Genomic DNA, 216,419 nt, shown 5'->3' on the forward strand with positions numbered 1-216,419 from the left:
CAAGAAGCGGAAGACCCGAAAGTCGCCGAGAAATCGGCGTAGGAAGCCCTGTCAGGAGCCCCCGGAAGGCCGCCACGACCCCGGATGCGAACCGCGCGCCGGGGAGCCAGGGGTCACACTTCCGGCGGCCGCCTCGCCCCTTCCCGCGGCGCGGCTGCAGTGCGCAGGCGCCTGGCTGGGCAGCCCGCGGCGGCGGCGCGGGGAGGCTCGGCGGCGGCGGGCGCCGGGGTCGCGGAGGGCTAGGGCGCCGCCGCGATGCGCGCGTCTCCTCCTCCGACCGTCTGCGCCTGAGCGGCCGGGGCGGCCCCGCCGTTTAGCGCCGCCTGCGGCCCAGGGCGTGACCCCCGGGTCGCGGGATCGAGGCCCGCGTCGGGCTCCCCGCGTGCAGCCTGCTGCTCCTTCGGGCTCGCTCTCCCTCTCTCAGGGTCTCTCATGGTTAAATAAATAAAATCTAAAAAAAAAAGAAAGTCTTTCCCTGACCCATTTTTCCGTGGCGTGTGAGCGCCGAGCTGTTAGGCTTTTCCACCGCGGCCCGTGGGGGGGCGGGCCTGGGCTCGGCGCCCTGCTGGTAATAATAGCTGATACTCCTTTATTCAACAAATACCTAGTATTTGCTCTGGAAGGAGCTTTAATAGTCGTGAAAATGACTTGTCGGGATTAGTCGATGTCAACCTTCTAACCATATTCCTTTATTTCCCTTGGACACCTACAGAAGAATTCCTCGTTTTTCTGAAACGGGTGATTGGTGTCATCTTTTCTCCTGATCGCTCTTATCAACTTGCCTGATCTCGCATCCCCAAGTCGTCTTTCGCTTTCCTATTTTTTCCTTATTTTTGTGCCCTGTTTTCATTTCTGCTCCTAGGTTTATTTCCTTTCTTCTGCTTTATTTTTAAGGTGTATTTTCTTTATCTGCTGGTTTTTTAACTCGGAAACTGAGATCACTGATGGTAGATGTTTTCTTTTGTGATACAAGCATTTGGTGGGATGTGTCCCCACAGTATCGCTTTAACTACATCTCACGCATTTTATTTTTTTTTTTAATTTTATTTATTTATGATAGTCACAGAGAGAGAGAGGCAGAGACATAGGCAGAGGGAGAAGCAGGCTCCATGCACCGGGAGCCTGACATGGGATTCGATCCCAGATCTCCAGGATCGCGCCCTGGGCCAAAGGCAGGCGCCAAACCGCTGAGCCACCCAGGGATGCCTATCTCACGCATTTTAATATGTTCTCCTTTTCCTTCATTTCAAAATACTTCCTAATTTCCCTGTATATTTCTTTCTTTGACCCATAGATTATTAGTGTGTTATGCAGTCTCCAAAAATTGAGGAATTTTTCGGACATCTTTCTGTTGCTGATTTCTAATTTAGTTCCATTCTAATCTGATAACATACTTTGCATAATTTGAATCGTTTTCAATTTATTGAGATTTATTCTGTGACCCAGAATATGGTCTGTCTTGATAAATATTCAGTGTGCATTTAAGGTGAATGTGTATTCCACAGTTGCCGGGTGAAATGTCCAAAAATGTCAATCACATCAAGTTTGTTGATACCGTTCAAATCTTTTAAATCCTGGATGATTTAAAATATACGGATTTTCTGTCTATTTATCCTATTAATTATTAAGAGAGGAGTATTGAACTCTATAATTATGGCTTCTTCTAATTCTGCGTGTTCTGTGAGTTTTGCTCCATGTATTTTGAATTCTGCTGTTAGTTGCCTAAGCTTTTTTACATTTATAATTGTTCTGTTATCTAGATGAATTTATCCATAATGAAGCTGACCAAAAAGTATTTTATGAAATGAACCATTTTATAAGAATGGTCCAGTTTATAAAACCTCTTTACTCCTAGTAATATTTTTTGCTCTAAAGTGTACTTTGATGTAAATAGAGCCACTCAGCCTTTTCGTAGTTTTGACATATATATATATATATCTTGATAAAAGATATAAAATATACATGTATTTTAAGATGTATTTATTTTAGAGAGAGAGAGGGAGGGAGAGGGCTTGAGCATACACAAGCAGGGGGAGGGGCGGAGGAAGAGGAAGAGAATCCCAAGCAGACTCCACACTGATCATGGAGCCAAGCAAGGCGCAATCTGACCACCCAGAGATCATGACCTGAGCCAAAACCAAGAGTCCCATGCTTAACTGACTAAACAATCCAGGCGCCCCACATGTTTGTGTCTTCCTAAATTTCTCTCAGCATATTTTGTATTTTCAGTGTACAGATATTTCAGTGAATGTCTTTTATCAAATTTACCCTGATGTATTTCATATTTTTGATGCTATTTTAAATGGTATTTTAAATTTCAATTTCAGATTGCACAGTATTAGTAGAAGACAAATACAGTTGGCTTCGTATATTGATTTTTATATCCTGCAGTCTTGATGAAGTTAGTGAGTCCTCCTCCACACTCAGCTGGGGAGTGGGCTTGAGGGTTCTCTCCCTCTGCCCCTCTCCCCACTCATGAATGTATGCACACTCTCACCCTAAAATAAATAAATCTTTTTGTTTGTTTGTTTGTTTGTTTAAATATTTTATTTATTCATGAGAGACACATAGAGAGGCAGAGACACAGGCAGAGGGAGAAGCAGGCTCCATTCAGGGAGTCTGATGTGGGACTCCATCCTGGGACCCCGGGGTCACGCCCTGAGCCGATGAAGGCAGACCCTCAACCGCTGAGCCACCCAGACATCCTAAATAAATCTTTTTTTAAGAAAAGACAACACAAACAGCAAGATATACCATGTTCATGGTTCAGAAGACTCAAGACTGTAAAAATGTCAGTTCTCCCACAAATTTGTAGATTCACACAATCTCAATCAAAATCCCAGCACGCTTTTTTTTTTTTTTTTTGTAATTGACAAAAGAATTCTAAAATTTATATGGAGATGCAAAGGACCTAGAACAACCAAAACAACTTTGAGAGTGAAGAACAAACTTGAAGAATTTACACTACACTATCTGATTTCAATATTTACTATAAGGCTACTTTAAGCCAGATTATATTGGTGTAAAGAAAAAAAGATTGACAAAACTGAATAGAGTTTTTTTATAAAGTTCCAAAATTATTCATTTCAACAAAGGCCCTCAGTGGGAAAAAAGAAAGATTTTTCACTAATACTCAAACATGTGAGTATTCATAGGCATAAATGAGTGAATGAATGAATGAATAAAATAACACATGAAAACACAAAATGGATAATAGGTCTAAACATAAAACTTACAACTTCTAGAGGAAAACAGGAAAAAATATCTGTGACCTTAGGCTAGACAAAGATTTCTTGGGTATGATACCTAAAGCACTATCCTTAAATGACAAAAAAGTAATGAACTGAACTTCATCAAAATTAAGCATTTATTTTCAGGACACTAAGAAAATGAAAAGACTAGCCAAAACTGAAAAAAGTATTTGCAAATCATATATCTAGTAAAGAGCTTGCACCCTGAATGTATATTTTTTAAATCTCTTGTACCTCAAAAAGCACAGAAAAAAAAAAAACCCGAAAAACTCTCCTACCTCAATAAGAAGAAATTAAGTAACCCAATAAACAAATGGGCATAAAGTTTGAATAGACACTTCACCAAAGAAGTTATATGAATGAGAAATAAGCACATGAAAAGATATCCAATATTATGAGGCATTAGAGAAAATAAAATCACAATGAAATAGTACTACCTACCTACTTAATGGTAAAATAGAAGACCAGCCATACCAACTGTTGTTTAGAATGTGGAGTGATTGGAACTCTCATAACCACTAATGGGAATGTACAACCTCTTTGGAAAAGAGGCAATTTCTTAAAAAGTTAAATGTATATTTACATTGCCCAGACGTTATACTCCTAGGTATTTATCCAAAAGAAACGAAAACATATGTTTACCCAAAGACTTGTGCACAAACGTTCATAGCAATTATGTTCATAATAGGCAAAAACTGGAAACAACACAAATGTTTGTCAGCAGATAAGTGAATGAACAATCACAGTATCCATACAATGGAATATTACCAAGAATAAAAAGAAATTAACTATAGATATGTAAAAAAACGTGGATTAATCTCAATTATATCAGTGACAGAAATTGGGAAAAAAATAGTGCATACTGTATGATCTCATTTATATGAAATTCTAGAACATGAAGACCAATCTTTAGGGAGAAAAAAGAAGTCCATGATAGACTGAAAAATGAGAGCTGGGGGCAGAGGGCTGAGAAGGCCAGAAGGGAGAGATTGCAAAGGAGTACAAGGAAACAGTTGAAAGCTCTACTCACGTTAACTATCTTGATTGTTGTAATAGTTTCATGTGTGTATGCATGTGTAAAAATGTTCAGCTGATTATGAGTCAATTATATCTTAAACAAGCTATTAAAAATTTTTTAAACAGAAAAATCTTTTGGTCCATGTTGCACTTTAAGTGAATCTTTTAAACTATGCACAATTTTAAAATCCCATTTTCATTGGGAAATATCGGTTCATTGAGTTATGCAGATCTTCAAAATGTTGACATGTTTCATCCTACGCTATCAAAATATCCCATTTCTTAATATCACTTCCAATCTTATCAGAAGAATCTAAGTATTTGGAAGCTGTCAAGATCACAGTGATGAGGCAACTTTCACAGTTTATTTTCTTGAAAGCTCAATTATATCAATGACAACAAATATCGTTTGTTTTCCCTGAACTGATGGTTCCATTTCATTTATTTTTGAGAAAATATTTGTCAAATGCCCAAGTCTAAATAACCAGTTTGTCTGTCAATAGATATTTTAATAAAAATGGCATTCCGTAATATTAAAAGAAGTTAGTTCAGCTTGCAACTCAATCCCACAGTTTTTCTCCAAGAGACAATTATAGTTCTTTAGTTTGTAACAAAAGTAACTTATGAATACTTCTTATTTTTTTAAGCAGAATATTTTTTAAAATGTGAATTCAAGGGTCAGTAGCCATTAGAATTAATAATTTTTACAGCTTCATTAAGAACATTCTTAATTAAAGTTGTAATTTTTTTAAAAACAGCAAAAGAATGACAGTAAAGAATATAAGGACTATTGATTTGTGCAACAGTGTTCAACTGAAGGTGATTTTGCCCCCAGAGGCTATTTAGCAATGTCCAGAAACATCTTGGGTTGTCATAACTTGGGACTGGAGGTGGTTGCTACTGACATCTAATGACCAGAAGCCAGGGATGCTGCTCAACATTCTGTTGAGCATCCGCCTTCAGCTCAGGGTGTGATCCTGGAGTCCCGGGATCGAGTCCCAAATCGGGCTCCCTGCATGGAGCCTGCTTCTCCCTCTGCCTAAGTCTCTGCTTCTCTATCTCTCTGTGTCTCTCATGAATAAATAAATAAAATATTTTTTTAAAAAGTATTAACCAGCACAATATTCCATTGTGTGGATATACCACATTTTGTTTATCCATTCATCAGATGATGGACATTTTATTGTTTCCACGTTTTGGCTATCATGAATAATGGTGCTATGAACATTCATGTTTTTGTTTAAACATACATCTTCAAGCATTTTAGGTATATACTTAGAAGTGAAATTGCTAGGTCATATGGTAACTCTTGTGTTTAATTTTTTGAGGAACTGCCAACTCTTTTCCAAAGTGACTTCACCATTATATCCCCATCAACAGTGTATGAGTATTCCAATCTTTCCACATACTTCCCAACATTTGTTATTGCCTATCTTTTTTATTATAGCCACCATAATGGGTGTGAAATAGTATGTTGTGGTCTACAGTGATTTGCTTTTGAACTACCAAAGCAAATGATAAAACAATGAAAAAGAGAAATAAATCCTTACTGTTATTATAAAAATAATTTTGACCTCCTGGCTCCTCAAACTGACTATGGTCACATTTTGAAAATGTCTGGAGCAGAGTAAGGCAGAAGTCCAGAGAATTGATAGTAGAGATTTATTGGGAGCTTGCTATAGGCCAGACACCTTGCTAAGCACTTTACAAAAATGATCCCTTATAATCTGATTAACAGGCCTCTAGGATTACTACTTTCATTATCTTCACTGTAGAGGTGAAAAAACTAAGTCTCAGTGAAATCAAGCAACTTGCTCAATGTCCCACAAATAATGCCAAAGATAAGCCCTGAGTCTAGATAGCCCGACTCCAGCATCCTAGGCCTCCTCCTCCCTGCCCCCTCCCCCACTCAACCGCCAGTTTTGGGAAGGAGTCAGGAACACCTTCCCAAGGTGTCTGGAACTCCTTCCCAAGGTCTGAGGGACTCAGGACTTTTTGATAGTGTGGTTCTGTACTTGTTAATTTGATATGATGGGTATCTTGAACTCTTTCGTGATGTGTGATCAACTACAACTTCTAGGTTCCTTCATCTTTTATATTACCTTACATCCCCATTCTTATCTCCCTAACACATTCTGCTAAATTTGATGAAAATTTTGCTTTCTGAAAAGGAGATAGGGGTGAGGAAGTAGGTCATTTTAGAGAGAAGCTGACAATCACCAGTCTCCACAGATAGCTTTCTGGGCCCAGAAGAAAGATCTTCAGATTCCACCCCCTAAAGAAGTGAAGAGAATTTACAACTGGAAACTAAATGCTCCAATTTCCTTATGCGTGAATATACTTTAGTACATTCAAAAATCCATCTTCAACACCTCACCACTTTTGATTGCACTTCGATGTATGTTAAAAGTAAAAGTGGAACCTCTCCCCAAGACAAAATGAAATAAAGATGCTCCAAAGAAAACAACATTAAACTGAAATCTGCAATTTATACTGCAGTGGGAGACTGCAGTGCTTTGATTTGGATGTGGCTGTTGTGCAGAACAGAATAGAGTGGGTAACAATAATGACTACTGTTGTACTTTGTAGCTGTTCTCTGCCATTACAACTGGTACCTCTTGTGCATCTGGGGGAAGCAATGGTAAGCAAGATTGATGCAGTCCCTACCCTCAAATAGCTGACAGTTCAGAGACAGTAACCTTCACAGATTTAGAAAACAAAATTTGATGTGTATGGTAGTAACAGAGAAAAGGAAAATACATGTTTCTGTAACAGCAACTGACTGGGGTTCCAACCCATATGGAAGTATGAGGGCTATGGACATGCATTCCTGAGATCTCCTATGTGAGGAGCGTAGTTGACTGACAACTCCAATGACTGCCTCTCCAGATCCAGCACACCTGAAGCTGAACCTATGCCTCTCCTGAACCTCAACCAGCCAATAACTGAGCACAGCAGAGATGCTAGTGGCAGCCCATTCCTGCAGGACACAGGACTCCTCTAATGGGCAATTCTGGATCAGAAACTCCCTGATGGCCAAACTAAAACTTTCTTAGATAGTACTGCAATCTTTTTCTACCCAATTCTCCTTCCTTCTTCCTCTCCTTCAACAGATGTCAGACTTGCATTGGAATCTGAGTCTCTCCCTGCTTCTTTCTTCTTTCTTCTCTTTTTCTTCCACAGAAATCTCCTCTAATAAATCTCTTGCATGTCTAATCCTGTCTTGGCATTAGCTTCTTGGAGGATCTGAACTAACACAGAAGTTTTTATGAGAAAGTGCCATTTAAACTGAGACCCTTGTGTCTCTCGTGAATAAATAAATAAAGTCTTAAAAAAAATAAACTGAGACCTGATGGAATGGAAGTTAGATAAAAATTTGAGGGAAGAAAAAGAACAGTCCTGAATTGGACAGGAGCTTGGCGGAGTGCCTGGCACATTTCTAGTGCTCAATAAGTATTGCTTGACTAAATGGAATGCAAAGCGCTTTGTATATGGCATGTAATTATTCCTCATAAACAATTATACAAAACGAGTTCTATTATTATCTCTGTTTTACTAATGACAAAGCTGAGGATCAGAGTTGGAAAGTAACTTGTCCAAGGGCAGGCAGAAGTTGAAAGTACAGCTGGGAGGCAAACAGGTTTGTTTGTTTCCAAGCCTGTTGTTTTTAACCACTTAACTACCAAGTTTCACTGACTCCCTTCAGCAGAATTGAAAATGGACTTGGACAAAAAAAAGAAAGAAAGAAAGAAAGAAAGAAAGAAAGAAAGAAAGAAAGAAAGAAAGAAAGAAAGAAAATGGACTTGGAAAAGAAAATTCCTGTTACATATTTTTTTCTTAATTCATAATCGGTCCAAAGGCCACTACCTCTTCTAAAAACAGAGCAGAAACATCCTGAATTTCCCTAGCAATGTGTATGAAAGTCATGAGGTAGCTGGATGGAATTTCATTAATGGAGACTAGGTTATAAACAGGTTCTATAGTTAGAGAAATAAAAGATTGAACGAAATTCTAGAAAGTTCCTCTTCATTAGGTAATGTCACATGGAGATACACAGATGTCTTTTTAATTAGGAAGGAGTGACTGACACCAGAGATATAGGATAGAGTTAGATGAATATTATAGAATTAAACCCTTCAAACTTGTCTTTTCCTAAGATTTTATTTATTTATTCATGAGAGACGCAGAGAGAGAGAGGCAGAGACACAGGCCGAGGGAGAAGCAGGCTCCCTGCAAGGAGCCCAATGCAGGCCCCGATCCCAGATCCTGGGATCACTCCCTGAGCTGAAGGCAGACGCTCAACCGCTGAGCCACCCAGGTGTCCCTCTTCAAACTTATCAACTTCTCCCTATCCAGTGTGATTCCTTACAGGTCATGGGTATACTTTCAACGTGCATTCTTTTGTATACAATTTGAGAACATATCCTGGCTCAAATGATGAACAGTGTCCTTGGGAATTCAAGATACAATACTCCATAATTCTACCTCTAATGAATTTATTGTAGAACAACCTTAGTGAAAGATTAGAGAGTATCAGAACTAAAACAAAGCTTAACAATTATTCCTGATCCTTGTTTTACATGTAAGAAAACAATGGATATAATAAAGAAAAGGAAATAAACTCATATGTTCTAAATCACTTTAAGTATATCAGCATACAATTTCAACTTGGATATTGAGGACAGTACAATCAAAGAAGACAATTGCAAATTCTCCATGGATACACTGTGAATGTAGTTCCCTATTCATTCTCTTGGAGAGAGCCCTTAGGCATTTCAAGATGAAATTAGCGTTATAGTAATTCTCATGCCTTCAGAAATTACTACAAAAATGAACGCCTGGGTGGCTCAGTGGTTAAGCATCTGCCTTCAGCTCAGGGCGTGATCCCAGAGTTCCCGGATCAAGTCCCACATTGGGGGAGCAATCCGTGGAGATTGCTTCTCCCTCCGCCTATGTCTCTGCCTCCCTCTCTCTGTGTCTCTCATGAATAAATAAATAAAATCTTTAAAAATAAAAAAAGAAATTTCTACAAAAAATATAAATTTGAGGAGCAATTTGTTCAGTGATAAATGGCTGATTTGGAGGGAGGAGGTGCTAATAGAATCTATTGCTTTCTATGATTAATAAAGATAATGAAGGTTTATTGGAGAAATTTTGGAAAATACAGGAATGTATTAAGAGGAAAATAAAAAATATCAATTCAAAGGATATGATAACAGCTAAAGTCTGTGAACCTGAAAGTTACCTTTTGAAAGTTTAATTTTATGAAGACAAAAATAAGAATTGCAATAAATGCCAATCAATATCTCAAATTTTGTTATCATGAATGTTTTTTAAACAGGTATGATTCAATATGAGAAAATATACTAAAAGATTCAAAGTAAAAGACATATTCTGTGAATGAGAGTAATTTACTAGGCAATGAAGATCTAACACATTAGTGGAAGATTCCAAATCACTGGATAGAAGAACTGCAATTAAATGAATCAATTAGACCCCCCCCCCAAAAAAAAAACTAATCTTTTAAATTGATCCAAAAGTCATTTTTAGAATATCATTTGATTTTTCTAAGCTGAGCCCTAAAGTTACACGGATATGTGGACTTCTTAAGGTTAACAAATGCTAGGGAAATGTAAAAAGAATAAAGTCAGTATCACCTACACTTCTTTACAAAGTTCACAGTAATGATTTGTTTCAAGTGTACTCTCTTTTCTCTTTGATCTTGTTTCTTTCCTTCCTGGAAAGGTCTTTACTCACTAATTCATTTGTTCATTCATGTAAGCAGTCATTCAGCTAGCCAACAAATATTTACTGAGCACCTATTATTTGCCAGATTCTCCTCTAGTTAAAGGGTAACAACAAGAATGTCCCTATTGGGGAGGAGGAAGATGGTGGTAATAAAAACCTATAGAAGAGACAGCTAATAGGAAAAGAGCCCACAGCTCAAAATCAAACAAGCAGTATGTGAACAAGATTAAACCTCAGCAAGAGCTAGAAAAGTGTTCTCAAGAAACAGTTTCATTCAAAAAAAAAATCTTTCCTCAAAAGGAAAAGTGAAGAAAAGAGCTGGAAGAAAAGTGAATTTATGGTAGGGAAAGATAGTTCTCATAAGTATCAGAATGCAGGGCTTCAGTCTCTAGATGTTTCTATTTGTGTTCTGCCTGGCTTTCTACCACACTCTCCTCCTATAATTTCTTCTTAGGAAGCTCCACTCAGAGAAGAATTTTTCAGGGTAATGTTAACCAGATGGCTTTTTCAAATCTTCCCCAGAAAAAAAATGCAAAGTAGGGTTCGAAAGTAACACTACCACCTACAAATAAGTACTTTGAAAAAAAGTGACTGAAATTCCAATCATCTGGCTAGATGTCCAAGCTGCCAGAAATCTAAGAATAAGACTTTGGAGTGTGGCTTTTTACAGAAAATAGAAATGTGATTAAAATAAGAAAAGAAAAATAACTTCAAACTCTTGGCATCCTTCAAAAACAAAAAGTCTATTCGCCTATGTATTTTGTCTCTGTATTAGCTACATCTTTGCAGTTATACGAGATCCTTGGCCAAGTTGATTTAACATCTCTGCATCTCGGTTTCCTTACCTGCATAGGGATATTATGATAGCAGCTACTTCTTTGGTATGAGGATTAAACTCTGAGTATTTATTAAGTACAGTTAAACTTCAGTTCCGTCGTTGTCCGAGTATTCTCATGTTTCACCTTCACCATTACTAACAGCTTTGACTCCTTCCCTCCCGCCACCACCTGCCCCCAAACAAAGTTACCAAAACCTTTGTTGTTTAGGTGAAAATGGAATATGCATTCCATTCCAGGATAACGGAGTCAGAAGTATTCTCCGATTCACCCCGCAATGTGTGATCACCTTAGTTGCCACCATAAGGAAACATCTCTAAGCTGAACTTGAGCATTAATCATAATAAAGTAGATCTATAAGAAATACTGCATTGAGTTTTTAGATTTTAATTTTAGCAGTCATAGAATTCAGCAGATGGCTCCAAATTCTTCTTTTTTTTTTTAAGATTTTATTTCTTTATTTGAGAGAGACAGAGATAGTGAGAGAGAACATGAGCAGGGAGGAGAGGGAGAAGCAGGCTCCCCGCTGAGCAGGGAGCCCGATGTGGGGCTTGATCCCAGGACCCCGGGATCATGACCTGAGCTGAAGGCAGATGTTTAACGGAGAGCCCCCCAGGCACCTCAAGTGACTCCAAGTGCTAAACAGATACCAGAGGTATATACCTAGGCATTAAAAATTACACTTGTGAACTTTAGAGGCCAGCTTCTATTGCAGTGTAGAAGTCACATGAGCTCAATCCCAGGCAACAACCTGATGTTTTGGGGAGGAGGATGGATGGAACTGAGGGAAAGGAGATGGAAGAAATTCTGAATGTATCAAATTGTGCCAGTGCACTACCCAGATGGTGCCACTCTAGTAAGTTATCACTACTAGTCCTCAAGTCAATCTCAGTATCATCCAGCTCTTTTCTCAGCATCTGAAAAGTAGATTTATTTAAAATGATTGCTAAGAAATATGTGATACAGGGAGATGATGAAAGATACCTTCGGATAGAGGTTAAAGTTGAATTCAAAAATGAAAACTATAAAGATAAAAATATAAAGATATGTTCAGCCAACTACCGTAATATCCCTGGCAAAAATTTAAAATATGCCTATGGCAATTATTATTGATAAGGATATCAAACAATGAGAAATCTTGAACATTTTTGGTTTTTAAAACCACTTTAATATAATATTATATGTCAACTGTACTTCAATAATAATAAAAAAAAATCTTTGTTTAAAACCACTTTGGAAAACACTATGGCATTTCAAATAAAGTAGAATATTTATATATCTTGCAATTCTGCTCCTAAATATATACCCTAAAGAAATTCTTACCCAAGAGATATGTACAGTTATGTTAACACTGGCATTGTTTCAAACAGCAGAAAACTGGTGACTCAAGTAACAAGAAAGTGAATGAATAAATTGCAGTTGATTCATAAAATGGAATACAATATAGCAGGGAAAATAAATTACAGCTGCATATGTCAACATACATGAACTTCATGCACCTATATGTTGAAGAAAAATAAAAAGAACATGTTTCAGGAGAAAAGAACTATATGCTTGCATTCATATGAAGTTCAAAAACATGCAAAACTTAACAATCTGTTATTTAAGAATACATTTATATGTGGCAAAACCGTAAAGAAAAGCAAAGAAATGATAAATAAAGTCAGGGTAGAAAATAGCCATGGGGAAGGGGAGGAAAGGAGAAGGAAGGATGAGGTAGAGGCAGGATAGAGAGTAGGACATAGAGTGGTAATATTCTATTTCTTAAATTTGGTAGAGGGCATCTGGGTGTTCACTTATTGTTATCATTGTGGTTGTTATTTATACTTTATGTCTGTTATGCATAATAATAAAGTAAAAATTTTAAAAATAAATTATACATTATAAGAGTTTTGATTAATGTGATATTTAAAAGTTTTCTAAATGTCAGAAATCTAGTCAAAGTATTCTGACCATAACCTCAGAGAGGCCTTACTGAATTGAAATGTTAAGAATATAATCAGTTAGGGACACCTGGGTGACTCAGCGGTTGGGTGGCCACCTTCAGCTCAGGTCATGATACCAGGACCCGGGATCAAGTCCCACATCCGGCTCCTGTGAAGAGCCTGCTTCTCCCTCTGCCTATGTCTCTCCCTCTCTCTCTCTCTATGTCTCTCATGAATACATAAATAAATCTTTTAAAAAAATAATATAATCAATTGCTTAGTAGCCTCTTGGTCTTGGAACAATTTGTTATTCTTTTGTGGTAAGAATTTTAATTTTACTTACATAAATTCTAGCTTTATAGAATTTCTGGCTACTGAATGAGACTATCTGATTGCTTGGAACACACCTAAAATTTTGACTTAATTTTGCACTTCTTATATTTATATACAGGGGCACACTTGTGAATTCATTTTTTTTAAAAAGATTTTATCTTATTTAGAGAGAGAGAGAGCACATGCGTGCATGTGAGCAGGGTGGGGAGGTTAGGAGAGGGAGAGAGGGAGAGAGGGAGAGAGGGAGAGAGGGAGAAAGGGAGAGAGAAAAATCTCCAGCAGATGCCATGCTGAGCATGGAGCCAAAGTGAGGGTTGATCTCATGACCCTGAGATCTTGACCTGAGCCAAAATTAAGAAGCAGTTGCTTAACCGACTGAACCATCCGGGTGCCCCAAATTCATTCTTATAAATTATCATTTCTTTGTGGAAATGCTCTCCACAAGAAAGCCAACTTTTGGTGCTGGTGGTTGGAACCGCAGAAAAAGAAAAAGAGCCTAGTTTAAAAGTGATTCCTAATTAGAAGTTTTATCCCCCCCAAAAAATGCTATTATAAAATCTGTAATTTGAAGATTTCTGAAGGTGCCAAGATACATAGCCTAAGAACAAAGGATGAATGAACTATGGAAAAGAAGTTATAGCATGACTGTGCTAAGAAGCAATAATTCTGGGGGGAAATCTGAGAGAAGGCAAGTTATGTAAATATTATAAAAATTTGGTTGAAAACATTTTTTAAAATTTTATTTATTTTATTTATTTATTTATTTTTAAAACATTTTTTTAAAATAAAAGTCTGGTTGAGAAAGATTGAAAAGCTGGCCCATGTGACCTGCTGTATATCACTACTTCTTGGCTCCTTGTACTTAAATTCTTTCAATTAAATTCAGCAAGTAATTCATGAACATATTCTTATAATAAAAGTTTTCAACAATATGAACTGGAAAGTCCACCCTGATTTATCATCCTTAGTAATTCTTTTTTTTTTTTTTATCCTTAGTAATTCTTGAATAGTCCTCTCAGGTAACTATTATGTATTAGAAATGTTTACGTATACAAATAAGAAGATAATCTGACCATCAGTGACCTAAACTAAATGGAGTTTATTTCAGAGGCAGTTGCTAGCCCTGGTTCAGTGATGCAGTGATACAAAGACTTTCCCGCGTGATGTCAAGACGGCTGTGAAGCTTCAGGCATGGTATCTTTGAATACAAATTAGTGTGTAGCTGTAGATAATTAATTTTTACCACTGTGCAGAATTGCATTCTACGAATATACTGCTGTGTATCCATTCTCCTGTCAATGGACACTTGGGTTCTTTTCAGTTTCCAGTCTCACGTCTCAATCTAATTTTAGTTTATTGTATTCTTTATGTAAATGCTATCAAATAGTACCAATTATTCAGTATCCTACTGTAATTCATTATATAAACTCAAAGATTTTTTTTTAATTTTTTTTATGATAGTCAGAGAGAGAGAGAGAGAGAGAGAGAGAGGCAGAGACATAGGCAGAGGGAGAAGCAGGCTCCATGCACCGGGAGCCCGACGTGGGATTCGATCCCGGGTCTCCAGGATCGCACCCTGGGCCAAAGGCAGGCGCCAAACTGCTGAGCCACACAGGGATCCCTAAACTCAAAGATTTTGTCTGGTTTTCTCACTACTTTATCCTCAGCACTATTTATTCATTTCACAAAAACTATTAAATATCAACTATGTACCAGGTGCAAGTTGGAAACTCTTACTTGAGTTTCCCTCTGAAGCCCCTTCCCTTCATATCTTCTAGCACAGCCCTCAGGTCTGATTCTGTAGTTTGGTACTTTACAAGCCGGTATCATCCCAAGAGCAGGGCTACTGCTAGACCATAGGCTGCTTTTAGGCTACTCGGGAAGAGAGGCTGTCCCCCCACCGAACCCGATCACCTGCCAGGCCACACAGCCCCACTGCACTGTGTTCGGTGAGCAGAGCTCAGCTTGAATTTCAGCCCTTCACTCCCCCGCCAAACATTCCTCTGCAGGTACAGCCTGTTCAACTCTGCAGAGCCGCCCAGCCCAAGGAAACTAGCAGAGGAACGCCTGGGTGGCCCAGTGGGTGAGCCCGGGCTTCAGCTCAGGTCTGGTCCCGGGGTCCTGGGATCAAGTTCCGCAGAGGGCTCCCTGCATGGAGCCTGCTTCTCCCTCTGCCTGTGTCTCTGCCTCTCTGTCTCTCTCATGAATAAATAAATAAAATCTTTTAAAAAGGAAGAATAACAAAACTAGCAGAGACACCAATTTCTCTTTAAGTTTTTTGAACTTGGCTATGCTCAAAAACATTTTTCCTTTACCCCTGCTATTCTCACTTTTACCATTTATACTAAACAGCTGTAGGAAGTATCCATAATATTAGCCATGAAGAAAATATTGGCTGTGAAGAAAAGTAGCACCAATCAGTTCTTTCAAATATCAGTTCAGTGGCTCAGAGAGCATGCTGGGTCAGTAAGATGAACCCAGATAGCCTGGCCATAAGAGTTTGACTAGCCAGAAATGACCTTCTCGGGCTACTCACGAGGGACATCAGGTGCCTGAGGTGGTATCACCCAGTTTCTGCCCAGTGGCCCAATTTCTGTTGATGCCAAGTAACACCAGACAAGCCAATTGAATTCTCTCTCTGAAACCCGTAAGGGATAGATCCATACAGAAGGGACACGCTATTCTAGTTCAACTACCCTCAGTGATATTGAGCAATTCATGTTTTTTAGTGATACCTGAGGTTGCAAAGGTCACGCTGCAGGAAAATTTGGGACATGAGGCCACTTCCCTGGTACAAAGCCTCCAACAGAAAATGAAATCTGTGTGACTCTTCCTGAAAGGTATCTGGCACACTTAATTGGTCATTCCCCCCACCACAGTTGATTATAAAAACTGTCTTGTATCATTTCCCAAGTTCTGCTTTTCTCTCCAACCAGATGCAACTTCCTCAAGAGAGCTTCTTCATGAGGTCTTTAACCCCTGGCAGAGTGCTGAACACACATATAACAAAAATTCAATAAATATTTGCAAGGCTGGATAACTTTTAAAAAAATTCTGAATAACTCAACGTAAAACATTTAAGTGTAAGGTAACATATAACCATTATAAAACTGTAAACAATGTAACTGAGCCACCCAGGTACCCCCACAACTTGGGTTTTTAAAAATTAATTAAGTAATTAATTATTTTAATTAAACAATTTTCGTGTCTATTCTTCATGCCACTGTGTGTTTGCTGTGTGTACACCTCATTGTTCTGGATGGCTTCTAAGTGTTCCTCCTATACTATGGATAAGGTCATAATTTTTTTTTTTAGGTCATAATTTTTTAAAATAAACTTCCATGGTTGAATATTTAAGTTTTCTTCAGGTTTTCACTATTACTAATAATGCTACAAGGAACACTTGTACATGTACTCTTGCACAGTATTCTTGAGAGTGTTTCTCAAGTGTAGGCTAAAGACCTGGATGTGGAATTTCTGGGTAAAGGTACCGAGATGTTTTGAAAAGGACACCCAGCATGCTGCCACTTCTGCTCCTGCTCAGTGGGGAGTCTGATTCTCCCTCTCCCTCTGCCCCTCCCCCTGCTTGGGCCCTCTTGCAAGCTCTCGCACTCTCTCTCTCAAAAAAATAAATTAAATCTTAAAAAAGAAAAAAAGGAACTCTGCCTGCCACTCTTTTTTTTTTTTTAAGGATTTTATTTATTTATTCATGAGAGACACAGAGAGAGAGGCAGAGACACAGACAGAGGGAGAGGCAGGCTCCATGCAGAGAGCCCGATGTGGGACTCAATCTGGGACTCTGGGATCACAACTTGAGCCAAAGGCAGACGCTCAACCGCTGAGCCACCCAGGCGTCCCTGCCACTTCTAATCTGTGTTATTCTAAATATGTCACTTCAACTCCCTGAGATTCTATTTCATCTCTAAAACAAGGAAAAATCTCAGTTTGTTTCATAGGATTGTTGTGAAAATCAAATAACAAAGCTAAAGCTTCTTGGTTGATTAATATTAGGTTCCAGTTTAGTTTTCATTGAATGGTAGTATTTCCTGAGTTTCCACATAATATGCTAAATCTTACTAGATGCCCTGCCAATTTTTAGCAGTCAGCTAAAATGTTCCTCTTTTGAATAGAGAACAGGGAACCAAGTAGGAGAATATTATGGAAGTGAAATAGACCAAGCAATGCATTCTGTAGAAATAGGTCTTGCTCTATGGAAAGATGGATTCGAGATTCCAGATTTGATCATTCCTTGAAAAATATGAAAGTGACCCACAATAAAGAGTACCTGCAAAAGAATACAAAGAAAGTATCTGTTCTAGAGACCCATGAGGTCATAGGCAGAGAAGTCTATAAGACCTTTATAATCATAACACTTCGTTATAAAATATCTTAAACTGGTTAAGAAAGTACTTGCACCACTAATCTTATTATCAGAAGACCTGACTTGAATTCTGACTTTCCCACTGACTAGTCTGTGAGTAAGTGATAAGCTTTCAGAATGTGGGTGTTTTTTGCAAAATGGAGGTAACAAAAATACCTACACGATTTTAAGGATTAGATAAGGTACTATATGTGAAGAAGCCCAGCTGAGATCCTTGCAAACTGGGACACTCAGTAGATACAATTGACATAAAGGGAGAAAAAAGAAAATTCTTTCTTCCATTCCAAGGAAGAAATAGCTCTAAGTCCTGAACCAACAACCTCCATTTGCAAAATGAAAGGATTGAATGAGATCATCTTGAAGGTCCCTTTCTTTTAAACAATAATAAAAATTATAAGTTACATGTATGAAGTATATAGTGTTTGTCAGGCACTATTCTAATTGCCTCATATTTGTTGGTTCATTTTTTTTTATTGAAGTATAATTGGCATGCAGTGTTATATTAGTTTCAGGTGCACAGCAGAGTGATTCAACAATTCTATCCATGGCACAAGGCTCACCATGATAAGGGTGGTCACCATCTGTTACAACACCAGGTAATGCTAAATGAAATAAGTCAGAGAAAGACAAATAACATGTGATTTCACTTATATGTAGAATCTAAAAACACAATTAAAAAAAAACAGAAACAAATTCATAAATACAGAAAACAGATTCATTTAATCTTCACAGTGAAGCTATGAGGCAGGTACTACTATTATTCCCATTCTACAGGTAAGGAAACTGAAGGTCAGAGAGGTTAGGTAACTTGCCCAAGGCCACAAAGCTAGTGAGGAAGAGAGGCAGGGCTTTAAGCCTAGGTTGTCTGGTTCCAGAGTTCCTGCTCTTAAGCTTCATTCTGTGACTCTATTATCTTCCAATCCTTGACTTCTCTGGTTTGTGCTGATATTTGTAGGAAATTCCTAATAGTTTCTGTCCTTTTTTCTTTTAAAGCTTTATTTACTTATAAATATATTTAGGGGAACTTTTTCCCTTTTTGAGAAAAAATATAAACACAGAGAACTTACATTAGTTATCTACTGCAATGTAACAACCCCACAGCTTAGTGGCTTTAAGCAATAAACATTTATGATCTCACACGATGTCTGAGGGTCGGAATCTGAGGATGACTTAGGTGCGTGGTTCTTGGTCAGGGTCTCTTACACACTTGTAGTTGTGCTGTTGGCCAGGACCGCAGTCATCTGAAGGGGCTGAGAATCTGCTTCTGAGCTCACTCATATCACTGCTGATAGCAGTTCTTCACCATGTGGGCCCCACCCCCCTCATAAGGCTGCTCGTATGACTTAGCAGCTAGTCCCCCAGAGCGAGAAATCTGAGAGAGAGGGGAGGAGAGAATCCAGGATACCAGCCAGAGTCTTCTGGCCTAGCTACTGGCTTTATCTTAAAGGTGGCATTCCATCCTCTCTGCCATTTTCTATTTGCTAGAAGCAAGTCACCAAGTTCAGCCCAAACTCAAGGAGAGGGAAATTAAGCTCCATCTCGAGGGGAGGAATATCAAAGAATGTATGAACATATTTTTAAAACTACAATGAGAACAAAGAAGAATATAGTAAACAAGGGTGCGCTCATTGCCCCAAACTGGCAATTATTACCTTACCATATTTTTCTCAAAAACCTTTTTAATATGGGAATCCCTGGGTGGCTCAGCAGTTTAGCACCAGCCTTTGGCCCAGGGTGCGATCCTGGACCCGGGATCGAGTTCCGTGTCGGGCTCCCTGCATGGAGCCTGCTTCTCCCTCTGTCTGTGTCTCTGCCTCTCTCTCTCTCTCTCTATGTCTATCATTAATAAATAAATAAATAAAATCTTTAAAAAAAAAACCTTTTCAATAAAAAAATTTGGAAATGAAATTTCCTTTTCCCATGTCCAATTGTATGGCGTTTCTTTCCAGTCTTTTTTATTCTTTTATGTAAATATAAATATAGTGAAAACAACGTATAGAGCCACTTTGTGGGTTTTTAAATTTTTTCATAACTGGTATCGTATATTCTTTAGCTTGCTTTTTTTCCACTTTTTAGATTGACGTATGCTGATGTAGTTGGACCTCGTTCAATATTGTATTGTAGGGGCACCTGGGTGGCTCAGCAGTTGAGCATCTGCATTTGGCACAGGGCATGATCCCAGTGTCCTGGGATCGAGTCCCATGTCGGGTTCCCTGCGTGGAGCCTGCTTCTCCCTCTGCCTGTGTCTCTGCCTCTCTCTGTGTGTCTCTCATGAATAAATAAAGAGAATCTTTAAAAAATATATTGCATTGTATAAACAGACCACGTTCCATTTGTCTACTGACAGAGATCGTTTCCTAAATTATAAATCACTATTATAATCAATGCTGTGAGAAATAGCTATAATCATGATTCCTTGTGTGCATGTGCCTGAGTCTCTCCAGAACACTGTTTTTCTACCTATTTCAACCCCATCCCACAATGGGAAATATCTTATTGGAACCAGTCCGTGTCTCCTCATAACCAGTTGCATATATGGGCTGAAATCACAGTTCCATGAGAAACAGTACTTATCCTTTCTATGACTAATGACCTCTGATATTACCTGTCTTTATTCTACATTCTTTTCACTTGCTAGCTGAGAGCCTCTTAATTTCTGGACCTACTACAGGACCTCTATCTGCAGTTTTTGAAAAACAATCTTCTAAGGCTATGTCTAGATGTTATGGAATTCACACTTTATAGCAGTTTAAATTTTACAAGGCATCACAACCTTGCACTTGTTGGCTGTTGTGCCAATTTACACCACCACCACCCCCAGCAGTGTAGAAGAATTCCTTTTTTGCCCATATTGACATCCATGCTCAGTCTTATCAGATTTCAAGTTTTTACCAGTATCATTATTGGGTCTCCTCGAAGAGTTAGATGAAAGCAGCCCTGCTTAAATATATCATTTTCTTGTTTAGGACAAATAGGTATAATGGGAGAATTCCGCTATGCTTGTCCTCCTGGCTGCTGTATTTCACTACTGAGTTCCTTGGAAAATATAACAATTAAAGAGAGAAAAAGGAGACTAAGGGGGTCATCCCTCAGAGGAATGACAGGAGCCTCTGGGACAGAGCTGGACCCACCTGCCATGACTCCCTCTGGTTTTCCAAGGAGGCCATTCCAATCCACTTGCATCAAGCCCTCTGCTCTGTAAGCTCTCTCTGACCTTTAGCAACCTCTTTTCCTACTGCACAAAGAATGTAAGACCCTCCCTGAAAAATTGCCATATCTTATCCTTCATCTATAAACCTATCAATACATGTTTCCATCCCCTCTCCCTCTAGTCTATCCTGGAGCGAAGGGTACCCTTCTTCCCGGCCAAGGCTAATGCTTCTACCCCAACACTGAGAACACCCTCTGAAGACTCTTGCTTCATATGTGATCCCGTCTTTTGCCTCTCTCTTTACCCCCTACCCCCTACAACCTCACCCTTCCCCGCAGCATGGACACATGTTCAACTCTCCTCTTCCCGAATAAGGTTCGCTCTTGCTCCTTTGCCTTAGTTTTATGTATCCTCAAGCCCAAGAGTCATGTCAGAGAAGCATTTCCTTTCAGCCATAGGACCTGTCCTTTCTCTGCCTTCATCGTCTTTACCCAAGTATGTATTTACATACTTATTTGAGGGCCGGCATCCCCTACCATGTGGTCAGGCACTGTGGCTGCCCAGCACCCAACATGAAACAGGCACTGAGCGCAGATTTGAGTGAACAAGTGATTCCTGGCTTGGAGCCTCACTCTTCCTGTGTCCATTCCTACACCGGACGGACATCCTAGAATGAAAGGCCTGCTGCACCCCTTGCCAGCTTGAACAGGGCTGCGGGCTCCTCAGCCTGCAGAGTCCATCCACCCACCTAGCACAGTGAAAACCACCCTTCCCTTTCCCCAAAGCAAAACAGACACTGTCCCTTCTAACGGAGGAAGCCGAACAGGAAAAACTCAGATCAGCTAATTGTTAGTAGCTGACAGCTCTGATAAAAGAAGTCATGGAGGAAGAAGGGCTCAGAATACAGAAATAAAGGTGGTTATGTCATTATTTATAGACTTCATCCTACTGTTTTTCTTTCTGTTTTCCTCGTGCTCTTTTCCTGTGACGATAAAACATTTACCTATTGTTTCAAAGGGAAGGGAATCTAACATTGCACTGGGCACTTAACCACATGCCAGGCCTTAGGCTAAATGCTTTGATTACTTTGTCTGATTTAACGGAATTCTCTAATTCTTTTCAAAATCCAAAGTAGCTATTACTACCCCTTTCAAAAATTAAATGATCGAGGCCAGAAGTATCAAGCACGCCAAGAAAAATGAAATGTTCTGGTGATTTCCACGTTACAAAAAAGTGCAAGAGGCCTGTACAATCCATATGCTTTTTATTAGTTAATAGTAGATGATGGGTCCTCTCTGGAATGTGTGCTGCCCCCATCTCTGGCTTCCCTCTGCTGGTCTGTTCTTCCTCTCAGCTTGCTTCTCTTTCCCTTGCTCTCGCTTAATTCCATTACTTTCTACTTTTTCCATCTTTCTCTCTGCCTACTGCTTATGCCCACCAACAGCTGCATTGTTGCCTTTTAACCCAAAATAGTTATTGACCCCTTGTCTCAGCCGAAAACAAACAAAGAAAGGCTTTTTAAAGTCCTGGGCTAGAATAACAACAGGCAATAATGATATTGCAGGTCAATACGTGATCCCAAGAGATAAAGTCATACTCTCTAGCTAGCCTTTCAGCTTCTACAGCAAAGGGAGAGGGGCCCACTGAGCTTTTTGCGAGGTTCTCAATCATTATTGATAATAATGAGGTTCTCACCTTGAGGTTCTCTCTTCCCCCTGCCCCTCCCCCCATCTCCAAAATAAACAAAGATTTAGGGGCAGCAGAAGTCATGGAGCCACTGGCAGTGTCTAGTGTCCAGAGACAGCAGTGTCACCTGTGCAAAGCTACAGGGTTTCTCACTCAGCTGGGGCATAGGACCCTCCCCAGACGATGCTGGAGTGCAGTCCTGTTGGCCATTCTATTGGATCTGCCTTTCCTATTCCCACTTGTTTGCATACCCTGGTTCCCTGGTTTCTTGGGGATTGTGTGAGCTATCCCTATTCCTTCAGATATATTCCTTCATATACTACAGACAAGAAAAAAAAAAGAAAAGAAAGGAACGGAAGCAGAAGAAAGAAACGTTTAAAGGACAGAGACTAGGCTGTGGACATCTGAAAGTAGCATCCCGTAGCAAATCCTGAGGGGGCAGAAGCCGCTTTAGAAAACCAAAACTATTTCTACTAATCCAGGAGATTTTATGCTCTGTTTGAGTGTTGAAGTCAAGGTTGGCACAACAGGTACCTTCCATTTTGATGCTTTTTCATCCCCCACTTGCAGGGAAACAAGAAGCAGCCAAGGGGATTAATCATTCCTTCGATTCAATTTCAGTGAAAGATATTCATTTATTTGCAAACTTCTCAAGTGCCTTCTGAATACCAGACTCCATGTTTAAACAAATCAAATCTTGGAGATCAAGCAAATGCCATAAATCATCAAAATAGCTCCCTGTTCCCCTACCTCCCGGACAAACAAACAGGCATTAAAAGAAAATTAGTGAAGAACAAAGCTAGTGGGTTGGTGGTTTAGAGCTTGTGGGTTGATGATCTGACAACATTTTAGCAGAGAACTTTGCTGCCTGGCAAAAAGCAGCGAGTTGCTAAACACTGAGAGGTTGTTATGAATACCCAAGGCAAATGTATTGTTTCCTGGAAATAGGGGCAGTGTTTGAAAGCCATAGCCCTGCAGCTACATGATCTGCACCTCATGAGGATGTATCTTCCCTTGACAAAAAGCATTTAAGATTCCTGGCAGGAACCGCCCCCTCCTCTTCAACAGACTCCTACCTTCCTGAATTAATCACAGACCTTGTTGGCTCATTAAGTCTTGGTGTCATTTTGATGCTTATATTATTACAATGATACATATAAAGCTACAATATTCAATTTCTGCTTAAAGGATTTTAAGGCTATACTTTGGAGATGAGAAATTTTGAATCATCCAATTGGTTCAGGAAATGAGTTTGTTGGCCTTTGGCGGGAAAGAAAAAGGGAAAGCAAATCTCCTGGGGCTTAAATCAAGGGCACTCTTAGGGCTCCACTAGACTTTTTGAAATAAAATAGTAATGGTAGTCACAGGAAGTTTTACAAATCGGCACACCAAAAATTTCTTTCTTTGCTAACCTCGTACAACTGGTCAATCAAATACGCTAAACTCAGTCAAGAGCAAAGAGCAAAAGAAAACAACTCTATCTCCACCGCTCTTTCAAACTTCCTCCGTCAAATGATTCTCCTCCATCTCAGGCAGGGGTCCTAGTTTTTCTGGTCATATTCAGGTATTAAAAAGCTCAGGATTGGGGCACCTGGGTGGCTCAGTGGTTACACGTCTGCCTCCCGGGACCAAGTCCCTCATCAGGCTCCCCACACAGGGAGCCGGCTTTTCCCTTCGCCTGTGTCTCTGCCTCTCTCTCTGTGTCTCTCATGAATAGATAAATAAAATCTTTTACAAATAAATAAATAAATAAATAAATAAGACTCAGGATTATCTAATGTTAAAACTTTATACTCTCATTTGATTTGAAGTTTCTCTTCCTGACCCCTGCCCCCCACTTTCTTCATCCTCCGGCCTGATTCAAGCTTGCAAGCCCCAAATGGGAAAGGCCAGGGTAGGTTTGTGTGGCAGGGAGGCAGGGAGGAGACAGAGGGATATTCTTTCTTTCTAGATCTATCTCTTTCTATACTTTCTAAGTGCTTCTTGTGGCTATTCTATGATCCTATCAGTGGAGGAGGTAGATTAGAGGACACAAGTACTGTTCTCCAGCTGGTGCAGTAGACTCTTTGAGTTCCCACATCCGAGGATCCCTAAACTCCAGTTTCCTTTCATAAAATATGATTTTAGGTTGACTATGGCTTTCTCCACCACTTGCCACTCCAGATATTGCATCTCAGCTTGAAGCTTTAGATGGTCCACCACCACCCTTTAGAAAGACTGTTTTGGTGGAGCTTCTTTTAAGATGACCAAAACCCAGTCCTTTTTTATGTAATCCACACACAGACCATAGGAAACTTGTATGTTTGCCCCTTCAGACCCTTATTTCCAGCTCTATTAATCAGGGTTCTCCAGAGGAACAGAACTTATAGGATACAGAGATTTCAAGACAGACATAGATACATAATGAAATCTATTATGAGGAATTGGTTCACATGATTACACAGGCTGACAAATTCCAAGATTTGCAGTCAACAAGCTGGAGGCTCAGGAGAGCTGATGGTGTAGCTCTATTCTGAAGGTCAGTCGGCTGGAAACCCAGGAAGAATTAGTGTTCCAATTCAGTGTTTCAATCCTGAGTCTTAAGTCAGTAAAAAGCAAAATTCCCAGCTCAAAGGCAGTCAGCAAGAGAAATTCCCCCTTAACTGGGGGAGGGCCAGCCTTTTTTTGCTCTTTTCAGGCCCTCAGCTGACTGATTGGAGCCCACCCACTTCAGAGAAGACTCTGCTTTCCTGTCTCCAGTTAGAAGTGTTAATCTTGGGGTGCCTATCTGGCTCAGTTGGTGGAACATACAACTCTTGATCTTGGGGTTGTGACTTTGAGCTCCAGGTTGAGCGTGCAGATTATTTAAAAAAAAAAAAAAAAAAAAAAAACAGGAAATGTTAATCTCACCCAGAAACACCCTCATAGACATACCCAGAATAATATGTGACCAGATGTCTGGGGATCCTGTGGCCTAAGATCAACCATCACAGCAACTCTAGTCACTCTGCTATCATAGTTCCCTTTGCCATGCGTCTTCCCACTTAGATGTTTTCAGATGAGGGACAGGTATTAATTCCTGATTCCTCTGTGCCAGGCTCTTTCTTACATAAAACACCCCCATACCATCCCACTGTACAGGGGACAGGTGTAAGACAACTCCATGGAGAATGTAGTTTAGCCTCGTACTAATGTGAAACCCCAAATCTATGGTAGAGTAACCAGAGTGTTGAAGAAGCATTGGGTCAACCCAATCTCTTCTATGTTTATATATCCAAGTATGAACTCAGGTTCTCCCAGAACCTCTCCTACTCCGCTCGCTACTTCCAGTCCTGCCATCAGAAACAGACCTTCTTAAATTCAAATCTGCAACTTCTGATCTGCTAAATGAAGACAGCTCCAGAATCTTACTGCTCTACAGAAAGCCAAACCCTCTACGTATGGATTTTTAGTCATTAGTACTATGGGAAGGAAATGGATTTTCATGCTTTACAAATCTCATGTTCATTTATTCATTTAACAAATATTTATTAAGGACTTAGTGTGTTCAATGTCAGGGTAATACAGGCTAAAAAAAACTATGTTATCTGCCTTTAAAGAGTCATTTTCTAGTGAGTTATGGAGGTGATCACGCAAGTGTGTTCATAGGATAGGAATATAAGTTCCAAATGGCCAGGACACCTATGCAAAAACCCTTGAATGAGTAACAACTGGATGAGTTAGGATGGTTCTAGCTGACAGATTGCTTATTCCTATAAGACTGGAACAGCCAGGGAATGATCAGGTTTTGTGAGGCCATAAGCTTGCACAATTTGGGGAGCCTACTTTAAGAAAATGAATATAAAATTTAATTTATGCCTTCACATTTTACAAAATCAGGAGGCCATATAAGGCATGTTGCGAGGGCCCTTCCAGGGGACTTGAAAAGGACTTAAGCAAGCAATTGGGGCCTGAAACTAAAGTTTCTGGGCACCTGAGTGTTGGTCAGTTAAGTGTCGGACTCTTGATTGTATCTCAGGTCATGATCTCAGGATTGCGAGATCGAGAACCACATTGGGCCCCGTGCTGGGCATTGAGCCTACTTAAGATTCTGTCTCTCCCTCTGCCCCTTCCTGCCCTCTCTAAAAAAAAGAAAAGCTAAAGATTCATTAGATGTAAAATTTCTCTCAATCTCAGTCAATTTTTTTCTTCATTTTTTTTTTTTAAGTAGGCTCTACAGCCACATGAGGCTTGAACTCATGATTCTGAAATCGAGAGTCGTATGCTCTACCAACTGAGCCAGCCAGGTGCCCCAGTCTCAGTCCATTTATCATTAAAATATTGTATCTTTAAGGACTACTCTACATAGTATGATGATAAATTTGGGCTCCATGATCACACAGACAGACCTACATTTGATGTAGCCTCTACCATATACTTCCTGTATTTTGGGAAAAGTTACTTAAATTTCCTAAGCCTCAATTTCATCTATTAGCAGACCTAGTTCATACACTAGTTGCAAAGATTAAAATACATAAGCATGTAAAACATTGTAGTAGGGGCGCCTGGGGGGCTCAGTCCTGGAAGTGAATCCCCCTGGTCAGGCTTCCTGGTCAGCGGGGAGCCTGCTTCTCCCTCTCCCTCTGTCTGCTGTACCCCCTGCTTGTGCTCTCTCTCTCTGTCAATGAATAAATAAAATCTTTAAAAATAAATAAATAAAACATTTTAGCATAACTCATAATTATTGCTTAATAAGTATTACTATTATTAGCTATTGCTAAAATCTGAAGTATCTGAACTCTGCTCTTTGTATTTGTTTTTTCAAAACTCACAATCCTTGGTTCCTCAAAACATAAAATTCCAGAGAGCAACTGTAAGAAAATGTAAGGATTATCTATAAGGAAATAAAATCTGGAAATCCCAAGTCTGGAACCATGGTGAATTTCCTGGTGAGGAAGGGCCGCTAGACCCGAAGTTCCGTTTGCAGTGGATTGCCTTGCCACCATTCAGGCTGGCTGAGAAGACATTGCTCCTTTTGCTGAGACCAAACTGGACTGTGAAAAAAAGAAGACTAAAATGTAGGAGATTTTTTTTTTAAGAGAAAGTAAAAATCAAAATAAAGTATATCCAAGGAAGAGTCTGCTTTCTCACAGATATCTCTCTATTCCACATGAGGCCTTAGGAAAAAGAAATTTTGCTTGGACTCCTTCTAGCTTCCAACCTTCATGATGCAGTGTGCCATAGATGAGTACCCACCATATAGGTGTACAATCCCAATCATAGAACTAATACAGGTATGCATATTGGGCACTGCATAAAGATATCATATCTAAGGAGGTATCATCCACATTGTAGACATCACATATTTTTATATTTATCAAGATAATTTTCTGGCAAATGGCAGCTAAGTGCCTTGTTAAATATTTAGTACATTATAATTTTATAATCGTGGAAAATAGAATGTCTTGATGGAGACTTGGGGAGGTGGTACCTTTTCTCACTTTGTGCACATGTATCATATGAGCCATGGAGACCCTGACTAGATATCTAGAATATTCAAATTCAGATCCAGCTCCCTAGTCTATCACCCCCCCATCTCCACTGCCCTCTCAGTTCTGATTTCCCGCATAAGGTCCCATGTTTTCTCCTAAGAATTGACACAGAGAATTGCTCTGCCCATCAGGCAAGAGTCTTTTACTTTTACAGAGCTTAACAATACAATTAGGTATTCATATACCACAATAATCTACAATAATAAATACATTATAATAGGGAGTAATTTCCTTGTAATATTTCTAAAATACACACACACAGTTGTTTAAGGCCATGTTCATTTCAGCAGAAACACATTTCAGTTACCCAAATGGCTGAAGATATATTAAAGTGGATAATAGACTATATCTGCTGTTCTTTTTGACAGCTTCAGCTTTTATAATATCACATCTAAAACAAAAGGAAAAAATTACCAAGTGGATTTGGTTTTCAATATAAGGCTCACCAGATACGTCATATTTCTGGAAACATCAATGAAAAGAGGATGTTTGGTTTTTCAAATGTGTTGGCCCAACATAAATATAGCTATATCCAACAACATCAGACCTAGCCATATTTAGCCTACCCAGACTTAGTATAAGCCTATTTCTTAAAACATGGTCCTTATTGCAATATTTTGTACTATGTTTAATTCTCAATATGTTCTGAGATATAAGTTCAAACCAAACTTTAATTCTAAATGAAAAAGAAAACAGTTTTTAAGATGTGTCTTTGTAACTGTAATTTAGAATTTTCAAGTTAATTCAGAAAATATTAGCTTTTTCCATAAGAGATTCTTAGCTATAGGAAACAAAGTGAGGGGAAGGGGTGGGGGATGGGGTAACCAATGATGGGCATTAAGGAAGGCACATGATGTAATGAGCACTGGGTGTTATATATAACTGATGAATCACTGACATCTACCTCTGAAAGTAACAATACTATATGTTAATTATTGAATTTGAATAAAATTTTTTAAAATTTACCTTTTTATTGTTAAACTTTCTTATTGTGAAATATATCACACTTCCACAGGAGTGTATATGGATAGTTATATATGCTGTCAAAAGAAGAATGATAAAAGAATAACTCTGCACCTACCATTCATCTTAAGAAATAGAACATTATCAGTACTCTAGAAGTTTCCTTTGTACCTCTCCCCGATAATGTCCTCCTCCCCATCCACCACTCCATAGCTAATCACATGCGTAGACTCTGTTAACCTTTCCTTGTTTCTGTTAATTGACTTATTAGTCCCTAAGCAATGTATGATTTAACTTTGCCTGCTTTTGCAATTGATGCAAATGGCATCGCACATATTTAGGCTGTGTGATTTGCTTTATATTCAACATATTTTTGAGATTTATCATCCACTGATACCTGAAGTTGCAATTCATTCAGTTTTGTTACTTTATATATTCCATTGCATGAACAGACTACAATTTTCTTACCCATTTTACTCACTACTGATGGGTATTCGGGCTGTTTCCTCTTTTTTGTCTCTTCATAAACGATGCTATTGTGAACATTTATATTTACATCTCCTGGTATACATGTGCATAATCTTCTCTAGACTATAAATCTAGAAGTAGAGAGTTTTAGTATTTATTATATTTTGTTAAAGAATCAAAGTAATGCCAAACCACAATATTCACAGAACATATATTTGATGATGATGATGATGATTTTCTTGCTGAATAATGATACAAGAGAGCTCATGCTTGGCTCGCTGCTTCTGGCTTCAAAACATTACTCAATACCATCAATCTCACAGGAAGAAGTACCAAGAAACCTAACACATGTCTCCAGGTTTTTCCAGATAGGAAACAAGAGCTGAAAAGATGACGATTCAATGAAGTGCTTCACAAAGTGATGGTAAATGTTTGCCAAGTGATACAGAAAGAAGAACTGAAATTCAACTATTAGGAAAAATATGGGCTGGACAGGAGCAAGAAAGCTTGACTTCTAAGCCGCCTCTATTTATAGATGTCTGTGTGATCTTGGAAAAATCAGGTAATTTCACTGGGACTCAGTTTTCATGTCCATAAAATATGAAGTTTGGGTTTAATGACCTTTGGGTCACTTCCAGCCCTAAAATTCTGATTCAGTGATTGCAAAATACTTTTGGAAATGACAGCTTTGATCGCCCCCTAGTGGTTGCTTCTGGTATTGCAACTAGAGAAGCCAACCTTAAATGGTTCTCTCCTCTCGAAAACTTCCCTGCTTAATATATTTTGGCGATTATAATTAAAATGTGTGAAAATTAAAGGAAGCATTTTGTGAAGTTAGAAAAATATTTGGAAACACACACGTAAATAGAAAGTTATTTTTCAAAAAAAATTCCAACGATTTGAAAACTTAAAAAAGTTATTTCACTGACAATGATTGATATTTGGTTTTAATAATCATGTCCTTGAGCTGTACCCTTATAATTTTTGCACATATTTTCTGTGAATGCAACTCACTTTAAATACAAAGTGATAAAAAAAGTTCTGTTTTCTTCCCCCAAGTTGGAAAAAAATCAATTGATTCATTTCTCTTCTTCTTCTTCTTCTTCTTCTTCTTCTTCTTCTTCTTCTTCTTCTTCTTCTTCTTCTTCTTCTTCATTTCTCTTCTACTAAATTAATGCCATTGATCATTACCTGAGTAAGTAAAAGACTGGAGCATTCCTAAGGATTAAACAAAATAACTTACACAGTAACTCATCCATAGTAGGCAATTGAATGTATTGAAACAGGTTATGTGAGTGTGAACATAAATCTAAAAACAACAATACATTTTTTCCTCAAGCTGGAGCCTGATGTGTCTAGTGGATTGAAAATAAAAAAGAATAGCATGATCTACTTTGAAAAACTCGTGAACAGACTTAACCACTTTAAGACTGAGTTTCTCTGTTTGCAAGGACGGAATACAATTCTTGATGCCTTTTGAAATGACAAGGACGTCATAAAGATTAGTGAGCTTAATGTTGGTAGAGAATATTGTATTCCTTAGAAGAGCAGTGTTACATAAAGACTCAGTGCAGTATCATCAGAAGCTGGCTCCCAGGGCACTGTGAATTGCACCACATGCCATTTTTGAAACAGAGTACAAAATCGCGACAAGAAAAATAACCCTGCTCACAAAACTATAAAATGTCATTTTTCTTCAAAGAGAGCAAAATAAGAAAAATGAAGACTCTTACTTCTGAATTCAACCACAAAATCAATATATGAAAGAAAAGAATCAAACTTGGGTCCTGAATGTTTTAGTTCTTTGAGCATTTTAATGAACAAGTGAACAATTAGTTTAATTCTATAAAAATACTCTGATAGATGTTTAACATTTTGTCTTGTAGATTTTTCAACAGTAGAGCTACCTTGAGGAAGCTATTCCTGTGTTCTCTTGTCTGTTCATCTGATTTTCATCAACACGACTGGGTGAAGGGAGAAAGTCAGAGAAAGTCAATTTTAGCTCTGGCTCCGCCTCTTATAAAGTATAAGTGACCTTGAGCAAACCACTTCAGCTCTCAGAGACTTATTATTTTCCACAAAATGGGTTTTGATAATAACAGTAGCTCTCCCACACTGGGGTTCTGATGATTAAAGAGGGATGTATAAATTCTTTCTGGAGACAACAATGTTACTTCCAAATATTAATGATTATTTTTCAGCTTTTTTTGTTTGTCTAAACAAACTATCAATCTCATCTTTATCGATGGTTAAGTCTTGATGATTTTACCCCCAAACTCACATATCCAGATCTTCCTCTATATTTCCACCTCTTCTCTCCAGACCCCACAAGCATGATTCCCACTCACCACCTCACCACCCAGTAAATCCCACTTCTGACTACTGTAGGGCTCTGTTTAAACCACCCCACCACCAGAGCAAAATTTGTCAGGTGCAAATGTAATCATATCTTTCTAGCACTCGTAGTTCCCGAGGGCTTCTAGTTACAGAATAAAATCTCCTTTCCTTCACCATTTAGCTCTGCCTACCTATTCAACTTCGTCCTCTGTTGTCTTTTCTTGTATTTCACAGAATCATAATTCCATGAATGTGTTTTTTCCTGCCTTCATGCATTTGCACATTTCTTCCTCCTGCCTAAAATGCCTTCCTCCTCCCACTCAGCAACTCGGGTACAAATTTTCTGCAGAATCTTCTCATTTATTGCTGGCAAAGTTCTATTGACTCTTCATGTCGGAGTTCAAAATGTCTCCTTTTCACATGCTCTCTTTCCACTTTGTTTGGATCTCCTTTAGAGTTTTCACTGTACTGGCTGCACTTTTTTTTTAGACTGTTGATTCCTGAAGAGAGCTGAGCATGTCTCGTGTTGCTATCTCCTGGCTAGCATAATGCCAGCACCTGTTACACACTTAATGTTTGTGGCATGAATGTTTTTCAAGTATTCTTAGCCACTGGACTGATTTCATTTTATAAAGCTTATTTTTATATTTTTGCAAGTTTTTTTTAAAAAAAGATTTTATTTATTTATTCATGAGAAACAGAGAGAGAGAGAGAGAGGCAGGGACACAGGCAGAGGGAGAAGCAGGCTCCATGCCAGGAGCCCGACGTGGGACTTGATCCTGAGACTCTGGGATCATGACCTGAGCCAAAGGCAGACGCTGAGCCACCTGGACGTCCCTATTTTTGCAAGTTTTTTTTTTTTTGCAAGTTTTAATTATTTCTGTTTGCCAGCTTAGCATCCTTCTATTAGTATCGTGTAAGTAGTTCTAATAACCTTATTTTGGGACATCACTACTGTAACAAATACAACATTATGGCTTAAGTTAGAGCCTTCATAATTACAAGGAACAGAGAATTACTGAAGCTAACTCAAGGGATGGGGGAAGGAATTGTTTTTAAGACACTGAGGTGATATTTAGGGGCTCTAAGCACAGGAAATGTTGCGGGATATGAGTTCACATGGGGTACAGAACAGCTTCTTGGCCTCCTGTAACATCTTTGCATCCTTCGATTCCTTCTCTCCCAGCGCCATTTGTTTTTAATTTTCTGGTAACTTGAGCATGAATTTGGCTATAATTCAAGTTTCCAACATCCTTTCACCTTTGGCCCCAATACTTCCTCTCTTTTCTCAAATTTCTGATCCACCAGAGAGGACTGTAATTGACACAGCTGGTTAAGCCACGTTCATTCATCAAATTTTTAAGGAATATGTAATATATGCCAGACATTCTTCCAGATTCTGGGGTAAAAGCAGTGGAAGAAACAAAGATGTCTGCTGTCACAAAGCTTATATTTTGTTAGCAATAGACTAGTCACTGAAATGGCAATCTCTCGACCAGATGCCACCTTTTGGCACCAGCACCTGTAGCTGGGCAGTGGGGAGGCAGGGTCCTGTGGCACAAAACCTGATAGGTCAGCAGAAGTGAGCAGGGCAACTTCCCCAGAAGGAGGTGTGGGTAGGGACTTCAGGGCAATTTTAGTTTGAGTCCTCCCTTTATTACTCATATTCCCTTACTTTACTCTCTTTCAATTCCTATATATCTTACCTAGGGTTTGTTTGTTTATTTATTTATTTATTTATTTATTTATTTATTTATTTATTACCTAGGGTTTAAAAAACATTCTTTTAATCTTTTCTTCTTTGGTCCATTCAAAACCACTCTGATATCTGAACAGATTCTTTTTTTTTTTTTTTAAGATTTTATTTATTTATTCACAAGAGACACACACAGAGAGAGGCAGAGACACAGGCAGAGGGAGAAGCAGGCTCCATGTAGGGACTCAATCCCGGGTCTCCAGGATCACGCCCTGGGCCAAAGGCAGATGCTCAACCGCTGAGCCACCCAGGAATCCCCTGAGCATATTTTTATATCTTCTAAGTGACGTGTAATCTTGAAAGTTACTTGGAAAATTTTTAACTTAAAATCTGGGGTTTGTAAGGTTTTTATAATGCCTGAAGAGTATATCCCAAGACAGGAAAGATAAATGTTCACTCTTGATTTATGTGTATCAGCTTGCTTTGCAAGTACGAGGTGTTGTTATTCCCGTATATATATATATCCATAGTTGGGGGGAGATATTATAGAAGACTTTGCTAATAAGCCCTAAACTTGAGTCTGTCTGTCACCATGATTCCCCTTGTCTTTCTGAGATCTCTGTGTGCACGGGTGTAAGCATGTACGCTTGTGCACAAGAGTCTACCTAGCATATTGTACTTGTCCCTTGATGGCTCATCTTGATTTCTTCACTGTTTATCTTTCTCCCTCTCCTGCCTCTCCGTTTTGTTCTCCTTTCTCTTCTCATAGCTCTTGAGTTTGTTTGTCTACCTTCACTAACTAGGATATAGAACTGAAGTCAATGGTTTTTGTTTTGTTTATTTTGTTTCAAGATTTTATTTTTAAGTAATCTCTATACCCAACGTGAGGCTCGAACTTAGAACCTTGAAATCAAGAGTCACACACTCGACCAAACTGAGCCAGCCAGGCACCCAAATGAAGTCAATGTTTTATTACCAGTGCTACCACTTCACTGGCCTGGGATTGGAGATGAGTACCCCAGGACCAGTTTACAATTTGGTAACAAGCCTAAAATTTAGTTAGCTGTCAACAGTCGAGAAGTAATGATTCAACCATGGGCCCGGCATTGAGGGCTTCTCACAAGAGTGAGTAACTACCACTCAGTGACACCATTTCATGTAAAACCTAGATGCTGAAGTGTATAATGCATTATGCAAAATCCATAATGATGATTGCTATGCTTTTATTAGAAAGTGATCACAATGCGGACAGCTGGGTGGCTCAGTCAGTTAAGCCTCTGTCTCTTGGTTTTGGCTCAGGTCATAATCTCAGGGTCATGAGATGGAGCCCTGTGTCTGCTTGGTCATGAGATGGAGCACAGTCGGCTTGTTTCTCTCCCTCTCTCAAATAAATAAATAAATAAATAAATAAATAAAAAATAATTTTTTTAAAAAAAGAAAGTGATTACAATGTATAATTGTGAGAAAATCTAACATTCTTCTACAACCAAGAACCTTGACCATTAGCCTTTGTTATAACTATAGTAAAGTACCTTCATCAATAATCCTCTAATTAAACTAACTCAGGTTAACTTTGGCCCATGCAGATTAAATTTGCCATAAATTTTCTCTTATAATCACGATCTGCAGGCATGCCTTTGATCCAAGACCAATGGTCTTCAGAGCAACTTTTCATAAATAAATTGTTACAGGCAGTTTCTACTCTGCTTACAACTTAGAGAAAGAAAGCAGTTGCTTTAAGTCTCCCTATTTCAGACCTCACCTTTTTGGCCTCATAGCAAAAGAGGATGGAAAAGGTGTTTTAGCATGACCTAGACCAGAATGAAAATCCTAAAATGATCTTCTTTTAGTCAACAGGCAATTCTACAAATGCTGACCAATTTCATCCAATCTTTCCCAGTCTCATAATTGATTTTATACTCACACTTGCCATCTATGTATTATTGACTCATTCCAAACAGCTTTAGTAGAATACCACTTTTTTAAAAAACTGCTTCTTAAAGAAACTCACTCTTAAAGTGATATCAGACCTCCCCTCGTCCTCAAACATCTTTGCAACATGTTACAGTAACAAGCATTTTTAAGCAATTAATTCAATTTTTCAACTTTTATGGAGCCCCTCCTAGGGCCAGGAGCTGCATAGACAGACAACAATCTTTGTGACCATGTAGTTTATATTCTAGTGTAAATAGTTATGTAGTATAGAAAAAAGTGAAAAGCTATGGGGAAAATTTAAGGAAGGCAGGCAGCTAGGGAGCAGGGATTGCAATATTTAATGAGGCGGACAGCTAAGCTGGCTCAGTCTCTCGAAATAATTTCATATTTCCTATTCTTGACTTAAAAAGCAAAGAGATGTCTATTGATAATCCTCCCACTGCAAAAAGATGAAATATTATTTAATTGTTTTTAAACTTGTACACCTTTGATTAAATATTTTTGTATGACTCTACCTTCACTCAGAAAAAAAGGGGGGGGGGATGCCTGCGTGGCTCAGTGGTTGAGCATCTGCCTTTGACTCAGGGCATGATCCCAGGGTCCTGGGATCAAGTCCTGCATTGGGCTCCTGCATGAGCCTGCTTCTCCCTCTGTCTAGATCTCTGCCTCTCTCTGTGTGTCTCTCATGAATAAATAAATTAAAATCTTTTTAAAAAAAAGAAAGAAAAAAAGAAAGAAAGAAAGAAAGAAAGAAACCCTAAACCAGAACTTAGTGTTTGCTGATTGTCTGTAGCTGTGTTTAATTGATCACTTTATAGCAATATTCCCCTTTCTGAAGTGACTGGCAATGGGACATCAGAAGACATGTTCCAAAAAGTTGATGACCCCACAAAAACAGAGTACTCTGCAAAATCTAGCACCAATAACGTCTAGTGAAGCCATATGATCTTAGTTATTTCAGACAAATGCAGAGATTTCCTGCATGCTGGTACATTTTATATATAGCAAATGACAGTACTAACCAACTATAAATATTTGTGTATTAGTATAGCATGTAATTGCCATTGTTCTCTGTTTTGCCCTACATGGCTTTTCTTGAGCATCTTCTTATCACCAAATAGTCATAACACATCACATCAGCTTCCAGCCAGCCAAAACTAGCAGTTCTGAACCCTGGCTGTGCACCAGAATCATCTTTTTAAGTCATTAATGCATAGGCCCCTGATTTCAATTAAATCAGAATCTCTAGAGGGATGGGGCTGGGGCATCAGTCTTTTTTTTTTTTTTTTTTATTCAGATTGCACAGGAGATTCTAGTGCATACATAGCCTGGGCCAAGAACCTTTGGACTTAGCCTTTCAGACCCAACTCAGCCTCTCTGAGGGTTCTCCTTTTTTGAGAGAGAGAGAGAGAGAGAGAGAGAGAGAATGCTGTGGGTGGGGGGGCAGAGAAAGAGGGAGAGAGAGAAACTGAAGCAGACTCCATGCTCAGAGTGGAGCCTGCCTTGGGTTGGATCTCACGACCCTGAGATCATGATCAGAACTGAAACTAAGAGTCAGATGATCAACTGACTGAGCCACCCAGGCGCCCCTCACTGAGGGTCTCCTAAGGCAGTTAGCCATTTATTACCTCTAGAGGAACCTCAGCTCTCACTTCACTCTCCTTTTCTTTCAACTACTTTCCTCCCTTTCGTTTACTTCTTGTCCTTTTCTGTGTGCTTCTGCCTGAGGCCTGCCAACAGTACCTGCTAAGGTTGTTTGACCCTATGGGTGCTATGTCGGGCTAGGTTATCAGTCCTCTAATGCAAAATACACGATCTAGTTACCCAGAGGTTACCCACTCATTGCTCCTGCAGCTGCTTCTGTACTTCTCTGGAGCTTCTCCACACTTGCCAGCCTGGCTGCCCTCCACAGGGCCTGCCCTCAAGGTGGTATACGTGCCCCTCAGAATTCCCATCTTATCTATATTAATATGTACTGTCATAGCATCTGCGTATGCTCTCAATATAGCATAGAGGACATTTCATTATCTGGCCCCTTTCATCTCTGACCTCCCCTCCCACTATCACTACCACAGTCCCTCCTACCCCACCCCTATACTCACACATCCCCTTATGTGTCTTATCATATTTCCACAGATAAATGTGTATGGTTTAGGTCTGAAACTTCCCAACTCCTTCTTCAGGCTCCTAACTCAATTGCTGCTCCCTTACAAAGTCCTCTCTCATCCCCTTGGCTATGACGTTACTCACACACTGTATCATGATGGCTTATGTGTTTATGCCCCTGGCTCCCCCTCTAGACTGAAGGCAGAGGATGAGTCCTTATATTACATATTTTAAAATAATAATAGCCTCTCAGTGAGTGTTGAGTAGAAGAATGAACAGACTCGTAGAATGTAGGTGGCAAACTATAGCTAGCTTGTAGACCACATCTGGTCCACTGCCTGTTTTGTAACTACTGCTCTACTGAAACACAGCCACATCCATCTAAATGTATTCTATAAACACATGTATGTATAAAGTTTTATTGAAACATAGCCACACTCATGGTCACTTTAGTGCTGCAAAGGCAGAATTAAGTAGTTGCAACAGAGACCATACAGTCCCCAAGGTCTAAAATATTTATGATCTGGACATTTTCAGAAAAAGTTCGTTGACCCCTGACCTAAGAGGAACATGAGGGACCTTCTATTGTAGCATGTCCAGTAGAAGGATAATGCAAACTATATATGTAATTTTAAAATTGCTGTAGCCACCATTAAAGAAAAAGGAAAAGAAACAGATAAAAATTTTAGTAACGTGTTTTCCTTAATTCAATATATTCAAAATGTTATCATTTCAATAAATAATTAATAGAAAAATTACTATGTAATGAGATATTTTACATTCTTGTTTTAGTACTAAGTCTTTGAAACTGTGCAGATAGTTTATACTTAGAGAACATCTTAATTTAGACTAACCCCCTTTCAAGTGCTCACTAGCCACATGAACAGCTAGTAGCTGTATTATTGGACAATTCTAAGTCAGATCCATGAGTTTATGATTGAAGGAATTGGTCAAAAGAGGGTAAGAGTCTAATCCAAAGTCACATAGTTAGTGGAAGAGTCAGGCTCTCTTCATCCCTAACCAAGTGCTCCTTTCATCACCTCATACTGGCCTTGGCCATGTTGTTTGTTCACCAGAAGAGATATGATAAGAAGACCTGGCTTCTAATTCAGCATAGGCATTAATAAGTTGTGTAACTTTAGTATATTTCTCAGCTTCTTGGGATTTCCATTTCCTCATCTCTAGAGTAAAAGCTTTGTGATCTTTAGGTACTAATGTTATATGACAATCAAACATTCATTTTGCCCCAGAGGTCTCTTTCTAAGAAGCTGTGTACAAAGATGAATTCTAGACTATGTTGGTCATCACCATAACTTTAAAAAAGCTTTTAGAAACCAGAATTTCAAATAGTTCTTTCATCAAAACCTATATTTTAATAATAGGGACCAAGCCTAAAGCCATTGACCCTTTCAGAACATCAATATCATGTTCTCAAGGGATTTTGGAGCTGATCTGAGAAGGCCATTGCTGAGCAGTGAGAGAGCAAAGAGAGGGCATGTGTTCGGGCTCACTCAGGGCAGCAAACTGGTTTCCTGTCTCTGCTAAGCCCTGGGTCTGTAACAGGCAGCAGGAGCACAGCATGGTGTGAGGATATGGAGCTGACATAGTATCTATGGGAAATTCGGGGATAGACACCTGTGCCATGATTAGATAAGCAAATTGTATTTTGTATTAGCAAATTTTATCCTAGAATCGATAGTTCTATTAAATTTATATTCCAGACCACAGAGGAAACATAACAATGTAGGAGGAAAGGTGAGGAAATGGAAGTGGGCAGGCACCACAGATGGATATATTTTTCCAAAACGTTTGCCTAAGACCAATGCGTTCACTTTCATACCCATTCACGTCTTGCCCATCCCTTACAACAGAGAAGCACTTCTTTCCTTCCAGAGACTGGAGAAGACTGCAGTGCAGGGTAAAAGCTATAGGCTTTGGAGTTAGACAGGCCTTAGTATGAGCCCCAGATACTCCTTTTAAAAATTATTAGGCCTCGGTACACCTGGTTGGTCAGTCAGTTAAGCATCTGACTTTGGCTCAGGTCCTGATCTCAGGGTCTTGGAACAGAGCCCTGTGTCAGGATCCTTGCTCAGTGGGGAGGCTGCTTCTCTCCGTCTCTCCCCCTCACCCTGCTCGTTCTCTCTCTCAAATAAGTAAATGAAATCTTTAAAAAATAATAAAAATTCTAAGGCCTTGGCACAGTTCGTGCCTTAGTTTTCTCCTCTGTAAAATGTGTATAATAACAATAAAAATAATAATACCTGGGATTGAAGATGAAATGAGACAATACATGAAAGTTTTTAGCACAGAATCACATATTAAATTCCAAATTAATCTTAACTATTATTCTTATTGTGAAATGAGTAATCTTCTTCTGAAAATAGGAATCAAGAAGCAGGAGAGGGATTATCAGGCTGCTGTACCCACAACAGTCTGTAGGTAACTCACAACTGGTCCACCATGTTTTTGGAAATATTAGTGGTGTGCATTAAATCGTGCACATGTAAATCCGTGCAACTCTAAAGTATTTTGCAGCAAATCTGACTCTGCTACCCAGTCCTCCATTGTTAATGTCCCGAGATGACAGACAGGGCAGCTGGACACATGGTGAGGAGTCCTCCAGGGAATCCGCCGGGTATTTTGCTTTTGTCACTCGATAGGTAGGTTCTTCAGAAAATGAGTTTCGTTTCTTTACAGCTCTTGCTTCTTTATTTTATTTTGATAAGCTCATGCACTGCTAACTGACTTTAGAATGGTTTTGTTAATCTTCCACCTTTCTGGAAAAAATGACGTGAAAGTTTAAGTGGCTTCAAGTTTACATCCTATGTTGGAAAACTTACCCTCCGGTACCAAGTGACTCTAGGAAACAATCCTTCAGCATTTGTTCAGCTAACAGTGAGGAGGTGGGTTCCCGCCTAGCTGAGTCATTCACCACATTTCCTGAGGAATGGATTCGACTCAGGATATTTGGAATCACTGGCCAAAGACCAATGAGGCAGCCCTGGGATTTCCTTCCTGGACATTCCTCAATGAAAACTCTGTCCCTTAAGACAGGACCGGAGATTAGCTTTGAACTGATCATCAACTACAGTTGAACTATGAAACTACCATTTACACTTTAATTTAGAGTATTTAGAAGAATGTACTATAACAAAAACTTCTAACATTTACATAGCACTCATTAGGTGCAACAGTTCTGAATGTTATACTCTTATTTACTCATTTAAATTTAACAGCAACCTTATGAAGGAAGTACTGCTATTATTATCATCTCATTTTACAGATAAGGACACTGAGGGCAAGGAGGTTGAGTAACTTGCCCAAGACCACACAGCAAGTAAGAACCAGGGCCTGAGATCTGGTCTGGCACCAGATTCTGTGCCTTTATTTCCCTGTCCTACCTGTCTACAAATTAAGTGGTGTCTTTTCATTTTTGACCAATTTTTTCAATGGAATTCCAAATATGTAGACTTAAAAGTCTATTTTGTTTAACCCAGGCATCCCTAGTTTCTTGTAAAAAAAAAAAGTTATAGAATTAGAATACATTTATTTTGTGAGTAAAGAATGAGAAAGATGATAGAAATTAATCTTTGTGGGTTGAAGCTTTTAATAGTTAATAAGAAATCTTTGTGATGAGATTTTTTTTCTTATTACTTTACTATTGCATCTTAAACATTATTATTAAAAAATGTATCCTTTTTTATTTTGTTTTCTACATGCTATTGATTCTCATCATGATTCTATGAAGAGAATGTCATTGTACATGGTATAAAAAGTTAGCAAATGTGCAACCATCAGATTTTAGGTGAAGAAATAAAGAGCCCAGGGCTGCAGTTCAATTATACCTTTAGAAGCAAATACCTTCACGTAATAGCTTACATTTGAACCTGTTTTTTACAAGAATAAAAGCAAAGTAATTACATTGCATAATCTTTCATTAAAATTAGTTGAAAACCAAGATAGCTCTAACATATTATGTTGTAACTCACCCAGCAGTCAATATTATCAGTATTTTAAACTCTCAAATTCATGTAATTTCTGCTATTAAACACCATTTGTTTAGCTTGAATTGAAGTAAAATTTAAGCTTATGTTACCTTCTGACTAGTTTCTTAAGTTTATTATAAGAGTTCCTTTCACTTAAAATATTTTTGAATCAAGGTTTGGAATTTATTTGCGCCATTCTAAAATTATTAAATATGGCTTCATGTGTTTATGTTATAAATATAACAGTGCTTGCAATGTTTTATTATAAGTATTATGGATCTAGGACCCCAGATTCCCTATGGATCTTTTAGGAATCTGTGGTAATGTAATAGAGCTTTCTTTTTTAAAATTTTAATCTTTATTTTTCCAGAAAGGGATATTATTAATACATCCACATTTACTCTATATCCTTGTAAGAAAATGTCACGAGGGATAGAATGAACTTATGGAAGCTAACTTTCAAGTTCAAAAAGGCTTTTGAATGTCTGCCTATAATGAGAGTCTGTTGAAAAAGCTGAAACAATTAGTCACAGGAAAACTAAAGAACAATTTCCTTTCTTGTGCTACATTTACAACTAGCTTTGAAGAGTCTATCTGGAAACAAACTATTCTCACAAATATAGTATTGAATGATTTTTTTTTTCACATGCATCCTTTGAGAAATAGGAAGACATAATTTTCATGAAATCGTCTTTTTAAAAAAACATATGGTTTGCTTTTAAATGTGTGGCTTGCTTAACTTTAAAACAATAATAATAGGAAATTTTTTGGATCACCTACAACCTCATCATCCTTACAGATTAAGATTTTATTTTTCCATGTGTCTGCAGAAGATTTGTTTTTTTGTACCGCTAAAGAGCCTTCAGCTTTCTAATTTTAATGGCATTACAGTTTTTTTCTCCATTCAGCCATCAGGTAGGTAGTTTAGCAGGCATAGGGATGGACAAAAGTAAGAAATAAGTAAAAGTAATCATTCATCTCTAAAACGGCTGAATCTTTGAAATATCTCACTTCACCAACAGTCCACACTCTTCGCACTTTGCTTCTGATAGCAACAGCAAAGCTAACTTTGGTCATTACGGATACTTCCTCTTGTGCAAGTCCAAGTTGACCTCGTTCAACTTATGTTCAAACCATTTTAGTTGATTTCTCTCTGGGGCTTAGAGTGCATTCAACAAACATGTGGACCTTTGATTTATTGGTCACAAACAAAAGCTAAAAATCTTACAGGAGGATAAAACTCATCTTTGTTTCAGCTTATGTTAGTAGGAAGAGTTGTTTTAGCTCCATGGGGACTCTGAACTTTATTTTGAACTTATTGCCTGGTGCCTTGGAGCAGTGGGATCAATATTTTGAGGCATTTTTTTCCAGTCTCACAATTCGAAATGAGCCTCAGCAAGTTAAACTAAACTCTATTTGGCTTTAGCAATTCAAACCTTCAATATTTCTTTCAATATATGATTGGAGGTCAATCCTATCTACTCATTAATGTATTTAGGTTTTGTTTGAAGCCCAGGTATTTTATTCATTTGTAAAAGCCTTGACTTTTTATGCTCGTGAAAGGAATACAACAAGCTCATTGTAGAAAAATTCTAACATTAAAAAATTACTGTAGGTACTCTCGTGATATGGACAGCCATTTTATTTTTATTTTATTTTTTAAAGATTTTATTTATCCAAGACCGAGACCGAGACAGAGATAAAGACAGAGAGTACTAGAGCACAAGTAGTGGGGAGGGGTAGAGAGAGAGTGAGAAGGACAAGCAGACTCCCTGCTGAGCATGGAGCTCAACGTGGGGCTCGATCTCAGGACCCGGATATCATGACCTGAGCCAAAGGTAGAAGCTTAACCAACTGAGCCACCCAGGTGCCCCTGGACAGTCATTTCATTTTAACAGAAGACTAGCAAACATTCCTCCATAAGGTTTTCCTGTTTATGAGTACATATTACTATATAGAGATTTTTTTCAGTAATTCCTTGATAATTACATAGCTCTCAGAAATGCACTAAGTTATACAGTACATACTGCTTTGTACATTGTGTTTATCATTGAATATCTCTTGGACATTGTTCCATGTTAGAACTTATAAAATCTAGTTCATTCTTTTCTTTATATATAGCATAACATAAATGTACCATAATTTGTTCAAATAGATCCATAATGATGGACACATGAGTTGTTTCCAGGTTGGTTTTGTGTTTGTTATGTTTTCCTTTGCCATGCCAATGTTGCAGGGAATATCCTTTTAAACATAGCTGTATATACTTGGAACACAGTACCATAGAGCCTTAAAAAGAAGTAATGGAATAATACAGTTTTAATGTATTCATTTTTGTTAGCACTTCAGGTTATTGCAATCAGCATATCAAACTCTTAATAGATATTTCAAAAAATGTTTTAAATATTTCAAAAATTTTAATTCAATACCTTTAGTTCTTTGTTTTTAAAGATTTTATTTATTTATTTTAAAGATTATTTATTTATTCATGAGAGACACACAGAGAGAGAGAGAGAGAGGCAGAGAGAGAAGCAGACTCCATGCAGAGAGCCCAACGTGGGACTCAATCCCAGGTCTCCAGGATCATGCCCTGGGCCAAAGGCAGCGCTAAACTGCTGGGCCACCCGGGTTGCCCAATACCTTTAGTTCTTTTTTTTTTTTTTTTTTTTTCCTTTAGTTCTTAAGAATAGTGCATTTTTCTAGAAATAGAAAATATTGACCTACATGTGACCTTCCAATATGTTCTTTCAAGATTCATTGAATGATGGTAATAATGATTCCTTGACCATTATTTAGCTCTTCAGTTTACAAAGTACCTTCAGGTAATTATCTCCTTTGACTTCACATCAATGTGATGTATGCAGGACAGGTTTATGGAGAAAAATGGTGCTGACTTGGAAGTTGTTACTGCCTGAAATAATTATATAGAGCGTAAATTCTTTATTCTGCTAAATCAAGGAGTCAAGGCACTGTCATGATAGGAGTGCTGTATCATAATGGTAGCTTAATGTGAAAAAAAACCCCACGTATCACTTCAGTAACTGGTGTTACTAATTTACTATCCAGTTTTCAGTCATTTTTATTTAATTCTCTGATATCCAGAGATTAAACTCACCAGGCATTTATTAGCTAAGTGCTCCAATAATTGCTACTCCAGCACCAAGTGTTAAAAGGCATTTATGCAGCAGTTATTACTGGTGGGTGAGTTTTAGTGCCACTCTGTTCATTTGGGATGGGGAGGACAGAGGGGGATGACAGAAATGAAAAGTCCACAGAATGTAGCACTAACACCACAGTGCTTGGTAAGACCTCAAAAATTCCCCGCCCCCCCCCATTACTGTTTCTATTTCTATGACCCTTTCTTGACCCAGTGCCTATCATGGTATGGCTGGCAATACATGGTGCTGCCTCTCTCATTTCTCATTCTGCCTGTAGGAAGCAGGCTCCTGTGCAGGGAGAGGAAATCATTGTTCTGTTGCCTCCTGCTTTGGCAAAGGAAGCAATCTTGAATGATACTATTGTTGCCATGGCTGCAAACTCATGTTGCCTCATTAGTAGATCTATTCCCACTGTCAGTTTAGCTGAGAATGTACTTCTGAACTTCCTCTCTTCCTAAATCTACTATCATAGGTAGGCACAGGACCTCAGAGCCAGTTTCCAGATCTGAAATTGCATGAGATCCTGCCCAATACAAGCCCTGCTTATTGAACAGTATAGCAACGTTTAGCCAACCGTGATTCTACAGAGTGGCTACATCCATACTTGGAAGCCAATTACATTACTTAAAGAGAAATCACATTGCTGATAAAACTTAGAAATATTCATGCTCTGTTCTTTTTTATTTTTTTTAATGATTTTATTTACTTGAGAAAGAGAGCACAAGCAGGGGGTGGGGGGCTGAGGGAGGGGGGAAGCAGACTCCCTGCTGTTCAGGGAGCGCCCCCCTGCCATGGCTCGATCCCAGGACCCTGAGAGCATGACCTGAGCTGAAGGCAGTTGCTTCCAGCTGAGCCACCCAGGAGCCCAGCTCTGTTCTCCTTCATCAGGATAGTTTCAGGAAGCTGACCTGCCCCTCCCATCCGTCCAGTATGACTTTGTACCACTCAAGGTATACTTCATCATCAAATCAAGGCTTCCTCCGTGCCGTGTGTGTAACACCTCACTCTTTCCTCCTTTCTCCCTACCCTCATTTTGTTTTTCTCTCTTTTAAGTCCATCTACTCTTGCCCATCTGAATTCTAATCAGATATGAAAACAGGTCCCCAAGACCCACATCAAGCCTTTTCTATCTTGACAGAGAACCCCACAAGCAGAGAAACTCAATGTTCTTTTTATTATTATTTTTTTAATTTATGATAGTCACAGAGAGAGAGAGAGAGACAGAGACACAGGCAGAGGGAGAAGCAGGCTCCATGCACCGGGAGCCCGACGTGGGATTCGATCCCGGGTCTCCAGGATCACGCCCTGGGCCAAAGGCAGGTGCCAAACCGCTGCGCCACCCAGGGATCCCAGAACTCAATGTTCTATCTGGTGCCTTTCAACCCCTGTTTGAAATATCCAATTTGTACTCTTGAGGTCCAAGTTGATAAAACTGTAACCTGTGTACTGAATTGCAATAATCACATTAGGCACCAGAGTGTAGTGTGTGCCTTTCCCATTCTCCCAACCCCAGAGCCTTCTCTCTGAACCAAGTAGGTTAACAGACTGATAGGCTAGTTTGGGTTTCAGTGCATGTCTCTGAGCTCAGAAGCTCCCATTGAAGTTCAGAGTCAGAGGCAGTTGATCACTTCTTACTCATGAAGTATATGGGAATGGTAGGTAGTTCCAGGCTGAATCAATGACGTATGACCCACCCTTCTTCTCGTTTGGCTAACAAACTCTTCTTACACACACAAGAATGATCTCTTGGCCCTCATGACGTTTAGACAGTAGGCCACATTTCTCCTAGGATATTTCAAGAATGAGTATTCCATAGCTGGTTAAAAGTTCATAAATTCTTTCTAGTACAGAACAACATATTTTGTAAGCCTGATGACTAAAATTTTTTTCCAATTCAGGAAATAAAAATATATAAGAAGTGTGGCATATCTCAAGGGTGAGCATATCCTATGATAATTTTCCCTCCTATCACCTGAATAGTCCTATGAACTCTCTAATTTAAGACTTAAAGTCCTGTGTTACATATTAATTGTTTAGTATCTTGATCAGGAACTTTCTTAACTAGATTATAAACTTGTCAAGGGCAAGAATCATGCCACAAATAACTCTTATACCTCTCATCACACTCGGCATAATCCTGAGCTTCTCAAGATGCTCAATATACATTCATTGGTTGAAATCAATGTAATCTTTAGAAAGAGGTGATTAAATTCCAGTTCAGTGTTTTAGGTAAGGGATGGTGGCCTCTGGAAGAAATAAAATTTACCCTAGATGGTTCAAATGAAGAGACTTTAATGAAAAGATCATTCAAAGATATATAGGCCAGGCGAAGAAAAGAGACAAAGTATGGTGAGGCATTAGCAACCAGCTATACAGGGAGAGTCATATTTTTCCCTGGGGCTGAAGAAACAAAGGAAACAGCAGAATCCAGTAAGAGCTGGAGCTGGGAAAGAAGACCAACCTTGTGGAAAATGTGATTGGGGAGATGCAGCTACAGTGAGAGGTGGGGTGAAAAAGCAGGGGGATAAGGAAGAAACACCCCACTTTCCACTCTCAGATTTCCCATGTGTTCCAGCTCATGGAAGGTCATGGAGATGGATTTCAGTCCTCTGACTCAAGGAGCAGGGCAGAGCAAGGTGCAGAGACGTGGGGAAACAAAATGGAAACCAACAAAAAAGGCTGAAATGTTCTGTTCAGAATAAGAAAAGCCTAGAAACACAAAAGCTACTTGGGAAAATAAACCGGAGTTAGCCAAATTCAGGCTCTGACACTGTTAATTTTCTTTATTAGATCACTCTGAATACAATCTGAATAAAGAGAATAAATACTTTATTACATTCCAACTTTCAATGATCGCATTTTCTTTTTTAAATTTTTTTTATTTTTAAAGATTTTATTTATTTATTCATGAGAGACACAGAAAGAGACAGAAGCAGAGGGAGAAGCAGGCTCCCTGTGGAGCAGGAGGCCCGATGCAGGACTCGATCCCAAGACCTTGCTATCATGACCTAAGCAGAAGGCAGATGCTTAACTGACTGAGCCACCCAGACGCCTCCCAATGATTACGTTGTCAAGTCAAGAAATGAACATGTATGTCCATCACTCATGGCAATGAATAAAAAATTTACTTACAGACATAACCCCCGACACACCAAAAAATAGGGGCTTAAGGAGCCCTTGCGTTTTTGTGACTATAAAGTAAAACAACAGAACAGGGGTTCTCAGGTCATGATCCCAGGGTCCTGGGATGGACCCCACATCGGGCTCCCTGCTCAGCGGGGAGCCTGCTTCTCCCTCTCCCTCTGCTTCTCCCCCAGCTTGGGTTCTCTCTCTTTCAAATAAATAATAAAGATCTTTTTTAAAAATCTTAAAAAATAGGGGATCCCTGGTGGCTCAGCGGTTTAGTGCCTGCCTTCAGCCCAGGGCGTGATCCCGGAGTCCCGGGATTGAGTCCTGCAACGGGCTCCCAGCATGGAGTCTGCTTCTCCCTCTGCCTGTGTCTCTGCCTCTCTCTCTCTCTCTCTCTGTGTGTCTATCATAAATAAATAAATAAATGAATAAATAAATAAATAAATCTTTTTTAAAAACTTAAAAAATAAAACAACAGAACAAACATGTTCTTCTTATGTAGAGAAATTGTTACGAATAACATAAAATTGTTCTTTCAATTTATAAGAGGCATATTTGAACAATTCTTACTTTTGTTCGGTTTCCACTCCTGACCACATAGACATTAGTGAATATTTATATAAACAGATTCATAGGCCCGAAAGACATCAAGGTCTGGGGATCTATCACTGAATTTAACAAACGAAGAAATAGACTCCCCCAAGTTAAGTCACCTGCCCTCAATCAGGTAGTTGGTTGTGACAGAACTGGCCCAGAATGCAGATAACAAGATCCTAATCTAATCACCCATGGTTCTAAAAATGTTTGATTCAACTCCAATGAAATGGCAAAAGAGTACAGGGGTTAGGGGCAAAGGTTTGGAATTAGGCAGAGCTAGGTTCCAATCTTAACTGGAATTTAGGCAAACAACAAACTCCTGAGCTTCCATTTCCCCCTCTGTATGGTTGGAATAAACACAGAATTCCACCCCATTAGAGTTGTTATGGGTTGACTGAAAAAATACATATAACACGCTCAGCACAGTGCTTGCCATGCAGTAGATACCAAATCAATAGAAGCTGTTGTATACAGTACTATTTATAAACATTTTCTAGCTTTCTTTGAAAATCAACTGATAATGTAGTCATAGATGATGGTCAATAAGAATTTGAGAAGCATTATGCAGGGGACTCTAAAGCAAGACAAAAAGGTTGAAATAAGCCAGAGAAATAAAGTAGAAAATAAGGGAAACTATATTGGAGTGGAAATGAAGGCAAAAGCCCTAACAGAGCAAATGAATTGTTTCGTTTTATTTTTCCTCCAAGGAAACATTATCAGGAATCCTACTTTTAAATTATGGCTTTTTTAACTAATTTTTTTAATAGTGTTAAGTTTACAGGAAAAAAAATTCTCTTTTGATTCTCAAAGATCAATACTTTTGGACCCATTAAAAAGTTGAAAATAGTTGAAAAACACAAAGCGCTATATAGATAGAAGGTGATATGAATAAATAATGAGAAGGGCCCAGGACCTAGTTAATACACCAGAAAGAGATAAATCAACAGACTTGCTCTACCTAGGTTTCTAAAGAACATCAGGGGTAAAATTATGCAACTGCTAGCAAAGTTGTGTGCCCTGTTATGGCAAACTTTCCAGGGTTGCCTATTTGAATTCTTTCTAAAAGAAGAATTGCAGGCATAGCTGTGAAAACTTACTGATAGTAAGTATCACACTATCCAGGACAAACTAGTTGACTCTGTAATTAAAGAGAAGGACCAATGAAAAAATGTATAAACAAATCCTGCTGGGGAAAAGGCACCATAGCTTGTAAAGGAAATTCATATAGAAATATCGTGGAGTGTTTAGAGAAATAATAACTATTATGCCCAAGGGAAAACTAGTGAATAAAATTTCTAAATATAAGACTTCCTACTATTTAATAAGAAATTTTGATTGGGTCATCACTGGATTGGCACTACTTTTTAGTATATTTTTATATTTTTTTAAAAATAAGGAGCTGGCTTAAAATGAAGAAACAGGGTATATGAATCAGTAAACATGTCTTAATTTGGAGAAGCATGAACAGCATTTCAGAGATCCTTCTGTGCTGGGACAAATATACTTAAATTTTGTGTAAGTAATCTGGAAGAGAGACTACCAGGTTTACAGTTGATACTCATTTCTTCCAAGTAGAAAATGCCAGCAACAGCAATGGAGAGAATGGTATGAAAAACCTAAAAGTTTGGGTAAGTAGGCAGAAGGGTAACAGCTCTATTCTTTTCTACTTAACCCCCAGGGGTACAGAACCCACTTGTAGATCAGCAGGGTCACTGAGAGATGCTGTTAGTTAAGCAAGTGCCATGGACACGAGGACGGTTCCACACAGCCGAAGTCTCACTGTTCACTCCAAAGTAGGTTCTAAGCAAAACGCAGAGTTCGCGCACTTTCTCTCTCGGGCCAAACTGGGATGTTCTGCTGTTCCAGAGAAGTCTTCCTGTAGGAGTGGGATGGGCAGAAGGACTATGAGGAGAGGCTTTCTAAATCTCTGAGCCCTGAAGAGAAAACGTCTTGTGGAGATTTAACTAAACACTGTCATTAGGTACCTTAATGTATTTGTCAGGGCTCAGTTAACTCAGGCAAGGTTTGAGGCCAACTTTGAGATCTCTAAGGTACTTTGAGAGGTGACAAGAGCCTTTGTGCAAGAAAGGCATTCTTAAAAAGCCAGGAGATTACTCTAGCGCCTATGGAATAAATCCAGAGTCCACAATAATTTGCAATTCATGGATGGAAGACGCTAAAATGCATCTTCAGAAGGATTCAGAAACCACTGGGCATGAAGTAGAAAGGATTGTGTATTTGTTTGCTAGGGTCTCCATTTTTGCTTTCCTTTTACACTTCATAAGATCACCGGTTGGCATGCCTCTGTGGAAAACTCTCAAAGGTTTTAGATGGTTTTAAAAAGAATGCATTTTGGAAACAACTTTGGAGTCGGTTTCTCTAATTCCTAGATATTCTAATGATTCTTTTCCATTTATATAGTTCCTTTAAACAGTGATCAAAAAAGGAAAAATGCAATTAATTTTCACATCAGTAAAAGAAACAAAAACTAAGCATTTGCAATGCACCAGTATTTTATTTTGTTTTATTATTTTTTTAAAGATTTTATTTTTATTTATTCATGAGAGACACAGAAAGAGAGAGAGGCAGAGACACAGGCAGAGGGAGAAGCAGGCTCCATGCAGGGAGCCCGATGTGGGACTCAATCCCGGGACTCCAGGATCACTCCCTGGGCCGAAGGCAGGGGCTAAACCGCTGAGCCACCCAGGGATGCCTACACCAGTATTTTATACTTCATTTAATTGTTACAGCAAGCCCTTCAAGTACTATTATTATTCACATCTTGGAGGCTGGGAAACTGAGGCTTAGAGATATTAAATAATGTATCCAATGCTATCTGGGGGGACCAAGAAAACTAGAAACTCAAGGTCTATCTGATTCCAGAATCCACGTTCTCAATATCCCTAACTATACAAGAACTTACTGAGAGTTTATGTTTATATTTGATTGTAATTTATATTAACATAACAAAAGGAAATTTCATTAAAATACTTTCTCATCTTTAATCCTTAATCATCTTTAATCTCTATCTTAAAAATCTTTCCATTTTTTTCTACATGCTGCTTACTCTGTTAGTAGAACATCCACCATCATAGAGTATAAGAACTATTTTTCAAGAGGGGCATGTTGCCGAATGTCATGACTATTCATGTGCTGGTTCTAGTGCTTTCAAACAAATTTGCTTTGTGGTGCCCGCTCTATTGCATTTTTTTTAAATTTTTATTTATTTATGATAGTTACAGAGAGAGAGAGAGAGAGAGGCAGAGACACAGGCAGAGGGAGAAGCAGGCTCCATGCGCCGGGAGCCTGATGTGGGATTCGATCCCGGGTCTCCAGGATCGCGCCCTGGGCCAAAGGCAGGCGCCAAACCGCTGCGCCACCCAGGGATCCCCTATTGCATTTTTTAGTAACCTGTAAATCTTGTTAAAACCAATAAAAATATAATTTCAGAATGTTTCAAAAGCAATCTCTCATGTCACTAGAGTCTCAAATGTTGTTTTTACTTCTTGTACAGTGCAAAAGAATTTTGATAAGAATAATTTTATCTTTAGATATAACATTTTTTCTAATTACAAAAAGGAATACATGACGACTTGGAAGAATTTAGAATATGTATAAAGGTATAAAGAAAAAAATCCAAAATTTCATTACCCACAGATAAAAAATGTGATGAACATTTTAATGAACTTCCCTTAAATAAATATGAGATCAAAATTTAACTGTGGCTTATTTTGGAAAATGGTTAAAGAATTTCAAGTAATTTAAAATTATACATATACATTTTAAAAATATATATATTATATATGTATATATTCATCTAAGATATTCACTGAGGTTTTCAAATACTTTTTCTAAAGTTATCCCATTTCTTTATATAGTGACTATGAGATGTTATGATCATAAGCAAAGATTTGTCTTATTCGTGTAGCTGAGAATTGAAAAAAATTAATGTGATTTTTATATAATAGAAAATTTGAACTTTTGCATGTTTCAATTTTATTTTTTTTTCTGTTAAGAAAGATAATATGTGGTCACTACAAACAAATCAAATAACACATGTAAGTATTAAAAATAGGTAACATTTGCTGAGTGCCTTCTATATGCCAAGTATTGTTCTAAGGGTTTTATTTATATTAACTTATTTAATCCTTATAAGAACTCTGTACAGTAGGGACTATTATTTATTATTTCCATTTTACACAGGAGAAAATCGAGTCTTCAAGAGGCTAATTTGCTTGAAGTTTTGGTTTACCAGGAAAACTGTTAAGCCAAACCAGCCTGGTTTTTATTTTTCATTTGTTTGTTTTAATGGGAATATAAAGAGATGAAGAATCAGGGCCTGCTATGAACAGATTATATCTTCATTTCAGAAAAGAAAAGATAGCTCCACGTGATGTTTTTTTAGATTTAAAAAATGTGAAGATAAGGGTGTGAATGCACAGGCAAGAGGATCTGGACCTGCCTGAGCCTTTAGAGGAGAAGTTAATAATGGGTCACTATCAAGGACATGTAGTCATTTAGTGACTAAATGACAGAGGTGAGATCCAAACCCAGGCAGGATGTTCCCAGAGCTCACAATTAACCACTCCCTCAACTGCCTCTATAAAGTTTAATGAGGAAAGGGTTCAAGAAAAAAGCCTAAAGTATCTAATTCCATGAGTCAAGGACAACAACTACCATCATTTTGTAAATATATTTCCAGACCCTTTTGATGCAAAGCTTAACTACAATTGATCTAAATTTTGGCAGAATGTCCTGTGATCCTCTTGGAACATGAACCCATGTGAATCTTATGAGAAACTTCTTCAAGGCCATTTCTCATTTGTTTCCATATCTTTCCAGAAGAGTGTCATGAGACTGCTTCTCAATGTTGACTATGGGGAGTTAGGTCCAATTTCACAGCAGCAACAGCCCCCTCCTCCTCCCCTCACCCCCAACATACAAGACTACCCTCACTTCAGACACCAGCTGAAAGCTCAAAGTTCCCAGACCCCCTCCCCACTTTTGACTAACTAGCCACAAATTCAGGAGTTCCCACTATCCCCTCAAGTTTGATAAGTAGCTAGAACTCAGGAAAGCACTACACTTAATGATTGTGGTTTTATTATAAAGCATACAAAGCAGGACCAGCCATCTCAAGAAACCCATGGGACAAGTTCTGGAAGGGTCCTAAATGTGGAACTGTCAGGTCCTCAGCATGTATAACAGGCCCGCACATCAATGTATAATCATACATTATACTAACCAGGGGAGGGCAGCCCCGGTGGTGCAGCGGTTTAGCGCCGCCTGCAGCCTAGGGTGTGATCCTGGAGACCCGGGACCCAGTCCCACGTCGGGCTCCCTGCATGGAGCCTGCTTCTCCCTCTGCCTGTGTCTCTGCCAACCCCTTTCCCCCGTCGCTCATAAATAAATGAATAACATCTTCAAAAAAAAAAAAAAAGATAGTATCATTATTATACTAACCAGGGGAGCTCACTCGAGCTTCTGTGTTCAGAGTTTTTACTGAGGTTTCTTGATGTAAGCATGATTGATTGAATCATCAGCCAAGTGATAGAACTTAGTCTCTAGTCTCTCTCTCTCCTTCCTAGAGGCTGAGCTGTTACCACCTAGCTCAAAGCCCCAACTCTCTAATCACATGGTTTGTCTTTTTGGCATGGCCACCCTGCCTGGGTTGTTCATTAGCATAAACACTGTCGGATCCAAGGTGCCCACCATGCATAACAAATACATTCTTATCTCTTAGGAAATTTCAAGGATTTAGAGGTTAACTCTGATGCCATCAGCCACATTCTTCACTATACAACATCCCACCCCCTTAGCTTACACCTGCAGGCTGTAAAAGTACTTAGCTGCAGCATAGACTCAGCTCATCAGCAACAGGGTACCCCACCTCTTCTGTGGCATTGTCACCTTTTTTGTTTCTGTGCTGTTCTGTGGAAAAAGGGACATGGAGAGCTGGCACCTTTGCTGTTCTTGCTTTTGTTACCTATATAAGTAATAAGCTGTCTGAATCTTTAAAAGCTTGTATTTTTTGTTTTTGTTTTTGATTTTTTGTTTGTTTGTTTTTACCAGCTGAATCTGTTAGGTTTGCTTGACCTGTCATGTACAGAAATAAGGAAATCGCAGGAGGACAATTATGGGTGATTAAGGTGTTTAATTTGTTTTCGCCATTTTGATTTATAAGAACACGCAAATGGAGTTAGCTAGATGTGAGACTGGAACATGAAGGGAAGAGGAGAGAGGAAGCTGTGAGGTGGCAATGAATGACATCAGAGGAGAGGATGTGTTCTCTAAAGAAGACAGTGTAGAGAAGTTAACGGTGAAGGGCTACTTTGATGTGAGCTCAGACTTCAGCAGTCGCAAAATCTTAGAATAAAATATGGCTTTTGGGGTGTTACATCCAACCTCTTACCTGATACAAGTATTTTTTCTGCATCATCCCACAAATGATCATACAGCTAGTGTCGATATACAAGAAGGAAGAGCTAGGCTAATGATTGTCAGGGCAATCATACAAATCTGAATGTTTTTGCATTCTTTCTCATAGTGAGCATGTATTTTTTAAAGATTTATTTATTCATGAGAGACACAGCGAGAGAGAGGGAGAGGGAGAGAAAGAGAGAGGCACAAAGAGATATAGGCAGAGGGAGAAGCAGGCTCCCTACAGGGAGCCCAATGTGGGACTTAATCCTGGATCCCAGGATCACACCCTGAGCCGAAGGCAGAAGCTCAACCACTGAGCCACCCAGGCGTCCCTCATATTGAGCTTAAACCTGCCTTTTACTATTTTACTGTCAATCCTTTATTACCTTTTAGAGTACATATTCATATAGTGAATTCTTAGTGACAGACATGCTATGAAGTCAGCCAGTGTATCTCCCCTGGGTTTTGTCATCAGAAAATTAGACATCTACCTTCACCAACAACTCACATGGCTTTGTCTTGGTTCTCACCATCTTGGTTATCTTGCTATCACATCAGCATCTTTCTTAAAGTAGAATATCTGCATACAGTTGCATCAGTGGAGAGTACAATGGAATGACTATTCCCAATAAAATACCTTAATTTCTACACTTTTTAGAATTAAAAAAATTATTTATTCATGAGAGACACAGATAGAGAGAGACAGAGACACAGGCAGAGGGAGAAGCAGGCTCCCTGCAGGGAGCCCCATGTGGGACTCGATTCTGGGACTTCAGGATTATGCCCCAGGCCCGAAGGCATGTGCCAAACTGCTGAGCCACCCAGGGATCCCCTATAAATGTATTCTTTTTTTTTTTTTTTTTTTTAATTTTTTTTCTTTTTAAATTTATTTATTCATGATAGTCACACGGAGAGAAAGAGAGAGGCAGAGACACAGGCAGAGGGAGAAGCAGGCTCCAAGCACCGGGAGCCCGATGTGGGATTCGATCCCGGGTCTCCAGGATCGCGCCCTGGGCCAAAGGCAGGCGCCAAACCGCTGCGCCACCCAGGGATCCCTATAAATGTATTCTTAACTTTAAAATAGTCTTCTTTATAAAAGGAGCTGTGGGAGATAGGAAAATGAAATGTATGCTAATGCCTTATTCTGTCCTCCTGCAATTAAATTTTAAGTGTATTTGTGTGTTTTAAATAGTATTTTTAAATAATTTGATTTGGTTTTGTATTATGAAAATACTGTATGTTTATGGTAAAAAATGCAAATGACACAAATAGTATAAAGAAATTTAAAAAATTCCCCTGTCATGTTTACAATCCCATTCTTTAAAGGTAACCACAATTTAATCTACTATATTCATCCAGAATTCTTTTTCTATATTAGGCATCTTTCCAAATCAGCACCATGGATCTACCTCATTCTTTGTAATGATTGCCTAATATTTTATTACATGGCCATACCATATAATACAATGGTCAGTTATTTACCAGTCCCCTATTGATGGGCATAGAGGTTCTTTCACTTTTTTAAAAAAATTTCATACCAATACAAAAAAAAAAACAAAACAAAAACAAAAAACAACCCAAAACTTTGTGCATCTTTGAATACTCGAGAAAGCCTATTTGCGGAATAAATTCCTTATAATAGAACTGCTGTGTCAAAATCTGTGTATGTCTTCAAGGGTATGCCAATTTACATGCCTACTAACAGTGTGTGGTAGTGTTTACTTTTCCATATGCTGAACTTTAAAATAATTGCTGATTTAAAATAATAGCTGATAAATGAAATACGATTTGTGCTGGATATTTCCGTTTGCCCCATCATATCCACCCTGCACCCTTCTTTTCTCTGCCTTTTGTCTCAGGAAGACAATCTGTATAGACTACATCACTGGCTCCTGTGCCCTCTTCCAGCTTCCTATATGTCAAGAATAGGAAGAGCACCAGCAGGAGATAGGGGCTTGGGTGGGGAGGAGAGTGCAGTTGAAGTATTTATTTATTTATGTGGGTTCCCGTCTTGTGGAGTCTCTGTGGGCTAGCTGTGATCCTTGGGGAGAGAAGCTATGACTCTCCCCACAATCTTCTCTGCCTTCAAGTTCAAGCCTTTGCCCACTCCTCTTGCCCTTTCAAGCATGGAAGGGTCATCTGTTCTGCTAAGCCAGATATTGCCCTCTGTCTTACGGTTTTCCTATACTTTGCCTCACCTTTGTAAAGAGTAGTATCATTATTAAGCATTCCTCAAAGTACCTAATTTGAATGTTCTGTTTCCTGCCAGTTCTTGCTCTTGGGAGCTCAGCCTAAAGAGATTCTGTGAGTTACATGCACCACTCTGGTCAATTTCTTTGTTCTAGTGAGAGCAGGTTGTGTGGTTCACCCCAGCTAACTGGTTAAGAACGCTAATTATGTAATTTCTACATAGGGTAACTGAAAGTCCAGCAATTCGTTCATTCAATGAATACTTATTGAGTTCCTAGTTTGTGCTAGACATTGTCCTGCTATTGTAGATGTAAAAGTAGACAGAACTTTGTATAGACAAAGTTCCTCTTCATGGGAACTTCTCCTCTTAGAGTCTGTAAGAAAATTAATAAATATGTAATATTATTTTAGACAGTGTTGAATATACCGTGAAGAAAATAAAGTAAATCAAGTGGAGGTTAAGTGGCTATGCACATTCTGATATATTTTTTAAAAATTTTTATTTATTCATTCATGACAGACACAGAGAGAGATGCAGAGACATAGGCAGAGGGAGAAGCAGGCTCCCTGCGGGGAGCCTGATGTCGGACTGGATCCTGGGACCCCGGGATCACACCCTGAGTAGAGGTAAACACTCAATCACTGAGTCACTTGGGCATCCCCATATTCTGATATTTTATAATGAATATCTGGAGGTGTATCTCAAGAGATGCAATTTGAGCTTAGAACTGAAGGACGAGGGAGTGTGGAGATCTTGGACATAAGTCTTCTAGGTGGCAAAGGCTTTGTATTTGAAACAGTCTTGCCATATTTGAAGAGCAGCAGGAACACCAGAGTGGCTTTAGGATGTGTGGCAAATATGTGTGGTCTGTTTGCCTAATAGCCATGCTTCCTTGCTTGGGAGAGCTGTAATTTGGTTCAGACACAATATGCAGACTCAGGGGATGAACCACCACTTGTCTAAGTGAATCATGAAAACCCTGTTCCAAACTGTCAGTGATTGATTTAGACATAGACACATAACTCAGTTCTGGCCAACGAGACATAAGAAGGGAATTTTCTGGGGGCCTCTTGAGAGTTTTTCTCCCTGGTAAGATACAGACTTAAAGGAGAAAATTGCTCAGTCTTTTTCTTTTTCCTTCTCTTTTTGCTTTGAAAGGCTCTTTATGAGAATCTGATACCTAGAAATGCAACAATCAAACAAAAATGAGAAAACAAACCAACTTTAAGAGACAACAGATTAAGATGGCAACATGAAAGGCTGGAAAGAACCTGGACCTTAATGATACTTTGAACTCTCTAAACTAACTGTAGGACCACCTACCTTCAGACTTACTTAAAAACAACTTTAGGGCAGCCGGGTGGCTCAGTGGTTTAGCGCCGCCTTCAGTCCAGGGCGTGATCCTGGAGATCCGGAATCGAGTCCCACGTCGGGCTCCCTGCATGGAGCCTACTTCTCCCTCTGCCTGTGTCTCTGCCCCTCTCTCTCTCTATCTCTGTGTCTCTCATGAATAAATAAATAAAATCTTAAAAAAATTTTTTTTTGTAGCTTAGGTCACCATTAGGTGGGGCTTTTGTTCTTTGCAGTTAGTATACTAACTCATACACATATGATAGGAGCATGGGGAGGTAAGGACACCAAAGCAAGAAAGATGGGCAGGGGCCCATCGTGCAGTGTCTCTTAGGTCAAGGTGTGGAGTCTGGATTTTACTTGAAGGATAAAACATTTTAGCAGATAACCAATTCAATGCAGGCATATGATACAGATCTATCTACATTTATACCTCTATGTGTATGTATATACTTATCATGTACAGATGAAAGATAATTTGTTACAAAAATAATATGCCTATAAATATATTTACCATTTCTCTTCTGATTTTTAGAGAAATTACTATTTAAAGCCAGGTTAAAAGAAATAAAAGGTCTTACAAATAACTCATGACTGAAAATCCCAAATGTTAAGAATCTTTATGTTTGACTTTTTTTTTTTTTTTTAAAAAAGGATTTTATTTATTTATTCATGAGAGACATAGAGAGGCAGAGACACACGCAGAGGGAGAAGCAGGCTCCATGCAGGGAGCCCGACGTGGGACTTGATCTTGGGACTCTAGGATCATGCCCTGAGCCTAAGGCAGATGCTTAACTGCTGAGCCATCCAGGCGTCCCTATGTCTGACCTCTTATGCTTGGGAGAACCTTAGAACAGTTTCTAGGTATTGCTTCTGTCCCTCTTTAGTCATGTCAGAGTCTTTACCAATTATGTTCTGCTTCAGAGGCTTTCCAATTGCCATCTGAAGCCCTTATCTCCCTTTGAAATAGCCCCCAATTTCTGCTTCAGCCTTGTCTATTTGTGAAGAATGCAACTTCCTTTTTTTAAGCATGGCTAGCCTAAATACCTTGGGTGTTGTTTTTCTCCTAGCTAGCACCAGAAGAATCACAGAATAAGGTAGCTCATTTAAAACATTTTCCCCATGGTTGTCCTGTTCTCCCATTCAGGAAAAAGATTATTGGTTACCATGGCAATCAGCTTCCACAGCATTCCATTCTAAGTAACCACACAGGTATAGCACAAGCTTTTACTCAACGTTCTTTACTGTCGCTCTCTGCAGATCTGCATATTTTTCCAGCCTATTCTCTGTAATTGCTGCTTTGAACAATCAACCTGAATTTAAGCCAGGTAATTTTTTCAAAGGCACCATATCCCTATCTATTCTAAATATTTTAGAAATTCACATATACAGTTGTACAGTGATTTTCTCACAGCACCAACCCAAAACTTTCTGGTGCGTTCTTGAATAAGTCTGGGGTTATATCTGCATCTCTTCTACCATATTTAGAAAACAAATAATGAATTTACAGTGAAAATCAGGGCAAAAAATAATTTTATGAGATTATCTCTCATATGTTCTATATCGTATCATTCCTGAGGATAACTCCCTAATTTGTCTCCCTCCACCACTTCCAAGCCCTCTAATAAAATAGTGCACAAACTCAGAAGAGTAAAAATTGTCCTCCATCCATCACCTTGGAGATGCCAAACACTTATACATTTATATCCCTGAGATCATTAACTACTCTATTTTTTTTTAAGATTTTATTTATTTATTCATTCATGAGAGACAGAGAGAGAGAGAGAGGCAGAGACACAGGCAGACGGAGCCTGACGTGGGATTCGATCCTGGGTCTCCAGGATCACACCCTGGGCTGAAGGCGGCGCTAAACCTTGCTGGGCCACCCAGGGATCCCTAACTACTCTATTTTTGTTCAGAACATTATTATTTTTTTTAGAACATTATTAAAAATAATAAAATATGGTTTTAACAGGCCAAACACATTACTGCCACCTAATATCTGTTATATTGTGGGGGAGGTGGGATGACATTGGAGAATCAACTAGATAAATTGTGTTTCCCTACAACTCTTTCCTTCTTTTTGGTATTATTACTTCTAGTCGTTGCTGGTTATTTAGTCTCTTTATAAGTATGTGGCATAAACTAGGAATCTTGAGATTTCTATTGTATGCTGAGATATATTTTAATATATTATTTCTACCTATGATTTTATTTGAAGCAACAGTGGTATTTTGGTAATGAAAAAGAGGCAACTTGAAAGGGAGTTGCTATTACCTGATGTTAAGCAATTAAAAATAAAATCTGACTTTAAGCCTCTTTCTTGCAAAGTCTTTCAATCTTCTCGATGTCTTTTCATTGAAAAAGACAGATCTCATGACCAATCTATGAACATCCCATTGAATATTGCCATCTCCTATTAAGGGCATGGAAGTAAACTCTGTAACTAAAACAGATGCCTTCGCCCACAGGTTCTAAAATCAGAGGGTATTCATAAACCTCTCCACAAATTTTCAGAGTGTAGTGGGAAACAGGAACTGTTAAAAATTTGAAACTCTACTAAAGTACTTTCTACCTCTTCCGGGAAAAGAAAATATATTACTTTCTAGGAAGCTCACTACTTTAAAAAACATGCAAAGCAATCAGGGTTGGAAATTCGTGGTTAGCATTTGGGTTATCTCCGCTCAGTTTAAGGCGATATTTACTTTTAGATGGAAAGCCATAGAATGATTCTCTGACTCCTCTCAAAATTGTGTTGGAATTGTTTCAAGAGAGCAGAAAAAACACTTATTTTAATTATTATTTTCTGAGCAGATATTCTATGATACCTAACATGTTTTACTTCTTCCCTTGGGTACACAGACGTATATATTCTGTTATACTAATCCCATTCCAGCTAGAAAGAAAAACTGACCAACTATTGGTAGACTTTTCTAGGTTGAGAGCAGAGGCTGACGTTAAATAACCACAAAAACTTTGGGTAATTATATCATAATACATGATTCGACTCACATTGGAAAAAAGTTGCCCTCAATTTCAAGGCGACAAAAGAAGAGACCGTGTAGCTTTGAAAAGTAGAATCTCTAATGAAGGGTCAGCATTATAAAAGCAAGGAGGCAGCTGACGTGCTGTTTTGACAGTTGGGTAAAGATGTGGGGGCGATAGGATTGTAAACCAGAGGAAGTTCTGATAAAAGGATAGAATGAAGTGTTTGAAAATAGTAAAGTGAGAGCTTAATTAACATAGACTAATGGAAAGAGCAGGAAAGGGAAGAGTGATTTAGTTCAGATAGTAAGTAGTTTGTGGAGAAATTTTATAGAGTAATAACTTAATTTGTATTTTAATTTGCAAGAGCCACGGGACGACATTATTTGAAGAATGACAGTTTTATTGTTTTAATATTTTATACCTAAGAAGCTCCCATTTATCTGAAATATAAGTTAGTACCCCTTTCTATTAATGTGATGATAGGTTATCCGGCAAACTGGCAAGCAGGGGTTTGCTTTTATTAACCTTGTTATAACCTTAAAAAAACTATTTTCAATATTTCAAATTATAAGCAAGATCATGATTTTATAATGTGAAGATAGCTGAAAGTCAGACTTGGTTGCAAATCAGCCCTAACTTTTTTGGCTGGTGTCCTTTAAAACTGGGCAAAACCCTGGCAAACCAATCTCCTTAATTAGGAATCATGTGAGTAGTTTAACATTAAAAAAAAAAAATTAAAGAAATACATGATATAGGTTATATAGAGTTTTGGCTTTTTATATTTAAACGAATGCACAGATATCCATTTATAGCTCTCTTAATAATCACTTAATAGGCTGGTGATCTTATGTCCTGGATTTTCCAGGTCACTTCAGATTTCCAATATTTTGTCTGTTGTTAAAAGCGTGTACAGATTTTAGTTTGGAAAATGTGGCCAATGAATTCCAAGACCAACCCTGAAATAGCAAGGGCCTTTAGCATTATGTAGTAATCCCATTTCTGGGTCATGATCATCAAATTAAACCAAACCAAAGTTCATTATTTGAGACTACCCAATAATAAGCTATCAAAACAGGGCATTTGAAAACTTTGTAGTAATTAGTTTGAAAAGCGTTCATAATACGCTTTATTATAGGCACAAGCACACCTAACTAGTAGGCCTATAGAGGACTCCTCACTCTTGTCCTATAGGAAATGAAAAACAAGCCGTATTTATAATTTCATGTTACATACTGTAAATAAATGCCCATATGTACGGTGCTTAGGGAGAAAAAATACAAAAATAATCTAAATGAACTTGCGTCGATAATCTAAAAAATTCTGGTGGTCTTCCTCGTTTCTGATTTTCACAGACTGGACCTCATACTCCTGATCAGCTGGCACTGACAGGGCATACCGGCTTTTGCTATAAATAGGACAGTAATTACGAGTGAACTTTTAAAGCGGAGACGGTCTCGCCGTCGTTCACGCCAAAATGTCGCTATTACGCAAATGGGACCATTTGGATCACTTGCCGGCCTTCTCCCTCCAACCTGTGCCCCCGCACCCCTCGGCCGGAGCTCTGCCCGTTGCTCCCTCGCGATCTGGGGACGCACCAAGCGGGGAGAGAAAAGTTTTCCGGTCCGCTGTGTGCAGAACGGCACCTAACAACCCTTCCGAAAATTAAGGTGGTTCTTCCCGAGTCTGGTGGGACACACGTCCCGCAGCGGTGGTCGCGCGCCCGTCCCGCATCTCCGCGCCCCTGCGGCTCGGGAAGCCCGGGACGCGCGCGGCTGCGGGGGGGGGGGGGGGGGGGGGGGGGCGGGGGCGGGGACGAGGGACGCGGGGCGGCCGCCGGCGCTCGGCGCTCGGCGCTCGGCGCTCGGCGCGGTTGCCACGGATGACTCACTGGCGCTCCGCACAGTCGCTGCCAGGCGCTCCCCGCCCGCCGCTTCCTTCCCGGGGCTGCTCTCGGGCGGTCCCGGCGCTCCGGCCTTCCAGGAGCGGGGAGCAGGTGGGCACACAGGCGCTCGCCCCGTCCTCCCCCCCGCCCCCCCCCCGCGGCTTCCCTAATTTAGCAGTACTTCCGGCCGCGTGACATCATCCCCCGCACCGGGTGACGAGAGCGGCGGGTGACGTGCGTGCGGAGAGGAGCGCGCTGACGTGGCTATTTAAAGGTCCTCCTGCGGGGAGGATGGAGACAGAGCGCGAGCACCTGGCGTGGGGCGCGGAGGAGGCTGCGGCGGCCGGGAGCGGGGCCGGGAGAGCGCGGAGGAGCCGAGCGCACGGGCCGCCCGCCGCCGGCCACTAGGGGAGGCGGGAAGGCCGGAAGGCAGGCAGGCAGGAAGGCAGGCCGGGCTGACGGCCCCGCGCGGCCGCGGCTTCCTCGCCCGCCGCCCCCCGCCGGCGGGGGGAGGGACCGCTCGCGCCCCCCGGTTCTCCCCGCCCCCTCCGCCGCCCTCCGCAGCCCGCCTGGCCGCCGCGCTCGGCTGTCGCGGGCGGCGCTGACCCGGGAAGCGGCGCCCTCCGCCCCGCGAGCGGCCGGAGGAGGCGGCGGCGGGCTGCTCTGCCGGGCGGGCGCTGGAGGCCGGCGGCGGCGGGCGGTGATGGGAGTGTGAGGAGGCGGCGCGTGCGGCGGCGGCGGCGGCGGCGGCGGGGGCGCGCGGGGCGAGCAGCGCGGCGGCGGCGCTGGAGCAGCGGCTCTCCCCGGCCGCGAGCCCCGCTCCGCTGCCCCGACGCTCGGGGCCCTGCAGCTCGGCCCGCGCTGGCGCCGGGAGCGGGCGCCGGGGGCGGCGCGGGCTCGGCGCGGGCTCGGCTCTCCGGCGCGCTCCCTCTCCGCCGCCGGCAGCCTCCGAGCCGCGGAGCCCCGAGGAGCCGAGGGACGCCGGCAGCGGCGGATGAAGGGCCGGGCGCGCGCCGGGCTCCATTGTGCTGGGCGGCGCGGGGCGGGCAGGGGCTGACGGGGGGGGATCGGGCCGCCGGCCCCAGCCTGCTGCCGGCCTGGAGATGGCTCCGCGGGTTCTCCTGGGGACAGTGAGTCGACCCTGCCCAGCCGCCTCGCCCTCCTCCCCGCCTCCTCTCCGCTCCGAGCCTTAGGAGGGGGAGACGCGGAGAGACCGGCTCCGATGTGGAGCGCCGTGCACGGCGCGAGCTCCGGGCTTGCACGTCGAGGAGGTTTTTCTGCATAGCTTTTTTTCTAACGTGAGCGCAGGGAAGCAGTGGCATTGCTGCTTTTAGGATTTTTATTTTCTCGTAGGGATCTCTGTATAAAGTGCACGCACGTCGCATCGGGTTACACGCTCCACCCCCCAAGGGAGCCGGTGTGGTGGAGGAATTCGAACCCGCAGCCTTAGTCGCGCCGAGAGGCCGAGCTGCCTGGCGTTCCCGGAGTGTCGGGGAGGACGAGAGCGGAATGACCACCGAACTCATTTTTTATAGGACTCGGTGAAGCCGGATTCTGCGTTTTCCGACAGACACACGTAGACTCATTTTTGTGGAATAGAGTTGACCGCCGTCTCCTCCGCGCAGCATTTTAACTCTAATAAGCAGATGCCGCCTCTGTTTGAACGTTTCGGTGTTTACGAGAGAGATCGTTTCACCCGAGGGATCTAATCGAGTTATCAGCACCACTGAAATACCTCCAGAAAAAAGGATCTCGGGGGGTGGAAAAGCAACTGCGAAATAGCAGGACGGAGACATTCCTTTGGAAGTTATTCTGTAGCAGCACAGCAGAAACTTCAGAGCGAGTTTTCACTGGGCAAAATGGGGTAAGGATTTTTAGTGCCTAACACACCTTTGAGGCTGTCGGGGTGAGTGTGAGTGAGTGTGAGTGTGCGTGCGCGCGTGTGCGTGTGCGCGCGCTGAGCCGTGGCGGTGATGGTGTTTGAGGTTTTCGGACAGATGGGCCACTTGGCTACACTGGTCCTCGGTCAAAAATGTAGGTGTGTTCTTTTAAACGAGTTCTTTTTGTAGGTTGACACCAGGGGTCACGATGAAGGGACGTTATTAGGAACACAATTTGTAACCAGGATGTAGGTTTGTTACGAATATTTGCGAAGACAGCGCGTCCTGCACTTCTCCGCTGAGCCTGCTGCAATCAGTTTGTCGTTAAAATCCTCCTGTGTCTTAGGTGGTGTTGCCGGGGTCTTTGGGGGAGGAGTACTGCGTTCCCTCAGTACTTGGAGAAGAATCAGTCACACAAAGGAACGATTGTAAAGTAACGAGTGGTTGGACTTCAGCCCTTGAAAATGATCCAGTGTAAATTGTTGCCTCCCATGTGCCCTCTGTTTTGCCCTTGAATATCCAAAGCTAACGTGCAGAATTGATTTATTGGGGGCACCAAAACCTTGGTCTGAAATTCCTGCTGATGTCGTCTCCACGGTGCTGGTGCACTTGGTGGATCAGAGCTTGAATTAGGAAAAAGCTTTTTCTTTGTTGAAGGAACTTGCACTTTCTCTGTATATCTGCTCTTAAGCTCAGGTCTTGGGGTTCTTAGTTAATGCCGGACCTAAACCGTAACAGTACCAGAGTCAACCCAAGAGTGTTTTCCAACCTTCCATTAACTCTTCACACCGTGACTTGGGAAAATGCTAGTGACCCGCTGTAATGTAAGCCAGAAACCCCTAATGTATTAATGGAGCAATGAGGTAGTCATTTCATTGACAGATTACCCATGTTTTTTGTTGAAGGGGAACTTCGAGAATTTTCTCTCTCTCTCTCTCTTTCTCTTTCTGGTTGAACAAACAGACCTAAAGTGTAATTAATGGACAGGATTGAAAGGATAGATTAAAGCTCATTGTGACAGTTTAGGGGTATGCCGACCTCAGCTTTCTTCTTTGAAACTTTCAGAGGAAAGTTCTTGGATAGTACTATACCTTTTTTTGTTGGAGTTAGAATTTGAGGTTGAAAATGTAGAGCATATGTTGTAGGAGGTCTTCATCAGAATGATTGAGAAACTGATCATTGCTTTTAAAAAAATGACAAGTGATGAGAATGTATATAACTTGCATGATTTGGGTACTGCCTAAGCAATTAAAATACTTTATTCTATTTTAGTGCTGCTATTCATAGCCTGGTGATCTGAGGCAAATTATTTAACCTCTCTGGACTCTATTCTCTGTAAAATGAAGGAATCAAATGATAAGTTTTAAGTTTTTTCCAATCTGTAAAATTGAATTTTTTTTCCTCCTGTTTTAATGATTACTAGTTGGTTTTCTTAAAGTAGATTTTTCAGATGGAGAGATTGTTTTCTCTAAGCAGTTTTTTAACACATCAGCTGGAAAGTAATGGCATTTAAAAATGTTTTGGATGAATTGCACCAATTTTAATAAGCGAAAATACTGAAAAGTACTGCTATTTAAAACCTTTGAAATATGGCTTCCCTTGAGAATCTGCAGCTCTTCTGTTTAAAAATGTCAGAGAGAGAAAAAAAAAAAAAACCACAAGTGGCAGTTTTTCATGTTGAAGGCTGCGTTCTCTCCAGACTGTAGATTGGTAGCATCAGGAAAGAAAATCGGTTTTCCACAATCTTTAAGCTGCATGAATGCTCACTATTTTACCAAAGGAGGTCTGGGGTAAACTTGCTTCAAAGGGGGCTGGTAGTTAAAATATGAAAATAAGCCCCCACACATAGCAAACATTTTTCGTTCTTGAGCGTAATTAAATCTATTGATAAACTGATTTATTTGTCCTCTTCCCAATAAAGTTTCAGGAGTAGACTGGAGGGGAAGAGGATTTTCTGGCATTAGTTTTCCAAAAGTGTGTGTTTATGGCTATGATTCTTGCTCACTGATAGTGACTTGTTTCACCTGAGTTGTCAAGAGAGGCTGAATGGGAGAAAGTAGAAGAGCACAGAGAAGGCATTTGTGGAAGTTTGCACACTTGGTGGTGTTTATACCTGATAAGTGTTTGCGTAGTAAGCTTAGCCTCCTGTACCTATTTGAACCAAAAGGAAATGGTGTGAACATAAAGGAAATCTTTCATAAAGATTTCATTTATTTGAGGGAGTGCACACACATGCCAGCCTGTGTGCCAGTGGGGGAGGGGCAGAAGGAAAGGGAGGAGCAGGGAGCAGGATGTGGGGCTCGAGCCCAGGACCCCAAGATCATGACCTGAGCCCAAGGCAGATGCCTACCCAACTGAGCTACCCAGGTGCCCGAAAAGGAAAGAGTATTTTAAATTGCCTTTGAAGTTTTACCCAGCAATCCTAAATTATTCTACTTTGACAGGTATATAAAATTTAATGTCGTGGGTGAAGAGTTTTCACATTTTATGAAATACATTTTTGACTGTTAGGTTATAATAAGAATTTATCTTAACAGTGGATATAATTGCAGATCTAGGGGCAAAGTTTAAGCAAAAGGAATTCTTCTCGTGGGCAAGCTTGAGTGAGGAAGGGCCAGAGGCTGGGGGAGCGGGAAAGAGTCTCAGGTAGGCCCCTGCTGAGCGGGGAGCCTGATCCAGTGTTGGATCCCGGGACCCTGAGGTCATGAACTGAGCCGACGTCAGGGCTTGGGCGCCGAAACCAGCTGAGCCACCTGGGCGCCCCTGGGTATTATTTTCATTTTTAAAGAAAACTGGTGATGAGTCTAGGCAGGAAACCAACCTGGCTCCAATAATAGTAGTTTATGAACCATCGTGGAAATGGAAAAGAACAGCTGAAACGGACAGTTGGCAGAGTCTGTCAGGCTGTCTTGGGTGCTGCCGCCCTGTTCTTAATGACAGGGAAGGCAGTTGAAGGGTCGGGCGGGAAATAGGTGAATCCGACCCCTAAGAACGAGGGCATTCATGTAGGTGCTGTAAGGTGTGCAAGAGGCTGCGCAGCCCCGGCGAGGAGGGCCTGTCGGGTGCGACCCCCAGACCGCCTGCCCGCCAGCGGGGTCTCTAGGAGAGCAGGAGCCACCTGCTGCTTCAGAGCCTTGGAGTAGGCAGCGGAAGTCAGGGAACTCCTGCAGGGACTTCCTGCTGCTTTCCGTTCTGCTGAGCCCCTATTGACAGCTTCGTGCCCTCCCCGGGGAGTGGAGAACCTTCCTCCCTCCTCTGGCTGCCTCCTTGAAAGTTATTTGTAGAATGTGATTCTCCATGCTAATGAGATCTAATACTGCTGTTCTGATTTATCTCCCCTGCCTGTGGGAACCTCTTAGAAACCCCCTTCTCTGCCTTTCCCCAGAGAACTTCCTGAAGCATGGACGTGGGTGCTGCGGCATTGCAACCTGACCTGGGTCCTTTCTTTGCGGAGAGAGGAAGCTGACACCTCTTTTCTGCCTCAGGCTTCCCTGTGCTGAGGCACAAATGTGGAACTCCTGATCCAGCACTGGCATCTGAATGGGCTTTGTTGAAAAGGCACTCAGTCATTTCTGATCTCAGAGTATTTAGATCCAAGTCCTTATTTGTTCATTTGACTAATGTTGAACTTCTTTTCTGTGGCTTGTTCAGCAGCTCAGTGCTACTGATAGACTCATAATGTGTGCTCTTTCCCTCAGAGAGTTTATAGTTCAGAAGTTAGGAAGACAGGCCTGAAATTAGAAAGTACGCTGAAATATCTGGGGGGCCATGGTACAGGGCATCAGAGAAATACGAAGTGTGTGTAGCCGTAGCTGCTGAGGGAAGGATAGAAAAGCTCCTGTGGAAGAGGTAATAGGTATTAAATAATGAAAGATGAGAACAGGTGGGCCTGGTGCACAAATGAGAGGGCATTCAGGGCAGAGGGAGCAGTGTGATTTACAGCACCGAGAGAAGGCACTTCCAAAAAGCTGGGCTTGACAAACTTGGCTCTGTGGGATGTGGTAAGAGACAGGCCTTGTAGATCAAACAAAAGCTGGTGCGTTTCAAGCTTTTTTGTTTTTGGATAATGACCCATTACAGTAAGATACGCATTTTTACCTCACAAGCAAGTGCACACATACATAAATGATAAAATGTCACAAAAGAATACCTTTTGTGTGATGTGCTGTTATATTTTCTATTTTTAAGAAAGAATGACATTTGAGATCCAATAAGTTGATTTAACAACAACCTAGTGATAACTGGTAATTTGAAAAACACTGCTCTTGGCTGTGGGAGTCACTAAAGAGTTTAAATAAAGCAGAGAAATTACATGAAGGGCCAGGGAAGTAGGGTGAAAAAAATAGTTTTAAAAATCATTGAAAATTTGGTTTTGTGTGTTGAGTCCTGTGGAAACACTAAGGTGGAGCAATGAACCCTAGCTCCTAGCTAGGTAGGGGGAAATGGATAGCTGAACAGGACCTATTATAACATGCCAGGGTGAGGGCAGGGGAGGAGGGATTTTAGTGAGTTGTGTGTAGTTGTCTGAGTGGGACTTTTTCAGGATAAGACGTTTCATGTGCAGGGGTAGAAATGTAGGAAATGGCATGATATGTTCCTGGTTGAGCTGCTCTCTTTGATGGGCCATGAAATAGTGAATGTGGGAGTTTAAAAAGGACTTTCTAGCTAGCATACAAATTGCATGAGAAGTAAGAGTGAGAACACATTCCCCCAAGCAAGTAATTAAAGGATATTTGGAGTTGTTGGCAAGATTTGCCTCGTAAGCTGAAAAGTTACTTAACCTGTGACTAACAGAATTATACTTTTAAATCTATCAATATATTTTAGAATATCGACCACAAAAGAGGAAGAGTTTGCATATTTTGAGAAGTGTTTTTCTGCCTCAGTTTATTAAAATACAATTGACATATAACATTGTATTAGTTTAAGGTGCACGATACAATGATTCAACATATCTGTAGTCTAAAATGACCCTGGTTAGGTCTGTTACCTCCCTCATCTCACGTAGTTACAGATTTTTGTTTTTTGTGATGAGGACATTCATCAGAATGGGTTTATTTTTTAATTTATTGATGGAATAATGGAGTTCCCCCCCCTATTCTCACTGACATGTGAAAGGACTCATTTTTTGTTTTTAGGGATTTTTTCAAGGTAACATACATAGGCAAAGTCACCTTTGCTCTTTCCAAATGTACTTTTCCCTTGTTTATAACCTATTGTTCCATATAGTGAGGACTTTTAACTGGTTTCTTTCTGCTCTTTTTTTTTTTTTTTTAAATCTCTGTGAGTTCATTCCTTTTTCTCTTGTCCAAGTGACATAGCAAGTACAGTAGCAGAGGACCCTCAGGGCTTTTTCCCTGGCTACAATGCATTTACCCAGTTGAAGGTGCTAGAAATAATTTAAGCCTCTTCCTATTCCCAATCTCCCTTCTCCCTAAACTTTGCTTATGCAGTTTACCCCCTACTTCCCAGCTTCAGTGTGGGGATTGGCAATGCTCATCCAAGTACCTGCCTAACTGCCTCCCCCCCCCCCCCCCCCCCCCCCCCCCCCCAAAAAAAAGGAAATTGGAGGAGGAGGACTTTTCCAAATTTGGTGGTAATTGCCACCAATTTGTTGATGGCCTACCCATCCATTCTCAACTGAAATGGAACAGCATCTCTATATGGAATAACAAGTTAGCATGCCAAAATGTAGGAATATTGTTATTTAGATTTACATATAAGGTATTTTGTAATGTCTTTAAAAAAAAAAAAAAAAAAAAAAAAAAAACCTGACTCCAGGAGCGTCTGGGTGGCTCAGTTGATTGGGCATCTGGATCTTGATTTCAGCCCAGATCATGATCTTGGGGTCCTGGGATCCAACCTTATGATGGACTTTGCCCTCACAGTGGAGTCTGCTTGAACTTAGTTCATCCTCTACTCCTGTCCTTCCCTCTTGTTCTCTCTCTCAAATACGTAATTTTTTTTAAAAAAAACAAACTAGATCTTATCCTACGGTTTTAAAAATGAAGACTAAAACTTTTTTGAATAATTACATATTTAACAGCATAAATTGAAAGGAGAATTAAGATTATGGTACTTGAGTATTTGGACAAAACTATTAGTTGTATAAACTAATCAAGGTCAGTTACTTCAAGTATCTGTAAATTTGGAGGAGGAGCAAATATTAGAGGTGAGATTATTTGGGAGACAGAATGGATGTAGTATATGATGATATTGGCTCTGGCCTGAGGTTTTTATAAGAACTGTGAAGTAGTGATTTTGAGTAGCATGTAAGATATGATTATGTAATCCTTAAAAACAAAAGTGTATTATGTCACTTTGGTTGGTCACATTACGTGGATATGAATGTTTTTTAAAACATCCTTATTAATCCTATTTTATTTCACTTGTGATTTTATTTTCCTTATTTTGATTTCTTGTCTCTCTAGTTACTAAACTTTCACAGCAAACTTGCAGACCTGTCATGAGCAAACAAATGTACATGCAAAAAAAATCCCTCTCAAAAAAGAAATATATAAAGGATGTGTTTAAGGGAAAATCTTAATTTTGGTTCAGCACAGTAATTTATTTAATAATTTTGAAATGAAGTCACAATATATCTGACTAGTGTGACTTTTCTTTTTTGGGATTAGAGATCATGAAAGTTGGTTTAGGCTAATTACCTGAAATATTATTCATAGCAGTTAAAGGATTAAAGTAATTAGTTGGTGAACTCAGTTTCATTTTTTTGTTTTTTCAAAGATTTTATGTATTCATTTGACAGAAAGCACAAGCTCATGAGCACACAAGCTTGGGGAGCAGGAGAGGGAGAAGACTCCCCACTTGATGTCGGCCTTGATCCCAGGAGCCTGGGATCATGACTGGAGCTGAAGGCAGACTGAGCCACCCAGGCGCCCAAACTCAGTGTAGTTTTAAATGATTGAATATCTCAGAAGAAAAAAATGATTAAGTCTTAGAAGGTCTAACCTCCCTACTGCCGATTTTTTTTTTTTTCCCAGACCTCTGGTGTTTAGTTGAAATATTTTTCGTTACTGGATTGTTCTGTTATTTAGGATTAATCCAATTTACTGGACAGAAGAGTAAGGAAAATGAGTTCCAGATACTTAATATTTCTTGATAAAATTTTGAAATGATTGAATATGACATTTTAAATAGCTTTATTTCTCAGTAAGAATTTCTTTAAAAAATGTGCAGTTTGTTACATATTTGTAAAGCCTTATGATCTGTGGCTTAGTAAAATGACTGTAGTTTATAAGATTCATTATGTTTGTAGAATAAATGAGATTTTTCTAGAGATTAAAAATGTTTCTAAAACATTGTAAGAGTTGGTAAACTTTTTAAAAGCTAATTATACAGTGGTCTTCAACATGCAAATAAAATCACAGGTAGATTCTTAATTTTTATAGCATACCTTTCTATATATCGTAAAATTAGGATATCTGCTTTCTATCTCTGTTAAACAAATTTACCAATGAACTTCAGCTTGTAATTGTAGCTTGCTTCTCCTTTCCCCATTCATCATAAACCTAACCCATTGATCATTTCTCTTTTCCCTAATATCTGAGTAAAATAGATGAAATCAGTAAGAATCAATCCTGCTTTTGTTAAGCAACATTTTTGAGGGGAGAGGTTGAAATTATACGTACACATACATATATATATATATATTGTCTTTTTCATCTACTTTTATTTCTTGACCCCTAAACAACACGGGTTTGAGCTGCAGGGGTCTACTTACACACATAATTTATATATATATATATAAATATATATATATACACACACACACACATACATGTAGTGCAGTCCTGTAAATGTATTTTCTCTTATTACTTTCTTTTTAAAAAAATTTATTTCTTTGAAAGAAATAAAAGAAAGAGAAAGAGCATGAGTGGGGTCTGAGGGGGCGGGCAGGGAGGAACAGAGTGAAGAGGAGAAGCGTACTCCCCTCTGAGCAGGGAGCCCAATGGTGGTGGATCCCAGGAACTGGAGAACATGACCAGAGCTGAAGGCAGACATTCAACCAATTGAGCCACCCAGTGCAGTTGTCCTGATTTTCTTAATAACATTTTCTCTAATGTTATTTTATTAACTGTTATCAGAAAGGCTTTTGGTGAACAGTAAGTTAGTAGTTAAGTTTTAGGGGAGTCAAAAGTTAAAAGTTGAATTTTTCACAGTGCAGGGGATCAATAGTTCTTAACCTGTGTTGTTCAAGGAATCAACTTTATTTCATTTATTTTCCCATCTTGTTTTAAAATGTTTTTAAAAATCTCATTTCTCTGGTATAGTTTATTTATTTAAGATTTATTTAGTCATGAGAGAGAGAGGAGAGAGGCAGAGATATAGGCAGAGGGAGAAGCAGGCTCCATGCAGGGAGCCCAATGTGGGACTCCATCCTGGGACTTCAGGATCGCGCCCTGAGTCAAAGGCAGACGCTCAACTGCTGAGCCACCCAGGCGTCCCTCTGGTAAGGATAGTTTAGAATTAATTTTACAGGGGCATCTTTCTAGTGGCCCTGCAAAGGAAAAAAATCCAAATATTCTTTCTTGTGCGATTTTTTCCACCTAGTAATGGATTGTGAACCCACTATGACTTTTGTGTAGCTCAAAGAATTTTAAGGGGGTAAAACTAACATTTGACTTAGTTAAGAACTGGATTTCATTTACATGCAGCTGTCCTTGCTCTTTGGAGGTAGGCTATTGGAGGAAAGCAAAAAAATACTGTTTTCTTTCTTGTATCAGAAAATAAAGTTATTGGGATGCCTGGGTGGCTCAGTGATTGTCTCTTGCCTTCATTGTGATCCTGGAATCCCGGGCTCCCTACAGGGAGCCTGCTTCTCCCTCTTCTGTGTCTCTGCCTTTCTCTCTGTCTCTCATGAATAAATAACATCTTTTTAAAAAAAGTTATTTATGAAATACAAAATATTAAAAATCTAGTCAGTATTTTCCCTTCATAATATATTTACCTTTATACTTTTCTAGCTTTTGAAAAGTCACCTTAATCTCTTTTAACAGCTAGTATTAGCTTTAAAAAAAAGTTTTGCGGGATCCCTGGGTGGCGCAGCGGTTTGGCGCCTGCCTTTGGCCCAGGGCGCGATCCTGGAGACCTGGGATCGAATCCCACGTCGGGCTCCCAGTGCATGGAGCCTGCTTCTCCCTCTGCCTGTGTCTCTGCCTCTCTCTCTCACTGTGTGCCTATAAAATAAAATAAAATAAAATAAAATAAAATAAAATAAAATACTTAAAAAAAAAAAGTTTTGCTTTATGACATTTTCTTTTAATGTTATTCCATAAAACATGAAACATTAACATGTTATCTTTGACAGGATTTGGCAATAGTTCCTTAAGGCAGAGAGCAGCTGTAAAGATTGAGGTCTTTTGGTAAAATTACCAAATGAGAGTTGGACAAAAATTAAACCCAAACAACTGTTGCTGAGGAACCATAGATACTATAGCAGCTTTCATTACAAGTCATGTTTATTATGTCATGTCTGTTTGATCCATCTGAATCCATGTGTTGACATGCCTCACAGTCCAGAGGGCTGTCGAAGAGACTTCTTGACTTTTTTCTCCCCTCCTGTAAGGAAGGAAATTTGTCCCTGTGTTCAGTAGGAGAGCCTTCACAGAAATGTGCTGAGAGCCACAGCTCTGGTGTATATCTCTTCAAGTATTATATATTGTGTTTGCTAGCCATCTAGTTCACAGTATAGCACCGTGTTCAATACAAGTTGAGAGGATCTGGGGAATTAGAACCCATTTTTCATATATAGAAAATCCCGGGGGATCCCTGGGTGGCTCAGCGGTTTGGCACCTGCCTTTGGCCCAGGGCACGATCCTGGAGTCCCGGGATTGAGTCCCACGTCGAGCTCCCGGCACGGAGCCTGCTTCTCCCTCCTCCTGTGTCTCTGCCTCTTTCTCTCTCTCTCTCTGTGTCTATCATAAATAAAAATAAATAAATAAATCTTAAAAAAATAAAATCCCGATTCCTAGCAATTAGATATACAGTTGCATGTACCAGTTGTTTTTCTGATCACTTCTCTAGGCAGATCATTGGATCTTTTCACCGTTCTGATTAGGTATGCCCCAGTCTTACTGCAGTAGTTACTGCCTTCTTTCTGTTTCATTAAAGTGCTTCTAAGTAAGTTTAAGAGGGCTGCTCTGAATAAGGCTTTTTTTGTGAGTTGGCGTTTTCTGTCCTAGTTACTTTGAGTTTCTCCCATTAGACAGTCTCTAAGAAATTATGTTAAGTGGACCTGACTCTCAAAGAGCTCAAAGTACTGTTAGAAAATTTCTGCCGGTCAGTCCTGCTTCATGGAAGGTAAGTCTGTACATTACTAGACTTCTAGTAGGACAGTTACTTTGAACCTATCAACGTACTCGAGTGTGCTTAGCCTGCCCTGTTATTTGCTTCCCTTTTGCTTATTCTTTTATAAAACTGCCATTTTCTCTCCTACTCTGTTGTTAGGAATGTTTCTCACATGGATTTGAACATTAAAATTCATGTGCTTTGCGTAATCACCCTGCCAGCTCCTAAGATGTTTACAGAATGAAGATGCCACCTACGCTTGTTTACTCAGTACTGCCAGGGATCCATATACACTGAGCTGAATGGGAAGACTCCCAAATCACCCTTAAACTCCTCTCTCTTGAGGTTCTCTTGATTTTTTTTTTTTAATCGTTTTAGATCTTGCAGGCTGCCTTTTTCCTTACTCAGTTGATAATCTATAGAATTTTAGTTGTCTATTTTCATTGTTGCTTTCATCAAATATTTTATTAATGGTGAATTGATATTTATTACTATGTCTATGTTAATAGGGGAAAGAGAAAAAGATATTAATGACAGTATTACTATTTACTTTTATTTGGTGACGTATTAGTATATTGTGAGTCATCAGTATATGATTAGTAAACCATTCTGTGATAGAAAGCTAGCCTGAAGAATGTTTTGAAAGATGGTGCAGTGGTCATTTAACCGTAATGCAAGATTGTATGTCTTCTATGACCTCAGCTATCTAAAATACTTCTGTATATGCATAAAAATACTTGAAAAACATTTCCAGAAGTGCTACCATATTTATTTTTGGGATGTAGGATTGTGAAATGTTTCTTGAGTTTTTCTGAACCTTTGTTTTTCTATGATGAATATATTAAGTCTTAGAACTTCTCTTTTATTTTAAGGGTGGGGGGGGTATTTAAAAAATGCCAATATCATATAAATTATCAGAATCAGTATTCCTTTTTTTTTTTTTTTTTTTAAATTCATAGAGACACAGCTAGAGAGAGAGGCAGAGACGCAGGCAGAGGGGGAAGCAGGCACCATGCAGGGAGCCCGATGTGGGACTTGATCCCGGGTCTCCAGGATCACGCCCTGGGCTGCAGGTGGCACTAAACCGCTGCGCCACCGGGGCTGCCCCAGTTAGTATTCCTAATACAGATACTTATGTGTTTGACCCAGTGTTAGCTTGCTTTTATTTCATTTTTCTTTTCAAAATGGATTAAAGAAGTAACTAATGACAGTAAAGATGATTTCTTGTTTTTTAAGTGTAAGGAGTTATCAGACTGTTAGTATTAATCGACACTTTTTATGGATAAGGAGATAGAGCTCAAAGGGAACGTGTGACTTACAGGAAGTTATGTCACTATGAAATGGCAGAGCATGTGCTAGATCCTCTAGCTCCTCAGGCTCTTAGCATTAGTTCAGTGCATCCTAAATGGATGCTTACTGACACAGAACTCATTCTTGTTTTCAAGATTTTATTTATTTATTTGAGAGAGAGAGCAAGAGATAGAGCACACACGAGTTGGGGGAGGGACAGAGGGAGAAGGAGAAGCCTACTCCCTGCTCAGCAGTGAACCCTATGCAGGGCTCGATGTGGGGCTCAATCCCAGGACCCTGGGATCACGACCTGAGCCAAAGGCAGGTGTTTAACTGACTGAGCCACCAAGGCACCCCATAGAGATTCATTTAGAGAAGGGTTTCTAACCCTTCATAGTTAAAAGAAACATTCTAATTTAGTGTAAGCTTGGTATCTTAGTGATGAGTTCATTAAATGTATCTTGTTTTCCTTTTAGATAGTATGGAATGAAACTGCATTCTAATTTTAGTGTAATTAAATCTTTGCTCATGCATTAAATTTTGACTACATTGAAGTCTTTCTCAGAAATGATTTGATGTTATTACATATGCTTGGTATAAAGTTTCCAAAGTTAATATTAAATTGTGAATTCCATCAGTCAAAGCCCTGTTAACTGCCCTTATAGTTACTGGGCTCTGAGCCCCTGAAATACTTAAGTAGTCAGGATCTACTTTTCTGAAGACTTTAGACCAGAAATAGAAATCTTGAGATGTTATTTTGAGACATCTTTCCTAGGGCATAACGCTGGACTAGGAGAGCCTTGAATCATCATGGGATAGCTGTAAGTTACTTGATTTCCTAGAATTTGTAAGAAAAGGTTGGGCCATATTGTATCCAGATTGAAATATGGATTTGTTTTTTCTGAATTATTTTTCCTAGAGGTCTCAGTGGGCAGAAAAGTGTGTGAATGTATAAGGTAGAAGGCAGTAGGGATTGGTGGAGACTGGGAAAGTGAAGAGAATACAACCTGCCTAATGTCATTCATATCCAGTTCTAAAAACTAGTGAAAGATCACATCTGAGGCCTAAGACATTAATTATTTAGCAGACTTTTTTTTAAGCATCTGCCAAGCTGGTGGCTAATCTAGGTTGGGTGCAGTAATTTTGGAAATTCTTTAACTTGACTGAAGAAGGAAGACTAGAACATAGGACAGGGGCAGAAATTAACATTAGATTAGTGGTTCTTGATTTTGAACCTGTATCAGAATTACCTAGAAGTTTTGTTAAAAACTGGGATTGCTGGCTTCACCTCCAATTTTTAATTCAGTGAGTCTGAAAGTGGGTCCCACAAGTTTGTTGCTCTAATAAATTCCCAGATCATGCTGATGCTGTTGATTTTAGGACCTTACTCTGAGAGTTCTTGTATTTGAGAAATGAAGCTGACACATGTGAGAAACTTTTTTGTCCATTTGAAAACTCAGTGACCCCTGAAGCTTTTGTTTTTTCTTTGCTTGAAATTTGTAAAAATTATAATTCTGAACTTAGAGGAAAATCCCTGATTGAGACTCTCATCTATTTTTTATGAGCTAAAAGATCCAGGACGACTTGAAACTGATCTCTCTCTCTCTCTAAACCTGATTACTTTCAGCAGTACTGATCAGTTAAGCCCATTTCTAATTCTGCTTTCTGGTATTACTAACTGTATTATTTTTAAAATTACTTGACACTGCTTTGACTCCTGAAGTCTTATGCATTTGGAGGAAGTATGACTTCATTTAGGGTTGTTTATTCTGCTTACATAGCCTTAAGTGTGTCCACATGCCATAGTTTTAGATTTCTATTGCTGTGACAAATTGCCTCCGTCTTAGTGGCTTAAAACAACATATGTTTATCACACAGTTTCTGTGAGTCAAGAGTCGGCTACCTTAATTGGATCTTCTCAGGGTCTCACAAGACAGCAGTCAAAATGGCAGCTGGGACTAAATACGCATTTATGGATCTACATCATCTTCAAAGCTAATGTGGTTGTTGGCTGAATTCATTTCCTTGCATATGTGGAACTCAGAAGCTGTGTCTTTAAAGCCAGCAGGAGGAGCCAAATGAAGGAGCTTCATCTTCTTTTATAGGACTCACCTAAGTAAGTCAAGGTCACCCAGGATAACTGGGCAATCTCCCTTTTGATTAACTGAAAGTCAGTGGATTAGTGACTCTCATCTACTCTGTATTACTAACAACTACTCAACAACTCTGTGTTATCCTATTCTACCCATACTCAAGGGAAGAGCTTTATGCAGAAAGTATCCACCAGCAGGCAATAATCTTCGGGGCCATCTTAGAATTCTGTCTGCTAGACCACATCATGTATCCATGGATGTTATCCAAATGCTCAAATACCAACATTACCATTCCAATTTTTTCTTAACTTTAAAAAAAATCTATAGCCCTCTGCACTCCTGATGCAATATGGATTGGATACTCCTTAGGCATACTGGTAGTTCTTATCCTAAACGTTCCTCTTGTATATTCCCATTTATTTGTTTGTATTGTATCTTCTGTTTCCTGGACACTGTTTTCTTTCATGGTTTACCCCTTTATTTTACTGAAGCTCATTTTCCTGTAGTTACTGAAAATGACTAGGTAGGAGATGACTTTTGAGACCTAATATATGAAGGTGTCTCCTCTGCTCCCTCCTTTTTAAATTGAGTTTAGATCTCTAGACAGGAAATGACGTCCTTTCATTGTGAAGGCACTGACCTAATCTAGTTTTTTAACAGTGTTCCTGTTGAAGCCTACTTGTTTCTGATTCCTGTTCCTTCTTGTATGACTTTTCCCTTCGCTATGAAAGGTTTTAGGATTTTTTTTTTCCTTTGCTGATCAAAGACTTCATGATGATATGGTGTGGGGTTTTTTTGTGTGTTTTTTGATTTACCATTTGCACTCTCGGTCTGTTGGCCATTTCAATTTGATTAACTTCCCTAAATTTGGGAGATTTCCTTGTATTAAAAAAAAAAATTACTTAAACATTTTCTGTCTTCTGTTTATGAATTTTCTTAGTTTTATCTTTCCTACTATATTTTCCCTTTTATTCTAGCTTTTTTTTTTTTTTAAGATTTTATTTATTCATGAGAGAGAGAGAGAGAGGTGGAGACACAGAGAGAGAAACAGGCTCCATGCAGGAAGCCCAACGTGGGACTCGATCTTGGGTCTCCAGGATCAGGCTCTGGGCTGAAGGCAGCGCTAAACCACTGAGCCACCCGGGCTGCCCTTTATTCTGGCTTCTAAGGAAATTTCCTTGACTTCCATCTTCTAATGCTTCAAATGGATTTTTAATTTCCATGCAAATCCTCTTTCTCAATCTCTTATTTGAGGACATTTATAGTATTTTGAAGTTTTGTTTTCAATTTCCTAAATTTCCTTTTTTGTGTTCTTGTATTTTTTTTTTTTAAGCTCCTATCATATTGGAAACTTTCTGGAATATCTGGTGATCCTCAGCTATGCATTAGAGTGAGATGCTGAAAAGCTGATTCAAAGCTCTTTGTGATTCAGTGAAGCCTGTCCTTAATACTTCATTTTAGGCGTTTAAGTAGTGGTCTTTTTCTTGGGTGGTTCCTGAGTGTCAGTAAGTAGAGATCTCTTCTCTGAGATAGTTCATTTTATTCAGAGAATGATCTTCCAGTATGTATACCTCTTGGCATTCTGAGAGCAAGATCAGTATTTTCTTCCATGTGTACCTAAGAGTCATGTTACCTGCTGTAATGTGAAAAGCACAAAGGGAAGAGTGAAAGACTGTGAAAGGCTGTGGTTTAATTTGTAGCCTTTCTCTTAATGCTCTTACTTTAGGCCTTACCTTTGTCTTCTGCTGTTGGGCAAGTTTATTGCTGGATTGTGGGGAGGGGAGTCTTAATTTCTTTGTTATCTAAATTTTCAATCAATTCCCAGTTTTCAGCCCTGTGCCTTACACTCTTTTTCTGCAGCCCCATTGCCTATAAATTTTCACCAGCAAGTTCACTTATTAGTTCTCTTTTTATAGGCAATTTAGTTTCCTTGGCTTGGCCAAGTCAAGTACTATTCCTTCTTTTAAAATCACATCTTTCAGAACTGTATTAGAATTACTTATGCACTGGTGTCACTTCTCCTTTGATGTTACAGATTCATACCTTCTTTTTCCCTTCACTTACATTTTAGTGAAATTTCAGAAAAGGAAGATAAATGTATGCAATTAATTTGCTATGTTTGACCAGAGTCATTGAGCCATAACATTTGAACTTATATAAGATGTCTTTCAGAATGTGTTCATGCTGTTGATGGTTAATTGATTAGAATTTGGTAAATGATAATGTGTTAGCTTTCTGAAAATCTATCTGTGTTACCAACACCTGAAAATTCAATGCATGATGCAAGCACATCTTAAAATTAAATAGTTAAAATTGATCATCAGCCCAAACCTCAGCAAAACAAAGCACTTACTCTCTCAACTGTTTTGGGTAACTAAGATATTGCTGCAGTTTGTCCCCTAACACTGTGCCTCTTGAGCACTTGTAACAAACATTAAGCACTTAATTTGTGTCATGAGTCATGCTAGGTACTGGCAATACAAAGATGAGTAGACAACCATGTAAACACGAAATTACATTACTGCTGTAATAGAAATGCACGTTGTGTTTGAGAGCGCAGAGAAGGAAGTGTTCACCGCCACCTGGGAAGGTCAAATAAAGCTTCACGTAGCCAGTTAAGTTTGTTTTGAGACTTAAAGAAGAGGTGAATTGATAGGGTAGGTAATGGGAAGTCAAAACATATGTGAGTGGGTATTAGGGCACTTCAGGCAGAGGGGTGGCACAGGTAAAGCCTCAAAGATGATGTATGCCAGTTAAAAAGTTAAAGTAGTTTGGCATAATTCATATATAGTATAAAAGCAGATTTCATTAAAAGTCTAGTGCCGTATGATGACTTACTAGAGGGTTATACTTTTCCTCTAAATTAGTGGTCTCCATATTTTTCAAGTACTTATATCAGTAAAAGATTTTAAGCATGTTTCTTCATATGTATACATTTATGTTAAATGTTCTACTGTGTGTATATATATATATATACACACACATAGAGTTATAAAACAAAAAAATAGAAGTGAAAGAGGACAAAACTTTCTGTACCCCACTTTAGAGGCCATTGCTTTAAGTGATGGTCAGCAAAGGAACAATTTTAAGCTGGTAGAGTTATTACTATGCTTGTATTTTATATTAACTACTCAGTGTTGCAATGTGGAGGAAGTTTTGGACTTGAAGGAGGGGAATGTGTATGAGAAATGGGTGGCAGTCTTGAAGACCCTCAAGTTTAATTGTGTGATAGGTTAAGTGTAGCAATTTAGTCAAGAATAATGGCTTGTGTTAACATAGAACAGGGGCTGAATTCAAGAGAGTTATGTAGTCTATAGAAGTTGACAATGAACTGTGTAGATAAAAAGGAATAAAGAAATTGGCTTGGTCAGCAATTAGTTGAGATAGGGAACCAGGAGAAGTTTGCAATGAGGTGAAATGACAAATTGGGTAAACGTTGATCTATTTATGGCTGTCCATATGGGAATGTCTTCTGGTTGGATATCCAGGTCTGGACTTTAGGTAAAAAGAACTGGGCTGAGGATAGAGTTTTGGGAGTCAGTAGAATATGTAAGTATTGGTTGAAACTATGAATGTCGATGAGCTCATTCAGGGTATTTATAGAAAAGAGCAGATGAGGCCTCTCTAGGGGAACAGTCATTTAAGGGCCAGGCAAAAGAGAAAGCTGTCAGGCTAAAACAGAGAATAGTGCCAAAAAGTCAGGTAAGGAAATTTTAAGAAATGAGTGGCCAGGATCAAATGTAGCAGAAGCCTCAAACGAAGCTAAAGTAGCTCTTAGATTTGGGTAGGTAGCGGTCCTTTAATGAATGACCTTACCTTAAGCAGTTTGAGAAGTCTGGGATGGAAGCCAAATTGCCACAGGGTGATGGTACTAATGAAGGATGAGGAAGTAGAGACTAGAAGTGTATGTAGACTTCTTTAAGACCAAGCTTCTTTGAAATACTGTGACTTCAGTAAGCTGTAGGGTTCAGAATTTTTTTGGTTTTGTTTCTAAATGGGATTAGGCATTCCTTTAGGCCCTAGGAACGGAGTTCATAGCTGAGGGTATTTAAAAATTATAGCAGAGAGGGATAATTACTGAGGAAAGAGATGGAAGAGCTTGTGATCTGAAACACAGGTAGTTGTGTACCCTAGTCAGCTTATCTTCCACATGGACTAGAGAGAGGGATGTAAGGAAGAAAATGACTAGATTGTTTGTAGGTTAATGGGCAGGGAGCTGGGAGAGAATTCCTTAGCTGAAGGACTCCGTTTCCTCAACTCATTAATTGATTTCATTTAACAAATATTTATTAAGAACCTGATATGTGTCAGGCACTGTTCTACGTGTATGAGATACATCTACAAACAAAGAGCCCTGCCCTTATAGGTATATATTTTTAGAAAATGATAGAAGACAAGGTTATCTACTAAGAACGTAGAAGATGAAGGTTGGTCAGAGCCTTGAGAAGAGAAGTGAAGAATGAAAGAGATTACCAACCATGAATAGCTGGGAGCTTAGAAGGCCCAACTGAGGTTAAAGCCATGAATTTTGGCGCTTTAATGGTTGAAGTCAAAATCTAGTTTGCTACTGTACCTGAGAAATCAAGCTGTGTGTTAGAGGGGTTTTCCTCGTCTCCATTCTGCTAACAATGAAACATGAAAGAGGTATGTCCAATTTTTGTAGTATTATATTCAGAGTTATTTTAATATGCTACCCTTTCCTCTTCAACTGCCCTTCTATGGAGGACATTGTTATTTTAGGAAACAAACCTTGTAAGTATTAAGTTTGCCAGAGTCCCATCAATTTCTTAACGTATGATGACTTTTCTATAGAAAACATCCTGAAATCTAGTGCTGTGGAAAGTATTGGCGCCCACTTGAAGTCTTAGACTGCATTTAATATTTATCTTATTTCTCACTTGTGCCCTGCACACATACCACACACAACACACAGACATTCACTGGGGAACCAGAGTATAAAGGTGTTCAAGTTCTGTCTTCTTTCATACCTGGGAAAGGCACAGAAATTAATTGATTGGCATAAGCACTTGAACATTGCTCAGATTCCTACTAAGAACTCAGTAGATTACTATTTTGAAAGCAGTTTTGCAGCTTTAACTTGTCTTTCTTACTCTTGATAAATGTAAATATTTTTAGTCTCTCTGGACAGGGTGGGCTTTTGTTCTCATTCTGGTTACTCAGAGTACCTGTACTCCTGTGCTGATCTTAATCTTATTATCAAGATAGCGTGGATAGCATATTATTTTACTTTTATTTTTTAGATTTTATTTATTTATGAGAGATAGGGAGAGAGGCAGGGATACAGGCAGAGGGAGAAGCAGGCTCCCTGCAGGGAGCCCAGTGTGGGACTTGATCCCGGGAATCCCAGGATCTGAGCCAAGGCAGATGCTCAACCATTGAGCTACCCAGGTGCCCTGGATAGCATTTTTTTTTTTTTTTTTAAATAGAGACTTCCATGCTGAAGGAATATGTCTTAACTAGTGAGTTGAGCAGTAATTAAGAAATAAATTTTACTTTATCCTTTATTGTATAAAATGTAATTATATCATCAAACTCTAAATGGATGGCACTTGTAGCATTTTTAAAAGTTTTTTTGTTTTGGTTTAAACCTCAAGAGAGAGATTTTTGGCTGCAGATGCTATAGCTGTGGTAAAGCCTAGCATGGCACAGTATAGCAAAATATAGGTTGGTTTAGCAATCAAGGTCTTTTGAGCCAGCTAGTGGCTGAATTTAAATTTTTGATTCTCTTTAGCTGTTATTGTTGGACAGGTTACTTAAGTTTTATATGTCTCAGTTTCCTCATCTGTAAAATGGAGGTTGCAATTGTGAAGATTAGAGGATAAAATACAAGGAAGGTTGTTAAAACAGTGTGGCACGTAGTAACTACTGTCACCACTGTGATTACTATGACTTTTACCCAGTTAAGTTTCTGGTACTCAACTGAATTTTTTAAAAACATCTAAATAGGGAACATGAAGAAAACTTTAAACTTTGGTACTATTGAAGGCCAAAAATAAGATTAGGGATTTATCCATCCTCTTCTAATCAAATACCCATTAAAATCCTCCCTCCCCCACTATTTTATGTCCAAAGAACTTACCTGTTTAATGTTCTAATGTCACTGATTGTTTTGAAATACTATTGCTGATTTAGGGGGCCTTGATGGAATCATGAAAATATTACTTCCTAGTAAAGAAGTTTGAATAATATATATGTGATAGGAATAATCATTCTAATTTTACTGTATTAAATTTTATAAGATACAATTAAATAAATCAAATTTAAATACTTTTTTAAAAAAAACTCTGTACTTAAACCATCTTATTGATCATCTTATTAAGTCCACAGAAAAGTATTTAAATACCTGATTGGGCTATTTTATTTTATTTTATTTTATTTAATTTTATTTTATTTATTTTTAAAGATTTTATTTATTTTTTTTTTCACGAGAATACACACACACACACAGAGAGAGAGAGAGAGAGGGAGGCAGAGACACAGGCAGAAGCAGGCTCCATGCAGGGAGCCCGACGTGGGACTCGATCCTTGGTCTCCAGGATCACACCCTGGACTGAAGGTGGCGCTAAACCGCTGAGCCACCGGGCTGCCCTGATTGGGCCTTTTTAAAATAAATACTGTTCATCAGTTATGGGAATCTTAAAATCAGATATTGTTAAATAACTCAGTTTAATATATGAAATGCTAAGTAAAAAACCAGCAAAGATAAAACATCTCTTTGTGAAGGACATGTATAACAACATAGAGAGAGGCTCATGGTGAAAAGTTCACAATATTTTGGTGTGGTCATTAGATCATGTTGTCTGGTCTTTTAAGTTCACTATTTAGGATGTTTGATTTGGGGCACTGTGGACTAATTTTACCCTATGGAAACAGAAGAGACTGATATATAAACTGGACTAATTAATGATTTATCAAGAAGTCATTAAAAATGCATCTTCTCCCATAGAAAAAAATGCCACCGTGGAAGCTATTGTAATCAGAAGGTTGATTGAAGGTTGTACTTTGTTACATGTCCAGTGCTGCGCTTTGTGCATTGATCCCCACTTGCCAACCAGGTACATCAGGGCCCTGGAGAGTGCTAGAGGCACTGCCCCATCACCTCTCAGAAATCCCTTTTTCTAACTTCCATAGTTATCTGCTTTCCTGTTACACCTTCTTGAAGAAAGTGAAACCCTTGAGGAGGTTTTATGCTTACTCATTAGCCTGATCATTCCTGCCTGAGTTTACAGCCTCATCTTGGTTGGATTTGAGGAGCTTAGATAGACTCCTACTAAATTTTTTGAATCTAAACTCTGTGTTATGGAAAGTTCTAAGCACATAAAAATCTAAAGAGAATTGTATGATTAACCCCTATGCATCTTTGTCACCATGCTTCAAGAGTTAACATACCTAAGGTGTATATTGTTTCATCTGTATTGCCTGTCCCTCTTCATATTATTTTAAAGTCTAGACCTCATACAATTTTACCTATACAATTAGATTTGATTAATAGATTTCGTGAGTCTTTCAATCTGTAACAGCCAGCCGTCCCTTTTTTGTTGTTTATGGAATTTGTCATCTAGAAATTTTCCACATTCTGAATTTGGCAGGCTGTATTTTCACCGTGTCATTTAACATGTTCCTCTGTTCTCTTATTTCTGGTAAACTTGTAGCTAAATCTAGGCTTGACTGAATTTAGGTTTGAATTCAATCCCCTGCCCCCAAGAATATGTCATAAGTGGTGTGATATTCTTCCAGTGTGTTGTATTATGACAGAAGGCACATAAGAATTTCTTGGCATTTCTTTTTTTGTATGTTAAAATTGATCAGTGTTAATCAGTTAATCAGTTAATCAGCTTGATCTATCCATTATATTCTTTCCATGAAATCATTATATTTTAATTCTTCCTAATTTTGTTCTCAAGGAGTACCTTGTCAAACGTTGTTGCCTTTCTTCTAATCCATTCTTCACATACAGCCACAATGATCTTTTATTTATTTATTTTTATTTTTATTTTTTTTCATGATGATCTTTTAAATATAAATCGGATCACATACTACCCATAGTGTCCCATTACTCAAAGACTAATACCTATCCTTTCTATACCTCATTTTATGCCATTCTGTCCTTTGAGAATCAGTATGGCATTATTCATAGCATAGGCTTTTGCATTCGACTGCCTGATTGTGTAACTTTGGGCAAGTCATTCAACTATTTTGTGCTTCAGTTTTCCATGTATAAAATCAGTATTTAAGAATACCTACCAACAGGATTGCAATGATTAAATAATACATATGAGTCACTTGGAACAATGCCTGTATAACATAAATACTGAGTGTTAGCTGTCAGTTGCTGCCGGTGTTGGTGCTGTCATTTCCAATATCTGTGTCTAAGCCACACTGTACTTTATAATTTTTGGAATTGCCAAGCTCTTGCCAGCCTCAAGATATTGCATGTTGTTCTGTCTCTTGGTATATAACAAACTGCCTAAAACTTAGTGTTTTAAAATAATAGCAGTCATTTAATTAGTTGATGAATTTGGAACATGGGATAGGGCTTAGTAGGAATGGCTTATCTCTGCTCTCTTTGGTTCTTGGCTGGGATGGTTTAACTAGAGGCTGTAATATCTACTTTTAAAGAGTCATTCATATGGTTGGTGAGGTAGTGTTCGCTTTTCACCAGAACTCAGCCAGGACTGGGCCTTGGTTTCTCTCCATAGGCTGATTGGCTTTACTCAAAGCATGGTGACCAAGTTCTAAAAGTGAGAGCCCGAAGAGAACCAGGCTGATGCTGAATGGCCTATTACAACTTAGCCTCTGAATTTACACAGTGTCACTTTTGCCTCTTTATTTTGGTCCAGACAGCCATAAAGGTCCATTCAAGTTTAAAGAAAATGGACATAGACTCCACCTCCTAATAGGGGGATGACAGGGTCCTAGAAGAAGGACAGAGTTACTGTTGTAGCCATCTTTGGAAAACATGTTTTAATATACACATGCTGTTGTCTGTGCCTGAAATGCTATTATACTCTGATTCTTACTCTTTAACCAGCTACCCAATTTAAATTAGTTCCATCTTCTTCCGTTCCTCTTGTGCACTCTCTTTCTCATAGTTCTTTATTTTCTTTGGCAACACTGATAATAGTTTGTAATTCTCTCCTGAAGTCCATGAAGGCTAGAGCATGTTATATACCTTGTATTAGGCATAAAACGTGTTGAAACATTAAAATGTATGATCAGTAACTTAAAAATTTTAATCCTGGGGCATCTGAGTGGCTCAGTTGATTGAGTGTCCAACTCTTAATTCTGGCTTAGATCTTAATCTCAGTGTCCTGAGATCGAGCACAAGTTGGGCTCTGTGCTCAGTAAGGAGTCTGCTTGAGATTCTCCCCCTCTCTCCCTTCCCCCTTTGCTGTGCACCCACGTGTGCGCTCTCTTTCTTCCCCAAATAAATAAATTAATTAATTAATTAATTAATCTTAAGAAAAAATCTTAACACCATGTATCACATTTCCAATAGGAAAAGCATATTCCAAACTTTGCAGAAGGAAGGGAACAGAGATACAGAAACACCAAGAGTCAGTCCTTTAACTTCTCATATTTCATGTCCTACTGCCTAGCCTGGGGTGAGGATGGGATGGAGAGGAGAAATGTATGTGTATAAATTTTGTGGAGGAGAGGAGATAGATGGAGTAAGCAGTTTGAATAGCTAAATCATAAGTACGTTTTCTCTTCCCTTATTTCTCTAGTTCATGGCAAGAGGCTTTTAGCTGGTTTGACAAAGAAGAATGATAGCCTAGGAAATATTCAGTACTCTCAGAGCAGCCAGATAGATGTTCTTTACTCAAGGTAACCTAACCACACACACCCTCACTCAGAACCAGTGTTCTTTCACTTTTGACACTTATCTAACAAATCAGTTACTGGGTTTCTCAGCCTCTTGGTGGTTGGGTAGGGGAAAAAAGAACAGATAGTGGGGTACAGATAATAGTAAGAACAGCTGTTGATATATCGGATATTGTAAGACTGGGAATAGTAATGTGTGTTAAAAGTGTCTACAAATTCTAAAGGCTCATTCACTTTAATGAATGAATTTCTCATTCACTTAAATACTTCCTTCATGCCACCTTGTTGGGTGTTGGAGACCTAAGAGTGAACAGAATGCACATGACTCCTGCCCCCATGGAGCTTGCAATCTGGGGATGGGAGTAGACTTAAGATGAGTGTTTGCAAAGTATATATTTTTTATCCTATTGACTTTTAATGTATATGTGTCTATATTTTAAATGATTTAAAAATTTTTTGTAAGTATACAGTTGGCTTTTGCTTAATATCCAATCTGATAAACTCTGCCTTTTATTTAATTTTATTTTCCTTTTTAAGGATTTTATTTGTTTATTTGAGAGAGAGAGCCAAGTACAAGTAGGGGGAGTGGCAGAGGGAGAGGGAGAAGCAGATTTCCCGTGGAGCAGGGAGCCCAATGCGGGGCTCAATCCCAGAACCCCAGAATTGTGACCCAAGTTGAAGGCAGACACCTGAGTCTCTGAGGTACCCCAAACTCTGCCTTTTAATTGGGGTGTTAGAAAATGTACATTTGATATCATAATTGATATGATTGGGTTTAAGTCTGCCGTTTTACTTGTTTTCTGTTTGTTCCATCTGGCTTTTTTTGTTCCCCACCCTCATCTCTCTTTTGACTTATTTTAGCAGACTTACTTAAGTATCTTTTATGGCTCCTTTCATTTATTTTATAGACTTACTATATTTTGAGTCTTTTTTTCTTTAATGATTGTTTAGGGTTTATAGTATACAGTTGACCATTGAACAACACCAGTTTGAACTGCACAGGTTTACTTATATGCAGATTTTTTTCAATCACTACAGTACTATAAATGTGTCTTAACATTTTGATAACATTTTCTTGTTTCTAGCTTTATCGTAAGGATACAGTGTGTAATACATATAACATACAAAATATGTGTTAATCAACTGTTTATGTTGTTAAGGCTTCTGGTCAGCAGTAAGCATTTGGTTAACTTTTGGGGAAGTCAAAAGTTATACATGGATTATTGACCACACAGGAGATCAGCAGCCCTAACCTCTGTGTTGTTCAAGAGTCAGCTGTGTAACTTATCACAGACCTTTGGATGGTATTGCATCACTTCACATATAATAAGAACCCTATAGTAGTATATATTGTATTATCCTCTACCTTTGTGCTATTGATAAACATTTTACTTCTCATATAACCCCACAATACATTGTGATTACTTTTTGCTAAAACAGTCAATTGTTTTTTAAAGAGATTTTAAAATTAAGGAAAAAATAGTATATTTACCATTTTTGATGTTCTTCATTCCTTTAAGTAGATCCAAATATGTACATGTATCATTTTCTTTTACCTGACACTTCTTTAATATCATCATCTCATAGTACAGGTCAACTGATGATGAATTCTTTCAACTTTTGTGTGTCTGAGAAAATCATTTCACCTTCACTTTAAAAGGAAAATGTTTTTTGAGATAAAATTCACAATGCATGAAGTAACCATAAACCATTTTAAAGTGTATAGCATTTGTTACATTCACAGTGTTTTGTAAACATCGTATCTGTCTAGTTCCAAGCTTTTTTCATTATTGTAAATCTGCTTTCATTTTTGCAGAAATTTTTCTGGGTAGAGAATTTTTGATGAGGTTTTTTTTTTTTCCTTTCTTTATTTTTAAGATGTTTTTCTGTCTCCTGGTTGATAGTGTTTCTGATGAGAAGTCCGCTGTCAAATATTTTTTCCATCCCTCCCATCTTTGAGGACTTCAGGTGCCATTTATGTGTCTGTTTCTGTTGATTGATTTTTGCGCTGATAGTATTTTTAAGTGTTAGATATTTAGAATTTGTTGATTAGGTGCTGAATTTTTGTATTTTTAAAATATTCATTAGAGGATCTAATGAAAGAAGTAGGATTTTTTTTTAATATTTATATGGTGATAATTGCATATGGTGATAATGCTTGTCTTAGAGGAAGTAGAAAATAGTGTATTAACATGACATAACAAAAGTCTATAACTTAAGAGATTTTGAGTTGGTTACTGTGTTATTCAGAAGTAAAGAAAAAGGAAATTTAAGTTTTCATTACAAACACCATTCACTTCTTTGGAAATAGTGAAAGTCATGGGCTTTGGATTTAGTCTTGCATTTGAATCCCAGAAATACCAGCACTAGCTGTGACCTAGCTTTGTGTTAAACTCCCCCCTCCTCCAATAAGTCTTTTTTTTTTTTTTTTTTACTCTTTTTATCTCTTAATGTTGTTTTGAGATGAAAATGAGTGTGTATGTGTGTATACATATATATATATATATATGTTAATATAAGGTGTTTACATGTAATAGGAATTCAACAAAATGTTGTGTTTTCACTTCAGCCCATCCTTCAACTGTTTCATTTTTGCAACAATACTACTTCTGGATAACACATTGATTTGAAGTTTGGTGAAATGGGGAGAATAATAGTCACTACTCAACTATACTTGTTATTCTTAAGCAATTACTGTAACTCTTCCCATAGCAATAATTTGTTATTCCTGAGCTTTAATTTTTATCAAATTACACTCAGTTGAAGATACCCAGTTGGTAAACAAATTGCCCAAAAGTGCTTTAATATTTTCAAAATTGCTTCTATTAAGATTTTATGCTGTTTTTCAGGAATTCTTCCCATACTGAGTCAACCTATTATTTGAGGAATAAAATCAGAAATTTATTTTTAATAGAATTTAGAATAAACTAATTCTGTAAATGGAGAGTTAATAGATTTTAACCGGATGAAGATTTGTACCATAGTCCTTAATCCATGGTTTCACTTTCAGTGGTTTTAGTTACCAGCAATCAACTGTAGTCTTGAAGCAGATGTGATGAGATGAAGGTCCATAGTAGCCTAACACTATGTCACAGTACCTACAACATTCACCTCACTTCATCTCATCACATAGGATTTTATCATTTCACATCATTACAAAAAGGGTGAGTACAGTATATTTTTTTGTGATAGACCATACATCAAACTTTTTTACAGCATTTTCTCTTTTATTATTAGTTATTATTAATCTCTTACTGTGCCTAAGTTATAAATTAAACATACACACACACACACACACACTCACACACACATACACACACACACACACACGGAAAAACAATATATAGGATTTGGTACTATCTTTGGTTTCAGGCATCCAGTGAGGGTCTTGAAACACTTCTTGCAGATAAGGGGAGGACTACTGTGTCATCTGTTATCATGTTAGTCTCCTATGTCTGCTGTAGCAAAACAAAGTTGGTGGCTTATAACAACATGGATTTATTTTGTTAAGATTCTAGATGTCAGAAGTCCAAAGCCTGTTTTACTGAGGGTGAAATCAAGGTGTCAGCAGGGCTGTAGTCTTTCAGGAGGCTCTAGGGGAAAATGGTTTCCTCCCCTTTTTTACCCTCTAGAGTTAAACTCCTTGCATTCACAGTTCATGGCCTCTTCCTCCAACTATAAAACCAGCAGTGTATGCATCTTCCAGTCTCTCCCTCTCCTCCCTTTGTCACATAACCTTCTTCTGGAGTTAAATCTCCTGCTGCCACTTTCTTATAAGGACACTTGTGATTACATTTAGGGCTCATCCAGATAATCCAGAAGAATCTTTCCATCTGAAGAGCCTTAACTTAATCATAGCTGTGAAGTTCTTTTGCAAAATAAAGTAACATTCGCAGATTTTAGTGTTAGGACCTCCATATCATTGGGGGCATTATTCAGCCTTCCACAGTCTTTGAAAGGGGATATCAATAAATCCTATTTTTCAAATGTTAGTGTTTTTATGCCATCCTATATTTCAAAGCCTGTTGGCTTACTGAAGTCTGTTAACTTCTCTTTTCTGTTGACTATTTTCAATTTTACCTGGTAAAGTATGTTTTTTCTGCCTATGTCAACAAATATTTAGTTGTGATGATTCACAAGAAAAACTGTCTTAAAAGTCACATCACCGGGGAGCCTACGTGTGGCAATTGAGCCTCCGATTCTTGGTTTCAGCTCAGGTCATGATGTCTCAGGGTTATGGGATCGCATGGGCTCCCTGCTTAGTGGAGAGTTCGCTTCTCTCACCCTCTGCCTGTCCCCCTGCTCATGCTCTGTCTCTCAAATCCTTTTTTTTTTTTTAATTCACATCATTTTTAGGGAATTTATAAGTGGTTTCTAAAGTAGTTCTTACAACCCATTTTGCAGAACTTGTTCTTATGGAATTTAGCCTTTCTGATTATGTATGTGTGAATTCTGTAATAGCTCAGATGGCTCTTATTGGAAGTATACACAACTTCCCCACAGTACAACTAGCTAGGGACTTAATTTTTAAAACTGAAAGGGAACATTTCCCTGGAACAACACCTTTACCCAAGGTGAAATATTCAGTGAAATGCTAGAAGGATTAAATCTTTAGTAGATGTTTTTGCCACAAAAAAGAAACCAAGATAGGGAAAACAATGGGAAGAAAGTAGAAAGTATTTTTGCACATGTACAGCTCCTAGTTTGTTAAAATATACATTTTCTTCCTATCATGTAATCCTTTTCAGAAATACCATATGTGATGAAATTTAGCCAGTGTCTGAAACAGATAGGAGATAATTTGGAGTTCATAACTTCTAGTCTCAAAGACCAGTGCTTTCCCCTCACACAGGCTAACATTATTATTGTTGTTGTTGTTGTTATTGTTACTGTGATCTGTTACAGAGGTGGAACCATTCTGTCAAAATACAGATTAGAGAGTTATGTTTCCTTGCAGAAGGAAAGCTCAAGAACTATGATAATTGAGATGACTAAAAATAAGTTATTGAATCCTTCCAAACTACACTGTCATTCCAATGAAGTCTTAAAGTACAAATTGCTTTCAAAATACAAGTAAAACATAAATGATACCAGTGAACATACATACATTCCATGAAAACAAATACTCCCAACAGTGCTTAACATGCACAGTAACCATAGTTGTGTAGCATACTATCCCACTTCTGTCAACAAAATTAGAGGGAAGGGCCATGCAAACATTTGGTTACAGCGTGAACTCATGACAAAAGAATTATTTTCCCATCCAAGGAGTCACTATAGGGTAAAGTTGGGCACTCCAGAGCTAAATTATATTTGTGTGCCAGCTCTACCAAGTGTTATCTTGAGCAAATACCACTCCATATACCTTAGGTTCCTCATCTTCAAGAGAGGAATAATAGTACCTCATAAAGGCTGAGAGGATTCAGTAACACAGGGATAGCAGTTACAACAGTGTCTGACCCTATGTTTAGCCTTCAAAAATGTTAACTATAACCAAAGAATTTGCCATATACGCATTTATAAGTTTAAGCTTTTGCTTTCAGGTTTGAGTGGCATATCTGAATTTCTCATTTTGAATTATCCAATCTATGGCTTTCCTCCTTCGGCATAAATGATGGAAGCCGTAATTTGTGTGCTCATTAATTGATACAAGAGAAATTGTTGAGAGTTCACATCATACCAAGTGCAAAAGGTTAAAAACTGTCAACTTTTTTGTCACTGACTTTTTAAAATTCAAAAGCTAGTTTTTAAGCTACTCAGTTTTTATGATATTAAATCTGTAAGCTTTCGATTTATACAGAGAATTTCCACTTATTATCAAAAAATCAAGAAAATGGTAAAGCAGGACAGTTGAAAATAGTGTTGAAAAGAAGCAGATGAATAGATAGATGATATCATTACTGAGTAAAAAACAGAACATGGCTGAGTTTCTTGGCAAATGAGCCGAGAAGTGTGTTGCATTGTAGTCTTACTTGGATATAACAGCCATAGATGAATTTTTCCCTTGCATGGTCATAGGAGATACTGAGTAACATCAGGATTCAATGGGAGTTTCTTTTATCAATCTGTTAAGAGATCTAAGGAAGAACTACTTTTTTTTTTTTAAAGTTTTATTTATTTATTTGAGAGAAAGAGAGCACTCAGGAGCTGGACGCTGGAGGGAGAGGGAGAGAGAATCCAAACCAGACTGCATACTGAGCGCAGAGATCCTACAACCGTGAGATCATGGCCTGAGCTGAAGCCAAGTGTTGGCCACTTATCTGACTGAGCCACTCAGGTGCCCCTCAAGGAAGGACTTTATTTATTTATTTTTTTAACATTTTATTTATTCATAGAGACACAGAGAGAGGCAGAGACACAGGCAGAGGGAGAAGCAGGCTCCACACAGGAAGGCTGACGTGGGACTCGATCCCGGGACTCGAGGATCACACCCTTGGCTGAAGGCAGCACTAAACCGCTGACCCACCCTGGCTGCCCAAGGAAGGACTTTAAATCTTAATTCAGTGTAGGCTTTTAAGATGAGAAGAAATTTGCCTTCTGGCTGTGTTACTAATGGGGTTTAATCTTATAGAATTTAGAATAGTTAACAGGTTCCTTAAGCAAATACTTTTGATATTTCTGCCAAAGTACCTTAATAGTAGAAAAGAGTATCATTTAGGATACTAAGGATAGGAAGGTATCTCTTTTGTGGTATGACTTAGCTTATAAATTCATGTGAACTTTTCATTCTTTTCCATAGTCTAACCATATTTATTTCTGATGTGATTTTTATTACCATGATGTAAAATGTTGTGGGGAGACTTGCTGTGCTCACGTTGCTGTTTGTAGTACTCTTGTTAATACCACTTCTCTCCCTTTTCTTGAGAAATAAGGCTACTTGTTTTTCTCAAATGTCTCAAAAGAGCATTCAGTTGAGACTCCGGAGCTCTTTCTCACATGGTGAGAGGCTCTTTCTGACTGGGAGAGATTTAACACTAGGTATTCTACTTTGCTCACTCTAGAGTATGGCTTTTATGGAATAACTGAGAACTGGTTCCAAATAGTTGCACGAGGCAACCTTAATTAGATTCCTGGTATCATCCACTTAAAAATTGTGAAATGTCTGCCAGACATGAAGGCTTCAGTAGAATTGGTACTTTTTCTGTTTGTCCATTGGTTCAGCTACTATTTGTATTTAGTTAATTGATCATGATATTCTCTTCTATGTTGGCTGGGAGAACCAGTTAGGAAACTTTTCCAGTTTGAGATGAGTGGCTTTCTTAGAATTGGTATCTTACGTGATTTTGTAGGACAAGCTTGCTGGTTCAGAGTGACACAGGAAGTTATATTATTTGTTATTTGTTGTGTAAGATAATTCTAGATATCATTACACATCATAAGAGAATTTTGAGCAGACCTAGTTGATGGAGAAACTTGCATCAGTGGGGATTTGTGGCTGATTTGTAGGAAGTATTCTATGGGCAAGAGTATTCCCAAATCTATTATTTGCTGGATGAATCCGTTATCAATAGGGCTATATTTTTAACTGTCATTTACGTTTTTTTTTTTTTTTTAACTTAAGGCCTATATTTAGTAAAGGGTGCAAACATACAGTTCATTGAATGTTTACATATGTATTTATCTGTGTAATCACCAAGATAATATTCTACTACTTACATTTTTTAAAGCAAGCAGATACATTCATTGCATTACAATTGTTTGCTTAAACTTTTTTTCTTATTACAAGTACAGTGCATGTTCACATATTGAAAAATTAAGATTAAAAAGTTGCTTATAAATCCCATAATCAAGAACTCTGTGTGTTTTAGTATACATTCTTTCATTCATTCACTCATTCATTCATTCTTAGGTGCCTAATGTGTGCCAGGTATTTGGGTTGCTGGGGACATAGCAATAATCTAAAAAGACATAATTCTTGCCCTTGAGGAGATAACATTCTTGCCGCAGGAGAGGGACAGTAAATAAGAAAACACATTGGATGTCACATGGTGATATGTCAGGGGGGGAAGTCAAAAGAAGGGGTCGGGGGAATAGGGAAAGGAGCTGCAGTTTTTCATAGAGGAATCAGAATGGCCTCACTGAGAACATAATGTTTGAGCAAACAGCTGGAAGAGGCAAAGAAAAATACTAGACAGATTTGGAGGGAAAGATCACTTCCTTCAGGCAAAGGCCCTGTGGTAGGCAGTGGTGGACATGTTTGAGAAACCCCAGGAAGGCCAGTGTGGCTGGAATAAAAGACAAGTGGCAAATGAGGTTGGAGAGGCAGGGGCCACATCCTGTAGTGGTTCTTCCTCCTGGCTACACAGGAGAATCACCTTGGAGGCTGGGTGTTTCTAACGCAGCCAGGGTTGAGAAACATTGGTAGAAGGCCTTTAGACCATTTTAAGGACTTTGGTTTTTACCATGAGTGAAATGGGAAACCATTGGAGGGTTTTGAGGAATGACTCACCTGATTTAGGTTTTATTATTTTAAAATATTATGAAAATAAAACTTTCCTGAATCATCATCCCACCTGCTTCAGTAGCCATCTCCATTTTGCTTTAGTTAATATACCCTCACCCCTCCCACCCTTTTTACCCCCCAGAGTATTTTAACACTAGCTTAGGTTTTTAGAAGGATAACTGGTTTCTGTGTTGAGAGGAGGACAAGCAGGATGAAGGCTGAATATAAGTATATCCTCTGTGGGGTTTTTTTCCTTTTATATTCCTTTTTTTTTTTTTTTTTTTTTTTTAAAGATTTCATTTATTTATTTGACAGAGAATGAGGGAGCACAAGCAGAGGCAGCAGCAGAGGGATAGGGAGAAGCTGATTCCCTACTGAGCAGGGAGCCAATGCAGGACTCCATCCCAGGACCCTGAGACCATGACTGGAGCTGAAGGCAGATGCTTAACCAACTGAGCCACCCAGGCACCCTTTCCTGGATACTCTTAAACAAAAATTAAATTATACTGGATTCACTATTTTATAAACTATTTTCCTTGACTATATTAGACATGTCACTGAATAGTCAATTACTTTGTTTTTAATGGCTACATCGAATTTTATTATATTGGCTGCACCTTAATTTATTTGGTCTTACATTATTGAACATTTTAATTTATAACCTTTGGTAATCAGACTATGTGGTAATACAGCCCTTTAGCTAAATCTCTGCGTATACCCATGATTATTTCCTTAAGGTAAATTCCTAGAATGGAATTGCTATGTCAAAGGATATGCACAAAAATTTAAAGGCTTTTGATATGCATTGTCAAAGTGTTTTTCAGAAAGGGTTTACTAATTTATACTCCCACCAGCTGTTTCTGAAAGTGTCAAGTTTTCTTAAACTCTCACTAACATTGAAATCTTTCATTAAAAAAAAAAAAATTCCTGTTTTGACAGGTGAAAAAATAACTCATGGTTTTAATTTGCAGTTCTTTGATTTCTAGTGAGGTTGAATTTTATTTCCATTTGCATTTAAAAAATGCTTATTCGTATCATTTGCTGATTGTGTTACTTGGGGTGAGTCACTTAGGACATGTTTTTGTACTATGAAATGGGTATTGTGTGCCAGCTTCTCAGAGTTTTCACAAACTTTAAACAAAAGCATTTTGTATGCCCAGGTTTATAAACTGTTTGACTATGATCCACAGTAAAAAACAAAAGGCATCTTACGTTGCAACCAGCATTGGTAAATAAGTAGCCAAAAGTTTTATGAATAATGCTTCTACTGTATCCAAGTGAGATGCACTCTGACACTTTACATCCTTGTTCTTTTTTAAAATGTCCACTGTTAACCTTTAGTTGATCATGATCCTCTGGGTTGTGATGCAGTGTTTAAAAAAACACTGCTATAAGCTGTAGAGTACTGTATCTTGTTAGGTGCTTTTCTATCTACAGTGATTACCTCTACCAAATACCCTGAACGTCAGTCTGCCCTTTAGCTCTACCAAAATTCGCTTCAGAAAGGCTATAAGTAGGAGGTAAGACTCCAAACTTAGCTTATTATATTCCTATATCAGGTTTTTCATCAGTGAAAAATACTAAATTTATTCACACTCTGAAAATGTACTTGTTTGGACTTCTATAATGCCATAATGACTGAATTATTAACATGGCTGTTTTGAAATAGATCTAATGCATTTGAACAAAAAAACCTACATCATTATGGGGATTGTATTTGCAAAACCCCCAATTGAGACATAGCATCTGACAGAAGTTTTGTCTATAATTTTTGGTACCTGAAAATCTGACAAAAGTGGGAAATGCGAATCACATTTAGCTATATTTAATACAGCTCTTTTTCAGTAGAACAAATTAGTGTATGAAAGTTGAATAGTCCTGAGAGACTAAGAGTATGTGGCTTCCATATATAAAATCCAGATACTATTCTAGCTAACCTAAGTGAGGACCACTCAGAAAGGAATTAGCCAGGTGGAATTATTAGCTGTGACTGGAGAAAACTCCATTTGATGGGAGTGATTCTTTCAAGTCTGAGGAATGTTGGAATGGAAATTGCATAGAGAAACAGAGTGGGGATGGGGTGATGGTGTTTACTATTTGAAAAACACCCAGGAGTTTAACCTATTTAACAATAAAACCTTGTTGTTACTTTTGACTTGTAGTTTAACATTAAATTTTTTTTTAAGATTTTATTTATTTATTCATAAGAGACACAGAGAGAAAGAGAGGCAAAGACACAGGCAGAGGGAGAAGCAGGCTCCATGCAGGGAGACTGATGTGGGTCTCTATCCCAGGTCTCCAGGATCACGCCCTGGGCTGAAGGCAGCGCTAAACTGCTGAGCCACCCGGGCTGCCTGACATTAAATATTTTGTTTAAAAAATATTTTTTGATGCTAAGCCAGGAAAATTTTTAAAGACTCTAAGTTAAAAGTTTGACTAAAAAGCATTTACTACTCCTCTGTTCACCCCTCCACAAAGGAAAAATTTTAAGGAAGGTGAGAAACAATTTGGCATATAAAAATTAAAACTAAATTTAATACCAAGGAACTGTAATTTACCTTTGAAAAAGAGCAGAATATATATGCCGTTTCTATACTCTATTGATTTTCAAACATTAAATGTCATCACATTTAGAAAAATAAGCAACTCTGCTTTTCTGTACTTTAGTGGGTGTTGACCTTAATTAAGTGTGCATATGTGGTTAGAATTATGAGATTTCTCTTTGCATATGGTTTGAGTGCTGAATTTTGGATTCTGGTCTCTTCACTCTCTGAAGCTAAAATTAGGTTTTAAACAAGCTCAGAAATAAGTGTAGAAATCTACTGGGCTCAAATGGGCCAGAAATATATGAAGCATTCCTCAGCCTCACTAGTAATCAGGGTTATGCAAATGAAAGCAACAATGAAATACCATTTCATGCCCATCAAGTTGGCAGAAATTAAAGCTGTCACTTGGACATTATCAAGTGTTGGGAGGAAATAATCTAAGACTATTAGAATATAAATTGGTCATGTGCTGTGAAGAACAATTTGGAAATATGCTATGGCGCATACTCTATGACCAGGAATTCTTCTAGTGTATCTTCTTGCATGTGTGAACAAGTAAACACACAGGGGCATTCTTTGTAATAGTATGAAAATTAGAACCTATGTATGTCTATCAGTAAGGAAATAGCTACATAAAATAGTCCAATATTTTCCAGTTGAAATACAATGTGAACATCATGTGCAATTTAAAATTTACTCCTGGAGTGCCTGGGTGGCTTAGTTGGTTAAGCGTCTGCCTTCAGCTCAGTTCATGATCCCAGGATCCTGGGATGGAGCCCTGCATATTGTCTCTATGCTCAGTGGGGAGCCTGCCTCCTCTTCTGGACTCTACCCCCATGCTCTCTCCATTGCTTTCTCTCAAATAAATAAATTAAATCTTTAAAAATAAATACATAAATAAATTTAAAGTTTTAAAAAGGTAATATCAATTTTAATACATTTTGGCACATTATACCAAAATATTTATCTTTTAAACGTGATTAATATAAAAATCATTGGACTATTTTACATTCTTTTTTCATACTAAGTCTTTGAAATCCCTTATGTATTTTGCACTGAGAGCATATCTCCATTTCGATGCTAAAGTTTATCAGAAATACTTGATCTGAATTTAAATTTCATCAAAAGTACAGTTGAAATAGTAGATTCATGTAACCAAGTTGTTCCATACATGCTTAAATGTATTTAAATAACTGACTTGGGTATCAAAAATCTAAGCTGATTCACTTTCTCAATTGCATTAGCTGTATTTCAGATAATCGGTAGTCATGTGACTAGTAGCTACCATATTGGACAGTGCAGCTCTAGTGATAGCATAAACTATACTGCATAGCAGTTAAAATAAATGATATACATATGTATAAAACATGGCTGATGATTCAAATTTCACAGCATCAGTAAAAATTCTAGAGAAATGTGTGGTTTAATGGTTTGCTTTGAGCAATTTAAAATACTATTCACAATAATACATGGAATAATGTAATATTTATGCAACCACTATTCAAATATAGCAGACATTAACATTTTGCCACAGTACCTTCAAATCTTTCTCTTCAGTCCTGAATTTATTTTTTATTTTATTTTATTTTATTTTATTTTATTTTATTTTATTTTATTTTTTAATTTTTTTTGAATTTATTTTTTAAAATATCCATTTCAGATATTGTATGAATTGAGTATCCACTTGATTAGTTTGTAGTAGGTATACAGGAGAAAAGTACCAAAGAGTAATACTGTTCCTTGAAATATTGGTGTTAGAATTCAAGTGGTCTTCTAACATTTAATGCATTTGAAAAGTTTTTAGGAATTGGATGTCTACTAGAAAATTATTTTAGATTTTTAGGAATGCACCACCTGTTTTAACCAGAATTAAATTCTTAATAAGAGGCTATTCGCTTTAGATTTCCCTAGTGTATATTTTCAGTTCTTACTATTGAAGTTCTAAAAAACATATGCCTGCTATGTTTCTGGTTCATCACTAGATGGAGTTGTTGTAGTGCAACTATGTGTTGGGTGGCTATTAGTAGAATAATCTTTGCTTCTCTCAAAGTAAGCACGTATTGTTTAAAAGATAACATTCTCAACATCTACACAATCAGCTGTTAAACACATAACATGGCAATAGAAATACATAGTTGATAATACGCAGTTATCTTTGAGCAGCATCAAAACAGCTATTTTAGTCAGTAAGGTTTTTCTTATATGGGTGTGTAAGGAGGTGGAATTAAACCAGTTCTCAGATAATCCAGAGGAATTACAATTTTTAAAAAAGATTTTATTCGTTTATTTATTCATGAGAGACACAGAAAGAGAGGCAGAGACACAGGCAGAGGGAAAAGCAGGCTCCATGCAGGGAGCCCGATGTGGGACTCGATCCCAGGACTCCAGGACCATGCCCTGGGCTGAACGAAGGCAGGCACTAAACTGCTGAGCCACCCAGGGATCCCCAGGAATTACAATTTATATTATTACTTGTACTGGATAATTCTGTTGAGGAAATTCGGGTGTTTGGGTTCTGACTTTTCTGAAGACATTTCGTGCCACCCCCACTGGCACTGAAACTAAGTTCTTCACTCATTACATCTGAAGTTCAGTGATCATTGGTGTCTATTCTTATCCTTTCCCATGTCCTTTAGGCCTTAACACGTATTATCTAGCTTCTCAAATTCCAAAAAGTAAGCTGACGGAATGTTCTTTATCTTACTTTCCGTGTATTTACTTCTAATGAAGGAGAGTATTTTCACCAGGAAGTAGATGTACCTATAGCACTTGAGTCCTGCGGTTAGGCATGTTTGGATTTCTGCTTCTCTCCTACTTTCTTTTTATTCCTTTTTATGAATAATAGGAATACGTTCATATCATGTACTATATAGTCAATTGAGTTGAAGCTCTTAAAATTTGTCACTCTTTGGTTCTTTGGCAGTCTTCACAGTGGCCCCTGAAACATTCTTTTCTCGGTGTTAATTTTGATGTGTATGCCGTTTTTCCTCCACAATGCCACTTAAGAAAATCTTTTTAGTACCTGTGCAAGGTTAAAAATTAAGTAATACTTATAGGTTTATTTAGACAAGTACTGTTTCCCTATCTCATTTTATCTTCATCAGGCCCCATCACTAGAGACAGCTACTTTTAAAACCTCAAACTTTTGTTTCTCTTGGTAATTACCTATCTCTGATCTGTGTTATACTGCTATTTCTTGATTAAAAGCTTTGTATATTAAAATCTTACAGCCCAAAGCCAATTGATAGTGAACTTTTGCCATTTTCACATTAATTCCTCCCACCTATCTCAATGCAGTTAGTCTTACGAATTTTATTGATTACCTCTAGAATTTTAGGTGAGGCCCCCCAAATCAAATTGTGTGTGCTGTGGGCTTGTGTTTTAAAGTTAATAAATGACCAGCGTACAGCTATCCAGGAGTTCTGGAAGACATTCAGTTTCATTTTATTAGGGGGCCCTTTATTGTAAGGTTTATGTAAACGTCTTTGATTATAATTTGTGTAATTTTTATTTTTATTTTTTTTTAAATTTGTGTAATTTTTAAAATGAAAACTGCTTGAAACAATTAGGAAACTTGTTTTATCCCATAGGAAGCCTGGAGGCTGATTCATTGATTCAATGACACAATCAAGGAAGCAGATTCTTTGTCTTTACATCTGCTATTCTTAGCAAACAATGTCAGCTTTGTTCTCAGGTTAGCTGCCTGATAGTAAGATGACTCCTTCAGGTCCAGTGTCACCCTGTACATCCCTTCTTGTGTGTGGATCTCTTTGTGCATGTACCCAGAAGCTACCAGCAAACATTCCCTGGTTATCGGGTTGACCTGAATTGCTTCAGAGGTCCATTCCTAAACGGACTTCTGCAAAGAAGAGTGAGATTACTTTGATTATCCTGGTGACGTTCATAGTTGGGTAGAAGAGGGTTAGAATACTAGAACAAATCCAGGATATTTTAGGAGAGAGTGCGGAAGAATAGTTGGTGGGTAGTCAGGGAACAATGTAACCGTGTTAAACTTTCAGTGACAAGTGTTACTTTGTTTCCTAAGTTTCTACCTGGCTCCTTGTTTTTTGAAAAATTAATTAGAAACTCAGGGAATTATTTGAAACCACAACCTTCTTCATATGTCTTTGCTACAGTATTTATTGTACTTAAATATATGAAAAACATTTGTGGGCAGCCCAGGTGGCTCAGCAGTTTAGCGCTGCCTTCAGCCTGGGGTGTGATCCTGGAGACCTGGGATCGAGTCCCACGTCGGGCTCCCTGCATGGAGCCTGCTTCTCCCTCTGCCTGTCTGTGCTTCTCTCGCTCTCTGTGTGTTTCTCATGAATAAATAAATAAAAATCTTTTAAAAAAATGAAAAACATTTGTAAGCAAAACATTAAAAGAAGACTAAGAAGGGGCACCTGGGTGGCTTAATTGGCTACGTGTCCAACTCTTGATCTCAGCTCAGGTCTTGCTCTCAGTCATGAGTTCAAGCCCTGCATTGGGCGCCAGGCTGTGTATGGAGCCTTAAAAAACAAAACAAAACAAAACACTAAAGAATGTATTTCTTTTTCTTCTCTTGAGCTTAGTTGTTACTATTGGACCCATACCTTTGCACTTCCTTGGAACATAAATTTATTGCATATTTGCAAAAATACAGACTTTAGTAATAATTTTTAAAAAGCATTATCATTGAGTTTTTCTTTTTCTTTTTTAAAAGATTTTATTTATTCATGAGAGAGACAGGCAGAGGAAGAAACAGGCTCCATGCAGGGAGCCCGACATGGGACTCGATACTGCGTCTGCAGGATCAGGCCCTGGACTGAGGGCGGTGCTAAACCGCTGAGCCACCCGGGCTGTCCTCATTGAGTTTTTCTAAATCAAATCTATGTAGATGACAAATGTTAACTTTTTCCTCTTTTTTCCCCTGCATCTAGAGCTTATATGTCTTTAGCAAATAGTTGTACTGTTTTGCTTCCGTTTTCATGATTCTTGTTTCTTCCTTATTACAGATGCCTAAGTTAAATATAGTAATTCTTTATGTCAACTTTAATGAGGTCGCTTGTTTTTAAAAAAAAATTCCGATTTTACTGTGTTTTTCTCAGGTCATCTTATACTTTATTTCTTCCAATTATTCACATCCATATTAAGTTTTGGGGTTGATTACTGCATATAGTACTTTTACTGAGTTTTAGCCCAAGATGAAGAACTTCAGAATTATTCTTACAACAGCTTCTTAGAATTATTTTATGAGCCAACTGGAAAATACTCCAGTAAGCTTTTCTTATAATAGGTCATTTGAATCACTCATGGTCCTGATTATTGATGTAAGAAATGACAAAGTAGATGATTCTCTAGGATTAAAGTGTGTAGGTGTGGGTGTGGTGTATGTACGTGTTTAGTTTTGTTTCTTTAAGGTAGTTTAAAGCATTTCTTGCCAAAATCTATTTGCTTTTAAATTTGATTTTTAGATTATTTTCTTAGAAGAGTTATTTTGTTTTTTTTTTTTTGTTTTTTTTTTAAAGATTTTATTTATTTATTCATGATAGTCACAGAGAGAGAGAGAGAGAGGCAGAGACACAGGCAGAGGGAGAAGCAGGCTCCATGCACCGGGAGCCCGATGTGGGATTCGATCCCGGGTCTCCAGGATCGCGCCCTGGGCCAAAGGCAGGCGCCAAACCGCTGCGCCACCCAGGGATCCCAGAAGAGTTATTTTGAATGCCATTAACAAACATTAATACTAGTCATTACTAAATAAGGCTTCAATTTTTGTATTGGATTTTTTTATATATATTTTTTCTAGTGACAATAATGTCAGTAAAAAAGGCAGAATTTCCAGACTATTGTGGTCATAAAATATAAGTCCTGGGAGATGTTAATGTGTTACATGGAAAAGAATTCTAGGGTCAGATAGTTTTGCCACATGCTGGTTATTCAGGCTTAAGTGGGTTTCTTTACTGCAGGACTTCTTAGGATCTTTAAAAATACTTAGGATCTTAATATATTAACGTATATTGTAAGCATTTCAGAATGGGGCAATACAGTGTTTGCAGAACTTATTTAAACATGGAGCATTCATTTCTAGGACTGTTCCGTAGAACATACTTTGGGAAATAATGGTATTTGATGCAGTTAGTATTTGTGTGAACTGCCGTGAAGGAAGTAGTGTGTCTAACCTTTATTGATGAATGCCATGCAATTTATTTGAAAAAGTATTAACTTTAACACTTGGACCCTTGGGACAATAAGTTTCAAATGCTTTACAGATCCTCTTAGGAAATTAGAGTTTGAAGGTTTCAAGTATAGCATTCTTATTGCTGCTTCTACAGCTTTTCTTTAAAATGAAATTTATCCACATGCTTAGTGTTGTTGAAATCTATCTTAAACAGACTAGTGATATGATCTCTTGATGGCTCCCTTAACTTTTTACTCTGGCTGGTGTTCTGTATTATTATGCTCCAAACTAATATTTTCAAGTTGCTGTGCTGACAGTTTTATATGCACACCCTTATACGCATCTGACCTTGATCAAAACTGAGTTCATCCTCTCCCATTTCATCCTCCCCCAATCCCAGACTTTGCTTTCTGTTCCCATATGGGTTAGTGACATCATTAACATTTTGGTCTGGATAATTCTTTCTCGTAGGGGACTGCTCTGTGCATTGTAGATGTTTAGCAACATCCCTGGCTTCTACCCACTAGATGCCAATTGCAATCTCCTTCAGTTATACCAACTAAACATGTCTCCAGATTTTGTGAAATACCCCATGGTGAACAAATCACTCCTGTTAGAGAAACACTGCCCTACAGCCAATGTATTCCTTAATCTTACTGATTCTATTTTTTAAGTTTACCTTTAATCCCTCCTCACGTTTTTTATTCCCACTCCCTAACCTCCGTTCCTCTTTATTTCTAATACTTGAGTTTCTTTCATAAGGGTGTGACTAGCCTTCCTGTGTCCGATTTTGTTTCCCTCCCACCCACCCTCTTTAGTACTGCCAAGTTTATCTTTCTAACATGCGGAGCTGTTCTCTATATACAATCTCTCAGTAGTTTCTGGAGGAGACCCTTGTGAACTGGCCTCTCTTTAGCCTCATTCTTTAAAGGTGCTCATACTTACTACACACCCTAGTGTACTTGTGCCTTCTTCCCACCATAGCATACTGTGTTTCAAACTCCTACACAGTTTCTCCATGGTAGGAGCTCTTGGTCACTTGTTTTCAGAGAATATATCATGCTGAAAAGCATTTTTTTTTTTTTTTTGACATCTGTCCTCCCTCATCAAATTGAACTTTTCAGGGACAGGGACCATCTCTCTCTCTGTTTTGGGCAGGTAATAGATATCCAAGAGAAGTCTGAACCATTTATTAGTATGCCTTGATAGATGTGGTAACTTCCTTATTCTAGGAATTCTTTTCCCTGTGTCAGCAGTGAAATTATTTTTCTAAGCTTTCTCATCTAGATTTTGATAGGCTTTTGACCACAAATCACCTATTCAGAAGAGAATTGACGAAAAGCAGTGTACCTACCTAGTTGATACTCAAATTCAGAAGGCACATTTGTGAAACAGCTAGTTAATTCTAAAAGATTTTTATTCAGAAGGGAATTAAATGGTGTGGATTAATTGTGCAGATTAATATAATTGAATTAAAATGTCGAAAGTATTAGAATAATTGAAAACATTGGATTTCCATTGATAAGGATTTGTTAAAATACTTGCAAAAGTGCTATCATTGTCTTAACTATTTTAGTTTTTTATAAAACATATTGCAACATCCTCAACTATTTAGAAATTTATTCCCTTTCAAATGAGGTAGAGGGGTTGTTAGTAAAGACTAGAGTTCCTCCTTCCTTTCCTTACAGGCCTTAATAAATACAGTTTTGTGTGATTGGGTTTTCCTGTGAATTGGAACTAGCTACAGTCAGGCTGACCAATTACACACTTATACCTAGAACTTTAATTAAAAGGTGAAGAAGAGAAAACTCAAAGTTTACATGGCTTTCTGGAAGATAACCCAAGTATAGCATCAGCCTCATTGAAAAAATGAAGGATTGAAGGTGGGGAAAAGGGGAATGAATAGATCTAGTCCTAATTCAGAATTTTTCACCCAGGTGCAATGCCTTGCCAGATTGTTAATAATTATTTATTGGATGAATCCAATAATCCAATATACTCACTGTATATAACGTGAGTTAAGCCAGAAATGATGGCTTTCTGCTTCAGTTTTTAGGGAATGGCATAAAAAGGATCCATTCCTTTGGAAGAAATTCTTTTAATAAGAAAAGCTGTTATGGAGGTTTACAGAAATAAAGCTGAGAAGAGGGAGGTTACCTACAGGGAAGGTACCTCCCTTTCATACCTGCTCTCCAAAAGCTGAAGCAGATCATAGGCATATGTGACACCCAGCCCGTTATTATTAACCTAAAGAGTCATGTTGCCAAGGACCCAGATTTGCCTTGCTTGTTTTCCATTTTCTCCCTTTTCCATCCTTTCTTTTCTTTAAATTTAAAATTTGAAACATTAAATACTAATTAATATTCTCTTTAGAATCTTAAGCAGCTTTAGAAATGATGTGTAATTGAAAGAAATGAGCTTTATTTGAGCTCAAAACAAAACAAAACAAAAGACTTTTCCAGAAGAATTTCTGCTCAGAACTTGGAAAATTTGCATCATAATGCTTCTGTTACATATAGGTCATTGCATGCTTGTTTTCCAAACTGTAAAATAAGCTAATGATATTTTGAATATACATTTTTAATAGCTTTGGTTCTTGAAATTATTTTTAAAATCTATATATCTCTAAGGCCCTACTTAATCTCAGTAAAAGATACTGTGATTGTGAGCTACTTTGTTTTCCATATATTTTCTAATGAGGTAGAAATTATAGTGAATGCAAACTTTCTTAGTAGGTTATTTATAGGATATAGTAGATTCTCATTATTTGCAGTAGTTGTGTCCTATAAAGGCACCACAAACACTGAATTATTGAATAGTGAATGATTGCTCCCAGGGGACATACAGGGTTAGTTTCCTACAAGCCTTGGTCATATTTTCATCAGTCAATATGTAACTTTGTTTTATGTGTATTTGTATTTAAATACACCTTATTTAATATGTATTATTGATTCATTACCATTGAACTCATGGCCAACAGCACTGTAATTCACATCCAAGCAAAGCTTATGTAATATATTCTTTCCATACAACAAATCACAGCCTTCTGGCACCTAGGAACATATAGCACTTCAGCACAATGCTTGGGAGCTGTTTTAAACAGAGCACCAACAAAAAGCAGAGTAATGTGAAATACATGGTGTTAAATAGATCACAAGAAGGACACTTGTTTACAGTATGAGAGCTGAAACAAGAAGGCTGTTTTCTTGATCACCCTCAGATGCAAATGTGCATGTCAGGTGATTCACATCTTTCCATTGCAAAAAACTAAGAAGGTATCTCAAGTGCTGATTTTGGAGTTAGAAATATATTTTAGCGAATAGGAAGATTTGCATGTATAAAATCTACAGATAATGAGGATAGACTGTAATTATATTAAAATTTATGATTGAGTACTTACAATAGTCCAGATTTGAAACAGTGTTTCTCTTATTTTGGGGCATATGGGTGTTTTGGGTTAAGTGGGGTATTTCTCACAGTTTTCATGGTCTGTTGTCCAGGGGAATAAAACTCTCAATCTGTCTTTTTTATTTTTTGCCCTATAGGGAACAACCCATCTTCAGCACTCGAGCTCATGTCTTCCAGATTGACCCAAACACGAAGAAGAACTGGGTCCCCACCAGCAAGCATGCAGTTACTGTGTCTTATTTCTATGACAGCACAAGGAATGTGTATAGGATAATCAGTTTAGATGGCTCAAAGGTAAGTTAAATTTACTTTAAATAATCTTGCTGTTTTATGCAGTAGAGCATTTTCTGTTTTATTTGGAAGACTTGTCTTTATTAAAATAAAATATTCTTTTGAGTTTTAAAAACTTAAAAACTTTTTTAAAAAGGTCTTTTATTTATTTATTATTAGAGAGAGTAAGTGCACACGTGCATACAAGCAGGGATAGCTGCAGGCAGAGGGAGAGGGAGAAGCAGACTTCCAGCTGACCAGAGAGCCCGATGCAGGGCTCTATCCCAGGATCATGACCTGAGCCAAAGTCAGATGCTTAACCAACAGCCATCAAAGCACCCTAAAAACTTAACTTTAAAAAAACCAAAATTGATCATTCTTAGGGTAGCAACATTTTTTGTTTACTAAATTACTTGGATTGACCACTTTATATTGAGTTACATATCAAAATATTCTACAAATTTTTAGTTAATTTGATAAATGTTCATTGCATATCTCTTACATGTCAGGCACTATGCTAGGTGCTACAAATATAGTGGTGAACAAAATGGACACAGTTTCTCCTCTTTGAGAGTATACATACAATCTAGTAAGGAACTAGATTTCCTTTCAGATAGACTTCTGTAGATTAGCAGGCAACTCAAAATCCCTAAATGGTATGAAGTCTGGTCAGTGTCACCGTTAAAGCTGACATCCCTTATTCTGAAGAGAAGTTTATGGACAAGACCTAAGTTTTTATTTTAAGAGAGACAGATGGTATAATGTTTAGGAGCACAGACTGCCTGGATTCATATCTCAGCTCTACCATCTACTAAGTGTTTGACTTTGGGCAGATTACTTCTCTGAACCTCATTGTTCTCACCTCATTAGTGGTGTTAGTATGGATTAAGCGAGTTTGTATCTCAGAGCACTTTGATCAGTGTCTTGTAGATAGTATGCCTTTCAAAGGGGGGAAATTCCATTTTTTCATCAATGAATTTTGAATAACACAGAGAGATACAGAAATACCAGACATTGGGTTCTGGATATAACGTGTATAGAAAGATGAGGGCTCCATTCTTCTTCAAGCTTTTTTGAAGCCCTGAGGTATTTCAGCTTGAAATTTTAGCAGTTCAGGGCAGCCCCGTTGGCTCAGCGGTTTAGCGCCACCTGCAGCCCAGGGTGTGATCCTGGAGACCTGGGATCGAGTCCCACATCGGGCTCCCTGCATGGAGTCTACTTCTCCCTCTGCCGGTGTCTCTGCCTCTCTCTCTCTGTCTGTTATGAATAAATAAATAAAATCTTAAAAAAAAAATTTAGCAGTTCAGTGTAAGGGTTAAGACCACAGATTGTAGACATAGAGTGTCTGGCTTGAATTTTTTTTAACTGTTCACTAGCCATGTTACCTAGACAAGATACTTAATATCTTCACACCTCAATTTTCTCATCTGTAAAAAGAAATTAATAAAAATGCCTACATCATTACCTCACAGGATTGTCGTGATGATTAAATAAATTAATTTAGGCAAAAGCATTTTAAGGATGTATAGTAATCAGTATGCAAACATTTACTGCTTTTGTTACCATTAATAATATTTTCAGGCTATTAGTTACATATTGTCTGTGGTTTAGGGGGAACAAAAGATAATTTAGTGCTCGACTCTGAGTTCTTTTTTTCACATGCTCACTCATCATCTCCTTAAATAGATTATAGAATTACAGGGGCTATTTGTACCTTATCTTGTATTTAAGTCACTAATAGGTATTTATTAGAATGACTGATTCTTGGGGCACCTGGGTGGCTCAGTCAGTTGAGCGGGCAGCTTTTCATTTTGGCTCAGGTCATGCATGATCTTTGGTGCCCCAGTAAAGAAAACTTAAAAAAAAAAAATTATTATCTTTCATTTTTACTTAGAGGATTTAAAGGACTTGAGAAATAGTTAATTTCTATAAGACTCCTTTTTTTTAAGATTACTTATTTATTAATTTGATAAAGAGCATGCGCATGGGGTGGGAGCAGAAGGAGAGGGAAGAAGCAGACTCCCAGCTGAGCATGGAGCCTGGACTCTGGGCGCCATCCCAGGACCCGAGATCATGACCTGAGGCAAGGCAGACACTTAACTGGCTGATCCATCCAGGTGCCCCTGTAAAACTTTTTAATGAAGAATAATTTTGTCATATTTTGTAACTGTTTAGTGAAATCAACAGATTTTAACTGTTATGACCTCAGACACTAGAATATTAATTTATTTCTTTTCCTTGACTAGAACTTTCAGTTCTCTACAATTTGTTTCCCAGTTGGCCCAAACCACAGATAAAACATCATTTTATTAGACGGGAGAGTTAAATGGAATAAAGTTCAACTGAAGTATTCCCTTGTCCCATGTGATTAAATAATTCTCATGTGTTCTTCGTTCTCAAGCAGTAGGAACTATTGCTGCTGGCATTTCCGTTTTTGAATATACTTTGCAGTTTGTAATCATCAGACTCTTAACTCTTGTGAACAAGTTTTTGTTTTGTTTATTTTTACAAAATCTACCCTCTGTAGCGGTTACATTTTCTAATTACTTTTTAAGACTGATGCGGGTAGCTACTGCAGTTCCCTGCAGAAGTTGCTTTTTCTCGATAAGCAGTAGTGATTTACTTGTGGCTAAATGAGTGTTTTTCCCTTCCCCACCCCCACTTCTATTTCTGTACTGCATGATGAGTTGGAAAGCCCTTAGGTGCCCCTGATTAGAAAATGTCTGTTTGTTCCATTTAGTACCCTTATTGTGCATGTAAAGTTTGCTTAACGGTTTTTCTAATCAAGCTGCAGAGACATCACCATGGCTGAGGGCCAGAATAAGAGCACACCACGATCTATAATGACACAGCATTTTTACCTCTTTTCCTTGAAAGGACAAGAACTCTGAGATTGAAAGACAGATTTATTTTAAAGAACTAAAATTTTTCTTCTAAGTAGATTCATATTCAAACAGTTCAAAGCATTCTAGTCAAAGTATTCTAACAAATAATTTTTTTAAAGTGCAGGATCATCTACCATTTTAAAGTTTTTCTTTAGTGATTGAAGAATCCCCAAACAAGTAATCCCAGAACAAGTGGAGGCAAGGAAATGTTCAAAATGGTGATTAAAATGGAACTCTTAAAAGCATAAAGAAGTTCACTTCCAATAGCTAAAACTGAAGATCTGTGACCAACACAAATGGGTCAGTTTTCTCGGATGCTTAGAAAACCTCTTGGTACCTTACTTTTTGAGAGTTACTGGGATGACATGTAAAATGCCCTTCTGTCCTTGAAAGCACTCCGATTCCAGCTCTCAAAAGCACCCTCCTGGGGGAACACTTGAGGACCACCACATCTAACATAGTACCTGCCAGTCCTTGCCTTCCAGCCTCTCAGACTCTATCATATGCTGATCTTAGGGGCTTCATAGCACTTAACCCCTCCATGAAATTGTATTAGTCTTTGTTCATGGACCAACTCTTCTTGCTTTAGAATGTAACCCACAGTTACATTGCCTCTGATTGTTATATTTCAAGTCTCTAGAATTGTGCTTGGCATTTAATAGGTACCTAGTTTAAAAAGCTAATCAAAAGCTAATAACCAAATGATTCCATAACCAAATTCCTTACCTTATGTTACTCCATTCCTTACCATTTGTTAATATATTCGTTTCTATTCAGTTTTTCATTTTATGACAACCTGCAAGTTAGCACTTTTAGCTACATTTTACAGAATCTAAAATGACATGCTAGGAAAAGCAGCTTTTGAACTGAAGGGAAAGGAGTGTGAATATATAAATTTTGTCAGTTAAAAATGCATAATCAAGAATAAGGGCTCTCCTAGAACAACAGCTAACTCATCTATTATTTGTGATAGAAAACAAAGGACCACTCTTTCTTTTGCTCTCCTCTTTAGTAGGACAAGTGTCCTACATTTATTATTGTAACTTCATCAATCTGTGCAAAGCTTGTAAATATTTATATTTATACTATTCACATGGTCAATAGATTTAGCTTTGTTCTAAAAATGCGTGATTTTCATTCCACATTTAGTAGTTCACCAAATGACTGCTTATGAACTTGGTAAGGTGTTTATTTTTATTATTACTGGAATCACTTTGTAATCTCAGTTTTGGAGGGCATTAAAACTAAAACCGATTCTATACTTTTCTAGTACTGTCAGAGGGAATGTACTTAAGTTATGTTAAAATAATAGTTGGAATTTATTATAGTGACCACCAAAATTTATTATTATTACTATTTTTTTGTGAGAGAGAGAGAGTGCACATGAGTAGGGGGAATGGCAGAGGGAGGGGAGACTCTCAAGCAGACTCTGCACTGAGCACAGAGCCCCACACCGTGCTCCATCCCAGGACCTTGAGATCATGACCTGAGCTGAAACCAAGAGTCAGCCACTTAACCAGTTGAGCCACCCAGGCACTTCCCAAAATTAATATTTAGCTAACACACTAAAATACTAGTTTTCTAATAAACTATGTGATAAACAGAAATGATAATGATTCTCTGTATCATGAATTTATACCACTTTATGAGGAAAGAAGTAAATTATGTATTTAGGGGTTTGTTTTTCCCTTGAGTAAAGGAAAAAGTACTAAGTGTACATCTTTTCTGTATCATGATATATTTTGAGTAAGTCAGCTTTAAGAAAACTCTTGATCATGGATTTTAGAAAATTAGTGTACAAATAGAAAATTTGTTCTTTTGATGTATTCATTTTTGAAAGATTATTTGGAGGATAGGGCCTTACTTTTAAAGAAGCAGTTATTAAAGCCTACTTGCTTCCGGGGAGTATTACTCAAAATTAATAGATACTGATCCTTATGTTCAAAGGAAAGAAACTGACTGCACTAAAAAACTCTCCAAGATTTTTTACATTATTAGAAAATTAATTGTGATTGTAAAGTGTTAAAATTTTTGATAGAGTATCCTGTATTTATAGTTCTGTTAGTTACCATATTTCTACACTGCCACTTATATTGTTAAAAATTATTTCTATATCTTCATATATTTAATATTGTGACTGGTTAGAAATCCTGAGTTTTTATGGAACTAATTGTCCTGTGTTTAAATGCCTGTTTGCTAATTTTTGGCTAGTTACTCATACTTTTATTTTATTTTTCAGGCAATAATTAATAGCACCATCACCCCAAACATGACATTTACTAAAACATCTCAGAAGTTTGGCCAGTGGGCCGATAGCCGGGCAAACACTGTTTATGGACTGGGGTTCTCCTCTGAGCACCATCTTTCTAAAGTAAGTTAACTCATAAGATTAAGTGGAAATCTTCAAGTCAGATGTCTTAAATATATAATAACAAGTGGAGAGTATAAAATATGGGAGAAATTTTTTAATATTCTCAGAACAATTGTAGTGACTTTAAAGCAAGAAGTGAGAGGGATCATTAGATTCCACTGTCAGTTGGAAAATTGCACACATTAAAAACAGTCACCATTGATAGAGAACTATTTGTGTGTTTAACTATCTGTGTGACAGTTAACATAGAAGTTAGGGATTATCACTTCAGAATGGACTTTGCTCAGGGATTAGCACCCTTAGTAGAGACGGTCTGCAAGGAAGTCAACACAAACTCTTCTGAATTGTGAAAACAAGCTGCTAATAATAAAGATTTGAGGTTTTTTACATGATAGTAGGCACATACAGATTACTTTAAGAAAAATCGTGTTTTATCTGGGTGAGAATTACTTCAGACTCTCTGATGGAGTACAGGGTGAAATATAATAAACACATGAAGAGTTCTTGGAAGATACTGACCAAGTGAATTACTGTGGCCAGAATGGCCAGTAAAATAACAGAACATCACTAGGCTAACCATTGAAAATAAAACAGTTGTCCTGTTTATAAGCAACAGCATGCAGTGTTCATACCACTAGTGTCTTGATATCTTGTGGGTGTCACACAGAAAGAGTATGTAAGGAAAAAGAAACTGTCTCAGGATTGGATGATGATCACTTTTGCTCCTCGGATTTTATGCTCACCAGACCCAAAGATTTATGCTTTTAAACTTCTCTCTTTGAAGCCTTCCATAAAAGGATAACACTACATTTGAAACATTTTACATATAATTTGGTATTCACAGGATCTGATTCCTTTTGGGAGTTGCAGTTGGTTCAAGGTCGGGCAGTCAGGCTCTTGAAGATACACACTGTTCATGTTTACATTAAACAGTATGCTGTTTATTATAGAAATCATTCAGATTCTTAAATTTCTTTTTTAAAAAAACGTTACTTTTTTATGAATACTTATTGAATCAAGGACATAGTTCAGTAATGAAAGTAGTCTTTGTTTCCATTTGTTTTGGTTGTAAACATTTCTTAACACTGTTGCTTTCAAATATTTTTGTTATCTTTTATATAAATTATAGTTTAGAGACCAGTTTTAAGGATATTTTAATTTTTGCCTTCTTGATTATAAATCTATCCCCAATAGGATGATGAAAATGAACAAGCGTTATCTTATTTGGTTTCTCTTATACCTGTTGTATTCTCTAAATACATTTCTTGAGCTGTGGTAAAGGTAAGAATTAGATTCAAAGTATTTCGATATAACAGGGACACAGGCATCCAGTTGAGCATTAGCACTCCATAAATAGTCCCCTTAGGAAATTACATGTTTGTTCTAATACTTTTGCCATTACTCAAATGGCAGCTTTTTGGAATTACCTGTTAAAGTCTATAACAAAAAAAAGCAAAAGCTAAACTAGAATTATATTACTTCCTAAATTTCTTGACAACACAGGAACTAAATTGTGGATTAATTTCTCAAACTTGCATGAAATGATTTTTGAGTCTAAGTAATTTGAACTAGACAAGGGTCTATCAAAATAAGGGAGAGTAGCAACCTTGAGAGAAACGTTTGGTCTCCTAAGGTTGATGTATGAGGAAAATTGCAACTATGCTTGAATTGTTAGAGTAATTACTGTGTTGTATTTTGGTTACCATGGAAACCAAAGCCTATAAAGATTAGCAATAGTGTGAGCCTTTATGAAATTTAAAAGGGTCTTAAACATTAACTACTTTGAAATGCTACCTGAGTGTAAGAAAAATTGTTCTGCTTCAAAATACATAGAGAAATTAATCATGGTTTTATTTTTATTTCATTGACCCCGTGTAAGACCTTTTTAACTTTGTGTTCAGATTAATTGGACAGACTATCTCCTCAGTATAAAAAAAAGAACAGCATACTAATAAAGATTCAATTCCTGATCTACAAGTTACACGTGATAGTGGCAAGTTTAAAGTAAGAAGGAAAGTTGTAATGACAATTTTAATTTTGACCTTCATCTAAGTCCCCAATGCAGGTCAGAGTATCATGACCTCTCCTTCTAAAGTATCCCAAGAGAGAAATGAAATCAGGTTTACTTATGGGGGTTTGGAGAGGGAAATAGAATTTCATATTTTTATTACCAACTCTAGAAGATGTTATAAGTTGCATCTAGGTTTTTTATTTTTTAATTTGGTTATTCTGTAGCCTTAACTTACTCCCTCTGAGACTAGTGGTAGACTAGTTTCCACTTCCAAAACAATAATAGATACTCTTTGTGGCCCTGACACTTCTAGATTACTATGGGTTAATAAGAATTAGCATTTCATGTACTGTAGTTTTGTTGTTGTTTTTACCGGTCTTAAAGACCTTTGTGAAATTATGTTATTCCTCTCTGCTGCTGTACATTAGCTCTTTAGGAATCTTTGGAAATGAAGTTCTAGTAATGTCATTTAGTGGTAATAGTAAATGTTACTATTTATATTGTTGAAAATAAAAAACCTTATATAATCCGAGAGTTTATATTCTAGTAAAAGTTAAAAGTAAGCTCCAAATACTGAGATGTTTATGAGTAAATACTTAAAAGATTCTGTTTTCTTCATGATAAAGTATGCTAATCTTTACTTATTCCACTCACATCCTGTACTCTGCACCTTGGTCTTAGTAAATTATATCTGAACAACCAAGAAGGGACATAGATAAACTTGCTGACACCAAATTCAATGCAGTGGGTCAGAGTAGGTGATAGTCTACAAACAAGTGTTGGGTATTATGTTTCTTTAACCTTCATTTTTATATTACACCTGTAATTGATTTGAGGGCTAGGTTGTGTAAGAGTCAGTTATTCAGACAATGAAAGAAAACCAAGGTAAAAGTGGGCATTGAGACCTATTTTTATTTTATTTGGTTAATGTATATAGTCTTTATACATTCAGTTCGCAGAAAAGTTTCAGGAATTTAAAGAAGCTGCTCGACTAGCAAAGGAGAAATCACAGGAAAAGATGGAACTTACCAGTACACCTTCACAGGTGGGTATTTCATTTCTATTCTTATTCTTGAGCCTTGTTCATTTCAGATGGTGTCCTTTATGTCAGGGTTAAATTTGGGAAAATAATGGCAAAATTAAGGTAATTTCCAAGGTGGACATAGAAATGCACCCTTCTATTAATTTGTACTAGTGGAGAAAGTTTTTTTTTTTTCCCCCCCTCTATGCCAATGTCTGCAAGAATCTGGAGGGAAAATCAGTTTAGTAATTACAACTTAGATTCTTTCATGTGCATACAACTTAAAAGCAATCATATGTAAGAACCATAGATTGGCCTATTTTGTGTTCTGTAATGGCCAGTCACAAGAGGTGACACAGGAGAGACTCAGGGATATAAAAGTTCTTAGACTCACAAGTCCTAGAAATAGGACACATCTGAGGGGCACATAGAGAAGCCTCAGGGTGGTCAGGAGGCAGGAAGCAGAGCATGGGAAAAGCAGAGGCTAGAGCTATATTGAAGTTTCCTTGGGAATTGCAGATCAGGTTAGACAATTTAGGATTTGGCTCACTGAATAATGTCTGTAGGCTCTAAACTTATGGGGTTAGTCCCTTATTGCCTGATATCTAGTCCTGGGATAATTAAGGCAGAAGAATTGCATCCTGGGTTGTGTGGGCCAGATGAAGGAGGTACAGCTCTGAATTGGTTAGTTTGCACATCAAAGGCATACCCCCACCTCTCCCCCCTTGCTCTAAGAGTTGGCTAGCCAGAAAGGGTTTTTTTGAGACATAAAAGTGTCAAATTTATAGAAAATTTAAAAAATAATACAGTCTTTTACTTGATTTTAAGTGTACTTAAATCTGACAGTTGCGACGGACATCTTTCTTTACAGTTAGTGCTGAGACCCAAAGGCTATAGGATTTATACAGGTATTGCTTTTTCCTTTAACAGTTTAACCTGTGACTTGACCATCATAATCTTTCTTTAGTTGGAAATTAATTTAGATCTCCAAGTAAAGTTCATTAAATACTTATATTTCAGTACTTTTTACAAAGGGTTTAATGTACATTGTGTGATTTAGCTTTTCTAAAAATAATGTTTATTTCAATCTTAAGAGTAGGGCTCAGCTTTGTGCTGAGTTCTTTATAGCATTTGAAGTGTACTCAAGGCTTATGTGAAAAGGAAGAATCAGATGTTACAAATGTTTCCCTGGAATAATGTCAACATAAGAGCAGATTTACATAAAACTTTCTTGAGGAAGTGAATAGAAATTGCCTGGGAATTTAGTGACTAGCCATTTTTGAACATTGTTTGCTCTTTACTTTCTTCCTCACCCCAGACACCCAACTCTATTTGGTAAACCCTGCTGGTATAAAATGTTCGGGTGGGGGTTTTTTTGTTTGTTTGTTTTTAATAGGAAAGGAGAGCTCTGTTAAGTATGCTTAAAGCGTGTGTTGCCTCATAGACCAAAGGTGCACTCTGGATTGAAGCCAAGGCTCCATTACACCTCCTCCACATTTGCAGTGGTCTGGAATAACATGAATGATCATTTTGAAACTTACCTTGACTCTGTCTTCCTTAAGTGCTATGGTAGCTAGTGATGCTTTTTGTACAAACCTATTTAAAATTTAGTACCAGTGTGTGTTGAGAGCTCCAGCTCTTCAGGTGATTGATTCTAGCATTGTAAGAGGACATTGTAGCACATGCAGTAGAGAATATGCAAAGGACTCCAATAAAATTATAATGGATTACACTTGTCCATTGTACTTAGTTCCTGTTTCTCTGACCGTAACTTGTTTTTGTTTAATTGACCATGAACAAGTTGCTGGTGAGATACCTGCTCCTCTTCGGTGGATGGAATGTCTTTAAGCCTGGACTTTCATCAAAGGAATATATCCAAGATGTTTATATATGGAAAATACTGTGAAACATAAATAAAAGATATTCTAAGTTCATCAGTATTTGAGAGCCAAAGTATACAGACCCTAAGTTATCTTTTCAAAACATGTGAAGTCTGAGTGCTAATTTAATGTACAAAAGCCAGAGTAATACTTAAAAAAATTATTTTCATTTCTGTTTCCTCCTCCCCTCTCGTGGCAGTCCCTTATAGATGTCATTAATATATCTGTTTGAAATGTATGACTGCTGGCCATTCTGAGTCTACTCAGCTAGAGAGCAGAACTTGATTCTCCCTGGTTTAACCCAATCTGCTAAATTAACCCTCTGCCTGAAGTATAGAATATTACTCAGGAATTCAGCAAGGGGATCAAGAGGTTAAATAGAATAATTGATAGCAGTAGGCATTTAGTCAGTCATAGATTTTATAGATTTTATCTTTATTTGGGAGAGATAATAGATTGGTTAAGAGTGGGTTTTCAAATCAGACAAACTTAGATATATATTCTCTTTTGCCACTGTATGATCTCAGGCAATGACTTAACCCAATTCTGTTTATACATATGTAGCATGGGATTCACACTGCTTAAGTTCTAGGATTGTTGGAGCGAATAAGAATGATAATGGTGATGTCATATGATAATGGCATTAATATAGACTTTAGAGCCTGGCTTTGAATCTGGGCTCTAAACCCTTACTAGTTGTTTTTTTGTTTTTAGGGTTGTTTTTTTTTTAAGGCAAGTTACTGTTTTTTTTTAATTTATAAAATGAGAATAAGAACAGTATCTCCTGAGGGATCCCTGGGTGGCGCAGTGGTTTAGCGCCTGCCTTTGCCCCAGGGCGCGATCCTGGAGACCCCGGATCGAATCCCACGTCGGGCTCCCGGTGCATGGAGCCTGCTTCTCCCTCTGCCTATGTCTCTGCCTCTCTCTCTCTCTCTCTCTCTCTCTGTGTGTGACTATCATAAATAAAAAAAAATAAAAAAAAAAACAGTATCTCCTGAAACTGAAATAACACTGTATGTTAACTACACTAGAAGTAAAATTAAAAACTTAATGAAAAAAAAAAAGAAAGAAAACCAGTATCTTCTTATAGGGTTATTGTGAGAATTAAATGAGGATGACAAAGTGCTTAGCATAGAGTAAATTTGTAAATGTTAACAGCTGTTATTGGTGTTGTAATGGTGAAGGTGATGATACAAAGCCTTGACATAGTATCTGGCACATAAATGTTCCTTAGAAAGATACAGGTGCCTTAATTGAATAAAACCTGCATCAGTACTCTGGAAAACTTGTTAAAACACAAAATATTGAGTTCTATTCCTGGCATTTCTGATTTAGTAGGGCTGAAATGGGGTCTAAAACTTTGCAGGGTTCCGGGAGATGGCTGATGCTGTTGATCTAGGGGTAACACTTTGAGAAGTAGTACTGTAGAAAAACTGCTCCGTATCTCTAAAGGCATGTGATGAAGAGAGTCTGGCATTTAAAGCCTAGTTAGCCACTTCCCCATTCTTAAGCTCTTGATCTAAGTTTTTACTCTTGATAAAATGTGTGGTCAAATCAGATAATCTGTTGTCTTGATGGAGATAACATCTCTAGGAATAAGTTGAATCATGTATTGTTCTTTTGTTTCATGTCCTTCTTTAAATATTAGACATTAATTTAGAACTTTTTCTCTATTGGATTTTATGTTCTGTTTCCATGGGAATCTTTTATTTTTATTTTTATTTTTTTAAAGATTTTATTGATTCATTCATGAGTACACACACAGAGGGGGGGGAGCAGAGACACAGGCAGAGGGGAAGCAGGCTCCACGGAGGGAGCCCGATGTGGGACTTGATCCCGGGTCTCCAGGATCATGCCCTGGGCCAAAGGCAGGCACCAAACCGCTGAGCCACCCAGGGATCCCCATGGGAATCTTTTAAACAGTCAGTTTGACATAGAATCAAAAGTGATGACTGGCTTTAAATCTGAAATTTCTGGGATGCCTGCGTAGCTCAGAGGTTGAGCATTTGCCTTCAGCCGAGAATGTGGTCCTGGAGTCCCAGGATCAAATCTGGCACAGGCTTCCCATGGGAAGCCTGCTTCTCCCTCTGCCTGTGTCTCTGCCTATCTCTCTGTCTCTCATAAATGAATAAATAATATCTTTTTAAAAAATCTGAAATTTCTTATACAGTGCACAGTAAAAGAATACTGTATTTGAATTGGCTTGTTAAGTGCTTTCCTCAGAATACACATTGAAGAAAAAAGGGCTCTATGATTTTTTTTTAATGTACAGAACCCAGAGTAATAGTTAAAAAAATATATTTATTTTCATTTCTATTTCCTCCTATTCCTCTTTTGTGGCAGTCCCTTATAAATGTCATTAATATTTCTGTTTTAGTTTAAAATATATAGAGTTTAGAATAAAAATAAGTGTGAGCTGTCATTTGACTAAGACTTTAATTTTTTTTAAAGATTTCATTTATTCATGAGAGACAGAGAGAGAGAGGCAGAGACATAGGTAGAGAAAGAAGCAGGCTCCCTGCAGGGTCATGATGTGGAACTCAATCCCAGGACTCCAGGATCACGCCCTAAGCCAAAGGCAGAGGCTCAACAGCTGAGCCATCCAGGCATCCCTGACTAAGACTTTTAAATTGAGTGAAGTATTTACTCCTTTAATTGTTTTAGTCAAATACAAGTTGCAGGGTTTTTTTTTTTCCCCATATAAATTGTCAGGTTGTAAAGCATTGGGATATATTGTAGCTTTCTTGATCTATATTTAGACTAGCTTTTATCTCAAGATTTTATTTTTAAATTTATTTTTTAAGGATTTTTATTTATTCATGAGAGACACAGAGAGAGGTAGAGACATGGAGGGAGAAGCAGGCTCCCTGCTTCTCCCTGCTTCCCTCCAAGGAGCCTGATGTGGGATTGACCCTGGGATCACGCCCTCAGCTGAAGGCAGACACTCAACCACTGAGCCACTCAGGCATCCCTTTCTCAAGATTTTAAAAAATTCACTTTATAGAAAAAGTAGAATATATATGTGTGTGTGTCTATATTTGAAGAACAAGTTTCTTTAAGGTTTGTTATAAATACCAAAATTTTTTAATGTTCAAATTAAAGACAAATTATATTTACTCAAATTATGTACTGGTTTATTTTAACTGATTATTAGTATCTCTTTGACTGACTAGCTGTTTGATCTTCTACAAATGAGTTGACTTGCCTGGGTAGTAGTTCTTAAATCTATAGGGTCAGAGGTTTGAGGTATATGATCTCTTTGGGCATTCCAAATGTAGTAAGTCTCAAATGTTTTAGATTTTCTCTAATAAGAGTGTCACTTGTTAAAAATGGATTTTTTTTGAAAGGTGGTCTATATTAGCCAAGTGTTAGTACCTTGAACTATATTAGTTATATATCTAACCCACAAATATACCATTAGAATTAGGTGAATGCCTATAAATTAATATGATACTTTCGTAGTATCACATAACAAATGTGGTTTTACTGAACCAGATACCTCAAACAGTTTTTACAATCTCAGGAAAGGTTCACTAGACTTCTCTGGATATTATTGTTTGCTGTCCAAAGGAAGGACAGTGGACTTTAGAGTCTCTGATCTGTTACTTGTCTTAGTGGTGTATTTACTCATTCCTTTATTGGGTTTGCCTACTAGGTATTGGCAGTGAGAATAGAGAGATGAGGGGGATAGACATTATTGCTGGTGAAATTGAACTTGGAAGAAATACAGGAGCTAGAGGATTGGTGAGGTATGCTGGTAAAGGAGGAGCTAGATGTTTTTGAGACTTCTGTTGTTGATTTATAGCATGAACTTCAGAAGAGGATTTCCATTTCAGGTACTGAATAAGGCATTAGGGAGATACGGCCTGTGGATAGTTAGAAATTTTGAATTGGAGCTAAGTCTCAAGAGTCATCAACAAATGAGTAGTACTTAAAGCTGTAGGAGAGAATAATATCATCCAGAAAGAAAATAGAAGGGAAGATAGGGTCAGAAATTGTCACTTGAAGATTGTCACTTAAATTTGAGGGACATATAGGGAAAGACACTGAAAAGTGATAGGAAATGAGCAGCAGAAGATGTTAGCACAGAAGTCAAGAGAAGAGCATTTTAAGTTGGAGGCAATGATTTGGCAGTGTCAGAAGGGGCTTCCAGTAGGATGAGACTTAAGAGGACTTTAAATCTGGGTGTCTGGGTGGCTCAGCCTGTTAAGTGTCTGCCTTTGGCTCAAGTCCTGATCCAGGGTCCTACTCTGCAGGGTGCCTGCTTCTCTGTCTGTCCCTGCCTCCATCTCTATCTCTTTGCTCATGAATTAATAAAAAAAAATAATAACAATAAAAGAGGACTTTAAGCCTAACAAACCAGAGTTCACTGGTAATTTACAGGTGGACTGTTGGTATAGAAGGGCCATGTGAAGTAGTTACTTTTTTTTTTTTTTAAGATTTATTTATTTGAGAGAGAGAGTACACGTACATGGACACACACACACAAGTAGGAAGAGCAGGAGCAGGACAGGGAGAAGAAGCAGGATCGCCACTGAGCAGGACCCTGGGATCTTGACCTGAGCTGAAGGCAGACACATAACCAGCTGAGCCACCACGCCCCCAGTGTGAAGTAGTTTCTAGAATGAAAGGAAGTAGAGTTAGTGACTTTGGGCTATTCTTATGGCAGAAGTGTTTGGTAGTGGGAATAAGGTCACAAATATTATTTTCTTTTGTAGGAGGAGAATAAGAGTTTTTTTTTTTAATTTTTTATTTATTTGTGATAGTCACAGAGAGAGAGAGTGAGGCAGAGACACAGGCAGAGGGAGAAACAGGCTCCATGCACTGGGAGCCCGATGTGGGACTCGATCCCGGGTCTCCGGGATCGCGCCCTGGGCCAAAGGCAGGTGCCAAATCGCTGCGCTACCCAGGGATCCCGAGAATAAGAGTTTAACATAATCTCAGGAACATGCGACGCTGAGGATATTTTTTTGTAGAATGTATGTATGGGAGTGATTTGCATATGTTTTTAAATGTAAGGGATGAGTAAAGGAGACAGAAAAATAGAAGGAAGGGGATCATTGATGGAGCATTGTGCAGCAGAGGGTAATATTGTGAGGGAGGAGGATGGAAACAAATGAGCCACTTCTTCATCTGAGACAGGAGGGAAGGATAAAAATAGATTCAGATACAGATAGGAGGAAGACTAAGGAAGTCCATGCCAGGTTATTTTCGCTGGAAGGAAGAGTTAGGTCATTCACTGAGAGAGAAGGCTTGAACACAGGTTTGGAACAGCTGTTAGGTAAGGTAAAAAAAGAAGAGTCAAGTGGGAGTATAAGTAAAATTAAAGATTACTCAGCACTTAAAGAGCATAATTGAAGTCAGGGCTCAGAATTATTTTCATGACACTAACCTATTTAATAGCATTTTCTCTCATTGTACTTGGTTAGCTTGGGCACACAAGAATGAGGAATGATGGTTTAGTTGATAGAAATTGTAAATTGGCAAGATAGTTGTTGTGGAAGGAAGCCTCTAAATGCTAGTGAGAATATAATGAGGGTGATTGGCTTTCTGGTATAGGCTGACCATGGAGGGGAATAAAGCTAGATTGCATCTGACAAAGTCACATAATGGCAGAGGGCCGTTAGATACCAGGTTGAAGAGCAAGTGAGAAGAGTGTGGGTTAGGTTGAGAGGATAGGAGGGTGTACAGTGCCTCTTACCTGTTAGAATTAAAACTAGTAGTTGATGAGTTAATCAAAAAAATTGAATGGGATTTCTGGGTGGCTCAGTGGTTGAGCATCTGCCTTTGGTTCAGGTTGTGATTTTAGGGTCCTGGGATCGAGTCCCACATTGGGCTCCCTGCTCAGTGGGGAGCCTGCTTCTCCCTCTGCCAGTGTCTCTGCCTCTCTCTGTCTCTCATGAATAAATAAATAATTTTTTTTTTTTTAAAGGTTGGTTAATGGGGCACCTGGGTGGCTCAGTCAGTTAAGCACCATACTTTCAGCCCAGGTCACAATCTCAGAGGTCCTGGGATAGAGCCCCATATCTGGCTCCCTGCTCAGCAGGGAGTCTGCTTCTCCCTCTCCCTCTGTCTGCCACTCCCCCAGCTTGTGCTTTTTGTCTCTGTCAAATAAATAAAATCTTAAAAAAAAAAAAAAAGTCGGTTACTGTGAAGAAGCATTGAAAGATCTTTAAGTTTATAAATTAAAGTTCAATAATACTATGTTTTAGGGATTCACCAATATTTTTATTTAAAGCTGAATATGAATTTTTGAATATGAATCTGTTGATTGGAATTCCATGTTATCTTTTGTACATAAATCATACTTATAATTAATTGTCTGCAATTTCCTGTTTTTCTTTTAAGTAGAGCTAACCTTTGTCACTTGGAAAGAAATCTGAGTGTGATAGTAGATTTTCCTGTCATTTTCTGTTACTGTAGATTTTATTTTACTTTTTAGTTTCTAAGAGTGTGTTTTGGTTTTTATCAAAATAACCACTCTAGCTTTGAATTTAGATTTTATTAGCTTGCATAATATTTAATTCAGCTGTATAATAATATAAATGCAATTCGCATAAATATGCTTGGGACAGGTAGAGCTGATTCTTGGTAAGCATTTAATGTAACTAGTAGGTACAAAAATATACAGAAGAGAGATTAACCCACTAGCACTGTGCATCCGTCAGCCATTACACTTTTACATGGGGAAAGAGCAGCATGAGTTAGTTTACAAAGAATTTCTATGGTTGTCAGAAAGTAGGATTTCAGAAGTGGTGACCAGGTATGGAGAATGGTTTATGACAGTAGTAGGCATATGATCTCAGCCTCATCTTCCTTAATGTATCCTTTTGTTCTTCTGTGTCTCTTCCCTGGCATTTCTTTCTGTATCTACAGCCATGGGAACTCAAAATTATAAGGTCCTTCCTGTTTGAGTTTCTGCCCAGAAAACAGTGTTTTCATCTTCATTTAAATAGAAAAGACTGAAATAGGATAAGTCTTCTTTTTTTTTTTTTTTTGATAAGTCTTCTTTGAATGTTTATCAAATGATAAAGAGAAGGAGCTCTGTTTTCCTTAAGTCAGAAAGGTTGGAACTGTAACAGGAATTTTAATTTTAGTCTTTACTGGAATTAAATGGAAGGTGGTGGTGGTATTTGGTCTAGAGGAGAAGGCAATGCTGCCCCATCCTTCCTGCCCACTGTCCTACTACAGCACAGACATGAGAGGGGAGGTTAGTGGTACCACCCTGAAGGCCTGGAGAGGCCTAGATCATTTCTTTTTCATGTGATTCAGGATATTTCCTACTGTGGGTTTTTTGTTGGTTTATTTTTGGCTTTCCTACAACTTCATAAATGAGTGGAGAGAAAGAATTCTTTTTTTCTCTAAAGATTTTATTTATTTGAGAGAGAGAGAGAGCACAAGCATGAGTGGGGTGAGAAGCAGAGGGAGGGAGGGAGCAGACTCCCCACTGAGCAGAGAGCCCAGTGTGGGGCTTAATCCCCAGATGACTGGAATATGACCTGAGCCCAACGCAGGCAACATTTAACGGACTGAACCTCCCAGGTGCCCCAGAGAGAGAAAATTCTTAAGAAGCAGTTGCTGAGTCTTAGATCTGTGCTTATATTTTATGTTTCACACTTTTCATCTTTCTTATCAACTTTGGTATACATATACACATACACAGCCATGTGTCAAAAAGATATGTTTGATAATTTTTACCTTAAATGGTTACTAGCCATATTAGCTTAATGTCTTTTTTTTTAAAGATTTTATTTATTTATTCATGAGAGACAGAGAGGGGCAGAGAGAGGCAGAGACACGGGCAGAGGGAGAAGCACGCTCCGTACAAGAAGCCCTATGTGGGACTAGATCCTGAGACTCTGAGATCACGCCCTGAGGCGAAGGCAGCCGCTCAACCACTGAGCCACCCAGGCGTCCCAAGAATGTCTTTCTAAAGACAGCCTATCCGTTTTTTTCCTTTCAAAAGTTTATAGTCTAGTATATCTCCAAGTTTTTAATTTTAATGTTTGAATTTAAGATATAAAATATTGGCTTGATATAAGGTATGTTTTTTTTATAGAAATAACGTAACTTGAATGTTTAAGAAATTACTCAAAATTTAGTATAAAAAAGAACTAGATGTTTGGAATACATTAAATAAAATAATTTCACTGTGTTATTTTTAATACAGATAAAATTCCCAGAAGGTTTCACAGATTACTTTTGACTACCTGTTGGGTAGTTAGAAAGTCAAAGGAGTTTGATTTTCCCTTTATGCTCTTATGTACCGTTGTAACTCTTATGAGCAAATACTGATTTTATTAATTTTTAGCCTGCTTTATTTAAAAAAATGCTCTGGCTTTTTATTTTATTTTTATTTTATTTTATTTTTTTTTTCATTTTAGATATAATGTCTTGGGTAACTGAGCATGCCTTTCATTAAATATAGCTAATATTCAAGCATTCTGATGGAAAGTTTGTGAGTTGAGGTACTTGGGATTGTTGGAACCTCTATCTCTTTCTTCCTGTCCTTTTTGTCCTTCCTAGCCTGTCTCTGAAATGGTCTTTCTGCTTCAGTAGCTTCGACATTCTTGGCCTCCCCCAGCCCCATGTACCAAAACCCTCATTTCCCCCCAGAAGGCAGTGAGAACCAGAAATCAAACTACTATTTCTCTTTCCTCTCTCTTTTAATCCTAATCTACTTTTGTCCCTCACACTCTTTTCAATCCTAGCAAATCTCCAAGTGAATCCTTAGTTGTTAACCCTTTCAGGTTAACGTGGTAATTTGTTTCTGTTCTCATTTCCAGTGAATCAACTTACTGTTCAACTGACTGGACAGTGCACCTTTATTATTTTAGTTCGGTTTGGCTTTCTGGAAGAGAAATAGTCTTGATTTATTTCTTCATGCTTCTTGAACTTTTTGGCTAATTGATATGATCCATAATTGACCTAGAAGTAGCCACTTGGGATATCGTTCCCATTTTATGTTGTCACATTATACAATAAACCTTATTCATGCATTGACGGTCAGTTAATTGAAAAAAAGAGGATTTAGGAGAAAGATTTTAAAAGAATGAAATTAAAGGTCAAAATAGAGGTTTCAATTAATAATTGAAAAATGGTTAAGTGATAAGGTGGAATCAAGAAAGTAGCCTTTTGGGGATCTCTGGGTGGCTCAGCGGTTTAGCGCCTGCCTTTGGCCCAGGGTGCGATCCTGGAGTCCCAGGATCGAGTCCCACGTCGGGCTCCTGGCATGGAGCCTGCGTCTCCCTCCTCCTGTGTCTCTGCCTCTTTCTCTCTCTCTCTCTCTCTCTCTCTGTATATCATAAATAAATAAATAAATCTTTAAAAAATAAAAATAAAAAAAAGAAAGTAGCCTTTTGACCTTTAATAGCTTATATAATTTATAGCATTATGGTAGAATTTGTTAAAATACTTAAATGTGAAATAAAATACATTCAATCTAAAACCAGAAGCTCCCGAAAGAAAGTTAGTTACCACATTAATATTTTCTATATTTCTTCCTAGGATTTCTCCATGTGAAGTATTTTTATGTAACATATATAAATTATCATAATCTAAGATATCTCCTTGTATACTTATATTTTTCTAATTATAAGCATTTTCCTGTATTACATACATTTATCTTCTTGGTTGGGTTTTCTTTTAAGTAAGCTCTGCCCCTCATGGGGCTCAAAATCACACCTGGAGATCAAGAGTCGCATGCTCTACCAGCTGAGCCAGCCATGTACCCCTCTTGTTTTTATTTGAAGAAATCCCATATTTTTTGAGCTTATGACCATACCTACCTGCTCTCCTATTGGACACTGATGCTTTCATTTTCTTCCTTAGCATAGCCTAATATTTCAGTCGTGAAGTTTTAGTGCCCAGAGATCACAAGGGGTCCACAAAGCTATACTTAAAATGATCTGGTACTAGGACCTCTCCTGGTTAACAGATTTATCCAATGACCCCTCAATTCTGATCTCTAATAATACCAAACTTAGAAAATCTTAAGATGGCAGTCACAATAATAAGTGTCAGCTTGAGCTTCATTTTAAATTCTACTTACTTTCCAGAGGAACGAATTAAATTTACCTTGATAGACAAAACTTAATTTAAAGTAGAAATAAGACAAATTTTGTGAAGAAAAATAATTCCATTGTTCAGGCAAACTGAAATGCACTCACTCTATATGTGTAGCAGAGGGATTTCTGGCTGCTTTTGTAGATAACTATGGAATTGAAAAGTAGGGCAGATAAAAAAAAATTAAAACTTGTTGAAGATTCCATTCTTCCCTTTGCCTTCCTACCTTCCCAAGGAAAATAACATTTTCTTGCATTTTTGTGCTGTCTTCTTTTTCATAATTAGTTCTCTGAACATCTTTTATTCTAACCAATTACTTGTTTATATAAACCCAGAAGTTCTTTAGTTCTTTGAAACTACATTTCTAAATTATATTGTTTTCTTATGAGTTGTTCTGCTTTTAAAAATTATTTCTCCTTTAAATTTTATTTTTTACATCTTTGACTCAAATTTCAATGGAAGTATAGTTTGTAAGTAAGCATACGTTGGAGTCACTTTGAACTTTAAGTTAATCTTGTATATTTTAATAAAAGTATAACACTTTTATCCCCTACCTCCCTTTTTTTAAAGGAATCAGCAGGCGGAGATCTTCAGTCTCCTTTAACACCAGAAAGTATCAATGGAACAGATGATGAAAGAACACCTGATGTGACACAGAACTCAGAGCCAAGGGCTGAACCAACTCAGAATGCATTGCCATTTTCACATAGGTACAGATTCAATTCAACCATCATGATTAAGTAAAATGTGTAAATATGGAAACTTATTGGTTTCAGATAAATTTTGAAAAGTTATAACCCTAAGTGAAAACCCAGGTCAATCTTTTTCTTTTCTTTTTTTAAACTGTTACTTTTAACCTCAGAAAGGTTTTTAAATAGTTTATAGATGCCTATATGGACTGGAATGAACATTTCCTTTATGTAGAAAAAGAACTACTGAGTTAATTGCAGTACAAATCATTTTTCAGTGAAACACATTATTGTAAATCTTTTCTACTTATTTTTTTAACACAGCCCCTAAAAGGCCACCTTTGTTAACCTGGTTTCATCTATGTTCTTGAGGGTTAAAATTTTTTTTTTGCTTTTTGTTTTTTAAATCTACTTCCTACTCTGAAATTAAGCTTTACTGTACTCTTAGAGATGAGCTCACCATAGGATTTCACAGAAGGAAAGAAGTTATTGTTGTAACTTCTATTAACATTTATGACAGATTGAGTTTTTGTACCAACTAACAGGGGATAAATCTTGTAGTTCTGAACTGTAAAAGAATTTGATACTTCAAAAAGATAAAATTTATCTTAAATGTGTTCTAAACCAGTTAATTTGCCATACTGTGGTATTTTTTTGGACACAGGTCTCTGGAACTGCAGCATTGCAAATAAAAACGAATACCTATAAGTCATTGTCTTAAAGTTAAATTTTATCTTTCTTTGGAAATTTTTGACCAGGTAGTTTTAATGAAATTAAGAAAATAGTTTTCCTATATTGTGCATCTCTTTTGAGGACCAATTTCTAAAAAGATCAAATTCTTGAACATATTCAGAACAACTGTGAAGTGAGAATATTCCAGAACTTTTTTTCATGAGAATTCTAATTTTGATTGAATTTGTTGAATATTAGGGGCAGCACGGAATATACACATTAGAGACTAACACTGAGAGACCTCATGATCAGGCTGAGGAAGAAATTAGTTGTGAGTTTTTTTAAGGAACGTGTGAGGAAAACTTTGTGACTGCAAGAGTATTCTAATTTTGTACCTAAAAATGCTAATAATTTGGCATACAATAGTAGACCCATCTTAGAATTATCATGGTTAAAGCATTAATATGTTTTAACTATGGCAGTGTAAGCATATTCTCTTTTCTATTGTTATAAAAATAAACTGAATACATGAAAAATTTATTAGTTCCTCTGAATATCATGTACACATCAATAGGTAAAATATATAGGGTTTTTTTTTAATATGCTATTACAACTGAAGAGCAATGTGATTAGTATGCAGTTTTTAAAAAGGGAAGGAAAAATTTTATTCCTATTAAATTTAACATACCCATATAAAAGATGTAAATGCACTGAACATAATAAATTTGATTTCTTTGACTTACTTAAATGAGCCATGTGCATTGAATATTATAGCATTTGGAAATGAGAACTTTTGTATTTAACATTTGTAAAAACTATTTCTAGTTTACTTTATGCACCTAAAAGTCTCTGAATGTTTGTTGTTTTCCTGATCCTTAGTATTTGGAGTTATGGACTGGGATTAGTCATCTTCTATTGATCTGCTCTGTACTTGGGAGTCTAATAGGAGTTAGTTATTTTTACTTGAAGGTACGGCTTCTTTGACTACTAGAATCTGTAGATTACTCATGGAGATACTTGAGTTCTGAAAAGAAAATTTAATAGGTCATTTAAAGCTTTTAATTATGTTAAAGGTATTATACAGTCTTATAGTTTTCTTGTTATACCATTTTAAAAATAGCTTACAGGATTTCAGAAGACTTACCTTCTGAACTAGTTTTGATTTCTACCTGAGATGGACGATTGAGTGTTTTATAACCAATGTTAGAATCCCAAAATAACAGGAGAGACCTTAAAGATGGTGTAATCTAGGATCTTCCAAACTTCGGTAGTTTGAAATCAATTTAGGTTATTCTTGGCATTCTAAAAAATGAAACATGAGATAGGAAATATTGGAGTAAAATTCACATTAAGAATAGAAACTTTGCTTCATTCAGTAATGCACAGATTTGTGTAGGTGCCTGATTATAATGTAAGAAACATCAGTTTGAAAGCGTGTGCCTTCAACACATGAGACTAAATCCCAGCGGTTAGGTCAGTTGTCCTAGGTTGCATAGTTCATGAAACTTGAGTAGGATTGCCGCTCACCTTTTGATCCCAATAGGGAATGCCAGTTAGAGTACATTTTAGTTGAACTCCTATCACAAGTACGCCGTAGTGTTAGGAAGTTATTATCTTCCTATCCTAAAAGTACTCTGTAGAAATAAGATCAGCGTTTCATGAATGAGAAACAGAAGATTAAAATAATTTTTATTTAAATCTGAAACTTGTGTTTAAATTTGATAATTTAAACGCTTTTTTTTTTAAAAAGGAAGACAAAAGTATGTTTTTTAAGGCTTATTTAGACAATGTTTGCCTTCTTCCTTAGTACTTACTTCAACAGAAAAGAATGAACAAATATATATATTGCCAACATTTCTCTGTCCTGGTTGATGCCATTTTACTGTTAAGTAAGGAGCAAAGTCACTAAAATATCTATGTGTTGTGATTTCATGAAGAAAGGATATGAAGAGCAATGACCTAGTTAGTCAAGTTAATTAAGAGTTGATGGTAGTAATAGTACTTAGCAAGCCAATTTGTGCTCTTAAAATTCAAACCGTGTACCTAGTCTCATGAATTCATTAATTAACATACCAAAGGGTGGCCTTGATTTTCATTTGGTCCTGAAATTTTGGCATTTGTGTTATGGTTGGTTCTTTACTCTTTGTTAGTTTTATGTACTTTTTAAAAATTACTAGCTTTAAAGACATAAGGAAGATTTTTTTTTTGTTATTCTTTAAACTTACACAGATTTTCAAATATATTTGAAAGAGAGAGTACTATGATGAACTCCCATGAACACCCCCCCACCCATCTTCAAGAGTTATGTAAAAATGGCCGGTCTTATTCCTACCCCTGCCCACTCTTCCACTTTTGTATTATTTTATTTTATTTTAATTTTTTTAAGATTTTTATTTATTTATTCATGATAGACACAGAGAGAGAGAGAGAGAGAGAGAGAGAGGCAGACACAGGAAGAGGGAGAACCGGGCTCCATGCAGGGAGCCCCACACGGGTCTTGATCCCGGGACTCCAGGACCGCGCCCCGGGCCAAAGGCAGGCGCCAAACCGCCAAGCCACCCAAGGATCCCCCACTTTTGTATTATTTTAAAAGCAAATCACAGACATAAAATTTCATCCACAATACTTTCATTTTTTATTTTTATTTTTTTAAGATTTTATTTATTCATGATAGACACACAGAGAGAGAGAGAGGGACAGAGACACAGGCAGAGGGAGAAGCAGGCTCCATGCAGGGAGCCTGATGTGGGACTCGATCCCGGGTCTCCAGGATCCATGCCCTGGGCTGAAGGTGGCGCTAAACTGCTGAGCCACCTGGGCTGCCCCACAATACGTTTTAAAATTACTTTCGAGCTTTTTAAAAAACTTACTTACTAAGGTAGCACAGCTATTTATATTCTATCTCAGTGTCATTATACGGTCTACTTTGCATTATTTACTCTTTTCTTTGATTTTTAATTATACTGCTGAACTAAATTTTAGAATGTATGGGCTACTCAGTATACCTTAGTCAAGTGCTATTTATGTCCTTACCTTATGCAAAAACATTCTCATTGAGTAAGTTTCAATAAATTAATACATTTTTAGTGTATTTATATAAATGCTTTTTTTGAAGTTTAGGAGTGTATAAAAGGGGGAATTAGTGAGGATGAAAACGTTTACTGATTTCTTTGGGGAGGATCACTTCTCAGCCTTTTGGCTAAGATCAAGTGTGATTTCTTTGGGAGAAATGGCATTATATTTTATCTAAATTGCTATTTTTCTTAAAAATTATTTTTAACCTAAATGATAAAAATCATTTGAGGACTGAGCAGGTATATTTTCCCCACCGAAGTGTTCAGGGTGTCCTTTGAGACCTTATCTTAGATTAGCTATGTACTAAATAAAGCAGATATATACTAATAGAAGAGCATAAACAAATGGGGGAAGGTTTTGTTTTCTGTTTCCAGGGACTTACTGTTTGCTTTATAGCATCAGCTGTATGAATTCTGGAATTTACTTGTTCTTAATAAGAAATTCTAGGATATGTTTTTTTAAGACTTAAAGCTATCTAAATTCCCTTTGGAAATAGTTAATTTTACACTATCCCAGTGCTGTTAGAATATAATACTAAAAACTAAAAGTTTTTATTTTGTTCAGTGTAAATTTATGTTCCCCACATATACAGTAACATATTGATAAATAACTGCTATTATTTTATTTCTGAGAGTCCAGAACTAGTATATATACATTAGTAGTTTGTGAAGCTATTTTTGTACTGATAAATTTTAATAACCGTTTGATTATATTAAGGAAAATAGGCTGTTTTAAGCACTGATTATATTTAAATTCTTTTAATGTTTATATAGTATATTCTTATGGTGCTGCTAGTACTTACACATTTTGGGGGTGCTGCATGTGTATTCTCTTCTGTTAAAGAGATTTTTCTGCCACTTTGTGTGTTTCCAGCAGATATTCATTAAAGGATGTATGCACAGATGTTACTCTTTAATATATTGATTTTACTTTAAACCAGCAAACTACAATTTTACTCAAATTTATGAAATCTGGGTTGGGTTCATTTAATTTTTATTTAATAGCGTAATTTCTTCATTATCAGAGTTTCAGAAAGCTACTGCTTTAAAACTGATCAGGGATATTTGCACAATTTGAAAAACTAAATTTTGTTAGAAAACTTATACACCGTTATAGTTACATGTTAAATTTTTTAAAAAAGTGCTTTATTTTGAATCAAATACAGTTTGTACTTACTTGAAAGATGATACAAACAGGAAAAAGATGAATGACTGTTAAGAGCTCTGGGGTACTATACTCTTCTTAGCTATGCCCTGTGTCTCCCATTTTTATGAATAGTAGGCAAAACTTAAAGGGTCATAGGTAAGAACTAAAATAGAAATAATCTCTCTAGCTAACTTTTGTTTGGATAAAATTTTATTTGTAAACCTGGGATTTGATTTCACAAGAAGTGCTTTATCATTAATATAATTGCAGGTGAAAGTTTAAATTGTAGGATTCCACTAATAGTTACAACGACTTAAATATTGTTATTCTTCCACCATTGAACTTCAGAAATTAGATTAGGTTTTTTAAAAATTAATTTGAAGGCTGAGACAGATTATGAGAGATTGTAATATAAGAATTTAGAGGTGTCAGAATTTCCTTTACCATAATTTTGAATAGATAGCATTTTATAAGAAGTACTATAGTAATTTCATAATATATGCAGTTTACATTCTCTGGGAAGTGAAAAGCAGTTTTTACATTTTAAATAAGATGCAGTAAAAAAATAGAGTATAGTGATTGGGTGTTTACAGTATTATCTTTCTGAATAAGTATACTTAAATTTCCTGTCCTGCATTTTTAAGAATTGATCTTTATTCTCTCCTAATGTCTTCTAAAATATTTTGAAGAAAATGTATAAATTTGCTGAAGCATTTTTTTCAGGTATTACCACTTAATGTAGGTTTTATGGAAGAAGAAAAATAACTATTCATATAAAATAAAAACATTAGTAACTCACCTTGGGATTGGTCCCTTCCCCTTCTCCCTCTTTGCCTTATCATTGTAATTAATGGGAAAGAATGTTCATCAGTCTGTCCCCATTGATTGTCAGCTTCCATTTTCAAAATGACTAGCTGGAGTTAGACATGTGGTCATTCATAATGGAACAGATTGATCCTAGATTATTTATGATCTCTTCCCTGTAGAGGGCTTTTAAAATTCATTTTAACCTTTCATTTCTGTTTTTAAAAGACTATAGTGGGGATTCTACTGGAAGGGAGGTGTGTGATATAGATAGTTCTAGGACTTAGAGGAAAATGTTCTTCCTTTTAATTGGATTCCCATCTTTCTTACTAGAGGAGTAAGGGACAAGATCAAGATGTGAACATAAGAGGTCAAACAAGCCACATAAAGGTGTGACATTTGTGGTATGTATGGCAGTAAGGAGTGGTGAGGTCTGTGATAAAGTAAAATGTGCAAGGTTCATCTGAAGATACTAAAGTTTTTTAAAATAATGCCATACAGAGGGATAGGGACTAGATGACCCATCTGGTTTCTAGTTTAGACTTTCAAAAGGAAACTGATTTACATATGGTTTAGCCCAGGGTAAAGATTTTAAGCATATTTTACTAGCAATATTCGTTGTTGTAATAACCTTATAAACTCTTGGTGGAGGTGTTTGGGATGATATAAACATGCAGATGAATCCTGGACATTTCCTCTTTTTTGACGTATTACTCTGACAGGTTTTTTCTTTCAAACACAAAAGTCAAACAATTTCTGTGTCATGGTATGTATGGACCATTCCATGGTCACCGGATGAGGCCTCCTCGGCCACATCACCTTGTGCTTTTATAGCAGTTACTCCAAATTGCTGGTGGTTTTCCACGTATAATCAAGCAAGCATGCTTTCTCATCTGTAAGTCCTTGCTTCCTTGTTTTTGGAACATTTTCCCTTCTCTTTGCAGTGGCTGTGTACCCACACTCTGTATTTCCTCCTATCCACCTCTGGCCATAACTGGACCACCAACTGGTCAACCTCTGTAATATCCTTTAAGCTCTAGCACCACTGCCTCTGTAAACTTACTCTCATGCTCTTAGACTGAAATAAATGTATTGAAAGTAGTCATGCTCTAGGGATTACACCTTCCTTGTAGGGATAAAAAAAAATGTAGATGTGACTAACCAATTAAAGTAAATGTATATTGGGATCCCTGGGTGGCGCAGCGGTTTGGCGCCTGCCTTTGGCCCAGGGCGCGATCCTGGAGACCCGGGATCGATTCCCACATCGGGCTCCCGGTGCATGGAGCCTGCTTCTCCCTCTGCCTGTGTCTCTGCCTCTCTCTCTCTCTCTGTGACTATCATAAATAAATAAAAAAAATTAAAAAAAATATTAAAAAAAAATAAAGTAAATGTATATTTTACTTCTATTTATTTTCCATCAGTTTTCCATTTTCCACTGACAGTTTAGCTTGGTCATATGTCCAATGTAGAGAAAATAGTTGATTTTTATGACCCTGGCCTAAATTGAAGTTAAACTTCAATATTAGAACTTTGGAAATAGAAGAAACTTTCTATTACATAGTCCATCCACTTCATGTTACAGAAGTACAAGCAAAACAACAACAACAAAAAAGAAGTACAAGCAAGGCCAGGGAAGAGGTGAGGTATTCAGCAGCAGTATTTGTTAATGGCTTGATTAGAACAGAGATCTCCAAAGGCATTGATCATTAGGGTCCTTCCTGGTTGAGGCAGTGCTCCTTCCACTAAACTCCAGGTTTGTTTTCTGTATCATACTTCAAGATACTTTTCATCCAGATTTTTGTCATTGTTCAACATATATTTACCACTACTTGTTAAACTTCCCTACTTAGATTCTTAGCTTATGGAGTGAGTTTTACTGATTTACATTTCTTGGTATACCATTTAGTTTCAAGCCATTTCGATATGTAAGAGATCATGAATAAATTTGTTAAGCAAATAAATATATATGTTTTTGCCATCACTGAGATGACAGAAAGAGGTAAATACATTGGTATATCTTGATCATTAGTGATAATAATAATATATTACTAGACAGGATCAACAAAAATATCAGTATGAAGAATAGTTTACATTTTTAATTCCAGTAGTGTCCACTTAGCAGTTAATATTCCTGTTAGTAATTTTAGTAACTGCTTTGTTGAGATGTAATTCACATACTAAATAATTCACCTATTTAAAGTGTATAATTCAAGGGGACTTTGATATATTTATAGAGGTGTGCAGCCAACACCACAGTCAATTTTATTTTTTTATTTATTATTATTTTTAAAGATTTTATCTATTCATGAGAGACACAGAGAGAGAGAGAGAGAGGCAGAGACACAGGCAGAGACAGAAGCAGGCTCCATGCAGGGAGCCCGATGCAGGACTCAATCCCGGGACTCCAGGATCACGCCCTGGGCCGAAGGCAGACGCTAAACCCCTGAGCCACTCAGGCGTCCCTCCACAGTCAATTTTAAAACATTTTCTTCACTTCCCCCATTAGCAACTACTTTTTTTTTTTTCCTCCTACACACTACCTTCTTCCCCCAATCCAAGGTCACCACTAATCTTTCTGTCTGTAGATTTGCCTGTTCTGGACATTCTTTATAAATGGAACCATATAATATGTGGTCTTTTATGACTAAATTCTTTAACTTAGCATGAGTTTTCAAGGTTTATCCACATTGTAGAATATATCAGTACTTCATTTCCTTTTATTGCTGGATGATATTCCATTGTGTGGATATACTACATTTTATTAATCCACTCATTAGATAATAGACATTTGTGTTGCTTCCACTTTCTGAAAATTCTACCATTGTTATGAATAATGCTGCTATGATTATTTGTGCACAGGTTTTTGTGTAATACGTGTTCTCAGTTATCCACGTATATCCTAGGAGTAGAATTACTGGGTCACTTGGTAATTTGATGTTTAACCTGTAGCTGCCAAACTACAGGTTAAACTTTGCAAAAGCAGCTGTACCATTTTACATTCACATCAGCATTGTATAAAGGTTACAGTTTCTTGACATCATCAGGACTTGTTATTTTCTCTTATATCTTTTTACTTATAGCCATCTTAGTAGGTGTTAAGGGCTATCTCATTGTGGTTTCAATTTGTACATATTTCCCTAATGGCTAATATTGTTGAGCATCTTTTCATGTGCTTGTTGGCCACTTTTATATGTTTTTCAGATGGCTACTCAGATCCTTTATCCATTTTTAATTGGGTTGTAATTCTTTATATATTCTGGATATATAAACTCCTTATCAGATAATCATTTGCAGGTATTCTCTCCAATTCTGTAAGTTGTCTTTTCACCTTTTGATAGTGTCCTTTGCATTACAAAAGTTTTACATTTTAATTAAGTCTAATTTATCTATTTTTCTCCTTTGTTTCGTATACTTTTGCTGTCATATCTAAGAAACCATTGCCTAATTCAAGATCATGAAAATTTACATGTTTCTTCTGAGAGTTATATAATCCTTTAGGTCTGATCCATTTTGAATCAATTTTTACATACACTGTGAGATAGAGGCCTTACTTCACTCTTTTGCCTGTGGATATAGTTTTCCCAGCACCATTCATTGAACAGACTATTCTTTTCTTACTGAATTGTCTTGACATCCCTGTCAAAAAAATCAGTTGACTGTACAGATGGGGGTTTATTTCTGAACTCTCAATTCTAACATACTCTTCATGACTGTAGCTTTGTAATATGTTTTGAAATTGGAAATTTAGGTCCTCCAACTTCATTCTTCCTTTTCAAGATTGTTTCAACTATTATGAGTCCCTAGGATTTCTACATAAATTTTAGGATCAGCCTGTGAGTTTCTGTAAAGAAGTCCATTGAAATTCTGATAGGGATTGCATTGAATCTGTGGAACAATTTTGCTGGCCATCTTAGTAATGATAAGTCTGTCAATCAGTGAACATGGGATATTTTCCCATTTATTGAGCTCTTTAATTTCTTTCAACGATGTTATTTACTTTTCAAAGTGTAAGTTTTGTGCTTCTTTTGTTAAATGTATTCCTTTATTATTTATTTTTGATGCTGTTATTTTGATTTATTTTTGATGCTGTTATTGGGATTGTTTTCTCTATTTCATTTTCTAATTGCTCATTGCTAATATATAGAAATACAGATGATTTTTGTTTAGTGATCTTATATCCCATTAATTAGCTAATAAACTCATTTATTTTAATAGTTTTTGGTGGCTTGCTTAGGATTTTCTATATACAAAATCATGTCATGTGCAAATAGAGAGAATTTTATTTCTTCCTTTCTCATCTGAGTGTCTTTTATTTCATTTTCTTGACTAATTGCCAAGTCTAGAACCTCCAGTGCAATGCTAAATACAAGGGACAAGAGTGGACATTCTTGTCTTGTTCTTATCTTAGAGGGGAAGCTTTAAGTCTTCCACTGTTAATTATGACATTAACTGTGGGTTTTCATAGATGCTTTTTTTTTTTAAGATTTTATTTCTTTATTCATGAGAGACATAAGGAGAGTGACAGAGACATAGGCAGAGAGAGAAGCCGGCTCCTCACAGGGAGCCCCATGCGGGACTCGATCCCTGGACTGGAATGACGCCCTGAGCCTAAGGCAGACTCTCAACCCCTGAGCCACCTAGGCATCCCTCATAGATGCTCTTTATATTCTTAGTTTTTTGATGTTTTTTTTCCCATTGATATTCTAATTGTTTAGTGACTTCTTTCCCTCAGTTGGTAGCTTTAGAAATCTATGCTTTGACATATATAGCAATATATATAGCAACATAGCTTTCCCTAAGTCTATTTCTTAAAAGTAAATTGATAGTCTGTTTTAAAGAATAGAAGAATTGACTGAGAGGTAGAATTCTTTTATAAAACTGTCACTGTTTCTTTAAAGCACATCACTACGCCTTAGTTTTTATGTCTAAAATTATAAAACTTTGCAGTTTTCTAGCTTTTTATCTTTTCCAAAATATGTGGAATAGCTTTTATGGATGGTGGAAATGTGAGCAGATTTACGTCTTTATCTGATTTTTTAAGTAATGATTTTTTTCTACTTTAATTCTTTTTAAAGATTTTATTTATTTGAGAGAGAGCAAGTGAGAGAGCGTGCAAGTAAGGAGGGAGGGGCAGAGGGAGAGGGAGAAGCAGACTCCCCACTGAGCTGAGCAGGGAGCCCAACGTGGGGCTCTTGGAGCTCATGGGGCTCAATCCCAGGACCTTGGGATCATGACCTGAGCTGAAGGCAGACACTTAACGAACTGAGCCACCCAGGTGCTCCCTCTTTTTTAATTTTTCTAAATTACAATAACTAGTAAAAATACATTCTTTAAAAAACAGAGTGAGAATATAAATATTTTTAAAGAAGATACTGGATAGGGATCCCTGGGTGGCGCAGCGGTTTGGTGCCTGCCTTTGGCCCAGGGCGTGATCCTGGAGACCCGGGATCGAATCCCACATCGGGCTCCCGGTGCATGGAGCCTGCTTCTCCCTCTGCCTGTGTCTCTGCCTCTCTCTCTCTCTCTCTGTATCTGTCATAAATAAATAAAATATTTAAAAAAAAAGAAGATACTGGATAAATCATTTTATTTTAGTGAATATAAAGCATATTCTTATCAAATATGAATAGAAACAAACATATTAAAGTTACTCATTTTAAATAACTGATTTCTAGTATAATTATTACTCTAGAAGACTCTTCACATATTCCCTTATTGCATTATAGAAACATTAGCTTATGATTTTTTTTTATAAACATTAGCTTATGATTATCTTAAATCAATTATGTGATCAATACTTGTTTTATGTCAGTAGTGTTCTACTAGTTTATCTCTAAGATCTTATGTTTCTGGATGCATGTAGTCTAAGAGAGTTTTGTATTGTACATTAACCTTTGTACATTAACCTTTAAGCAACATAGGGATGTTAAAATTATTTTGTGGGACATTTTAAAGGGTACCTATGCATATAAAGTAGAAAATTAAGTCACAAACTAAGTTAAGCCAGATTTTTTTCGTTTCCTTTACCTGGGGCATTAAAGAGGTTTTTATTGTTTTGTTTTGGTTTGGTTTTTTATTTTTGATTTTCAACACTCAAAGTTCTTCATGGTAATAAGAAAATTCTTGTGAATTTTCTTCATAACTGCCTTGGAGTCTCTAACATGAGGTTAATGGAAAAACATGTTAATAAACGTGTCTTTGGAAAGTATATTCAATCCTTTGGCTTAATAGTTTTTTGTAATTAGATAGTTCTAGGATATGCTTAGTATACTCATAAACTAAGTTACTAAGGCCTTTGTGGCTCTATGAAATAATAGATTTTTTTCTCTCAGTATTTAGAGATTGAATATTAGTATTTGATAAATTATGTAAAGAACCATATCACTGGATATTTTCTGAGTCCAGGGAACAGTGGGACTATCTACCTATTCAGTTTCTTTTAAAGGATGTAGCTAAATCATTCTGTCATTCATTTCCATAATAATGGTTGGAAAGTCTTAGTTTCCATAGCAAGGAAAGGAAATGTACCTTATCTTAGTGGTCTTGCCATCTCCAGGACCTCTTAGGTGCCAAGCCCTGAACTAATATTAGACATAGTTTATCCATTTTGGTTTTTTGGAGAGAGATGTATATCTTAGGCAGAAATAATAAAGAAGAAAAATTATATACCTACATAAACTCCCTTCCCTTTTCCCCACTTCTCACTTAAAAGAAAAATTCTGCTTTGAATATTTTTCCTGGAAACGCTGCCTTACTTCTTTAAATCCTGCTGCCTTACTTCGTTAAATCCTGATACCTGCTGGATAGGTTTTTTTGTAAAGTGAGAAAAGATCAGTTCTCCAAGTTGGATATTTTTTCTTCTGCGAAGAGAGCCAGTTTTCCTTGGCTATCTGATCATTTCTGTGGCCATGAGTTTTGGAATTTAGCAGAGTCACCATTTCCTATGGAAGAAGAGGATCTGCCATTTGTCCTGATAGAGAAGATGCAAATAATCCCTAAGAGAAGAGAGTGACTAACATGGAAGAAAGAAACATGACAGTTCTAAGATATCCAGTCTTCACAGTTTTAAGTTTGAAGAGTCCAAAGAAGTAGAAAGAACCTTTAAAGAAGATAACTTCAGAGTTAAAATTCCTTTTTATTCCTAGATAGCACTTAAGGTATCTCCATGTAGCAGAAGAAAGAAATGTTTTGCTCCTTTGGCAAAATGATATTATACAGGCATAACTTGTTTTATCGTGCTTTGCTTTATTGCACTGACTAGATAATGTGCTTCTTACAAATTGAAGGTGTGTGGCAACTCTAATTGAACAAGTCTACTGGCACCATTTTTCCAAGAGCAAATGCTCACTTCAGGTCTCTGTCATATTTTGGTAATTCTCACATTATTTCAAACTTTTCATCATTATTATTTGAACTGCTGCAATCTCATCGAATTTTAACAGATGAGGAGTTCTTTTTATGGATGAGCAAAGAAAGTGGTTTCTTGAGATGGAATCTACTCCTGGAGAAGATGCTGTGAAGATTATTAAAGTGACGACAAAGGATTTAGAGGATCACATAAACTTAAGTGATAAAGCAGAGACAGGGTTGGAGAGGACTGACTCCAATTTTGGAAGAAGGTCTGTGAATAAAATGCTATCAAATAGCATCACTAACTACAGAGAATTTGTTGATGAAAGGAAGAGCCAGTCAGTGCAGCACACTTCCTTGTTGTCTGCTTTTAGGGAATTGCCTCAGCCAGCTCAACCTTCAGCAACCACCACCCTGATCTGTCTGCAGCCATCAACATCGAGGCGAGACCCTCTACCAGCAAAAAAGATTAAAATGCTGAAAACTCAGATGATGGTTAGAATTTTTTAACAATAAAGCAGTTTTTAATTAAGGCATGTACATTTTTTTTTTTAGATAATGCTTTTATACACTTAACAGACTATAGTATAGTGTGAACATAAATTTTATATGCCCTGGGACACCAGAAAACTCATTTGCCTCACTTTACTGTGATACTCGCTCAGTTTTGCTGGTCTGGAACAGAACCCTTCAGTATCTCTTTGCTCCACTTAATTTTCGGAAGGCTTGAAAGTCCTTCATAAAGAAAAATTCCTATTTGAGAATCAAAATAGCTTTATTCCTGATTTAAAAATTGTGGAAAATAATCAGCCTAATTTGCAAAGTAGAACTGTTTATACCTGTCACTTCCTTTAAGATATAATGAAGCCATTTTCCTACATGTAATCTGATACTCTTGTATTGGTCCACTTCTTTTGTTGTGATATATGAGAACACTTTACTCCCCACCTCACAGGGATGTTGTGAGGCAAATTTTAAATGTTTCTAAGAAAAGTATAGAATTAATAACTCGACTGTTTCTTGTTGGTAGTTTCTATAATCATAAGATTTTACTTATTTCTAAATTTACAAGTGCTTTTTTTTATAGCTATGAATGGATATTAGGTATATTCCAATGGAAGTAAGATAATGAAGTTGTAAGTGATTTATCAATGAACATCCTTGTATAAATTTAAATGCATGAAACATTGCACTGATTTTTTAACAAAGAGCTTTATATAATTACAATTAAAGAAAAGCTAAAGTAAGTGTCTGGTTTCCCCTTTTTTTTAAATTGAGATTTAATTATTCATACCTCTTAGAAAAAAGGCAACCCAATTCATTAAATTCTAGTTGAAAAGAAAATGAATATGACAAGGAAATAGATAAAATTGGGATCCCTGGGTGGCGCAGCGGTTTAGCGCCTGCCTTTGGCCCAGGGCACGATCCTGGAGACCCGGGATCGAATCCCACGTCGGGCTCCCGGTGCATGGAGCCTGCTTCTCCCTCTGCCTATGTCTCTGCCTCTCTCTCTCTCTCTCTCTGTGACTATCATAAGAAAAAAAAAAAAAAGGAAATAGATAAAATTAAAGAAAAAAAGTGAAAATCTCAAAACAAGGTTCAAGCATACAGAGATGCCCAGAATTTAGACTTCCATAAAAGCTGAGTTACTGTTAACACAGTTAACACAGATAAAACTCTGTGTTACTAGGTAGAGGTGAAATCTTAGTAATACTTGGATAAAAATAAGATTATTGGGGATGCCTGGGTGGCTCAGTGGTTGAGCACCTGCCTTTGGTTGAGCGTTTGCCCCAGGATGTGATCCTGAGGTCCCAAGATCGAGTCTCACATCAAGCTCCCTGCATGGAGCCTGCTTCTTCCTCTGCTTGTGTCTCTGCCTTTCTCTCTGTGTGTCTCTCATGAATAAATAAATAAAATCTTTTAAAAAGTTTAAAAAAATAAGATTGTTGTAATAGAAATTTGATAAGCATTTGCTTCATATGATAGAAGGACCCAAAAGAAAACTTGCATAAAGGAAAATTAGGTAAAATTCATGCATAGAAAATTCTTGATAGCCTACAGAATTTGGTTTCATTTGTACAGTTTTATTTTCATAACATATTTTGGGAAGTAATTATATAGCATTTTCTGTTTCACGTAAATCAACCCAATTTTTGCAAGTGAAAACATAGTTACAGCATGTGCATTATCGGATAATGACACCCAGAGTGAGGCTTTAAAATTGCTATAAAATATTCACTTCTGCTTTGTTCTCACTGTCATAGTATCAAAAGACAAGTCAATTCAAAGTGAATTTAGGGAATCAAGCTTATAATATGTATTCGAATTTAGAAAATATTTCCTACATTACCATATTATTTAAATATTTATTTTACAACTTATTCCAAATGCTGTAAAAAGGAGAATAGATATATAGTCCTAGGTTAAGCATGTTGAGATCAAGAAGCACTCGACCTCACAATGTTGTATTTTTGTATTCGTCACTTTTTCAAAATGTAATAGCTTTAGATGAGCCTTACATATTTCTCTTTACCAGTCTGTTCCCTAATGTGATATGTACTACAGAGTTCACTCATGTTGTTTAATTTGTTATTTAACTTTAGTAGGAGTGGGAACTATACAAGGGGCTTTTATTCAGCTAACTCCGTTTGTCCCTGTAATCTCTCCCTCCTTTACTAATTTTATAATTTGCCCTCATTTAAGAGTTTTATGCATGCATTCATATCCATTGATATGAATGATATATATTGGTTCATAGTGTATTATTGATCCATAGGATACAGTGTGTCATTCTGTATTTAGTTTAGTGCTCATATACTTGATTACTGCAGCAAGAATAATCTTTGGAAATTCTAACCTCAGAATAATGAGAAAAACCCTATGTTAACAGTCAGCTAGTTTGAGGGTTGTAATGAAATTATTGATAAAATGTTATGTATAAGCATTTATAAAAATAGAGTTCCTTGGGAGCACCTGGGTGGTTCAGTTGGTAAAGTGACCAACTCATGATTTAAGCTCAGCATTGTCTTGAGATTGAGCCTTGCATTGGCCTCCATGCTCAGCTGGGAATCTGCTTGAGATTCTTTCCCCTCTGCTTCCACCCTACCCCCATCCCTATCCCATGCCACCAGCTCACGCTCTCTCTACCTCTCTAAAAATAGATAAATATTTAAAAAAAAAAAAAAACTCCTCTAAAAATAATTCTGAACCTGGTTTCGGTTGCCCCTACTGATTTTTTTAAACACCAAATATGGAATCTAATACTGAGAAGTTATTTTTTTACTAAAAATTTTAGAGAAAGTGTGCCTTTTTTTCTAAAGCAGTCCCAAAATATGGTAGTATCTGATATATGTGCTCTTCTAAACAATCTGTCATAGAAAGGACGGATTAAAGTTGGTGAACATGTGCTTCAGAAATATGAAGAAGTATAACCATTATTAGTCATTACCTTAACAGTTACTTTTCTGATCTTTAAAATTTAGAAGGGCTATCTTGTATTAGTGCCCATTTTAATATGGAAACAGTTTAGAAAATGAATGCATCCTGAACCTGATTTAATTCTAGAGAGAATAATTTCCTGGGAAGAAATGTGAATAATATATTGGTTTTATGATCATTGTATTGGTCTCTAAAAATAAAGCACATTCTTACCATAATATCCATCTCAAAAATAAAGGGATGAACTTGGGTTTTTGTGGCCATGCCACCAGTAGTATTCATTTTAGGCAAATTACTTCATCTCTCTAAGCTAGTTTCCTCATCTGTGAAGTGAAAGAGAGAAGTAATGATTCCTAAGGCCCTTTCTTTTAATAATCTAAATGATCTTGCCATTAGTCCAGAAAATAAGATGTCCTCTTATGATCTCCTGTGGCTGGGCATGAGCTTTAGTACCAAGTTTATAGCGATTAAAAACATTGATAATGTTACTATGCTACCTAAAATAATTAAATATGAGTCAAATTAACCATCTCTATCTTTAAGTAGAAATTTAGGAAAAAGCAGTGTAAGTATAGTATCCTCCTATGCTTCTGCGTTATGTGCACACATAATTATAATCATTTAACTTCCTTCCAGATGTCACTATAGATTCAAAATATGTGATCAATCCATCAGTTTATACTTTCCAACAATAGATCCATTTCAAATTAGAGCACTAGCACTAAGAGATAACCATAACATGATAATGTCCGAGAATGGAATATTGTAATAGAATACATTTTTGAACTCTAATGCTATCTAATAACCAGACTTAGAGATTGAAACCCATAATAATTAAATCTCTACTTGGGAATGGACTTTAGGAATATTAAGTCATAAACAATAAACTGAAAGAAACTTGCTGTATGTAGTCACACACTTTGAAACCTTGTACTTCACCACAGGAAAATAGTGAAGTCTGACATGCTGTCTTGGAAAAGTAGGATGTAAGAATTTATTAAGTAATATATTGCTATACCTGGAAGTAATAGTGTAGGCATTTAGCACTTCAAATAGTGTTGTTTAATGTCCTACCAGTGAGTCACACCTCACAAATACAAGTTGTAAGCTAATTTATAGAAAGAAAGCATTATGCCCCCCAAAAGCCAGAGAAGACTACTCCTTCCTTTTAAATCACAAGGTCAGCAATACCAATTGAGAGAAAAATCATCTTTGTTCTTCTTTATTCATTCTTCTTCCTGAAGAGATTATCTTGTAATAGTCCATATATTTCAGTTCAGAACTTTGTGTGTTTTAAGATTTTTATTTATTCATGAGATATAAAAAGAGAGAGGCAGAGACACAAGCAGAGGAGAAGTAGGCTCCCCCCACAGGGAGTCCAATGCAAAGACCTTGGGATCACGTCCTGAGCTGAAGGCAGAAACTCAACCACTGAGCTACCCAGGCGTCCCTCAGTTCAGAACTTTGAATGCTAGGCTCACCCTGCTATTCTTAGTACTTCGAACGATTAGGTGGTATGGTATATATGGAAATTTATTCATTAAAGGTCCTACACGGGTTTCTATTTTTAAACCTTTGTGTTTATAATTTTTAATTTTTAATCTATCTTATAGGCATCGTATGAGAAGATGAATAGGTCTAATTTTGCCACTTTTTAGAGAACAGACTGGAATGTAAGGAGGTTAGAGAATTTTTCTAAGATCTATAGACACCAGAATTAGAATTTGACTCTAACCATTGGCTTTTCTGTCCCAGTCTTTCCCAAATTTATCTTGAAATTTTTAGTCTCTGTATGGAGACAAAACTTGGAAAAGATGGTAATTGACAAAATTCAGTCATTATTTGGCACAAAAATAGCTTATGAATCTTTAAATACGTGATTGAAATTCATCAATAAGTAGGTCTATAGGCATTTGATTTATTAGAGAACATACAATGTATTGAGGTTAAGTCAACATGGTCATGTTGATATTATGTTTTCATTGACAGGATTTAACAGGATTTAGTGTGTATTCTTGGTGTGTGTAGTCATAGTATTCTTTAGGGCCTGCAAGCAAGGTAAAATATTTAGGTAATCTTAGATTTGAGTAATTTGTAATTTGTACAGTAATTATACAGTAGTTTGTATTGTATGTTTACTGTGTACACATACATAATATGCTTTCTTTGCTCGTTAGTCTTTTGATACAATGGTAAGTTAAGAATGTAATCTAGGTGTTTACCAAGTAGCTGGCTAACAGTTTTAATTCTGCTTAGAGCAAAGCTTTATGTTTCCAAGACCATTGTGGCATGAGCAAACATTTGAAACACATGTCCTAGAGTTTTCAGACCTGCATATAATGATCTGACAACGTCTAGAAAGGGCTCCATAACAAAAGTCATTTCTTGGGAGCAGCAAGTTGAAATTTGTAAATAGCTTCAAAGGTAATCTGCAAAATATGGTCGTAGGCCCTAAATAGTTTAAAAGTAGGTTCTAGGGCAGCCCAGGTAGCTCAGCGGTTTAGCGCTGCCTTCAGCCCAGGGCGTGATCCTGGAGACCTGGGATTGAGTCCCACGTCAGGCTCCCTGCATGGAGCCTGCTTCTCCTTCTGCCTGTGTCTCTGCCTCTCTCTCTCTCTCTCTCTCTCGAATAACTAACTAACTAACTAAATAAATAAATAAATAAAATCTTAAAAAAATAAAAAAATAATAAAAGTAGGTTCTAAATTTTATTTGAAGATAAAGAGGTTAAAGGTAGTTCGATAAACCTGTAATCCTAAAACCACACATCCATAGGCTGGGAGCACCTGCAAGGCACTATTATTTTTGTGAAGTATCTTCATATGTATGTATATATACATGTGTAATCTCCTGGATTAAGAATCATTTAACTAAAAGTTATGTATGTAAAATTGCCATGAGGCACACACACAATCAGAGGTCAAACTAAGCATGACCAGTTATTTCTTGCAGTTATCCACATATAGGTTCATTTTAATACTCACTGTTCAAAATCTAGAATTTATTAAGCATGTCTGTGAGCCAAGACAAAGTGAATAAGTTTGTCCTTGAAAAGCTTTGTGAGGCAGAATGTATAAGCAGTATGATAGTGATCCATTGAGTGCTCTGGAAGCCATGAAGAGCCTCATCTCTCTCCCCATTGCTACTAAAAACACTGCAGATCTCAGTTTGCTTTACCCTTTTTTGACTTTGGAGTGTCAGGTACTGAATAAGAAAAAAGTCTCAGTTCTCATGGTATTTAAATAGGGGAGTTAGAAAAATAAGTACATAACAATTACATAAATAACTGCATGATTACTGTTATGAAAAGTGTCATGAAAGAAAAGATCAAAGGGAGAGGAGAGAGCAGGTGTTGTTATGGCTGGATCAGAGGAAGAGGCCCCTTGAGGACTACACATCACTTTTCCTTCCAGAGAAGAGACATTGGTCTAGGAGAGAGAGGAAGGAGCACCCAGTAGAGGGAAGAGCATCTGCTTTGGCCTTCAAGCACTAAGATGTTTAGTGATTTCATCTGAGGTCACAGTAATGACAGTGGAAAGAAATGGTAGAGAAAGACTGACCTGGAAGAAATAAGAGAATTGTTCACTTTGTAGCATTGAGAACAAAGGGCTAGAAATCAAGATGATTCAAGCCCACTAGCTTTTAAGCCTTTTGAGAACAATAGCTATGCTGGTTCGTCCTTACATTGTCTGATAGAGTGCTTGATACATAGGTGTGCAATAACCAATTATTGAATCAGGTGACTAGTTAATTGTTGCTTATATATGAGATTTTTTCCTACAGTTAGGGTAGAAATTCCTTTGATAAGAAAAATGTCATATACGTCTATAACTCCCAAAATATTAGATCCATAAAAAGCAGTAAATACTGTTGATTTATCACTTTTTGCTTGAGTTGTTCAGAAATTGTACAAACTGATAGCCTATTTAGTTCTCCAGTAATGGTTAAAATGCTAGCATCACATGACTAAGTAAATTAGAAATGCAAATCTTAATGCGTTAATAGAAAATGAACGAACACCTCTTTGATTACTTTATCTTCTTCTCCAAATAGTACCTAAGAGCCAAAATATATAAATGCCCAAATTTTATAAAATTTGGTTTTTGGTTCTTAGTTGCTAAGAATTTTAAGGAAGAAGTACTTCTGGCTGTGTGGTAAATCCACAGTATCACTTAGCACACTGTCGAATAAAGATCTTCCATGTAGTGTAGTGCTAAGGGTATCAGTATATAGAATCTGAAATTAGTTTTTCTTCCTTGAATTTATTTGATCACTTTTATAAAAATGCATCGGAAAGAGTTAACTATACTCTCAGAAAATCACCATTTTTAAGTTACATATAGTTGCCACATGTCATGTCAGTGTAATATAATTCTTGAAAAACTCAATGTAAAAGCTAGCTTTCTAGATCTATATTTGCAGAGTAACTCCAAAGCATTTTTTTTTCTGGTTTTGAGATACGTTACATACAAAATTGTGTAAGTTTAAGGTATACAGTGCATTACCTTGATACACATATATTGCAATATGACTGCCACGATAGCATTAGCTAACTTAACTGTGTCATGTCCTATTATTACCATTTTACCATTTCTTTTTCATGGTGAGAACATTTAAGATGTACTCTCAGCAACTTTCAAGTGTAGAGTACAATATTAGTAATTTTTAAAAAAGATTTTATTTATTTATTCATGAGAGACACAGAGAGAGAGGCAGAGACACAGGCAGAGGGAGAAGCAGGCCCCATGCAGGGAGCCTGATGTGGGACTCGATCCTGGGACCCCAGGACCACACCCTGGGCCAAAGGCAGGCACTAAACCGCTGAGCCACCCAGGGATCCCCAATATTAGTAATTATAATCACAGTGCTGTATGCTAGATCCACAGAACTTACTCATCTAATAGCTGGAAGTTTGTGCTCATTGCCCAACATCTCAATCCCTTTTCCTGCAGCCTCTGATAACCACCATTCTAGTCTGTTTCTATGCTTTTTTAGGATTCCACATATACGTGGTATCATAACAGTATTTGTCTTTCTCTGACTTCATTTATCAGAACATGCTCGGTGTTCACCCGGGTTGTTGCAGTCAGCATTTCCTTCTTTCTCATGGCTGAATAATATTTCACTGTGTATATATACCATGTGCTTGTCCATTCGTTCACTGATAGACACTTAGGTCATAAGAAAAAAAAAATCACCAGTCATTACAAGCTCATAAACTGAAGCAGTTACATAAAGGATTCACTATACGGGCAAACACAATGTATATGATAAAAGCTCCTCTCAACATTGGCATATGTGGTTGTTTGAGGTGGTTTTCTGAAAGCTGTTAATAAATCAAGTAAACCTTAGAAGCATATTTTAGTGCTAAGAGCCTAGTTTTAGTAGAATGTGTGTTCATTTGTAGAAAACAGCAGATATTAATAGAAGGATGTGAAGTAGTTCCACAGATATTCATGTTTATATGTGTTATAAAATTATTTGCTTTTCATGTAAATATAAGCAAAACATGAGGTCAGGCATCTCTATAATATACAGTCTGATTTTGAGTAGTGACATGGGTATCTATTTTCATTTCCTCAAAAAGAAATATAGATATCCTACTTTATTCCATCTTCATTTGTAACCATTCTCTGCTTTGAAATATGTTTTGCATATTTTGTTGTGATGTCGAAGGCCTTTGGAGCAACACCTGAAATCTGTTTCATTCCATACTTTACCAGACTATCCAAGGATTTGAAACCAACTTTGACATTTTCATTTCTGATTAGTATAATCTGATTATCACTGATTTTTATTCATATTCTGAGCTATTGAGAAGTAGTCACTTAGTTTTCAGTGATCTCTACATAGCATTCTCAATACTTTTATATATGACCACATATAGTCAATTGCATATTATGTGTAAGGTAATAGTGCAGGGGAATAGCACATGTGAAAAAAAGATTGTATAGTGTAGTTGCAAAAATCTTCAAGAGGTAGGAATTTTAATTTGAGTCCTAACTATTGCCAATATAGGGAAGATAGGAAGTCCCCATCTGTTACAGCATTTGGATTTAATAGTCTGGGTTATTCAGTTGCTTAAGCCTGGCATAAATGAAGCCCAAGTCAGTGGTCTTGAATCATATATGATGACTTTACACAGAGAAAACTTTAAAAGTCACAGATTATGAAAGAGGATATTAGATTAAGGGGAACTAAGTTTATGGGATGGATATGCTCAAGTCTGTGACTGTTACTAGATGCAAACACAATGCAAATATACTGCTGACAGAGCTTTCAGTTGTATCATCCAGTGGTGACTCTTGGTGAAATAATCTGGAGCTGAAGTACAGCCAGTCATCATCACTGTGGCCAGTAAAGTTGATTCCCCGAGTTAATAATAAACTTTCACTTCCATGCAGGCTAATCAGTCAGGCTTTAGAGAGAAAACGAAAAAATCCTCTGTTGAGAATAGCCAGTCAATAGCGGATTAAGCTATTATTAATTCTGAGCTATATTCTTAAATACTTACATACCTATCACCATCTAACCCTCCCTAAAGTTCATTTGCATAATGCTTTTGATCAGGACCCTTTTACAAGTTATTTGCATAGCTCATATGCATTAACTAAATGGAGTTTGGTAATGATGATCTGTTTCAACTAATACAGAAATGGTTGCAAGTAAAATTTTGTTCATGCTGTTACCCAAACATACAAGTAATTTGAAGTTATATCTTTTGATTCTGGCCTTCTTTTTAAAAAAATTTTTTTAACTGTAATCCAAAAGTCTTCTGATTCTGAGTATCAGATATTGAGTGGTCAATAAGATTATTGATCACATCTTTTTTTTTTTTTTTTAAGAATGAAATGTTTTTATGACAGGAAATTGGAAAAGAGAGATTTCCCTGTAAAATTATTCATATATTTCTACCTAATTTTAGCTTTGGCACAATCTCTGTTAATAGCATCTTTTTCATTCTGCCAGTACTGAAAGTGATTTCTATTATTTTATATATATTTTCCCCAACAATACTACATAGTATATTAAAGAGTTTTTGGGATAGATTTTCCATAAGTGACCCACTTTGCAAGGAAACAGACATCTTAGAAATCAAATTATAGATGGAGAGATAATATTCATTTCTGTATTGAATAAAGTATAATGATTATAAGATGCTATTACCCTATAAATAAAAGGACAGGCTTAAAAATAATTGTACCCGTTGCAAAAGATAGATATTTATTCATAAGAGATGAGAGAAACATAATTCTTTACTTAGTATGTAAGGCTGTTTCCCTGAAGACCTCTCCGCAGTAGGATAGTCTAGCACTGTGCTCTGAATAAATTTGCAAAGAAAGTTTTTAGTGACTGATTAGTTTTGATAAAAGGGAAACCAACATAAATATTAACTTGCGTGAAAGTAGTAGGTGCATAATTCACAGTATCACCCTGAGTAAATTTTTTCTCACAAACTAGCAGTAGGGCCACTAAATAGATTTTTTTCTCCCTTATATCCAGCACCCAACCCTCAATTCACACATGTAGAAAAAGCATTATTTAAATTGAAGTATTGAAGTATGTAAAATGCCTGTGAAGTACTTCAAGCCTTTCATAAATCTCTTTGAGCAAGGAGTTGGGAGTCCACATCTCCTACCTTAAAGAGAATAGGCTGCTTTAAATTTTTTTAATTTTTTTTTATTTTTTTATTTATTTATGATAGTCAACAGAGAGAGAGAGAGAGAGAGAGGCAGAGACACAGGCAGAGGGAGAAGCAGGCTCCATGCACCGGGAGCCCGATGTGGGATTCGATCCTGGGTCTCCAGGATCGCGCCCTGGGCCAAAGGCAGGCGCCAAACCGCTGCGCCACCCAGGGATCCTGCTTTAAATTTTTTAAGGGAATCTCTTCAGAAGTTTTAGAACATCCTGGGTAGGGACTTGCAGCAAGAGTAAAAAGTAACTGTAATATTGGGACCCCCTGGGGGGGCGCCTGGGTGGCTCAGTCAGTTAAGCACCTACCTTTGCTCTGGTCCTCACATCAAGCCACGCATTAGGCTCTTTGCTCAGCTGGGAGCCACCTTCCCTCTCCTTCTGCCTGCCGTTCCCCCTGCTTGTGCTCTCTTGCACATTCTCGCTCTTTCTGTCAAGTAATAAATAAAATCTTTAAAAAAAAATTGGGGACTCCCTATGGCCTCTTCATCTTGTATTTTCATTCCGTGGTCACAGCTCCCTTAAGGCACATGGCAGGAACCACGGAAGTCTCTACATCAGGCGAGGATTGCACATATGTTAGGGTGTACAGAGCCATCTCCAGAGAGTGCTGCTAAAGCATATAGATATGCTTCTGTTATGGTAGGAGCACAGTTATGGGAGCCAAGGGATTTCTAAGGGCCTGTTTTTAGTGGTTTTATGAGTTCTTCCATTTTAGTAAATAAAAATGGGGCAGAGCTAGACTTTTTATGCCCTCCAAAATCAAATGGGAATTTTGCACAGAAGTGCAGGATGTTTTACAAGGTAACCCTAATATAGTTCAGATTCAGATTTCATCTTCTCTGCTCGCATAATCAGAAATCAACCTTATCACGTTATGAGTATCATTTCTGTGTTTTCTCACTTCTCCATTAACTTGATAAATTTATCTTGAGCTCTACATCAAAGGTTTAATCTTATTATAAATAATACATCATAGTACCTAAGGATGACAAAAATCATTGAATATGTGCCTGATGTGGTTTTGATTTAAATTACACCTCTTTAAGTTATTTACATCACCATCCAAAAAATCACCCTTAAAATATTTAATATTTAAATCATTTAGCATTTTTATAGCTCACTGAACGATCTTTCAAGATTCCTTATTGCATGTACAAATACAGAAGGTACTAATATTTGAGTGTCTATTATGTTCTTTCTTTAAGGGTACTTTAATACACTCTTTATTCCTCAAAATCACCCAGTGAGGATAGTATTAATCATAATTTTATAGATGAGGAAACTGAGGCAGAAGGAGTTTGAATAACGTGCCCACGGTCCCATAACTAGCAAGTGGCTGGAGCCATCATTTCAACCAAGTCAACAGACTCCTCAGCTTGTGCTTCTTCTTTTTTTTTTTTTTTTTTAAGATTGTATTTCTTTACCCATGAGACACAGGCAGAGAAGAAGCAGGCTCCATGCAGAGAGCCTGATATGGGACTTGATCCTGGGATTCCAGGATTATGCCCTCGGCCACTCAGGCATCCTGGCTTTTTTTTTTTTTTTTTTTTTAATTGAAATATAGCACTGTATTAGTTGTAGGTGTACCCGAGCCCATATTTTTAACCACTCTTTCACAGTTTGTTCTTGTTTAGTGTATACATTTAATGAAATTCTTTATTTCTATTCAAAGCAATTTCTATTTAAAGACTGATAAAGGCATGGTTATACATTTTAAAGTAATTTGTTTCAGATTAATTTTATAACTCAGAAAAATCACTGCTGTTTTTTTTTAACTAAGTAAAATTCTATATTTTATCTGATCTCAGATGCCTTTGATAAGACATACCATTATTTTATGTACTAACAAGAAGAAAACATTGTCAATTAAACTGATTATAACAGCTCTTTCCGACTTCTTAGACACATATCAATATACCTATAATACTTTTTTTTTTTACTTTTTTTTTTCCTATAACACTTTTATACGTATGTAGTATGTGTAGAATAAGTGGCTTAAGGTGTTCCGCTGCTTTCATTGTACTCAGAGTCCACCTCTTCTGATTTACTTTTGACTGTATGTCCACATTTTTCAACCCAGTGTTCTTTTTGGGGGCTATTAATAATACTGGAGATACAGTCTTTATTGTCTCTGAGATTTTTTTCTAAGCCATTGTTTATTAACAGCTTTAATACATAAATTCCATTTCAGTTCTAAACACCGTATTTTCCAGAGTGTGATTTCTGGTTCCCTGCAGGGATTGTTTTTAAAACTTAATCAGCAATGTACCTTCATGTGTTTACCAGGAGCCATCAGTTTCTATATTGCGTGTCAGCAGGCATGCCAGGTTATGTGCAAAGATGATGGATTCTGAGGAAGGAATCTGAGCTGGAAAGTAAGATTTGGGGGTGGTTATCAAGGCGTACATTGACAGCAAGGATCAGAGGGGCAGCATTTAGAAGCAGGTCCCAATAGAACTATAAGGATCAGAACAGTGGGAACATCTGATAAGAGGACCCCAAGGATAAGGAAACTGATGAATTGCCAAATTTACAATAAGCTTTGAGGGAAACCTTGTTAAGCATTTAGGCACATTGAGATTTTCAGCTGTATCTCATAGAACGAGCCTTTAGTTTATAAGTGGAACTAGCTTGGGGCCAATAGGCCAACAGGGGAGCACCTAGCTCCAGAAGTGGCATGCATGTAGGTTGAAGTCCAGGTTAATTGCTTCTGTGCTCACAGGTGCGAAGGAATAGTAAGGAGACAAACTGCCAGGCTGTCTTTAGACAGGGCAGCGTTGGCAGCGCTTGAGTCACTCTCTGACTTTCATAGTGAGGGTGACCTCACTACCAATACGAAGAATCATGTCCAGAAGTAAGTCTTTTGAAACCTATTTTTAAATCCCCCTTTAAGGGATGCCTGGGTGGCTCAGCGGTTGGGCGTCTGCCTTCAGCTCAGGGTGTGGTCCTGGGATCCGGGATCGAGTCCTGCTTCGAGCTCCTTTGTGGGGAACCTGCTTCTCCCTCTGCCTGTGTCTCTGCCTCTCTCTATGTCTCTCATGAATAAATAAATACATCTTTAAAAATAAATAAATCCTTCTTTAAAAGCTTATCTGGATATTTTTTTACAGTTCTGCATGATTAGCATGCTTAGGAATTATATGCATGGGGCTACCATTCTGGAGACTGATGGTGGATCTGGGCCCTGGGGCATGAGAGAGAGGCAGCTTTTTAAAATTCTGTAACTGACCATTCACATAGAGGATTCACTTCGTAGGTTAAATAAGTAAGTGCATTGCTCATGCATAGACTCTGTTACATTGTCTATTCATTAGACTATCCTTTTTCTTCTAGACTTTACATAACTAATTTAATGAAGTTTACTACTTTTTTTGTAGAACTTTGACTTTAGTTAAAGGAAACCTGTAAAATTCCAGTTTAAGGAACCTTTCAGATGATGTCTTGGGAATGTTTTGAATTGCCTCATCTGACTAGTAGATCTGAAGCCAACAGGAAACCGGCTGGTCCTTTCTGAAGGGAAACTTTACCAGTCACAAGAATAAAGAATTATTTTGCTCTTATTCTAGCAGAGAGACATGAGATCATAGTGGTATTTCAATATCTCTTCTGACTCACTGGTGTCTCCAACTAAACAAGTTACTGTATTCTTTGTGAACAATTTACGTAATGGGAAACTATCAAAACTGTACCTGTAACAAAGAACCAAATTAGCAGGCAGTTAGAAACCTAACATTTTTTTAAACAAATATCCCTGAACTGTATGGTGCTAATTTGAAACGTTGGTATCAGCTTTAATCCCAAGGTATTCACTGTTGTTAAAAAAATCAATCAAATGGGGGGGGGGAAGGGCTATCTTAAAATTGTAAGAAAGGAACACTTTTTTCAAAATTGTAACAGTATGCAAAGTATTTAAAATTATATGTGAGGTCTGAGCACATCTGAGTTAACCGAGATAGGTCACATGTAAAACTTCCTTCAGGATACTTACTCTTTGGAATTCACTGTAAGTTGAAATTGTGTAGGGTATTCTAATATAATAGATGATGAGGGGAATACATTTAAAAAACTATAAAGAGGAAACAGGACAGATTGACAGAAATAAAAAATATTTTATTTCCTAAATTGTATTTCACGTGGTACTCTAGATTATTAAAGGAGCAGCTCATAAAGTAGAAGATGCAAGCATGTTCTAAAAGATTCAGATTTACCAACAAAGTTAAAATTTTGGTTGATACTGCAAAATAGCCTTAAAAATGTATTTATTTACTTTGGAATCAAGTACAAGAAAATGCAGAAACACTAAACTATTGAACTGTTCTCTCCTCTAGTACTCCAAGATTATTAAGTCTCAAATTGTTATGTTTTATTGTCCTCTTGTACACTGTGCATAAATGTATTTGGTATGACCATTTTCTTCAGCATTCACCTGTTTGTTAAAATGCAATCAGCAGGACTTTGGGGCTCTGCAGAGTAAAGAAGAAAAAGGTTAATGGGAATCCATTGGACACCTTACCTGTGGCCAGATCTCACTACTTGATATATAGGGCCTCAAGACATGTTTAGGGAAATGAAGTAGACAAGTTCATAGTATGATGAGACTTAATACCTTCACGTTTTTCTGTCCTATTCCAGAGTCATCATTTCAGTGGCTTCCTACCCAAAACTAATTTTTAATTATGCCTTATATCTATAGCCCATTCCTTTCCTATATGTATCCCTGCCTCTATAATCCTACTTCTCCTGTCTAGTTCTTATCACCATCTACAGATGCCCACTAACCTCCTTCCTTTTTTTGACTCTTTTATTATGTGTTTCCTGCCCACCCAGTCTCCTCCCATGCCAACAAATACAGGCATGAATGGAGCAGCTTAGAGTCCATTCTACCAGTCTAAGACCTTTCCAGCTCTTACCCTTTGTAATCCTACAGTCACAGAAAGTGTATTTAAGAGTGCTCAGAAAGGCTTTTTTTTTCTTTTGGTAATGTGATAATTTTTTAATTGAAGTACAATTTATATATATAATAAAATTCGCTCTTTCTGCTTACTGTACAGTTTTATCCATTTAGATATTTGTATAGTTGTGTAGCCACCAACACAAAGTAAAGAAGAGCTCTGTTGTCCCCTAAAATTCTCTCCTGCTCTTTGGTGTAGTAGACTTCTATCTCTATCCCCCAGCCACTGGCAACCAAGGATTGCTTTTCTATCCCTATAGTTTTGTCTTTTCTGTAATGTCATAAATGGAAATCATATATTATGTAGAATTTTTTCCCCCTTTCTAAAAAGGGAAAGCACCTGAGTAGCTCAGTCAGTTAAGCGTCTGATTCTTGATTTTAATCAGATCATGATCTCAGGATTGTAAGATCAAGCCCAGTGTTGGGCTCCTGCTGAGCAAGGAGACTGCTTAGGAGTCTCTCTTCCTCTCCCCTTCCTTGCCAACCCACTTCCCTACTCCCAGCTCATACATGTTCTCTCTCTCTCTCTCAAATAAATAAAATCTTTAAAAAAAATTTTTTAAGTGATAAAATATGCATAGCCTAAAATTTATCATAACCATTTTTACATGTACTGTTCAGTAAAGTATATTCACATTGTTGTAAGAACCAATCTGTAGAATTCTTTTCATCTTGCAAAACTAAAACTGTACCAATTAAACAACAACTCTCCATTCCTTTCTTCCCCCAGCACCTGGCAACCACCCTTCTACTTTCTGTCTCTCAATTTGACTACTCTAGGTAACTTTTTAAGTGGAATTGTATAGTATTTGTCTTTTCGTGACTGGCTTATTAGTTCAGTTAGCATGTGATCCTCAAGGTTCATTCATGTTGCAGCATGTGTCAGCATTTTCTTCCATTTTAAGGTTCAGTAATATCCCATGGCATGTATGTATAACATTTTGTTGGATATTTGAGTTGCCATTGGACATTTGGATTGCTTCTATATTTTGACTGTTGTGAGTAATGCTACTGTATGGATTATTTTGCAAATATCTTTTAGATGCATACTGAGAAATTGAATTACTAGATTACATGGTAATTTCATTCTTAATTTTTTGAGCAACTGCCATACTCTTTTCCACACTAGCTGCACCATTTTATATTACCACCACCAGTGTACCAGCGTTCCAATTTCTCTGAATCCGCACCACTTGTTTTTTTTTTCTTTTTTTTGATAGTAATCATCCTAATGAATATGAAATGATTGATATCTCACCATGGTTTTGACTTGCATTTCCCTAATGACTGGTGATGTTGAGCATCTTTGTTAGATCCTTTCTGGCCTCTTGGATATTTTTTGAGAACATATTGAAGTCCTTTGCCCATTTTCTTTTTTTTTTGTTTTCTTTGCCCATATTCTAATCAGGATATTTGTTTTTTTGTTGTTGAGTTATAGGAGTTCTTTATATATTCTGGATATTGACTCCTTATCAGATAAATAACTTGCAAATATTTTTCACTGTTATGTGGATTGTCTTTTCACTCTGTATCCTTTGATTCACAGAAGTTTTAAATTTTGCCATAGCCCAAATATATTGGGGTTTTTTTGTTTTTGTTTTTGCCTGTGCTTTTTATGTTCTATACAAAAAATCATTTCAGGGATCCCTGGGTGGCGCAGCGGTTTGGCGCCTGCCTTTGGCCCAGGGCGCGATCCTGGAGACCCAGGATCGAATCCCACATCGGGCTCCCGGTGCATGGAGCCTGCTTCTCCCTCTGCCTGTCTCTCTTTCTCTCCCTCTCTCTGTGACTATCATAAATAAATAAAAAATTAAAAAAAAATCATTTCAAGTTCTCTGTCATGGAGCTTTTCCACCTATGTTTTCTTTTTAAGAGTTTTATAGTTTTAGCGCTTGCATTTAGGTCTCTGATCCATTTTTAATTTTTGCATGTGGCATAAGACAGAGGCCCAACTTCATTCTTTTGTATGTAGGTATTCAGTTTTCCCAGCACCATTTGTTGAAAAGACCATCGTTTCCCTATTGAGTGATCCTGACAATCAGATCTGTGAAACTCAATCAACTCTATATGTGAGGGTTTATTCTGGCCTATCTGCTGTATTCTATTGGTTTGTATGTCTGTCTTTATGTCCAGTACCATATTGTTTTGATTATTGTAGGTAGCTGTAAGAAGTTTTGAAATCAGGAAATGTGAGAACTATGTTCTTTTTTTAAAGATTGCTTTGGCAGTTTGGAGTCCTTTGAGATGCCATGTGAATTTTAGGATGAATTTTTCTTTTTTCTGAGGTAACAATGTTGAGATTTTGATGGGGATTATATTGAATCTGTAGGTCACTTTGCTAGTATTGACATTAAGTCTTCCATTCTGTGTGTATGGAATGTCTTTCTGTTTGTGTCTTTAGTTTCTTTCAATCGCCTTCTATAGTTTTCATTGTACAAGTTTTTTACCTCCTTGGTTAAGTTCATTACTAAGTATTTTATTCTAATGGATGCTTTTGCAAAGGGAATTGTTTTATTTCCTTTTCAGCCTGTTCATGGTGTATTAGAATTAGAACTGTTTTTTTGTGTTGATTTTTGTGTCCCGCAGCTTTGCTGAAATCATTTGTTAGTTCTAATAGCCTTTTTTGAAATCTTTAGGATTTTCAACATATAAATCATGTCACCTGCCAACATATTTTTACTTCTTTCTTTTTAATTTAGACCTCTTTGATTCATTTTTGTGCCGACTTATGCTGGCTAGGACTTTCAGTACCACTTTGAATTTGGAGTGGTGAAAGTGGACATCCTTGTCTTGTTTCTGATCCTAGAAGCAAAGGTTTCAGTCTTTCATTTTTGAGTCTGAGATTTAGCTGTGTGCTTTTCATATTTGGCCTTTATTACATTGAAGTAGTTTCCATCTAGTCCTCATTTATTTGAGGGTTTTTTTTTTTTAGATTTTATTTATTTGTTCATGAGAGACATAAAGAGTATGGGACATACGCAGAGGGAGAAGCACGCTCCTCACAGGGAGCCCAATGTGGGACTCGATCCCAGATCCTGGGATCATGCCCTGAGCTGAATGCAGATGCTCAACCACTGAGCCATCCAGGCATCCCTCAGTTAATTTTTATATGGGATATGAGATATGACTCAAGATTCTGTGGGAGGGGGGAGGGTAATCTAGTTGATTTAGCACCATTTGTTTAAAAGACTATTCTTTTTCTTTTGGATTTTTTATAATAATCTTCATTTCAATCATTTCCAGATATTTTCATTTCTTTGTGGGGATCCAATTTTCTGTCTGGTATAATATAAGAACTTACTTTAATATTTCCTGTAATATATTGTCTGGTGGTTATAAATTCCCTCACCTTTTGTTTGTCTGAAAAATTCTTGATTTCTAATTTTGATTGTTCAAATGATACCGATTTCTAAATTATACCAAAACAGGCATCCTGTTTAGGAATACTAACATTTTCCTGAACAGGTCCTTTGTAGATTCTCCAAGTTCGAGGTCTATATTTTGTACCTGAAATCTCTTGTATTTTGTATGCTGGATTGATTGATTTAGAGTAGAAATCAAGAAACGATAGATTCTTAATCAAGGCTAGTGTGAAATCCCATCCCAAATGTGAAATTCAGAATTCTTATATTTAAGAATTATATTAGTATTGAAAACTTAATTAAAATTTAATAGTTAAAACATTTACTATTCATTATTTTAATTAAGTTAATCCTGAGTTGCTTTTGTACTTCATAAAGGATACATTTTACCCTAATGAATACCTGTACTTTTTCATTTAGGTAGTCAGTGTGTTAGCTAAACTCACACAGATTGGCAAGCACTGGGCTGTCCTCATAGCGGAAGGATAGGTGGTGTAACTAGAAAATACTTATTAGAGAAGACCTGGATCTGTGAAAGGGAAGAATGTGATCTTGTAAATTGATGCTGATGATAGAAAATTTAGGGCAAAAATTCATAGGAAGCAAAATGAAAATCTGATTGGGAGGAAGAAACCATCACAGGCAAGCTAGCTTGACTAGAACAGGAGACACACTGCATGCGTGGTGAAGATAGACAATCCAGGAAGATAGACAGATTGATATCACCAAGCAATTAACTCACTTTCCATGGATGCTGATTGAGTGTCCCCCAAATTTAACTCGATTCTTACACTAACTACCTGGAGTTAGCTTCATACCTCACAGACTAAGCATTCAATCCCATGATACTGCTTCCTCTTCAGATGCCAGTCTCAAGTCTGATTTGTTACCTATGCTTCTGATTGGCTATAAATTAGAGCATCTCACAACTCCCTCCCTAGTGAACAGCTGGGTGAAATGATGCATGGGGCAAGATCCTGAAAGCAGGAGCTTTTTCCCTGTGGAGTTTGGGGCCTAGCACTTAAATGCTTTCTGGGTCACCAACATGGAAGCTCTTGGAAACCCATTCTTTTGCGGTTTTATGGAGGTTTTATGACACAGATATAATTGATAAACTCACGGGCCATTGGTGACTGATTCAACTTCCAGTCCCTTTCCCCTCCCTGGAGGCCAGGGGTTGGGACTGAAAGTTTTTAACCCCCCCCCCTGCTTTTTTTTTTTAAATTTTTTATTGGTGTTTAATTTACCAACATACAGAATAACACCCAGTGCTCATCCCGTCAAGTGTCCCCCTCAGTGCCTGTCACCCATTCACCCCCACCCCCCGCCCTCCTCCCCTTCCACCACCCCTAGTTCGTTTCCCAGAGTTAGGAGTCTTTATGTTCTGTCTCCCTTTCTGATATTTCCCACACATTTCTTCTCCCTTCCCTTATATTCCCTTTCACTATTATTTATATTCCCCAAATGAATGAGAACATACACTGTTTATCCTTCTCCGATTGACTTACTTCACTCAGCATAATACCCTCCAGTTCCATCCACATTGAAGCAAATGGTGGGTATTTGTCGTTTCTAATGGCTGAGTAATATTCCATTGTATACATAAACCTTTAATCAAGGTTGGTTCACCTGGCAACCAGCCCCCACATCTTTGGGGGGATTCTAAAAGTCACTTCATTAATGTAAACTCAGTTGTAGTTGAAAAGGCTTTGTTTTGAGTAACAAGATATCCATTTAAACCTTTATAAAGTGATTTCTGGAACTGAGGACAAAAAAACAAATGTAACAAAAGATGCGCCCAAGAGTTTGATATTTGCATATGTCAAGTGTTTAAATTAGTTCAATAAGGTTTTAGTTGTCAGATTGAAGGGTCCATTTAAATAAAACTCATCTCTATAGGGGAAAAATGGTAGGTGGTTTTTAAAAAAAAATCTGTAAGTTAGAACAGGTGCATGCTTTGCTCAGAAAAACTGAATTTGGAAAATCATTCCACAAAAGACGGAATAGAAAAGAGTTTTCAAGAATAGAAGTGAGTTGTTAAATTAATAGCTTAGCTTGTTGTTTGATTTTGTCCTTTCATGTTTGGATGAAATTTTCTCACTTAGTAAACTTTAGAAAATTTTTAAAACTTTTTATTTGAAACTAATAGATTTATAGAAAGTTACAAAAATTATGTAGAGAATTCCTCACCCCACTTCCCTTACGTTAGCATCTTCCATAACCATAATAATTATCAAATTAAAAAAAAATAATTATCAAATTAATATCAATACAATACTACTAATAAACTGGAGACTTGTTTTCATCATTGTCCCTTTCTGTTCTAGGAACCTATCTGTTTGCATTTAATTCTTTCTTCTTATTCTCCACCATTCTGTTTCTGAGTTTTGTCTTCTCTTGACACTTTGGAAGAGTACCATCCAGTTATTTTGTAGAACGTCCCTCAGTTTGAGTTTATGTTTTCTCATGCTTAGAATGAGGTTATGCATTTTTGACAAGAATATCATAGAAATTATCTTGTGTTGGGCACCTGGATGGCTCAGTTGGTTAAGCATCTGCCTTCAGCTCAATTCACAATCCCAGTGTCCTGGGATTGAGTCCTGCATGGGGCTCCCTGCTCAACGGGGAGTTTGATTCTCCCTCTTCCTCTACTCCTCCCTCCTGCTCCTGCTTTCTCTTTCAAATAAATAAATAAAATCTAAAAAAATTAAAAAAATTAAATCTAAAAAAATTTATATCTTGTTTCTTTCCCTATGCATCATATTAGAGGGCTCATGATGCACATACATCTCATCATTAGTAATGAGCTTTAGAAATCTTGATGATAGGAGCTATGCTTTCTTTTTTTTTTTTTTTTTTTTTTTGCTTTCTTTTATATAATACATATTAAAATTACTATGGGCAGCCCTGGTGGCTCAGCAGTTTAGCGCCGCCTTCGGCCCAGGGTGTGATCCTGGAGACCCGGGATCGAGTCCCACGTCAGGCTCCCTGCATGGAGCCTGCTTCTCCCTCTGCCTGTGACTCTGCCTCTCTTTGTGTGTGTGTGTCTCTCATGAATAAATAAATAAAATCTTTTAAAAAATAAATAAAATTACTATTAAAATATCAGTCCAGAGCACCTGGGTGGCTCATTCAGTTAACTGTCCTACTCTTGATTTCAGCTCAGGTCCTGATCTCAGGGTCCTATAATCAAGCCCCATGCCCAGCTTCTTGGGATTCTCTCTCTCTCCTTCCCCCGCCCCTGCCATGTTTTCTCTCTCTCAAATAAATCTGGTTTGTTTGTTTAAGAAAAAAACATCTTTTCCTTTCAAATGAGGCAGTCCTTTCTTACAGGGACAGTTAGTGAAGGAATTATGAAGAGAGGAGTCTTACCAATTAATAGAATTGTCTTTATAATAGAAAAATTGTCTTGGTTGAGGCAATTAACTTTGGATAGCTTTTCAAGTAGAATAGTAAATGAACCAATAGGCTATTGCTTTTAGTTCTTTTTTGTTCTATATGTGATACTGAAATTCTGTCAGAAATTAAGTCATAGGGAACTATTTCTAGGTGTAGCCTGTTATAATACCCGAAGTAGAATTTTTTTTTATTTTTTTTTTTAGATTTTATTTTTTTATTATGAGAGACCCTGAGAGAAAGGCAGAGATACAGGGCAGAGAAGCAGGCTCCCCGTGAGGAGCCTAATGTGGGTCTCAGTCCCAGGACCCTGGGATCATGCCACGAGCCAAAGGCTCAACCACTAAGCCACCTAGGTGCCCCTGAAATAGATTCATTGTAACAATTTTTTAATATTTTGGGCATTTCAAAATTATGAGTAACGTGAAATAAATCAGTAGCAGTTTCAGAAAAAATACTACATTACATGTCCCAAACTTTCTGACATTGAAGCATCTTCATGTTTTACAAAGGAATGAAATTGTACTTTCAGGATTTGATGCACTTAAAAAAATACAGTGCTTTTGGTGCAGCCACTGTGGAAAACAAGTATGGATGTTCCTCAGAAATTAAAAATATAAATACCATATGATCCATTAATTTCACTTCTGGTTATTTACCTAAAGAAAATAAAAATACTAATTCTAAAAGATACATGCACCCATAGGTTTATTGCAGCAGTATTTGCAATAGCCAAGATAGGGAAGCAGCCCAACATCCATCAATAGATGAATGGATAAAGATGTGGTGTGTATATATATTACAATGGAATATTATTCAGCTGTAAAAAAAAAATGAAATCTTGCCGTTTGCAACAACATGGATGGGCCTAGAGGGTATTTTACATAGCAAAATACCCTCTAGGGAACAACAAAATACCATAGGATTTCAAGTATATGTGGAATCTAAAACAAAAACAAATGGACTCATAAGTACAGAGAGCAAATTGGTCTCTCTGGTTACAAGAGAGAAGGGGAGTGAGGCAAAAATAGGTGATTAAAGGGATTTAGAGCAAACTTCTAATTAAAAAGTAAATAACAGGGATGAAAAGTACAGATTAGGAAATACAGTGAATAATATGATTATAACTTTGTATATTGACACGTAACTATACTTATCATAGTGAACATTTCGTGATTTATAATTATGAAATCACTTTGTTATATACCAAAACTAATATAGTATTATATGTCAACTATATTTTTATTAAATATTAAAAATTTGGAAGAACGCATGGGTGGCTCAGTTGGTTAAGTGTCTGCCTTCGACCCAGGTCATGATCCCAGGGTCCTGAGATTGAGCCCCATGTTGGACTCTCTGCTCAGGGAGGAGCCTGCTTCTCCCTCTGCCCCTCCCCCTGCTTGTGTGTGCGCGCGCTTTCTCTCTCTCTCTCTCAAATAAATAAATTCTTTAAAGAAAGTAAATAAAAATCAATTTTAAAAAATAAATTTTGAATAATACCCACCTCAGATAAATACACAGTACATTATTAGGTTTTGCGTATAGATATTTTTCAGGATATAATGTTTATTCCTCAAAAGAGAATGGATAGAAACTCTTCCTTAGATATCTGTACCTGTCCTAATGAAGGTGGGAGCTAGTCTACATTAAGTCTACTACTTTGGTACTTTTTATATTTCTTCACTTGCTAGGTTTTCTTCAGCAGGAACCTTTCAGTGAAATATTTGTATTTATTCTTTTTGAGTTATCTTTGAAACATTTGTAGACTATAAAATCAGTAGAAGCAAGTACTGCTATACCTTCAAAGTGACAATATTCAGTGTAATTGATAGAATTTTCTTTTCTTTTAGTTCAGCAATCAGCAAACATTGGGAGGCTGAACTGGCTACCCTCAAAGGAAATAATGCCAAACTCACTGCAGCCCTGTTGGAGTCCACTGCCAATGTGAAACAATGGAAACAGCAACTTGCTGCGTATCAGGAGGAAGCAGAACGTCTGCACAAGCGAGTAAGTTCAGAGCTACTGCTGTCCATAGAAATTTATGGCTGACAGATTTCCCTGATCAGCAGAAACTCAGTAGATTCAGCACAAGGACATCTGGAGATACTCATTGGTTGTTAGAACCTATATATAGGGCAGCCCGGGTGGCTCAGTGGTTTAGCGCCGCCTTCTGCCCAGGGTGTGATCCTGGGGACCTGGGATCAAGTCCCACGTCAGACTGCCTGCAGGGAGCCTGCTTCTTCTCCCTCTGCCTGTGTCTCTGCCCCTTTGTCTGTCTGTCTCTCTTTCTTTGTGTCTCTCATGAATAAATAAATAAAATCTTAAAAAAAAATAAAAATAAAAAAATATTTTTCTATTCTGTCACTGCCTGTGTGACCTTTGGTAAGGTATCCCTTTCTGCTCAGTATTCTCATCTATAAAATAGGAATAATAATATATAGTCTGTAGAATTGAGAAAATGAATCAACAAGTTTGCACTTAGTTGATGATAGATGCTTTTATTATTTTTATTGTTTGTTAAAGAAGGAACAACTTAAAAACATAGGTAACAAATTCTTTATAAAAATTGCTTATACGGGGATCCCTGGGTGGCGCAGCGGTTTTGCGCCTGCCTTTGGCCCAGGGCGCGATCCTGGAGACCCGGGATTGAATCCCACGTCGGGCTCCCGGTGCATGGAGCCTGCTTCTCCCTCTGCCTGTGTCTCTGCCTCTCTCTCTCTCTCTCTGTGACTATCATAAATAAATAAAAATTAAAAAAAAAAAATTGCTTATACAAGGGAAGGGAGAAGAAATTGGTAGGAAATACCAGAAAGGGAGACAGAACATGAAGACTCCTAACTCTGGGAAACAAACTAGGGGTGGTGGAAGGGGAGGAGGGCGGGGGGTGGGGGTGAATGGGTGACGGGCACTGAGGGGAGCACTGGACGGGATGAGCACTGGGTGTTATTCTGTATGTTGGCAAATTGAACACCAATAAAAAATAAATTTATTATTAATAAATAATAAATAAATAATAAAATAAAAATTGCTTATACAATGAGGATAGTGGATAGTGAGGTTTTCCTCACTATCCAAAAATAAAGCATTCTTGTGAAACCTTTCCTAAGCCAAAGTGGTATAAAGTGAAGAGTATTCCCTACTTTCCAGAAGTTCACATTATGTTAGTTTGTTTTTACAAAAGACCTACATTAGTGTCTGTTTTTGCTAACTTACAAATCTGAGGATGATTTTTAGTTTTGCCCCGAAAAACTGTTACCATACTAATACAGATCCTTTATGAAGTGGCATAATGCAAACTTAAGAAAGTGGGGGGCACCTGTATTTGAAACTTCATACAGGAAAAGAAAATCAGAAATTCCAGTGTGAGTTATATTAGTAGCCCAAACAATTACTTGTGAAACATTTTTTTGTGTTTAAAGCATTTGCATTTACCCAAAAGGAAGTAGATGCCACTGATTTCCTTTTTTAGGAAGGATGCCAAAGAAATGAACTTCATAGACAATAAGAAATGGGCTTACTACCAGAGCACAATTTGAGGAAGTAGTAGGATAAGGATAACATGAGAAGTAATTTAGAAATGAAATAGAGACAGGGAGGGAGAGTAAGAAACCTGAGTAAATGTCATCCTATTATATGTATAAAGGTTAACTTATGAGAAGGAAGAAGGAAGTTGTTTAATAGTATAGAGTTTCCATTTTGCAAGATGACAAAGTTCTGGAGATCTTTTTCACAACAGTGTAAAGCATACTTAACACTACTAAATTGTACATTTAAAAGTGGTTAAGGTGCTATATTTTATTATGTGTTCTTCACTACAATAAAAAAATTAATCCAGGCAGCCTGGGTGGCTCAGTGGTTTAGTGCCGCCCTCAGCCCAGGGCGTGATCCTGGAGACCCGGGATCGAGTCCCACGTCAGGCTCCTTGCATGGAGCCTGCTTCTCCCTCTGCCTGTGTCTCTGCCTCTCTCTCTCTCTCTCTCTCTGTGTCTGTGTCTCATGAATAAATAAATAAAATCTTTTAAAGAAAAACTTAATCCATGACAGTTAACTCATGAGCCAATAGTCACTGAAGAGCTAGTATAATCCCCTTATTCTGTAATTTTTGCCCTTAAGGAAATTTTGGTTTATAGAATGAATTGAATTTTAGAGATTTGAGAAATGAAATCTATTTATTTACATATTTATAATTTTCAGTGCTCTTCTTTGCTTCTTGTAGATCTGAATTTCCATCAGTTATCATTTCCCTTTAGCCTGACTTCCTTTGCAGTTTGGGCCAGAGGGGTGTAGGGGCAGCTTTTGTGTTTTCCTGTTTTTTTCACGTGCCTATTCATTTTCAGTTGTCTGTTAGACATTTTAAATTAGACAATATACACCCCATAGATTCTCTTCTCTGACTCTGAATGAGGTTGATTTTTGAGCAAGCAGTTAAACTTCCTTACAGATTTACTTGCAATTGTGAAAGTGTGGACTTAGCCTTCATGAAAGTCTGTTTATATTAATTTTGCCCTTAACCCTATGGTGAATTCCCTAGTCCTGGGAAATCTTTATTTCTAAGACATAATCCTTCTGGTGCTTTCAGTGGAAAGCTTGAGGTAATTACCAACGTCCTCTGATTTAGTGAGACTAGAACATCACACTCTTCTTTCTGTGGTGAGCACTACCACAGCTTAGCTCTTGCAGCCTTCCACCTCCTCCCAACCCCACCATGCTGGACTCCTTGGATTCTTATCTGTGCACATGTAGTTCAAGGGTCAGCCAAAGATTTGAAGGAAGTCTGTATGTTTATTTGGGGACTCTCTTCATATAGTTCTCTCAATTTCTAGCTGTTTCAGCTGTTCTAAGGAGTCCCCAGATCCTCAGGCTCCTCAGGGAAATAAGACCACAGGTTTCAGCTTAACTTCTAGTCAAGCAATGGAGCCAGACTAGAGTGCCTTCAAGCAAAATGATGTGTAAATTTGTATCTCACCCAATGTTACTGCTTTCTTTCTGTCTTTTGCTCTATTTGGTCACTTACCAGGGCATTCAAACAGTTGAATTTTACATTTTGGTCATGATTTGCAGTTTTTATCTATAGAAAAGTTTTTCCAGTAAAAAGTACTCCATCATTATCAGAAATGGAACTCTCCCCATAAGCAATTGATTGTCTAATTGGACAAAGAAAACTCATATATATTGAATAATAAGGAAATAATTGCCAAGATTTTGAATATGTTTCGTTTTGTGGACCACAGGACAGGAGAGAGCCTAGAGGGATTAAGTAGATTAAGGAATGATTTTCTGTTGAAAGTACATGCTGAGCTGAGAGCTGAAGGTTTGGTAATGTCTGATTGGCTTCAGCAGTAAGAGTGGACATTCTAGTGAAGTCAGCAAGATGGGTGTGAGAGTGGTTTATTCTTAGGATGAGGAGACTTGCCTACCTTTAGTTGGAAAAACCACATATTTACATAGTGTGAGTGTCTTGGGTGATGAGGATGGTTAAATTGTTTAGGGCTGGTATATGCAAGACCCGAGGGTTGTAAGAAATGATCCTTTGAATGGCTTTGAATGGAGGAGTTACACAACGATAGATGAATGTTAGTTTACAGGAGAGGTAAAAATAGACAGAAATTATATAATTATGTCCTCTGGTGGTCCATTGCTATAATCTAGGCCTACATGATAAGGGTCTGCACAAGACTATTAGTGCATGAGTAGAAGGGAAGAAAGTGTTAGGAAAGGTAGAGTGACATTTATGGAGGGTTAGTATATATTTGGAAAATGTGAAAGTGGATTTACTGTTTCCCTAATGGTCTAGAACTTACTGCATTCTAGTCAGCCAAAATGTATAAGATCCTAATGCATGTGAAGGGCTGTGATGGGGTATGTGTGTCTGTTTTTATGTTGACTTCTATTTTGACTGTTGGCTCAATAGTGTTTTTGGATGGTATAACTTTTAGGGCTACTGCCCTTTGCTGTTCTCTTAAAGTGCTCATTACAAGTTATGTAGCTCTTTGGGCCCTTAGTACATTCTTATTGACTAAAGAATGTTGTCTTTGGCTACAGAGACACTATTGATGTGAAGTCATTCTAGTATTGAATGATTTAAGTTGTATTTTAAGCGTATCTTTTCTTCCAGATTCTCTTACAATTTGGAAATATATTTAAAAAATTTCTCACTTCTGCAAGGCCAGTTTTCAGAAGCCATGTTTAACTTGAAAGCTACAGATGGAAGGCAGATGGTTATAGCTGATTTTGAATATGTTTTGATAAGAAATTTTTAAAGAAGCCTTTCATAATAGGATTTCTTAACTGTCATTAATCAATTAAGTTTCCTAGCTCTTTCCATGAGCAAGCCATATGAATAATTATTTCCCCTAGTCTTTTTTTTTTGTCCTAAATTCATGTCCTTAAAGAATCTATTCATTCTACCTTAAGTGTCTTAATGTATCTCAAAATTGATTTTTTTAAAAATATTTATTTATTTGTTATTTATGATAGACATAGAGAGAGAGAGAGGCAGAGACACAGGAGGAGGGAGAAGCAGACTCCATGCCAGGAGCCTGACGCGGGACTCGATCCCGGGACTCCAGGATCGCACCCTGGGCCAAAGGCAGGCGTCAAACCACTGAGCCACCCAGGGATCCCCTCAAAATTGATTTTCATGTGTTGTTTCAAATTTATGATTTACCTATCGGGTTTATTATATTTTTGGCAAGAAATCTTTTGACATAGTCGTATAATTTAACTTGTATTTACATTTCATTTCAGGTGACTGAGCTTGAATGTGTTAGTAGCCAAGCTAATGCAGTGCATACTCACAAGACAGAATTAAATCAAACAATACAAGAACTGGAAGAGACGCTGAAAGTGAAGGAAGAGGTATTTGCTACTTTTCACTCATCTGTGTAATCTGGCTAGCATATATGTACAAAATATTTGAATCTCTGTCAGATTTACAGGTACTTGATGGAATAAAATAAGCTTGTGGGATGTTGTGGCGGGGGTGGGGGGAATGAAATTTTTTTTGATTGATATGTGTCCATATCTTCTCCATCCTTGTTTCTGCTGTTAGGAACTATGGTGAGGCAGTCAGCCTGAAGGTTTCTTGCCTTCTGTATGAAAGTTACATTCATAAAATCCAAAGAAAACCGTGAAAGGTTTAAATGAATTTTCCAAACTATTGCTTTCTCTGGTTTCCAGTCATAAGATTTAATATCCCAAGAAAGAATTATATCCACAAAGCTTGAAGCAGCCTTAAAATGTTGTGATTACGGTTTCTAAGCAGTGCTGTACCACAGCCACCAAGTAGACGTATTGCTGAAGATGATCATGTACTAGAAAACATTCCCAAAAAGACAAATTCACCTCTCAAAAAAATCAGCATAAAGGAATGTTTTTAAAAAAATTTTTTTCTAAGAACTTGGACCGTAATTTCAGGGAGAAATAAGACCTTTTCTTTCCTTGATTTAGTTTAAATATTGTTGCTAAAGACATTGCTCTACTTTTTCTAGGAAATAGAAAGATTAAAACAAGAAATTGATAATGCCAGAGAACTACAAGAACAGAGGGATTCTTTGACTCAGAAACTACAGGTGGGTTATAAAAACATTTTTATTTCATTTCTGCATAGAGTGGCATCAATCATTCTTTCACATAGTAATGACTTTCTGAAATTTCATTTTGTAGACTCTCAGTCATTTTTCCAGGAGTTCTGATTTATGTTTAATCTTTGATTCTTCAAAAATTATGATAACTTCATCTAGGTAGCATTTGATCATCATAGATGGTCGTTTATAAATTGTCTTTAGTAAATTATTTTAGAAATGTCTACACTTTAACATAAAAATACCCTGAATTTATTTTTAATTATTTTTTAAGATTTTATTTATTTATTCATGAGAGACACAGAGAGAGAGGCAGAGACATAGGCAGAGAGAGAAGCAGGCTCCCTGCAGGAAGCCCGATGTGACACTCGATCCCGGGACCCCGGGATCACACCCCAAGTCAAAGGAAGACGCCCAACTGCTGAGCCACCCAGGCTTCCCAAAATACCCTGAATTTAAAGAGAATTTCTCAAATGGATCTCATTCAATTGAAGAGTTCTCATTTTTTTTTACACTGAACTAATTAGTATGAATTGCAGAAATAGTTGTGCCCTATTGGAAATTAAATTAGTGCCGTTTTTCTTCCTTTATTCTAATTAATTTTATTCACTTTTTACATAAATAATATGTTTCCTGACTCTAATTTGCATACATATATCCTGTAATAGCAGTTAGGGAAGATTTTTAGAATTCATTTTCAAAGTCTCTTGGTGCTTTAGGCACTTGGCTTACACTCCAGTTCTCTATAAAGAAAGGTTAGGACCACTTTAAAGTTGGGAGTAGGGACTCCTGGGTGGCTCAGTGGTTGAGCGTCTGCCTTCAGCTCAGGGCATGATCCTGGCGTCCTGGGATCAGGTCCCACTCCCTGCATGGAACCTGCTTCTCCCTCTGCCTGTGTCTCTGCCTCTCTCTCTGTGTGTGTCTCTCATGAATAAATGAATAAAATCTTTTAAAAAAATAAAGTTGGTAGTAGAAATAAATATATGTACAGAGTGAGGAATTTTGGAAAAGAGATTTTAAGTGGGACCTGAAAGCTCAGAGATAGAAGGAGTACCTCAATTATAATGAGAATATCTTGTATTGAGTGCTTACTGTATGCCAGACACTGTGCTCAGTACTTTACTTATATTATGCATTTACTTCTTGTAATAGTCATCTGAGGAAACTGAAGCTTGTAAATGTTATTTATCCAGTCTCCGTTTATATAGATAGTCAGAATTCTGCAACAGTAGAGACCCTTCATAAAGGAAATAGGTTCTTTATGTGGCATGAAACATTTCCCTCTCTCCTATCACTGACTTTCAGGAGACTGGGAAAAATAAGGTGGTTTGTTTTGGTTAGCCCTATTAAATGTTGTTCCCACATTTTAATGATCTCTGTAAATTAGTGGTTCTCGAGGGGGAGGAGTTTTGTGCTACAGGGGACTTTTAGGAACGTGCTGAGACAATTTTGATTTTCACAACTCAGGCAGTACTATTGACATCTAGTAGGTTGAAGTCAAGAATGCTGCTAAGCTTCCAGGTATCTGGCCCAAAATGTCAATGGTGCCAAGATTGACAAAGCTTGGTGTAGAAGTAAGGATGAAGCATGTAATCAGGGCTAGAAAAAGTAGGGGAAATTTGATGTAGCTTTGTTTTTTATTCCTTAGGTTTAGGCTACCCTTTCCTGAGTCCTTGCTATGATTCAGGCATTTGCCAAGCACTTGCATACTTGTGCTCAAATTCTCACGCTAACGGGGGTGGTATCCCCATTTTCAAAAAGAAGGCAGTTGGTTCAGAGGTGTTAACAAGTTTTCAAGGCACTGATCTAGAAAGTGGTGAGGCCTAAATTTATTTTAATTCCAAAGTTTCTATTCTTTCTGTATTACCATCACACTGCTTCAGGCGGCCAAGCTGTCGAGACATTCCTGATGGTTCTTTAAAACTTTTTTACTAGTTAGATACCCATAGTCCCTGAGAAACCAAGGGGTGATTTTTTTAAATAAATTTCTAAATGTATTTCATCATTAATTGATTGATAATTGAATTTTAAAGCTGGCTCCTATTCTTACCTCTTTTTTCACCAAATATCAAAAATGCTCGTCAGGGGACGGCTGGGTGGCTCAGCGGTTAAGCGCCTATATTTGTCTCAGGGTGTGATCCTGTAGTCCTGGGATTGAGTCCCATTTCGGGCTCCCTGCATGGAGCCTGCTGCTCCCTCTGCCTGTGTCTCTGCCTCTCTCTATGTGCCTCTCATGAATAAATAAAATCTTAAAAGAAAATGCTTGTTTCAAAAACAACCTATGAAGGGGGGCACTTGGGTGGCTCAGTCAGATGCTTTAGCATCTGCCTTTGGCTCACTCAGGTCATGATCTCAGGGTCCTGGGATCAAGTCCCATGTTCGGTTCCCTGCTCAGCAGAGATTCTGCTTCTCCCTCTGCCTCTGCCTCTGCCTCTGCCTCTGGCTTGTGTTCTCTCTCTCTCTCTCTGTCAAATAAATAAATAATAATTAAAACACACACACAGGAAAACAACCTACCCAGAACAGGATAGGGAAGCTTTCAGACCTTCAGGTGGGTGGGCTCCCGCTTGTAATGTAGGCCTAGGCTCATGTGTTAATTTCTCCAACTTCTCAATTTAAGCACTACTCTGCAAGGTCCCCCCCACTCCACCCCAAATACTCTTTGTAATATTACCATGTTTTATTTTCCTAATAGCAATTATCACTGTCCAAAGTGGTCCTGTTTATTTCATTTTTAAACTTTATTTTGAAATAATTTCAGACTTAAAAGTTGCAAGAATAGGGACGCTTGGGTGGCTCAGTGGTTGAGTGCCTGCCTTTGGCTCAGGGTGTGATCCCAGGACCCTGGGATCGGGTCCCACATTGCACTTCACACAGGGAGCCTGCTTCTCCCTCTGCCTGTGTCTCTGCCTGTCTCTGTGTGTCTCTCATGAATAAATAAATAATTTTTTTTTAAAGTTGCAAGAAGGGGTCCCTAGGTGGCTCAGAGGTTTAGCGCCTGCCTTTGGCCCAGGGCGCAATCCTGGGGTCTTGGGATCGAGTCCCACGTCAGGCTCCCGGCATGGAGCCGGGAGCTGTGTCTCTGCCCCTCTTTCTCTCTCTATCATGAATAAATAAATAAATCTTTAAAAATAAAATAAAAAGTTGCAAGAATAATACAAAGGCTTTTTATATACCTTTAACCTTTCCCAAATGTTACTATTTTTTGCCATATTTGTTTTACTATTCTGGAACTTTCTCTCTCTCTCTCTCCTCCTCTCTCCCTCTGAATATATATTTTTTCAGTAAAATCTTTGAGAATAACTTGCAGATTACAGTATCTCTTTACCTCTAAACACTTTGGTGTGTATTTTTGAAAAGTAAGGCATTATTTTATGTGATCATCAAAATCAAGAAGTTACCTATCTACAGACCTTATTCAATTTCCCATAATTCTCTTAATAATATAATAATCTCCTTTATAACAAAGTTTAAAATTTGATTTATTCCAGGATCCTGTGTCACATTTAGTTGTCATATATATTATTTTGATGTTGGAATTCCATATATACATGGCTATATACATATATAAAAAAATGAATTCTTACTCATACCTCCCAGTACAGTGTAATACAATGGAGTTTATTCTGGCTGCCTCCATATTCATATTTGTAATTCCTTTACCCAATACCAAGATACCTGATTCTTATTATCTATAGTATGTTTACTTAATTTCTCAATCTTAGCAGAAAATGGCTTTTGAATTACTAATTCATACCACCACAAAAAAATGCAAACAAAACTTTACCAGCTAGAGATCACTATAATTCTTTCATCCTCAGCCTATGCTCAAAAGTTTGTCAAGTTAGTTCTTCCCCTCCTTGCAATTGGTTAGGTTATTCATTAAAACATACTTATGTTTATTTGTATCCTATTGTACTCCGTTTTCATATTCTCTTTCCCATTCTTTTATATATGCATGCATTTACTGAGTATACGAAACCTCCTCCCCTTTTTAAAATGGTAACATGATCTAGATTACTCTTCTGCATGTTGCTTCTTTTTTTTTTTTTTTTTTTTTTTAATTTTTATTTATTTATGATAGTCACACAGAGAGAGAGAGAGGCAGAGACACAGGCAGAAGGAGAGGCAGAGACACAGGCAGAGGGAGAAACAGGCTCCATGCACCGGGAGCCCGACGTGGGATTCGATCCCGGGTCTCCAGGATCGCGCCTTGGGCCAAAGGCAGGCGCCAAACCGCTGCGCCACCCAGGGATCCCTGCATGTTGCTTCTTTAACCTAAAATATATTCCAGAAATCACTGTCAGTTCATTGAGATCTTGTTCATACTTTTTATAGCTGAAAAGTCCTTCATTTGTGTGCGTGATAGTTTATTCAGCCACTCCTTTATGTCGGTATTTAGGTTGTTTCCAGTGCTCTGCAACAATACTACAATAAGTAATATTGTGCATAGGTATTTTGTTAATGATGGAGGTGTATCTTCAGGATAGATTTTTTTAAGTTTTTTTTTTTTAAGTAATCCCTGCACCCAGTGTGAGACTCGAACTCACTACCCCAAGATGAAGAATCTCGTATTATTCTGACTGAGCTAGCCAGGCATCCCCCAAGATAGATTCTTAGAAGCAAGATTTCTAAGTGAAAAGATAAACACACATGTAGTTATGTTAAACATTGTCAGATTCCCCTCCATAATGGATTCCCCTCCATAATGCCAGGGCCCACTCATACCACTATCGTGAGTGCCTCTTTCTCCATAGCCTCACCATCAAAATGTGTTGTCATACTTTTTAATTATGTGATAGGTGAGAAATGATGGTTTTAATTTACATATCTCATTATTATGAGGGACATGAACATCTTTCATAAGCTTAAAGGTCATTTCAGTATCTGTTTGTACATGTGTGGATTGGGTGTTCATGCCTTTTGCCTTTTCCCTATAGGATTTTTGGTCCTTTTTCAAAAGTTCTTTATATATCTGATTACATGTTAAAAATATTTTATCCCCAGTATGTTGTTTTTTGACTTTGCCTAAGATGGTGGTTTATGTAGTAGTCCTAACTTTTTTCTTTTTTGGTTCTGGCTTGTGGATCATATAGTTAGATAGCTCTTTTCCAAACTCAGATGATATAGGGACTCATCTGTATATCCCCTCTAGTACTTAGAAGGTTTCATTTTTTACATGTGGCTCTCTGAGTATTTTGGGTTAATTCCTTTGTATGTGCTATGAGATGTGGATTCAGTCGTATCTTTCCAAGTGGCTGTCCAGCTATCTCATTACCGTTTATTTAAAACTTCATTCTTGGGCAGCCCTGGTGGCGCAGCGGTTTAGCGCTGCCTGCAGCCCAGGGCGTGATCCTGGAGACCCTGGATTGAGTCCCACGTCAGGCTCCCTGCATGGAGCCTGCTTCTCCCTCTGCCTGTGTCTCTGCCTCTCTCTCTTTCTCTCTCTCTTTCTCTCTCTCTGTGTGTGTCTCTATGAATAAATAAAATCTTTAAAAAAAAAAATAAAACTTCATTCTTTTCTCTAGAGATTGAAGATACTTTTTTTTTTTAATTTATTTATTTATGATAGTCACAGAGAGAGAGAGAGAGAGAGAGAGAGGCAGAGACATAGGCAGAGGGAGAAGCAGGCTCCATGCACCGGGAGCCTGATGTGGGATTCGATCCCGGGTCTCCAGGATCACGCCCTGGGCCAAAGGCAGGCGCCAAACTGCTGCGCCACCCAGGGATCCCCTGAGATTGAAGATACTTGATTTCTCTGTGCATTTTGATCTATTCTGGACTTCCTATTCCAGCCTACTAGTCACTCTGTTAATGCATCAGTACCACATTGCATTAGTGGTGGAGGCTTTAATATCTGATAGGGTCAGGTACTCCTCACAGAGTGTCTTTTTCATTGTTTTTCTCAATATTCTTACATAGTTATTTTATCATATGAAATTCAGTATTCAATACCATCTTTTGTGTCAACTAAAAGTACAGCTCTATAAAAAAATTTTACTGGGACTGCTTAAAATTTATAATATGATTTCAGGAGAAGCAATATTTTTTTGAAGTTTTTCCATCCTATCCAAGAATAAGGGATGTCCTCCGATTTGTTTACAACTACTTTTGTGGTTTTCAGGAGTAGTGTTGTAAGGTTTCATCATGTCGTTTTGCATATTTCTTGCATATAAATATTTTATCTTTTTTTCTATTTCAAATAGGTTTTTCTCTATCATATCTTTTAATCAATTGTTTGTATATTTGAAAGCTGTTGAATTCTGTATGCTATTTTTATATCCTACTACAACTAAATTGTTTTATTATTTGAGCTAGTTTTGTCACTTATTGCAATTGATTCTGTAAGAATTTTTAGGTATAGTAGCATAATCTGTAAACAGAGATCATTTTACTTGTATTCCTCCAATTCTTTTTTTTTTTTTTTTTAAAGATTTTATTTATTTATTCATGAGAGACACAGAAAGAGAGGCAGAGACGCAGGCAGAGGGAGCAACAGGCTTCCCTCAGGGAGCTTGATGCAGGATTCGATCCTAGAGCCAAAGGCAGACATTTAACCACTGAGCCACCCAGGTGCCCCTTATTCCTCCAATTCTTAAGCTTCTGTTGATTTTTTTTTTTTTTTTTTTGTCAAACTACACCTGTTAAAAACACCAGTACAATGTTAAACAGTGGTGGAGATGACGGGCTTATCTTGTCCCTCATTTTAGTGAAAATGCCCCTAGTATTTTTCCATTAAGTAAAATGCTGGCTATAACCTAAAGTACATTTTATCACGTTATCAGTGTGTCCTTCATTCCTATTTTCTTAAAGTGTTTTTTACCAGGAATGAGTGTTGAATTTTGTTAATGGCTTTTTTTTTTTTTTTTTTTTTGGTTAGTATTTATAGAGATAACATAATTTCCTCCCTAGATCTATTTTATATGGTTTATTTTATTAATGGATTTTCTAATACCAAACTGCCTTTGTATGACTGGAATAAATACCAGTTAGCTATGGTATCTTATTTTCTTAATGTGGTGTTAGATTTTTGTTCTTTATTATTTATCATTTTTATATGATATTCATTTGTGATATTGGTCTATAACTTTGTTCTTTTGGGGGGAGCTGTATTTATAAAATTTAGGTATCAGGGTTATATTTTGCACACAGGTAATACTTCAGTTGTAACCCATACACTATATTCATTTTCTGTGCTCCGGAATAATGGCTGGCATATTGAAACTATCTAGTCTTTGAGTGTTGACAGCATCAGGTTTCTTTTGCAGACAATGAGCTTCCATCTAGGGTTCACATAGTCAGCAAGAACTCTTATTTCTTTTTTTTTTTTTAATTTTTTTTTTAATTTTTATTTATTTATGATAGTCACAGAGAGAGAGAGAGAGAGAGAGGCAGAGACACAGGCAGAGGGAGAAGCAGGCTCCATGCACCGGGAGCCCGACGTGGGATTCGATCCCGGGTCTCCAGGATCGCGCCCTGGGCCAAAGGCAGGCGCCAAACCGCTGCGCCACCCAGGGATCCCTTATTTCTTATTTTATATGGTTGTCCATTGTCCTTTTCTTCTTGATTAAGTAAAGTTAAGCAATGATACATCTAACCATTACCACTGTTTTTCTATCCACTACCTTATGCATTTCTTTTTATCTTTATTATTCCTGCCTAGTACTTTGTCTTGGTTTTTCTTCTTATTCTTTCTCTTACAAGTGTAAGAGAATTTTACTCCTTTCTTTTATTTTTTTTTAAAAGATTTTTTTAGTTATTTATTCATGAGAGACACAGAGAGACAGGCAGAGAGATAGGCAGAGGGAGAAGCAGGCTCCTCGCAGGGAGCCGGATGTGGGACTTGATCCCGGGACTCCAGGATCACGCCCCGAGTCAAAGGCAGATGCTCAACTGCTAAGCCACTCAGGTGTCCCTACTCCTTTATTTTCATTCTTTCACTTTTATGTATAAGTGTTTAAAGCTATAGATTCTCCTCTGATCATTGCTTTAGGTGTATTTAATAGATTCTGATATTTAGTGTGTTCATTATCCTTATTTTGTGAAATTCTGTATTTTTGGTCTTATTTTCCTTGCATGATGAAGTGTTTAAACGAAGGCACTTTAGGGACACCTGGGTGGCTCAGTTGGTTCAGCGTCTGCCTTCAGCTCAGGTCATGATCCAAAGTCCTGGGATCAAGCCCCACTTGGGGTTCTCTGCTTAGTGGGGAGCCAGCTACTCCTGCCTCTCCCTCTGCCCTTCTCTTCTGCTCATTCTCTCTCTTTCTTAAAGAAGTAAAAAATAACAGAAGGTGCTTTAATTTCCTGGTGGCATAAGCTTTTTATTTTTTGGATTTAGTTCTTAAGTTCTAGTTTTACAGTCTTATAATCACAAGGGTTTATATAATTTCTGCTTTACATAATTTACTGTGCTTTTTTTGTGTGATCTTATATATGGTCAACTTTTATAATATTCTTTGTTGGCTTTGTAATTTATGTCTTCTATATTGTTACCTCTCCTTTGTTCTCCTTGATCTGTCCTGTATTGACATAGTGAAGTCTCTCATTTATCTGTTTTTATCTGTGTCTCCTTAAAACTCCTGTAATTTCTGCTTTATAAAGATGCTTGGTACCTAAATATAATGGTTATATCTCCATTGTGTGCTGTGGCTTTTAACATTAATATGCCATCCTTTGCTACTCTTTCTACCAGTATCACAATCCCTCATTATCTTGCACCCATCCCGTTATTTTTGGCCTTCCTAAATGAATTGCTCGTTGGAAGGACCTTTCTATTTCACGATTTTGTTTTCAATTCCTAGTCTTACTGCATTGTGATCAGAGTATTTTTTTATAATATTTATATTCAATGTAACTTAATAGTGCTATTTTGTGACCTCATGTAAAACCAGTTTTTGTGACTGCTTCAGTGTTTACACATAGATAGTGTTTTGTGAGCCCAACTGAATTTTCTTCCTTTTACTTGGTAACTTATTCATATTTATCAATATGATTATTATGTTTTGATTCAGTTTATCATTATAATCCCTGTGTATTTTGTTAATTGGATTTTTTTCTTTCTCTATATGATATGTTCTTGGCCCTTTTTTATATCTTTTGATATTTGAGATGGTCTTAACTTTGCTGTAGTGGTTAACTTTAGACTTAAACCTTTTAAAAATACTCCAATTCACCTGAGTTCATATTTACACTTCACTGTCTGGTTTGTTAGTTTTTATTTATTTATATTTAATATTTATTTACTTTAGAGAGCATGAGCGGGAGGGATGGAGGGAGAGGGAGGGAGAATCCAAGCAGATTCCACACTAAGCCTGGAGTCTGACATGGGACTTGATCTCACGACCCTGAGATCACAACCTGAGCCAAAACAGTCAGATGCTTAACTAACTGCACCACCCAGGCCCCCTAGTTTGGTAGTTTTTAATGATAATTGACTTTGAACTATTATATTCTCAATAAATAGAAGCTTATTCTGCTTTTCTCTTTTCCTTCCTTTTTTTTTTTTTCTCCTGTTTTTTAGTTGCATTATTTCTGCCTTGGCAGACTAAGTAACATTCTGGGGGAGCTCCATGGTGGCTCAGTTGGTTAAGTGTCCAGCTCGGTTTTGACTCAGGTCATGTGTGGGATCCAGCTCCGCACTGGGCTCTGTTGTACTCAGCTCTTGGAGTCGGCTTGAGTCAGCTTGACTTCCTTTCTCTGCTCCTCCATCTTCTCTTGCTCTCTGTCAAATAAATAAATACAGTCTTTAAAAAAAAAAAAAAGTAACATTTTATATTATTTTTTAACCATCATCCACCTTTGTTTTAGTCTTTTTTCTTACATATAGTACATGGTCACCATCAGTCCTTTCTCTAAAGTTTCCACAATGATCTGTTGGTTGGATGAAGCTTATCCTTTAGTAGACGGTTCCAGAAAAGCTCATGGTTTAAGTTGTTTTTTAAGACTTTGTACTTCAGTGACAGGTAGATATAAAATTACTGGTTTGTAATTTTCCTTCTTTGAGTTTCTTGAAAATGCCACTCCATTATTACCTTGTTTTAATGTTGCTTTTTTCCTTTTTTAAGATTAATTTATTTTGGAGAGAGAGCACCCTCTTTTTGGGAGATAGGGAGAGCCTACACATCCTTCAGTGTTTTAATTGTCTCTTGTCTTAAAAGATTCTAAATTTCTCTTTGTTGCTTCTGCCCCTTTGCGGTAGGATTCTAGCAGGTTCCTTTCTCTTTCTTCGTTTTGCCCATTTCTCCTCAGAAGTGTCACTTTTCCAGGATTGCCTTGGGTCTCGTGTATACGGATAAGTCCCTTCCTTGTAGTCTGCTCTGGGTCACCAGGACCTTGTTTGTTTATTTGATGATTTTTCCAGTATTTCAGCACTTCCAGCCATGTTCCTTAGGGTTATGAGAGTTCAGTCTTAAGCCTTTTGTTTTCCTCTTCCCTCTGCTCTCCTTGCCCCACGACCCTGCCTTGCCCTCTGCAGAGGGTTAGAGAGCAAGCTTGGGAAATGTCTTTGCTGGAAATTGGTTGGAGTTTGTATGGCTCTATTTCTGCTGGTCACTTTGAAGTCCTGGAATGTGTGCGACGTTACTCTTATTATTGACTTAGATAGTTTGGGAGGATGGTTGGGAGATCTCCGCGTATAGTCACCATTACCGCAGCATCTCGGAAGTGGTGTTTACTTTTTTGTTCCCAGCATCCTCATTCTAGAATGCATGCTGCATTAAAACAGGAACCATCTTTGTTTATTTTCTGTTCTATCTCTATTGCGAGTACATAGAAGATGCTTAGTAAATAATTGTTGAATGTCTCTAAAAAATTTGTGTGTGTCTGCTGCCCATTTTTCTGTTGAATAACTAATTCTAATTTTGATGATTTATATGTCACGTTACATATGAAGCTTGATATATTAGGGTAGTGTATCTTGTAACAGCTTAAGATGTGAATCGATGCCAAAGACACTTTTTCTGTAACTTTATTTAGATTAAAAATGCAGGATTTTAAATTTACAGAAAATGAGGCTGATCTGGTCCCGTTGATGATGGTAATAATTGTGTAAATTTTTTAAATCACTCTAGTGTTTAGGTTCCATATCTAATAAACACAGAGCGTGACCTTCTACCTACTAAAATTTTATACTTGCCATTTTTGCCCTTTAAAGCACTCGAAAGAGAGTTAGCTTCTGGCTTCCATTTTTTATTAGGACTGAACTAGGTCTGTGGATACCCCTGGCACATGCTTACGTGTACTGACATGCAGTGCAGGTTCCCACCAGCCAGAGCCTCGTGGTGGCCTTGTGGTGGCCATTCTTGCTCTAGGATTATATTCTCTGCCTCAGAATAGACCAGCACTGTCAGCACTGTATCAGACCCCTTTTGTTATCCGACTACTAAAATCCCTCCAATCAGAGAAAGGGCTGATAGTATGGAACTCTGTCTAGAGAGAACAATGCAATTTTAATAGCTGAGGAAATTTGGTGTTTTGCATGCTTCCATTGAAAATGTTTGCATGTTTCATTGATTGGCAAGGAGAACAACGAAGCCTTTCATTTCAAGGAAGGCTGTAGAGGGCATACTGGGTGGTGCCTGGTGAAGTGGGTGTTTTCTAGTAAATGGCATTTGGTCTATTTTTATAGTTGGAAACATTCTACTCTTAAGCTTATTGTTTAAGCAGGCCAGGGAGCATGCTGTGCAATCATGAGTGGAATTTTTACATTTGATCTGAGGGTCTGTTTTTTGCCTCCTAGTTTGGAGCCTCCATGAATGTGGCTTCTGAATTTATAAGTATTTTATTGGTTTCAGACCCTGCTCTCAGTTTATTTATTTTCACTTCGTAGATTATTCAAAGGGGAGAGATTAGAAACATACCTGGGAAACATCTAACAATAAATGCTTTAATATTAGATTGGGATTTCTTAAATTCTTCATTTATTACTCATTAGAGTTGCTGTATTCCTTATATTTTCCCAGGTACTTGCGGCTCCTCTGTGGCATTCTTGCTTAAGCCTCAGTCGAGTTATTTCTGTCAAAGCAAGCAAACATTTCTTTATGTTCAGAATCCTAGATCAGGATTACTTTCTTTTATGTATTCAAGCCACTTTCCTAATTATTTTTCTCAAAAGTGTAATATTTACAAGTATTGTAAGAAAAGTAAATTTTGGAAGAACATGCCCATAATCCTAACAACTCTTTCCTATTTGTACAGGAACTTCCAGTGTTTGTCCTCATGCACACCAGTGTTTGCTCATTTGCACTGTGCTGCTTCATATTCATTTTTTTTTTATTTAACATTTACCAGATTGTCTTTCAAAAATTAAAAAAGTATATGTTCCACCACCATTTAGACTTGATAGAATTTTTAAAGAGATTTACATTTAAACCATGTATTAATAACCATGTATTTATTAAACCATGAAACATAATATTTTCTTTTTTTAATTCTTTAATTTATTTTTTGAAACAATATTTTCTGAGGCTGATTCATAATGTACCACTAACACCAAAATGTTTTAATTGTCCCATATAATTTACATATATGAATGTAATTGGTGTCAATCACTTAAATATCCTTTCTGGAAAGTTCACTTTTACATCTGAGAGAAATTAACTTTCAATTAATTGCTTAGCTGAACAGCTTGTTTAAAGTGCCATAGTTGATTTCTGCTCTTTTTCTCAATTTGAATATTTATTTTTTTAGGATTTTATTTATTTGAGAGAGGGGAGGAGGGCACCAGTGGTAGGGAGGGGCAGAAGGAGAGGGAAAAGCAGACTCCCTGGGGAGCAGAGAGCTGAATGAATGTGGGGCTCTATCCCAGGACCCTGGGATCATGACCTAAGCCGAAGGAGATGCCCAACTGGCTGAGCCACCCAGGTACCCCTCAATTTGCATTTTTAACCAAAATTAAATCTCTAGGTCATTAGATCATTTTATTTTTTTTAGAATCACTTATTATATTTGTCATGTTTAGAAACATTTTTAGAGCAATAATACCTTGTAATGTTTAAGTATGCTAGACTTTATTTTTTTAATTAATATTTTTGTCATGAACTATTACTTCCCTTTTGTCATTTTTTCCTTTTCTTTCCACGATTTCCAGTACACTCGAATTGTCAGCTTTACAATTCTCTTATATATACACACATGCTTATCATAAATCCGGACTCCCTTTTAGCAGTCGAGCTATTCCCTCTGCCGCATGCACTCGCATGCACTCGTTGACAGTGAGGCAAAACGAAGATTAACATATCCAGAGGACCCCGAAGCCTCGTGTTAGAGAGTAGTTGTCTTCTCACAGGTCTTTCTCCAGAATTGCCAGTAAGGAGAAAAAAACACTCTCTTTTCTTTGACTGCTTTCACCTGAGGTGGCTACCAGTTGTGCATTAGGAAAAAGCAGTGGGCAGAAACTGAAATGAGATGTAGCTAATCCACAGAATGGATTGTTAATCCTCATCGGCATTCGAAGAGTCCAGAGTGTTGCCTGGCACAAAGTAAGCAGTCGGGAAGTTTCTTTTGGGTGGATAGATGGATTCATGAACAAGCCTGTGGGTAAACCATGGATTTCTCAGGCAACAGAATTCTAAGAATCTCCTTAAATTGTGTTAGCTTGAGATTCAGAAGCTCATCCTCCTGCTCATCACACTGCATTAACTACCACCATGTGAGTAATCACAAAGGTTACATTGTTTTCTGAGTCGTGAACTGACCTGTGTATCTATATCACACTTTTTGTCTCTAAAGGAAGTAGAGATTCGGAACAAAGACCTGGAGGGACAACTGTCTGACTTAGAGCAACGTCTGGAGAAAAGTCAGAATGAACAAGAAGCTTTTCGCAATAACCTGAAGACACTCTTAGAAATTCTTGATGGAAAAATATTTGAACTAACAGAATTACGAGATAACTTGGCCAAGCTACTAGAATGCAGCTAAGGAAAGTTAAATTTCAGTGCCAATTGATTAAAAAATATACTGTCTCTCTTCATAGGACTGTTTGGGCTCTGCATCAAGATCGCACATAAAATTTGAATATCACTCCTTCTCCAGGAGGATGATCTTTTGAAAATTGGAATTGTATATTTCAGTGTAAATTTTAGAATTCAGCTTGTAGCTAGTTGGGGAAAAAAGAGATGAAAAACTTGAACTACAAATTACCTCCATGTATATTATTGGCCATAGTTAACTAGAAAGTTATAAATAGACACTTAATGCAATCTTTTTTTTTTTTTCCTGATATTAGCTAATGGGAGAATTAACAATGTCTGGGTCACATCCCCTTTTTGTGTTCAACACAGTGAAGGTTATCTGCTTTTTAAATTTATTTATTTATGATATCTAAAGCTGTGTTTTGTGCAAAAACTTAGTGATGAAAGCCCTGTCTTCTGTTGTAATCTGAATAATTTCTCAGGATATTTTTGCACTGCTGAGAAGCAGTGCCATTACCAATTAATTCTTGCCAGGAGTGAGAGAGAGCTGCATCTTTAATTGAAACATACTTACTAGAACTGGGTGTATAGAGTTCTTCCCTTTTTTTATACTGGAAGATATTTCACTCGGTGACCACTCTGGTACACTCTGGTGTTCTTTAATCTTGTCTGCTGTATAGTTTACTTTTCCATATTGATTCCATGTATTTACGAGAAGATATTGTCTCCCATTTTATTACACATTTTAAAGCCAACTAATGAAGGCAGCTGAGTCCCTCGGAAATTTTTCTTTTTAAATTTCTAATAAATTTGACACACAGTACTGAAATACAGCAGCCCGTCATTGACGGTCTGGTCTAGCAATGTTAAGTATATTTACAGAATATGCAGTTACATTTATTTATATATTTTGCAAGAAATCTTTTCTGAATGATCAATGCATTTCAATTTACAACTAATAATGGTTATTGGGGAACTGTTTATTACAGATCATTTTAAGGTGTATAGCAATTTTAAAGGGGATCCATTTCCATCAAACAGCCGATCAGAGGACTATGGGGATTGGAGCCGTGTACTCTGTCTGGGTCTTCACATCAACCACATCTCTAGTCAAACCTCACAAGGCAATATTCTGAACTGTTAACTAGGCATTTCAAACAGGAATTCAATTCAATAGGCTCTTCTCAATGAACAAGTTTTAATGTTGTTTTGATGTAATTTTAAAAGACTTTTAGCAAACATGTGTTTCTTTATAGATTTCTTTTAAGAAGCTATTTTAAAAGTAAGCCAAGTGCTGTCTAGCCTGCTTATGGAGTTAGGGATTGCATCAGAGTCCATATATTCTTGCTGTACAATGCCTGTGATGTTGAGGAGGGTTCTTTTTTAAAGTGTATGCCTGAGTCTCTGACTCTATGGAGTCTACAAATGCACTGACTTTGTACCCCAAAATGATGGAATTGTTAAGTACAAAATTAAGCTAATGAATCAATTTGTAACCATTTTTTCACTCACAAACAGCAACTCAACACTAGACAATTTTGTTTTATATATGTACGTGTATGTATGTAAGTACATACATATTAATTTATATTAGAGTGAAAAATAAATGGTTTGTTTCTAAAGTTAGTTTCTAAAGTGAGTTTTCAGGTGTCTCTGAAAGGTTTATATCAGACACTTAATCATCGTGTATTATATGTGCTATGACATCATGTAAGTTACCTCCATCTATTTTATGATATTTCCTCACCTATTTATTATAGGGAGGGTAATTTAGGTACACAAGCTCAGAGTTGAGATATTTCTCTGATAAATCAGGTAATAAAATTTATTTGATTGATGGAATTTTGAAGTAGATGTGATTTTATCCATCAGTTCCTGAGTAACAGAGCACCAGATTTTAATTTAAATAGGGGATATAACACTAGGGATCAGGGAATTTAGTTACGAAGAGTTAAAAATTAACAACAACAGTGTAAGCTGTTGAAATGGTAAGTGAATTATTTTAATGATGTAATAAGATATTTTTAAATTTTGACATAGTTGTCATTTAATGGGAAAATAACTCACCAAAATGTCTCCACTTGAATTGTATTGATATGTGAGACATGTGTGTAATTCAATATATACAATATATACATATACCCATATGTATATACAGAAAATTATTTTTAATATTTTCCTACTGATAAATTTAAAATTGGAAATTTTGTGAGTTTTTTCCTTGTCCAATAGGGCCTAATTTTTTTCTTTTTTTAGTGATTTAACAATTTGAGGGCTGCACCTTTAAATTCCCAGATTGTCATTAGACGTGTACAGTATATGGGATAAGGTGGACACAAGTGCACATATAAATAAAATCTTAAGACTATTTTATTCATTTATGGTAGGAGAGTATCTAGAAATCGTCATCTACAAATCATAATTAGGTTGTGTGTCTCTTGTAGTTTTCTCCATTTCTGTATTATATAAATAAAAGTTTGAATATTAAAATCTGATTTTTCCCAGAGACAAGTATTATATAATGTATCTATATTTAGATCAAACTGTGGTAATATATTTATCCAAAAATGATGCTGGGGACTGTAGCCTGAACATGTGGACTTGAAGTGACACAGGAAAGGAGAGCAGAGATCGATCCCATTGTGTATAAGTTATTATATGATAATTATGAATTCTTGTACAAAAAACAACTGAAAAAAGGAAAAACAAAAATACAGTTTTTATTTTGAAATACATTTGTTGTTCTCTGGAGAATGTACTTTATCCTTTTTTCCTTCAGTCTTTTACAGATATTTTTTAAAAAGCATTTAAGTGATGGCAGCAGTTGCTTAACTCTTACAGGTGCTACTGGATTTCGCATTAGTGTGTTATGTTGTGAAATCCTGACTTTGACATAAAAGGTTTTATAAGTATTTCCCTGCCTGGAAAATTAGTTTTTGTTTCTCTTCTCTCTCCTTCTCTCCGCCTTTCTCTCTCCTCTCTCTCTCTCTCTCTCTTTCTCTCTTTCTTTCAGCAGATTAAAAAAAGTGCATGAGGTTGCATCCTCCTTGTCCCTCTAGCAGAACTTCCAGCACCACCATAGATTTAATGTTTTGCTGTCACTGAACTTTGGGAAGCAGTGAGAGGAAAAGCTTGCAGGTTTTTTTCAAGTGGAAATCAAAGGGACGTTCAAAATTAAACCACCACCTTTGAAAACTCATTTTTTGCACTGGTTAAAATTAAATGTATTCTTTCACACATGTGCTAGGCCATGTTTTTGTTTCACTGTGGAGCGTGCAGCTCAGCTGCTCTCTCCCTGCAGACCTCATCTTCCCTCCAGTCTGGAATCGGAGGCAGGCCCTGGGGAAAATTTGTTTGGTGGCAGTGTTTGGTTTTGTTTTTGTTTTTTTTGTTTTTTAAGAAATCCTTTTGTTTCTTTGGTATCAAATGATTTTACCATTCCTGATGGTCTGTGCTTGAAGTCATGAAATAGTCTTCATTGAATGTTTGTCTTCTATATGTTCAGCATTGTTTCTTTATCATCCATGAGGTAAACTAATTTACATAAAATCTTAAGAAAACTTTCAGGTAAGAAGTAGTTAAGAATGATATGTTTCCAAAAATTTTCTCAGGTAGGATACTGTGCAATGATTATTAGGAAGATCGTTTCCAAGTGAGAGAATATTTTTTGAATTACTAGAAAAACGACCGTTTTGGAAAGAAAAGAGATGAATCATTCACCTTACTTGAAATTGTGAAAGTGCATTTTTTCTGATTTAAAATTGGACCTTAAATTTAGATGACAGTTTTTCTTTATGGGAAACTGATATGTAGATGTCACAGAAATATAAGCATCATTATTGAATTAAAGAAATGTTTTTTTGTTGTTTTCTATATATTATCTAGTAAAATAGCTAACGATTTTATCCAAGAAAAACTCAAAAACTCAAACTACACTGCCTGGTGACTTTTTTTTTTTTTTAAGATTTTATTTATTCATGAGAGACAGAGAGGCAGAGACACAGGCAGAGGGAGAAGCAGGCTCCATGCAGGGAGCCCGACGGGGGACTCGATCCCAGGACTCCAGGATCATGCCCTGGGCCGAAGGCAGGCACTAAACCGCTGAGCCACCCAGGGATCCCTGCCTAGTGACTTCTGCTTAGTACACTGGAGAGAAAAGAAACACTTTATTTTTACCCAAAACATGAAGAGAAGTTGCATCTGGACTAGAATAGGGAACAGGCCACAAGCTTGTAGTACTTTCCAGTCAATTCTGATCCCTCTGTCCTTTGGATGAAAGGACACATTCTAGTGGTGGCAAGAGTGACTCTGGAGGAGGAGAGGATATTTTTTTGGAAGCAGGACCAGCAAAAAGTGGGAGCATCTCACTTCAGTCTTTACAGAAAGCACATCAGGCTAGCCAGAGACACCTGCTGCTTTTCACTCAACAAGTTGGGATTGCCTTAGCGAATTTTAAAGGCTTTCAGGAGATCCTGTCATTCGTCTTGTCAGGATTTATAACCTAATATAAGACACCTGACGTTCACAACTCCCCATTCTGTGGAATTCTGACCTACTTTTGCCAGTTACTTTCACATCAAATCTACCCAGGGGTAGAATTACTACTCTGCTTTCTTCTAATAGCACCAAATTAAGGTGATAATGAGTGCCTAATAAATGCAAAATTAAGCCCATTTCTGTACCACAGGAAAATGTCTTTTGTGGATATTTTTTCTATCAACATAAATGATTGTCTTGTTATCTGTGTTTTATAACTATGTTACTATATATGCATATATAGGAAGTGTCATGTCTCAGTGACTCATAGATAGGACTTACTTGATTGTTACACCTTAAATGGAATGACTGTTTGATGAAACGTGGCCAGAAAGCAGACGTGCTTGGAGTTAATGCTTTCTCAGCAACTTCAGTATGAAATGGAACAGAAAGGAGTGTTTGTTGAATCTGTGCTATGTGACAGGCACTGTACTAATTGACATTTCATTTTCATATATAGGGGCCCTTGCAGGGGTGTTCCTTTGGAAGGGGGATGAGGGAAAGGAAGGGAAGAGGCTCAAGTGATTGCACCTGCTGTGTTGCCACAGTGATCAGTCTGGTCATCCAGTACACCAGTCAAAAGGTGGAGATCTTGCTCATGTGTCTGGTACAGTTTTTCCCTCTAGCTTAACTGCCTTGCTTCTAGAATATCTCTGTTAGGGCACTTTGTTTGTAGGTCATGTCTATGCGATGTGTTTTAGACCCGATTTTTTTTTTTTTTAATTTACAAACTTCATATAATCCATGGACACTGTGTTTCTTAAACAGAATTCCAGTCAGTAAAATTAAAGTAGGAAACTATTTATAAAGGCCTTGGGAACACCATTCATCTCTTAAATTCCCTAGTGAAATAAGCTGTAAACCTGTAAAACTCATCCCCCAAGACTAAACAGTAGTTCAGCAGGATGTGGGTTTTGCAGTCCATGTTGGGTGACTTTGTGGTTCCACAGAAGTTAAGGCCTCTCCATGTTGATCAAGTCATTAGATCAGCTGTGGAAGTATCTCATGGCCTGATCCTTAGATAGGCGATAGCCCTTATATAGATAGAATCATACAGTATTTGTTGTGTCTGGCATATTTCACTTAGCATAAAGTTTTCAACGTGTATCTATATCGCAGCACGCGTCAGAATTGCATTCCTTCTCGAATGCTGAATGATACTCCATTGTGCGGATATACCACATCAGTTCATCTGCTGATGGACTCTTGTGTCATTTCTCCCTTTTGGCACTTGTGAATAATTCTTCATTGATCCTTCATGTAAAGGTATTTGTATGGATCCCTGCTTTGATTTATTTAGATATATATTTAGGAGTGAAATTGCTGGATCACACGGTAATTTTATGTTTAAACTTTTTGAGGAAGGATTGGGTTTCAATTGGGTTAATTTAAAAGACTCACAGAGCAGAATGCCATCTCACTAGAAATCCAGTTGTGGGGCTAATGTCTGTTAATAGATCAGTAAGCAATCCAAGGACATCTAACTTAGGCCTTTTACTCTCTTACCTAAAATATTTATTGAGTACAGGCTATGTCCCAGACCCCATTTTTGAACAGAGACCAGAGAAAGAAGCTTATAATCTAGTGTAGGATACAGAGAGTTTCATCACAGTACCTAAGCACTGTCATCATATAAGAGAGCAACTAGAATGAGGGTGCCCAGAGGAAAGAGGAGTTGGTCTGGGTGGAGGTGAGGAGGCAAGGCAAAGCAAGATGAAGAGTTAATTTTGTTTTGAGCCTAAGATGCCTGTGGAATAGCCAAATGGAGATGTGAGCTGGAGGGAGCTTAGGAGAAAAATGTGAGCCAGAGATCAATATTTGGGACTTGTCAGCATATGTGATGGTAATTGAGGGCATAAGAATGAAAACACCGGGATCCCTGGGTGGCGCAGCGGTTTGGCGCCTGCCTTTGGCCCAGGGTGCGATCCTGGAGATCCCGGGATTGAATCCCACGTCGGGCTCCCGGAGCATGGAGCCTGCTTCTCCCTCTGCCTGTGTCTCTGCCTCTCTCTCTCTCTCAATCTCTATCATAAAAAAAAAAAAAAAAAAAAAAAAAAAGAATGAAAACACAAGATGAAAATGTCTTTTTGGGGCAGGTGCAACAGAGAAGAAGGAATGGCCAAAAGATGGAGTGGATAGCCAAAGAGCCGGGCTCATGGGGCCTAGAGTAGAGTTTCAAAAAGCCAGATTTCACACAAATAAATCAATAAATCATGTCTGAAGGCATTGATACTCGAACCGTGTTGAGAACCTTTGTTAATATTTAATTTTTAAATCTATCTTAACTGAAAAAAATAACCAACAAACTCACATATGCTGCTTGTAACATTTTAAAACATTGAAACCCAACTAACTGGAGTTCCAGGTAAACTGTTTTTGTACAGATGCCACAACAAGGCCATCTCTGGTAAATTGAAGAGCATCTTGCTACTTCAAGGTGAGTTATTAAAGAATTTCACTGCTTAGTGTGAATTAGGACTTTCTCAACACTCTGCAGCTGAAACAAAATACAGAAATCAAGTCTTGTACATAACCTAACTTCTTCTTAAATAAACCCAGACTCTAATGTTTGTTGTTTTCTAAAAATAACTTCACTTTTCTTACTTTACTGGTCAAATTAAGTGTCCTACACTATCCCTTCTGTTGATGTGTTGGTTTTCCATGTAGCTGTCATTCCTAAAAGGTTGCAGGGGTAGAGGGCCACAGATCAAAGGAGGTTGACACTTACCTCGTAGAACTTGGCTTATTTCTCTGTGGCTCACCTCTCTCTCCTCAAAGTCAAGTTGTAGGGGCTTACATGTATTTCCTGTATCTTTTTTAATGTGTTTTTCGGATACTTAACTCACCACTAGGACCAGGTGGTTTTGTGTTTGCATTGCTGTGGGAAGTTTAGAGAGTTAACATTGATGTGATCTTAAATGATCTTTACTCTTTTTTTCATATTGATTCGTAAATAATTGTATACAAATTATCTCTGGTAGAAGTGATCTTAATGACAACAACAGGAAAAAATGCTCTTTGTATTTGGTTTTAGATTGCTGTATGGTATTTGATTTTTATTTCTCGTTTAAGTTAAAATTAGCTTGAATTCCTTGAGTAGACAAAGCTTGCACTACTTAGGCAACAAATGAGAGCATGTTAGACATTCCAGGAAGAAAAGAGGAGCTACTGGTTTTCAAATTTGGCTCCAAATAACCCATAAAAATTTGCAAATCACTTGTGAATTGTCAAATAAACTCTACCTTTTAAACCATTTTTGTTTATATTTTTCTATTTAGTGATTAATCCTGGTCTCTTTTAGCAGAGCCTTTATTTTAGAGTATACTCTGTGCACTGAAATCCTGTGTTATATGTAAAAATATAAAATACAGAACTTCACGGTCTGTGGCTCATGGCCATCTCAACAGTTGACAACAAATTTTCACAACAGTGTCATGACCTAAATGCTACTGTTATCCCCATGTTGTAGATTTTATAGAGCCTGAGATTGAGCAAGATTAAGTGATTGGCCAAGTCAAGGGCCGCCAAGGAGGAGAACACAGGCCACTTCATCCTGCCTAAACTGTGAACTGCAGACTTTTTTTAAGAAGACAGGTACAAAAATTTATCAGTTCCCAATATTTAACAGCCTATCACCTAGGAAAATTGTTTTCCATTTCACAATGGTATATATCTTTGAATATTTATCTCCCTGCTGTCCCTTTTCAGGAAAAAAAAACCTTTATGCTACTCCTTTATGTGTGCTTTCTTTTTGCAAACATTCTTAATACAGATAGAAAAGTCACTCTTGATCTTTCAGTTCCATTCCCTACAAATTATGCCCTTTGGGCACATTTATATGCATTTATACATAATATGTGATTATAGAGATATCTAATTGTTTTGGGGGGAGGAGTGCATAAGTTCTCTTATCGGTGTGTCTTGTTCTATAGTTAGCTGGTTTTAGATCTCTTTGGAAGCTCTGTCCGAGTTAGTACTGTTTTTAACTCCTTCAGAGTGTTCTATTTTATGGATATATCACAGTTTGTTTAAGCATTTCCATATTTTCTTTCCTTTCTCATGCTACCCTCTTCCTGACTTGAGGCTCCTTTGCTAACCACAGTATTAGGGATATTCAAGGGAGATTAGTGCCCAGTTACCAAATGCCACCGCAGCGCCTCTTATATCCTCAGTGAAAATGAACTCTAGATGGAAAAATTGTCCTGAAAACTAAAACTCAAGGGAAAAAAAAATGTTTTAACTGGTCCTGCGAAAACTCTTTCTAAATTACAAGCAACACCCAGCACCGTGCTTTGAACGTGGTAGTAACTGAACGTGCTTCCTGCCGTAGGAACCAGGATGCCCAGTGTAGATGGTAGCCTTTGCGGAGGGACTGGGGCCACCGCTGTTGCACAGCACCCCCATCCGCGGCCACCCGGAGCGCCGGCACAGCTGCAGGGGACCACTGAAAAGGCAAAGTGCTGTGCTTTGTAGCCCTCAAAGTGGGCGGGAAAGGACAAATAGATACTGAAACGGGTATTTCCAGACAGTGCCTCCCTCTTTGGCCAGCAGCCTTTTGTTACCTCGATGGTGGCTTTGCTTCTGCTAGCATCCCCTGCCAGTGGCTGTTTATTCAAACATCTGAGCACCTCCAGTGTCACAAGGGACTGAGCTAAGCACTGAGAACACCAACGTGATAATACACAGTCCCTACCCTCAAAAAGCTAAGGTCCAGTGAAGGAGGCAGACACAGCCATCAGTCAGGAACAGTAAGACAGTGACACTATGAAAGGAGTCCTGGCTTCTGCTCAACAGGTAGAGGAGGGGGTTAGTGTCTTTGAGGAGGTGGCATTTGAGCTAAAATGGAAAGGATGAGTAGATGTCCACCTTGATTCAGGTGGATGGGTGGAAAGCCCAGGGGAAAGGACATATCCTTCAGAGCCACACACTGAAATTCAGCCTGACGCCCTGACGGGCCCATCAGTGGTTTTGCTAGGGCTCCAGAGCACATGGGATGGCCACGTTCCAGACTGCGACCTTGCCTTGGGGTCCTTGGCGGTTCTGACTTCAACTGAAGGTGGTGGATGCCACTGAAACCTTGCAGGACGGAAGTATCATGACTAGATTTACACTTGAGAGCAGGTAAATCACTCTGGCCACATTATCAAGAATCCATTGAAGACTACATGAGACGACGGGGGTGTTCACTGACCTTATTGTGGTGACCATTTTACAATGAGTACATGTATCAGATCGTCCCACTGCACACCTTAAACTTACATAATGTTCTTTTTTTAATATTTTATTTATTTATGATAGACATAGAGAGGCAAAGATACAGGCAGAGGGAGAGACAGGCTCCATGCTAGGAGCCTGACGTGGGACTCGATCCTGGGGCCCCAGGATTGCGCCCTGGGCCAAAGACAGGCGCTAAACCACTGAGCCACCCAGGGATCCCTACATAATGTTCTTTAAAAAAAAGGATTTATTTATTTATGAGAGACAGAAAGGCAAAGACATAGGCAGAGGGGGAAGCAGGCTCCCCTCAGTAGACACTCCACCACTGAGCCACGGAGGCGTCCCAACTTACACAATGTTCTGTGTTAAATGTCAATAAAGCTGGGAGAAATGGACTAAAGAAAGGTTCTGCAAACCAGATTCAGAATTCAAGATTTTTTTTTTAAATTGTAGCAATCCAGGTAAGAGACAAAAATGAAATGAAGCCAGAAAAAGCTGAACTTAATATGAGAGACTCAAGAGGTATCTGAGGGCAAGATTCTAAATTCTAAATTCCTGCTTCATTCGTGGCATTTATTGCTTCCTTTGCCTTCCTCCCACCCCTAATACAAGCCACAGCAAAAGCCTTCTATTCGCTGGCCCTCAGGATTGGGCGGTTATGGCAGTAATGAGTCAGTCCTCTACTTTTGAATTCTTCCACTCAAATGAGATTAAAAAGGAAAAGACAAGAGGTGAAGGGAAGCAAGATGACGAGAGGGTGACAAGTGTGACTAAGAAGGGGCCCTGAGTGCTGCTCCCTTCCTCCAACGCACTGACCTTAGATGAGAGGTTGGGGGACAAATAAGTGCCCCCCACCCCAGACAGGATGGGGGGTTGAAGACCCATGCCTCACTTTGCAGGTTTTGCCTACGGAAGAATTCCCCTGGGCCAGGAGGTTGGAGCAGCTCCCAAGGAGAAATAGTGATGTGGTGTGTCCGCTAAGGGAGTCCCCAGCAAGTCCCCTGGACCCCACATAGCTGAGAAGCCTCCCTGCCCCCGCCCCTGGCATGTGGAGAAGCCACTGACTAGCCAGTGAATTGGGATAGAGGGTCACCGCTGTGGATGTGGGACCAAGGACCAGATGGACATCTCTGGATGCTGGCTGCAGAAGGCTCTCAGCGAGTGCCAGCATCAGTAGAAGTGGACCAAGAACCCGAACCCCCCACTCTTTCCCAGGCCCCTAAGCGCTCTGACACCATATGGAGCAAACTTGTAACCCTCAAGGAGGTGTAGCCAGGAAACCTTAACTGGCTGGTTTTGTCTTGAAATAACAAAAACTATGCTTCTGCTCTTGGGCAGAAAATCTTTTAGAACAAAATTGAGAAGAACAAGATGATTTGCACATCCTACTTGCGGCCTGTGGACACGTGCCCGCTACCAACAGACCTTGTAGGACGTGACAACTGTCTGGAGGACCTGTGGGCTTCCAGACTTGGCTTAAAACAAGGGGAGGCCTGTGCCTGGCCATGTTGAGTTTGAGGTGCTTCCCCAGCTGGAGATCTAAATCTGGAAGTTACCAGAAAACAGACTGTTGGCGAAGTCCTAGGCATGTGAACTCCTGGAGAGTGAAGAGGACAGGCTGGAGCTGTAGAAAGCCCTGACATTTAAAGGGATGCGCGGAGAAAATGGGGGTCGGGGAAATCCCTTGATGGCGGGTCCATGTGACCTAGACAAGAACCAGCAGGGGACACCAAATAAACTGACGGCTAGGACTTCTACTGAATGGGCTCCAGTCCCAAGATAGTTCATGGTCATAAACTAAAATTCTCTGTGACATCTCTCCTTGACCAGAAAATCAGCTGCCTCATCCCCAGGCCGGAAGCCATGTCCGTGGAGTTCAACCTTGCTTCCACGGTGTTCCTGCAAGGAGATCTGTTCCTGTGCTCGGGGGACACTCGCATGTTATGTCAATGTGCTGTCAGGGTCTTGGGGGGGGGTGTTTTTTTGGTTTGGTTTTTGGTTTGGTTTGGGGTGACATTACCCACTTTTTCAAGAAAAGATCTCCATCACAATTTGTTTTCAGAGATTAAGACTAAATAAATTTGTTTTTTCGGGTCTAAGCTGCTTATTTCTGGGCAATGACAACTACATAAATCCATCATTCCCTTATCACCCTGGCTGCCAGGAAGCTCGAGACCAGGTTTTAGGCTTAATTTGCTATCACGTTCCTCAGCTAGGAGTTCTTTGTATTCTAGGTTTTTTCCTTGTTGGTCCCTATTTGTTTTTTCCTGTTCCTATTTTGTTATCAGTAGTTTGGTCTTGTACTGGTCTGATAGTACCTATATTTTTATAATAAGTTACCTCAACTCTTTAGTGAGTTTGGCAAGAATAGCTAATTAAAAAATAAGTGAAATGTCATCATTTTACAGTTTTGGTTTTTTTTAACCTCTATCTCTAAGGCTGACCATTGGTCTATGGTAGTAACTGGTGTCTTCATTTTAGTTACAAAGTTCGTTCTGGGGCAGCCCGGGTGGCTCAGTGGTTGAGCGTCTGCCTTTGGCTCAGGGTGTGATCCTGGGGTTCTGGGATCAAGTCCCATGTCAGGCTCCCTGCGTGGAGCCTGCTTCTCCCTCTGCCTGTGTCTCTGCCTCTGTGTGTGTGTGTCTCTCATGAATAAATAAAATCTTTTTAAAATTTTTTGTTTAATTTTTAAAAATTTAACAAAGTTCGTTCTGACGAATAATTCAGAGAAAATTCCCCGACCCCACACCCCCGTAGCCAACCGTATATCCACAACAGTAGCAAAAATGAAACATTTGTTTGCTGACACCGGGCATTTAAGAGAACGAGGTAACCCCAGTGAAGTGAGATCAGCAAGCTTTCCTCTCTCATCTCTTAGCTCTTCCCTCTTGTGGCCCAGTTGGTTAACAATGTGGCCAGTGATCTTTTCAGTCATTAGTATAAAATCTGCCTTCTCCAAATCCCATGTGAGAGCTGATAACCTTCTTGCTCTAACTATTGAAGGATCATGGGCAAGAACTCACCAAAAATACTGTGTTCCCTGTACTGTGCCTGGTCCATCACTTTGGATGTGCTGTCACCGGCCACATCTTTGAGACAATCACATCTTTTTGAGGTGCCAAGATGTACTTTTGCTACCGCCAGTCACGAGGACACAGGCTTCCCTCCAAGGCCAGTGACCTACTGAAGGGCGCTCGGATAAGACCAAACCTCCCCCCGCGGAGACTGGGCCGGGCGGGCGCAGCCTCCTTCAGAGTGAAGCCCACACCTGTGAACACGCCTGGGCCCTTCCTTGCCTCACCCGGCTGCAAACTCCCCCCAGGTCTCCGTTTGCCGGGTTACAATGAGGTTACCAGTCGCCGTTGCTTTACTCCTCCCACTTCACATGGTCCCGCGTCACCCGATTTGAAAGTTGGAGGAAACCCTTGAAATAAAACCCACTGCAGGCCTTCCGGGCCTTGGTCCCCAGCCTCTGCCGACCGAACCGAACCTATTGTGATACGTTCTTGCCTGGTAGATGCAGTATTTTACCTTCTTCCCGATAGAAGTAATTTTCCTCCCCCCGTCTCTGAATTGCCTGTTTCCGAGCATTACCTTCGGTCGGTCTTGGCCTCCCTTGGCTGTGCAGGCCTCCCCGGGCCTGGGCCTGTCGCTTGCGGGGGCCGCTGCACCCCGGCGTCTGCAAAGCCCATGGTGGGTGCTCGCTGCTCGCTGGGGGGGGGGGGGGGGGGGGCTAGCCCCCTGACCCTCCCTCCCGGGTTTGCCGTCGCCCCCTCCACCTAAGCGACCGGGTCTTCTCTGGCTCGTCCATTCCCAGGAGGAACCTCTGGTGTCTCGGGGCAAGGAGGGCCCCGGGGCGGGGGGGACCCGTTGCTCCCGTTGCAGGCCGCACCCCTGCAAGCCCAGGCCTGGCTCCCGGCAGCGCTGCCGCAGACTCCCACGGGCGCCGCCACGGTTAATCGGTAGTTCCTGCGCAGACCAGGGCATTTCTGCCCCAGGTTTTTTTCCTCTGTTGCTTTTTATTCCTTTAACTGCCATGTTAGGGAGAAGCAGGTTTCAATCCACCATATTTAACTCAAAGTCCTTTGTTGGCATTCTTTATATTTTTGGATATTTTGATTCTTTAGGACTGCGTTTCCATAGAACGTCAGAAAATAGAAATTCTGCACTTGTCAGTTGCACCCAATTCTCTACAAAAAGTAAACATGAAGGTAAGATTTTTTGGTCATTGTTAATATAGATGTTGCCTGTTGCGTTTTCAATTTGACATGTGAATGAAATTCTGTTCTCTTAAAGAAGGAAATATGATCATTGCTGCCTTTCAGACTGTCCCGGAGCGATCTGTTCTAATCTCAGATGTCCCTGCTTGTAAATTACTCAATCTTTGGGAGAAATCCTGGTATCCTATTTCAGGAGAATAATAACATTTACTATGCACCAGGTACTCTTCTATTGGATCCGCCTAACTATGAACTTCACTGTCGTCTCCATTTTATGGAGGAACAAATTGAAACAGAAATTTGTCCAAATTCGCACAGCTCTACTAGGTGTCCGAGTCCTTGCTATGAGCCACGTTGCCACGCTATGTTGCAACATCTTTTTATTTAGTGAACATTTTAAAGCTCTTCCCACCTACTTCCTCAAAGGAAACTCACCGTGTTAGGACACCAAGGAGAGTTTCACAGATACAGGGATGCACACACTCAGAGCAAACTGAAAGGAGCTGAAAATGCTGCAGACCATAAGTTTGAGATGAGTCGTTTTTCCCATTGGAGCACTTAATCTGCTCTGATTTGCTGGCAACTAAAATAAAATTGAAATGTTAGATTATATGGTTCTCGTCGTGTAGAGCAAGCACGCAAATTACTTTGAAGACAAAAGTTTCTGGCAATTGAATTCTAGAAGCAATTTCTAGAATTGTAGTAAAAAACTATATTAGGGTTTTAAAAAAATCTTTGTGAAAATGAATACTCAGAAAAATACATTAACATAAATGTACAGCTCACCAAATTGTTGTAAAGGGAGCCCCACCTAACCACATCCTGGTCAAGAAATAAAAGCTTCACAGACCCAAAGAACACAAACATGACCATCGTAATTTTTTTTTAAGATTTTATTTATTTATTCATGAGAGACACACAGAGAGGCAGACACAGGCAGAGGGAGAAGCAGGCTCCGTGCAGGGAGCCTGACGCGGAACTAGATCCGGGGACCCCAGGATCACGCCCTGGGCTGAAGGCAGGCGCCAAATCGCTGAGCCACCCAGGTGTCCCTGTATTTTACTGAATGCCTGCACCACGTGTGAGGAATGGACCACAGTTTGTCCATTCCTCATGAGATGCACATTTGGGGTATTCTGGGGGCGGGCTCTGTGAGCAGTCTCGTCTAGGTCTCCTGAAGTGTGTGCGTATTTTAGGTGAGTCACGGGGGAGCACAGATCCAACTTCTGTAGCTGATGCCTAGCAATCTTCCAAAATAGTTACCATTTATACCACCACTGGTAGTGTCTGAAAGCTCTTTTCTAAGTCCTTAAAAAGACTTGAAATTGTCCATCTTTTCCATCTTAACCATTGTTGAGGGCATAACGGCATCAGATTCTGGTTTAGTGCTCTCCTTATTACTAATGAGGTCGACCCTTTTTTGTGTGCACCATCTGAATCTCTTCTATGAATTAACCTCCTGGTCAAGTCTCATGCCCAGTTTTCTACTGCATTGTCTGCTTTTCCTTAGTTTATCAGGATTTTTTTTAAAGATTTATTGGGGATTCCTGGGTGGCTCAGTGGTTTAGCGCTGCCTTTCGCCCAGGGCGTGATCCTGGAGTCTCGGGATCGAGTCCTGCGTCGGGCTCCCTGCATGGAGCCTGCTTCTCCCTCTGCCTGTGTCTCTGCCTCTCTCAGCAATTGTCTATCATGAATAACTAAAAAATTTTAAAAATCTTAAAAGATTTATTTACTCATGAGAGGTACATGGAGAGAGGCAGAGACACAGGCAGGGGGAGAAGCAGGCTCCTGTGGGGACCGATGTGGGACTCGATCCCGGGACCCCAGGTTCACGCCTTGAGCCGAAAGCAGACTACCAATCACTGAGCCACCCAGACACCTGGTTTGTCAGTTTTTAAACAATGATAGCTTTTATAATTTTAACTTTTAGCTATTTGATACTAGCATACAGAAATTCTCAAAAACTATTATCAAGAAATTCTTACTAAAACTCTTAAATTCATTTAAAATTTTTCTACATACATAACTTATAGTATCTGCGAAACAGTATCATTTTCTATCCTTCACTTTTTCTTGCCTGCGATGTTAGTACCTCTGATACAGTGGCAAATGAAGTGGTGACAGAGGGATTCCTCAACTTCAGTCTCAAAGCTCCATGGTCTTGTAGTGCCTGACACCTATTTGCCACTAAAAAACAAATATTGGAGCAATTTTTATGGACTTTTCACTACTTTGGGCTGCAAGTGATGCTTATATTATTACTGCTTCTTCCATTTCATTGGTCAGGACTAAGTGGTCATGCAGCTCTTCTAACTGCAGGGGTGCTGGCAGCTGGATTATGGGATTAGCAGGACTGATGGCAGGTGCGGTGGGACCTACTCCAGGGAGGGTGGGAGGCCTCACGAGAGGCGACCTCAGTGGAAACCTGAAGGATGAGGTATTCGTTTTCTAGGACTGCTGTAGTAAACCACCACAGACCGGGGGGCTTAACTGAACTTGATTTAGTCTCAGTCTATGGATGCTCGAAGTCCAAAATCAAGGCATCAGCAGGGTTGGCTCCTCTTGAGGACCCTGAAGGATCTGTCCAGGCCTCTCTCCTCGGTGTGTACACTGCCATCTTTCCTGTAGGTCTTTCCACAGGCTCTTCCCTCTATGCATGTTCGTATCTAAACTCCCCCACTTATAAAGGTACAAGGCATAGTGGACTAGGGCCCACTCTAGTGACCTTACTTTAACCTGACTACTGCTCTAAATAGCTTGCCCAGGTAGGCCACCCTATTTCTAAAAAGAGGTAGGTCACAAAGTGGCCTGTAGGGAAGACCAATTTTTAAAAAATAGATCTGAACCACTAGAACACTTGTAGTTTACTCAAAGATTCTACAGATTTTGGTCTTTCTTTAAACATGAAGAGGGATGCCAGGGTCCTGGGATCGAGTCCTGTATCAGGCTCCCCACAGGGAGCCTGCTTCTCCCTCTTTGTCCTTGCCTCTCAGAAATAAATGTTTAAAAAAATATGGAAAAATTTATTTTGGCCTACACCTGTCTGGGATGTTGTCCCCAACTGGACTACTTCCACCATAGAACCATGGTATGGCTTTTGCACAATGTAATTTTGAATAAGATTATGTCACGATATGCCCATAGGTGGGAAGTTTCTTATCTTCTTGCTCCTCTCCCAAGTCACTTAATGGTGGTTATTCTTCTAGCTTAAGTATATATTTACTCTATACTGCACACAAAAATTTACATTTATTCTAAATCTTTTATATTTTTTAAAAAGATTTTATTTATTCATGAGAGACACAGGGAGAGAGGCAGAGACACACAGGCAGAGGGAGAAGCAGGCTCCATGCAGGGAGCCCGATGCAGGACTCGATCCCGGGGCTCCAGGATCACGTCCCGGGCTGAAGGCAGGTGCCAAACCACTGAGCCACCCAGGGATCCCTAAATCTTGTATTCTAAATCATAAGCAGTTTTAGGAGTAACTGTATGATTGATGGATTCCTGCCAGCCTTCATTCTTTCCTGAGCCTCCAGCCCAGGGCGTGACCCTGTTGCCCCTAGACAAGTCCCGCGTCGGGCTCCCTGCATGGAGCCTGCTTCCCCCTCTGCCTGAGTCTCTGCCTCTCTCATGAATAAATTTAAAAACCTTTTTAAAAAGAATGTCGGTATTTTTGCACCAAAGAATTCTAAACCTCTCCCAAACAGCTTCCTGTAGCAAAGAATTCCTGAGATTTTCAACCAGCATATGGAATTCAGCAAGGTCAGGATGAGTGACAGTGGTAAAGGACTGTGGAATTGTTGTCGGGCCTAGAGTTACTGGAGGTGGTTTTTTTTTTTTTTTAATTTTTTATTTATTTATGATAGTCACACACAGAGAGAGAGGCAGAGACACAGGCAGAGGGAGAAGTAGGCTCCATGCACCAGGAGCCCGACGTGGGATTCGATCCCGGGTCTCCAGGATCGCTCCCTGGGCCAAAGGCAGGCGCCAAACTGCTGCACCACCCAGGGATCCTCGGTGTTTTTATTTTTTACCTGACTTGAGACTAGTCCAACCCAGGGAGGCTATCCCAAAGCAAACACACACACCAGGACTTCATAAGGGTGAACTAGGTGCCAGGATTCCTCTGAAGCACTGTGTTGGGAGTTGTATTAATTCAAGAGGCAGAGATGATGTTGTCAGTTTGGCTAGATTTCCCTTTATTAAATCCATTCTCGGAATTCTCGGAGAAAATTCATCTAGTAATCAAAGCCTCCTGGCTAGTTTCAGATTTATTTACGGAGGGAATACTTGGGAGAAATTTCTCCCTTAGTGTAGAATCCTGGAGCTGAAGTACCAAATCCCAGGATGTTCAGCCCATCATCTTATAAATGATGGCTTGGGAAGGAAGGGGGAAGGAAAAGAAGAAATAAATCACGTACTGCCAGCTTAGGAACCTTTTCACCCAGCAACTAGCATAGCCCCAATAATAACACATCAGAAGAAAAAGTCTAATCTGCGGGAGCAAAAGTGATCAGAACTGCACAAGGAGGAACTGGAACTGGAGCTCATATCAAAGACTGAGCAGTACCGGCTAAGCGATCTGTGGCTTCCAGTCACACTTAGTCCTATGTGTGTAACTGTAAAGCCAATAATCTCAAATAGTCACAGATGGGTTGCTAAAACGAAAGGCAATTAGAGACTTTCCTATTTTGAAAAGTCAACATGGGCCAACTATGTGGAGAGCTACAGACATGAATAAGGCTTTTATCAGCATGAATCCGGCTACTTCATTTTAAACAGTAATCGGGAGGCAGAAGTTATAGATTAGCGGTGGCTGAAGCCTCTTCATAATGTTTTAGCAAATTCACAACTTGCTGTGCTCCTGTTTGAAATAAAGTGACCAATATCTACCACCAATGCTATTTTAAACAAACAAAATAAACTCAATAAATATCTTTTATTAAAGAAAAAAGGAATATTGTTTGTTAAGCACCAAAACTGTATGTTATTACATTGCATGTACAAGAGAAGGTGATTGCAATACTTGCTGTACAAGTACTTAACTCCGAAGTCATGAGTGTAAAAAACATGAAATACAAAGCAAAACAATAATTACAACGCAATAAAGTTGCACTAAAGAGCGAAAGGCAATAGTCAAAACAATTATTGGAAATTTCAGAGTATTGCTATAAATGCCTGCTTAGTTCTTTGTACTTTTAATACTTTAGAATATTAATGGAGCATATTTAAGTATTGTAAATTTGCAAGAGTTGGCATTTACAATACACTGTGCACACGTCCATTTAATGTACGGTGTTAAAGCCATCTTTAAAAGCCAAGCACGATGTGCTAGTGTTTTGCTTCTACCATTATAATATTGCACAAAGCTAGTAAATGGTGAATTGGTTTGCCATTTTAATTTTCACTTAACCATAAAGGCTTAAAAAAAAAAAAAAGTCAGTTTCAGTGGCCCTAATGGGCTTTAATCATGCAGAATGATCTGTAGCCTTCGATTTTTCATAAACTATATATTACGGTTTCACACTTGGCAAGACATACAGTACAAGAAACTCAGCAAGACAGTGTGGATTCTTTCCTTCTTTCCGAGTCAAAGTAGTCAGAAGTCACTGTCTGGGTGGTATTGTCTATCCCTCTTGGTTCACAATTGAAGGGAAAATGCCATCTTGTGATCATGGATACTTCTTAAAACCAATGTAATTAGTACTGGGAAAAGCTAGAATAACTTGTTACACTCTTGGATAGTTAACCGTAGAACATGCAGGTTTAAAAAAAAAAACCACCAAAACATCCCTTGTTAAAATTCGACTATAACCAACACCCATACCCTCTGTGTGTACATCTAAAAATCACTTTCCACGGTCTTTCCTCTCCACCCTTAACCCCCCCCCCCACACTGAGCCACTTGAAGTTATAACTGACTTTGTATAAAAAGCAACAAAAAACTTTCTCCTAACTCTCAAAACAAATGACTGCTTTGAGATTCAATGTGAAACAGCACTGATGAAATATTTATGTCAACCTCAGAGGTATTTTCTGCATGTGCACCTTACAGTGGCATCATAAAAGTGGAGAAGGGGAGAAACATTTATAAATCTGAATTCAATCAATTAAATTCCTGAAATACCAAGCTGTACATTTATACTTGTGGGCAAAACATAACATTTTAGAATGAACACATCTTCAAAATAACCCAGTGGGAAAACATGGCGCATTCTCTCTCTTTCTCTCTCTCTCTCTCTCTCGCGCGCACACACACACGATCCAGATCCCCACTCACCTTTAAAAAACCCTCTGTTTACATACATGATAGTTTAGGCAGCAATATAAACTCATTTTGTAGGAAAAACTTTTAAATTAGACTATTTATAGGATAAAAAATACCATTGCTTCCATTTACAAAGCAGTCAGGCAGAGATTCCTCATTATGTGCTTTAAAGCGCACTCTGCAGCAGAGTTCAGAAGTAACTACTGAATTGCTCAGTAGCACTAAACAAATGCAACATGCTCCAACGGTAAGGTGCTTCCACTTTTTTAACTCTTCCATCTGAAATAAAGCTTGCTAGTCAATCCTCTAACGCTAAGCATGGCTCTTCTTGGATGCTAAGAAATTGAAATAAAATCAATGCACACTTAACTTTATATTATTTAAATTCAGTGCAAGAATTATGTGAAACTTGTTAAGGTTTCTGCTCTCATCAACTGGCTGCATGTTAACAATGCATCTGCCAGGGTTTCTAAATGTTTTGCAGCTGTTCAAAGCGATCTTTTACAAATAACCTGGTAAGAATGTTTATGAAATCTGAATTCCCTGATAAGGTCTTTAAGAGACCCCTTAGTACTTTCTGGGTTGGTATCTCATATTATGTGTATACTAATTATAAAAGTTTAAAAACAAAAAAATCCCAAACCTTGTATTTATTAAAAGAAAAAACTTTCCTCAGGCTAAAGACAAGTTTATACACAAACTCAATAAATGGAATTTAAAAATGGAATCTTAGGGAATGTAGAGAACTAAATAAATTGTGTTAATTGTTCACTGGTCCCATTCCAAGCAGACGATGTTGCCCATTCAGTTTTGTTCCACTGATCCGAGTTTTAATTCTTAGTGGTTGCTACGGCCAAGGTATGCCTCAGAATTTAACAATATCTAATGGCAAAACGGTCATGCTATGTGTTACCAAAGATTGCTACACAGTTTAGCTTTGTAGAAACAAGGATTTTTGCCCCCTTGTTTTACACAGTAAATCAGAGTGCTGAAAATCTGTTTCATGTAATGAGGAAAACACCACATTCCAACTGTAGAAAATACTACACCTGGTCACTTCTTATGGCTGCATCTAAATTAGTTTAAAAATATATGTTAAGAAATCTTTCAGTTCCACAGTAAGAACTAGGGAATGATTGTTTTTATGCTGCTTCCAAACTCAGAACTTATAAAACACACATCAAGTAAGCAAGACAACTGCTCCTCTTTCAAAAATCCTCTTTAGCCAGGCATTTGGTCACACTGCTATGCCACAGTACCACCCATATTTGAGATCATTAGGAATACCTTTTCTATAAGTACCACATTGGTTATATACACAGCATTCTGACTATAACTGGGAGAACTATTTAAAATTGGCATTCAAGTGAGCAGTAGCATTAACTTTAAAATATCCTCAAGTTATCTAAAATATATTACAGTCGAGACTAGATTGGTAAATGGACTTCTAAAGTGATTCGGCACAAGCAAGCAGCTGTTTGTGGATTTTTATGACAGAAATGACACACTGAGATATATAACTATCAAATATTTTAAACCATATAAATAGTATGGGCAAGTTTGGAACTTGAAACATCATCTATAAATACCATCCTAACTAAATATATTAAAATTTAATATTGAGGGCAAAGATGCTCTTTTTTGGGGCAAGGGGGGGAAAGGGGAATTCAATCATGCTTACATAATTGTTGGGTCTGGAAACTGCTTTAAAATTAACATGAGGGGAAAAAATTAACATAAGGATTCAACTGGTAATCTCATCTTGGACAAGTGGACTGTAGTTATTTAAAATTTTAACACTGTGAGATTCCAAAGGTGAATGATCTGCAGTAACTTGTAATTCTGTGGAAGTAGGAATCTGAATCTTAAGGATGGAAAGTAGGTATGTTGGAGAACGTTATTCAGCAGAGTGTAAGCATAGCTGGTTATTAAGGAGGTTTTGCAAGTGAGATAACCTTCATGGAGTACCACCATGAGATGTACTCAGAGCTGTGGATGCACCCCCAAAAGGATTCACAGGGGTCTGTACCCTGTCTAGCATTTGCTGAACACTTACCAGGACATGGTTCTGAAAGACAAATCACAGGACCCGTTTATAATTGAGCCCAACTCTCGATGGAATCCCCCACTCTAACATTAAATGGGGAGTAATTCTGACAACAGTTCTAGTGCTTTTGCTGTTCATTTAATGTTAAGTTCTCCTGTGTTTTTCTAAGTATCAATGAATGGGAAAAAAATGATTCATAAGCATCCAAAGGCTTAATATTGATACATGATTTTTTTAAGGTTTGAAAATTTGCTTTAACATTTTTTTGCCAAATTATATTCATCAAACCAATCATTCTTTCAATTGAAAAGCACGCTTAAATGCCTTACTAATTCCACCTCCCCATTGTAGGATAAAGAGTCTCTATACAAGATATATATTTTAATTTTCCAAGATAACATGTGGGAATAATGCAAGAAGAAAGCTAAAGTACTATGAAAAAAAACTGTGCAAAAAGCTCCTACTCTCCTCAATAAACAGAAAATTTTCTCCATAATTATTCTAAAGGAAATACATCTTAAAGTGACAAAGGTCTAAGCATTTTTTTTCTCTCTTCTGGAAAACCAATTTATACATTGGAGCGCTGCTACTCTGGGACTGCTTTCTGGTGCTAGGCCAGAGAAACGCCTTTAGGAGAAAGTTCTCTTTGGTACACCAGTCCTTACCTAACTCCCTTCATACAGAGGCTAACGTCTATCTGATGCAGAATTACACTCTATAGAAGACGGTGGGCTGGGTCCAACATATCCACCCTTCATTCAAGCCCACAACAGTCCTGCTGAGAATCCACAGTGGCTCCACTCACCAAAAAATGCATCCTTTGGGACTCCAATACAGCAAAGTCAGCACCTAGAACTACATACATAGGTTTTAAAAAGTCTACTGATAGCAACAAAGGCTCTCTTCCAAAATTCCATTCATAACATTGTGAAGATAGTGAAATGCCAGCCAAGGAGGCTTTTCTGCCTACTTTCTGCATGTTTGTAAGGGCACACTTCACTGCGGAGCATAAAAAACTTAAATGGTGCATGTTAAACAGACTTAAGATCTGCATCCCTATTATTGAATCCTCATTTTTGATTCTCAATAGGAAAGTCATGTTGAATTACACTAATCAAGCAATTGTTCAAACAAAGAGACTAAAAATAATCTGAAACATTATCAAGTTACAAAGTATTGCTTTTCATAAACAAAGCTGCACATGAAATCCAAACTATTATAAATTCACAATTATGAAGAGCTATTTAAAAGCATGGAAATTTTTACTTCAAAACCTTACAAAGTGTGAGAGTAGGTGGTCTTTTAAAAATATGCCATGTTGGGATCCCTGGGTGGCGCAGCGGTTTGGCGCCTGCCTTTGGCCCAGGGCGCGATCCTGGAGACCCAGGATCGAATCCCACATCGGGCTCCCGGTGCATGGAGCCTGCTTCTCCCTCTGCCTGTGTCTCTGCCTCTCTCTCTCTCTCTCTCTCTCTGTGACTATCATAAATAAATAAAAAAAGTTAAAAAAAAAAAAAAATTTAAAAATATGCCATGTTAAATGTATCATGTTGTGGTAAACACATTAAGTGTATCTCCGTGGTTATCTTTCTTTTCAGATGTTGAACATCTTTATGAAATTTCCTCTGGAGATGAGTAAGATGGAAATTTTCAGGGCATTTCCATCTGATTCTTTCCAATTTCTATCCTATAGCTATCATGATAAACTTTTTCAGAGTGCTGTACTATTTATAAAAGCTGATATGGAAGCAGCTCTGTGTTTTCAAGCAGAGGACTATTCAGTGCGTGGAAAGATGGATTTCAAAGCAGTCCCAATACAGCTCACAGTAGATCTCTGTCAGCCCACTGTTCTTCCAACTTAGAACAACACCTAGCTTTAGCGGCCACTACAAGGATGTACGTGGGTGGACAGGAGGGGAAGGTGCTTAAAAAAAAAACAGGCATCTCTGGAAGGCCTTTTCTTCATTGCATCAGGAGCATTGCACATCTAAAACTCATGTTAACCACCAACTACTGGAATGACTGGAAAAGCGTTAACTTGCCAATTGTGCTTCCATTTTTTCATACCACTGAGCCAACACACTTTTTGCATCTAATGGAATCCAGCTGGGAAATCACGTGTTTAAAATTTTGTTTTTTCAAAAACAAATCTTTGATCTTCAACTGAAGGTATTTTTTTTCTGTTGAGTCACCTGTTTATAAACAAAAAAATAAAGTGTATTAAAAAATGTAGACTTATTGAAGATAGTGTGGTCTTTTAAAAATATGCCATGTTAAATGTATCATGTTGTAAACGCATATATATCCCCATACAACTTGCAATATCTGGATGAACACTGCTTTTTCTTATAAATGACCATTTGTAGAGATCATATATAGGAGACAAAAGATGCGTTTGTATTCTTAAAGCAATAAAAATGAAAACAAAGTAACTTGAATATGATTTAGATCACTTCAAGATTGTATGTTAGATTCACTTTTATACCTTTTACTCTAATTTTATGTCAAAACTATACAGTAAAAATGACCAAATACAACTGAACATATCAGCCTCATAAAATGCCAGATTAGAATTAAATATTTTAAAAATTCGCTAGAAAGTGAGTTTTTGTTATACTGACGTTTAGAGGACAGGATTAGTACTAGTCTTTAAATGATGCTTTAGCAAAGTTTCAGAGTAGTTGTACTTGAGATCTATGGTGAACACATGTCACAGGAGCATTTATATGAAAGAGCTACTAATCAGATAAAAAGGGACATGGACATAAATTGAGTCCTAACTTATTATAGTTCTGCATTAACTAATACTGTAGCTACATGTGGCTTTGGGGCATCTGAAACATGGCTGCTGTGACTGAGAAAATGAATTTTTAATTTGATTTAAATTAAAATCTGAAGCAGAAATATTAAAATATTTCTCTATTGAATGCAATTTTATTGTTTTGGTAGGACATTTCAACTTTAACCACTGAATGATTAGCATCGAAATTGAAATGTGCTACAAGTATAAAATACACACTAAATTTTGAAGACTACATTTAAAAAATGTAAACTACATCATGAATTTTTTATATTGATACATGTTGAAATACATTATTTTGGATATACCATATAAAATATTGAGATCAATTTCAAAAAAAATTTATTTTTTAAGGTAACTATGGTAACTTTACATCTGTGGCTAATACTTTTTTTTTTTTTTTAAGATTTTATTTAAAAACAGAGAGCGCACAGCAGGGGGAGCAGCAGGGAGAGGGAGAAGCAGCCATCCTGCTGAGCAGGGAGCCCGACTGGGGTTTCATCCCAGGACCCTGGGAACGTGACCTGAGCCAACGGCAGATGCTTAAGTGACCGAGCAAGCCACACATGCCTCATATTTCTATCAGTGCCATCACATAGTTACTTCATGGCTCAAAAAGAGGAACTTGCAGAAAACCAATTGGAAACTCCATATGAAGCCTCTATAATGATATGTATTCCCTTACATTTAGAAAGTTCCTTCAAGGACACGCTTACCTACGACTAGTTCTTAAAAGAGTTTTAAAGGAAGACACAGCAGAACAGGAGATAATGACTATTTCATGAAGTTTTGAGAAATTACTTGTTTTTCTGAAGAGCTAATTAATGATTTCAGATCTGTAGGAAGCTGATCTGTAATAGGAAATAGAAATTATAGTGTTTTTAGCCATCTGTAGAGAAGCTCTGAAGTTCAGTCTTTAAAAACCATTTCCCAAGACCACACACGAGGTAGGAGGAATAGTTCCTTTATCACTGCCTGCTCAGACGGGCCTACGGTTTGCTTCTGGTACGGGATAGGTTGTTTTTTATAAATAACCGACTTTGCAGGTATCTGAACTCCTGTGTTGCTGGGGAGTATTTCATTGTTTCATTATAATACATATACCAGCCGTAAATAATCAGCCAAAACCAGGAAATTTTGGGTATTCATGGTGGACATACTCTTAACATTGGCTCTAAGGCTAAATTAGTAGCCTAAAGCTAAAAATAACTACCACGCATGGGCATGTCGGAAATGCTGCTGCTGTGCCTATGTGTTAGGATCTGGCAGGACTGGTGAAAACCGAGACGAGGGGGACTGGCCTGAGCTCCTGCCACCGGGGAACATACCCCACCTGCGTTACTGCCAGCAGCTGTGACCAAAAAACAGAAACACTCATTTATTATGTGAAGGCCCCACTCTGAGGTTAGCCAGTTAGTGCCTAAGATGGTAGGTCCGGGCAGAGGCAGACACTGGGACGGGTAGGACACACCACGAAGGGGGAGAGAATCTACACATCTCCAGTGTGGGAAGGCTTCCTGGTCAGACATCCTCTATCTCTGGACGTGCTCATACACTGAGCAGATGCAATACTGTATCTCCATACTTCTGCAAAGCACGTGTACACACGTATCAGCACAAATGGTTTGAAATTACTTGGCAATTCAAAAACACTGGTTCCGGGGATCCCTGGGTGGCTCAGCGGTTTAGTGCCCGCCTTTGGCCCAGGGCGCGATCCTGGAGTCCCGGGATCGAGTACCGCATCGGACTCCCGGAATGGAGCCTGCTTCTCCCTCTGCCTGTGTCTCTGCCTCTCTTTCTCTCTATCATGAATAAATAAATAAATAAAATATTTAAAAACAAACAAACAAGCAAAAAAAAAAAAAAAAAAACCCAAAACACTGGTTCCTACAAAATGGTAATTTTGTATAAATTTTTTTTTTTTTTTAATTCTCCTCTTCTATAAAGAGGAGAAAAGGCATGCCAGCGGCCTAATTGCCGTGGCAGTGTGTGACTGAATGCTGCCTGGAGGGCACTAACAAAGGTCATCTATACCCACTCAAGGGGAATGGGACGTTTTCAACCCCCGCCCTTTTTTTAAAGCTACTGATTAGTGTAGAGGCTGATGGGCAGAGGAGGGATGGGGCTGCACAGCAGAAGAACATCTACATTTTCCTGATGGATCCATCCACGAATAAGCAGGTAAAACTGCTTTTGATAGTATCTGATATATCTCGCACTCTTTCAAATGTAATTAATATAAAGAATTTCTGACACAGTTTACCTTTTTTGTATTAAGTCTTCAAAATCAGAGGTATGCCTGCATAGACATCAGATCTACTCAGAATCCACGTGAGTGAAAGCCAAGAATCTGCATTTTTAATAAGCTCCCCAGGTAATTCTTATAATCAAGCATGTTTAAGAATCACTTCGTTGACCAAAAAGTTTATTATTCCTTCACCTACTTTCCTTCCAGGGCTAGGTGTCTTCCCTCCACTTTTGGTGAATGTTGTAAAGACCACAGAAATATCGTCCATCGAGAGAGCAATCAAGATACTTAATAGAATATTTGCATTGCAGTTTGCACAACTTATAATATTTCAGCTATCACTACTGTCAGTTCTCTATATACTATTTATAGCATATGTTACCTTTACTGACTCTATATTTAGCATGATTTGTGCCACAGGACTACATAATTATCTTACTAAGTGTGGTTCAGTAACAACTATTACTTTAGGAGAATGCCAAATGTATATATAACCAGAACCTACAAGGGTACTCAATAAGAAACACTTATTACATATTTATTATATTAGCTGCAATTTTATCTGTAACATGCAACAATTATGATAAGCCTTAAAATGATAGACCTTCATTTTAAAGGCTTGGAAAGCTAGATAATCAGGCAATGCAATAATTTTTATGAACTGATCTCAGAAAATTCCTTTGTAGGAAGCTAAGAAGACATCCAAATTCAATATACCTAACAGGTTGTACCTGAAATGCTTCACTCAAAAAAGGCCTTTTCTATTTTTAAAGCAAGAAATAAGACTGCCACTTCACTGGAATGAAACTATCCTCTTTATTCGGGCTATATCTATACTGTAGAAATTATTAATGAGCAGGATATAAACAGCATTTACATACCAGGTATCTTCTTGAAAAGTGCTTTACTGTTAAGTTTCAAGAAACTACACAAAACCTAAAGTTTACAAATCCATGATCAATGCTATTAAGTGAGCTGTATAATAAATAAACCCCAACCATAAAATTTAACAGATTTCATCATCTACTATGAAACCTATATTACCAAATGCTACTAAAGAAAGTAGGGACCATTTACTTGTTAGTTTTCCCAATCTGTGCAAGGCAAAGCCTCCTCTTCATCCTCCGACTCAGGGGACGCCTCTTTGATTCTTCTAAGAGCCTCATGGATGCTCCGTGTTAGAGGGTCTGTGTCAGGCAGAAGCGTGAAGGATTCTCTGAGAACTTCCTTCTGTACCTTCTTCAATTTTACCCCTTTCCTGATTTGTGCCAAGATATTATTACTATCATCCTCGTCAGGAAAAGGAGGCAGAGTTCGCTGTTCAACTTTTTTCAGGTGAAAACTACCACGCTTCAAGGAAGCTAGCACCTCATCCATGGGTGAACTCACTTTACAAACGAGAAAGAACAATTATAGTTAGGATCACGATTAGAGTCGAACGGGCAACCTCTAAGTCTTTAGGACTGTGCTAGCCAAGAACACTAAAAACAA

At 38.0% G+C, this 216,419-nt stretch overlaps 2 protein-coding genes and 1 long non-coding RNA gene across 7 annotated transcripts in view; 1 reads left to right on the forward strand and 2 right to left on the reverse strand.

Moving 5' to 3' along the window:
- Positions 1 to 22,943: 22,943 nt before the first annotated feature.
- Positions 22,944 to 28,920, reverse strand: LOC111095164. Its single transcript, XR_005356307.1, has 2 exons — positions 28,805 to 28,920; positions 22,944 to 27,340 (listed from the first exon to the last, which is right to left on the reverse strand). It is a non-coding gene; the product is annotated as an uncharacterized LOC111095164 (long non-coding RNA).
- A 30,453-nt stretch (positions 28,921 to 59,373) lies between these two features.
- Positions 59,374 to 190,343, forward strand: HOMER1 (homer scaffold protein 1). 4 transcript variants are annotated; one of them, XM_038532471.1, is made up of 9 exons: positions 59,374 to 59,505; positions 109,156 to 109,312; positions 114,413 to 114,544; positions 117,508 to 117,600; positions 130,092 to 130,231; positions 167,950 to 168,106; positions 172,847 to 172,957; positions 173,590 to 173,670; positions 187,411 to 190,343. In XM_038532471.1, the coding sequence occupies exons 3-9, from the start codon at positions 114,443 to 114,445 to the stop codon at positions 187,597 to 187,599; spliced, it is 873 nt and encodes a 290-aa protein (XP_038388399.1). In that variant the 5' UTR covers positions 59,374 to 59,505; positions 109,156 to 109,312; positions 114,413 to 114,442; the 3' UTR covers positions 187,600 to 190,343. The 4 variants fall into 4 exon arrangements, with proteins under 4 accessions (XP_038388399.1, XP_038388398.1, XP_038388400.1 ...); XM_038532470.1 differs by lacking the exon at positions 59,374 to 59,505 and adding an exon at positions 64,089 to 64,911; XM_038532472.1 differs by lacking the exon at positions 59,374 to 59,505 and adding an exon at positions 78,404 to 78,641.
- Positions 190,344 to 211,415: 21,072 nt separating this feature from the next.
- The window catches only part of JMY (junction mediating and regulatory protein, p53 cofactor), a 100,322-nt gene continuing 95,318 nt past the window's right edge, over positions 211,416 to 216,419 (reverse strand). Inside the window, exons 10-12 of one of the 2 annotated variants that reach the window (XR_005356827.1) lie at positions 216,006 to 216,316; positions 213,397 to 213,531; positions 211,416 to 212,072 (exon numbers count right to left, since the gene is read on the reverse strand). Coding sequence is in view for 1 of the 2 variants with exons in the window: in XM_038532473.1 (XP_038388401.1) it covers positions 216,009 to 216,316 (308 nt within the window). In the remaining variant the exon portion in view is untranslated. The remainder of the gene's footprint in view (positions 212,073 to 213,396; positions 213,532 to 216,005; positions 216,317 to 216,419) is intronic. The other variant, XM_038532473.1, reaches the window with a different exon arrangement.

Source organism: Canis lupus, chromosome 3 (assembly GCF_011100685.1).
Source record: "Canis lupus familiaris isolate Mischka breed German Shepherd chromosome 3, alternate assembly UU_Cfam_GSD_1.0, whole genome shotgun sequence".
NCBI lineage: Eukaryota > Metazoa > Chordata > Mammalia > Carnivora > Canidae > Canis > Canis lupus.

What these genes read in the sequence shown, in the direction of transcription:
- HOMER1 (XM_038532469.1), top strand. Translation starts at nt 91,525, where the DNA reads ATGAAGGTCCATAGTAGCCTAACACTATGTCACAGTACCTACAACATT. An exon ending in TTCACATCATTACAAAAAGG is followed by an intron (nt 91,629 to 109,155) that starts GTGAGTACAGTA and finishes TTTGCCCTATAG; the next exon opens with GGAACAACCCATCTTCAGCA. An exon ending in TCAGTTTAGATGGCTCAAAG is followed by an intron (nt 109,313 to 114,412) that starts GTAAGTTAAATT and finishes TTTATTTTTCAG; the next exon opens with GCAATAATTAATAGCACCAT.